We start from the raw sequence: 282957 nt of genomic DNA on the forward strand, positions 1-282957 counted from the left end.
TTCAGCTATATAAGTATATCATGGGATGAGAAAAACAAGAAAAAGTTATAGCAGGTATCCGTGATTTTTACTGAGTTCATGCCCTCAAAGCTCTTCAGCTATAGTTATATGTACATCAAATATACAAGCTTGTAGGCCATCTGAGCTTCAATTCAAACTATTGGACTCGAGATTAAATGAAAAACTGTCCTTTTCTTTATTACACTTCAGTCTATGCTTGATGCAACAGCTTACTTATATGTAAATGTGAAGTCAGTTCAAGCAGCGAAAGCCTCGCTTTTATGGTAATATCTTGGTTAAAAAAAACTTCTGTAGAAGAAATAGTGGAACAGAAGTTCAAATATCACATTTACTTTCGGAAAATGACCTCCAGTTCAATTTATCATTGCTCAATGAATCTTTCTGGTATAAAGAAGATTAAAGTATGCTTTCGGTCATTCCGAAGCGGCATAAAGCTTTCGGAAACCCCTATACGAAGAATGACTTAGTCAGACAAGTCACTGTTGCTACTTGAAGGTCGACAAATCATCACTGTAACGCTGTACTGGTTTGTTTTTGTTTAGCGCTCAGCCACTTTGGGTTACACTGCTGATAGCGCTGTTGTTTACTCAAGGTTAAGGTCAATTCTTATCAGTGTGCTTGCTTACACTAGAGGCATATGTATAAGGCATTTGAGAACAACAGAATATTGTAAACAATCAAATTTAAAGATTATTACAAATTACATAAAATTAAATTAAATAATTTACAATCAATATCGTCATTCATGCTATTACACCATGTGATCAAATTTGACCCGGACTGCCAAGCAATACTTCATTGCATTGTCTTTTCAAGCATTCTGTAAACATTGCAAAGCGCTCCCCGCCGTTGCGCCATTGTCTGTACACAACGCTATAACTGTATATTTAGGTACATGCCAATTTTTGGCAAATACTTTTATAATAAAAATAATGTAACAACAAACAATTTGAATTGAAATAATTGGCTCGTTGCAACTATGTGCGCCACAAGCCGAAATAAAACAATATTTAAGCGAAATCAATGAAAATGCCACAAAAACACAATTGCCGCAATTATGTAACGGCATGTTTGTATATGTACATATGTGTGTGTATGTTTGTATGAGTGTATGTGTTGGCTATTGCGCTTGGAGAATTTTCAAAATTGCCAATATGTGCGGAAAATATGTGTGTAAAATCAAATTGTGTAAACGCCGCTGTTGGTGATGCCAGACAAATTCATCAGTGTTAATTGACAATAGTAAACGCAACAAAAACAACAAATATTGTATGTATATACCATGATACAACTAATATATACTAATACTAAATATAACATGAGCGCTAATAATAGAATTGCTTGATTTATAATTTGCATTGTTGTTGTGGTTCGACGCTGTTAACGGTGCACGCAATTAGCCAATTTCGGCCAAAAATCAATAGTAAAATTATTGGTTGTAATTGTTGTACGCACGCGAACAACGAAAGGCAATTATTTATTGTTGTTGTTGGTGATTGCAGCAAACGTTGCTGGCTTTGCAATATATAACGCATAATGTTGGCATGTTAGGGTGGTTCTTCAATGTGGTAATACAAATTTTGCAATTTTAAAGCAAATATTTCAATGGCTCCATCGGTAGTTTTTTATACAAAATTGTTCTTCAAATTAAATTATGAGCAGTATATAAGGGTGGTCCAAACTTTAAATTTCTTTACCGCCTATTATCGAAACCAAAATGTCTGTGTTATATGCTTAACATTTTTCTAAGCGCTTCAGCAGGGGCGTCTGAAAAAACTAATACATTAAATTTTTTTAAGAGCCACCCTAATGTAAAAGCAAAATATCGCACGTTCAACTAAAAATATTATGACAAATGCATTAAATTTATAAATTTCATTGGTTAATTCTTATGTAAGACTGTAAAAGATATTGATATAATTTTTTGTAACACCCTAATGTAAACGCACCATTTGGTTAAAAAGATTAAATTGCAATAAATTTGAAAATTTCCGTTACTTAATTCTTATGGGCAATTGAAAAAATTATTGAATTGATTTTTAGTACCACCCTAATAAAAAAGTGATAATAAATATTTTTCTACTAGCTATATAGCGCTTTAAATTTATAATTCTCACTTATTAATTATTAACTAAGACTAAGCAGATATTAATTTAATTTGATCCCACCCTAAAGTACGAAAATTTGAGCATTCTACTAACAATATTATTACGACGCCTGCAGTTAAAACTTTCTGTTGCTTAATTATTATTGAAAATTTAAAAAAATATTTATAATTCTCAGTAATTAATTATTATCTAAGATAGATAACTGATTAATTTATTTTAATGTCACTCTAATGTTAATATAAAATTCGAGCATTTGACTGACAACATTATTAAAATAGTGACAATTTACAATTTGCATTAGCAAAATTTAATCGGGCACGGAAAAGAATATTGAATTTATTTTTTTAGTACCACCCTAATACAAAAGCGAAAATACATGTGTCGAATAAGATTAGAAAGCCTTGAATATATAATATCTTCTATTTTATTATTATTTGAGACTGAAGTTATATTAATTTAATTTAGTACCACCCTAATGTTTGGGTAAAATTCAAGGTTTTGACTAACATTAACATTGCAATGGTTGCAATTCACAATTTAACACAATTAAAAAAATTTTATCGGTAACTAAAAAATATTGAACTTATTTTTAGTACCAACCTAATGTAAAAGCGAAAATACATGTGTTTAATAAGATAAGAAAGCTTTACATTTATAATTCTTTTAATTTTATTTTTATTTGAGACTGAAGTTATATTAATTTAATTTAATACCACCCTAATGTTTATACAAAATACAAATGTTTGACTAATAGTATTCTTACAATGGTTGCAATTTACCATACCCATTAGTTAATTATTACCGGGGATTGAAAAAATATAAAAATAATTTAAGTACCACCCTAATGTAAAAGCAAAAATTCTTGCTACCGCCAATATTATTAAACCACTTTAAATGTATAATTTCCATTGTTTAATAATTATCTCAAGCTGAAGCCATATTAGTATGATTTTTTAAGTGCCACCCTAGTATTTATGCAAAATTGCATACAATTGGCTAATAAAATTATTACAACGCTTGCAATTTATAATTTCGATTGGTTAATTATTATCTCGTGGGGTATTTGGTAGCATATATTTTCTCACAAATAAGTTTAAACTTTTCTATAAGTATTGCTTACGTGGGTGTGTTATGTAGTTTGTATGACTTTTTCTATAAATAAAGTTTATGACTGAATAAATTATGCAATTTTACACATTTTAAAGTTTACAACTTCAACTTGAAAATAATTTGCGAAACGGTGTTGCCAGCTGTACATATATTCAAATACAATAATAGAATGTGAATTTAGGGTAATAGTGCCTGTTACAGATCACCCTAGACCTCGGATACTACTTCAAAGCCATAAATCATATCTCGATGGTGCTAACTCTGAGGACTCGACCTCCTTTATATGGTGATCGCTTAAAATCCTGTTACTTTGTGAGGTACCCAAGTATATTGCTTGTCTACATACAACAGCGCGTCTGCGTAAAAATATTATCTTATTTGTATGCCTAATTGGCTGTGTGTCCATTGCGTTTTAATTAGGCTCTCATTCGCCACGTGATTGCCACCACGTCTCACTCACCATGCGCGCTAAAATACACGCACATACACACATACACTCATGCCAAATTACGGTTTCCCGATGCATTTAAGCACTCATGCTGAGCTGATGAAATTATGGGTCCATACTATATATGCACATGTGTAGAATTAACACACACTCACACAAATAGTATATGTATATAATTACAACAACAATTTTGTATGCCTACAAATTTAAAATGCCAAAGGCCAAATTATGAAATTTTTCGCCAGAAATATGTACGTTTCATGGACGCAGGGATATTTATTGTTGTTGTAGGAAATTTAAACAAATTAATAGTGGAAGATAAACAACAACAACAATAGTGAGCTTTTTGAAATTTACAAGAAATATATTTTTTTATTTTAATATTTTTTTAATTTTTTTAAATTTTTTTTTTATTTATTTATTTTTCTTTTTCTAATATTTTCCATGTTTAACTTAATTTTGAATATTTTTTTAATATTTTTAATTTTTTTTTTTAGTAATTTTAAATTTTTAATTTTTTTTTAATTTCATATTGGATGTTTTTTAAACAAAAATTACAGCTTTTGGTGATCAAAAATTATTCACAATTCTTTTATTTTACTTTTATTATTTTTTCATATTTTTAAAAAATATATACATATGTATAAATGATTAGCGTCATGATCTGCGTCGATAAAGCCAGGTCCCTCTATCCGTGTGTATATAAGCGAACTAGTCCTTCAGTTTATGAGATCTCGATCTGAAATTATGCACACGTACTTTTCTCACCAAGAAGCTGCTCATTTGTCGGAACCGCCGATATCGGTGGACTATAACATATAGCTGCCATACAAACTGAATGATCGGTATAAAGTGCTTCCATGGAAATCTTTTTTATTTGAAGAGATATCTTCACGAATTTCGACAATACTTATTATCTAAGATAGGAATGTAATCTCCGAAGATATTGCTTAGATCCGACAACTATAGTATATAGCGCTACCATACAAACTGATCTGTTAAAAGAAAGTATTTATAGGTAAACTCTTTCATTTGACGAGATATCATCAAGAAAATTTGTACGGATTATTATTTCAGACATCATTATAATCTCTTAAGAAATTATTCCAAACAGCAGATTATACATATCAGATTAGATCATATATGTAGCTGTCATACAAACTGACAGTTCAAAATCAAGGTGTAGATCCTTTGTTCCTATTTTAGCTATCTAGAATGCATATGTGGTAATACAGCCTCGCTGCAGCTGAAGTTTCTTGTTTTTCAATTTTGTTTTTTTTTTCATCTTTTATTATTTTTTGTTTGTTTGTTGCTTTTACAATTTTTTCCCCTTTTTGTTGAAATTTTAATGCGATCACGTCTTTCATTTGCATTTGCCAACCACCTTTCATTTGCGTCTTCTAGTTTGGTATTCACTTTTTGAGCGCGTTCGTTTGCTTCCTCATTGTGGAATGTAAAAACAAGAACTAAAAAAAAAACTTTTGTAATTTCCTGCTTTGCATGAAAAACACAAACACAGCGGCTGTTAACTTGCACACATGCATAAATATCTACATACTCGTACTATGTACTCTCAAAGCTTCGTAGCAAGCGTTGTGGTACATGTGAGTCGTTGTTGTTGTTAAGCTCTCTTTGCTCAGGTGTATACATATGTGTGTATGTGTTTGCATTCAACAGAAATTTCGCTTGAATTTCCAATTTGTTTGCGTAGTTTAGTTTTCATTTTTTATTCTTCTTCTTCTTCTCGTTGCTAACGCCCCTGGCTTGGTTTGGCCTTTAACGCCCTTAGCCGGATGCACATCATAAACCATTTTGGTAATTTTCACACACACTTTTCTTGTACTCTTTGTACAAATAAACTCGTGTGCTTTAGTAACTGAACTTATGCACATAATTTCACACAACTTATCACACTGTGCAATCGGTTAGGTGTTCACCTTAATGAGCTTTTCGATTTGAAATGTGAAAATTTGAACAAATTAATACGGAGATATTATACAAATGTGTCAATTTCGCAGAGAATAAGGGTTCCAGAACTTAAAATTTACTCTAACCTCAACTTTCGCTGTCGAAAAAATGTTCAATTATGACTTTTCCTCGTCAGATGAGAGGCGCTCAAAGTTTTGTTTTCACAGTAGCAATTATAATAACTATTTGCAGAATATTTTAGGCTATTACAACAACAATGAATAACTACCTTTTCCGTAATTTTAGAAACTTTACGAACCGAAAATTAGTTGTAACTCTATCCTACAGTCGTCGTACCTTTATTATTACCAACAAAATCGAAGAAATGGAGCTATGTGTAGAAGATCATGCAAGTGATGAAAGTTCTCTGAGCAACATTCACTTAAGATTGGCCGGCAACGACTCTTTTACATATGACTCTCGACTTCCGATCTTAGACCAATTAACCTCTGGGTAGCCAAAACACATCCGTTTGAAGGCGAGCTAAAGTGAGAAGGCGAACCATTCATCCCCAGGGTTGTGCGCTGGGTTTCGGACCCGCCACGTAATAAACCCTACCAAAGAAAAGAAGAACACAGCCTCAGTTATGAGACCTTCCGTTTGATGATGTTAAGGAAAGTAAAGACTGACATCACCGCCGTCCAAGAAATGAGATGGACCGAACAAGGACTGAGACGAGTTGGTCCTTGTAGCATTTACTCCACAAGCCATATAAAGGAGCGCAAATTCGATGCGGGATTCGTGGAGGTCGCCGAGTACTGCGCTTGGAGCGCACCTATGTAAACTGCCCCCGCCCCGACACGATTTCAAAATCGTGCTTGGCGACTTTAACGCCAGGGTGAGCAAAGAAGTTATTTTTGGCACAACGGTCGGTAAATTCAGCATCCATGATGAATCATTCCCGAATGGGTTGAGGCTGATCGACTTCGCCGGAACCCAAAATATGGTTATCTGTTGTACTAGTTTCTAGCATAGAAAAACTAATTAAGCTACCTAGCTGTCTCCGGATCAAAAAGCCACCAACCAAATCGATCATGTTGTGATAGACAGAAGACACGTCTCCAGTGTTCTTCAGTGTAATTCCTGTTTGACTAGGCATCTATAATTGCTTATGCGCTTTGATATTTCTCTTATTATTGTCATACTCTCATCGCCTTTGATTCGTTAGCAGTACTCTCACGAGTTATTGTGCAATCCCAGTACTTTAGTGAGTAGGATTTCCCATATACCAAACCAAGCCTTTACCCAACCCTACAATATTATGCATTCGTTGAGAAATAATGAATAAATGAAAAGTAGAGAATGTGGTGCTTGCAAATCAAATCCGTTCAAATGGTTTCGGTGGATATTTTGGATACGAAATGCGTTATTGTTCGACTCGTTGCGATAAAACTGATTTTTTTCTAAAAGAGTACCGTTTGGACTCTTTGGACTCGATCGTGCGGATTCCGATCCCACATTCCTGCTAACAAGTCCACAATCATCAGAATGGAGAGAAAAAACGAGCCGAAACCAAGAAAGCCACGGCAAAGCGAGGTTATAATCATTGTTTTCTTTTTCGACATTCGTGGATTGGTGCATCTTTAATTTGTTCCGGATGGAGAATCGGTCAATAAAGAGTTCTATTTGACCGTATTGAGGGGTTTGCATGGGATCATCTGTCGCAAACGGTCGGATTTGTTGAAGAACAAATCATGAATTTTACAAGATGAAAATGCAACATCGCATCGACCTACGATTTTGAGCAAATTTAAAGCCAAAAACGCAGTGAATACTGTCGATCAACCACCGTATTCACCAGATTTGGTTCTGTCAGTGTGAGTTTTTCATGTTCCCTAAACTAAAATTACCGCTTCTTGGAAGCCGTTTTGAGTCCATCGAAGAGATAAAACAAAATTCCTTGAAGGAGCTGAAGGCCATCCCAAAAAGTGCTTATGAAAAGTGTTTCGAAGACTGGCATAAGTGTATTCTGGTGGGGATTAGATTCAAAATAGATTATAATAATTATATGTTTGCATTTTATTTACAATTTCCAGGTACTTTTTGTCATAATACTTATATATATGAAAACTATCTTTTTATTAAATTTAGAACCAAAACACTATCAGCTATTCAAAAAAAAATAAATAAATAAAAAAAGAAAATAAATAAAAATGGAAAATGTAAATAAACCAGTCCAGCTGACGAAAGCTGAAAAAATGCTAAAACAAAAACTATTTTATTGCACCCTTCATTGTCCCGACATAATCGCATATATTTATTTATGCCCGCTTTGTTGTAAATGGATATGACAAATGACAGAAATGTCAAAGCAACGGAGACATGATGAATAGGTGTGTAACAGATTGTGTCTGCATGCGCACAAGTGAATTGTATGTCGTGCTGGGTTGAACAAAAGTTCTTGAAAATAGAAAAGGGTATCGAAACCAAAAATATTAAGTAGAATAGAAAATCAACACTGCCACTTTGTCAGATTTCTTAGGTGCTTAGTTCTAGTTTTGAAGATAAGTTATCAAATAACCGCTTTTATTAAAAAAATTATTGCGGAACCATAAGAAAAAGTTTCGCTGCACACCCTGTATTTTTCACTAAGTCTTAACTCTCAACGGAGCGTAGAGCAAACATTTGTCTTTATTTGCATAAATTTCCGTAGTCGTCGATAGTTTTTTGATTTATAGCCTATGAATGAAAATAAATATAAGCATATGTATGTAAATCTATGTGTCAGTATGTTTACAAAAATTAAATAGTGAAAAAAATTTTGCGGACAATAAGTCAGCCGGCGAAGAGGCAAAGCGTGATGCACAAAGAGCAGATAAATTATTACAATTGACGAGCACGAATATAATTTGGAAGTCAATTTAATAGTTAAAAGAGTAATTACTCTAGTAATGATTACATTACCGCAACAACAGAACTGCTAACGATATACCAAACTGACAAGACGAAACAATTCTGCAACGAACTTATAGACCTGCACGTGTTGAAGATTACGCATACCGTATAAGATGAAGGAATCAACTATTGGCGAATCAAAATTCAACGCCTCTATATTAGAATACTACTAGAGTTCGTCTTCCGAATGAATGTAGATTTGCCACTTCAGGAAGTATTAAAATAGCACGGAAAGCTAATTTTTCTTGAATGGATTGGGTAAAATAAGACTTAGATTCACTTGATGTTATGAGGGGTACAAAGCTTCAAGCGCAGATGGCTAAGCAGTCCTACAGCCATATAAATAAGAAAAAATTGCACGTTTAACTTGAATTAAAGTACTAAGCTTATTGCCTTCTTACTTTTCAAATAGGCTCCTTTTGCGTCGATACAGCGGTGCCAGCGCGATTTCCAAGCAATGAAGGCGTCACGGAAGGACGTTTAGATGCCCTCTGTCGTCTCAAAAGCCTTGCCTTTTATCGGGATCATCAAAAAGATCCATGACTCGTCACCTGTGTTTACTTTATTCAAAGATTGGGGGTCACTTTCACACATATTCAAATTTTCTTGGCACACTTCCACTCGCCACAATTTCTAATCGTCAATGAGCATTTCTGGGACCATCTTCGCGCACACTTTGCGCATGTTGAAGTGCTCCGTCATGTCATGAACCACAGGCTTTGATTTAGTAGATGGTTCAAGCTCAAAACTTTGCGCATACGAGTCATATTGTCGAAGTCGCAGGTTTCGCAGCCCAGTTTTCATCAGCGACCTCTTCCCGGCCCTCCAAAAGGCCTGGTGCCACCGAAAAACATCACTTTTAGCTAAACAACATCTGGGTAAGCCTGCTTGATCAAATCAAACGTCTCTGTCTGCTGAGTTAAAAACAGCGCGTCAGTCTTTCTTCTTTTCGCTACGTGGCGCCAATTGGATATTCCAAGCGAAGCCAGGTCCTTCCAACGGAGTGGAGGTCTTCCTCTTCCTCTGATTCCCCCGACGGGTACTGCGTTGAATACTTTCAGAGCTGGAGTGTTTTCGTCCATCCGGACAACATGACCTGGCCAGCGTAGCCGTTGTCTTTTAATTCACTGAACTATATCAATGTCGTCGTATATCTCGCACAGCTCATCGTTTCATCGAAGGTTCTTTCGCAGAACCTTTCTCTCGAAAACTCGTAACGTCGACTCATCGGTTGCTGTCATCGTCCAAGCCTCTGCACCATATAGCAGGACGGGAATTATGAGCGACTTATAGAGTTTGGCTTTTGTTCGTCGAGAGAGGACTTTACTTTTCAATTGCCTACTCAGTCCGAAGTAGCACCTATTGGCAAGGGCAATCCTGCTTTGGCCTCGGATGAGAGATACCCCTTTTGATGACGACCCAGCTCGATGTTTAGGTGCCACAATTGGTAAACATAGAAACCTCATGGACAAATTTTTATGCGAATCTCAGCTGAATCGCAAAAAAATCTATCAATTTCTCAGGCGGCTGGTTAAGTTAGGTAAATAGGATGATGACTCGTGAGGTCACGAATAATTCCACTTGGACCGCTATGCATATTCCTTGGAGTTATTTTGGAAAAAATACAGAGGAAAGTGAAAGAGAAAGAAGGAGGAATGTAATAAAGAAGAAGGTAATAAAAGTGAGAATTCGAAAAGAGTTCAACTCTAAAGCAAATCAAGCCTCAATTACTAGCTCTACCTCCGTCAATATCCACTAAGGGAAAATGATCCACATTAAGCTCGCGGTAGTTTTGCTAAGTTTATTTCTTTTTCCCAAAAAAGTAATACGTGCACTTCTTATACCTTATATATATTTATATTTAACCTGAACCAAAATTATTTCGGCGATTTTCATAAAAATTTCGCAAACAATTGCGGCGTCTATTAAAAGCCAGCTCGGCTATTCTATATAAAAAGTAACTATAAATACTTTATATTATGCAATGAAATATTGCGGGAATTCATTTCGGGCCACTCAAAATTAAACATTTATGACACGCACACACACATACACACAGACAAAACATGTGAGAGACTAATGGACCAGCGGAAAAATGCATAACTTCCGAAGGGTAACAATGGATGAACGGCGGAATGAAGCCGTGAATGACGAATGAATGTGGGAGGTCAACAATCGAGTCAACACAATTGAGGGCAACAGCAACAACAAAGCATACAATATACACATTTAGCCCCAAAACTGTTTGAAAGAATGTAAGAAAGCAACAACAATAAAAACAATTAATACGCTTTGATTAATAAAAAATGGATATAACGGAAAAATTTAAACAAAAAGCAATATGAGCGTGTGTTTGTGGGTGGAGATAAGTATGGGTGCATGTGTGTAGGTGCAAATATTTATATGCACGCATGTATGTGTGTAAAATGTTGCACAAACACCACGACGCATTGCCTAGAGTATGTAAATGTTATTATGATTTTTTCATTGTGCCACATGCAACACACACATACGCACTCAGTGCCGCAAAATGTGTAACAATAAAAATCTACTCAAATAGAGCAGTAAATTGTTTTTGTTAAATGAAAATAAAACACACGCACACACACATACAAATACAAATATTTGTGGCCGCAGCGTCTATTGCATGAATAATATATGCATTTTTGGCGCACTGCAGCAGAGCAGCGTCGCCGCCGCGCAAAGCAATCACAACGAAACGTGTCGTAAATTGCACTGAAATATAATAAAATTGAAGGCAATCACTTACATACACACACACACTTACACAAGCACACAGTAGCGCGCATATAAATTCGTTGGCCACTTAAAATTGCTGCCGTTTGTGTGAAAAAGCCGCGCGTTGATGGCGTCCCAATGCGTTTTGTGGCGTTTTGTGTGCAACACCCACACATTACAGCAACGGCGATTTCAAAAAAAATGTAGAAAAATTAAATATTTCTGCATATTCATAGAGCGCATTTTAAAAAGCAATACATATTTTAAGCGCACAAATGAATTTGTGTGATTTTTTAGCGCGCTTAATTCTTAATGCAACAATAGTCCATTGCGGCAAACGTGTCAACCCATTTGGGTGCATACACATTCAGCTGTATTTTTAGCGGCTTTCACTGCATTGTGTTGTTTGCTTTATTTAAAGCGAAAAATAATTTAATTTGCACAGGAAATGGTGGAGCTAAGAGTTCTTTGTGATATTGAAGTGCATTTTGGCACTGCACTAGAAAGTTAAATTTTTTCAAATTTTAACATTTTTATTATTTTGCAAGAAGTTGTTTGTTTTCCATCTTTATCGACACAGACACGGACCATGCCTCTATATACTTGTATAGCAGAACGGTATGATAATGAACGTGTAGGGTTTGGTCTTTGTTTGGCGAGAGAGGACTTTACTTCTCAATTGCCTACTCAGCCGAACAACAAGTGATACTGTTGGCAAGAGTTAGGTAGGTAGGTAGAAGTGCAGACCTGTTGTCTATCGGGCTCAATTAGCACTTGATGTGCATTTTGATATACTATTCTTAGAACCTCCTGTAACTGCTATAACGTTTCATCTTCTCTATCAAACTATTTTGAGGTTTCGATGAAACTACTTATGTCTAATATGCTTTCAGTAGAAATCCATTCAAGGTTTGGTGCTTGATGGATTCCAAATGTTTTGTGTTGGATCTGTGCTAGAGCTGGGCATTCACAGAGAAAGTGGAAAATTGTTTCCTTGTTCCCTGCTACTCCGCAGCCTCGGCAGATGTCGTTGTAGGGCATACCCATTTTGGATGCATATTCCCCAAATGGCCAGTGCCCTGTTGTGGTAGCTGTTACTCTGTAGATACTTTTTCTTGACCTATTTAGTAGATCGTTGGTTCTTTTCCTGTCATATGTTGACCATAATTGTTTAGTTATGACGCATTTTGTAATGTTTTTCCACCTGTTATTTGCAACTTGTTGAATTGTCTATTGATCTCTCTTTTGATCGATCCTAGCGGGCTTGGTATTAGCTCCGCCTCGGATTCGTTGAGGAGAGCTCCTGTCTTTGTCAACTCGTCTGCTTTTTCGTTACCGAAAATGTTCCTGTGACCGGGAACCCGGTCTAGTCTAGTTGGAGCTTGTCTTTTATTGAGCTTAGTGCTTTCTTGCAGTTGTGAACTGTACTTGAATTTGTCTTGGATGAAGACAAGGCCAGGAGCGCCGCCTAGCTGTCCGTAAATATAGTTGCTTTATGTATATTCTCGTGGTTTTCTAATAGAACTTCGCAGACTTTTCCTATGCCCATTACTACTGCTTGGAAGATGCTGGCCGAGTTCGGTAAACGTATAGAGAGAGATATGCCTAGATCAGCGGAGAATACCCCGTGCCTACTCCGCAGTCCATTTTGGACTCGTCCGTATAAACTGAGATGGTATCTTCCTCTCCTATTGAACCTCTTTTCCAATCTCGTATAGATGGTATCCTCACCTGGAAGTGTCTATTGAAATCCAGCATTGGGAGAATGTAGTCAGATTTATTAATGGTAAACTTGTTTATGTCCGTAGTTCTGCTGATTCCAACCACCCAATTCTTTTATGCTTATCGCTGCAAGAGCTGCTGTTTTGTGAATAAAAATGTCCATGGGTAGTTGATGCAGGACCACATTGAGCGCATCAGTCGGACATGACTTGATTGCACCAGTAACACTCGCACATGCTGCTCTTTGCATTCCATTTAATTTTCTAATGTTGTGTTGTTTGTTTAGCGCTGGCCACCATACCAGAGCTCCATATGTAAGTATAGGTCTTATGACAGCCGTATACATCCACATGATTATACTAGGTTTGAGGCCACTATTCTTGCTGACGATTCTCTTGCAAGTATAGTAGGCCATGTATGCTTTATTTATTATTTTTTCTGTATTTATTTTCCAGGACAGTTTGGTGTCAATCTCCATCCAATCAATAATCTGCGTTGTATTTCAAGGCTGACATTGTTGTTGGTGTTAACGCTGTCAACAGTGATGTGGGTGCCTAGTCGGGAGTGAGACGACTGTTTGTTTGATGACAGTAAATATTCCGTCTTGATCTCTTTCACTACCAGACCCATTCACTTCGCTTCCTTATCCAGTCCGGAGAAAGCAGAACTAACGACGCAGATATTGAGGCCAATGACATCAAAACACTCTTATAGACCATAGTACCTTCCCTATATTCTCCAAAAGCGAATTGAAGAATTGGCATGATAGGGATGGCCTTGTCTGAAACCTCGAATGGCTCGGAGAGGTCCTTCCCTGCCTTGCTAAACCTCAGTTTCCACAGACATAGCCGCATAAAGGCAGCTCCTTTTCGTGCTGTCAGTAGCAGCCTAACAATCGACGAAGAGGTGTTGTGTGTCGATTCCCTTTTCACAGGTCTTCTGCTCAGTTGTTGACTTTTCACGTCTAAAGCCACTCTGGTACGGTCCAATCAGTTTATTGACGGTGGGCTTTAGTCTTTCACACAATACGCTCGATAGAACCTTGCATGCGGTGTTTACGAGACTTATCCTACGGTAGTTGGCGCAGATTGTAGTGTCTACCTTTTTATGGACTGGGCAGAGCACACCTAAATTCCAAATCTTTGTCGTCCGACCATATTTTACAAAGAAGCTGAAGCATGTTCCTTCTCAGTTCTTTGCCGCAATCCATCGGACCATACCGCTTTGTAGTACTCCAGACGGGTAATGGCTAATCGAACTTCTTCTTGGTCGGGCAGTGGAACGTCCGTTCCCACGCCATCGATTGGGGAAACGGTTTCACCATATACTGGTGTTATGCTTTCTGTCATACTGCCATTCAAGATGCTGGAGAAGTATTCCCTCCATATTTTTAGTATGCTCTGAACTTTAGTCACTAGATCACCTTTAGGAGCTCTACAAGAGTATGCTCCGGTCCTTAAACCTTCTGTTAGTCGCCGAAACTTTTCGTAGAATTTTTGAGTATAAACCTTGTCAAGCTCTTCTTACTCACGCATTTCAACCTCTCTCTTTTTTTGTCAACAAACGCGTCTCCCTTTCTTCTACAACTTTCGGCATCTATCCCATTCCAGCGTACTTTTCTTCCATCGAGGCAAGGGCGCAAATGAACAGTATGTTGAAGAGCTTTGCTTTGATGCGAATTGTGGCTAGACGTTCATCCATCGGAGCGAGCGCCAAAACTCGGCGACGGAATCTCTATCTCACGACGAATCCTACACCAAATTTGCGCTCCCTTATGTGGCCACTGTAGTAAATGCCAAAAGAACCTACTCCTCTTAGTCCTTGTCACGTCCATCGCACTTATTGGACGGCTGTAATGTCAGTCTTTACTCTTACGAGGACATCAACCAGCAGGGCATCAAAACCCTGCCAGTTCAGAAACCGGACATACCAGATGCATGCCCTTTCATCGTTATCCTTAATGCGTTGGCATTGGTCGTCATCAATAGGCGGTCTCTCATCTGAGGTTGTTGTTTTCCTTCCATTAGAGACGTTTCTTACGTGGCGGGTCCCAAACCCACACAACCCTGGGGAGGGATGGTTCGCCTTTCCACTTTAGTTCGCCTTCAAACGGATGTTCTTTTACTATCCAGGGGATACTTGGTCTAAAACCGGAAGTCGTAACATGCTGGAGCCATATGTAAAAGAATCGTTTCTAGGCACTCCCAAGTAAATGGCGCTAAGAAAACTTTCCTCACTTGCGTTAACTTGTACCATCCTCTAATTTAATATACTACATAAAATATTATAATTAATTAATATTTGTTTCTTTTAGTTGGAACCAAATATAGGAAAATACTATTTTTTATAAAAATTAAAAATACTTTTTTTATAACATAAATATTTTAAGTTATTGATTTTTGAGAGAGAAATTTTGTTATTTTTTTTTTGAAGGAAGTTCCGAATTTTTAAACTTTTTGGCTAATTTAATGCAAATTTAATACACCAAACCCAAAGTTTAGCAGCGAAAGCTCCACTTACACTTGCTTGCCCTTCAGCTGCATCGACCTTTGTAATTTCATAAAATTGTAAAGCAAACAAAATTTAAATTTCGCCAAATTTGCAGAAAGTGTAATACGATTCCTCGCACAAAATGGAATTCATTTGCTGACTTTGCGTCAATATTGCATTCGGTGGCTCGGGGAAATTCTACGAACTCGCACCCAAACACATATTTATACCGAATAAACATACATATATTCGATTCAGCATACATATATGTGTTCATATATTACATATTTACATATTTGAAACTGTGTGTGAAATAAAATTATGAATCGAGCTTGTAAAACGGAACGCACGGTTGCATGCAACAATGCCACACAATATACAGACAAGCACTACTACTACCCCCACACATATATACATATCTATGCATGTACATATGTAAATGTGTACTTTATATAAAATTGCGCCATTCATATTGACCTTCTCGCTTCGCAAACACACACCTACAGACACACACACACACACTGATATTCAGGTGCTCTCCCAGCGCTGGAACGAGCGCCAGTATGAAACCGGCATAAAAGAGGGCTAAGGTAAACGCTAAGCACTCAACGTTTCGTAAACATGTTTGAGGCGGCATTGTGGCGCTCGCGTTGCCAACTAGGCAGCAACTAGACTACAGTACGTGCATTAATAACCGCAACAGCAGCAAACACACACACACACACATGTAGTATACGTTGTTATAATAGAAATCCATAGTGTGCTGTAGGAAATGCTGCAACTACAACAACAACTAAAACAACAACAACTGTGACAAAGCCAAGCGCATTCACACGCTTCTTGTCTGCCTGCCGCTCTCACACGCTGCCCACACGCTGCCGCCGACTAAATGGACTTTTGCGCTTAAGTGCATATTATCATAGTCGGTTTTGTACATTTTCCCAGTTATTTGCATACTTTTTGGCGTTTTAGCTTTTCAGCCAGGCCACTGCCAAGCGGCGCAGCGCACAAGCTGCTTGCAACATACATAGCTAAATGAGAATAGCCACTGAGCGTGTGTATATGTTTGTAGTAATAACAACAACAAGCGCAACAACATTAACAGTTACTATAAAAGCATTGTATGCAGTATGTGTTGTTGTTGTATTTTGTAGCCGACGCATTTATGGCGCATTAGGCGAGCGCAACCACTACCTCGCTCTCTCTGCTCCCGGCCACTTTGCCACGCTTTGCTTATGATAATGGAATTTTATAAGTATAATAAATTTTGCGAAACAAAACTCGCAAATGCAGCAATCACACATACACACGCACAGCCAGTTATATTATTTCCCAGCATATTAATGCATGCGCAATGTACGCAGCCTGTTGGCCATTGTTGTTCTTGTAATATAATGTACATTGAAATTTTGTAGAGCGTAAAAGGGCACGAATTGTTCGCAAGTGCAAGCGGAAATTTATGAAATACTGCTCGTTAACACAACGCAAATGGCTGCCCGAAGCCATTTGTTGGCTAACTGAGTGAAATTAGAAAGCTTGATGGAATTCCAACTAATTTGCCTGACTGTTGGTTTTCTGTTTTTGCGCATAACTGCTTGTTTTTTTTTTCTATTATATTTTTTTTTTTTATTTGATATTATTATTATTATTTTCTTTTTGAAATCTCGTTAGTTTTAAATTTTGCTTCAATTTTTTGTTTTGAAATTTTCTTCTACTTTTCGTTTGAATTTCTCCTTTTCATACCCTGAACAGGGTTTATTAAGTTTGTCACGAAGTTTGTAACACCCAGAAGGAATCGTCGGAGACCCTATAAAGTATATAGTATATATAAATGATCAGTATGTCCAGCTGAGTCGATTTAGCCATGTCCGTCTGTCTGTCTGTCTGTCTGTATATATACGAACTAGTCCCTCAGTTTTTAAGATATCGTTTTGAAATTTTGCAAGCGTCATTTTCTCTTCAAGAAGCTGCTCATTTGTCGGAACGGCCGATATCGGACCACTATAACAGATAGCTGCCATACAAACTGAACGATCGGAATCAAGTTCTTGTATGGACAACTTTCACATTTGACAAGATATATTCACGAAATTTGGTATGTGTTTTTTTCTAAGGCAACAATGTAATCTCCGAAGAAATTGTTCAGATCGGTTAACTATAGCATATAGCTTCCATACAAACTGAACACAGAACACATAACAGAAATGCACCTGTGAAGGGTATTTAGCTTGGGTGCAACCGAAGTTAACGTTTTTTCTTGTTTTTATTTTTTTTAGTAGACCGGCAAGGTCATCATAAAACTCCAAACTTGCACTGTCTACAAATCAGAAACTGCCTTGACACCATTGTTTGCCAGAGAAATGAAAATTTTGCTGTTTCTTTAAGCGTGAATTTCATTTGCCAACAGTGGACAATATTTTAAAGTGCGCTTTGTTTATATAAAGACAAGCAAAAAAGTTAAATTCCGACACACCGAAGCAAAATTTTGTTCACAGCTCATTTTTTTATAGCATAAAACGATCTTCTTTTCTATTTTGATAGTTGTTCGAACTGAAATATTCTCTCGGAGATTGAACTGCTGCTTTGCGCATAAGTCCATACCAACTTTCGTGAAAATATCTTATCAAAAAAAATTAAAAGCAGTTTGTATGACAGCTAATGAGGGATACAAGTAGAGGAGGTACCTTTTTCAGTAGCCTCCTTTTGACAGATCACGTGTGAGTCGTGCTATTTTTGTTCAGTATTGGCATTTCATCATAGAAAGACTTAAACCTGAACAACGTTTACAAATCGTTCAGCTTTATAACGAAAATAGAGATTCTGTAGAAAATGTGTTTTAGGCGCTTTGCTCAACTATTAGTCAATATAATCGGCCTACTGAGCGTACTATCCACAACACCATTACCTATCTTGAAAACCAGCATTCATTACTGAATAATATTCATCAGAATAGATCACGTTCACCACGAAGTGAAGAAAATATGCCAGCCGTAGCTGAGAGTGTACACGAAGATTGTGGTGAGTCGATTCAGCGCCGTTCGCAGAACTCGGACTGACGTATGGAACGAATTGGCGCAATTTACGTCGAGATCTTAAATTGAAGGCGTACAAAATACAGCTTGTTCAAGAACTGAAGACGCTCAACCTTCCCAAGTGACATGGCATCGCTCTAAGGGCTTTTGCAAAGTTTCAAGAAGATCCGGCATTTTCTAGCCAAATTTTCATCAGCGCTGAGAGACATCATTTGGCTCAATGGGTATGTAAACAAGCGAATTGACGCATTTGGGACGAATAGCAACCTGAAAATTCACGAATTCATTCAGAAAAAAACAACGGTTTGGTGTGGTTTGGGGTTCAGTGGAATCATCGTTTCATATTTCTTCAAAAATGATGCCGCTGAGAACATAACCGTCACCGTCATTGGCGACCATTATCGCGCCATGATAAGCGACTAATTGATACCTGAAATTGAAGCTCGTAATCACGGCGATATTTGGTTTCAAGAAGATGGCACCACTACCCACACATCGCATCAGTCAATGGATTTATTGAGAAAACACTTCGATCACATTTTGAAATGGTCGATCCGCCACCAAGATCGTGTGATATCCACCGTTAGACTTTTTCCTGTAGGGATATGTAAACTCTAGAGGATATCGAGTCGTTCGCCAGTTACTGGTCGAAATGCTCGAACGAATTTGAAGTTTCGGAGTTTTTTCCTTCAAAACGTAATAAACCTTGAAATGGATCACCCTTTATAAACTTTAATGGTTCGATATAAATAATTTCGCCAGAGATTGTGCAGTGTCTTTGGCTAATAATTCGTGCCAAATTTTTTAAGGATATGTCAGCAAGTAAAAAAGCTTTCCATATCAGGACTTGATTTCGATCGTCCGGTTTGTATAACAGCCATATGCTATAGTGGTCCGATATCTGCCATTCCGACAAATTAACAGTTTCTTGGCCAAAAAGTACGTGTGTGTGCGAAATTTCAGATCGATATCTGAAAACGCCACTTCGACTTTGCAGCCATCCTTGTAGATCCCTCATTTTCAGACTTTTCTGTTTTGGGTGACAAAAATACATCTCCCAGGAATTGCTTTTTTGGAAAAAAAAAATTCCGTCAAATTCCCCCTCTTGCTCTAATGAAAATGACCGGTACAAAGATGCGCCTTGGGAGTATAGTTGTTTTAGGTAGTCTAAGTAGAAACTTAGTCTACTGGCATATCCAGAACGAAATTTAAAAATGTTTAGCGCTGCCGCTTCGAGTTGGTTGATTCCCACTTTTCAGACTTTTCTACTTTAGGTGATGAAAATTCATCACACATGCAATTTCAGTCCAATAATGACTACGCTATGTAGGAACCTAGTACTTTTTTGGAAAACAGATTCCAGACACTTAAAGAACTTGCATTAATGGAAATAGCCAATGCATGAATGAGCCTAGGAAGTATGATTGAAGTTATTTATATTACTATTTTATCCAAACTCTCAATTGCGATAGTGGATTTGCTCCGGTGGAGACGCTCTCAATCTCGATACATGTGATACTCAAGCATTCCAAAAGATTGAGAGAACCCATTAAAATCAATCAGCGTTTTCTTAAAAGGCTTAGAAAAACTACGAGCTGTTAGGTACTAAAATAATACGAGAGAGAGGCGCTGTGATATGAAGTTAGCAAAGACACCAACCTCTTTGTGAAATAGTAGCTTGGTTTTTTGCATTACGAATACAGTACATAATGTGAAGCGGTAAAAAAATCCTTATTTGCTAATGGTCTTATATGAAGCGGCTGGCCGTTTGGCAAAGCTTAAATAAGCAAGTATTTTCTATCATTTTTATACTCACGGTCAGCAGTTTGAACTCTAGAAGTAACCGATTTCTCATATTACTATATTTATAATAATATAAGCCCATTTCATGTTCACGCAATATAAAAAAAAATATTCTTTAATTTCCTAAATATTTAATAGACTGGAAAAAGTTATTATTGTCCGGATGGCTCTAACCATCACATCAATGTCAATTACTGCACCAATCACTCTCTTTTGCTTTGCAACTTCGCCCTTTCAAGGAGTACTCAGTTTGGTTTTGAAATTTTTGTTGGCTTTTCCTTTGTGCAATCACAATTTGGTAGCCAATTTTCACATAACCAAGCGTGAAATGGTTGGATATACTGGTAGCCTGGAGGCCTTTCATAACTTTTGCTATAACTTGTCGTCTGGAGTCTTAGCTCTACGCACTGTCAGTCACTTAACCGTATTTGTACTTACAGGAATTTTCTACTCTACTGTCAATCCCAATCCTTAAGCTTTTAAGCTGAAGTAACATACGCCCAACAAGCACTTGCTCCCACTCCGTCTGTTGACGCGTCCATTGACAGGATAACAGCAGGACTCCGAAGATGTACGCAATTGCTCGCCTCGGGCCAATTCAACTTACAGTTATTTCGAATTTTTAACTAAAATCAGTACTTACTAACTGTACTTACATATAGCGGGTATCAGCTGCGTCAGTGGGCACTTCGTGCTGCTTGCCGTTGTAGTCGTTGGGCTCCACTTCATAGTCTTGGCTTGGTCACAGCAGCGCAGCGTTGACAGCTGAGCAACTGCCTTGTAGTGATATTGAATAATTTATATATATGTATATATATATATATATCTATAAATAGCATATTGGCTGTAGATGCGCCGCGGTCATGTTAGAATGGCTCCATGCAGCGGGGGTAACCTTGTAGCTGGCGGCTGTTATGATGCTGTTGTGCAAATATTTGCTTTCCATGGTAGGGCGCGGCGCGGAGTGGCAAGCACGGTTTACTCGAGACACCGAAGACGGCTTATGAGTATTTGCAACGCCCACGCGCTGCCGATTGCCGATAAAAATCTGTTGCTGTTGCTGCTCAATTGAAGGCGAAATGAAAACTTCGCCATTTGCAACAGTGAAATCAAACAAACAACAACAACAAAGCAACGAATTGGTAATCTGAACATATACCACAAAGTCTCGCTGCCGCGCCGCAACCGCTGCTGCCCACTTCCGACCCTCGCTTCTTGTTGCTGCTGCTGTTGTTGTTATTTGCCAACTTTACACTCTGCATTGGTTGAAAAGTGTTTGTTTTTGTTGCTTTTGGGTTGTTGAAAATAGCCGCCGGGCATATTTGCTATGAATATTGAATTTTCGCTATATATTTCACTAATTTGGTGGCGCGTAACTAGCAGCGGCAGCTTTGCCGCCCCAAAATGCCACGCAGCGCCGCTTTGTTGTATGGGCGGCGGTATGGCGGGCGCGCGAGCGCATTGTATTTATTGACTAATTGTGAGAGGTAAGAAGTTTTTATAAACTCGTACAAACATTTAATGAAGCATGGAATTAGTGCTTGAGCGTCCCCCTCTTCATGGTGCTGGCTGGTTGACTGCCTGTGTTTCCTGGGGCTTTGCGGTCGAAATGATACATTGAAGCGTTGAAACTTTGCTGATTGAAGCAACGACTTTGAAATCTGTTTCACGGTTCATTTTGAAAGTTTTTTAATTTCTTGTGATTTGTTTGTTTGGAAATTAGAGTTTCACAGGTCACGCAGTGCGTTAGTAAATTAAAGAACGGAAAGAAATGGAAGGAGAAGGGAAGAAGAACAAAGTGTTAAACTTAAGCGTTGAATTTTTGAAATATTTTCATGGAATTATAGACAAATAAGGTTTAGTGAAAATAAAAGAATTGTTTTTGCATTAAATTGGGAAGAATCGTTTGCCAACCAAGCTCCTGCAGCTGCTGGCGAGACACTATCGATGTGTGTAGCATGTCGTTATTTTGAAGAGACACAATTCGTCACTTATGAGCCAAAGCTGGCCGTTTCTGCACATTTCTTAGACGAAATTATCTACACTTTCGTAGTTATGACTATCGACAGTGAAGTATGGCCAAGTCGTAAGTCCGACGACAGTTTGTTTCATGACAGAAGATATTTGTCTTGAACGCGTTCAGTACCACACCAATTTGCTTCGCTTCCTTATTTATTCTGAGGAAATCGTCGGCGTAGGTCAGCAGCATTACACTCTAATAGAAGATTGTAAATTCTCAATTCAGATCTGCAGCTCGAACTATTTTCACCAGGAGTAGATTGAAGGAGTCGCAAGATAGAGAGTCGCCTTGTCTGAAACCTCGTTTGGTATCGAACGGATCGGAGCTCCCGAGCCTGGCGGAGTTTTTGGTATTGCTCAGCGTCAGTTTACACCACCGCATTAGTTTTGTGGGTGGGTTTCCTTCCTTTGTAATATCCAGTAATTGAGTTTTGCTGTACAGGAGCAGCATGATTATCTGCCTTTGCCCATCAAACAGACTGGAAAATTTCCTGATCATAAATATTGACTCGGACACCATTTTCACGGCGACACAGCCGCTGTTTTAAAATCGTTATATAGACTCGAAGTAAGGTTACTTTGGGAAACCCTGCCTTAACTATATTTTGAAATTAGACTGATACTGGTGTCTCTAGTATCGGCGAAGACCAAGTTTGACGAATTTTGGCAAAAAAACAACTTCTCCGAAAATGTGGTAGACTTCGAGGTCTTCAAAAAATTAAAAATATATAAATACTGTGTCATAAAAAAGACATATACCAAATTATGTTGGAACTCCTACGTCTTCTGAACTGACTTCTTATATTCTAAGATTTACTTCAAATGAAAAATACTCATGTGGATCTTCTCTTTCTTTATCACTCCTACTCTCTCTCCTTATCTCTTGACCTCTGTATGCCTTTCCCTCTCTCACTTCATCTTGGTGCCTTTCCTTCTCTTCCAAGTCACGTGTAACACTTAACGGAGTATACTCTATTAAGTTTGCCACGATCTTTGTAACACCCAAACGGAAACGTCAAAGTCCCCGTAAAGGATATTTATAAATGATCAACGTGACGAGCTAAGTCGATTTAGTTATGTACATATATCCGTCTGTGTGTCTATCCGCCCTTCTGTCTATATATGTAGGAACTAGTCCTTCAGCTCTTTAAATGTCTATTTGAAATTTCGCACTCATTTTTCATCAAGAACACTTTTTTCATGAAGAAGGTGCTCATTTGTCGCAATAGCCGATATCGGACCACTACCTCCTATAGCTACCGTACTTACTGAACCAACTCCAGTCCTTATATGGAAAACTTTTTATTTTGAAGAGATATCTTCACACAATTTTGCGAAAACTATTTTCCAAGCCAGCGCTATAAGCTCCTACAAAATTGTTCAGATCGGATCACCATAGCATATAGCTGCCAAATAAATTGATGGATCGGAATCACGTGTTTGTATGGACAACTTTTTAATTCCAAAAGATACATTCATCAAATTAGGCATGGGTTAATAGCTAAGCCAGCTGTATAATATCCGAAGAAGCTGTACAGATCGGTCCACTATAGCATATAGCTGTCATACAAGCCGATATATGAAAGTTAAGTTCTTGTATGGAAAGCTTTTTAATTTGAGGGGATATCTTCACTATATTTGGCATGGATTATTTCCAAAGGCAGTAAAGCAATATCCGAAGAAAATATTCGCATCGGACCACTATAGCATATAGCTGCCATATAAATTGACCGTTCAAAGTTCTTGTAAGTTCTTGTAAGGAATCTTTTGTATTTTTGAATAGTATTCTAGCTTCAGTGCAATCGAAGTTAACTTTTTTGTTATTTTTTTATTTATTGGTTCGCTCCCGAACTCCTTTCTCTAACACTTCATCTCATTTTGTCATTATTACATTAAAGAAATGAGTCCAACAAAGCGACAAATAAATGGCACACCAACTAACATTGAGATGAACATATGCACATACTTACATATGTACATATATACATTTCTCAAGTGTAAATAACAAATGCCACTGTGCCACTGTTGCACTTTTACCAAAAATTATGGCATGCCATTTTTTATATGTTACATTTTCATAAGCAACAGCAGTGACTGCCAGCGCTACGACCGAGTATTGAGTCCATTGCGAAGCCGTTGTAGAGACCACGTGATGCTTTGGGTATAAGAAATGGTTGGCCATTTGTCATGCGCTCGCCGCAGAGATTTCAGCAGACAGGTTGGAAATGTAGACGAATGTCAGCGGGTAAGTGTGACATAATTGGAGCGTCATCGAAGATGGCGTCTGCTATTAAACCAAGTGTGCTTGTCAGGGAAGAGTGAGAGTGTGGAGGAATGGTGAATAGACAGACTACACACTACGGTTCATATTTTGCTGGTATATTGAAGACTATATTTGTATATAAATATGTATTTGTGTTTTTCTATGTATTAACGTTGAATTATTTTGCTACATCACTGAATTATTGCCATTAGATGGCCATCATTAGTAGCGGCCGAATCACGCCCAACGCCAGCACGCCCGCATTTACAGCCAATATACCGTTATATGCTGCTATTTATGTCGTGTCTTCCGTTGGCCACAGCAATTAGCCAAGAAGTGCTGCGGTTAATACGCGCCATTACCAACATTGCGACACTGAACTGGCGCTGGCTAAATGAGTCGCGCGAGTTTCATTTCAATATTGTGTAAATTTGCGTGTGTAGTTTCACGTGATATTAATTTCCAAGTAAATATTTAAAGAAAATGCGTCTATAATATTATTTTTTGTGCTATTAGCTGCATAGTGAGTGATAAAAAAAATTAAAAAATATAAAAAAATTCCTTAAAGTATTACAAGCTCATTGAAACTCACAAAAATGTTCACTACTCAAACTAAAGCGCTCTTATGCATTTAAAATGCAATGCAAACGACTCAATATCGCTTTCAACCAAATCCAAGCACATATATGGAATTGTGTGCGCAAAGCATTTTGATTTGTTTGTTTTGTAATTGTGCAACATTGTAGAAAACCACAAATTTTTTAATTAAATCTCGTTTATTGACGATTCATAGCTCACAGAATATTAGAAAATATGGCGCAATAATATTGAGAAACTCAAATTAAATATTAGTTATCTAAATATGTTGACATATGAAAGGTATTATACAAACATAAATATATATATATATTTGACAGATATAACGGTACTGCATATTACACACAACTACATGCTCATATTTACTAAACAAATTTATATACTCCAATATATGCACACATTTATTTATATCACTATCAGTTCCATTATTCCACTTACCCAAATATTACTCATACGCAATGTCATACATTGCTATCACTTGTGATTTCATTTATACACATTTAATCGCATATAACGCTGTGTATTGTATTTTTGTATGTATTTTTTTATTTTTGAACACTCACACATATTTTTTAGAAACACTTATGTATGTATCTTCAGCCTAGAAGCGCTTCAAGTGTCATCAAAGGCTGCTCGTTCCGCCACTGCATGTGTTTGCTAGGGTGACCGTCATTTACCAAAATGTTTTTTGTTCGCAAACGCTCACTAAAGTTTCAGACTTTGCCTTGAAAACAGCATCCGATGTAAGCAAGCTTATTATTTTCCCTTTAAACCGTGCCTAAGTCATATTTCTCCTTTTTATACACTTGCAATAAGTTGCTAAAGAGTATCTTTGTACCTAGAATGGATATAATTAGACGAAAACTTTACTTAGCACACATCCAAAATGCTTTTAAAATATATAAAAATTCAAAATTATACAACAAATTTACTGAGTATTCATACAAAGTTCTATGTACATTCGGAGTTGCTCATACGGCATGGTGTACTACATGAATACTGTTCATTTAAGGCATAAATTTAACTGCGTATAACGTTTAAAGGAATGTTTTTATGAAAAAATTTATTAAAGCCTTTTTTGTAAAGCAGAAATTTTAATATTCGAATAACAGTTCCTTAAACTTTTTTGTATTTGCTTTGTAGATAAAAAATTTACTGAAGAAACTTCAAAAAATCTTGTATAAAATGTATGGGAAAAGGAAAATAATAATTTTAGCAACGTTTAATAGAGTAAATAACAGACACCTTAATATTTGCAGCAAGCTTCTACTGCCACTTGAGCTTGTTTGCTATTTAACGGTGTGGAAAAATCAATTTAAATAAAATTTTCGACCACAAACACTCATATTTTCACCACAAAAATTCATTTTCAATATACGACAACATTTATTAAGATGCAACAGATGTATGTGAAGATGTCAAAATATGCCTGAGATTATTGATATTGATATAAAATATATTTAGAATCACTATTTGCTAGATAGAAATGAGAAAAATAGAGTGTCTTTATTTACAAGAAACTTTGCCTTGAAATTGTACTCATTCATATATATTTATTTAAAGTACATACATACATATATGTATGTATATTTTCAACTGTATAGAAAAAGCTTTTGAAGGTTCTCTCTTAACCAGTAATTTAATGAAAAGAAATGAAAATGAAAAATTTTAAAATAGTAGAAATTTTTTGAATATAGGATTCGAAATACAGAAAAATTTTTAAATATAATAGAAAAGGTAACTCTGCTACCCCATATTGTGCATAGCGCATTGGCTTCTGCGTCCGTATCGTTGCCGATTCTTTCAGGGGCATTCCGGCAAAGATGACCTAGCTTTTATGCAGGTTTATTTGAAGAAACTTCATTGTTCCCTTACCTCTATATTGAAGCTTCAGTGTGACATCCAGTATCTCTTCAAGATCCTTCTCCACCTCTCGCTCTTCTAGCGTGTTTTTATAATTATCGGTCGGGTGGCGCTTCTTGAGATGAAAGAGGGTTCCCTGCTTCCAACGACATCTTCCCGAACCTTTCATAAAATATATCCTCGGTCGACTTACTTATTTGAGGAATATATCAATCTTCCGTCGGCACATCAAAATTTTGTCTCTTGAGAAACCCCAGTCTATTATCTGATTTTACTGTGCGAGGCATGACAACCTTCGCCTTTGGAATGGACGGAGTGCAACTATGGTCCACTATTTTCAGAACAGCGACCTCCCAAAAGCCTCGAAACATCGCAACTACTTCCTTTATCCAAAGCAGTTATACGTCGGTCTTACATTTACGGATCTTGACCTGATGGCGCCATCGAACGTTGACTTAAGCGAGCTCGGGTCTCCATCCAATCGTTCGAAGAGCGCATCCAGTAGTTTCGGCTCTACCGCTTTCCATTTTTCTTACGTTATCTATCCAATGGAGTTGTCTTTGTCAATGAGAGCCGTCGATTAAATGCCTCTTCGCTATCTCACTGGCAGTAGCTGCCGCCCTGGACGTAGAGAATTTCTTCCGATCGAGCCTGACCGTTCCTTTTTGCCTGCAATTCCTTCCTGCATTAGGTTTGGAAATATCGGATCTTTCGTGTGAATATAATCGGCCTTTCTCTATTTTTGCCGTAGTCCAAGCCAATCTTTCCTGTTCCCTCTTCAAGTGGTTAAACTTGCAGTTAAACCCTTTGAGTACCTTCACCGCTACTTTATAGGTTGCTTTTGCTTTCAACCCCCTGCTTTCTCTTCGGTAATATTAACGCTTTCATCTCTTTCGAGGCCTTAGTCTTCATGGACCGTCGTTACGTTACAAGGCGTGTTTGGCAGTGGTACTAACAACCACTGTGATCCAAAAACTAAGCACTTTTTCGCTCATTACATATTCGTCTATAACTTGAAATGCACACTCCTAAACATACATTCTTCCCAACGAATATCCTGGTAAAACTATACCCACCTGTTTAACGCCACTTAAGCTCTCCCGCATACGCTCAGCCACTAACGCACTCTCAACAAAACTAGCCGAAAATCTGGTTGTGTGGAAATTGAAATCATTTGCCAAACGAATGAGAATGCGTATTGTTGACGATTTAATATGCGTGACACGCTTCAAGCAAGTTTTGCGTCTTTTATAGCAACTACTTAGGGTTGTTTAAGCACCCGCACGGGCGACACATTCATAATGCAGACGACAGATGGCAACCAAAAATACATATGCGTCTCGAGCATGTAGTATTATGAGATTAAATGACCTTAGCGGCGGAGTAGTTGGGGCATTTATGTATTCTTTATTGTTAGTTTGCTGGTATTTTCATGGTTTATGTCAAATTGTTGGCTTTTAATATGCGAAAAGTGATTTGGTTAATGCGTCAAAAGCGGAAAATGCGAGCAAAACTGTCGATAAATAATGGTATGTAGACTTCTGTATGCGAAATATGAGATTAATAACGGTTTAGTAATAAAGCGTTGATCGAATGTTATAAGGTGAAAAGCTTTTAAAAAGCTTTTGGTTGAGATTTTATAGCGCATTTGCTCAAATGCTTTTTATATGTATATGGATTATTTTATAAATGTAGTACACAACTTCAGAATATGTCTTTCGACATGACAGATTACAGCTCTAAGGGAGTTTAAGTTTTCTCACATGAACTTTTATCTTTAAAAAGCTCTTGATCTAGTGAGAACAGCTCTTAGAGAGACTAAATTGGCTCACATGAACTTTTTACTTTAAAAATATCTTGATGAAATGAGAACAACATTCAGGAATCCCTGACTGACTCCATCGCGGTTTCTACACGAAAATCGACTTTCCAAAAAAGTCATCTTAGCAAATCTCTTGCACCGTTTTTCGGTTAGCCATACCATAACAGATATCTATCGATACTGGCAAAGCTTGTTGATTCGTTGATAGAGCTTTGATTCTTTTTGGCTAGTCTTCAGCGCTTAAATGCATTTTTTCGTATATATTACGGTTCAAAGCTTAATTAATCCATTCATTGAGAATTTACGCAGACGGTATCGTAATTAATCTTCTAGCTTACAGCCACTGTATCGGTGCTGCGCTAGTTAGAATAATATGGTACTTTTAGGCTTACTAAAGACAAAGAAGTAATGACTAAAGACTAAAGACTGAAGACTTAAGACCAAAGACTAAAAACTAAAAATAAAAGACTAAAGACTTATGTAAGATTAAAGATTAAACACTAAAAACTAAAGACTAAATACTAAAGACTTATGTAAGACTAAAGATTAAAGACTAAAGACTAAAGACTAAATACTAAAGACTTATGTAAGACTAAAGATTAAAGACTAAAGACTAAAGATTAAAGACTAAAGACTAAAGACTAAAGACTAAAGACCAAAGACTAAAGACTAAAAACTAAAAACTAAAAACTAAAGACTAAAGGCTAAAGCCAAAGTCTAAATTTTAAAGTCCAAATACTAAAGGTTAAAGTTTTGCCTTGAATGCTTTCAATACGCTACTCATTATGTAACAGATGGTATTTAAAAGCTTCTATCTGCTGATTACCTTCTACATAAGACATCTCTACTATTTCATTCGAGTTGAAAGTCGATGAAATTTCCAAGCAAGCAAATACATATTCCTTTAATGATAGTAACATTCCAAAACCCCCCTTCAAAACATTTATCCTTTAACTTCACCGACAATTCTTTACTACAAAAACAAACACAAATGACAATATTTACGAAATATTTAATAAGTACCGTTTCTCATTATACTCGTACTTGTGACCAATACTTTATATGTATTAGTAAACCAATTATATGAAATTTTGAAAGTCACAATCTAATATTACTTTTATACCAGAGCACAAAGACGATAAAAGCATGACAGAAATCTTACGAAAATTTTGAAGAAATCGCGACAAATTATTACAGCGCCATCTAGCTATCTAAGAAGCTTTTCACTGAAGCATCATCTTCCATGCGAACCCAAGCCATGTTCAGTTTTTGAGATTTTTTGCACTTGACTATAACCATCTCGCCATAGAGCACATACAGTTCGTGGTTTCATCTTCTTCAAGCGTCATCGTTCACGCGAATGCCTCCAAAGATATCGCGAGAACAGTTTTCGCGAATGCTCCAAGCGCTTTCACATCTCGGGTCGCCATCATCCATGTTTCTGGGTCGTATATTAGGACGGATTCGTCGAGAGACAGAGAGATCTGCTTCTCAATTGCATAATGATCCCTAAGTGGCAGCTGTTGGCAAGCCAGCAATTCCGTGACTGATCTCCAGGCTTGTATTACTGATGAAATTTATGCTGATTCCGAAATATACAAAGTTCCTAACTTTTTTTCAAACTTATAGCTGCCAATGGTGATGTAGTTCCCAAAAGGCGAGGAATATTTGTATGTGACCACCAGATACTTTGTCACTCGTTCGCCACAAGACCAATATCTTTCGTTTCGTTGTTAAGACGTGGTTTTTTAGAGTAAATGGTGCCACTACGGTTCAGATTAGCGATACGTGTCACTTTTTCTAACATTATATTGGAAAAGATGAACGAAAGAGAACCACCCTGTCTTAAACCTCGTTTGGTATTGAACAGCTCGCAGAGGTCCTCAACAAATTTCTGCATAACCGTATGAGTCTCGCAGGAATCCTAAGTTTAGACATGGCGTCAAATAGGCAGATCATATCACTGCTGTCAAAAACGGATTTAAATGGGTCTTCTTCAAACTTGACATATTGTGAATTTCTCGTCTATGGTGAATTTACCAGGTCTAAGGTCTACACTGATAAGATCCAATCAATTGATTTACAATGAGCTTAAGTCTTTCACACAATACTGTCGAAAGAACCTTATGTACGATATTAAGATGGCTGATTCTACTTTTATTCGGTTGCATTCCAATGCAACTCCACCCTATTCTTCCTACTTCAATGATAACACTCAAATACTTAATTGCTTCCAATTCAACAATTTTACTGCCAATGGCGCCAAAAACGTTCATTTCGAGAATATTTTCATTTGGTAAGTTTCTATCAAACATTCTCAAATGAGAAAAGCTTTCGCTTACTCTTTTTCGATTTTTACTTTAAACCTTAGCAAGCCACTGGATATGTAAATGTGGTCAGTTTATTGACTTTTGCTTGTGAATTTTGACAAAAAAAACTATTTCAACTATAAATGTGTATGTGTGTGTCTGTGCATGTGTGTAATAAATAAACTTCTGCGCATAAATACACACATGCGGACAATTTGCACGAGTAGCGTCTTCCCAGCGGGGCGTTGGTGGTGGGGTAAAACTTTATCAAAGCTAGAAGAGCTAGAAAGATAAGCTAGCGTGGCTGCCGAAATCACTTTGCCCGAAATTATACAGAAAATTTTGCAAATTAAACTTTACTAAGGCAAACAAAAACCATAAATAAATTCGGAAGTGCATACGACTTAACGGCAGCAACACATGCAAAACAACAAGCAGCAGAACAAGAAGAAGAGTGTTGTAATAAATTTTGCATTTTGTCGGAACGCATTCGTTTCACTTTTGCATTAATTTACACACATTCGCTGGAAAGGTACAACTTTGACTTTAAATCACGTCGCTTGGCATGCGCACCACCCTAATGCATGCTTGGGTGGATGGTTGCGGCCAAAAAGTTGCAGTTGCATGCCACTCGTAACGCCACTTTGCACACTCATATGTATATGGCCCCCCCCTAGTAAGGGGAAGGTATTGCATTTCTTATGCGAAGTCTTTCAGGATTTTCAGCGCGTTGCATCACCTTCACTCGAAGTAATTTGTGCTTTTACGACATTTTAATCGATTGCATTTGGCGTAAAAGTTCTGTCAATTTAAGCTAGATGTGTGTTTTTGAAGTGCAAACGCAATTGCATGTGTGTGTGAAGTTGTGTTGCAAGCGAACACATTTCCACATTACGGTTGTTGCAAGCACGCAGGCACTTTCCACTATTAGTTTGTAAGCGTTGGCAGCGGATGCACACGTAGATAAATTAGGGTGGGTGGTGCTATAAGTTGGGCTGCAATGTAAGTAAGACATAACTGTACACGTACATATATGTATGTGCAAAAACTCTCATAAGTGCTGAAAATGGCAAGTGACCCTACAGGAAATTTTTGAGAATTTTGAAAAATTTGCGATAATATTTGGCAAATTTAAAAATTGCTTTAATATTGAAAATAATGGGTGATTTTGAAAATTTGTGAGTAATTTTTGGAAATATCGAAAAATTTTGGACATGTCATAATTTATGACGATTTTTGGTTAATTTGAAAATTTTTGGAAATTTAGAAAATTTTGAGATATTCGATTATTTTGAAAGCTAAAAGTGATCTAACGGAAATTTTTTGAGAATTTTGAAAAATTTGCGATAATTTTTGGCAATTTTTAAAATTTCCAATTATATTGAAAATTGTAATTAATTTTGAAAATTTGTGAGTAACTTTTGAAAATATCGAAAATTTTTGAATATTTGATAAATTCTGGTACTTTTGAAATTTTTGGTTAATATGCAATTTTTTGGAAATTTTGAAAATCGTTGCATATTTCAAAACTTTGGGATATTTGGTCATTTTGAAAGGCGAAAGCGACCCAAAAGGAAAATTTGGCGAACTTTGAAAACTTTAGGATAACTATTTGCAAATTTAAAGTTATGTTGGTAACTATTAAAATTTGAGTTTAATTTTTAAAAATATCTAAAAATTTTGGATATTTGATAATTTTCAGAAATTTTGAAATTTTTTGGTTATTTTGAAAAATTTTGAATATTTGGAAAATAGTTAAATATTTAATTTTTGGAATATTTGATAATTTTTGGTAATTTTGAAAGCTTTTTGGAGATTTTAAAAATTTTGAGATATTTGAACATCTTTAATTTTTTTGTAATTTTTAAATAATTGAACCTTTCTGAATATTTTGCAATTTTGCGATATTTGATGCTTTTTGACAATTCAGAAAGTTTTTAAAAATTTCAAAAATTTTCTGTTTTTAATCATATTTGGGTGTTTGAAAATTTTGTGGGAATTTTAAAATTCTTGAATATTTCATAATTTTGAGAAATTTGATAGTTTTTGACAATGTTGAACTATTTAAATTTTATAATTTTTTGAAAATTTTGAAAGTTGTTGAATACCGATAAATCCAAAAGATATGATATAAAAATCAATATATTAGAAAACCAAAGAATTAATAAATTGATTAAAGTCAATATATGCATATCCGTATTAAATTGATATATTAAAATATCGATAAATGTTGATATATCGATAAATATATAAAAATCGAGTTTTCAGTAAATCGATAAAAGTCGAAATGTTATTAAATTTGTAAAAGTTTGTATATCAAATAATCAATAAAAACCAATTTATCGATAAATCAAAAAAATAGTGTATTTATTGTACTGTAGTATAAGTGTAATATATTGTTATCGATATGTAAACATTTTTATCGACAAGTAAGCTGGAGATAAAAAAAACTCATTATGTTTTATTTTTTCCAACTGAGCCCAAGATTTCAAAAATTTTAAGTTAATATTGTTATCGATTCTTTTGTTGATACTTTTATGGAAATCGTTAGGAGAAGGTTTTTTTATTCACAATTTTAGTTCATTGTTTCGATAACTTTTTGTAAAAAAATATCGATTTTATCGATAAATTTATATTTTTATCGATAATTTTATGTAAAAATTTGTATTACTTTTTTCCATAAATTTTCAATATTTTCAAAGAGAAGAAATTATCTATACTTGAAAAGCAAAAATCACATTTCAAGGTATTTTCTGAGAAAAGAAGTCATCAATAGTGCAAAAATCGATTCACAGGTGTTTCAAAGTTTAAAGGAGTGACTGCTTCTTGTATAAAATTTAAACAAAAATATTTTAATCACTCCTTCTGCTTGAAAATACGTAACCATATTGTAGCTTTATTTTACATATTCGATAATTTATCGATATAATGTGATACTCGAAAATTATCGTTTGTGATTTCAAGTAACTGATGATACTGAATATCCCACTGCTGTATTTTTGAAGCTACAAGATCATAAACCAATATCACCCACACCGAGTGGAAGTTAGCAGACTAAATTTTTCTTACTGGGTAGCTTATTGGTTATAAACAAACATAGAGATGTGCACTATATCCACATAAATGATTAAGTAATTCTTTTTTTTTTTTTTGCTTGCGTATTTGTAAGCACATATCCTTCCTCAAAATCACACACACACACATTCATGCGCAGTTGCAACGTCGGCAACGTGCTTTCATAAATCATGCACTGTCACGCATCGAACGTACCCAACACGCTCGCCGACAGTGCAGTGTAGCAATGCGCGTTGCTTTTGGCCTGCAATGCAACATGATTGCGCTTGCAACGCCCATACACACACGCATGTGTGCATAAATGTCAGTAGGAATCCAGCAACATGGGTAAACACTCGTCGACTCACTTAGTTGCTCACTCATTCACTTAGCCATTTACTCATAGCGCATTTGTAGTATTTCCGTTTTAAAGTGGCAAATTCCCGCCAAAGCTGCCACATATCCGCGCGCGGCAGCAGCAGTGGCAAGTGCAGCGGCGATGGCCCAACTGTATCGTTATTGTAGCAGCAGTGGTTGTAGTACCCAGTTGTTGTTGTTGTTGCACTTGCTGCAAAATGACGTTAGCGCATCAAGCGCACACACCGATAGCAACGCCAACAGCCGCGCGCACTCACACACATACGTGCGCCTTTTTCATATCGCCTTGCACACGTGAGTGGCTCACTTCACTTTCACCGAAATTTCCGAAATTCTGAAGTTCTGAAATGCTACGAATGCGAATTTTCTCGCCCACCTGCCCGGCCTCGGCTGCCACCCAACCACTGGCGCCACTTTTAGACCCCTAATGTTAATCTTAACCACAAAATCCACAAGTACGCCGCACTCTCTGCCCTCGCGCTCTTTCCGCTAGCACTGCATTCCGTTACTTGCTGCAAATTTTCTGCTGAAATAACATTTTCACTGCGTTTTTTACTTTAGATAAATAAGATATTACACGACAAGTTCATTGCTAGCTGGTTTTAGCGGTGTTATGTTTGAAGACGCGCTGGCATTAGAAACTATTAGCGGCTACATTTGGTGAGGGTACGAATTGCTCGTTGTAAGCTGAAGTGTCGACAGATACACACACACGCACATACTTTCACTTACAAATTTCCTAAAGCGTAACACGATGATGACATTTAGAGCGGGAAACGAGCGTGGAGCGCTACCCTTTTCAGTGGGTGCTCGTAAAAGCCACACTTCAGGTGGTCTATAAAAATGTTAGCGTGTCTTTATTGGCAGTAGCTTTAAGTTTCGTGCTCACCAAGGCTTCAAGTATTAGTTTTGACAAGTATATTTTCGGTTTATAGTTATGTGAAGAAGAAGAAACTTGTATATACAAGGAGCTTTCCAAAGTAAACAAAACTTTTTGAATCTAGTGCCCCATGGTAGCGTCATCTATATGCCGTTACGTCTACGTTAGATCTGCCATCTTTATCGATTGTCCAGTGAGAATTTCATGACATTTCATTGATTGGAAGTGAATTTATCACGTTTTAGTGTCAGTATGTTTGTTTTATCGGTGCGAAAAGGAGCTTCGAACAAAGAGCCAACATTAAATTTTGTTTTAAAATTGGTAAAACTTTTACCGAAACGTTTCAATTAATGGAACAAGTTTGTGGCGTTGATTGCCTATGCCATGACAGAGTGCACAAGTGGTTTCAAAGTTTTCAAAGTGGTCGTGAGGACATAAATGACGATCAACATGTGGGCCAATCAAAATCCGTGATCGCCGGAAATTCCATCGAAACTGTGCGTGAATTCATCAAAAATCAGCCGAAATCATGATTCAAACTCATGGAAATGTAATCAAACAACTCCAGAACATCGATTTATCGCTTTTTGACCTAACATTTGGGCTTACGAAAGGTGTGTGCACGGTTTGTTCCGCACAAATTGACTGGTAACCAAAAATTGCTCAGAAACCAACATTCGAAGGACGATTCTTTAATCAAAAATCACATTTTAACCATTAACCACTCCTCGTATTCACCTGATATGGCAACGTGCGACTTCTTCCTTTTCGGTAAAATGCATTTGCCCATGAAAGGAAAGCGTTATGCAGACGTAGAGGTCATTCAAAAGGCTTGCACCGGCATACTGGCGGCCATACCGGCCAACGAGCTAAAACACTTGTTCGACATGCTTTTGGAACGTGCAAAAATCAATATTGAAGCAGAAGGAGACTGTTTTGAATGAAATAAATTTATTTTGGGGGAAAAAACATTTGTTCTGTTTTTTTTAAGTCCGGTTTACTGTGGAACGCACCTTATATACAGGGCATGTCATCTTCTAGAGCGGGAACAGCCTCAATTCAGAGCTAACTCACTCACACTCAACACCGAAACGATGCGCCGAAATAGTTACCTTTAGCATGCAGTTGAACAAGAAACAAAACGCTTGAACTGAACGAACTGGGTGAAGCAGAACTTGGTCTGCCTTTCGATACAAAATTTTACTGTTAATACAGATAATATTATAATATTTTTAAACCTTTTCTCAATTATTGCTTAAAACCATTTCAGTTCTTCACATTGTAGCACTTTCACACTTTCTAATATTTTGTCACAGCTGATAACTTCATTATTCATCACTTCAAAGGAACGCATCTGTTTGTTGGTGCACTTTTGTGTGCTCTATTAAATTTTCAATGCATATTTTTTGTCTGTGTAAATTGCACTTTGTCATTCATTGCATTCACGCTGCAATGATAAATGATCGTCAAACAATAAAGAAATGTTACATATCTACGCGCATTGTACGTATGTGTGTGTATATTGAGTAACGATGCTGCTGTGGCGCCTTCATTTCCCCCATTCATCAGATAACAATATAGTAGTATTAACCTGATTGTACTCGCCGCATTACAGTGGGTGCATTTAGAGAATTCTTACAAGGTATTCGACTGACAATTGTGTTCAAAAAATGTGTTACCGTAATCCAAAGCTGCTGGCGTACGCCGATGATGTTGATATCATTACCCTTGCCAACAGGTGCTCTTTCGAACTGAGAAGTCAATTGAGGAGTGATGTCCTGTCCCGACGAGCAAAGACCAAACTCTACAAGTCACTCATCATCCCCGTCTTGCTATAAAGTGAAGATGCCAATTCTTTGGCATTTATGTTTTGAAGATTATTTCTTTCAAATGTTGGCCGCGGCTACGTCTCAGATGGTCAATCTGTTGAGTCCAATTTTCGATAACTCGTTCGAGCATTTCGACCGGTAACTGCCGAATGACACGCGTGATGTTTTGGACACAGGCCTGAAACGATGCGGAATTGTCCGCATAGACTTCAGACTTTATATATCGCCACATGAAAAAATCTTAAGGTGTGACATCACACGATCTTGGTGGCCAATCAACCAGCCTAAAACGTGAAATTATATGCTCTTAGTTCTCTCAATAAATCCATCGTTTGATGCGTTGTGTGAGAAATAGCGACGTCTTGTTGAAACCAAATGTTGCCGAGCTCACGAGCTTCAATTTTAGTTATCCAATAGTCGGTTATCATAGCGCGGTAATGGTCGACAATGACAATCACGCTCTCACCGGCATTATTTTTGAAGAAATAAGCACCGATGATGCCACCGGCCCACAAACCACACCAAACCGTTGTTTTTTCTGAATGAAATGGCAGCTCTTTAATCTCTTCAGAATGCTCTTCGTTTTAAATGCGGAAAACTTACTTGTTTACACACCCATTGAGTCAGAAATAGGCCTCATTGCTGATCAAAATTTGGCTCAAAAACTTGGGTTCTGCTTGGAACTGTTCAAGAGCCCGTAGGTCAGAGTGCTGTTAGGAAGGTCGTGCGGCTTCAGTTCTGCACAAGCTGTAAATGTACGCTTTCAATTTAAAATCTCGCCAAATGATTCAAGTCGTTCCATACGTCAGTTCGAATTGTACGCTCTCAGCTACGGCTGCAATATTTTTTTCACTGCTGCAGGACGTAGTCTATTCGATCCAATATTACCTAATAATGAATGCGTTACAATCTGGGAACATATTCCTCAGATCCGACCACTATAGCATATAGCTGCCATACAAACTTACAGACGTGTGGGAAGTGGCGGCGTCTTGTCGCCGAGATCGTGAGCTCCAATTTCAGGCATCCAGTAGTCGATTATATATGGCCATTTTATTACTGTTTCTAAAGCATATTATAGCAACTGCGCAAGCAAAGTAAACGCTTTTACATATTTTTTTATTTCTTCGCTATTTTCATCAACAAAGCACCACTGTGCACCCGTATTGACAGCCCTTAGTAGGGTGATCAATCATGCGAATTGTAATTTAGAATTGCAACGACATTTCATTTTCACAATTTTTTCTCTCTACTTTTTTTTGGGTTAAATATAAAAATGCGCATCAGCAGCAACACACACGCACACAAACATAGAACGCTTACTGCGCTGTCGCGTTATATTGAATGCACGCTTAACAGGCGGCGCTGAGCGGGCAATGAATATAAAATAAATACGTAAATAAATGTTTAAAGCTTTGCAATGGAATGCGCATTTTATATTATAAATGATATACGCCATTCATTCACATATAAACAGTTATATGCCGCTAGTTAGTTTAGCATTGCATTTGCCGCTGTGCGTTGTTGCTGGTATTTATTTGTGATTCAACGGGGTTTCATTGCAATCACCGCTGATGAATGGCTAAAAAGTGATAAATATCGTCAACTAGTTTTAGCCGCAGGCCGACCAAAGTGTTTTGCAATCGCCATTAAAATTTCATTGAACACTTCGGCACATGAACGAAATCTGTTTGTGCCAGCTGCCAGTGTTGTCAATGTCATTTAAGTGTTTCTATGTATTTTTAAAATGCCGCTGCCGGGTTTTTAATGGTTCGTAATGGCACGTGAAGGCTAAAATGGATTTTCTACATGCGAAAAGGGATTTAATATTTTTCCCAATTTATTTTCGTTGGCGCAAACGAATGCATTTAATAGTTAGAAATTAATAGAAATAAACACAGAGTTGCATTTGTACTCATAGCAGAATGTATATATTATGACTAGTATTTGGCTAAGCCAACTAAATAGTTTCCATTTCCATTTTATGCAATTTAGTTTGATATTGATGAGTACTTTTTAACCCCACAACAATCATGCGGCTCATAGTGACCCGAATATCACACATCTTCAAATTTTGTACTAAAAGGAAGAAGTAAATTAAAATCGGGCTAACGAAAATATATTTACTCCCAAAAGAGCTTAGACATTTAAAATTAAAAAAAAATAGTAATCAAGGGTTAATTTGAAACTATTTGCCGAATTAGGCTCTTTTGCTGTCTTTCAAGAGTTGTAACACATCAGAAAGTTCAGAATAGTATAAATTTTGACAAAGAAAAACTAACCTTGGAGCAACCGCCGCACCAGCTCGCTTCGAATTGAGTCGGCTCTGTGAGTGCGTGACAACAAAGAAACCGGTTTTATACCTTTTCAGCAATTTTATACTCGATATTATCCCGCAAAAAGAGCGTATCTTATCCGAAGCTTTTTTCCTTTTCCTTGAAGGTGTTTTTTTACGTCGTGGATCCCGGATCCAGCGCACAACCGTGGTGAAGGATCTTTAGCCTTCTAACGGATGTTTTTTGGATACCCAGATGATACTTGGTCTAAGATCGGAAGCCCTGAGCGGCTTGAGCCATATGTAAAATCCACTCCCAAGTGAATAGCTCCCAAGAAGAACAAAGACCAAACTCTACAAGTCACTCATCATCTCCGCCCTGCTATATGGTAGAGGGGCATGGACGATGACAACATCTGATGTGTTAGCGCTACGGGTTTTCGAGAGAAAGATTTCGTGGAAGATTTATGGCCCTTTGCGCATTGGCCACGGCGAATACTGCAGTCCATGGAACGATGAGTTGTACGAGGTATACGACGACATTGGCATAATTCAGGGAATTAAGAGACAACGGTTACGAGGTTCAAAGCAGTACCCATGGCGGGAAGCAGGAGCTAGAGGAAGACCTCCACGCCGTTGAAAAAACCAGAAGAAGAAGAAGAAGTATACTTCGAAGCATTGAAAACATGTTGTAGGCTGTTCTAGGAATAAGAATATTTAAAGAGCTATGAATAAAGACCAATGGATCCTTAGACATTAGATAGTCACTGATTGTTTCTGTTAAAAATAGAATACTGCTTTACGCCTAGGTCAAATGAATTGCTGTGCAAGATATAAGTGCTCGAGTTGCCTTGGTGAAGTGATAAATTTGTTTTTGATCTTTTGACGACCATTTTCTTCAGTTAGATTTGGTTCGCCTTGGAATACTCAAACAATGGATTGTTTCATAGATTTCACAATGTGACCCTATTGGAAGATACGCTTTCACGAAGGTACTCTATTCAGTAACGTATTGAAATGTAATATTTTGTAGACAAAAATTTAGTTATAGCGTTTATAGTCTAAAACTTACCAATCTAAGGTTAAATCGATGAACAGTCGTTGGGCGAAAAAAATTCGGGTCATTTCCAGTAGCCGGTTGGAACTTTCCTTTCGATTTCATTTTTCGTTTTTCTTTCAGTTTACGTCGACCTAAGCCGGCGATATACCAGAGAGTTTAATTTCTTTTCTTTACTGGCGTCGACTTACGCGGTTACAGCTAAGTTAACAATAGCACGCCAGCCGTTTGTTCTTTTCGCTATTTGGCGGCAGTAAGAGATACCAGCCAGGTCCTTCTCCACCAGATCTCTCCAGCGGAGTGGAGGTCTTCCTCTTCTTCCAGCGACGGGTACTGAATTGGAAACCTTCTGGAGTGTTCGACTCAACAGGTAAAGTCATTATCAATGACTCCGCACAGCGCGGTTTTGAGGGCATCGCCGCCAGCTGTACACCCATTTTGAAGATTTTTTCTTCTCTAGGGACTCCCCTTGTCTGAAACTTGGTATCGTCGGCTCGGAGAAGACCTTCCCGATCCTGACGGAAATTTGGTGTTGCTCAACGTCAGCTTTCGCAGCCATATTAGCTTTGCGGGGATACGAAGTTCAGGCATAGTGGCACAGAGGCAGCTGCTTTTCGTGCTGTCGAAGACGTCTTTAAAATCGACAAAGAGGTAGTGTGTGTCGAAGATTTGGCGCATGGTGAAAATTTCAACTATGCTAGATTTTCCAGGTCAAAAGTAACAGTGATAAGGTCCAATCAGTTTATTAGCGGTGGGATTCTTTCTTATACCAAGCTCGTTTAAACCTTATATGCGATATTAAGTAGGCTTATCACTCCGTATTTGACGCAAATTGTTGGATCCCCCTTTACTGTTCGAACATCATGATAGTCGGGCAATAGAATTCCTCCGTCATCGATTCGGAAATCGGGTTCACAAACTCCAGATGTTACACTTTCACTGCCGTTCAGCAGGCGGGAAAAGTGTTCCCTTCATAACTTCAATATGCCTTGAATATTAGCCACTAGATCACCACTTTGGGTCGTACAGGAGTATATGTAATACGGTCTTGAAACCTTTGAGTAGTCCGAAAACTTGACTACAACTCGCAAAGGCATTAAGGGTAAAAATATAACTAAAGGCCATACAATAAGTGACATAGTGGAAAATATATATAAGTTTCCATTATTCGCTACCCAAGCTGAAGCTTTAAAGAAATTCGCATAATTCGGTCATTAAAATGTAGTTCGTTGCCACTCTCACGAACTTTATTGTACATAAATTAAGAGCATACGTAAAGCTTTACAAGTGCATGCATTTATAACGGTATACGCTTGTAACATACTGACCCACACTCGCACAAACTCGAAATCCACTATTTCGGATAATGTTTTCCTGTTGCATTCATTTCGCTATTAAGATTTTTTTCGCCGCCCCAAAATGTATTCTGGCGAAAAATGCATTTAATTGCTGACATAAATAATGTCATGCCATTTCAGCAAGTAATTTAACACCCAACCACGATTTATGTACAAGTCGAGAAGCGCTACAAGCCATGTATATATGTGTGTGTATGTATGGGTGTGTGTACTTCGTCCTTGGCTCATCGCTCACCCGACAGCCCAAGCGGAAAGGCAAAAGAATGCGTTTTAGCCAAGCGACAATACTTCCGACATTACAAATGCCATTATGTTGGCAACAATCTGCGGCTATGTCGTACAACCAAGATTGCAACAACAACTACTACAACAAAAAAGAAAAGAAAAAGAAATCGCTTGCGAGTGAGCGGAGAAAACAAGAAAAAATCGCGCCATAATTTAAAATGGCAATCAGAAAATTCTCACATTTAAGTCGGCTGCAGCTGCGTCGGCTTAGCACTCGTTGCTGTTGTTGCTGTTGGCATGCGAGTGCGTCAAATGAGCCAGTAGTGCTACTTGCACCTCGGTATAATGCAACAAGAAACATTTAAAGGCACTCTCTTCAGAGAAAGAATGAGAAATTTCTGCAAGGCAGCCGCCAAATTCCAAAACACGCAATTAATAACGTTTTCTTCGTGGTTTAATGCCGGAGAGGCTTTACAGCAGTAGAATTATAATTTTTCGCATTTTTGTTTTTTGAACTTTTTCGTTTTCAGTTTTAGTTTTTTTTTATTTTCCATCGCTTTGTTCAACTGTCTTTTCCGCCGCTTCGTTGGCACAGTCACTTCATTATGGCATCAGTGTAGAATTTTAATTTAATTGCTTCCGCTTGTTGAAGGTAATAAAGCTCAAAGCTTATAAAAAGCTCGCTATGTTCACGAGATTGCATAGTTTTAACACTTGTATTTCTAAAACAATAAAATTTGTCGTAGCAATGTGTGGTAGACAGACGTTTAGAAGTTTGTAGTCAAGCTATATCTACATATGAGTACATAGAACTTCGTCGGAGGTATAATTGCTACTGTGGGACACAATTCTTAAACACTTTTTGCTTATTTCAATCTACGTCCTCTGTATCGTGAGGTAAATAAGACACACTTCTCAGTAGTTTCGAGTTTCTTCCGAATATTGTTACGCAATACCACTTTACTAAAAATGGTTCTGAGACTTTTTGAATAACTCCCCCTTCGATCATTTCATTTTTTGAGATATAAAGATAGTACCATTTAAAGGAATGACTTAAAGGAAGGCATTGACGTTATGCTAACCTCTAGAGAAAATGCTCCCTTGATCTCGGCATTAAGAGTTTTAGACGACCATTCCTTCTCTGATGACAGATAAATTAGTTTAAGCTTTGACGTTTTGCGTCCGAAGTACGGGACTTACAGAAGGTTCAGAAATGCCAATTTGAACCTGTATTGCAGGAAGCTTCCAACTGCTCCCGACATGGACACGATCCTAACTGCGGGTGCGATTGATGAGCTCATCGTAGTTTTCAGCTCTGTGAGCAGGACTAATCTTGAAAGCTCTTGTGTTCTGAAAACTCATAAAGGTAAAAGGAAACGCCTTTTTTGAACATCAGAGCTAAAGTATAAGATCTTCGCGCAGAAGACTTTTCAATAAAGCCCGCAAAAGCTCATCTGATGAGAAATATATGGCTGGGAAAGTGTCGCTAGAGAAGAGGTGCAGTGAACTTTTTCACGCATGGATCGAAGATAGCAGTGAAGGTTGGAGGGGGGAGTTTTCTATAAGCAGCTCTTCGTCAAGCTTAACTTTAGACATCGGACACTGTAATGTTTCTCAGGCAGAAGTGAGTGATATCAAATTGACCGTAGACGTATGTACTGCTACGAAGTGCACACTCTTTCAGGGAGGTGAACATTCACTCCGGCAGCAGAGTGGCAATACCAAGGCGGAGCTCGCTAACTGCACGTTCAAAGCTAGTCAAGCAGTCTCTCTTCTCTAGAAAAAGAACAAAGCTACTTCATCAGCAAACTTGTTTTGGGTGCCTGGTCATAGCGGAATCGCTGGCAATTGCAAAGCCGATGTGCTAGAAATAGGGGGCAACCTTACCACGCTCAGCGCGAAATTGGACCGAGTTGTTTGTCCTTTAGCGTCTTGCGTTCAACCGATAGACCAATGGACCTCGCGAGCGCTTAGTAGATGCTGCCGTCTCTATAAATTTTTGATAAAGAAGTTTTTAAGTACCACAACAGACAGGCATTCTAAGCTCTCCAGATGAAATCCCTCTTAGGATGGACCTCTTATTATAATCTAACCTTGAAGCAGCTGTCCAAGTGAGATCCTCTTAGAATGGACCTCTTGACATAAACTAACGTAAAAGAACCTTCATTTTCTTCTTTTGTTCCTTAGGAACTGCATGCATTAACCAAGATATTGCTCTCAATTTAGGCGAAGGTTACTATCTTACTTTTGTACTTGATACAACTCTACCTAAAATGACTCCAAATCGCTATTATGGCAATAATTGCCTTCAAAAAATCCCAACAAATTTTAAAGGTTTTGTTTTTGGAGTGATAAAACCCGATTTTATTTTCCTAAGGCTTTACTAAGCAAAGAGTAACGGTAATTGGAGCCCATCAGTCTTCCCATATGTAGGAGAAATTCGGCAATATTTCAGTTCTCTGTCCGATAACCAAAGAAGTTAAAGAATTTGCCAGAAGAAAAGAAAAATAGAGGAATAAAAAGAAGGAAATAATAACTAGAATTAAATATAGATACGCGTATTTTGCCAATTCAACAAACAAAGTTAGAGACAGAACCCAAAAATCTGCGAAGACTACAGAAATGTCAGATGGTTCCAAGACCAGATATTTCTCTCAGCGCCATTCACATGGGAGTGGCCAGATACAAATCTCTCATATGGCTCAACCAGCTCACGACTTTTGGTCTTCGACAAAGTATCCTCAGGGTACTACCAAAGCACCAACAACAATATCAGCCTCAAAACCCAACGCAGGATAACTCTTACCAACAGGCGCTACTTCAGACTGAGTAGAAAATTGAGAAGTAAAGTCCTCTCTCGACCAGCAAGGACCAAACTTTAAAAAAACTCATTATTCCCGTCCTGCTATATGGTGCAGAGGAATGGACAAAGACGACATCTGATGAAACGACATTACGAGTTTTGGAGAGAATGATTTATGATCCTTTGCGCCTTGGCAACGGCGTATAGCGCATTCGATGGAACGATAAGCTGTACGAGTTTTATGACATAGTTCAGCGAATTGAGAGATCATGTCATCCGAATTTATGAAAACTTTCCAGCTCTGAAAGAATTCGACGCAATACCCCCCGGGTGAAGCAGAGGAAGAAGAAGACATCCACCCTATTGGTAAGACTAGTTGGAGAAGAACCTGGCTTCTTCTTCTTCTTAATTGGCGTAGAAACCGCTTAAGCGATTATAGCCGAGTTAACAACAGCGCGCCAGTCGTTTCTTCTTTTCGCTACGTGGCGCCAATTGGATATTCCAAGCGAAGCCAGGTCCTTCTCCACTTGGTCCTTCCAACGGAGTGGAGGTCTTCCTCTTCCTCTGCTTCCCCCGGCGGGTACTGCGTCGAATACTTTCAGAGCTGGAGTGTTTTCGTCCATCCGTACAACATGACCTAGCCAGCGTAGCCGCTGTCTTTTAATTCGCTGAACTATGTCGATGTCGTCGTATATCTCGTACAGCTCATCTTTCCATCGAATGCGGTATTCGCCGTGGCTAACGCGCAAAGGACCATAAATCTTTCGCAGAACTTTTCTCTCGAAAACTCGCAACGTCGACTCATCCGTTGTTGACATCGTCCAAGACTCTGCACCATACAGCAGGACGGGAATTATGAGTGACTTATAGAGTTTGGTTTTTGTTTGTCGAGAGAGGAAGAGGAAGAACCTGGCTTACCTTGGAATATTTAATTGGCGCCAAACAGCGAAAATTAAGAACTACTGGCACGCTGTTGTAAACTCCTACGCCAATAAACAAGAAGAAAATATTTCGAAGAAAAACTTTCTGACCTTGTTATGTGCTATTTTGCATACTGCGGAAAAATCAAAGCTTACACAACGAAGTACCACAAGCTCAATTTAAAAAAATCGGTTATAAGTCACTGGAAGCAAGTGTCAAAAAAATATATAACTACAAATAACTCTCGCAGACTTTTGACCTAACCAAAACTACACGCGCACGCTTCCTTTCTCAGTATATTTAGCAAAACGATCTGAGCCACCGCCAACAATTAAACCAAGTAAACTAAATAAAATGCACTCGGACACAGCGAAATATAGTATGTACTTCGTTTCTATGCACTCTGCAGACATATGTTCATGACTTAGTACCCGACCGGAGCCAGCTGTTGTGGTGCAACGTTCAACGTCGCCCTCCTACCCTGTTGTAATCCACGTAAGCTTATCAGTGCAAGCATTTAGTACAATTGCGACGACTCTACGAATGCATATGTGCATGTGTTGACTGTAGACTGATCACCTAAATACTGACCCACTCTATGTTATGTAACCTAGTACTGCTCTTTGCAGCGCACGCTCTCACACAAACACACACTCACACAATTTGCCGTTGCATCAATTAAAGAGCAAGTGCACGCTAATGAAATCCCATTAATTGCAATGTCCTGTTGCCTGCCACAGCCAGAGTCGGTGCTGTTTCGTTTGCTAAAACCTAAATGTCAGGCTATTTGATTTTTAACTTTGGTTTGAGCGCAGCAATTCATGCGTAGCACGAAGCGCATATGTGAGTATCACGAAATGTAGAACAATTTGTAGTTTCGCAAACGAGTGACTAGTTGCTTTTTATGCCGCTGTCCTTGGCATCTCAATTGCATTGAGTCAATTTTCATTCTTTTTTTTACCTTCTTCATCACTACTTTTTTTTTTTGGTCATGCCATTGCAATGCTCGGTTTTTGTCTGCCTGCGACGACTGCAACGAATGTCCTTCTGCCTTGTTGATGTCCATTTTTAAGCGGCAAATCGCACACGTCCATTTGTCTGGCATCGATTGCTGTGCCGACCAGGCTCCAGCGTCGAATTAAGATTAATGAGCATGGAACATGTCAGCCTAACATCACTCGTCGTCCTCCCACCAAACGCGCTGTGACCTCGAGTGTATGTAACTTAGTCGAAAGAGTACTTGAAAATGCAATAGTATTTGTGTGGATTTAGTGACTTTGATAATGAATGGTCGCTGAAGGATTTGGAATTTGTAATATTCAAGTTTAATGGGCAATTGGCTATTATGTTGTTATTTGTGTGCTCTCTCTTGTATAAATCACGTGGCGAAAGTTTAAGTTAGAATTTTTAAAATGAATCAGCAATGAATTGCGACCTTGATATGGAAACTTCAAGGATCTTTAATACCATACTTCTTAGATTCTATGAAAAAGTCAATGGCGCAGTTGTTCTCATTGGTCTTCACAGGACTGACGTCGAATTTGCCAGAAATCACTTAACGAAAATCACTTAAACAAAAGAGAGATACTTCTTCTTCTTCTATATTTACGTAGTTTACGCGGTAAAAGCCGAGTTTACAACAGCGCCCAGTCGTTCTTCCTTTTCGCTGTTTGGCGCCAATTGAAGATTCCATTTGTAGCCTTTTTCACCTGGTCTTTCTAATAGATTGGATATCTTCCTCTTCGTCTGCTTCCCCGGGCGAATACTGCGTTGAATACTCTCAAAGCTGGAGTGTCTTCATACATTCGGACGACTTGACCTAGCCAGCGTAACCGCTGTATTTTAATTCGCTGAACTCTTTCAATATCCTTGTATATCTCGTACAGCTCATGGTTCCATCGTCTACAGTATTCGCCGTTGCCAATGCGCAAAGGACTATTAATCTTCCGATGAACTTTACTACCGAAAACTCGTAGCGTCGACCCATCAGATGTTGTCATCATTTATGCCTCTACACCATATAGCAGGACGGGGATGATGAGGGACTTATAGAGTTTGGTCTTTGTTCGTCGAGAAAGGACTTTACTTCTCGCTTGCCTACTCAGTCCGAAGTTAGCAAGAGTAAGAGAAAACGTCGAAAGCCGGAGTGCGCAACTCTAATCCGCTAAGCGTAATCTACTCCCATCCCATAACTCTCCGCCGAGACCATTGGACCAGGTATTACCTCAAGGTTACCTATTGCAAGTCATTTTAAAAGAAATTTCATCAACATATCCTCCAAACAAACAGGTTAAAGTCAACTGAAGAGGAATTGATCAATAGCAAACCTTTTCCAAGTTTTTGTACTTTGATTTTACCTACTCCATATTTGATGTATGATATCGTGTCTAACGAGCTCTAAAGCCGGCCACTCACATAAAACTCGTTTTACTTCGACTACAACTAAAGATATTGTGTACCATGATTCCTACAGTACGTAAGCCTATTGGGGTGTGCTGTCTCACTGATCTCACTGGTTGAAACCAGATCTCGCTGACCCCGCTCAGATTTTTGCACTTGGCTCCGATAGCTCCAATACTTCAATTTGTTTTGGATACTTCAGTTTACGAGTAACTTAAGTTGAGGTTACCCTCGAATTTCTTTTGGCTAAATCCAACAAATCGACAAACTAAATCAGACATAATGAAAACTTATGGCGATTTCATTTCATAATAATGTTTACATAAAGTAGCCGCTGCCATAGCAACACACTTAAGGCTTCATGAGCATAAAACTGTGAAACTTCAGCCAAACAGACATTCCAAATACTCATATATTTACGTATATTACACTCACATGTACCGTGTACTGTTAATCTTTAAGACACAATTTCCTCAGCATATGCTCGGCCAACGGGAAACAACTAAAGGCAAATACATAAACTGCCCACGCACAAAAGTAGGCAATATGAAATTTATTCGATTTGACATAAATGAAATGGGGGAAAATTTATGAGCACTTCAGTGCTTTTTATTACATATTACATGTGTATGTTTTTTGGGAGCCTTTGCATAAACCCTTGACCTTTATGCATGGCAAATGAGGCGGAAAGGCTATGCTGTTGGCTGAATTGGTTCAAATAGCCGTAAAGTAAATATCCGATTACGTTTAGATATATCTAAATACACTCAAACATAAATACCCATGAAACAAATGTCGATGGCATCGTGGAAAAATGCTTGTATTTGGCATATGGCGCAGAAAATGGCATACATTCCGGACTTTTACCGTTAGTACCAAGCCGCGGACGCTTTCGAAAGGTAAAGGGCCCTTTGGACAAGAGAGCGTTTCCATAAAACTGATTTTTAAGATTCTCGAAGAACTGGTAAGGCTATGTAGTGGCGACTATTTATTGGATCCCGAACACAGAAGAGATTGTAGAGTTAAAGGAAGAAAGGTTAAGAGTTCTGATTCTGGCTTTTCCAATAAGCAACTTAAACTCCCAAGAATCAGTTTTAAAGGAATGTTTTCTTGTCAAATAAGCTATCGAAAACGTCCGCGGCTAGGTGCTAATGGAAAGAAATCCGGAATATATGGTATGCCTGTTTCTGTGAAGTAATGGATCGCTCCGGATTTTCAAAAGGTAGTTCCAATAATTATGGTTTAATGCGGAAAGTTACATCTGGGAATCGCCCAGAATGATAGCTTCCGGAAAGGAAGCCAAAATTAAGAGACTCTTCTACATTTCAATGCGGCAAACCTCTATGCAGCTCTTAACCTCATTAAGCTGTTGTTATTGTAGCCGTAGAAAAAAATCCCGAAGTATTTACGAAGCATCGTTCCGGGATGACAGTCCTTATCCGGAAAAAAATCCAGCTCCGTTCCAATTACTTAGACTCGACTGACGTGGGAACAAACCTTATTGAACTATTATACATATGTTGACTCGACATTGATAAGTGCTTAGTCTAAATGCCAGGCGAGAGTTTATAAACAAATTCGATCAAGTTAATATTGTGAATCGTAACACTTCGAAGCCTTTACGCTTATACTGAAAAAGCGTAGGCTCGAGTTTATTCAGAATCCGTGATACTATAGTAAACTCGTCGACAAAGCTAACAAACGGAACCAGATCAATCAAGTGTGGTAGTTAATTTGAAGGTCTCATGAAAAGACAAAGCTCGCCGGTTGGGTTAAGTTAGGTTAGGTTAAACTGTTAGGCAATAAGCCACACATGGACCAGTTTTAGTCCTTTGCGATATCAGACGGAGTTCAGTTCTTAGGTACAAGAGATGTAGTTAACCTTTAGGATGCCTGCGCTTGACACGAATTTTAACAGACTCTTACTATCGATACTTCCTCTAGTGTATCAAACCATGGGGACCCCAGATGCTTGCACAAGAGATGCTGCACTATTTCCGTGGTGCCCTGCTTTAAACATTTCCTGCAGCCCCATTCTCCGAGCGTATGCCGCCACCAGTTAGAGATTCTATAATTTTCCTACACCCTCTTCTAAAGAGCGCCAATAGGAATTTTGTGTAATTCCAATCTACCGTTTTGCACATTACTTTTGCAGTCTTGTACCCAAGTAGTTCCCTCCATTGTGTTTTGGTTTTCCTTACCATGTTTCTGTTGAGATCGTCGTATAGACAATGCATGGATTTCCCAATGTTTATCACGTTTTCGGATGTTAGCCGCACACCATTCTTGGCAATCTCGTTTACTACATATTTCGTTGCCCTCGACGCCTTTGTGACCTGGCACCCAATAAAGTGAAGTTGCTTACTTCTGGCAACACTTTCCACTGCTGCCCTGCTTTTCAAGACACTTCTGGCCGATATGTTGTTTGGCTGTCTACGAAGATGTTGACTCTGGAATTGTCTGCAGGTGTATTAGAAGCCAACTCCGCTGCTCCCGCAATAGCAAAGACCTCAGCTTGAAATATACTGCAGTGGTCTCACAACTTAAAAGCTTGCCTTAGGCCTAACTCTAGACAGTATATTCCCGCAACAACTCCATCCTCCATTTTCAAGTCTTCAGTATAGATGTTTAGAGTGTTACGCGTAGCAAGCATACCGGAAAGGCTCAATTATTAATAAGGGAGCCAAATATTCTCAAAGAACTGACTTTTCTGTCAAGAGAAGATGAATAATATCGAAATTAACTCGCTTTCTATGCATCTTTAGCTTCTTGGGTGCACTTTGAAGCCCTGAACCTTCGTCCACAGTTGCTAAATGTTGACAAAAATTATTGATAGCCATCAAGTTTGACTTCTTCGACCTCACAATATCGAACAATATCAAATCTAAGCTGCTGCATACGATTTGTGGCCCAAAAATTTTAGTTAGATAAATATTAGGTACTCAAATTTGTATATCATAAGCCGCATATTTTTTGTTTGCTGGGTTTTTTAGGCACTTAAAATTTATATTATGGTTGCTCTACAGTGCGTATGATTAATCGGCACTCAAATGGATTTACATTTGCTTTCTTGGATTTACATTTCTTTGTAATGCCCACTACTCTGCCCCTCTTCGTGTAGTAGTATTAAAATCAACTTCAACGGCGCAAAGCCAAAACAGCTGCGGAAAACTCCGCTGTAAGCCACAACATCGGCGGCCACAATTTGGTTATTTAAGCGCAAATTAGCTAAGCAACAACTTTGAAACTCACGCTGGTCTTGTTACCATGCATATTGCAAATTGAACATAATACCAGTGGCAGCATAACTTTGCGACCCTTCAGCTACTGCGATTTAGTAAACTTGTTTGAGAAACTATAGCACAACTAGCAACTACACATTATATGTAAAATAGCTGCCTAATACCACGGTAAGCTAATATACTTGAAACCGCGTTGAGACCCTGTAGGAAAAATATAGCGTTGAATAAAAACAGTTAATTTTTCAAGCAAATTTATCTATAAAATTAAGTTTTGAATGAATTTAATCTTCCTTTTTACGCTAAAGATCGCATTGTCGCACTAAATATCGAGGTTGTTGTTAGGCACGTACTATACAGAGTTATTCCGCTCATATTTTACTTCAAAGTTCTTAAGCAACTAACGAAAAATTAGCACAAAACAGCTTCATTTTCTACTTTAAGTTATAAATAGTTAATTTTCCTACAGGGCATCTATGACAAACGTGTATATGTTCACTCTCTTGTATGTGTTTCTCTCGGCCGAAGTGAGTGTACTGCAGCTTTATGGCTTCTTGGGTGTCTAACTTCAGTTTTCAGCTTTGTGTCACACGTTGCAACAAACTGACATCGAATCGCAAATTAATTGAGGCAAAAAGCAGTGCACTCTTGTTGCAGGTAATAGAGTCGCTGTGAAGTTGAAGTTCCAAGAATATTTAACACTTCACGGTTTAATGATTGAAGCCTCGATTGATATAAAAACAAAAAATTTGAGAATTTCAAAGAATGCTGCTTGGATTTGCACAAGTTAATTTTAAGTGAAGACAATCACTTGCAATACTAGGTTAGTTTGGGTTAAGTATGATGGCTGAGCCCTCAATTTTGCGGCGGGATCACACTTAAACTGTTATGTTCAGTTCTTTGTGATGCCAATCGAAAAACTGCTGTTGTTGGAAATCAGCTATCGGCAAAACAATCCACTTATCACCTGAATGTCCATGATGTATGAAATTCGAGGTGCTTTGCCTTCATCTGGCCAAGGAGGGGCACTCGTAGAGGAAATATTGAAATGCCTCTATCTTATCTTCTTCCAAACAGCTGGTAAGATATACAATCTTACTGCAATCTTACTTACTTCCGATCCAACTGTGGTCAACGTCTGTTGTGTTTAACGTGGGCACCTGCTGACGACAGCCTTGCCCCACGACGTTCAATAGCACAGCGGATCAAATCAATGAGTTTTTCAGCGCCCTGAAAATGCCAGGCATTTTCAATACCAATTGGCAGTGTGGAAAGGACACACTAACCATCTTGGTTGGGTTTGAGGCTCATCTAAAACTTCTGCCGTAATTTGGGTTCGGCACCCAGTTGCAATGCAATTCCAAACTCAACTGACAAAGTGTCCGTTTTTCCCGCATTCGGGTTTTAAACAGAACCACCACGATACACCTCAAGGGGCCAGTCCGTATGAGTTAGAGTTTCTACAACCACTGAAATGTGGATCTTGCTGAGAGCGTAGAATTCCCTATAACTCCCACTCCAACTGTGATCAGTCAGAACTCCTATAACCACTGAAAGGTGGACATTGCTGAAAGCGAAGAGTTCCCAAGACCTCTTACTTTATGCTTGGCCAGAAGTACTGAAACACATTAAGCCAAAGCAACTGCTACCCGTTCCCAAGACATCGTACTTTTTCCCTGGCCAGAAGTACTGAACCACATTAAGCCAAAGCAACTGCTACCCGTTCCCATTCCGTAGCTATTGAGACTGTCTTAGCAAGCTCATCAGCCGAGGGAATTGTTCCCTGCAATACCGCTATGGCCAGACACCCAAACCAATTTGATCATAAGATAACTCGATGCTAGAGATGTGAAGTCTAGACATTCTTTCACCAGAGTTGATCTAATACTACCTTTATGACAGCCATCTCCGCTTCGAAGATTCTGTGACCATTGCACTCCTTAAACTCGAACTGATGGAGAATTCCGGACAGTATACTCCGCCACTAAACCTTCACTTTGATCCGTTTGTAGAAAAGCTCACCGCCCTCTTCTCTAGCGAGTTCTTCCCACCATGTCTCCCTTGAAGGTACACGAGCACAGAAGAGACAGCCATAGCTCGGTAAGCCAATTATTTTGAAATGAAATCATAATTTGCGAAGATTCCAGAGCGCCCAGGCTCAGAGTCATCTACTTTTAGATATATAGATTCTATGAGTCTGAGGACAGATATCGCGGCTATGACGACTGATGTTATATGCAGCAAGCCATAAGCCATTCAGTGCCATAGTTGTTATAGTTCGTAATGCAACACAAAATATGATAGCCAGCGTCTTCTTCTTCTTTGTTGGCGTATCCAGCGAATCCAAACAGAACTTCCATAGAACATCATAGGTTTAACTATCGTTTCATAGAGCGAAAGTATTAGCTTTGGTGAGAGTCTCTACCTTTTGCACTTTCCATACTAATATCTGCGGAATGACAGCACTATAGCTGATAAGCAAGGCTAAAATTCTCAATCTGAAAACATGTTTCTTTGAAATACTGTTGTTGTAATGAGGTCATATCTGCTTATTAAATAATTTTCGTGGTTGGAATTTGAAGTCTTAAGCTTGGAAGATCCGTGCTTTCACTAATACGGCTGTGCACCTCACAGTAGACAGGCTAGAACCAATCTTTTGAACGTCAAGACCAACAATCGCACGATCAACTGTCTCGCTGCCATTTAGTCAACTCGGAGTTGAGATTTGTTGCCATTAGGCTGACTTTTTTTAAGGTTTCCCTGAAGAACCGATATTAAGAGATAATTATTTGAACCTTTTAACTAAATATAAGGAAATTTATTGACAGGAGGGTATTAAAAATCTTTACTGAGATTTTGTAAAACTAACGAGTGTTTCAATAAGAGCTACAAAAGTTTTTTTTTTTAAATATTCGGTAATCTTTGAGTGGTAGCGATTCCCATTCACAATATCGTGCTGGTCTTGAACATCACGGAAGAAGTACGACCCATAAACCGCACCAAACCCTAATTTTTCGGTATGCAATGGTAACTCATGGTGTACGTGTGGATTGATGCCTAATCAATAGTGCATATTTTGCTTATTGGCGAAGCCATTCAGCCTGAAATGAGCCTCATGACTGAAAATTTTTCGATAAAAACCCAGATCATTTTCAAGTTTCTTGCTCAGCCCATTCACGAGCGTAAGGCGATTGCTCAAGCGGCTTCAATTCTTGCGTCAATTTGATCTTGTAAGCATGTAGACCACGCTCTTTTTGCAAAATTATCCACAACGGCATCACAGAGATGCCCAATTGTTGATCTGACAGGACTTTTATGACGAATATCGGAAGTAAATTTTATATTTTATATCGTATATATTTGCATGATGAAATGGTAAAGCTTTGAGTCCATATACATATGTATATGCTTATGCTCACTTTCAGCAATAAGTCCTATAGGCAGCAGTTATTCTTCATTTGCTTTCCATTCTATAGCGACTAATGGATATAATGTATATGATTATGATATATGTAAATATGTCCACCTATAAAGAAAAATAACAATTACTTTTAATTTAAAATCAAAGCCGTCAATAATCTGCTTTGGGATTACATCCTCACAAAAAATAATTAATTATTCCTAAAACATATTTATAATCCGATTTATATTAACTCGAGCTAAGCTATAGCTCAATACTTGAAAATACACATATTTATTTTATATTTAATACCCATACCAATAATAGTTGGATGCCATCAACTTTACTTTAATGAATCATAATTTACAGATAAAGAGCTCCAAAGAATCGCCAACGCGTTAAATACTTTACTATTTTTAATTTTTGCACTAATAGTCACAACAACAATTACATACGAGCTCATAGTGAAAACGTTTTACCAATATGAAACGCTGTTTGAACGTTGAAAATATTTTTTGAATGCAAGCTAACCGAAAAGTTTGCTCAAAATTTGACACTTCTGGGTGTTAATGCTGGTTACGGTTGACTGCAGCAGCACTTATACAAACTAACATACACACATAATATTATACACATAAACACACATTCATATATTCACACATTCCCATATGACATCCCACTACTTCTTTTACACATATACAAGTACTGTGTTCGGTTATCCGATCTTCCTCCTAATCGGCTTATTTTAATTGATTTTTGCTGAAAGAATGCCGGTGAACTACACACACGGCGGATCTGTGAAATACGTAAATGAACTTAAAGTGAAGGCAACCAATCGGTAAATGACCGTTAGCAAACTTACAATTATGTCAACACACACATATTGATACAACCACATATCATAACATCATTGCATGGACGACACATGCGCCACCTGAGCGTATGAGTAACCGCAATTCCACTGACAGCAACCTTTTGCGCTCGACTGTCGTCAATAAATTTCGTTCAGTTTCAGTTTCTATACGAATATTTACCATATTTACTATGTCCCTTTAGCAACCCACTGTCTGCTGTTGTTGTTGTTGTTGTTTCATGTACTAACGCAACGTTTTTGGTGCTGAGTAAATTAAATTATACATTTGGGGCTAAGAGACATAATTTTGATGAAGCTGATATTTTACGGTTCTAATATCGACAAACTTTTTCGACATTACGGCACGCCCATTGGGAGTTGTATGTATTGTGTATATGTATTTTTAACTAAGCAAACACATACGTACACACTCGTTTGCTGCTCGGCATTAAAAAGGGAATATTAAGCCACAGCAATGGCACACCTTTGGGTATTAGTTGGTAATATAATGGCAAATTTAATGCCATGGAATGAGAGAGAAAGTGAATTTAAGATTTAGATAGATGAAAATTCATTGAAAATTGTGTGCTATTGACAGGATTTATGAAATTTTAGCAAGAACTTGAAAATTTTCTTAAAGCAAACAACCTTAAATTTACTAAAGTTCTTTTAGCTCAAAAGAAGGCTTGCATGGCCATATTTAATGGCTTGGAAATGTAGCTGTATTAATACAAGAACGAAAAATGTTCTAAGTTACTATTTTTTCTTCTTTATAAAAGAAAATCTATACACTCGCCAAGAGAACCCATTACTCTGAGATGCTAATTTCCGTTGTCAAGTCGAGAAAATAATATTGACAAACTAGTCAGTTTCGCAATTTTAGAAAACATGTTCTCTACCCGTCTTGAGTACTTCTGGTAATATATCTATTAAGACATATTATTTGATCAAATTTGACCCGGACTGACAAACAAAAATTTACATATTTTGTTATCGCCTTCAAAATAGGCTGCTAAGCATGCAATGATGCCAATGTACCAGTTTGCATCTATTCTCTGGAGCTTAAAGAGTAGAATAATTATTCACGCAGACCCGAGATTTCAATAAACCTGGGAATTGAAAATGTGGTCTTTCGTCCGGTTCAAATAGTCGAATAGGGATACTAGCCGACCTGAAAATCTACACATGAATATGAAGATTGTGGATGGAACTATCTGTGTATTTTCTGTAACTTACTTAAGCCATAAATACTCTATAGTGGCATTTCATTCAATACGAAGAATAGAAAATAATATTTAAAAGGAAACTAGAGACTTAAACAGATGAGGGTTTAGTTTAATTTGAGCGAACTTTAAGCGCGACTTTATAACTAATTTTATTACTTCATTTAGTCCTTTGAACTGCGAAGCTCCTTAATATTTAAGATATGTAAGTCTAGAAAAAGCTGAGCAGAAGCTTTGGTTCTTCAGTGTTTACTTCCCAGCACTTTCCGCATGTATTGTCGTTACTAATGCCCATCCAGGTAGCATGTGATGTCAGTAGGTTGGGACCTATCATTAAGCAACAAACGTCCTGCAATACTTTCCAGACCGTGTGTGTAGAAAGCTTGCATGTTTTGCTTGGAGGCTCTTGTAAATAATTTTAGATATCCTGTATGTCCTTAGGCATTCTCACCCTCAACCGTCTGCCAATCCTTTCGGAATTTTCATTGTGCTTCACGGGCCGCCTGAGATCCAGCTCCGTGCAGTAGATTCCGGCTCCCACTTCAATAGCCTTAAAGCTTAGTAATTAAAACCTTTCCTTCCATATAAAGCGGATTGATATATGGTCTCTTTTGCTCTCCGACATTCTGCTTATTGAGCTTTGCTAAAGGTTTTTGAGGAGCATCCACCTAACACCGCCAATCTTGCTGCTAATTTGCCGATTGATAGTAGGTTGAGTAATCTTGCAATTGCAACTGTTGGATTGGTTCTTAGTGCTACCGTTATATAGGGTACAGCGAGTTACTGTATCCGCTGCAACTTCTTAACGTCATTTACTTATAGATCGCTCTTCAGCTTATGACCCTTAGAGCGTTGTCCATCACATTACTAATTGTGTCCAGAATCTTTAGGGTCACAACAATGTTATAGCTTTGTCGTCTGCATAGGCTATCAGTTTGAATGAATTCCTACGGATGACCGTAAGAGTGGTTACAGTAAACTGAACAATCTGGCTTCATTCCACTAAGATGTGCTTTTATCTATCGGACGTTAGTTACTTCCTTTGTATTCCAACCCGTTTTTCTTCCTTATCAACGTCCATGCTTAGTTTTCTTTTTCAGAAACCTCCATGCCTAGCTGCCTGCTCGCACTATCAAGACCTGCTCTAGCAACCAGTCTAGATAATAAGTCATGGCAGTGTCAGCAGCTCCGTCCGTTGAGGATTTCTTCCGGTGCAAGATTATGCTGATAAAAATATTAAGATTTGTGCAAAACATCTTCCGAATCTCAAACTGAGAACAATTATTGGGCTACTAGCAATACTACTACTATTTCATCTACATTACAGGATAACAAGAGCAAATTGTTATAATTTCACACCTTATTAGCAACATTTTCAGTTTCAGTTCAGTTCACGTAAGGCTTTATGTCAGCTCAAATATTAAAACCCCCACACAAGTAGATATAGCGTTAGTGTATAGCAAGCTTCTTGTATTACAAGAGTGCTAGCACGAATTCCCCAACATGCGTTACCTAACTGGTATAGACTCGTACTAACATGAACGCCCACGTGTGCCTTTCCATAAATCATCCAAGACGCGTGAGTGGAATTTCACTTCTCTTAGCGCTGTATGTACATACATATGTACTGTATGTATTTACTACTTATAATAATATATTTGGCTGTAGTGTCATGTACTCCTAGTTGGTGCAACTGTATCAAGACTAAACATTTATGTTAGCTCCCCGAAGAAGTGGAACCTTTAAAAAAGAGGTAGAGGCTTTAGAATGCTACTACATGTTTTTTTTGAGATCTCTTGATCAAAGTTATTTTCACTTCTCACTTGGTAAGGAGTTTTATAAAGCACTAATGCCACATATATGACTCCACCATTATAGACAATTTCATTAAAAAATACTTCCAGGGGTTATTTTCCAAACGGGGTTAGATATTCGAAATAACAGATCTTGGCCGGATAAAATCCGCGTCAGCACCCGTAATGTAGTACCGGCTGTTGTGGGTTACCTGCTCTCTGTTTTCAGTGTTCAGGCCACAGGCATAAAATTCTCTTTCAAAATTTAGCACCGTCTCTTTCTTTAACTCAGGTAGATTGTTCGAGAAAGCTTTTATTAGTCAAGCGGCATATTAAGTGCCTTACTTAATATCTGTGTTTTTTTGAAGTAGTTATTTCGAAAAAACCGTCTCCACAACTAAAGCTTAAAAGCTTTTTAGTTTTTAGGTCAGCCTAAATATTTCTGCTATCTCGAAAGTTTAGGAAAATCACTGAGATTAAAAAAATAGTAAGTACAGAAAAATATTACTGAAATAATATTTTACTTATCAGAAAGCTGCATAAAAGCTCGCTTCGAAAGCTTTTTCAAACTTCTTAAAAATTAACTTTTTAGAACTTTTTAAAATGCTAATACAAATACTATCTGTAACTCTGAAGATAAACGAATTTTGGACTGTTTTTGATAAACCGTTATAACAAGAAAAATGTTGTTTAGCCAGAATACGTAAAGTTGTTAATTTATGTCTTAATCCGCATAATACTACTGTGGCCGAACTAAAGTATATGATTTTACAGCCATAGAAAAATATTCTTCTAATGACATTTTTTTAAAAAGCTCTCTGATCTTCAAAACACCTAGAATAATTTTTTTTGAGACTAAAAGATTTTACAGGGTTTTAAACAATAGAAAAATATTATTCTAATGATACCTTTTTAAAGCTCACTGGCCTTTAAAACACCTAGAATGGTTTTTTCAAACTTAAGTTGATGATTGTCATATAGCTTGAGAGAGTTGTTTCTTTTTACAGCAATAAAAAAATATTCTTCTCATGAAATTTGTTTAAAAAGCTCTTAAAAGCTCACTGATCTTTGAAACACCTAGAATGATTTTTTCGAACTAAAAGGTTTTACAAGGCTGTAAGCAAAAGAAAAATATTTTTCTAATGATACCTTTTTAAAAAGCTCACAAAAGCTCACTGGTCTTTAAAACACCTAGAATGATTTTTTTCGAACTTAAGTAGATGATTTTCATTGCTTCCTTTTACAGCAATAAAAAGATATTCTTCTCATGAAATTTTTTTAAAAAGCTCTTAAAAGCTCACTGATCTTTGAAACACCTAGAATGATTTTTTCGTACTAAAAGGTTTTACAAGGCTGTAATCAATAGAAAAATATTCTTCTAACTTTTTTATAAGCTCTCAAAAGCTCACTGACCTTTAAAGCACCTAGACTGGTTTTTTTCGAACTAAAGTAGATGTTTTATAGTAATAGTAAAATATTCTTCTAATTTTTTTAAAAAGCTCTCAAAAGCTCACTGATCTCTAAAATACCTAGAATGATTTTTTTGAACCAAAAAGTTTTACAGGGCCTTAAGCAATAGAAAAATATTCTTCTAATGACACTTTTTTAAAAAGCTTTCAAAAGCTCAATGTTATTTGTTCACAAAAAAGCTTAAAAGTTCAGTACAGATATGATGGTTTTCGTGATTTGAGTGTGCTAGATTGATACAGGCCGTTAGTACTTCTTAATAGAAAGGTTTGAGAGCTTGAAGTTCAATACTGACATGAAAAAGTTTTTCAACAATTTTTTCCGTTACCGAGATACCATTTCAGGCAGCCTTATTTAACAATTTTGCGACTGTAGGCGCAACTTTTTTCCGTCTATTTTGAAGAGAGTCGCATCTACCAATTGATGCTTTCTGATAGTTGAATTATTTTCTTTGCGGCAAAGCACATTGCCACCTAACTTTGAAATCTTATTCTAAAACCAACAAAGAAAGAACACTTGTATGGTACATAGTGGATTTTCAATTGCAGCCACATACATTTCGCTGTGCTTTTCTCATTGTTGTGTTTACAATAGTACTACAACAAAAACACCCAAAGAGCATTACTCGGCGAGCCAAGTGAATATTATTGTGTTATCTACGCTTATAGAAATGGTGTGAATTGAATTGCAAGTGGTCAGTGGTGCAAGCCAGTCGATCGTCCAATATGAAGACTGGCAAATGGCAAACAACAACAATGCGCACTAACAACTCAATTATAAATTGTATGAATGTGAGCTTAGAACTCTGAAGAAGTCTGAAGGGGCAACCATAGCCACCAACTACAAGTATGCACCAAAAATATATATTTTAAGGAATTCTTCCTGCTTCGAGCGGCGTTGAAGGAAGTTTGGAGCTGAACACACGCACATAAGAGTATATATAATATACACATGTATGTTCTTTTCACACTTATGAGTGGCCCGAGCTTGCGGACAACGTTGTGTGGAAATTGTGCGGCTGCTGCAAAGCTTTAAATTGCATTTTGGTGTTGTCGGCGTGGTTATGAAGGTGCATATAAATGCAGTTACAAGTGCGTACATACAGACATACAATAACATTGTGTGCGGTGCCCATATGTCTATTGAATTCTTTTGTAATTTGGGACTTCACAAGGAATGAAAAGTGATTCGATTATGCGGCAATCGAAAATGTATATGGAATGGTGCATGGCAATCAGGCAATAATAAGTGCGAGCGTATTCTTCAAATTCTACACATATATACATATGTGCATATGTATATGTTATTAATTTTTCTTACACACTTTTTCATAATCCTCCATCATTGAAAAAAGTGTGACAGTTTATATTTTCTATTGTCCCGATTGTTATGGATATATGTAGATATAGGAACAGAAACTAAGTAAGTATAGTAAAAGATGTAAGAAATTAAATTTAATTGGGAATTTAATTAACTTAAGGTTTTCTTATTAGTCTTAAATATATGAATGTAGGTAATAAGCGAGTGGGACAAAGCCTTCAAAGACGGCCGAGAGTTCGTTGAAGATATGCTTCGTTCTGGACAACCTTCGACCTCTTCGACTGATGAAAATATTAAAAAAGTGAAGGATATGGTGTTGGACAGCTCTGGCGAGTCTGTTCGAATGACGTTCGACCCGTCTCAATGAAGCTGATTTTTTTCAAAAAGAGTTCTGTAAATAGGTCTCTTTGGACATGCTTAATGAGAGGTGGTGTGTGTCGATCCTCTTTTCACGAGCCAAATCTTGGGCGCATGGTGAATATCTAGAACTTTATGTTGATGCGATGTTGAGGAGACTAATTCCACTGTATTTTGTGGTTTGGGCAAAGCGCAGTTAAATTCCTATCATTGGGCATGCTTTCATCCAACCATATTCTACAAGGAAGCTGATGCATGCTCCTTATCAGTTTTTCGCCACCTTATTGTAATAGCTCGGCCGGCAGTCCATCTGCCTCGCCGCCTCGGGTTCGCCTTCTTCTGGTGTTATTCTTTCACTGCCATTTTGCAGGCTGGAGAAGTGTCCCTTCCATAATTTTAGTATGCTCTGCGCATCAGTCACTAGATCACTTCTAGGGATTCTACAAGAGTATGCTCGTCTTGAAACCTTCTGTCAATCGCCGCATCGATATGTTGAAGAACTTCGCTTTGATGCGGATTGTGGCTAAACCTTCATCCACCAGGGTGAATGCAAGGAGTCGGCGACGGAGACACTCTCACACCACGAATCCCACACCGAATTTACGCTCCTTTTTAAGGCCACTGTAGTAAATGCCACAAAGGTCTACTCGTCTTAGTCCTTCTCCCGTTCATCGCACTTGTTGGACGGCGGTTATGTCAAACTTTATGTTTACGACGACATCAAAGCTGGGCAGCGGCACCTTCCCAATTAAGGACATTTCAGGAGCATGCCTTTAAATCGTATATAATCATTATTGCGTTTGCTGTGGTCGTCATCAAAGGGGAGTCACAATCCGAGACTGTTGTTTCATCTTCAGAGAAGGTTGGGTCCCAAACCCAGCGCACAACACTCTAGCTCGCCTTCAAACGGCTGTTCTTTGGCTACCCAGAAGTTACTTGGTCTAAAACCGGAAGTCGTAAGCTGCTTGAGCCGAATGTAAAAGAAGCGTTTCCAGCCACTTATATACCTGTATGTACATATACATATATACCTTGGTTGTAGCAATTAAAAAGGAAAACTTTTTGAACAGTATTTATTTCAAAAGCTACTCACTTAAGAAACTATGCTTTTTGTATTCTCAATAATTTAAACAAACTTGTCTTCGATTTGACTTCCACAATAATTTATTTTTTTCAACTAAGAGCTTCTATGCCTAACTATTGATATTGAAGGCGCCAAAATTCATAAATATTCTTCAAAAAATAATTTGCAAGACTACAACAACAGCAACAAATAATAAAAGTGCTATAAAAATAATGCTGCAAATAAGTTAAATCCTTCAACTTGCAACTTTTCACTGGTGCGGTTGATGTTGCACAAAAAAAAGTAGAAGCAATATGGTTGAAAAACGCTGCTGGTTGCCACAAAAATGTACGCCATGCAGCTTTTTATGCTGTTTTCGCTCATATACGTATTATGCCAGATATACGCATGCAAGTGTATGGTGCGCTAACGATTCTGCCTGGCGATAACGGTTGTACGACTACAACTACATACACACACACATGCAGGGTGAAAGGAAAGGGGGCGTTTGCGCGCGTGGCAGCGGCAATGCGCAACACTTTACGTGCTATTATGGCGTATTGGAGCGCAATTCCGCTCTAACCGGAACTGTGAATGCGCAACAGAAACCCACAACAACGGCAACAACAAACACCAACAAACAAAAACAACAAACAAAAACAACAACAAAAACGCCAACAGACGCTGTATACACTAAGGACAGCGGTATGCTGCTGCTGAAAATGGCGGAAAAAATCGTACGTGCATACAAAGGATAACGGTGCAATGCAGCTGCTTGGCCGCAAACTTCTTGGTAAATCGTTTCGCTCACCTCAATTTAAATGCTGTAAAAAATATTGCCAAATATATGTATATGTAGGTATAACAAAATACCGTTACTACATATACATATTCGTAGATATAGTGTATGCGCTGCATAAAAGCCGCATAAAAATGTAACAACAACAACTCGACCGCAGCATAAATGATTGCAATGGCAAAACGCAGTGGTGAAACACAAAAGTTTTCGCCTCGTAAACTTTAAATTGCACAAAAAAACGAAATATTTGTAATAATAATACAGGAGCGCAAGCGTTTAATACTCTTTCATCACTATTATTCCATTACAAGTGTTTCTTATTGCCCTTTGTGTTTTGCTTAATTCCATGTAAGCTTAAATTGGGAATTTATTTTACCATAAAGGCATTGGCGACATTAATATGGCGCGACTTCACTCTAACACATACGTATTTTTGCCAAATTTAAATAGTAACCGAAAAGCTGCTATAAGAAAGATAACTGAAAGCATTAAAAACTTGTTTATACCCCAAACAGGGTTTATTAAGTTTGTGAATAAGTGTTTTACTCCCAAAAAGTGGCGTCGAAGACCCCACAAGGTATAGGTATAGCTATATTTTAAACCCGGAAATTGTTAATTTATATTTATTTGGTCATCAATATTTTTCTTTTCACCCTCAAAGTAGTCCCCACCTGATGTAATACACTTATGCCAACCAAAATCATTTGAACAAACTCGCGAGAGATGTTGAACTCTCTTATCATCTCTCTAATACTTGCCGGACGATTTTCAGGCACCACATCCTTCACTTTTCTAATATTTACGTTAATTGAAGATGTCGAAGGTGGTCCAGAACGCGAGATGTTTTCAACTATCTCATGGCCGTCTGTGAAGGCTTGTACCATTCATGGGCTTGTGTGTTTGATAAAACTGAATCGCCGTTGGATAAACAAAATTTTAGACAAATTCTTTGTTAGATATTTTTATCCATTGTAAATATCGCATCGCACTACTGAGGTGTACAGACTTAAGCAGCTGCTGTAAACAAAATGGTTGACAGATCGCGCTCATATTTGGCATACTAATTGAGGACAGGCCTACCAACTTAGCGAAATACCTAATAATTTATATTACCATTTCGGGGCACTTTTTTGTCACAATGTATATATATATTTGATCAGCGTGACGACCTGAGCCATCTCCGTTCGGCAACCATTCCCTCAGAAGACATCGGTTGCCTTATATTATTTTATAGGATCTATAGTGAAAAGGTGGGGACCCTCACCAAACATATTTGGCCAATAATGTTTTTTGTTGTATTCATCTAGTAGAGGGCACTCAAAAAGGCTACACTTACTAAACAATTTGAACGGCTCATCGGCTTCTCAGTGGTTCTACGGACTACAGAAATGACTACTAGCACTTAGTGCCATTTTAAACACAGCACCCGTGGTAATTACCGGCAAGTGTATTGCTGTGAAATGCGATCTAAGGATAGCCGGGTATACCATATGAAGAGGTTCGAACAAGAGCACGACGAAATTCGCTCGGTAATTGTAAGCTTAAAATCAAAGAATGTACATATGTCCTCAGAGAAATAACATCAAGCTACTTCAGACTCGTTTGGGTGCCTGGTCATAGCGAAAACGCTGGCAACTGCAAAGCCGATGAGCTAGCATCAAGGTTGGACACTCTTGCCCCGTTCACATCTCAATGAGACTGATTATCCCAATTGGCTCTTTTGTCCAAAGGTGATCGCAGATGAAAAGCTTGCTGCAATAGTAGGGGTTCTTACTGGACATTATACAACAGACATCCATGAGGTAAGACTAAAAATCTTGACGGACGCAAGTTGTGAAAGTTGTATGAAGAGGGTAAGTTGGAAATATCCAGGTCTTGTCCATTATTCAGCATTTACGAGGCTGGAGTCTCTCGGTAGTCTTACATTCGACATCCCAGGAGACATAGCTAAAACTACCATTAGCAGTCTCAACAAATTTGTGATAGACACTAAGCGCTTTGTCAATTTGCGACAGTTGTATGACCTATTATATAGGAGGTTCGTTTTTTTGGAGAGCGAACAATATTGTGGTGACACGCCGGACTTCCGATAAGATCGCGAAGGTGATAGCAATCGTCTAGCTGCTAATGGATCTAAAATGGCATATGGATATTTAGCTTCAGGGTGAAGAGACGAGTTGAAATCCGGTTGCCTGTCTGAGCATGCGTCCGTCACTCTTCATATAACGGTTCAAAATAGCCGCTGTCACAATTTGATGATGGGCGATACAAAAATTCAAGTCGATACTACCCCAACTCCCATATTTACGTTCCCAGACAAGCTCTCCCAGCAGTGTAGGTGTAGCGTTGTCCTGATGGAAGACGAAGCCCTTTCTGCTGATCACTTTGCTGGGCGTTTTTTTTCCGATGGCTTGCTTCAATCTCATCAGTTGTTGACAGAACAACTCATAGTGGATGATAACCTTTCGAGGCATCAATTCTGGTTTTGACACCATTTGTTGAGCTTCACCACGCTTGAACCATGATCTTTTTCGACCATTATTGTCGTATTTGATCCACTTTTTGTCCTCTGTTACCATTCGCTTCAGAAATGGTTCGATTTCATTTCGTTTTAGCACACAATTCATGCGGTATCCAAACGCCGAACTTCTTTTTGTAGCCAGCCTTTTTTAAATGTTTCAAAACCGTTAGATGATGAATGTTAAGTTCCTTAGCGATGTTATGGCTGCTTTTGTGACGGTTTTGGTCAATCTTTTCCATAATTTCATCGACTTTTTCAACGATAGGTCGATCAGAGCGAGGTGCATCTTTCAAATCGAAATTTCCGGAACGGAAGCGAGCGAACCATTGTTGTCCTACTAAAACTGATACAGCATCTCTCCGTAAACTTCACAAATTTCATTGGTAGCTTGCGTGGCATTCTTCCCTTTTTAATACGCTTTTATTAGCTCCTCTTGTATGTATGTTTGTTATACAAAAATTTCAAAATATAGCGAATTTCTTCATTATTTTCACTCAGTTTCGAACAACTGTAACTTTTTTTCGTCTTTCCCGAATTTTACTTTTTTTGATTAAACGAAGCTTAAAATACGAAAAGACTTTTTCGACTACTCAATATGTGAAATTACTTGGATTCCGATCCTTTGTTTGATGTTTTACACCTTAAAGTAATTCTCTCTCTCTAATTTGTGCAAGTTGCAAGAGTATAAAATGTTTGGTTGCGCCCAAACTTAGCTCTTTCTTACTTATTTTCAAGTTATAGTAGTAATTGTATTTCACTTAATTAATTAATTTGATGTGCTTTAAGAGCGCGCTTTTCAGTTTTTTATATATTTTGATATGTTTATTAATTTCACACTGAGTGCGCCTCTTATAAAATAGTTGATAAGAAAGACCTACTCATTGCAAACACATATCACTTGAAGCTGCCAAGTACAAAAAATAATTAAGTACTGCTGATTAAATAACGTGATTGCCACTTGTAAGTAGTTAAATATTTACTCGAATATGTAAGCTAGAGAGGGTCCATACAAGGAGCTAAAAAAACGAAAAAAACGAGGTTTAAAAAATCGGAATAAGCGATTGTATGAGAGGTATGTGATATAGTTGTCCGATCTGACCGATTCCGAGAAATGATCAATAGGATAACTGAATAATTACGGAGGTGCATTTCGAATAAATTTCAGACGGATATCTCCAAATTATACACTTTTTTTAATCCAAAAAAATTTGCCTCAAAAATCGTTGACTCGAAACCGACTTTAGACCAATAGTCCTTAGATAAAGTTGTATGGAATGAACCGTAAAACATTTCCCTCATACGCGATTTTATAGAAAAAAAATCGAACTGCTTGAATATAATTATCGCTGGAGGTGCTTATCGCTACTCTATAATTCCTCACACAAATAATTTCGCACAAATATTTGGAAGCTTTTAAGCATATTATTGAGCGCACAAACACTTGATTGCGGTGCAACAAACATTTATTGGCAAGCCAAACATATTACAAATATATACTACATATGCACATTGCAGCTAAGGGGATTGGTACACGAAAATCACAAAAGCAAATTACTAAGGCATTTAACTACGTAGAACTCAAGTGAAACATAGTATGTACAAGCGAACTAAAGAAAACTCGAGCTTAGTAGTGCTGATATTGCTCCTCCTCGCCATGGTATTGGCCATCATCCTGTGGATTGTTCAAGCGCTGCGCCTCGAGTTCGGCGCGCATGCGCGCATGTTCCGCAGCAATGCGCTCAAATTCACTCAGATGCTTGTGTGTGGCATAGGCGACAGCCTCGGTGTTGCGCGGCCCAGCGGCATAGGCAGCCTAATTTGCATTCAAAATGCAAAATAAATAACATTTTTTGAATAAATTTTGAATAATGAAAAATAAAATTTAATTAGGCAGCTAGTCGTGCACGCTATTGACATTGCCGTCATAAGAAAACAACGCTGCAACTGCACAACTAGGCACGACTTGCAGCACATCGCCAATAATAGGCGTGCCAAACTTACATTCGGTGCGCCGTTCACCCCCTCGGCGGCATGTTCTTGCGCAATGCGATTGTAGAGCGCAAAATGCTTGCGCTTCGCCTGTTTCACCGCCTCGGTGTCCTCCTGTTCGTGACTCAATTGCGGATGGAAACCATGCTCATCGGCCACATATTGCACGGTGCGCAATTGATTCTTCGGATCCACATAGGAGAAGGCGCCACGTACCACACCCGTGCCGTCGGAGACCTCGGTATGTTGGCGATCCACATGACCTGGCGCACGGCCAGCCTGATAGCTGAAGACATACGGATTGGGTGGCCCTGGCTGTGGTGTTGTTGTGGTGTAGCCGCCCTGGTGTAGAATGTGCGAGACATCGGCGCGTGCGCAAGCGAGCACGACAGCAACGACGACCTTTTTTCGTTGTTATTTTTCGTGCGAAATGGAAAATATTAAAACAAAAATATGAAAATGCAAATTAGTTTACTTGCGCATGCGTGGAATTGCAGTTATTTATGTATATTTGTTTGCTTTATGAGGAAATTTTAAGTTATTACGGCGCAAGAGTCTCACCAGCTTAATAAACAATTTCATTATGGCGCACAGTAAATTGATTTTTCTGCTACACAAAAGTTAAAGTTCGCGAAGTTTGTAAGATTTTCGTTATTTCTTTATGCAATCGGCGATAATTTCTACTTTGACAACGCGTAAGCTTGCTGACAAGTTGTGTACGTCTGCAAATGTTGTACGCTACTAAAAACTCGCCTTAATAAACACTCGCTTAAGCTTAATAACAGCGACGAAATCACACTAGCAAAACAAGAAAATGAAATACGAAATTTTGCTTATTTTTTTGAAGTTCGGAAAACCGGTATTTTGTAGCTTTGTAACGGATTTGTACAACAGATTCACTACTTCTGCATGTTTTACTCATATACATATATTTGTATCTCCGTACATATGTCCAACAAAGAAACGTCACCAGCTCAGTAAAGCACCTTTGCTTTGAAGCTTCGAAGCTGTAGTTAGACTCATATTAACATTGATTGATTGAAGCTTTTGCCAAGCACGATGAGCCGTTTAAGTAGTATTATAGCAGCACATGAGTTTTCAGGTTCGCCTCAACGCTCTGTGACTTAGCGTCTAAGTCAATGCGAAGATGCTGCGAAACTTGTTTTGTTCATTCAAAATTTTAATTTCACACTTTACAGATTACGTTTTAAAAAATGCGATAATAAATGTCGAATGTTATGTTTCGTTCTTTCGGTATATTTATGCCTCGTAATCATTTAATAAATTTTTCAGTTTATTGTTTATTTTATTTATGACAATATACATATAATTAACTTAGTATGAATGAGTCATTCCGGTGAGTGTTCGAGAATAAACAATTTTGTAACAAAAACAATAAAAATGTTAGAATGTTTCTTTATAGGTTCTTCTACAAAGTTGAGAAAATTAGTTTATGACGCTGTTTAACCCTTGTTTTTTGATTTACTTCATCAAACCGGAAGACACTTGAACAACTCAGCTCTATAGTACTAAAATAAAGACACTCAGCAAATTAGGTCTATAGTACTAAAGCTCGACAAGCACTAAAACTCGTAAAGAACTCAAACTACTCAAGCACAAGAACTCCTAAGACGCAAGAACGTATAAAGCACAACAACGCCTAAAGCATTAAAACTCCTAAAATAACAATAACTTCTAAAACACTAAAACTCCTAAAGCACAAGAACACCTAAAGCACTAATACTCCTAAATCACATGATTTCTTAAACTACTAAAGCTTTAAAGCTGTTAAAGTTTTTAAGCACCGAAAGTTTTACTGCTTTTCCTAAATCACTGAAACTCCTAAAGCCCATGACTTGCTGTAGTACTAAAGCTTTTAGGGCTTAAAGCTCCTAATTTTTAAAGCTGTGCAGGTTTTACTGCGCAAAATCTTGTAAAGTAATAAAACAACTAAAGCTTTAAATATCATACAATATCAAAACTTAATAAGTACGAAAGCTTTTCGTACATTAAAGCTTCGAAGACAGTAAAATTAGTAAATTACTAAATAGCTGAAAGTACAAAATTACTCAATACAGCATCTTTTAAGCTTTGAAACTTCTAAAATAATAAAACAGCTTTCAATTTAACTATTTGATGTAACAAAGCTTATTAAGCACGAAAACTCTTCCTACATGAAAGCTCCGAAGAAAGCAAATTTTATAAATTACTGAAGCACTGAGAGCACAAATTCATTTTAAGACTTATTAAAGACGAAAGCTATTCAAACATTAAAGCTCCGAGGGCAGCAAGAGCTATGGTTTTTTGTTAATTAAAAAGGTAGTCGGATAGGTGCCGCACCCCAGGCTGCCGCACTTAGGTCAAATTAAGCCCATTAAGCCTTATCCAGCAACTCTGTAGATTCGTTAAAAGTCCTGATTCTTTTCCAACCTAAGCCTTATCCAGCAACTTCATAGATTTGGTAAAGGACCCGATTCTTTTCCACCCCAGTTACCTAACGTCTTTTAAATTAGAATATGAGAAGCGGTAGAATATATCACTTCTCATCCAGCTGAGTGCGGGGCAATTGCATAGATAATGTTCCACCGTTTCATCATTCTTCATGCATGCCCTGCAATCCCCCGGATACATTATTCCCATTTTCGCAAAAGTTATAAATTAGGAAAGCACTGAATGCGCAACAGCTCTTAAAGCAGCATTAAGTCGCTAAAAACTTTAAAGCTCTTAAGACACTAAAGCTCTCAAAACACTAAGTATCCGAAGTCACAAAAGCTCTTACGCATTAAGACGCCCAAGAAAGCTCTAAAGGCCCCCATAAAGCTCTTTAGACTGAATTATTGATATACGGGTTTTAAGTTTTACAGCAAAAAGTTCAGTTAAATTGTTTTAAAATTTTTAATTCAATGTTAAAAATACTTGGTATCGGTTCTTTAGATTACGTAAATGGTCAAATGAGCTAAGAAATAGAATACTTTGTAGATATGGCCAGTTTCGAAAACTCTTAGATGAATTTCTTAACTGATTTTACTAATTTATCCTACAAATGTGTTACCAGAGATAAATAGCATCCCTGCATTTGCTCTAACCTAAACTAGCATTCTCTCAAATACCACTTGGTCCATTCTTTCAGTTTCAAGTACTCAAAAAGTTTATAGAGAAAAGCTTTTAGATCATCCAGCGCAATTTGGGCATGATCACATGAAATAAATGCAAAAGTAAATCCGTTATGTCAGCTGAATATTATGAAAAACTAACCCTCTTTCAATTAAGTTCTCTTCTTAAACTCACTTCTTACAAATTACATTCGTTCATCGGCTTGGTCTCGCGCGAATGCACATAAGAATGGAAATGGAAATTGTATCGCTGCGATCACTTTCAGTGACACCAAAGTAAATTGGTATATTTGTAGAGTATTTGTAATTCTTCTGCAATTACTAAGAATTTTGTATTCTTTAAGAAACAAGAAATTCTTGTATGTAATTTTATCTCTCGTTTTAGCATCAAAAATTTTGTAACACTTGTAATATTAGTGAACATTTTAAAGAAGCCATAATATTTAGACAAGTGTAATTCAATACTGAGGTCAGGGTAATGCAAAGTAATCTTAAATACCCACGTGCTGTTTAGGCTTAGCGTCAGCAGGTTGTTCACCTTTCACACATAAGACGATCAATGCGCTGAATTTAACGCTTAATATCACACACACGTTAAAATTGTCGTTAATATTTGTATTTTATCGGCTTAAAGTTGTTACAACAACAAAGAAATAATTATTTAATTATATCTGAGATGATCTTATCTTTCGTGACATTCAATTAATTGAAGAAAAATCTTTGAGCTCAGTCAACAGATCTAAAGAGAAATGCTTAGTTTTTCGTGTTTGGCTCCTCGAAGCGCCTACAGCGAACCAGTTCTTTGCTTCCAAATATTTCGTTGCTTGCGAAAGAAACATCCAACCACCAACTTCTAACGCATTCATTACATTCTGAATTCCAGAGTCTAGCTTAAAGGGTATGGCACTAGCTTCTACGATAAGTAATGTTATTAATAGATAAAAGTCCAGGCCTATAGTGAAATATTTCTCCCAAACTTCCAAAGCTTCGCATTCTCGTCGTTAGCTCTCCGACATATATAGAACGAAGTCACTTCAGTTTTTGAAATTCTCTATCCAATTTACAAAAAAAGTCTTAGCAGCCAGGTATCTTCGCAAGTACCGAGAAATCACTTGTTCATGAGTAAACCAAATATGCTCAGACGATCCCAAAATGTCCCTATGTTGAGTAGTACCACTCCCAGAACAGAGTTCCATAAAGAAAGTATCGAAAAGCATAATAAAAGGAAGCTGTGGTTTCTGAAGACAACTCACTAATGGATTGGGTATGAAACCAAAATTATGGAGTCTGAACTTACGGTTCGGAGTAGAACTTGACTCTGAGGTCTACTTGTATCAAAGTCTCCACTCGAAATGCTTAACTTTTAACTGTTATTTTCAGAGATAAATTACTCAAAAGGCCAGATCTGCTATGTTTCATAAATAACTCAATAACTTTGTATAGTCCGATTTATAGTATATATATGTATATTTAAATTAATGACCACTACCCTATTTAATCGTTAAATATATAGGAAGATTTATATTATCAACATTTCTAATTAATTAATTTTTTTTTTATTTTTGCTAAGCGGTTAAAGGTTATCAATTTCGGCATAGAGAGAGAGATGCTTTTCTGTTTTGTCCAATTATACATATAAATCTACACATTAGGGTGGGTGGGTAGATAAAACAAATCGTCTATAGTTTCATACTTAACAATTTAAACGATTTATATACAGAGTCTTAAATAATAATATAAGTTGAGATCTAGACTGAAGATGTCTTGTAGTAAATATTTATTTAACCCTTTTGAGACTCAAAAATTAAATTTTTATACCCTGAATAAAGTATTTTTGATTGTACATACCTCTTTCCCCCAAGAAGCTGCTTAGTTTTCGTAGCCGCCAATATCAGTCCAATATAAGATATAGCTGTCATACGAACTGTTCGGTCAAAATAGAGATATCTTCAAGAAATTCGGCATGGATTATTGCCTAAGACTTAAACTTGTGATGGTGCAATCTCTGAAGAAAGTTTTCAGATCGGATGACTATAGCACATAACCATACAAACTGACTGATCAAAATCAAGTTCATTCATTATTGGATAATATACGGCCGAATAGACCACGTTCGCAGCAGCTCGGACTGACGTATGGAACGACTTGGCGCATTATACGTCAAGATCTTAAATTCAAAGCATACAAAATACTGCTTACTATATGCTAGAACTGAAGCCACTCGACCAACTCAAGCGGCATCGCTTCGCTCTATGGGCTCTTGAAGAGTGCCAAGAATACCCCATGTTCTCGAGCCAAATATCGTTCAGCGATGAGGCCCATTTCTGGCCCAATGGATAATTAAACAAGCAAAATTACCGCATTTGTGACGAAAAGCAAACTGAAGAGATTGAAGACCTGCCATTTCATGTAGAAATTCAACCAACGTTTCTCACCCATCGCATTAATCAATGGTTTTATTGAGAGAACTCTTCGCTAAGCGCGTTCACCAAGATCGTGTAATATCACACCGTTATACCTTTTTCCTGTGGGTATATGTAAGGTCTAAAGTCTATGCGGACAATTTCGCTTCAATTCAGGACTTGGAGCAAAACATCACTCGTGTCATTCGCCGGTTACCAGTCGAAATGTTCGAACGAGTTATCGAAAATTGAACTCAATGGATGGACTAACGAGACGTAGCCGCGGTCAACATTTGAAAGAGATAATCTTGAAAAAATATATACCAAAGAATATTTTTTCGAATAATAGTAAACATTCCCCATCAAATTTGAAGTTTCTGTGTGAGTAGGGAACCAAAAGTTTACGTTTTGACTTGTTTTTTGTTCCTAATGCCCAAAATAGACAAATCATGTAAGTTTAGTTAATTAATTAGAAGGGTTAAAATATTAAATTTGCATTTCTATATGTAAGGACCACCCTATTCATTTCATTATTATTATAAAAATAAAAGATTTTAAAAAATTTAAAACCGTATACTTAAGAACTGCCCTAATCTAAGTACATCAGAGATTTTTATGCAAACAATTGCTTGCAAAATAGATGTTTATTCATGGACACAAGTACCACCTTAATGTATATACCTACATATGTGAAGATATATCACAAAGAAGCTTCTTTAAGCGCACATAAGTCATGTAAGAATGCTCATAATTAGCGAATATTCCCCGAAGTGATGGGGTTTTTCCTGAATCTATTCAATAAGCAAAACAAGATCGCTCATTGCGGATGAGCAATGTTTAGGTAAAGCTCTATGTTAATTGAAAGTGTTCAGTTGTGCAAAGCCGTTTAGGGTACTTGCAAGCAATCTAAATATTTAATTCAAGTTAAAGTGGCGTGTGTTCCGAGCTGAGCGTTACGTGTGTCTATAGTCTGAAGATAAAACAAAATGCCGTTACTACGAGTGTGTTTTTTTGTGCTTTCGCTATATTTACTGCTGATAAGTGTGAATGGTGAGCAAAAATATCAAATAAAAATAATTAAAAGTATAAATTAGTAAACTATTATATAAGTGTACAGATATAATTACTCACTGCGCTTTCTTTATAATATTGACTTATCATTTTTCTATTATAAATATTTATACAACAACTTAATATACCCCACCAGCCAATTGTGATGTGTTTGGCACGATACTGAAAAAGGGTGAAACTAAGGCGGTAGCTGGTAAATGCAGCCAAATCGTCTGTAAAGGCGCCAGCTATGACGATTTCGAAGTTAAAGCGTAAGCGATTTTAAAAAGTATGATTTTTATATACTGAACTATATCTGGTTATTCAATATATTTTAGCTGCCCCAACGCTTATGCGCCCAAAAATTGTAATTTCGTACCGGCGGATCTGAGTAAACCCTATCCACAGTGCTGCCCACATTGGAAATGCTAGAGGAATTGTATACAAACTAATTAAAAATTAAACAAAATCTATAAGAAAAAGTATCATATATACATATATAAAACATTATTTATATACTCAACATGAATATTAATTTATAACGGATGGTTTTTTGGTGTTTTGAATTGTACTAGAGGCAAAGCTGTCAAATTAGCTGTCAACGAAAATTAAAGCTTTTGACATGTCAGTACAGTATACTTTGATTATGTGAAGACTTATACTGAAACAACGCGTGAAAGTCGCATAAACTTTATACCACCGCCCGTGCTCTATGGCGAAAACTTGTAACTATATTTTTACCATCAAACCATTTTTAGCGATGAGGCAGTTTTCAGGCTTGGCGGGATTTTTCGTTACTGGCGTAGGCACCGCCCGCGTGGTTATGGCCGTGTTAACAGCAATTCTCTCCAAAGAATCAAAAATCTTCCGCAAAAACTTTCCCTCGAAATCTCCTAATGCCGGCTCATCAAATGTTAGCATTGGTCATGGCTCCGTACTTCATAACAGCAAAGTAATGAATCTTCTTCTGCTTGGTTGGCGTAGACACCGCTTACAGCGCGCCAGTCGTGCTTCCTCTTCAATATTTAGTGCCAATTGACAATTCCAAGCGCAGCCAGGTCTTCTCCACCTGGTCTTTCCAACAGAATGGAGGTCTTCCTCTGCTTCCCCCGGCGAGTACTGCGTTGAACACTCTCAAAGGCGGAGTGTTTTCATCCATTCATACGACATGGCCTAGCCAGCGTATGTCAATGAAGTCCTATATCGGTCCATCGAATGCGGTATTCGCCGTGGCCAGAACCTTTCTTTCGAAAACTCGTTACGTGAACTAATCAGATGTTGTCAGCATACATGCCTCTGCACCATTTAGCGGGACGGGAATAATGAGTGACTTATAGAGTTTGATTTCTATTCGTCGAGAGAGGACTTTACTTCCCAATTGCCTGCTCAGTTCGAAGTAGCAACTGTTGCCAAGAGTTATGCTGCGCTGGATTTCGAGGCTGACATTGTTGTTGCTGTTAATACTGGTTCCAAGATATACGAAATTTTGTACAACTTCTAAGTTATGACTGTCAACAGTGTCGCTCATGCGGACTGGTCCCTCGGGAAGTATCGTGGTAGTTGTGGTTAAACCCCAAAGGCGGCAAGAATTGACAGTTTGTCTGTGGAGTCTGACTGTGGAGTTGTATTGCAACTGGGTGCCGGACCCAAAGTACGGCAGAGGTTTTAGGTGGTTCTCGAACCCTATCAAGGTGGTTAAGTTAACCATGGTTCTAATAGTCACCCTATAAATGTTTTCATTAAAAATCTCAACACAAATCTACATATCTCAAACTTATTGAGAATAACTTTTGGGTAAACAAACTATTACATGTACAAATGGCACCTTTAATAATTGCTACACTGGGCGTCATATAAATGTTAACGTTACAAATATAAATTTCGGAAATTCGGAAGACGTCTCAGTCAACATAAATGAACTTATGATCTTTGGTATTAAACATACTTTTGAATTTCAAAAAAAAATCGGGCCTTCTCAGATGAGGCCCGATTTCGGCTTAATGACTTCGTAAAAAAAGACATTGACGCTATTATCGGCCTTATTTCCTTCGAAATGTGGCAGGAAATGGCGTTTTCATCAATAACGAGTCTTGTAACAGGATGTCGGCCGACTTTTTTCCAGAATTTGATGAAATCGGGAGAACGATCTCTACTTCCACCAAGACGGTGCGCCGTCTCATAATTCACGTCATAACATGGACACATTGTTTGCAAAGTTTGGCGACTCGTTAACTTCGAGAAATGCCCCAGTCGAATGACTGCCAAGATCATGTAATTTAACGCCTCTACATTATTTTCTCTGATGGTATATTAAATCAAAGGTTTACGCCAAGTTCCAAGAAGATCCGTTATTTTCGAACCAAATTTTGTTCAGCTTCTATCTCGATTAGTTATATTTGATACATATAGTACAACCGTTAGGTGAACAAAACTATTATACTCTGCAACAACATGTTGCAAGAGAATACAAACTGTACACTTTCTTGTGATCACCAGTGTATACCCCCTTACCCATTAAGAATTATAAAAAAAGCTTATATACTCATTCACACAGTACACAGTTGGCATCTCGCTCTCTCGATTCGTTAGCGCTAACAACTCATAGGTATGCTAGAGCAAAAATACCTTCGAGCAATTCAATTATAATGGAGCGTTGGTCGAAACGTGTTGCTGTGGTCACCGGGGCCAGCTCCGGCATTGGCGCCGTTATTGCAAAATATCTCGCTAATAACGGTATGGTGACTGTGGGCTTGGCGCCACGCATAGAACGTATCGAATCACTGCGCGATGAAGTGGAAGACGAAGCAAAGGAACGCATACATGCACTTAAATGTGATGTCACCGATGAACAGCAAGTTGTGCGAGCCTTTGCAGAGATTGAGAGCTCATATGGCCCCATTGCTGTTTTGGTCAACAATGCGGGTGTTGCACACACCAGCACGACACTGCTGCAGCCTAAAAATCTACAAGATATACGTGATGTTATCGAAACCAATATTCTTGGCGTGATCATATGCACTCGTGAGGCATTCCGTTCGATGAAGACGCAGGGCGATGACGGACATGTCTTTTTGATTAATAGTGTCTGTGGTCACAAGGTGCCGATGTTTCCGAATACCACAGTTAATGTTTATCCGCCTTCAAAATTCGCAATCACCGCCTTAACTGAGGTCTATCGACAGGAATTCCTGGATCAGCAAACAAAAGTGAAAATAACGGTGAGTTGAGTACGCGCTGATTGCGTTCCGTACTTTGTGTGTACATATATCAAATACGAGTATTTACATATATGCATATGTATTTTAGAGTATCAGCCCTGGCTTGGTGAAAACGGAGATTCACGTTGATGAAACTCGTGAGGCGCTAGCGAGTATGCCCTATCTCAAATCGGAGGATATTGCTGATGCCTTGATCTATTGTCTACAGACTCCACCAAATGTGCAAGTCCATGAGCTGACCATTAAACCAATTGGCGAAACAATTTGAACTATAATTTCATTGAAAGAATAAAAGTTAACTGAACACTATAAGGCGTTCAACCGAAAATCGACAGAAAATCCAATGATTCGACTATGTAAGTCTGGAGTTCATACCTAAATGAATGGGTGCCGCTACGTAGTTTATGGGAAGTAGTTACACTTCAGGATGCGAGCGCTTGACGTGAGTTTCAATAGGTTCTGCGGCCTCACTATCGATACCACTTTCAGTGTCTCATATTCTGGGACCCTCCCATTGTTTTAAGCATTGCTTTTCTAGTGCGTGACAATTGAACAAGAAAGGCTCCATTTTTTCCCCTGATGCCTTGCTGTGTTCAGTGAGTATTCCAATCATGTTCCTTCATCATGTATACTAAGAGTGAAGAGTGTATTTTTGATCCCGATAGGATCGTTCCATAGATTGTTAACCTTCCTTACCATGCTCTTGTCCAGATCGTCGATAAGATAATTATTGAATGACAGCAATTGATCACTCTTGGCAATCGCGTCCACTATCTCATTGCCATCGATGCCTTTGTTACCTGACATCCAGCTGAAGTAAAGTCGCTTGTTCCTGACGTCCCTTTCAAAACACTTCTAGCCAACATGCGAGCCGAGGTTACTGCGTCGATTGACTGTCAATGCAGATATTAAGTGTTGTCTGCTGATGCATTATAGGCTAGCTCCATTGTATATTTTAACTTACTACCATAACTTCGAGTAGAATTAGAAGCTTTATCAAAAAAAATACATAAGATGAAGCTAGTTAACGACTTAACGACTCAACAAGTTCAACCCCGGAGGGTTCGGAAGCTAATAGTTTCTTCTCACCATTACCATTTGATTTTAGTTTCGGCATAACGGTGACATTGTTTCCAACATTTCAGCATAGAACTTTTGAGAGGTTTGTTTAACCAGAAACGCAAATTTAAACATTTGGACCCCAAACCGGTACCCGGCGGTACTGACAATAGGGTTCATTCAAAGTTATCGAGGGCTCCAGTTGTTGTTTATACCGACGTTTCAGCAAAATACATGAAGGTTGTACCTAAAACATACTAGACGGTTTCTAAAACAAGAAAATGGTTTTTGGCGACATAACCTCACTTCCTTTTTAGTTCTGTATTTATTAGGTATTCGGTTATTGTCCTCACTAATACTGTCCTACTAATACTTCGTAGGCTAGTTCTTCTCATCAAAGGTAATACTCACAGAATCTAAATTTAGAAGCTAATCAGAACTATAAGATCCTATTTTTGATTCGAATCAAGACTATAAGAACATATAATATAACTTAAGCTTTCTTACAAAAATCCATTTCTTATACTTAATTGTTTTGAATTTTAACCGCTCTTAAAGAACTACCAATTTAAATCTGATTCGCCGCCAACTCGATCCAGTCCTTGTACTCTGCCACACGTGTATAAATACCGGGGATACCCGGTCTTCCACAACCGATGCCGAACGACACTACACCCACCAAAACATATCGCCCACGTGAATAGCCCACCAAAGGTCCACCGGAATCTCCCTTACAGCTATCACGTCCACCACCCAGCGCACCGGCACACAACATTCCCTCGGTTACACGCACGGTGTTACTGTAAGCGGCCTGGCAAGAGCGCTGCTCAAATTGCTGTACAGTCACGAAGCGTAAACGTGGCGATCTCAAGCGCGAATCCTCTGTAACGGTACCCCAACCGCTTGCAAAGAATACAGTATGGTATGCAACTGCCATATCTGCGTTTGAGGCCAACGCTATCGGCTGAATATTTGCGCTAAACGGTAGTGAATATGTCAACGCCAACACTGCAATGTCATCGTTAATAGCGTTAGCTGGCTGAAATTGCGGATGTATGAAAATGCGTCGTACCGGCAAATATACACCACCGCGCTCGTGCTCCGACGAACCGGCGCGCACGGCAAACAACTCCGGCATATCCCATAACTCGAAGCAGTGTGCAGCGCTCACTATAATCGTTGGGCTATAAATGGCGCCACCGCAGCGGTGGACACCTTCCTGCTGGATGGACACTTGATAGGGAAACTGTGATATTTGCGCCTCGTAGCCGCCCACAATACGTCCAACGGAAGTCTCTAACTGCCCTGGAGTCTGCTTCGTTGTTGCTGCTATGTTGTTTTCAGCTGCGGAGAGCGTTGCAATGCCCAGCAGCAGCAAGATTGTTGACTTGTATGCGTGGTCGTTCATTTTAAATGCTTCTTAAGATTCAAACGCGGGCTAATTGTGGTGTCTCTTATATATACGCTGGTTCTAACCAAAAACAACTGTGTACATAGTTTATAGCTGTGAGGAGGCCAAGATGTTTAGGCTTATCTATACGAGCTAATACATCCGGCCTCCGCATTACAAATCTAGTACAATGAACTTGCTTAGTTTACATGATATTGACCTCCAAGCAGCTGCTACTACATATCTTTACAACATAGAATTATGTAGGTGTACTTCGGCAAACATAATCTAAGATACGAGTTAGGTACGTTACAGTCGTGAAGTTTTAAATTTTTCAGTTTTTTTAAGCTATATTTGCTGGAACCTTACCATCGGCGAACCAAGAGACATAGCCGAAACTGATATTAGTCGTCTCAACAAATTTGTAACAGGCTCAAAGTGCTTTGTCGAGCTGTAAGGATCTTATAATTCAGTATATAAGACTAAGAAAGATTCTTCGTATGGACGACCTTTTAACCTAACTTAACCTATAGTTATATATTTGAGTTAAATAGTAAAAAAATTAAAGCAGTTACGGTTTTATCTCGTCGACTTAGTTAAGGAAACTCTGGATGCTCCTGGGAGGCGATTCCGCTTCAAGCAAGTTACTACAGGGATGGTTTCACAAGCCTCACTGTGTAGATGTTCGATAGGAGACATCAAAAGGCATCCCAATATAGATCAGAGGGCAGTGTTCTGCCATGTCTGAAGCTTCCCCGTGCATTTCACTGCATCCAGGCGACCATATTGGTGCGGCGTTGTTAAGAACCGTCCGGCCGATTGCTTTGTATGCTCCCAACAACGTTTCTTTACCTTTTCCTCTGAGGATTTCGTTGTGGTTCTATACTTTGGAAATAATCGCAGTCGAAATTTTAACGCCATCGACTGCAATAATATGGTCAAGTCTGTACTCCTTCGTCCAGTTTGTGAATAGGGTCGCTGTGGATTTAGTGGGAGAGTGCGTTAGATTCCGTAGCGAACCTTAGAGGGGAAGCGAAAAAGCTCGAAGAGATAGCTGTTTACTTTTGGACGCATTCCATCGATTCCATTGCCCGATGTTATTATTATGAAATCATCAGCGTACAAAGTGTTAGAAATTACCCCTGGTGGTTGAGAAAGTTTCGAGATGTAGAAGTTAAGCAGCAACGGAGAGGGAGTGTGGAATCGCCTGCTAATTCTTCTCAATTTAGAGTTTTTACTTCGATACAGTACGAATGATGGTCGACCGCTCAGGTATTTCATAGTCCACCTCTTTAACCCTGGAGGGAACGTAGATTTTTCCATGCTCTCAAGTAGCGTTGTGTGGTTGACTGTATAAATGACTTTTAACAAGCCCAACGCTACGAGGATGGCCTCTCGCAGGGTGATTTTTGATTGAGGCCATGAACTATCTGGGGGCTTATGACGCTAAGAGCTGTGGTGGTGCTGTGCACTTTTCGGAAGCCATGATGGTGGTTTGCTAAACTAAGATGGTGAGTGAAAGTCAGGAATTGCCAGGTCTGAAGTGTATTCACTACTGAGAAGAGGAGAGTTATCGGACAATAGGACTCCCCTTTGTTGGCGCGTTTCCCAGGTTTCAGTAGTGGAACCATTCTTCCGATTTTCCACAAATGATTTATTTCAACTTTTCATGATCGATTTCGATGGATTCTTCATTATTTGCTTTTTAAAATAATAAAATAGTCATAATTAAAACTTTATTCTTCTACCTTCGCACCTTGGGTTCTTATCAGGCAGTCATCTGTGGCGTAAATACATTACACCTGATTAGCTAGCTAAGTTTGTAAACAAACACTGTTGAAATACTGATGTGATTTCCAGCACATATATGTAATGTAAGTATACTTACATACATATGTAGATATATGTACATACAATACATATATAAGCATATGTTTAAAAAGAGATAGAAAAGACAAGATTATTTTTTTTCAGTTAGTGTTATCAATGAATTTATTAAAAATATTTCATATATATTTATAGTAAGTGAATAAAGCAGTGTCTTTTTTATATAATGCATAACAGAATTGCTAATTATAATAAATTATAAGCATACTATAAACATACATAAGTATATTAAATTTCAATTTTGCATTTCTTATCATTTGTGTACATAAAATTAATTACTTATTCAAAATTATTATATATGAAAGACTTAACACTAAACTCAATACACTATACATATATTTTAATTTTAGCTCAACACACTGACCTAAATTCTCATCATCTTAGCATTTCATCACAAACATATAATTTTTATTCTGCTGAAATAAGCCCCTACACTGCTTTAATAATTTTTTTTATGCGCGAACCGTTATTTTTTCTCTCTATTCCAATATTTTAAAATCTTTTTAATTCAGTTAACATACACAGGCGACCAAAAAACCACTTTTCAACAATTAAATCATACTATTCGAAGTTAGATTCAAATAAATCAATATATTTATGTAAACTAACTTATATGGAAATTGGCGTAGAAAGCTTCACGAACACATGTTTAATTTCTACAGCCACTCTCTTCTAATCATCTCTCCATTGCCGTCACTTGATCCTTCAGATAATCCATATGATTTACACTGTCAAGCATGATTTCATGTTGATAATCAACATGTTGTAATATCAATTGCATTTTATGCAAATTCTGACTGCTATAATCGGATACAATGTCCACTTGTGTGAAGTTTTTTATGCTCTGGCCCAAAATCTGAAAAATAAATTTAAAATGCATTTTCATGCTAAATAAACAAATACAATATATTTTCCATGCTTACCTCATTTGACTTGGAGCCACGAACTATCTGCCGCGCTACGGATCCCAAATTGTTTACATTAACGCCAACGCGATCACAAAGTCGTTTTTTGCTATCGCTGAAGAGGTGACGTGCTGAACTGCTCGATGCTGACGCCATCTTTAGGTGAGAATTTAATTATTTTATTAAATAACATTAGCCTAAATAAGGAAAATATACTGCCCAATGGTATTCTGCCTTTACAGGTATGTAATTGGAAAACTCTTTTATATTAATAACAGCAGATTGGAAGGCCTAACCATTGGTTGCCGCATTAAAGCCATCATAATATGTTTAACAATTCTGGAAATCTGACAAAATGCCTAATTCTTTCCGACTTTAACTGCCCGATATCTTTTAAGAAGTGGATTGCTAGTTTCAGAAAGTAGGTGGAAATTTGACGTGCAAGATATCCTGTCTCAATTGTCTGATGGCTAGGTAAACAGAGAGGTGATGTTCCAGCAACTCAACATTCTTTTTGCATGCTCTGCATTTTGCCTATTCAATTTCAACAAGAAACCCTATGATAACCCCTACATTGTGGCCTAGATCCATCTTATCTAAAAGAAACAAGTTTTAGTCTTTCTCGACGAAACCCTTGAAGAAACTAAATGCTTTATTTTGATATTTATGTATGTATGCTAATAGCCCCACCAATATTTTTATGTCACAAGTGAAACAGATTTTTGATAAAAACGTAAACTACCGCACATTTATTTGTAAATATTTAATATTATAAGCTTACCTTGTACCAATCTAATTTTTCACAAAATTCACAATACTTTGTTTATTTCGTAAACAAAATTTTTTCTTCCTCAAAATGTCAAACTATCAGCTGTTTTCTTGTCACTGTGTAGAGCGCCATCTCTTGGTCATTTTTTGACATAGCCTGCCAGAAGAGAGCCAATTCTGACAGATTTTTCTATGGCTCATACAATTGCTCGATAAATTATATGTCAAATGCTATTGGCGTGACAGTCGTCGGACTCCTCGGCCGGATTAAAGTCTTATTCATCCTCATTTCCTTATTATTTATTTGAAAAAAGATCGATGATTCTCAAGGGCTTAAACGAGATTTAATCTCTGTAATTATAATGTTTATCTGAGCTACTAAGAAATTGGCGAGAGTTCCAATAAAAAACCAGAGATATACATATTTTAAAACGAAAATAAATACATATACACATCAGACACCGTTCACACGTCAGACGGGTCTATGTAAACACAACGGAACCGGCTTTTTATTCGTCCAAGGACTATAAAATCGTCAGCATCCCTCCAAATTACTTCAAGAATATCTTAAGCCGCTACTACAACATCAACATAAATACAACACATTGATGATACCTGGGCAGGTGTTGACCTCCATCTGCTAAACAAACTGTGAAATACCTGTAATGTTACGAGAGCTTTTAGGTAACGAGTTCAGAAATAATTGTCTCCGGAAGTTCGAAGTGAATCAAAACCGTATTTTCCGTGGTAAAGGGGTTACTAAAGGTCACTATTATATTAAGATCGAGTTAATATGGATTATATGTCAGGCCGTTCCTACGATTGAAAAGCCTACGTAACCAAAACGGACCGGATTTTTACCGTTTCCATGATAGTCGGGTCTACGTAAACGAAATGGACCGGCATTTTTAGCTGGCCATGAACTGCCAACTCGACAGCATTCCTCTAAATTATTCCGGGGATGTTTACTGTCACTACAACAACTACAGTAATCATAACCGAACAAATTCCACTCATGTCCATCAATACTAGAGGATTATTATTATATATTATTGTTCCTTAGTCTAATGTCTGAGATAATATTAGCATTTGATAAAATGAAAGCTTTAAAGTTCATCTTATATTTATTCACTTTTCTTTCATTACAACATGAAACAACATTAAATTGAAACATTCACAATCGCGTACAACTTCATTTCAAGTACGGTCCACTATGCACAAAACAATGCTTCACACTCGGCTTATAGCCTTGACAGCGATTATTCCATGCGACCCAAGCGCTGAAGCCCTGTATGCGTCGTATATACTTTGCACAGGCGACCGAAAACCGTATATCGTCGCTCAGTAGTAGACGACAAGGCATGCGACACGAATCGGTGGATGGACGTCCATCGGCCGGCTTGCACCAGTAGCGATCGTTGATTTGAAACAGACCCCAATCGACGGAGCCATCCACATTCGATGGATTTATGGCTTTCGTATTGAAGGAGCTCTCTCCCTCGATCAAACACATCCAATCGTCCAGCTCATGAAAAGGCATACCCATGCGATAGAGACGTCGTGCCAACGCACATTTATTGTAAATGCGTGCTTGTACTTGTATAACGGTACTTAGAGAACTGAGCATAAAAATTGAAGCGATTAATGCGGGAAATGCTTTGTTTTGTAACTTCATTATTATAAAATAACTTTTATACAATCTGCACTTGCTCAAAAATTTAATTTAACTGAATTTTGAATATTTCAAACATTTACTTTTATATACTGGTAATGTGTCCAAGTCATCAGATTTTAAATTGTAAAAAAAAACGTTATATAAATTTAATGTCTTCGGCGTCCACGCGGCATCTTCAACATATTTAAATTTTTAAAGTCGCCCTGTAGGAATTTTTTTAATTTCTGCTATTGCAAGAACTTTTGTTTCTAACGGTAAAGCTTTTTATAACGAAAATATAAATATTTTAAGTTAAAAACCAGTATTTTTGGAACATAAGAAGGTTAGTTTCCACCAAATTTCATGAATAAAAAATCCAAAAACTTGTTTATTTGAATTTTTCACATAAATTTTGAGGTTCTGTGAGAAAAGTCTTAAGGCAATAGTTATAGACCTTTTTATTAGCTACAACATTCCCATATAACTTTGTTCTAATGGATTAACAGTTTTGCCGGAAATCGGGATAAACCATTCATAACCCTTAAAATATTCTCTCTTCTCTCTCTTTCTTTTCCCGTTATCAGATCGCCCGTAAATTATTTTTCCCTTGTTGTTTGCTATTTTATCTATCGTTTCTGATGGGTTTCAACCTACTATGGTTTTTTTGTTTGAAAAATGTTCTACCATTCTTCAAAAATTCTTACAAATACATACACTCCTATCTCCGAAAATATTTGTCGGTTTAACTTCAAATTTTCGAAAAATATTTCAAAATATATGGAAAAATTCGATTTTTTAAATCCCCTAGTGGTTAAAACCCCTTGACTTGACTAACTTAACTGTAAAATACAAAACCTCTGAACTTTTCAATAGGCTTCCTATAAGCTCACCGGTTGAACATATTTCCTCTGTGTATTAATATATGTAGAACTATGCACTGATATTTTTCCTGCAGGGCACGCACAAAAATCATCCAAAATAAAGAACCAATTAACAAAATTAATTGATACTTGTATAAATCGTGGTGAATTCAATTGGAAATCTACTTCTAGTACATTGGTAAACTGAAGTTGGCGCTCAGCACCTGCACACTTTCAATTTCCACTAATATGCGATGCTTCAGCGCCGAACGGTCATTGTACTGGACAGCCGTTCGACACAATCTTATCGCTTAACGATTTTTCAAGAGCTTTGAAGCGTTCAAGTGTCAGTTTTTATCAAAAATGAATTGCTTAATTTACATAACATTTGCCAAATGGAAGTAGAACACGCGACGCCGCAAAATTACAAAGCTTTCAACACTGCGGCACGTGGGCGAAATGTTACGCTTCAGAATGTAGGTTCGAGCGCGCAGGCGGCAGTTAGCTAGCGAGTGTCTACTAATCTAAGATGTTATTTGTGGAACTTAATTAAAAAACAAAATTTCTTTCATCATCTGTTAAAGATTTGTATATTTTTAAATATTAAGGAAGGATCATTCCGTATTTTTTGAGAAAAATTTTCAAAGATGAAATTCCTTTAAAAGAGTATACCTCTCGATCGATTTCTAGTTGACGTGCCCGAAGTTCATTCAGTTTTTTATACATCCAATTAATGTCAACTCGTTGGGATTCTCCATATTAATTGGTATAAAAGATCATATTTCAACTATGTAGACCGAGGACCTGCCAAGCCTGGGTAATCAACGTCGTTCGGTCCTACATACCCGAAGTACAACCAGTTTTTATCCCATTCAATGGTTGTCAACGCGTTGGCATTCTCCATATTAACTGCTATACAAGATATGATGTCACCAATATGGACCGAGAGCCTGACGAACTTGACTAATCAACGACATTCGGTTCCAGGTACCCGAAGTTCATGTCAACTCATTAGCATTCTTCATATCATTTGGTGTACAAGGTAAACTGTAAACTATGCGGACCGAGCGCATACCTAACCTACATTCTAATCTACGTTCCCGAAATACATCCAAGACTGACAAAGTCATAACATTCTCCACATCAACTTATATACAAGGTAAAAGGTCAACAAGGTGGACCGAGAGCCTACCGAACCTGACAAACCAACGACGTTGGGTACTACGTACCCTAAGTACAACCAGTTTTTATACATCCAATGGCTATCAACTCGTTGCCATTCTCCATATTAACTGGTATAGAAGGTAAAATGTCTGGACCAGGATTCTACGTTCCCGAATTAAAAAATTAAAACCAGTTGTTGCCAATTTTAAGAAACTCAACATTTATTTTTTCTCAAATTGATTTTAAATTGATTTCAAATTTACAATATTCTCTCGATAAACCCAAATACATCAAATTTCCACAATTACAAACAATCATTTATATTCGGTAAGGCCCGACCGCCCTGACACTGTCCATTCCACACAGTCCAAGCGCCAAAACCTTGTGCACCCTGTATTTGGCGCGCACAACGCAGCGATGTACTAATATCATCGGTAGTCAACGAACGACATGGTGTACCACAAATATTCGACGTGCGACGTCCATCTTGAGGATCACACCAAAAACGATCGTTGATTTGAAAGAGACCCCAATCACGCGAACCATCCGAGTTCGGTGGACCAATGGCCGCCGTATTGAACGTACTCTCATACTGCGCAATACACACCCAAGCGGGTATATCGCCACGCGGCGCACCCAGACGCGACAGCTCACGAGCCAAAGAGCAGCGATCGAATATCCTGGCAACGATACCGGAGAAAGTGCAGAACAAAATAAAGCAAGAAAGTTGAAACTTCATGGTTTGCGTGGTGTTAAATAAGTAACTTGTGTTAAAAATAGAATTCGTTGGCATATGTATTTATAGAGAATTTTAAAGAGGTTAAGGAAAATATGAAATTTTTTTTTGGATTGTAATAAGAATAATACAAATAGCACTTCGGTGGAAGGTATTCACATTTTTCGGAGATATTCAATGACAAAATTTTTTAACAAAGAAACACTTTAGTGATATTTATTATATTTCAGTATTTTTTCGAAAAGAATCTAAAGTGATTGTTTCATAACTTTTATTATTTAACAATGCATTGAAAAAGCTGTATAAAAATAGGCGTCGCCTGGAACGAAATGTAGGTCATACTCAAAACGAAGGGAGTAGTGTCTTTAAGCTTAAACCACATAACTCAAAATTAGTAAAAATCTGTTTTTTAGTAAAAAAACATTGAAATTATTTTAAAAATGTTTTTATAACATACATAATATTCATATTAGCTACCACCCAAAACAAAATATACAAAAACATTTTATCAAACATGCAAATTTATCCACTTCAAACTCATTATTCTCATCTTTTAACAACTCGACGTAAGCCTTTTTATTTCACAAGCGCATATCCTTAAAATAAATATAAATATCGTCTACCCAACTCTCTACAAATCATTTTCACACCAAAAACCGGCCTTTCACCATGAAAACTCTGCTCGTCTCACTTTTGCTAACGATCGCGCTCGGCAGCGTAGAGCCACGCATACTCGATAAATGCTCGCTGACACGCGAACTGGCCGGGTTGGGTATACCACGTGCCAATATACCCAATTGGGTGTGCATCGCACAATACGAAAGTAATTACAACACCGCCGAATTGGGACCACCAAATCCGGATGGTTCGCGCGATTGGGGCATATTCCATATAAACGATCGTTATTGGTGTGATCCTGGTGATGGGCGACCCAGTGCAAATACTTGTCAAGTATCTTGTCAATCGCTCAATACGGACGATATAGCGGCAGCTGTGACGTGTGCACGACAAATTATACGTACGCAGGGTTTCGCAGCTTGGAATACGTGGAATAATAATTGTGGCGGAGGGGCGAATGTACCGAGCATCGATGATTGTTCTTGAAGTGATCTGAATGGTTTGTGTTGAAAATAAATTCATGATTAAAGATTTTATGAAATTTTTGTTTTACTTTTTATAAACATATAAAATGGGTTAAAAGTGTCTTATTGTTCAAAACAAGACGATCAGACACCGCTGTATTAGGTATACGTGATATTCTTCTACTTTACTGGCGTAGACACCGCTTACGCGGTTATAGCCGAGTTAACAACAGCTCCTTTTCACTATTTGGCACCATTTAGAGAATCCGAGTGTTGCCATGTCTTACTCTCTCCACCCGGTCTTTCCAACGCAATGGAGGTCGTCCTCTTCCACTGCTTCCCCCAGCGAATACTGCATCGAATACTTTCAAAGCTGAAGCGTTTTCATCTATTCGGACGACATGACTTGGCCAGGCGTAGCCGCTGTCTCTTAATTCGAGCCATAACTTTTCCGCAGAACCTTTTTCGCGAAAACTTATAACGTCGACTCATCAGATGTTGTCATCGTCCATATCTCTATACTAGATCAACTCTGGGGGTTCTACAATAGTATGCTCCGGTATTGAAACCTTCAGTTGTCGCCGCATCTTTTTGTAGAATTTTCGAGCATTACCCCTGTCGGCCAGCTTGTCAAGCTCTTCGTACTCAAACATCTCTTTTTTTTTGTCTGCATATGCATCTCGATTTCTTCTTCAACTTTCGGTCTCTATCTCATCCCGCACGTGTTGTGGTCATGTTCGATCTGGTTGGTGGCTTTTCGATCCGGAGACAGCCAGACAGCCAAATCAGCGATATATTGAAAAACTTCGCTTTGATGCGGATTGTGGCTAGACGTTCATCCACCGGCGTGAATGCCAGAACCCGGCGGCGAAGTCTCTCTCCCAGCACAAATCCCACACCGAATTTGCGCTCCTTTATATGACCTCTGCAGTAATTGCCACAAGGAAATACTCATCTCAGTCCTTGTCACGTCTATCGCACTTCTTCGATGGCGGTGATGTCAAATTTATTTTTATGAAGACATCAATCAGCAGGAGCAGCGGCACCTTCCCAATTAAGTAAGCGGACATTTCAGGTGCATGCCCTTAAATCGTTATCTTTAATGATCGTCATCAAAAGAGGGTTTCTCTTCATATGCTGTTCCTTCGTTTTCATTGGGGGGTATTTTTTACGTAGCGGATCTCAAACCCAGCGCGCAACCCTGGATTGGGAGGGTTCGCCTTCTCTCTTTAGCTCCCCTTCAAACAGATGTTATTTGGCTACCGAAAGGATCCTTGATCTAAGACCGAAAGTCGTGAGTTGCTTGAGCCATATGTAAGAGAATGGTTTTTGGCCACACCCAAGTGAATGGCAATCAGAGAACTTTCCTCACTTGCGTGAACTTCTACACATGACTCAATCCTCCAATAAAATTTGACCCAGACTGACGAAAAAAGCCACATTTCCTCATATTTTAATACAAAGCTTTATCATAACCTTGAAAATAGGCTCCATTTGTTAAAAGACCTCAGTTGGGAAGGATTTTTATCGATTCCGTTTGCGTACGCAGTTGAAATGGACCAGTCGCTACAAATTTGATCTAATAGTAATATGATAATGTGCGGTTCTTTCCAAGAAATCTGTTTAAAAATCTTTTGTGAAATAACCTAACCTCAATCAAAGTTTAGCAAATATTAAAAAAGAGTCCAGTTTCGGTTATAAAAATATTTCTTTAATAAAATCGACATTTACGAAATCCTCTAGATATAATCTTACATATTTAAGTATGTATTTATGTATGTATAAATGTACAAATAAAAAACTTTATTTTATTACTAGTATGTACGTCTGTACCTAAAAATGTAATAATAATACAAGTATTTATAAACTAAATGTTCAAACGTCACAAATAACAAATCTAATGTAATGTATTTCCACAGTCTTATGCTTGATCACGCCTTAAGTTGGCCCTCTGCAGCCAAAGTACCGAGTGTCACCTGCTCGTTGGGCACCTGATAGCCACTCTTTGGCAGATATTGACGCTTACGTGAACGCGGCCGCACCAACATGTGGAGCACACATGCCGTAAATGCAAATATAGCGAAGTAGAAGAAGCTACGACGACCACCGATGTGTTTGAAGATCAGACCGCCAACCAGCGAGCCAACGGAGAAACCCAAACCGTCATCCATGCCAGCCATTAGACCCTGTACGGTGGCGGAAGTGCCCGGTGGCGCTACAGCTGACGCGTAGGCAACAATACACGTGTAGCACAAGGCATATGTGCTGCCTTGAAAGAACAACTCCACACCAACTAAGTACCAAGGGTTTGGTATCCAAGCGATTAGCGCGAGACGCATGGCGTAGAAGAAGAAGCACATGGTCATACAATGTACGTAGCCGAGTTTTTTGATAATTTTGCCGCTGTAGAAAAAGAATGGCACTTCGCCAGCAAGGCACTCGGCGGCAACAACACAGCCTTCAATTAACTTAATTTGCGACATAAAGCCCGTTTCGGCAGCCACCTCTTCAAGATGCCAGAACATGAAATAAATGATGAATGAATCGATTATGCCAGCAATTGTAGCGAATACTAGAAATACAGCAATAGCCGGATGGCTAACCAATTTCCAGACATCCTTGAATATGGACTCCGACGACGAGAGTTTCGGTAGTTTCAACTTTGAAACGCTTAGCAAATCGAAACCGCTGAAGATCATCATCACAATCAGTGCAGGTGTGAAACTTTTTAGCGCATCTGCGGTCCAAAGATTCACCGCAATACCGGCCAACAGCGCAGTAGCACCAAAACCGATTGTGCCCCAAACACGTTGTGCGCCATATTTACCCTCCTCCGATTCGCCAAGCATATCGAAGCAGATCGCATCCGAGATCGAGTTGACAACATTGAAACCAATGGTGCCCAGGCACATGAAGACCACAAACAGCCAAAAGGTGGGATTTCCGTATATGCAATCCGTTTGCAATTCGGACGCGAATTGACACGTGATGTTGGCGGTGTTCGGAAAATCTATAGTATCATTGGAATCAGCTGGAGTAACGCACATATAAGCCTCAGTTGGTGCCCACACGTTGCTCGTTAAGTTGAGCTGCTGTGCTGTCGTTGTTGCGGTAGCCGTAAAGTATGCAACGAAATCGGTGCTATTAGCGGTGCTGAAGCTACAGCGCGCCGGACGCGTTGTGGAGCAAAGTGCCGTAGGTGTTAATATCTAGGGCAATAAAAAATATGGAAATATTTACAATAACAATAACAGCTGTAAATATAAATAAATGAACACTAATTAGCAGCTTGAGCTTAAGACTGGCTTTTAACTTAAAGATGCCGGTTGGTTTTTAAATTCGGCTCCTACAGATGTTCGAGCGTTCTATCTATCATTATCGCATTAATCTCGGTCTGAGCTAATCAGAAATGGAATCGACTATATTAAGATTCGGTTCGGTTCGGTAGTTACTCCAGTTTGATTGCCATAAAACGCACGGCCACTTTTTATTAAATCTACTGATTTTCGTCTAGCGAGCCACAAAAGTCTCCTTAAATGAATAAATAAATCTCTCATCCGAGGCTGTTTTGGCCTTTTCATTGGCGAGCCCCAAACCCAGCGCACAATCTTGGAAAGGAATGTTTCGTCTTCGCACTTTTGCTCGTCTTCAAAGGAATGTTTTTCGGATACTCAGAGGATACTTCGTCTAAGACCGCAAACAGTCACTCCAAAGTGAATGGCACTCGGAGAACTTTCGTCATTTGCTTGAACTTCTACTCATGGCTCCATCATGCTACTTCGAACTGAGTAGGCAATTGGGAAGTAAAGTCCTTTCCTGACGAACAAAGACCAAATTCTACAAGTCACACAAAATTCCCCGTCCTGCTATATGGTGCAGAGTCATGGACGATGACAACGTCTCATGAGTCGACGTTACGAGTGTTCAAGAGAAAGTTAAAGGAAGAGGAAATCTTCCACTCTGTTGGAAAGACCAGGTGGAGAAAGACCTGGATACACTTGGAATCTCCAATTGGCAGTAAACAGCGAGTTGGAAGAACGACTGGCGCGCCGTTGTAATCTCGGTCATAACAGACTAAGCGGTGTTTACGCCAATAAAGAAAGAAGAAGGCATAGTAACTGTCTGGACTTAGAGTCAGTTGAAAGATAACCCAAATTTTAGCTGCCACATCTCGACTTCTTTTGGGCTTCTTTTATTTGATCTAATCAAAGAACCGTATGATTTGAGCCTAATATTTCAGCCTTATCGAAATTGATCTAAGGTAAAATGCTGATTTCTTATTAAAAAAAAAGAAAGTTGACTATAATATTGACCGGACTTTCGGTAGTTAGAGAGAGAATCCAACTTTTTTGGAATTTTAATGCGTAGAACCCTCTAGTAATGGTATGAAATCAAAACGGGAACCATAAACAGAACCTAAACGGGTATAAAACCTAGGAAGAAACTCAAACCTCCACAACCATACTACAACAACTTATATTACCACGATTTGTTCCAAAAAATATCAACACACTTACCTCCGAAGAACAATTCGCTAGATCGGCCGCCACAAAACTAACATTCCAAACATCCGTTACATCCAAATTGATGGCATGCGGTGCGGCAGGCGGCACAAAGTAGAAAGCAGCATAAGAGAGCGTCATCAGTAAAATGAGTAAGGAGAAAATAAATTTACGAAAATGCTAAAAATAATAACAGTAAATTAAACAATAAACGATTGTAATTTATTTGAAAAAAAAAAAATTACCGAAAAATAATCGGCAATATAGCCCACAATAGGCTTCGCTATCACATACATAATCGGCAGCACCGATGTTATATAGCCCATCACATCTGGCGAAACGCCCAACTGCTTGCCATACACCGACAGCTGCGGCAGTATGGGACCCATTGCTGCACATAATATACAAAAAATATATAAACAATGAGCTTAGCGATAATTTCAAAGCGAAATTAATTTTTCTTTAATTACCGGCCATGAAGAAAAAGTAATGCGCCTTTATGGGCAAAAGATGTCGATTCACTTTCACCATTTTGTAAACACTTCTTTCACTTTGCAAACACGATCTACTAAAACATATGATATCAATACATTGCCGTTATAATTTCACAGTTTGACGCTCGTAACTCCATGCATTCGCTTAGGGACGCGAAAGCTATCTGCATATCCAGTCGTCAGCGTCGCTAATTAGAACCTGTGGCTCCGATTCTTAAATCAATTTTTATCTGCTCCAACACAATGTCGCATGCACTCGTCTCGAAAGAGCACCGAAAAAATTGGCAAAATTTCCGTAATCTCATTAATTGAAGTGTTTTACTGATAACTCTTTAAACGCTGCCTCGTCGCCTTGTCGTCGTCTGCTCACTCAGGCACCGAACAGTAATCATAAACGTAAAATCAAAACGCTGAGACCGTCGCGCTCTTGTTCACTATTATTATTTATCTTCGGCATGGAATCGTGTACAATGTCGCAGGCGTGTTATTGCCCTCTGATAGTTGTTTGCTTAGAACCTAGAATAGAAAAAAGCCGTATATAAACAAATAAAAGTGTTAGATTTTATTCAGCCTAATTAGTTGCTAAGTTATGCATATGTGTTTCATATACCGTTATAGTTTCTGCGTTATCAGCACTTTATAATGTTTTATTATCCTATAGAATACCAGTCATAATAAATTCACATCTAATCAGATCACATCGTTTATGAGTGATAAACTTCTATTGTTATGACTCGAAAAACTTGAAAAATACGCAAAGTTAGGTAAACAAGTTTTAGGTTAAAACAACAACACTTCTCATATCGTATAAGAAGATTTATGTACAAGATCTTCATTTTGATCGGTCAGTTTGTATGACAGCTATATATATGTTATAGAGCTACGATCTGAACAATTTGTTCTATGAGTATACTGTTACCTTCCACACTAATGTGGGCGAAATTTCATGCAGATATCTTGTCAAATAAAAAAGTTTCCCATATTGATTAATTACATAATAAATGGTGATCCATTTCGAGGTTCCCTACTCTTTTAAAGAAAAAACACAGAAACTTCAGATTTAATGGGGAATGTTTATTATTATTCGATAGAACATTTTTTGGCATTAATATTTTTAAGATTATCTCTTCCAAATGTTGTCCGCGGCTACGTCACAGATCGCCCGAGTCCAATTCATTATGACTCGCTCGAGCATTTCGAATGGTAACTGGCGAAGGACACGCCGTGATGTTTTACTCTAAGGCCTAAATCGTTGTGATTGCCTGCATAGACTTTAGACTTTACATTTACCCACAGGAAATATACTAACGGTGAGATATCACACGATCTTGGTAGCCAATCGACCGGCCCAAAACGTGACATTATCTGCTCACCGAAGTGTTCTCTCAATAAATCCATTGGTTGATGCGATGTGTGGGAATTGTCGCCGTCTTGTTGAAACCAAATGTCGCCGAGATCAGGAGCTTCAATTTCAGGCATCAAATAGACGGTTATCATGGCGCGATAACGGTTGTCGTTGACGGTTACTTTCTCACCGACATCATTTTTGAAGAAATATGAACCGATGATTTCAAAGGGCAGCTCTTGAATCTCAATCAGGTTGCTCTTCGTCCCAAATGCGGCAATTTTGCTTGTTAACATACACATTGAGCCAGAATTGGCGCCCATCTATAAACAAAGTTTGATTCGAAAATATCGGATAATCTTGGAACGTTTCAAGAGCCCATAAAGCGTAATGATGTCGCTAGGGAAGGTCGAGCGGCTTCAGTTCTTGCACAAGCTGTATTTTGTACGCTTTCAATCGACTTTCCACGGTCTTCGTGTACACTCTCAGCTACGGCTGCTATATTTACTTCACTACGTGCTGGAGGTGGCCATTATGTCCAATATTATGCAATAATGAATACTGGGTCTCAAGATGGGTAATGATGTTGCGAATAGTACCCTCAGTAGGCCGATCCTAACTAAGTACTATCAACCTCGCCGTCTCCCTTAATATTATTTAGACAATACTGTTGCAGTTTATTTAGTGCTTGAAAAGAGTGTGGTCTTTAGAAAGCACTTTCAGTTAAACCCACTCAAGATAAAGATATCATCATACTCAAAGTAAACCCGTAAGGCTGCAGTGTTTCTACTAAACAACTAGGTGCGAAACGAGGGTTGGTTTTTGGCCCTGCGCTCTCTATAAGTCTATTAGGTAATCAATGCTTTAGGAATGTGAAATTTTAAGAGGCAATTAAGCTACATTACAGAAAATTCCAGTGAAGTACATACATATATTGCGATAGTATAGATTTTGCTATGAAACATGAAATGTTTTAGAAACAACCAAGCATTCTGTTAGTAATTTTGACCCAAATCCGCTTAAAGCGTCGCAAATCTGTATTGATTTTGTCCTCTTTGCGTTTTTTAGTAATATTGACCTCTTACATGCATTCGTATCGATGATCCATATTTGGCTGTTCAGATTTTAAAGATCCTAATCGACTTTCTTTTTATACTCTCGCAACAATGTTGCTAACGAGAGTATTATAGTTTTGTTCACATAACGGTTGTTTGTAAGTCCTAAAACTAAAAGAGTCAGATATAGGGTTATATATACCAAAGTGATCAGGGTGACGAGTAGAGTCGAAATCCGGATGTCTGTCTGTCCGTCCGTCCGTCTGTCCGTCCGTACAAGCCGTAACTTGAGTAAGAATTGAGATATCATGATGAAACTTGGTAAACGTATTTCTTGGCCCCATAAGAAGGTTAAGTTCGAAGATGGGCAAACTCGGCTCACTGCCACGCACACAAAATGGCGAAAACCGAAAACTTACAAAGTGTCATAACTAAGCCATAAATAAAGATATTAAAGTGAAATTTGGCACAAAGGATCGCATTAGGGACGGGCATATTTGGAAGTAATTTTTTTGGAAAAGTGGGCGTGGCCCCGCCCCCTACTAAGTTTTTTGTACATATCTCGGAAACTATTATAGCTATGTCAACCAAACTCTGCAGAGTCGTTTTCTTCAGGTATTTCCATATACAGTTCAAAAATGGAAGAAATCGGATAATAACCACGCCCACCTCCCATACAAAGGTTATGTTCAAAATCACTAAAAGTGCGTTAACCGACTAACAAAAAACGTCAGAAACACTAAATTTTACGGAAGAAATGGCAGAAGGAAGCTGCACCCAGGTTTTTTTTTAAATTGAAAATGGGCGTGACCTCGCCCACTTATGGACCAAAAACCATATCTCGGGAACTACTAGACCGATTTCAATGAAATTCGGTATATAATGTTTTCTTAACACCCTGATAACATGTACAAAATATGGGTGAAATCGGTTAAGAATCACGCCTTCTTCCAATATAACGCTATTTTGAATTCCATCTGTTGCCTTCTCTGTATAATATATAGTACATTAGGAACCAATGATGATAGCGGAATAAAACTTTACACAAATACGGTATTTGAAAAATATGTAAATGACGTATTATGAAATCTCGATTATCACTTTATCGTGCGAGAGTATAAAATGTTCGGTGACACCCGAACTTAGCCCTTCCTTACTTGTTTATTTTTCTTTGAAGCTGAAAGAAACATTATAGAACAGTAAAATGATAAAGCCTACTAATATAACCTTAAAGATGCTTTGAAGAATTCGAAATTTATCTAATATGAAGCTGAAACAAAATTCGATATATTCTAGCAGCGGAGGAGCTAGTGTCCTTAGCTCTGCTCTACGTAAACCATTGGAAACAGGCGCAGGAGCAGAAATTTGAAACAAACACCTGCAGAAGGAAAAGTTGTACTAATGCCTTTTCTAACGAGTGTCCTAGGTTAGATTAGGTTAGATGTAGTCAAAAAAGAAGTGGTGAGTTGTTTTCATCTCATCTTCTTCCATACAACTTCTGCAAATTGCATTCGGTAGGATTCCCAACCTTACAGCATGGACGCCACAACTAGGGAGAAACTAGCCTTACTGGAGGCAAAGATAACACAAGGTCACCTGCGATCGATTTTGGGCCAAAAGGCTTTTGCGACAGCGCATGTACCGATGGTGGCCCATGGCTGGCCAGGCTTCCGCGAAGCCCAGCTATTTAGTAGTAGAACACGAGATGATACGTGAGCACTGACTCGCTCCCATTCTACCCATAGCGATTCTAGGGTGCCTTTCCTTGCTAGCTCAACAGCTTTGCAATTCCCTGCGATTCCGTTAGGGCCCGGCACCCGTACCAATCTTATCACAAGGACACTCGATGCTATTGATAGCGAGGTTAGGCACTCCCCGAACAACCCTGAACGCACTATAAATGAGTTCAAGCCTAATAGAGGCGATCTAATGCTATCTGAATGAATGGTCACTTCTTTGAGATAAACGGCAGGATTTGTGACCGATAATCTAACTCCAAGACTAACTGTGACTAAGACACTTTAGCTTTGAGAGCTTTCAATGTGACAGTAATATGTGAAACCAAGAGAAAGTAGAATACCTTCAGCTGCCATAATTCGGATATCAGTGTGACCAATTAAAAAGTGAGATACTAAGGAATAATAAAGTTAAAAAAATCACCTTGACTGTGAAATCTAATGTAGTTAAACACGCGTTCAACCGAATTAGAATAACATTGGTTTTTCTATTCCAAATATCTACACCGATATTCTATTTTTATAAAGTGATTCATCGAAAATTGAAATTCTACAAACTGTCGAAATTCCCCAACAACTATTTTTTCAATCAATTACGACTGCAACTACTCGGAACTGCAATTAACACTTCGCTTCGCATGCTGATGAGAAAACGCTGAACCAGCTCTACTTGGATATATGTAGCTACATGCATACACACATATTTCGATATAAAATAGTATCGTACAGTTTGTATAGTATGTCAAATTGGTTTGGTGCGTAGCTGCGATCGCGGCTTGTGACGTCACTGCAACTCAGGTAGCCAATGCTAAAAAGCCAGTGAGCAAAGCGAATGGCAGTTCAACTTGTTTACGTGGGGTTACCCCCTGCCGCCAGGGAACTCCCCAGAAGATATAATCGAAATTTGACAAAAATAGTATGAAATTACGTACACATGTACCTATAATGCAGTTATGCTTTAAATGGCCATAAAAATCGTGCTTGCGAAATATTTGATGCCGAGCGTTAAAAGTATTCCGCGAAAATCGGTAAAAAATTATTTATTAACGAGACTTTTTAAAAATATTTGTGTAATCCATCAATAAAATTCAGTAACAAGTTTGCTTTTGGCAAATAAAATTAGAAGGGTGTTATTTAAGAGAAAGAAATTCTGCTTTGCTTTCCACCCACACCCAGCTTAACTCGCCGAGAACGTTAGTTTTGAACTGATCAGACTACAAGGGAGCCTAAAAGCCTATAATATACTTTGGCAGATATTACTGTAAGAAATACTATCGCTCCTAAAGCAACACTCTGAACATACTATAATGAGTCAGAAGTGAGATTTTCCTTTTCGGAAACTCGAAGACTGGCGAATAGAAAAAAAATTGATCAATTGTGTTAAAGAATATAAAAACCGAAACTGCGTCATACGTCATGTTTATTTGGTTCCAATTGGTCGCGTGGAAGGGACACCTTTTCCTCTTTGGTCGAGTTCGAGGCCGATCTGTGCTGTGGTTCCGGCATCTGGCCGCAGTGCGACTCCACACCGAACTGAATTTTCAATTTTACTTGCTTACAGGCTTAAACCACCACAAATCTCCCTAAAGGGTCAAATCCAATGAGCAGATTGGAGCGAACTCCAAGGGCTCACTGTTCCCCGTGGCACCAGATTTAAGTCAGTCTCCGGTCAGACCTGGTAGCTTTTGCTACTACCAGTTGAGCACCCATCAAACTCAATGACTCGTGATATTTGTCGCTTTAACTTCAAATGTCTTTTCGTTAGAAGGAATCTCATTCAAAGTTTATAATATCAGTTCAAACTGGGTATTACAGCACTATTTCTGACAAGACTAAGCTGATATTTCGAGGCAAGCCAAATAACAGTCAAGTCGACGTTACGAGTTTTCGAGAGAAAAAATCTGCGGAAGATTTATGGTCCTTTGCGCGTTGGTCACTGGGAATATCGCATTCGATGGAACGATGAGCTGTACGAGATATACCACGACATTGATATAGTTCAGTGAATTAAGAGACAACGGCTACTTTGGCTAGGTCATGTCGTCCGAATTGACGAAAACACTCCAGCTCTGAAAGTATTCGACGCAGTACCCGCCGGGCGAAGCAGAAGAAGAGGAAGACCTCCACTTCGTAGGAAAGACCAGGTGGAGAAGGACTTGGCTTCGTTTGGATTTTGCAATTGACGTCACATTGCAAAAAGAAAAAAAGCCTGAGGCGCTATTGTTAACTCGGCTATAACCGCATAAGCGGTGTCTACGCCAGTGTTGATGAAATAACAATCATAGTGCGTTTTGGATTTTAATCGCCTCTTACGACAGACATATCCTACCGCTACACCCTGACCGCTGGGAGGAAAACGAAACAGTGTCGAATATGAGTCCTCGAGAAAGTACTCGTAGTTGTAAAAACATACTTGATTGGTCATTTTTTAAAAAATATTGCGTTCGATAAAAACAACAATGTTAGCCACTTGAATTCAATGCCCGATATTATGTGGATATCTCATAAACCGTTTTGCTATGCACTCTCTATTTACGATTTATTTAGTTTATACCAATTGTTTGTTCGATTCACCACTCTACAGTTTGTATGTTTAATTTATAGCATTTGCTTGATCGATTCGCAACACTCCAAGCTTCAGCGAATCGAACTAGCCAAGTCGAATACTCATACAGAACTCAATTATTTCTAATTCTTGAATATAGTTAGCACACGCTCCCATTGAAATTTGTTGTAAATTACGTTGCTGGTAGACTATGCTCTAGGCATAAACTCAAACTTGATTTCCACACTTTTAGAAAAGCAACAATTTCTATTTGTTCTCAGCTTCCAGAGTTCATTCGTCAAATTTATGGTCCTATGTACAAACTTAAAGCCACCTCTCAACTTTGAAATTTATAACTAGCTTCTTTTGATATCAAAATTACTCTCTCAGCTTAGTACCTTGCCTGGCAAAAGTTGAGAACTGTTAAGCATGAAAATTCTATGGTTTTGAGTTCAAGTTTTGAATTAGGGTTTGAGTATTTTTGAACCCTAATTCTCACCTCACTATACGCAAAGGTATACTAAAGAATAAATTATAATAATTATTTATATATTTCGAGTAATCATAATAACCACCAATGCAATGATTTGTCCTTAAGGCACCCTTACAACTGGCAGTAGGCCTTTTAGTCACTCGTTGCGTTATTACACATGCAAAATCACAATCGTCTCGTACTTGTTGCTTCACTAGTGCATGACTACTTGCCGCGTTAATTCCCATAACAATTACAATTATTAATTATAATTAATTTCTCACAACGAAATTAAATTTTGTTAACAATATTTTTATAGCTTTCACATTATTGTTGTGCTTATTTATTATTTCAATATTCGTATTTATCTTGAAATCTATACACATATTCTCCACACATTTCCCTTAGCTGTCAATCATTACGAGTGTTTGCTCTGTAGTAAATTACTCGCCAGCAAGTAAACTCACCCGCGCAATTGTTGCTCGTGGCACTAAAGACAAACGAATGCAATTTTATTTCGAATAATATTGAAGTTAAAAGGCCTTTATCGCTTCTTACGGTTTACAGTTCGAATATAACCTCACTTCAATAAGTAAACAAAAAGCGAAAAAAACAAATTAAATAAATAAAAAGTTATGACAACATTTAAAGAGCAGACACTTTGTAAATAAGATGCAATAATATTGTACAGTATATAACTATATATTATACTATACGAATATTATCTATAAATAAATATACACAAAGAAAAGTTAAATGAGTTTACCCTAATCGCAATTTCGAAGACTTATAGGCAGACGTGCATATGCCTACTTCTACATACTTATGTATGTATATATGAATGTGTGTATGTACATAAAAACAATAAGATTTCGCATTTATATGGTATTAACTTTATGTATACATAATAAAATATTGATAAAGCTTATCAATATTGAAAGGAGAGTAAAAGTATGGAGAAGCCCTGAGCGTTTGAAGTGCTTAACCACACACTATTCATATGTATAATTACACTGTAAAAAAGAATTATTATCTGGCACTTTTATGTGGAAGATTTACCACAATAACTTACTGATTACCCAAAAAGATATTTCATTAATATTTTGAGTGGAAAGTAAATTTTTAATTTGAACCTTTTAAAATAAAAAAATAGACATCCACCTTAAAAAAAACTTTTATTTTATTCATATACAAATAAACAAAAATAAAAAAGATCATCAGACATATGGGTACACTGTAAAAAAATTGACTATTTGCTCTTTTTCGAAGCAAGTTTCACAAATTATGTACTTATTTATTATTATGTTTTATATGGGAAGTAGGTTCGTTTAAAGCTCTCTCATACTATCGCAGGCGTAAAATTTAATGTTTCTGGTGTATTGAAATACAAGGTGCGTTCCAAAGTAAACGGGACTTTTTGAATCTAGCGCCCCCTGGTTGCGCCATCTATATGTCGACTGATGCGTTAAAATCTGCTGCCTTTATCGATTGTTCAGTGCGAATTTCATGACAATTCATTGATTGGAAGTGAAGGTATTGCGTTTTAAGTGTCAGTATGTTTGTGTTATCGTTGCGAAAATAAGCTTCGAACAAAGAGCCAACATTAAATTTTGTTTTAAAATTGGTAAAAATTTTACCGAAACGTTTCAATTCGATCAACATGTGGGCCAATCAAAATCCGTGATCATCGAAAATTCCATCAAACCTGTGCGTGAATTTATCAAAAATCAGCCGAAATCATCATTGAAATTCATGTTCCGCACAAGTTGACTGATAACCAAAAATTGCTCGAAGGATTCGAAGGACGATTATTTAATCAAAAATCACATTTTAACCATTAACCACTCCTCGTATTCACCTGATATGGCAACGTGCGGCTTCTTCCTTTTCGGTAAAATGCATTTGCCCATGAAAGGAAAGCGTTTTGCAGACGTAGAGGCCATTCAAAAGGCTTGCACCGGCATACTGGCGACCATACCGGCCAACGAGCTAAAACACTCGTTCGATATGTTTTTGGACACTGTAAAATGCTGTATTGAAGCAGAAGGAGACTATTTTGAATAAAATAAATTGATTTTGCCGAAAAAAATATTTGTTCTGTTTTTTTCAAAGTCCTGTTTACTTTGGAACGCATCTGTATTTATTTATAGCGCTTTAAGTAGTTTTTAACAGTACCGTTATAGGGGGAGTGGGTAATAGTTCTTATAAAAATTGTCTTTAGCGAGTTTGGATATTATAGGTGTGGTAGTCTAGGAGATTTGTACATTAAACATATTAGAGAGCTGAGCCACGCCCACTTTTTCAAAAAATTTCGGCCCTTTCTACTGCAATCTCCTGTACCAAGTTACAGTTTCATTTCGTCAAACCGAACTCTGGCGGCTTCTTCTCTGCCATTATACCAATAAGGGAGCTTCTTTATGAATGGGTCAAAGCTTGGTGGAGGGGTTTACTGCCGGGAGCTCTCTATCAACTCCAGTTTCATACTTCCTGACTATTGTAGTGTCCCTCAAGTCAAGGTTGCAGCCATTAAGGTAGCAGTAGATCTGCTGCTCCGGAGTGCAGCCTCGTTTAAAGAAATTACCACTCACACAAATAGCAGAGCGGCGATACTAGCCTTGAACTCATTTACAGTGCGTTCAGGGTTGGTCGAGGGGTGCCTAAACTATCAAGCGCATCGAGTGTCTTTGTGATAAGACTGGTATGGGTGCCGGGCCAAAGCGAAATCGCAGATCAAGCTGATGGGTTAACAAGGAAAAGCACCCTAGAACCGTTATCGGTAGAATCGGAGAGAATCGGTGCTCCCATATGCTCTTATTTCAGCTTGGGCAGCGCTGGGCCACCATCGGTACTTTTGCCTTTGGCAAAACCCTTTTAGCCCAAGATTAATCGCAGGAGATCTAGTGATCCCTTAGTAAGACTAGCCTTAGTAAGACTAGCCTCTCCCTAGTTGTGTGGCTTTTAACAGACTATTATACATTGGTTGGGAATCTTACCAGACGCCGTTTGCAGAAGATTTTTGGAAGACTTAAACACCTAAGAGCGCATACCTTCAGACATCCCACTGAACTAGCAGAAGTTGAAATTAAGCGCCTTTGCAAATTTGTATAGGCTACTAAGCGTTTTTCCAATCTGTAAGTCCGAATACAGGAGTTCTTATGTTCTATGGCTTCAGAACATATTACATATACCAGTTCACGTGCGATCATCGATCAGCCATCTAACCGAAGCTAATATGTGTACCAAGCACGGACGGACACATCTATCTCGCTTGGTTTTAGGTGATACGTACAAACCTTAGGTGTATAAAACTATTGTATACTGTAGCAAAATTTTTGGGTCGAAGCGCAACCTAAAAAGATTCAAGAGCTGTTATTTCATCCAGAAAAACCACGGTTCGGTGTGGTTTGTGGGCCGTTTGTATCCTCAGACTTTTGCCTGTGGAGATATGTAAAGTCTAATGTCTATGAGAACAATCCGGCTTCGATTCAGGAATTGAAGCAACACATTACGTGTGTCATTCGCCAGATACCAGTCGAAATGATCGAAAGAGTACTCGATAATTGGACTCAACGGATGGACCATCTGAGACGTAACCGCGACCAATATTTGAAAGAGGTAATCTTCAAAAAAAAAAGAATGCCAAAGAATGTTCTTTCGAATGATAATAAACATTCCACATTCAATTTGAAGTTTCTTTGTTTTTTCCTTAAAACTGAGGGAACCTCGAAATGGATCACCTATTATATATGTATGTATTTCAAAGCTAAAATATTTGGGAAATATTTTACATGATTTTGTTGGTTGATAGGCGTTTCTCAACCCAACAAAATGTTCTTAAGAAAGAAAACAAGGTTGCATTTCGGAACATATGTACTTACGAGTTAAAAAAAACCGTTATGTTTGAGTATATTTTTATGTCATTTTCCAAGGTGAGTAAACAAAAATATACAATCGAAAATATTTCATTACCCATGCTTGTATTCGAAACATTATTTAAAGCAAGCTACCGTTAAGTGGCGAAATTTGAATTTTAAATTAAAGATTCAAGTAATTCATATAAAAGAACTTAAGCCATAAATAATTCTTTACTTTTTTCTATACTTATGTAGCTCATAGTTATCAAGCGGCGCTCTGCGTGCTCTTTCGAAATTACACGTTTGAATTTTATTTTTCGAAAATCATAAAATGATGATATGCATTGACGGAAACCTGATCAGTCATGTGGAGCGACTCGCATATTCGTTTTTTTTTCAGTTTAACAATTGCATTTTTTCTCATTGTCAACATCACTTTTCATTACAAGCAGAACCACAAGTTGCTGATGCCAAACCAAACTGCATTGAACTTGTCACTCAAACAGTGGCGGCGCAAAAAATCACCAACATCACCGCCAACAACAACAGCCCAGAAATTATACAGCTCCACTGATCTGCACTTAAGCAAATCTCAGCTTCAGATCATTTTCGCTTGGAGCGCCAAGCTGAGATGCGAGAGAGCGTAAACCGGTTTTTCCAAGCGCGATTCAAAGTGCGCTTTTACGGCAATGATTTCAAAATTTCAAATGTAAACAAACATTTTCGAAAATCAGCGCTCAGTTGTTGTGCGGCGATCGCTGCGTGTAGTTTGTTGGACGCGAAAGCTCAGCGTATAAGCCGGGGTTTGGAAAAATAGCAAAAGTGGCTGCTTGAAACAGCAAAAGTAAATTGATAATAAATAAATAAAATAAAAAAAAAAAATCGTGCGACTTATCAGCCGTTACAGTTACAAAGTGGGCGTTTTTCAAGTGATAACAGTTGCATTTCTATTTTTTTTTACACGAAACCACCCACAAAATAAGCTTCCCAGCGGATTTCGAAAAGTGCAAAGCCATTAAGGCCACATTCGATAAATCAAGTGCAAAATTGTGCAATTTAAGGGCTTTCCGTGCAATTTTAAAAACACACACACATACGACTGGATACCGAGTTATATTACAACTATAGCAGTGATTAAAATAATTTCTGGAAATAAATCATATTATTAACTAGTACGTGTGTGTTTAATAGTCAATTTTGTGGTGATGATGTTCGCAAACGAGGGGCGTTCATTTGTTTTGCTGCTGGCAATCTTATCAGTATTTAATGTCGAAACAAGCGCCGAAGTGTTTGATGATGGAAAGTGTAAGTCGGTTGTAAATAAGAAAAATTACATTACAGTTATTTATGATTACAATATTAGCATGTAATTAAATGTTATAAAATAAGCTCTGCTGTAAGTACAAATGATGTTGGTTTAAACGCTGTCGGTACAGTGGAACCTCACTCGGTTGGGCAGTAAGCAAACCAAAAAACAAAGTAAAAAAACGAAAAAGCATTGAACAATATATTCATAGATTTTACCGTTACTTTATGCAATAAATCATGGCAAATTTCGTGAGGAAAACTTGTCAAAGAAAAAGTTTTCAAGCAAAGAATTTCTTTTCGCTCGATCAGTTTGTATGACAGCTATATGCTATAGTGGTCCAATCTGAACAATTTGTTCGGAAATTATTAAGTTGCTTTGGACAATAATCTAGGCCAAATTTTGAGAAGTTAACTTGACAAATAAAGAAGCTTTTTTATAGAAGGATTTGATATCGATTGATCACTTTGTATGACAGCTATATACTGTAGAGGTCCGATCGGAACAATTTATTCGCAGATTATAGGGTTACTTTGAACAATAATAGATGCCGAATTTCTTGAAGATTTCTGGTCAAATAAAAAAGTTTTTTATACAAAAATTTGATTTCGATCGGTCAGTTTGTATGACAGCTATATGTTATAGTCGTCCGATCTAAACAATTTATTGGCAGATTGTAGTGTTGCCTTGAATAATAATAGATGCCGAATTTCGTCAAGATATCGCGTCAAATGAAAAAGATGTTCATACAAGGATTTGATTTCGACCGATCAGTTTGTATGCCAGCTATATGTTAGAGTCGTCCGATCTGAACGATTCATTGGCAGATTGTAGTGTTGCCTTGAATAATAATAGATGCCGAATTTCGTTAAGATATCTCGTCAAATGAAAAAGATGTTCATACAAGGATTTGATTTCGACCGATCAGTTTGTAGGACAGCTATATGCTATAGTGGTCCGTTCTAAGCAATATGTTTGGAGATTGTAGTCGTGTATTGGAGAGTAACTTATGCCGAATTTCTTGTAGATATCTTGTCAAATAAAAAAAATTTCCGTACAAGAACTCAGAAACTTCTTGTGGAGAACTTTGTTACAAACTTCGTGGAAATCTTAGTATACCCTGTTCAGGGTATTAACAACAGAATTGTAATACAATTTTTCTTTAGTTAAAGTATTTTTGCAAAAATTATGTTATCTTTAAAACTCTAGTTGAATTAATAATCAATTAATTTAATTTAATTTCCGTTCAATTAACCTAATTGACATACAATTATGTAGATAGCTGTCAATTTATAGTATTTAATTAAAATCCAGTCAATTGCGATATCGATTTAATTAAATTATTTTAATAAAAACTCATGGCAACCCTGTGTCGTAAAATATTTTTGAATGATCAAAAATTCCTAGCGATCTTTAAATCTTTAAAGTCGACATTCATAATACGGCAAGAGAGCAAATGTCTCGCGAGTCCGTTCGAAGGATTTTCATGGATATTTTGGGTATGAAACGCGTTCTTGCTCAACTCAGCCCGATAAAACTTATTTTTTTCCAAAAAGAGTACCGTGAACAGGCCTCTTTGGACTTACTTGATCGTGCGAATTCCGATCCCACAGCTGATGAGACATGAGTTTGTGATTCTGATATGCCAACAAGTTAACAATCATCAGAATGGCAGAGAAAAAAACGAGCCGAAACTGAAAAAACATGCCAAAGCCGTTCAAAAATCAAGGCGGAGCTCATTGTTTTTTCGATACGTGTAGTTTAGTTAATCAAGAATTTGTTCCGAAGGTATAGATGGTCAATAAGTGTTTTGAGAACTGAAAAATTGGTTGGCTTAAGTATATTATATCTGGTGGAGATTACTTTCAAGGCGACAAAATAAAAATTGATGAATTATTAAATATTTTTCGTTATATTTACAATTTTCGGGACCTCTTTTGTCACAATGTATTCCATTTAATTATCCGATAGAAAATTATTATTCAACAGAACTACATATAAGTTTTTCGCCAAAAATAGCTGCCTTATATCCCTTCTTTTAACTGTTCAAAACCGTTCGATTCGCCACTTCTATGCTTGCTAGTTCAAAGCTCTGCTCATTTGTAAAAAAAATATAAATTTGAAGACAACAACAACGTTGTCCAGCTTAATTCAATATTAGAGAGCGCATCTATATAACTTATTAAATCATTAACTATTTTCTATTCAATCGCTTTTTGGTTATACAAATTTATGTGATTTATACCAGTTGTTTGTTCGATTCGTCAGACTCTTCTAATTTCCTTTACTCATTAAATCACCGAAAATTTAACTAAAAGCAACATAACAACACTAGTTTCGTACGCTATTTTTAACTTAAAGACATACTTTGATAAATTTCTCAAAATATTGGCTTAAAAAATCGAATCTTCAAAAAAAAAATACCGCCGCTAAATTTAAAACAAAGAAAGCCAAAATCTATCATAACTGCCTCTTCACCAAGCATTCTCAATTATTTTTTGTTAACTAAACCAGCTTTTATTCTACCTGATTTTGCGCTGCAAATATTTTAAAATTTTTTTGCAAAAACAAACAAACAAAAAACACTAGAAAAAATATTGTTTCATAAATTTTAGCGCTTGCTAATTTGAAGCAATAAAACTTGTTTGGGAAATAAACATATAAAAAATAACCCAATGACAAAACTGGAAATTAGTCAGGTTACTTAACTGATTGAAGTAACTAAAAAACTGTTTAAATTCAGTTAGATTTTATGCAGATTATATGGAAATATGACGTATTAGCTTTCCATTAATTGTAGCATATTGTTAAATTGTTATTGGTTATGAATTTGATATACACATGTAGATACATATTCATACCGTGAACAAGGTATATTAAGTTTGATACGATCTTTGTAACACCAAAAAGAGACGTCGCGCGAAATCCCATTCGTCGAAATATTTTTTTCTAGGTTCGTATGCTTGTCTTTCTGAAGAACATAAAGTGCATTCGGCGATTTTTACAATGAGGTTAAGGTACTCAATAAGGAAGTTCCATTAAAATTTCTATGCGGAATAAAATTTCTGGTACCGAAATGTTCAGATTGTTGAAAAAGGCCTTCGGTGATAATTTTTTGTCACGACCAAGTGGTTTTGATTGGTAAAAATTGTTCAAAGAGTGTCGACACGCATTGACGACGAACCACGTCTAGGACGGCCATGAAAATCAACTGATGATCGACACGTCAATAAAATAAAGAAATTGGTGCTTGAGAATCGACGATTAACAGTCAGAGATCTTACTGGCATCGTTGGAATATCGGAAGTATTAGTGAGAAGCATTTTGATAGATTATTTCGACCTCAGAAAAGTAAAACGATTGATTCCAAAATCACTAAATTTTTTCGTAAAAACATCGTACTATTAACATCTGTGAAACAATGCTTTTCGACTACCAGGATGCCATGAAACGTATAATTACTGGAGATGAGCCTTGGATCTGTGCTTAGGACCTGGAAACAGACGATCATTTGGCCGTATATCGTGGTAAAGGTGAACCGAAACCGAAAAAACACATCAAAGCAAGTCAAAAATCAAGGTTATGTTGAAAGTTTCACCGATTATCATGATGTGGTGGACTCCGATACTTTCTGACCGGCCAAACTGTCAACAAGAAATACTATTTGAGTGTTATGCTTCGTTTGCGCGAAGCTATTTATAAGGTTCGGAGGTCGGAATTATGTTGGACAACTCTTGGTTTTTACGCCACCATAATGCCCAGTCGTATACAGCATTTATTCTTCGTGAGTTTTTTGCAAACTTTTCAATGAATATCGTGCCGCAACCACCGTATTCGCCGGATTTAGCTTCCTGTGACTTCTTGCTATTCAGCGAACTCGAAAGACCGTTCCAAGGAAACCGGTTTGAGTCAATTGAAGCCATTAAACGTGATTCGCTACGGATATTGAAGGCAATTCCGGATATTTACTTTAACAACTGTTTCAAGGATTGAAAAAAAACGTTGGCACAAGCGATTAGTTTAAAGAGGATGACATAGATTTTGAAAAATAAGTTATGAATTTTAAAATTATGAGCAAAGTCTTACTATTCTTTGCTCATAGTAGTATATATACATGATCAACATAGCGAAATGAGTCACTTTAGCCATGTCCAGCATATGTCTGTTTGTCCGTTCCTCTGTAATTTCACACACGTCCTTTTCTCCCCTGCCGCTTTTTCATCTGATTGAGTTGACTTTAAATTCATATTTGCCTACAGGTGGCAACCTTCTAACATCGATTTTCGTTTTAAACTAGCCGAATATCACACCAAACAATTAAAACGCTTTTCAAATTTGCAAACAAAAAAGAAAAACTGTTATGTTTCGTAATTTTTTAATGTTAATGTTGAAAGGTGGTGTTTTAGCCTTGCAAAATTCGAAAGCTACGAAATTGCAAAAAACACATAATACATACACACATCCAAATAAGATAATTACAGAGTCTAAATGTTCATTATGTGTTTAAAATATTTGCAATCTATTTTTTAGGACTTTTACTTCACGTAATTAATTACTAATGACAATATAAATCTACACCGGTTTTAATTTAAATACTTTTTTCATAATTTGCAATTTCGTTGTTTAAAACTTGTCTAAAAATTAAGTCAAATTAATGAAGGAGCTGTCTTACTAGCTACCCCTTAAAAAATTGTATATTATTTAAAATATATACGGATCTATTGAAAAAGGTAGAAGAAATGTAGAAAGAAATGCAATAACCTTAAGCGTTGATTTCCAGTTTTTTTTTGTTTTTTTTTTTTTCCACTAATTGGCAACAACTTTACACAGAGAGCTAAGACAACTTGTCACTATGATAGTAAATAATCAATCAAGCTATTTTAAGATTCAAGACTCACTAAAATCTGATTTTGCAAAGAAATTTTTAAATTTCCATTCTTTGGAAGTCTGAGGCTGGAACATCTCGGTAGTCGTACCAGCGGTGAATCAGAAGACATAGCCGAAAATGATATTAGCTGTCTCAAAAAATTTGTATCAGGCTTTGTCGATGTGTAAGGGTCCTATGTTCTCGTATATAGAAGTTTATAGGTATCACAATAGACCGGCCTGCTAAGACCAATCTTAGAATCGACCTTTTAACCTAACCTAACCTAGTCTTTATTTACAGACTTGCGGTTTTAATATTCAAAACTCTCTTAACATTATGACATCAAACGTTAACATTACATTTTAACATTATCAACTTAAAAATGAGCTTTTTAGTCAATAACAGCAACGATTGATACCACTTTTCACATATTTGTTCAAATTCTCAGCCATCATAGCACCCAACTTCTTCACTGTATTTCTTTCAACCTCGGGAAACCGAATTTGTCAAAAAATATGGTTGAGCGCAGCGTTTTGCTAAAACTCTTTGTGTAAAATTTCGGAGAAAATTTCTCAAGTCGACTCATAAGAGTTGGTGAGAAGCAGAAGAAGCCTTGCTATATCACTAAAGCTAGGTTAAGTTAGGTTAGATGGCTGATCTAGAGAGATCGCACGTGGATTGCTACATGTAGTACTTTGTGAAGCCATAGAAAAGAAGAACTCCTGTGCTCGAACTAATAAATTAGCAAAACGCTTAGAAGCCAACAAAATTTTCATTCCCGCCAGTTTGGTGGGATGTCTGAAGGTATGTACTCCCAAGTGTTTAAGTCCTGACCTCCGAAATGCGGGACAGTCAAGAAGGAAGTGAAGACTGGTTCCAGCTCGTCTTTATCCATACAGCTTCTGCAGATGGCATCAGGTAAGACTACCAGCCTTACAGCATCGACGCCAATAGAGCAACGGTCTGTTAAAAGCCCCACAACTAGAGAGAGACTAGTCGTACTGAAGGCAAAGTGATCACTCTTCCGATCGAACTTGGGCCAAAAGGACATTGCGACAGCTCATGTAGCGATGGTGGCTCAGTGCTGGCCAAGCTCCTGTGAAGCCCAGCTATCTAGTAGTACAACACAAGAGCATATGGAAGCATCGAAACGCTCCCATTCTACTGATAGCGGTTCTAGGATGCCTTTCCTTGCTAGCTCATCAGCGTTACAATTTCCTGCGATTCTACTGTAGCCTGGCACCCATCTCTAAGGCTAACATGGTATACTTTTTTTATATTTCAGTTCTTCCTCAAGGTCGTTGCATCCATCATGTGGTTATAGATCACATAACCTCAAAAGCGCCAAGCAAGTTCTTGAAACACATTAAAGTGTATTCTATTCCATTCAGTTCTCCGATCTTGCGATCTTTGCGAAAGTGGTCTAAAGGGCTCCTTGCGCTCAGTAAGGTTAGTTTGTCTCTAGTTGATGGAGTTCCTATCGGTGTTCAGCAGCAAAAGTTGAGTATCTTACCGGATGCCCGTGGTAACTGTTTGGAAGAAGACGAGGTAGAAACATTACACACAGCATTCTTGCTTGTTCCGCCTTTACGAGAACAAGTTAAACACCTGTGAGCACCCACTTTCAGACAACTCGATGAGCTGGTGGAAATAGAAATAAAATTTTTAAGCACTTTGTCGACTTATAAGATCTATAGTAAGTATAGCAATTCTATTTTATGGCTTTAAAGGACGGTTTATAGTAATTCAAGTGCGATTCACAGCGATCATGAGAATCAGTTATCAAGCTGAAGCTGTATATAACTGGCTTTTTGCTAAATCTTTTGTCGACCTTCTTTTCGATTTGTCCTAAATGGCTAAAGCAATTTATGAGGGGTATTTTCATGTCAACTCTGATGTTGTCTGGCAACTTTTTCAAAAGAAATTCTCAAATAGCAGAATAATTTGCTTATTCATCAAAGTCATCGAAACTCATAAATAAAATTCCCGATTTTTGTTTAACATCATAAATTAAGAATGCTTGTATTAAATCAGCAAAAGAAGGTAAACAAAGAAAGCGTAAGATAAATATCAATTAATTATGCAACGTTGTTTACATATACATATGTATGATATGTACATATATGTTTTCATATGTAAAAACAAAAATTAAAAAAAAACTTTCAACAGAGACACACTCAAAAAAATTAAGAAAAATTAACTTCATAAATAGCTAGTGAATCCCCTGACAGAGACTAAATTACACAGCTATCGATTACAAATACGCACAGAACCGGTTACAGATGCGTAAATTTCTGGAAATGATATACATAGTGTAAATGCATGTTCATCTGTATGGGAAATTACAAAACTGCTTGAATTTGTCGCACGCATCCAGCGGCGGCGAGCAACGTCAGTGAAGGCTACATCATCCACTTGTTTTATAGACCACATGGATACACTTACACTTGCATAAGTACATATATGTGTATATCATACATAATATAGTACTATAGTTGCTTGATAATTATAGACTAGACAACAAATTAATAGCGGCAATGAGCTAACGAGCGGATGGCTGAATGTTGGAAGCGCGCACAAACAGTCAAATTTTGACGTGGAGCAATGCATATTTCTATATATAATACTTGGGGACTCCAGCGAAACATTGAAATGTCTCTAAAGTAGCATGACTCAAACTGTGTCAGGTTTACTAATCAAGCACTTCGCATGGCAACTCGTTTAATGACCGTTAATATTAACGCGTCTTTCTTCTCCGCATATTCAAGGTCAATTTGTGTACCTATATTTCGTTGAAATATCACGCTGTTCTTCAATTGAAACGCGCTCCAATGAATTTGCATATAAAAAACCAAAGTTTATTACATATGCACGTAAATGAAAGATAACAGTTTATTAAAAAGCTTTTTAAAATAGCCGAAAATCAGTGCTTAAGACACAGTTGTCTTTGAATTGTTGGTGCTGATCTTGTTGATCTGTTATGATGCCCTTCGCAAGCTTTTGTGATACAAATTTTTTAATACATTTATTTCTAAGTATACAAAGGGTTAATGAGTTTAAGCTTTTTGGTGCACATCTCTCATAAAAATGAACCGTCGCAGAATTACTGACAATAAAAAATGCAGGCAATGAAAGAAACAGCCTTTTTGTAGTTATGTTAATTCGTCTTTTTTATTATTGGTACAATAACTGCTTTAGCAATTTTGGGCTTAATTTTGTTCATCCATTTGATGTATAGGGTCTCAAGCAAGCCAGGCTTTTCATTCAATCTCAAATCACTAAATAGAAAAGTTCATGCACGTAAGGATTACAGTTATTCTCTTTATGCAGGGTTTGTCCAGAAAGTAATAGGACTGAGTCAATTTAAAAATTTATTGAACCAATCGTTACAATTCTTTAAAAACTTTCAAAATAGGCTCCTTCTGCGTCGATGCAGCGCTGCCAGCGCGATTTCCAAGCAATGAAGGCGTCACGGAAGGCATTCTCTAGAATAGCCTTGAGAGCCGATGTGCATACTGCTTGGATCCCCTATGTCGTTTCAAAATGCTTGCCTTTCATCGGCCTTTTCAGGCAAGGAAACAAATAAATAGTGCGGGGGGCCACATCTGGGCAGTAGGGCGGCTGCGAAAACGTTGGGATACCGGTCTTGGTTAGGTATATGTTCACAAGAAAAGCGGTGTGCGCCGGGACGTTGTCGTAGTGCAACTTCCTATCGGTTGCAATGTCTTGTCGGACCCGATTGACCCTTCGTTCGAATCTCTTGAGGATTTCCAAGCAAAACTTGGCTTTGACGGTTTGTCTAGGAGGACAAAATTCATGGCGGACGATGCCTTTGATGTCAAAAAAGACAATGAGCATCGTTTTCACTTTGGATTTGCTCATTCATCAGCGACCTCTTCCCGGCCCTCCAAAAGCGCCTAGTGCCAACGAAACACACCACTTCTTGCTAAAGCAACATCTGGGTAAGCCTGCTTGATCATATCAAACGTCTCTATCGCAGATTTACCGAATTTCACACCGAATTTGAAAGAGTACCTTTTCTCTAACGAACGCTGCATTTTCGGCTTGCACCACTCACAGAAACAGGTTGCTCGAAAATGTTTGTCCTGACTCTCAAGGTGCTCAGAGACAACTGACCAGCCGCTCGTTCGTTAGCTAGGAACGCTCTCTACCGAATAGGTAGTCGCGGCGGAAGAAAATCAGTCCTACTACTTTCCGGACAAACCCTATATGTATCGTTCGAAGTCTCCAATGAAAAACATGTTCGCTTCGGCAAGCAATGGCAAACCTGTGAATTTATTATAACCAAACAGAGATCTCTGATAGACTTCGGAGGCGGCTTGCAACTAATATATGTAATTCTCAGTTATTCACAAAAAAATGTTATTATTTATTGAAGATCCCTGAAAAAATACAGTTGTAACAGTGAGAAAGGACACCGATAATGGAACCCTTCGAGGCACGACAATATTAGTTTTGAATCCACTGTTGAATTACAATGTCTGTATAAGTCTACTACCCTGTAAGGAAACTCAGTCTTTGGGGACTAAACTGATAAGCTAGGTGTCGTAGACCTCAGGTCGACAAGAGGCTCCTTGAATTTGTAAGGCCAAACAGCAGCTTTCAAGACTAATGACGGCAATTACGGATCACTGTGCAATCTTCGCATAAATATAACTCCACTTGCGCCAGATATTTGGAAAACAGTTACTAACTTTCTGTCCGAAAACTTATAGTATATACAAGTAAATGAAATGGAATAAAAGAACTGGAAAAATACATGATAGAGAAGGTAAACCAGTCGACTGAATTTGAAGGTTAAGATTAAAATTTTTTTGTGCACAGTATCAAAGCTATTTTCCAAACCCAACATCATTAAACCCTGTCTGCAGAGCTTATTTGACACTTTAAAGAATACATATAATAGAAAATAAAACTTTTATTCCACAGTGCGCGTCTGCATTGTCGAGTCTCGTGGCACGTACCGTAAAACGCCGAAATTTTGTCCGCTCCTCGAAGCCACCAGTAATATTGAGTGTGTGATTGGCGTAGATCGACTGGATTGTGTACGACGCATACATAAAGGTACCGCGCATTTCGGCGTGCTCTCCGCCGAGGAGCTAATAGCAGCGCGTTGGGCTAGCGTGGAGATTTTAGTTACGAGTGAGATGCGCTCACATGAAACCAATTTCGAATATGAAGTAGTCGCGGTGGTGGACAATGAGGCCAACATACATACGGTGCATGATTTGCGCGGTGCGAAACTTTGTCATCCCGGTTATGGTTTGGGCAATCATTGGACGGAGGTTTTAGCTAATGTATGTACATATGTATATATGATTTGAAAACCTAGAATTTAATTTTGCTTTTCAAAAGTAACAATAACAATGAATGTTTTAAATTACAGTACTTCGAATCGACATTGATTTCGAAATCATGCAATCCGGAAATCTCACTAACGGAAGATCGCATTAGCGCCTCGGCTAAATATTTTGGTCCCAGCTGCAAAGCTGGACCATGGGTGCCGGATCCTAAACAGGATCGCATACTCAAAGATCGCTATCCGTCGTTATGTCAGCTCTGCTACGATTCATACCGCTGCGATATCGGCGACAAACATTGGGGACGGCGCGGCGCCTTGTATTGCCTCACAAATGGTGTCGGCAATGTTGCTTGGGCGCGATTGGATGATGTGCGCAGTCATTTTGGCGTAAGTCTTCAACTTGTTTACTCGCACGAGTTTTAGTTACTATTATTTATATCATAATTTCAGTTAACTGGACTGCCTGCACAGGCGAATCCATCTGAGTACAGCTACTTATGCGCCGATGGACATCTACAGCCTATCACAACTGAACGTCCGTGTGTTTGGGTGGCCAAACCCTGGCCAGTTATAGCGGCGCGCCGCAGTCACGCTGCACAAATACAAAATCTAGTCGCTGGCTTGAACCACAACGAGCCGAATAGCTGGCAGAATGCCTTGCTAAGCCTCAGAGAATTATCATATAGAAATCGTTACATTGGATAACGTCATACCCATCGATGATTATCTCGATCAGGCAACGGCTTTCCAGAGCGCTTATAGCTTTCCCGAATGTAATCCACCGCGTTCAATAGTTTACTGTACTACCTCCATAATACAGCATGTTAAATGCTCGTGGCTACAAGAAGCCTCGCAAGTGTATGGCGTCGAACCGAATATTCAGTGTATACGCTCTGAAAGCTTGGATTCGTGCATGGATGACATCAAATACAAGGCAGCCGATGTCGTGTTGGTCGATCACGAGAATCGTATTAAAGCACAACGTGACTACAATCTCGTGCCGATACTTTACGAATTCTCACAGGATATGCATGAACGTTATGCCGTCATAGCTGTGGTGCATAAAGATTCAAGCTTCAAATCTTTTGCCGATCTGGAAAACGCAAAAGCCTGTCTACCCTCATACGAAGGACCCACACATCTATCGGTACAGGAGACTATTGTAAATGTAACACAACGCATGACCGCACTACAGTCGTATTTCCATCGTGACTCGTGCACTTGGCATCCGAATGCGCATCGCACCTGTCCGGACACTTATCATGGCGATGAGGGCGCTTTACGTTGCTTAGCCGAAGGTGGCGATGTGGCTTTTCTCAGCTCGGCTATATATAAAAACTATACGGTGGGCAATATAACAGCGAAATGGGTGCGTGACACCGGACACAAGTCCTTCCGCGTTTTATGTCCCTACGGCGCGAATGAGCGTCACTCAAAGTTCGAGTATTGCTATATGCATTGGACCACACGCGGCCATTTAATGACGCATAACGATTCGTTGACGCGCCGTAATGAAATCTACAATTCGTTGCGTGACATCGATCAGCTCTTCGGCAAAAGCTATCGGCCCGAAACGCGCCCATTCACCATGTATGGCATTTTCGATAAGCGTAATAATGTTATGTTCCGCGATAAGACGGACGGACTGAGAGGTTTAGTCGATTTGAGAGCGGATAACTCGAAGCGCATTATGGAGGATATTTTCGAGAATTATGTGAAAAACGTTTATGTAGATCCGAATTCGAGTCAGTCGTTGCAGTGTTCGTTAACGCTGCTAGTCATAACGACACTTTTAGTTGTAAGAAGAATATGGATCTGAAGCTGGTTCGCAGCAATGTATAAGCCATTATCTAGATTTAAACATTTCATTCACGGTTAGTCATTAATTTAATTTTCTATCGATATTTGTGAGACGAGTTTTAAGTATATGGTACTATTTAAAATGTATGCAATTTTGTGATATTATTTTATACTCTACGTTTGTATTTTTTATAAACCAAAAGCCATCTAAGTATGTTTAACCGTTTGCAGGTGTCTGTTTATGCCAATAAATTGTCTTAAAAAATCGTTCGATTTTATGTTCTTCTGAAATATAAACATGTGTATGTACAGGGTTTGTCATGTAAATAATAGGACTGATTTTCTTCCGCCGCGACTGTACTTCGGAGCGTTCGCGCAACGACTGGATTCGGTAGAGGTCGTTCCTAGCTAATGAACTGGCTAGTCAGTTGTCTCCGAGCACCTGTAGAATCAGGACAAACATTTTCGCGCGACATTTTTCTGTGAGTGGTGCAAGCCGAAAATGCAGACTTCTTTAGAGCAGAGGTATGCGCCTAAATTCTGAGTGAAACTCAGTAAATCTGCGAAAGAGACGTTAGATATGATAAAGCAGGCTTACCCAGATGTTTGATTTAGCAAGAAAAAGTGTGTTTCGGTGGCACCAGGCGTTTTTGGAGGGCCGGGTCGAGGTCGCTGAAGAAGACCGTGCTGGGAAACCTGCGACTCGACTGAGTATTATTCGTTTAATTGCCCAGATGTTAAATTTGTCAAAAAGGGTCAATCGGGTCCTTAAAGACATCGCAGCCGATTGGAAATTGCACCACGATAACGCCCCAGCTCACACCGCATTTCTTGTGAACATCTACCTAACCAAGGCCGGCATCCCAACGTTTCCGCAGCCACCCTACAGCACAGATGTGACTTTTTTTGTTTCCTTGCCTAAAAAGGCCGATGAAAGGCAAGCATTTTGAGACGACAGAGGGGGTCCAAGTAGCACCTCGGCTTTCAAGCCTATTCAGAAGAATGCCTTCCGTGACGCCTTCTATGCTTGCACGCAGAAGGAACCTATTTTGAGGATCTCATTTGGGCAGCTTAAAACTTAGAACTCCTATATAAATTTCATAAGAGTCTTTGAAATCGGCATAGCGCTTGAGCCTATACAAATTTGCTGAGATTTGGCTTTGCCGCCCGGTTCACCGTAACTATAACTGCCGAGATGTTTCAACCCCAGTTCTGGAAAACCACACCACATCACCCTCCTCAAACAACTTTAACAACCTACGTCCGACAAGATTTTTAGTTTTACCGCAACACTTAACTGAACAGTGTTCTGTAATAAAGCGTACAATTGCAGCAGGACAAACTTTGCTAAGAGCAAGTAATTCAGTAAATCGTCTACGTTCTACTCTAGGCATCTAGCAGTCGGCTACATATCGTAGCAGTACATCTACCACCATCTTAATATCAGCCACTTCTACCTGAAAACACTACAGTGGTTCGGTAGCCTAAAGCTAAAATGGACGCAGGCTCCTTACAGAAAACTCCCCTTCCAGCCCTCCCGCCTCTTCCCCAGCGACTCCGCCCCGTTCACATATCATTTGTGACCAGAGAAAATGACGACCCGATTGGCCACTGCGACGCAGCTATTCAAGTTTTCTGGAATGTGGTTAAAAGAGAGAATGTCGGCGTGTCCGCGTTCGAATCTCCACTGAGCCTTGGAGAGCACTTCGCAGCAATACAAATACCGGCAATATCCACGGGTGTTGTGTGTAAAATAACATTAAGTTAGTATTTGTGTAGTTCGCAGTGCACCGGAGATTCATATGAAGGCCGCTTTTTGGACACGTTCAAGCTTCTTATCAAGTGTATCCTTTTCGAGTGCCCTCCACCCGAATCATGGAGCATTGATTTGATTTTGCATTCGTAGAGCAAAATACCATGTTTTGTGATAGTCACCACCTTTTCCCTATAGATCCTCTTATTGCTACCTCCTTCTCCCCAAATCAATCCATACGACTTTCGAAAATAACCGTTTCTTTAATTCAATAACACAACAGCGCCATCTATTGCTCGACTTTTATAAACGCACAATCTATTACTTACAACAGTTTATTTTTTCCTTTTTGTTGACATTCCAGCAATCAGCTGTTTCACGCTTGTCACTGATATCTAGCTATTTTTTTTTTTGTTTTTTCTTATGCTTGTTGCTATTTAATTAATGTATTTCTTTACCACCTATACACTGCACCTGCCCCTGATCCAAAAAGTTCACCGCAACGGTTGTTAAGCAGCCATAGAAATTGCCATAACAAAAGCGTTTGTAAATTCAATCGCAATGACGACGACAGCTACGCAACCAAATGATGAGAGGACACATTTTCTCAACAAATTCATTGATTAAACACTAATAAAAACGGCGAACTAAATTATTGTATATAGCACAACAGTTTGAAATTAATTAAACAAATTGCCATTATTCAAGTGATAAGAGAGAGAGCGCCAAAAATCAAATGTCGAAACCACAAGCGAAAGCGACACAGCTAAGAAACGTGAGCGTGTATAAAAATTAATTTTGCGACATTTTGTAGCCGTACGATAAGAAAACCAGTTTGTGTATTATTTTGGCACCACGGCATTGATTTTGTTTATAAACTTATGCCTTTACCTGATTTCTTAAAAAAAGTAAATTTCACTTGCACAGCACCGTTTTTTCTACCATTTCATTTGCGATATTCAGTTCACAAAGTTATGTATGCATATCAACTGCGTTACAATTACACACATACATATGTACATATTCACATAAGTATGTATATGAATTTCGATGAACAATACCATACACCAACACTTTATTGACACTCTAATTGTTAAGCTTTTAATTAAAACAATGAAAATCGCAAATTTGCACAGAAACTTATCTAGTACTGTGCACATCTGTTTCACTTTCAATATTTATATACATATGTATGTATGTGTGTGCGCATATTTTCTTTATTCACCTACCTTGCTGGTTTGTTTTGAATTTTGACACTGCGATTTTAGGTCAATGGCTTCCGTAAACTGTGTTCTTTGTTTTCTTATACGTGTGTGTAATGTAAATATTCATACATTCACAATATTATCAATTCCCAATTCGCAATCCAACATGCAGACGCCGACAACTGAACAACTGTATCCATCAGATACGCACTTATATCTGAGCAATGCAGACGTTTGCTTCATTTTCTCTTTTCTCGATCATAAAATGGATCTCTCCAACAGCTGCGCTCTCTTTTGATAAGATACGCTACGGTGAAATGGTGCGATCTTGTTTGTTAAGCACATTGTACAAGAACTGACAATTGCATGTGTGTAGATCCGTCCGAGTATTTCATTCAGTAAATATTTTCTAGGTATACTTATATGTACATATGCATGTACATTTAATTTTTTAAATATAAATACAAAGGATAGCTATTGTACATTTGTAAATTATACGAGTATAGGGTAATTTATACAGTTTTTTAATCTGTTTCTTCAATCAAATGGCATTTTGACAATGACAGCTGATTTTCACTTATGTCTTGCTAACACGTTACCACCTTAACACCACGGAACGTAGCGTATAGCTTAACACTTAACTCAAAATTATTGAAAATTATTTTAAATTTGCTATTAAGATCTCAGAAAATAATAATTTTATGCGGATTTCGGACTGAGCAACTTTTCTTTGAAAATATTGCTGTATCGGTGAATGGTGAACACAAAACTAGGGGTTTTTTGAGCAAATTTTAAAAAGTTGAACTGAGAAAATTTCGTTTCAGCCTTGACAAAACGCTCATTGCTCAACATTTGCCTGGAAGTCGAATTATTAGCCATCTTGAATCCATCGAAACTATGATTCATCAGTTTTAATAAACTTTTATATGAAAACCTCTGGAAGGACAACACATTGAGATCAAAGAGTATAAGATTGGCATCGTCTTCCAAATAACCCTATCGTGTTGCTAAATAGCAATGGAATTCGCTGTCAAGGATGTTCCGACGACATTGTTATCATAGCCAGAGGAAAATTTGAGGACACTCTCTGCGATATCGTACAAAGGGGGCTATGCCTGGCCAAGGTCTCTGCCTGGCCTCAAGAACCTAACACTCGGGGGCAGAGAGATAGAGAGAACTAATACAGTCAAATACCTTGGTCTCATACTTGATTCCTCGTTGCAGTGGAAGCAGCATGTTGACCTGGCTCAAAGCCACGAAGGCAGTGAGCGACCAATTATCACTTATGGAACGGTGGCTTGGGCTCCGAAAGCATCGCAGACGTCGGTAGAACTTCAACTATCAAAGCTGCAAGGACTCGCCTGCGTCTGCATGTCGGGTGCCATGCGCAAATGTCCGACGGCGGCACTTGAAGTCTTGCTGGAACTCACCCCGCTACACCTAGTAATCGGTAAAGTCGCCAAACACACTCTGCTCCAAATGACAGCAGAAGGGTTTGGCAAAGATAAGGTAATCTGTTCCCAACGTATGAAAGCGTTAAGTGACGTCATACCATTGGCTCTTCTCCCTATGGATAGCATTACCAAAAAGGTGAACTTCGCTAGAAAGTTAAAGATTATCCTCAACAGTAAGGCCGAATGGAGCGACTCCGCTCTCGAGTTACTGCTGAGGGACAGTACAATCGTACCACTTGCTCGAAAACCGACGACTCGAAAACTTTAGAGGGAATTGGCGCAGGGGTCGCAGGACCACGCACTAGCTTCTTCTGCCAATTGGCGGTTCTACGACTTAGAGTCTGAAACACCAGAACACCTGCTAATGGACTGCAGCACAGATTAAGGTCCTTAGATCCAGGTTTCCAAATAGGGATCACATCGCCTCAAAATCACCTAGCAGTATATTGGAACTTATCAATTTGCTGGGGCTAGTTGAGACGTTGTGAGTTAAGAGAGGGCGCAATAAACCCTAGGTCGCGGTGCAATCCTCACTTACTTGCCTAATCTATCTAAACCTATCGAAAAATTTACGAATTTCGGAAACTGCTTAAAATTCATTATCTTGTTATTTGCTTAACACCAACATTTATACCTAAGTGCATTCCTTAAAAATCAGATATACATACTGCCCCGAAGCTACTGTATTTAACCATTTTTTTTTTTTTGATAATTCGCACCTCTTAATTCACTTCTCCTTTAATTTTTTTAGAGAAAAAATAGTACATTTTAAGTGCTTTTCTGTTATAATTTGTAGGGTGCTAAGTCGACGACAAGCACGACAGCAAGAGCAAAACCGACCACAAGTAATCCCGCAAAAACCGTAAGTGGAGTTGCGAAAGTAAACACGCAACTTAAAAAGACAACGAGCTCTACAACAACTGCCATTAAGCGTGCAGACGAGGAAAAGCTGAAACTTAAAAGCACCACACAAACCCGGCGAACAGAGCCTACTACTCTCAGTTACAACCGAACACCGCGCGACATTGTGAAACCAACACAAAACTCCGTTATAAAGAAAACCACACCCACCAACCGTGTAGCCAGTACACCCAAAGCACCGAATCAAAATATAAAACCCACGGTGCAGAGAAATGTAGCAGCAACAATAAGGAAGGCTGGCGTTAGTGAACTGCCTATGCGCGCTAAACAAAATCGCGATATCGCAGATGCCGTTAAGAAGAAACCTTCAACCGCAATCAAGCCAAATGCCGTTCTAGATACGTATCACAGCGTCACAGTTGCCTCCCCGCCGCCCCGACGTAGAGAAATTACAACAGAACGCAGCGACGATAACATTATACCCACCAGAGCTATTAAAGACAAAGTTGTGGAACCGGCTGATCTAGACACGGCCGCGATCAAGGTGGATGCTGATGAACCACCAAAGCGTGTGCGCACACATTCCTTGAAAGAGGAAGATATCATTGTATTACGTAGCGAATCGGCGAAACGCAGAAGTGAACAACAGATACTAGCAGATGTGACAACAGCCAGCCAACATGAAACGGACTACTTAAAATTGGAGACAGATGAAGTGTTCGACCATAAGCTGGTTGTCAAAGAACCTGTAGCATTTGAAGTGGCCTTCGATGAACCATTAAGCAGTAAAGCCAAATCTAAATCTCGAGAACCATCAGTAACGCGAAACAAAGCAGAACACCCACATAAAGCAAAACCCAGTGATTCTAAAGTGGAGCCGGAAACGGATAATTACTCCGACGACTTTGAAACGTATGAATCGGACTTTGAGACTGGCTCGTCGACGCAAAATGGTTCGTCGGGGGAAACTGAAAGCGATTCATCACCACACAGCGTTTGCAGTGAAGATGAAGATAATAGCAAAAGCAGCGTTTCTTCAACTACGCAAGAGGAAACAAGTAAAAACAGTGATGAAGTGCCGGTTAATGATACCGATTGCGAGGAAGAAACTGAATTAACACAATATCCGATAACAGTGATTCAACGCGATAAGGAACTTGAACGAAAACTCGACTCTGGAAATTATGAAATGAATTCGCGAAGGTATCCAAAGCTTTCTGAGCTAGCGACACAAATTAATGAGAGGCATTTCGACAGCATGGACACCACCTACAGTGTCGCTTCAACGGATCAGCTTGATTCGGGCATCAGCAGTTACGCCAACACGAATAACACACAAGCTGAGGTTGACAAATTCGGCGGAATTGTATGCACCTACGGCGGTTATGCCGATTTTAACACGCGTCCCATACTACGCAAGCGCGGCATGGAGCTAATGAACAAAATTCAATTTGACACTTTAACATTTTCGCTGTTCGAACTCAAGCCCATCAGCTATGAGGTTTACATGCAAACTTATGGTACGCTAAATACTACACAGTGCTCGACACAGACCAACGAGAACCGCATGTCGAGCGAGAGCCAAACAGACAGCTATGACGTGCGTACAATGTGGACACAGCATCCACCACAATATGATCTGCAGACGGTGCAGAAATTCGCCACCGGTATGCATGGCCTGATGGCAATACAAAACTGTTGCGGGGAATCGCCGTTGGACGAAGCATACACGTTACATAGCTCAAGCGCTGACGAATACGACGTTAGTTTACAAAAGTTAGCGGTATTGCGACAAAATAACCATAAGGATGTGGTTAGCGCACAACTAAGCAGTCTGCATAAACCGTTAGATTTTGAAAAATTAAACGCGTTTCTGCTACGCTCATCATTACTCATCTCAAAGGTGCTGTGCGCAACGCACGACAACACAACGGAGGATCGTCTAAAGAAAGTCGCGCCGAACCATAAGAGTTTTCAAGAAATTAGCGCGGGTTATGTGCAACTCGAAACGAATTTTTTGAATGCTTTACGCGTAGTACATGTATTTGCAAGTGCCCGGCATGATCTCATCATAACGGTGCATGCGAGTCCGCCCGATGCCGATGTCTATCGCTGTGATTTTTCGCAACTGCTAATGGTCTGGTCCACCAGCGATTGCACAAATCCGTTTCGCTTGCTCTCCACATGGAGTGAGGTTTGTCGCGTCGAGATCTGTTACGATAACACGGATATTGTAGTGTGTGGCCTGCATGATGGCAGCATTGCTATGTGGGATCTGCGTGAAACATACTCCTTCTGCTCGAAATTAGATGGATATCTCACACACTTTGCCGCAACACAATCGGTAGTACCCAATTGGACAGCGAGTACGGAACAGTCTCATAGACTCGCCGATCTTGGCGCTGTTGTGGATGTGCGTAGTTTTCGAACGCCACAGCGAGTAATGGCGCTGGGCAGTTACAGATCAATACAGGTAAGCAAAGCATACATGAAACGCCTATATATTTCTTATTGTTCCGTTAATTTCTTTTAAGTTCGCGGCACTGAATGACACCGGCCTCTTATCGGTTTGGACGCTGGTGGAAACGAGTGTCAAGCATTACGACTTTTCCACGTCGAAAGCAGCCGATACATACCGTAGTCGTAAGCGAGGCTCAGCAGCCTTGTTAAACTCCCGTTATGAGTATAGTTCACCGTGGGCTCGTGTGAAATTAATGCAGAATGCAATTTGCGATTTGCGAGACTACCTAGAACGTGGTCTACACCGCACCCAAACACAGTTCGAAATGACCAAGCAACTGTTCCAAAAGGAAATATACAGCGACGAGATCTTGCGCGAGCTGCACGGCACAAAATCAGCACAGCAACAGCGGCAACAACTGCAGGGTTTGCGCTTCACCAGCATCGACACCGGCTGTGAGCGCATCTACGTTTGTACAAATCGCAATTTCGTGCTGAGCTGTTCAAAGAGTCTAAAGTCGGAACGTTTCCGTAAAATAAACATAAGCGAAAGCGGACTGCTCTTCGCAACCGCTTTACAAGTGTTGACAAACGAAAACTTTCTGGCCGTTGGTCTCTCAAATGGTTCAGTGATGATTGTCAATTGCCATCAGCAGAAACTGACAACGCAACGCGATAGTGAGACGAAACGTTTAAATACTGCGAGTTCATATGCCGATAATCGTCTAAAAGATGTCTGCACACCTCAAATGCCTGATATCGATCCGATCACTGGTAAATCATGCGCCATACAAAATATAATACTCAATGAAAGACGTCTGCTGGGTAAGGCTGATAGCGCATACGAAACGACATACGAAACGCGTCCATCTACAGCCGCCTACATAGCGTTAATAAGCAATCAGAAACGTCCGTTTGAGCTGCGTGTCTACGATCAGCAAATAATATTGAGCGGTTCGGCGCTGCGTAAGGATTTGGTGCAGTCGCTGCAATTGTCCAGCGATGGCTGGCGACTTTTTGCGCTGACAAATGGTCATGTGCGTACATATGACTTTTACTTGGATCGCGAGTTGGGAGCTCTAACACTGGATGGAAGCGATTCCGAACAACGTGTTATGGAAATAGCGGTGGCCAAAAGTTCACAAAATGCAAATAATCTGATTGTGTTGGATGAAGAGAATTACGTAGAAGTGCACTTATTAAAGCATTAGGCAATAAATAGTACATGTAAATGAATCAAACAAGTTTTAGAAAGTCGTTAAAAGCTTTAGTTTTTCTGTTTATATGCTTATAGGAGGTTTTGTAGCAATAAATTTGTAGAACAATGAAGATTTTTTGCAAACCCGAACCGATTTAATAGCGTCAGTTTGCAAATGCGGCAGTACCGAATGCAGAGAGGCTGATTTAACTTGTCTTACAGTTAGTTTAAGAAGTCATACCCATAGTGAATGCCCCGGTCCTCCAACAGTCGGGTATACATAAACGGAATACAAAGACGTGATTATTGTCGTGTGAGGACTCATTGCATTCGGAACATAAGTTGGGTATGTCAGGATCTATTCTCAATAAGATAGAATTTAATCTGCTACAATAAGCAGAACGAAGATACTCAAGGGTCACTCTTGTTTCATGCGGCAACTCGTGCTCTCGCAGCACAGATTGATGTTTTTTGGACTCCAAGTACGCCGTTCACTAGAAGGAAGTCAATGAAGTCACAGCCTCACAGTGAATTACTTGCCAGTCGTGTCCAAAAATTGGTCGGAATATTGTCTGTATGTCGTCGACGTGTTGGAGGAATGTTGTTCTGATGTTCCTAGGAAGCTGTTCCTCTTCATGCAAGCGACGGTGTCTGCAAAAATATCCAAGCAGGAATTTCTTTGAGAGGAGTTCAATGTGAGACAAGGTTTGTATCTTTTTCATCTTCTCCAGGGGCGATGTAATTGATAACCGGCCTCTCTCCGGTCTCTTTGTCTTTACCCTGACTGCTACCGGCTAGCGAATTGATGTTCTTATTGGGGGTCTGTACTTTTGTGACAATTCAGGTTATGTTAGACCCTACGAGCTTTCGAGAGAAAGATTCTGCGGAAGATGTATGGTCCTTTTCGCATCGGTAACGACGCATACCGCAGTCGATGGAACGATGAGCGGTACGAGATATACGACGACATTGACACAGTTCAGCGCATTAAGAGACAGCGACTACGCTGGCTAGGTCATGTCCTCCGAACAAATGAAAACTCTCCAGCTCTGAGAGTATTCGACGCAGTACCCACCAGGGGAAGACCTCCACTCCGTTGGAGAGATCTGGTGAAAAAGGACCAGGCTACACTTTGAATCTCGTATTGGCGCCAAACACTGTAAAGGAAGAATGACTGACGAGCTGTTGTAAACTCGGCTATTACTCCGTAGACTGTGTCTGCCAATAAAGATGAAAAATAAGGAGTACAGACTGTCGAACGTAACCCCTTAAATTTTAGGGTGATTTACCGTCGGAATTCTGGCTCCATTGACGTAAATTTTGAGATCCAGTCTGTAGTATTTCGCCTAGTTTGTGAATAAGGTGGTCGGCGTGAGTTTTAGGTTCCTAACAGTAAAAAAGCGAGAAAGTTCTCAGAGTTAGGCGTTCAGTTGTGGGCTAGTGACTAAGGTAATGGTGTAATCTCCTAATAAATTGTGCAAATCGGACTACTATCGGGCTGCCATATAAACTGATCAAACCAAATCAAATTCTTAAAGGAATCTTTTGTATCGTGGACTCGAAATCTGTTATTTTTTAGTGACAAATACCAAGTCTCACATAATATTTGTGACTCTTATATAAGAAATTAGTTAGTTCAGTTGTCTTGCCTTTGTAATCAGCTCTTTTTAAAATACCTTTAAATATCTTGAACCAAAGTTTAGTTTTCAGTGAAAATTTCGAAATCTAATAATCTCATATAATTTAGAACCACCTTAATGCACGCAAATTTGTTTTGAAATTCATCATCGCAATTGAATAAAAGCATAAAAAACTTTTCCAAATACTTGTTGAAGTTCTCCAACAACAAATTATTTTACTGATTACAGAGCAAACCCTCTTCTGAAGATGCTAACTCATTTAAAAAGTGCTAGAGAAGCGAGTTTGAAGATAACGAATAAATGAAAAAATAATAATCAAAAGTTGCCAGCAACGATTAGTAGGTAGGCGGGTTCCTTCATAGACCTTTAAGTGAGACTAGCGATTCTACTGCATCTTAAATTTCTGCATTAATTTGTGCTACTCAAGTTAACCTCACTTTGAACCCACTCCTCATTAAATTGCAAGCATATCTCATTAATATTTTAATCTTTAAATTTTTTTATATAAACCAAGTCAGAATGTTTTCGCACCGATTTTCTTGCATCATACCTTCGACGCGATTAATGAAAAAAATGTATGATAAGACATTGATAATGGACAGGCAAGGTGAAATTTGCGACTACGATCAGCCTCGAGCTCAAATCGCGTTGCCGCGTTGCCGCGTTTGCGTAATTGTGGTTGTTAATTTCATTCATAAATAAAAATTTCGCTTTTTGGCGATTGCGTGTAGATGTCTAATAAAGTTATAGTACTCATATATTATATTGATGGCGACTTTTATGAAAATTGCTCAAAATTATTATAAAAGTAATTTGGAGAACGCGTAATTCATGACTTAGCAACTTGTGTAGACATTTAGGAATCGACAGAGCATATTCTCATGTATGTATATTTTCATGTGTTAGGGTGATCCCAAAGCATTTTTCAAACCGAAATTTGTTCGTAAAGGTATGCCAACTTGTCCTGGAGAAAAAATATCCCACCAAAGTTTTTTGAAGAGGTACCTTTTTCGAACGGAGTGGAGCAATGAAGCTAATTTCTATTTGAAAATTCCAGAAAAAGCACTTTTTGGGATGGTCTTCAGCTCCTTCAGCGAATTTTGTTTTATCTCCTCGATCGACTGAAAACGGGTTTCACGGAGCGGTAATTTCAGTTTGGGGAACAAAAAAATTCGGTCACGATCATGACTCGATGTGAAAAAAAATTAGCTTTATCGGGACGAGTTGAGCAAGGACGCGTTTCATTCCCAAAATCATTCGATCGCACTCGCGTGAGATGTCGGGCTCTCTTGCCATCTTTCCAGTACTTGCCTGACGATTTTCAAGTACTGTGTCCTTTACTCTTTTAAAATTTTCATCACTTGAAGCGGTTGAAGGTCGCCATCACGAGGCATGTCTTCAACAATCTCTCGACCACCTTTGAAGGCTTTGTACCACTCGTAGGTCAGTGTTTTTGATTAAATCGAATTAATTTCCGGGTGCCTTTTTGTCACATAGTATATCCACCAATCCATGACACTAGAACTTAAAACACATAAAATTATTTCCATAGACATATTATAGACAACCCTAATATTTTTCATATATAGCCATATTTCAGACACTCGTCCGTCTATGTGGGTACGCTAATATGCCTTGGTGCTAATAGATTATTCTGCAGTGATTACAAAAGCAATAAATTACACCTGGGAAAAATCTCATGCGTGTTGTTGTGGCTGCAAACTCAAAACATCTATATACTCTTCCCCCGTCGATCCGTCGATCCATCGCGCATATCCACCCACTACATATGGTAGTTAAGCAAGCAACTCAACTTGTCACCGACATTTACTATTCTGCGGTGGCAAAGGTGTTATACAGGGTGAAATTGTGTCTATTAACACGCCCATCAGCCAAACAGGACCGAAACGGCATGTGTAAAATGCAGTATAAAAGGGGTTGCATGTTGACAATTAAGTCGTGTAACCTCGCTTGGCATACATAAAAACAGGTAATATACCATAATATGAGTAATAAATTATAGGTTCTGCGGCATAGGGTGAACGTTTAAATGATGCGGCAGAACGATGGAACGAGTATACATATGAGCATATGAAACAGGTGACATGGCAGGCGAACTTTGCATTTTTTGTTTAAGTTTTGGAATCTAGAAGGTGACCAGTGCAATTATTGTGCGACTACCGAGCAATTGAACTCTTGAACTCGTGTGGTCGCATGGTCGGTGGGGAGAACAAGTTTGAGAGAGTGAGATTATAGAAACGTACTTCAGGCTTGATTTCCAAACAGAACTCTACAAAATCAAAAGGTCCTTTTTAATTAAATTCGTCATTGCATTTCCACTGTAAAGGTTATCTTCGAACCGGATTTTGTATACATATGTATTTACGGAAGATATATGCACAAGCTTTTGCAATGGCTCAAGGTGCTGAAGTGCATGAAATAATGATGCGTAAGGTTATCATTTCGATTGATAGCGTTGATGTCGCCATATTTTGATAATTAAATATTTTATTCAGTATTACATTGAAGTTGCAATAAGATCCCGCTTAAATGAAGTGATTATAAATTTTCACATTTTTTTACATTAGCAGTTCGGCACGTAAAACTGTAGACGTTATGAAGTAATATAAAATTCGGTATAATAATAGTTATTTTTTCTCAACGTTAGGTGGCGCTGTAGTCAAGTTGAAATATTTTGAAGCTGAGCTTCTTCCTAAAAATTATACTGAATGATTTTACAAAGACAACTTTAATATTTTTGACAACAAAATTATCAATTTCGTAATTTCTAGGAACGATTTTTAGTTTACAGATCAGTTTTCATGCGCATTTAGAATTAGAAAACCTTTATACTTATTGAGGAGTTTTGTAAAATTCGATGAAGTTGCAGAAATAAATCAAGAAAATTAATTACCGATTTCTCCGATTCAAATTATGAATTTTTAACATGTACCCTTATGTATTATATACGCTATAGAGGTACAAACTGAGCAGTATAACTAGATACTTGGCAGCTGCCAGTCTCGCGACTCGATACGATGTTAGTCACAAGGTGACATCACTGTAAGCCGGCTGCCTGCTGGCTCTATAAAAGAAAGGCAGGCACTGTGCCTGGCCAGTGCTTAGGTGACACTCGCGCTGCGATGTGTCGTGATGTGAAAGTCGCAAGGTAACATCACTGTAAGCTGGATGTAAGCCCGCCGCCTGCTGGCTCTATAAAAGAAAGGCGGGCACCGTGCCTGGCCAGTGTTTAGGTGACACTCGCGCTGCGATGTGTCGTGATGCGAAAGTCGCAAGGTGACATCACTGTAAGCTGGTTGCCTGCTGGCTCTATAAAAGAAGGCGGGCACCGTGCCTGGCCAGTGCTTAGATGACATTCGCGCCGGGATGTGGAGTGATGTGAAAGTAGCACCAAGTTTATAAGCTTCGATCTCAGAATGATTTTTTTTTTTTGCATCGATGATGGCTTTCCAAGGGATTTTTTATGAAATTTTAAGTTTTCATACACGCATAAGCCCTTAAACCTATTCAGCGGCTTTAAGCGTTTAAGGACATTAATGCATAATATATGTATATATAAGTATGAGTACAAAAAGATAATTGCTGAGAAACAGCTCACCTGTCGATTTAGCTGCTATTTACATGAATGCATAGTAATTACCCAAAAATAATTATTTGTATCGTTAACAGGGTTAAGTGTCAAAAGGATGGGCCAAAAACGACACTGGCCAGCTATTAAATATACTTACCAGTGCAATTGTTGTAATAAATCGTCAACCAGCAAATATTGTCAAATGTTAGCTTTCCAAATGTAAGTCAGCCATTGACAATGATGCGAGCCATAGATAATGGGTTTCGGAGTGTCGCCTCAAGTACAAACCCCTTACATTAGACTGCAGACAAAAACAGCGTCACATGTCCACCCACAACTACATATAGACAGACATATAAACAAATATACACATGGATATTACGGAACACCTTAGAAGGGTATCATCACCGTTATACAAACATATACATATATGTATGCATAGCTGAAATACGCACATTAAGAAATCTGAAAGGGTCGGAACGGTGCATAAAGCCAAAAGCAAACAATTTAAGTAACGATGAAAGCAATTATTTGTTATTGCATTAGCGACAATTACCGAATGTTATTAGTTCACAAAAAGAAACCCTCTATTAAATATTTGAGTGCGGTGCAGATATCGGTGAATATATGGTGAGACATATGTATGCATTACCTTCAATAACTGGTTATACTGCTAAATAAAGAACATAAGAAGTAGCTGTCATCCTCCTTTCTTCTAGTTGCTTAGAGCCTTAATTTACTCAACGTCTTCGGTTAGACCCATTATAGCTCTATGCAGTAGACTCCGAAGCGCTATTGCCTTTTCTGAAAGAGTATTGAAGAATGCTGATATACACAGAAGAGTTCGTTCCAATTTCGTAAAGCCGTAGGACACAGCCTCGCCCACAAAACGGAAACCTATAATTTTCATAAAAGTAAACGCATTAAGTTAACATGATCAGCTTGAACGAACGCTATATACTAAAATAACCCGATAACATAAAATGTGAACAAGTATCATTGACGCTAAATGTAAACAGAAGTTGTGGACTTGGCTAAATGTAAACAAAGGTTGTTGTCTTGGCTAAATGTAAACAAAAAGGTCAATGATCTCAACAAAATGTAAAGAATAGAGTTATGCTACACTTGAAAGTATTTCCTTTGCTTTTATCCTTTCAAGTTACAATGATATAAAATGTGCGGGTTTTCACGAACTTAGCCCTTCCTTAGTTGTTTAATTTGTTTATTAAAAATCCAAAACTTAATGAATTCGGTCACAATAGAAGCTTCTAAATATAATCTGGGAAAACCCATGCCAGCAGATACTTGTAGCCAATGCTGATTGCTAGTGATAATAGAAGTATGTGCAACTACTTAAGCCATCTCTAAGCAGTCCACCTAGCGAGCCCCTGTTTCCGGCTATCCTGGTACACCTGGTGACCCTAAGCAAGTGAATAAGTTGAGTCTAAAATGCGTCTTTTATTCTTATAAATATTTTTTATTTCCAGATAACCGACTTTTTTTTATAGTAGGGGAAGCACAGAGAGCTGGAGTGCGGAACTTTAGTCCGCTAAACCTAACCTACTCCCAACTCAAGACTTATGGGTACTCGTAAGTTAGCTGTTGTCAAGAAGGCTAGAGGTCTAACCAATTATCTTTAATCTTTAACCATAAATTATGTCATTCTGAAGTTCACACATTAAAGTTAAAACAAAATATCTATACATATTGTTAGGAAACCTTTGGTTTTTATTTATTTATTGCAAAATTATTATTTAATGCAAAATTTTATGATTTTCTTTCTAAAGTGGTACTCTCTTAAACACACACTCTCCCTCACTCTCTCTCTCTCTTTCTTTCGTATTATATTTATCTAAATCTTTTACATTGTAGACGGAATGCGTGAGCTACACGATGAACTCAAGCTCGTGGTGCTGATTTTCTGCAACTCACAAAGCCGATCCCATGCGATATTGAACTGCCGTGGTGTACGCGCCAGTGCCAGACGTGCAAATGGTCCCAATGTTCTATATCCATTGTTTATGCAACGTACGAATCCGCTGGAGGAAAGCTCTTTTAGCGCCATTTTCACTTGTGCCTCGACATCACCACAAGCATAACCCCTGAAGGCAATAAAATCATGGGTTATTTGAACTATAGCTAATTTTTTTCGAGGCTTATGATAGTAGGAACTTACTCCTTCTTAAGCATGTCAATAATGTGATACTCGTTTAGGCCGCGCAGAAATTTCGGATGATCCTGAAATAGTCGTATAGTGTCGATGACGAACAGCGGCACGTGCAGATGATAAATATTACGACGCAGACATGATGTTGTTGGTTCACAATCGCGAATGTTGCCACGCATTTTCGTACTCTATTTGAATTGCACACTTTTTCGCAAAATATAATGGTAAATTTGGAAAAAATATATATGTTTGTGTATGTATAATTATATTAATTGCTATAGGTTTAAAAAATATATTGTAATTATGTGTAATTATTGCTGTTCGAGCTAATAAATTTTAGTGTTTTGTATGACAAATTTGAACAAAAAATGTATTCAAAAATTGAAAACTAAAGCATTGAATTTTATGGAGAATACCCAAACGAGTACTTTAGAAGTTTTTAACTATTATTTTTGTACTCTCATAGTATATTGCCCAGAGATTTATATAAGTTAATAGCTACAATAACATGAAAATGAACGAGATAGATATAGTGTTCTAAAGGGCTTTTTATTAAGAAATACTTTATTCCTGTGAAAGTACATTCGATACCATTATGTATGGAACTTGATTTCTTTTGCATGGCTACCACAGGCGCGTTTGCAGAAGTACCGACGCTGAACCCAATTTTCGAAGGTTTTGAAGCACAAATCGGCCGGTACTGCTGAAATTTCACCGTCGATATTCGTACGAAGTTCATCAATCGTCGCTGATTTGTTGGCATAGACCATAGACTGGACGTAGCCCCACAGGAAATAGACTAACGGCGTCAAATCGCACGACCGAGGCGGCCAATTGACTTGGCCATTTTGTGAGAAAACACGGTCACCAAACTTGGTTTTCAATAAACGTTTGTAACATTCGCTGTGTGGCTTGCGGCGCCATCCTGTTGGAAACACATATTTTCCAAGTTCATATCATCGAAATCGGGCCAAAAATATTCGGTTAGCAATGAGCGGTAGCAATTCCCAGTCACAGTAACGTGGCGTTCTTGATCATCATTGAAGAAGTACGGCGTATTGACGGGGTCGGCTCATAAACCGCACCAAACAATAATTTTTTCGGGATGCAATGGTGACTCATGGAGTACGTGTGGATTACCACCTGACCAATAACGCATATTTTGATTATTGACGAATTCATTCAGCCAGAAATGAGGCTCATCGCTGAAGATGATTTTTCGATGAAAATCCGGATCATTTTCAAGTTGTTGCTCAGCCCAGTTTACGAACATACGATGATTCTGTTGGTCAAGCGGCTTCAGTCCTTGCATCAATTTGTTCTTATAAGGATGAAGGCCGAAATTTTTTCGCAGAATTCGCCACAACAACGTCACATAGATGTCCAATGCTTGAGTGTGACGTGTGAGAGACTGATTTGGGTTCTCCTCAATTAAAGGGCGCTTCTTTGTCTCACTGGCAGAGGAACATTTTGTGCTATGTATGCCTGTGGATTTAAATTTTTCCACTAGATGCTAAATTGTTTTTTCTGACAGGACAATTATGACGATCATAAATTGGACGCAGCGCTCTTAAAGTTAAGGCAACTAACTCCGAATTTCGGTAGTAAATTATAAAAATTTCGACTCGATGTTGGATCGTATATCTTTCCATGATGAAATGGCAACCCTTGCTAAAGAGAAATGTCAAAAGAGCGATTTACTTTTGTAGCTCCCTATTGAAAATATAAGGTCTAAAAAAAATCCATAATTTGCATTACATTGAAAGTTTTATTTAGCATAGTTAGATAGATCCAATTTAGTTCTAATATCGTTAGATTATTGTTGCCATTTTGAAGATAACTTCATACTGCCGCGCTTAAAGAAACTCTCGCCCTTATTGGCAAAAAAGTGGGACAGTCGATTTTCACAAACATCTGTTGAGGAAAACTCATCATAGAGATGGTAAACACTTTGTGTCATGTCCGGACTATAAGATACCTATAAGATCATCCCAAACAAGGTTGTTATTGGATATGGAATTCTTCAAACCTTCCGCCCTTGGATTCGGTACTAAAATTTTCGTAAATTGGTACTAAAATTTTCGTATCTCGATTTTTATGCACATTACAGGAATCTAATCCATTCGGCTGCACGCGAAATTATCTCTTCTTACTTCGGTTTTATTTTCTTGGTCTTGTACAGCCAATTTTACTCCTAATTACTTATGGAAAAATACGCGTTTTAGCAAACATCGGCCCCTTACCGATTTCCGAAAGCACATGTTACCAATTTATTTACGCGCTAATGTCATCTAATTAGAGGTGTCATTAACAACCTGCCAGCAAATTAACCCCGACAAGCCAATATCACATTACTCCACATTTTTTATGTTTACTTATACATATTTACGTATCCATAACATATTGGTTCACTTGTTTTACATTCAATAACAATTACATTCATTGGATTTATTACCTTCACATTTGTAATTGTTGGTTTGCTTTATTTCGGTATATCATATAATTGTCCTTATTCTTTGTTATTTGAAGGTACGGCCCATCACATTATCGTCTACTGTATTTTTTTCATATACTAATTATTATTTTGAAGCCAAAATAAAAATAATAAGGCTGACATACAAATGTAATTGTATAATGTGGTCTTATAGGTACTAGAGAATTCACTAAAGAAATAAAATTATCAAAATACAAACTCTACATATATGGACCACCGTGAATACTTTTCATACCATGAACATGGTCATAAGAGGACGCATGCTAACTTTTTTTTGGAACAAGTAGTAAGTAATAACATATTTTGAAATCACCGAAGGAAGGGGTTCTCAGAGAGTTCGTAAGCTCTAATCCTATAATATTATAATTTCAAATGCTTCGATTGTAATTTACAATATCTTACGGCATGGATAGAAACTACTTAAATCGCCATGAAAACCTCCTAATGCTTTCAATTGTCTCTAAAAGTCACTAGCGCAGCTGTATGGATTACTATGATAGCGGGAGATAACGGAATTTGTAGAAACACAATTTTCGAACAACAATTTGTGAAAAGCCTTATTTTCAAATTCGTTTCGCCCTAAAAAGCTAATCACAAAAATCTAAAAGCAACTTGGAACCAACAACAAAATAGTCGAAGCTACCTTTATATGAAAACAATCTGGGGGAATTTCGAGTTCACGACCCTGACAAAGTACATAAATAGCTATGAATAGTACATGTAGGTAGGCTTAATAGCTGAAAGTGTTTAAATATACAATTCTACATGGTTCTACGTCAAATTTTTTGATGTATAATCAAAGGGTCCTAACTTGTTGTCGGCATATATCAGGTATTTGTGAAAATCCCACGAGCTGGAATAACCAAAAGATTAAAGAAGCAAGTTTTTTAATCTAACACACACTCATGCAGAAAAAATAATTTTCTAAAAATGCAGTTTTCAATGTAATTTTTACACGTATTTGCGGTTACATCAAACTTCACATTCTTATCACTACTGAAAATAAATCTCGTGACCCTATAAGCACAACTTTCGCATTAAGGCATTTCGTAGAGTGATTTTCCGATAGACATATTTTTAAACAAGCTACGTAAATACACGTATTAACGCTGACGAAAAGGCGCGGATCATTTTAAATATATACATACGTATTTATATAAGAATGTGTCAAATCCTTCATGATCCATTAAAAAAAATTGTTTGTGAGTACATATTCATATTTAATGAAGAAAATGGTGATTTTTTCATTTTCGAAAGAATATATTGATGCCTTGTGTTTTTATAGTACTTTTTATATATTTATTGTTTATGTTTTGATAATCTTAGTTTAGAGCAATTGAAAATGGCAATTGGAATTTAAAAAAAAGAAAAAACAACCTTATTGAAAATAAGCAAAAAAATTAGCTTTGGCTGCACTGAAACTATAATACCCTATAGAGTGGTTCAGATGTATTTTATAATAAATATTAACATAAGATTATTATGCTGAAAATGTTCTACGGATCATTCTGAACAACTTCGCCTGGGTTCCTAAAAGAACAGGTGACTGAACACTCCGAAATCCTCACACGCTTTGACTTCATATCAGTTGGATTCGCCAAGCCGAACTCTGGTGGCTCCTTCTCTGCCCATATACCGGCGAGGGACACACAGATTGGGGGGAGGGGTCTAATATCAGAAGGTCTCTATCAACTCTAGCTTTAGACTTTCTGACTATTGCAGTATTTTCCAAGCCGACGTTGCAGCTATTAAGGTAGCAGTAAATTGACTGCTACGGAGCTCAGATGGCAGAGCGGCGATACTAGCCTTGAACTCATTTATAGTGTGTTCATGGTTGGCCGAGGAGTGTCTAACCACGCTATCAAGAGCATCGAGTGTCTTGGTGATAAGACTGGTATGGAAATTACACAGCTGATGAGCTAGCAAGAAAATACACCCTAGAACCGCTCTCGGTAGAATGGGAGCGGGTCGGCGCTCTCGTATTCCATTGTGTTCTACTACTATATAGCTGGGCTTCGTGGAAGATTGGCCAGCGCTGGGATACAAGCGCTGTCGTAAAAGCCGTTTGACCCAAGATCGATCGAGGAGATCTAGTGATTTCTTTGTCCTCAGCAAAGCTAGTCTCTCCCTAGTTGTGAGGCTTTTAACAGGCCGTTGTCCTATTGGGAATCCTACCAGGCGCCATCTGCAGATGCTGTATGAAGAAAATGAGGTGGAAACAACTCAACACTTCGTTTTTGACTATCCCGTGTTTGGAAGGCCAAGACTTAAAGCGCATTTGTTTACTATTTTCTCAAATCGTTTTATTTCAATATTATGTTTATAACAAATTTATTGATTAACTAATAATTTTAATATTTTTCGCAAATAAATAATTTTAATTCGTGCAATATACATATTTTATCATAAAAAGTATAACTCAATATTGCTCGGAATCATAATTTTTATTTCATAATTTAATTTTGCTTTTAAACATTACAATGATTAAAAATTAACATTTTATATTTTAATACATATTAATCTATTGTATTATAATCATCGTCATACATATACCAATCCACAATGGGTGTTTCAGTTTCCTCACTACTCTTCGATTCGTTCGATTCCGTTACAAAATTTACTCTTTCTTCACTACTCTTTGATTCGTTCGATACACCTATGGGTGTTTCAGTTTCCTCACTACTCTTCGATTCGTTCGATTCCGTTACAAAATTTCCTGTTTCTTCACTACTCTTTGATTCGTTCGATACACCTATGGGTGTTTCAGTTTCCTCACTACTCTTAGATTCATTCGAATCATTTAGTGGGGTTTCAGTTTCCTCACTGCTCTTCGATTCATTCGCATCAGTTGCATCACCAATTACTATAAACTTTTGATGTTCTGTACTACATTTATCAAGATTCTCTCTGAGAAGATCTAAATCATTACTGCTAGACTGAAAAGCCATCATAACACATAGAGTTTTTTGTTGCGTTTTCATTTGTTCATCAGTTGCCGTTGCATAGTTATATGTGTCGCCATTTTCCAATTGTTCAACTATTTCGCTTGATTCTAGAGAATTCATTGTTGTTGGCACAAATACAGCATCGTAATTATTATTGTCGGCCTCTTCACTGCTCTCTGTAGTTTCTTCGCTTACAGTATTTTCTTCGGAAGATTTTATTATATCGTCCAACTCATTATCAGAATATATATCTATGTATCGATTATTATTCTCTTCACTTCCTTTTTGAACATGCTCCTGACTTCCTTGAGAATTATATGTCTGTTCATCCAAACTACTGTAATCCGTTGGTGCTTCAGTTGTATGTAGTCTCCGATAATTAGCATTGAACCATGATTCAAAACTTTCTTCCGGTTTCTCTGTTTCGTTTTCCTGTTCGCTATTATCTGTATCTTCGTCGTATGTCGGCGTCTTTACAATCGGTCCGAAATGTAGACGCAGCCAACTATTAATATCTTCAATTTCCTCTGTGGCATCTCGTTCGGTCGAAAGTTCTGCACTGTCAACTTGTGCTTCGGTTACTTGCTCCTCCGAACTCATATTTTCGTTTGTATATGCTGTTGAGAAAAAGCTGGCATAATCATCCGAGCTCTCATCACTGCTACCTTGTATGCGCGCAGTTGAGGTTGACTCTTCATTGCCTTCGCTAATCACTTCGTTTTTGAATAGTGCCATGAAGTCTCTTAATAATGCTTCGAAGGCAGGATCCAGCTTCAAATTTATATTAACATTCATATCCTTTTGCTGATTCGCGTTTTGCATTAGCAAAGTGTCGAGTATATTCTTAATATTAGTGTTAACTTTATTCACCGAACTCTTTATCTCACTTGTATCTTCGGTAATTGAACGCAGCTTCTCTTGCAGCAAGCGCTCTGCTTCCATTAGATCACGTGAGTTCGTAGGGTTATTTCTGGCTGCTCCATAAGTAGCAGGCGCTACTGCTAAACTTTTGATAAGTGTTGAAAGTAGCTCCTCGCTTTCGTTGTTCGTTTGCTGTGGAGCCAATGGCCAGCGCGCGTACGATGGCCTAGGTGACCTTAGAAGACCACGATTGCGCCAAAAGCCGTTGTTGCCATATGAATTAGTGGCGTAGTTGTCCCGTGCTGTAAAAGGAGTAAAGTGTAAAATTAGTGAGAAACATATTTTAATGTGTTTGTGTGCATTAAGGGTTAGAGCAGTCTAGGTTTCTCAAAAGGATGATTTTTTAAAGCTTAACGTACACTTTATGACCCTAAAAATATTATTCATTTGTTAGAATATTGAAAAAATTAACTATGCCCAAACCGGTATAGTGTCCAATCTTCGGGTCAGTCACGAAAAACATTAAACGCTTTTAACTCGAAACTGCATTTTTTAGAACTTGGAGACTATTGCACGTATCCACTTGAAATTTTAACTGTGGTTTTACAATACTATTACCTAGGCGTCTTTTGCGTTATAATTTAATATTTTATATAACTGAATAGGGACATCATGATGACCTGAGTCGATATAGCCGTGTCCATTTGTATATGCGCGAAGTAGTTCTTCAGTTTTTGAGATATCGCTCAGGACTTTGCACATCATACCATTCTTCCCAAGAAGCTGCTCCTTTGTCGAATCCGTCGATATTGGATCAGTATAGACTATAGCAGCTTTGTGTGCAAAGTAAACGTTCAAAATTCGATTCACTTTTGCTTATTTTATTATCAAAGTGAGACCTTTTTGAGCTCTCTAAACTGATCTAACCCTTTAGCGCAAACGTACACCTACCTTTCTGCTCAATTTCCATTATCTTTTGAAAATCCAAATAGCTTGGCGGCGCCGCATAATCCTGCACACCACAGATACGTACCGTACGTATTGGCGTCACAGGATCGCCAGTCATTACGTTGTGATCTCTACATTTGAATCCTTCCAGACTCAGCGCACTACTTGTGGCCACACTTAATAATGCAATTAAGGCTATCTTCAATCCCATTGCGTCTTATTGCTTAGTGCGTCAATTAGCACAGTAATTTATTTATAAAATGTGTGTATTAATACGCGTCGTAGGCAAACAAAATTGATATTTGAGAACAAAAATTGCAACAATTTTAAGTTAGATACTTTCACGAGCAGTGATCGCAAGAGACTGTGTGCCAAGTAACTACGTCTGCCGGTTTCCTTAAGTCGAGCTCAAGTGATATGCGCCACTGATTCCAAGTTCAATCGTTGATAACACGCACATATACAAGCGCAGATTTGCATACTTACAGTAGTACACACAAACATACAAGCTTAAATTAAAAATTGTTTTATTTATTAAATTATTTGTTAATTTTTTCAACGAAAATAAATGAGATTTTGCTTGTGTTCACATTTGTGTGGCTGTGTATGTGCCGCCAAAGCCAAACAGCTGAACTCGTATTTAAGCAGTTCCGATTTAGGCATTTTTTGCCGACTTCAAAATCATTTTTTTTACTTCGACTGCACGAAATTTATAAACTCGTAGGAAAAAGACGAAAATTCATGCCCAAAAGCATCTAAGCCGCAAATCTAAAAGGTATATAACCCAACGCTTTTCTTTACCAAATCAATTTCAGCATTTACAGCTTTTAATATACATACATATATAATTATATTTATATACCTTTATGTATGTTTTTATGATCTTATCAGTAGTCTTATATTATACATATATTCATTTATAAATGTGAAATAAACAATTCGTTGGAAATTGGCATTAATCAAAATTTGGGGAATTTCGTTTTTATCAGCATAAACAGTTATTTGCAAAATGTCCGCAAGTCCCTTTGAGCTTTATAAAAAGATTTGTGGTTAATTTATTGCGACCGGCAAGTAATCGCATTTTTCATATGAATATGTAGGTAAGAAGTATGGCTGATGCAAAACCGTTGACCAGGAATCTTGTGCTCGAGTTTTTATACTCGAGTTTTTTATAGTCTTGTTCACAGTGGTATGTATCATCTAAAAGTATAGTATATACATACATATATATAAATGATCAGAATGACGAGAAAAGTCGAAATCCATTAGCCGGAAACCTAAAAAGTGCCATCACTAAGCACTTAGTTAAGATATAGAGCTGTATTTGAAACAGGTGTTTGCAGTAGAAAGTGGCACCTGATGGTGTGGCAGGGCTTTAATGAAGCCAGTGTCAAAATTAGACGATGGGCCTCGATGGATCTCGAGATTCGCCTAACCGATTTCAACCACATTCGGTGCATGCAGCTAGGGTCAAAATTAGACGATGGGCCTTGATGGATCTCGAGATTTGCCCAACCGATTTCAACCACATTCGGTATATGACATTCTGCTGACATTCCTATGTAACAGTGTGAATATGAATGAAATCGAACTACAAACATGGTGACTTTATTCCACATATATCCGCCAATATGTAAGTTATATCAATAAAATAGAGAGAGCGTATTTTTAACGGTACATTTTCGTACTCAGAATGAATAAAGTCGGGTGAAACTCGCCTTAGACCCTTCCTGACTTGTTTTCTATAATTTATATATATATATAAATATTTTTTTTTTTGCTAAGAAGTCATCTAAAGAAGAAAAGGTTTATATGTTCGCATACTTATATGGTGGTATATTCATATTTTCACGAGAAAATTATAAATCCTAAAAATATGTTTTCATATAATATGTCTACACCGATAAACTTTACATTGCAACGCTAGTGGCAACACCAAAAGTTTATATTTACTGAACAAATTTAGAAAATATAAGGTCTAGTAAACGGAGGATCCATTATTTTTTCATTGATTTAAGAGAAGTGAGCCTTTTTAGGTCAAATATTAGTTATTTGTTCGTTAACTTGTTGATATTTTGAAAGCAGTTTCATAATGTCACCCTCATAGTAACCCTCATCCCTGTTGGCAAAAAACTCGGGCGTTTGATATTCACAAGCTTTATTTGAAGTGATTTTTTCAACAGCAAAAACTTTTGCCATAGACAAGAACAGGAACAAATACCTGGCAATTACGGAGTATAAGGTGGATGCATAAGAATCTCCCAATCAAAGCTCACGGAGCTTCTTGCGAGTCACTATCGATGTCCTCTGCTTCCTTCAAACGACCCAGTTGTTGGCAGTAAGAATATAATGTGGTTTTACGTGGGTATCTGCCTTAGGAAGCTCAAATCCACGGTACTTTCTATTGCTAGAAGCACATAGATCAAAACAATGCGTTGATCAGCGCCCCAAAGCGTAAGTGTGTGCACCCACACTACACTCTGGAAGAACCAAGGCATGAGTGTCGCCACACACACATACACTTTGGTTCCAATTGGTAGGGTGAAAACCAAAAGAAACACCCTAGCCACCTTGGTCGGGTACGAGGCCTATCTAAAACCTCTGCCGACTCCACATCGGACAAAGGCCCTTCCTGCATTTAGGTTTAAACCATAGCCACCACGAATCTCCACAAAGGGCCCAATTAAAACCCAATGCGCAGATTGGAGCGAACTCCAAGGGCAAACTGCTCCCCGTGGTACCAAGTTTTAGTCTTTGGTGTGACCTGTAGCCCAAGCTTTCGCTTAAACTACTGCCAGTCGAGCCCCTAGGAATTCCTTAGAATTCCCAAGAACCCGGCTGTATGACTGACATGTGTCTCGTAAAACCCTCCGTAAACGAAATCGTAAACGAAAACACGGTCAAATACCAGGAATAAAACATACAGTGTATAATAACCATTTTTTACGATGAATACTATAGCACTATATCTGACATGGACTATGCTGACATTTCGAGGCAAGCCCAGAATGACAGACACAGTGCATGCGGGATTTTAATCGCATTTTACGACAGGCATGCCTTACCACGGGTATATTCGAATCCCCCCCTACCCAAGGGTGTCTCCCCTACCCGCAGAGGGATTGTTGGCAGTAAGGTCCGAATTAAGAGTTTGGCCGTAGGAAAGCAGCTCATAGTAGATGATGTCCTGCCAATCTCACCAAACACATAACAAAAACCTGCTGAGGACCAAACTTAGCTTGGCCATCGTTTGCGGCGTCTCTCCGCGATTCGAGCACGACCGTTTTTCTTGACCTTATCGTAACTGATCCACAGATGCTAAAAGTGACCATTTGCCTCAAAAATTGATCGATTTTGTTGTGATTCAGCAGTAATTCGCTGATGGAAATTCGGTCCATGAGGTGTTTTTACCGTTAACTCATGTGGCATCCAAACATCGTTCCAGTTTATAGTGCAACATTTAGTTCTTAAGAAACCGAAAAATTGCTGATAGACGTTCAGACTCAACGATTTCCATTACTTTATCGATGTTTTCAACAATTGGGCTTCCAGAGCTTTAACATTAAAACTACCGTTACGGAAACGACGAGGCCGAAATTGCGCTTGATCGACTGCTACATTACTTCAGGCAATTGTCGTAAACTCCATTTCAACCATTCCTTCAATTCAAAAAACTTCAAAGAGTCACGGAAAGAATGAATAGCATTTTGAAATGTATATTGAAATGTATGTACATATGTATTTCTAGAAAATTCCTCAACAATAATTTTTAAATATGCTAGTTACATATATTATATAACATTTTGTTTTCTATTACTAAATGAAAATATTTTTGTATCCTTACGTAGCATTAGATTATATTGTGATAAATTTTTGAGCCTCGTGTGAAACTTAATTTTATGCTTTGGATGGCGCTTTCGCGAGAGGAACTTATGCATTTTTCGGATGTTTTATTTTTTTAGGTTATACATATCTAAGTTATAATATATGTACTTAAGTTTAATTTGTTTGTGCAAATGTCAATTTTCTTTAATATCACAGTTGAAATAAATTTCAGCTTAACTGCTGTGCAATTAATGAGTGCTCTTCCGAACTTTCATCACCTGTTGAGTAAAAGCTCTCGTCAGAATAATCTTCGGTAGCTTCCTCAAGCGTCGTTGGCGTCGTTGGCGTTGTAACTGGTCCGAAATGCAAACGAATCCAACTATTGTAATCCTCCGTAGTCTCCTCAGTATTTTCATGCTCTTCGCTATCATTTTCATCGGAATTACTTTCATTAGAAACTGATATGGGTTTGGGTGTTTGAACATCAACAGGTTTTTCTGTAGTCATATCTACTGTAACTACTTGAAGCAACCTTTTTAACAAAGCTTCAAAGGAGGGTTCAAAATGCACGTTGACATCAATGTCTCTCTGCGCTTTCGTATTCATCAAAGCATCAAATATATTCTTCACAGACGCGGCGGCTTCCTCGTACGAGCGCTTCGTCTGTGAAGCGTCCTCAGCAATTGAACTTAATTTTTGTTCGACGACTTGATACTTTTCTTTTAAATCACTTGAGTTGAGATCTATGTCGCCGCTTGAAGGATGTTTTGGTGCTTCATAAAATCGCGTTAATATTGGCACCGCTTGGAAAATCACTGCAGACAGTTGCTGCAGTTCGTTCGAGGTTAACTGAGGTGGAACAGAAGCTGAAGACAACGATGGGTTGGCCGAATTTATACTATTGAAAAAACCGTCTAGGGTCATCAAAGGATACGCTAGAAATAAAAATTCGCAGTATTAAATATAATTTTTGAAAAAAAAATCAAAGAATTCTTACCTGTTTTCTCAGTTCCTGTTGAAGTTTGATAGCTAAGATAGCTTGGCGGCGCCGCATAGTCCGGCACACCACAGATACGTACCGTACGTATTGGCGTCATAAGATCGCCAGTCAATATAACGTTGTCGCTACATTTGTAACCCTCAAGACTCAGCGCACTAATTGTTGCTGCACTTAATAATGCAATTAAGAAGATTTCAGTTTGCATTGTGGCGACTCGACAGTAAAGTGAAGATATTACAGAAATTTAAAAATTATTTTTATGTTAATAAATTTCTAACTATTTCAGGTTTATATGTATACTTTTACTTTACAGTTGCCGCAACAGACTGTATTTAAAGCAAGCCCGGCAGCTAGTTTTTCTTAGCTGGAGCTCGAGGAACATGTGTTTCTTATTCCAGGTAAAGCCAATGATAATAAACATTTCCCTAAAATTTTCTTCTTTCCAGGTATCTACTATATACTTATGTGTTTATATAGGGTAATCCAAAAAACCATATCAAAATCATAATATACATATGTTTTCCTATAATGACACTTATGTTCAGTACAGTTTGGAAAATAACCCAGCCGAGTTTACAACAGTCAGTCGCTCTTCCTTTTCGCTGTTTGGCGCCAATTGGAGATTCTAACCTGGCCTTTCCGACGGAGTGGAGGTCTCCCTCTTCCTCCGCTTCCACCGACGGGTACTGCGTCGCATGTAGAGTCGTGAAGAGACTCTCTAGACTTTATTGCTGTCTGGTACGGTTTTCATAAACCAGCCACGACTTCCAAAAGGCATACTAAATCAGATGAATAATCCTTTATAAGACGGTATCGTAATGGTCATCTCTTGAAAACCCTTTTACTCGTATAACTCTTTCTCACCTAGCACCAAAATCAATAAAACTAACTTTTCTCTTTTAATGAACTTATTAAAAACAGAGGTTGCTCGTTGATAGCACCCTTTATAACATATTATTAAATCATAACGCTTTCGTAGTATAAAAAATTAGTTGTAATATGCACATTCAGTATAAATATTATGCTATTATGAGTATTATGTAAATATTTCAAGATCTTATCAATCGATTTTCTAAGATTTTCAGTTAAATATTAACCCTCTCATTGGCAGTAGTGCGCATTTCAGTAAATGATCTATTCGAAGAATTTCGTAAGCATACTTGAAGAACAACATATTCTTCTTCCTAACAGGCCAGTCCTTCAAAGCTGGAGTGTTCTCTTCCATCCGGGCAACATGACCCAGCCAGCGCAGCCGCTGTGGCTTGATTAGCTGAACTTTGTCAATGTCGCCGTATATCGGCTGCGGTATTCACCGTTGTTAATAAACAAAGGACCATAAATCTTCCGCAGAACCGCGTACAATCCTAAGTACGACTCATCACAGATGACGTTGTCCATGCCTACACACCGTATCTGCTATATGGGGAATAATGAGTGACTTTGGTTTGATCTTTGTACGTCGAGAGACTACTTTAGTTCTCAATTGCCTACTCAGTCCAAAGTAGCACCTGTGGCAAGAGTGATTCTGCGTTGGATTTCGAGGCTAACGTTGTTCGTATTAATGCTGGTTCCAAGATAGACGAAATTATCTACGACTTCGAAGTTATGATTTTCAACAGTGACGTGGGAGCCAAGTCGCGAATGCAATGACTTTGTGTTTGATGGAAAACAAAAACAAAGTACTCCAATGTGTAGGTAAACTGCAGAACGTAGAGACTTATAAAGTTCATACATAACTCCAGGAGCCATGATAGTTCATGTGAAATTTTTCATAAATTTAGTTATTGTTATGTATATAGTAAGAAAGTTGAACGAAAACCTAACTAAAACTCGATAATATAATCACTGGTCTTTAAGAACATAAACCTGAGATTGCAACGGCATCCATAGAAACGAAGCTTTGGAAAAATTTACAACGATTGGAGTATCGCACTCAGACAGACCCTTGGCCCTACATAGAGTATGAATTTCTTACAAAAAGAAATTTCTATATTATAGTTGAATGATTATTATTAGAAGTCAGAAATACTTGGAACTTTCATCACTTTTGATATACAAACCACAAATAGTTTTGATTGGCGTCAGAAGACTCCTGAAAAGTAATGACTGAATTGTATTATGAAAGTCATAAACAATCGCTTAGAGGATGCAAAACTGCAGTACAGAAATCATAACCTCGATGTAAAAAATTTCGCAATTCGTAGCAATCAAAGATTGTTTTGAAATCAAATTATTTAATCTGTTTATTGCATTTATTTTAGTGCGTCTAATAATTCAATCTAAGCAATATGTTTACTCGCTTGCATTTGCACATAAATTTCTACATACTCATATACCGGCATATATAGTATAGGGTCTGGTTTTACGGATAAAGGGCATGTTTTTAATGAAACACAGTCGTCTACAGAGACTACGTCTCATAAATATCTACTTGTTAGTAGTATACCATCAGTCATGGTTAAGTGACCTATCGGTTTGAAGTTAAGATATGGTCTTCAAAACTACAAAAAACACAGCACTTCATGTTCCATTCAATAAACTATGAACCAACAGAGCTTTCGAGTTGCCTGGCACACCAGGCAATATCCTTTTCTGGAAACAAAGGTACCGAAAAAAAACATTTGCAGCCGGAATGTAGAAGCGCTGCTCATTTATATTGCCGCTGCTTCCGAAAATAAATGCCGGACCTATACCTCATCTCTTGAAATAGTTGGTGGCAAAAATCTACGATAAATTTCGGTTTGTGGCATAAAATTTTATTTTTGAAATACTTGTACATAAATTTCCACGATATATAAACAGTATACGATGTAATTGTTTGAATGGCATCACTAAATACGAGCATAAATGTCAAGCAAATGTGTTTATTATGGCAGTTAGTTTGACAGCTATCGCTTTAGTCAAATCTACAACTCTTAAAAAGAACCCTATACATATATATTGTTTATAGCTAATTTATTAGAATCCCCTTGAATATTTGTTTGTGAATTTTAGGGTCAAACTATTTCATAGATAATTCCATTAAACGTTCAAATAATCACGTTGCACGCAACTAAGTACCAAGTATATATGTACATGTGTATGTATATATAAAATTTTCAAATGACTAATAAAAGGGTTAAAAGCAAAACTTTTGTGACAACTAATAAATTTACTTATAGTATTATTTAATATTGCGTTGTAAATGGATTGAATCGAACAGCAAGCTCACAGGACGATTCGTGCAACATGTCAGTCTAGAGTTGCCGATTCACCATGAGTTGTCACTTGAGCTACACTTGCCGATCCATGATAGCAATGGCACTGTTACAGGTGACAAATTCTCAGCAAGAGTATAGTAAAAAATACATGTTCATTTGTATATAATTGCTTAAGTAATATGTTAATTTTTATAAAGGTTTCTTCAGGTGTCATTTATGTTCCTTAGAAACGTTTCGAATTGACTAGGCGGTCTTAACAGCGAGTTAATATATACCTAGAATAGTATTGTAATAGGTACTGATGTTTCAATTATTAGCTATAATAAAGAAATTCATATATTTGTACACCATATGCCACTCGGTTCCCGTCGTTGTAGGAACTGGAACCAATCCCCCAAAAAATCAGAGTCCGCTTACATAGACTCGACAGTCGGAGGGAATTAAATGCCGCTGTGTATTTAGAGATTCTTCCTGTAAAGGTACATAAAAAATGAAAACCCAGTACGACCAGTACCTCGCTTAGTCATATACTCTTTTCCAAGTAGAGGCAAATAGCCTTTTTTTTGGCAGATCATGCGTGAATCGCGTCAAGCTGTTGTGTTATTTTTATGCAGTTTTGTTTGGCATTTCATCACTGAAAGACTTACGCCTGAGCAACGTTTACAAATCGTTCAACTTTATTACGAAATTTCACGATCTGTAAAGAACATGTTTCGCGCGCTTCGCTCAACTTATGGTTAACATAATCGGCCTACTGAGCGTACTATTGGCATCACCATCACCCATCTTGCAGCACACCATACATTATCGGTTAATATTCGACCGAATAGACCACGTCCAGCGCGCAGTAAAGAAAATATAGCAGCCGTAGCTGAGAGTGTACACGAAGAACGTGGAGAATCGATTCGGCGCCGTTCGCAGCAACTCGGACTGACATATGGAAGGACTTGGCGCCTTATACGTCGAGATCTTAAATTTAACGCGTACAAAATAGTTTGTGCAAGAGCTGAAGCCACTTGACCTTCCCAACCGACATTGCTTCGCTTTATGGGCTCTTGAAAAGAAGATCCGACGTTTTCCAGCCAAATTTTGTTTAACGATGAGGCTTATTTCTGGCTCAATGGCTATGTTAACAAGCAAAATTGCCGCATTTGGGACGAAAAGCAACATAAAAAGAGTCAAGAGCTGTCATTTGATCTAGTAAAAACAACGGTTTGGTGTTGTTTGTGGACTGGTGGAATCATCGGTCCATATTTCTTCGAAAATGATGACGGTGAGAACGTAACCGTCAATGGCAACCGTTATCGCGCCATGATAACCAACTATTTGATGCCTGAAGTGAAAGCTCATGATCTCGGCGACATTTGGTTTCAACAAGACGGTGCCTCTTCCTGCACGTCGCATCATTTAATGAATTTGTTGACAGAACAATGCGGTGACCAGATAATTTCACGTTTTGTTCTGGTCGATTGCCGACCAAAATCGTGTGATATCACACCGGTAGACTTTTTCGTGTGGGGATATTTAAAGTCGATTTGGCCTTGGACCGAAAGATCATGAGTGTCGTTCGCCAGTTACCAGTCAGAATTCTCGAACGAGTCATCGAAAATTGAACTCAACGGATGGACCACCTGAGACGTGGCCGCGGCCAACATTTGAAAGAGATAATCATCATCTCCTTCTCCCAAAGTATATATGTATATTCTTTCGACTGAAAATAAACATTCCTCATCAAACTTGAAGTATCCGGGTTTTTTTAAGTACCACCCTTTGACAGTTTCTTTGTTGAAATTTTATCTGGTAATTGAAGAAAATTTTAGAAAAAAAAAGTACTGTGGTTGAGTTCAGTAACCCATTTTTATACCCCGAACAGGGTATATTAAGTTTGCCACGATGTTTGCACCATCCAGAACGAAGCATCGGAAACCCTACAAAAAATATGCATAAGCAAAAGCCTTTTCAGGTATACTGTGACTGACCTATGCACCAAATCACAGTCACAAAATGTCATCGATTCGCCGTTACCTACGCTGATGGCTATCTCTGGATGTCATTCTCCAAACCACGGTAACATGTTTATAGTTCTTGCAGTATACATAGGTATTCTCGTACATAAAACACCAAACTTCGTTTTGATTGGCCAAATCGGTAGAGATTTATATAAGTTTACGCTTATGTATGTAAACCTCCCTCTGAATTCTTAATAGCATGTTATAACATTAATTTAATGTGTATGAGTGCGCAAGCCAGTTGGAAAACTTTGCTGCATTTGTGCATTTCTAACGAGATTAGTCATTTAACTTGCTGAACCAAGATGGCAGTAGGCAATTTTAAACAACCCCCTGGATATGGGTGGACAACACAAATCCGCTTCAAAATTACCTAATATACTATAAGGAAGATATAGTGTGTAACAGAAAAGTCAAAACAGTCAGTTTCGACATTCTATTCTATTGCAAAGCCATATATGCCGCGTTAATTTTGTAGGCATTCCTTCGCATTAGAGACGCGTATGGTAACTAACATGGGCGTACGACGGTGCTGGAGGGGTACAAGAGAGTTACGGTTGTTTACAATTTAATTCTTCATAGTTTATTTCCAGACGAGGGAGGGATAACTCATTCGATTGGAATGTTTTTACGATAGATTTCTGTAAGAAGCTGAAACACCATAATTTTTCATCTTCGCAACTCCTCGTCCTATTTTGCTAACAATGGATATTTTCACGAGTATCTCTTGAAGGAATTTTTCACCTACAAAATCACTCGCCACAGTCAGTAACAGGTAGTAATCAGCCGGTGACAGGTCGTACCATGAGGTGGATGCATGATAACCTCCCAATCAAGTTCACGAAGCTTCTGGCGATTTACTAACGATGTATGTGTACTAGCGTTGCCTTGTTGGTACTCATTTCGACTCTAATTGACCAAAGCTGGCCGATTCAGAACGATTTCTCGCTTCAGACGCTGCAATTTTTTGACAAGACAGATCCGAATCAAGAGTTTGGTCATCATTGTAGATAACACCATGCAAAATCCACCAAACATATAGCAAAACTTACCTGATCATCCATTCCAGCTTGACTACCATTTTTACCGGCGTACCGTGATTCCACCATAAACGTATTCGCTTGAAGTTGTCGTTTCATATATTGAGCTCTTTTTGTTCAGACTTGTTTAAAGGATGGACGATGTAGTAGGTGCGGGAATGTACTGTCCAGAGTTAGGCATAAGGCAACCGTTTAAGTTGCCGGACCACTGCAGTATATTTCTAAGCTGAGGTCTTTGCGTTTGCGAAAGCCGCGGAGCTGTCTTCTAATGCACTTGCAGACAATTCCAGAGTCAACATCTACGTAGATTGCCAAGCAGTATCATATTGGCCAGACGTGTCAGCCAACATTCGGAAACCCATGCATATGCGACGATCTCGACAAAAGCATGGTAAAGAAAATCAAAATCCTACTAGCACTCAATAGAAAATACTGTAGGAACATGATTGAAATACTAACTGGTAACTGTCTGGTGGCGACACACGCCCGCAGGATGTGATTCACAGATCGAGAAGACTGCAGAAAATGTATAGAGCAGGGCACCAGAGGAACAATGGAGCATATATGGGCTGCCAAAGGTATGATACACGATCGAGGTATCGATAGTGAGACCTCAGAGTCTGTTATAATTCGCTTCAAACGGATGACTACTTCTCTTGGAGCTAGCCATCTGGTATCGCAAAGGACCAAAATTAGTCTACGTGACTTATTGGCCTATCAGATTAACATAAGCTATTTAAATGATTACAAACAGTTTCGCGTGCAAAACATTTAGCTCCTGGGGCATCGTAACACTGTTTACATGATTTGAGTTATTTTACCGTTATTTTCGAATACTGGCCTTCCAGAGCGCAGTACATCTTTGTAGACATTAAAATGACCGTAACCGAATCAAGAAACAAACCCCCATTAAGAAATTTTCGTACATGTCCCTGTCTAATGTTTTAAACCAATGTGTCGTTGAAACGAACGAAGTTTCGTGGGTGTATAAACGGACGTATAACCAGTTATATATAAAGTCCTTATAACCGTGCAACCAAATAAGTGTTATTCAGCATGAAAAGTGTCATGCATTTCGACGAGTAATTACCGTCAACATTGCGTGATTGGTTGAATCAGAACTCTGAAAGCCAAGCAACATTGACACAAACCAGTATAAATACATAGAAATGTATGTATGTAAGCATAACGCCATCAAGGAGAATAAATACATACCATATGTACGTGTGAATGTGAAGCAAAATTTTAGCTGAGCACCACCCCCTCAGTGAGAGCGATTTATAGCTAGCTCATTCAAATAAATCCACATTTGTATATAATATAGGTTAAAATCGCTTCACAGGACACTTTGTTTGTTCGTATGTATGTATGTACTGCTGGTGAGCTAGCAATAGAATGCTAGTAAAAATATCGCTGCTCCTTGTGATAATTATTCAGTCGTCGCTGGGTTGGTAAATATTGCAAGTTAATTGCAACTAACGGTTTTTGTTTAGTAGCAAAACTTCAACAGGACGAGCAGGACTCGGAAACGAAAGAAAACTGCAAGTAGTGACTGAAAAAATTTATAAATAAAAGTTACAAGCTGATCGTTGAGCATGTGCAACACTTCGCTGCAACATAACGGCTTCAATAATACGGTTGATCCTTTATCGTTTTCAACGCTTCATCTTCTACGCACGTGTAATCGGTTAATGCTACCAAATACAGGTGAAAATTCGGAAAAATATTTGAATTTGATGTTTTTGTGTTAATTTTCGAAGAAGAATAAGTGACAGTCGAAGAAGAATATGTGAAAGTCCAAGAGTTGTTTCGAAATTTAACCAGAACCCACGACGCATTTTGAGATCCAATAATCGATTTTTTTTCAATGAAACTTTAATAAAACTCAACCGATGATCGATTTTATAAAAAACTAACTGCTAAACATTCAAATGCACCTTTGGATCCAACCTTGGGTACAGTGCATGTTTTAAAAATATTACGGAAAAGCGTCGTAGTATTATTTGTAATAAATTCCCGTGGTTTCTGCGATATTATCTTCTCTTAAAATCAGACCAGTGCTTATTGGAAAATCGGTTGATAATAGTTTCGAATATGAAATCCATTTACCGAACTGCGCTTATTTGCAACGAATTGGGGTTCCGAACGCTTTTTGAACTACTCAAAAACCAACGGAGTGGAGGTCTTCCGCTTCCTCTGCTTCTCTCGACGGATACTGCGTCGAATACTTTCAGAGCTAGAGTGCTGTCTCTTAATTCGTTGAACTATGTCAAGGTCTTCGTAAATCTCGTACAGCTTATCGTTCCATCGAATGCGATATTCCCCGTGGCCAATAAATGGGGACTTTACTTTTAAAATTTCTACTCAGTCCGAAGTAAAACCTGTTGGTAAGAGTTATTCTGCATTGGATTTCGAGCCTGACATTGTTGTTGGTGTTAACACTGGTCCCAAGATAGATGAAATTATCTTTGACTTCGAAGTTATGACTGTCAACAGTGTCGTAGGAGCCAAGTCGCAAGTGCGACGAGATAAAAGATGTGCTTAACCAGAAATTAAGCCGACATCGCCGTAAAAAAGCTGTTTTTTTATGGAAGTGTGTCCATCCAATTGTCCGCGAAAAAGTAATCAATAAAATTCATGTACCTGTCGTTACTCCAGATTCAACATTAACTTTACCATAGGAGAAAGAGAAATCTGTCAAATTTGTATATCTTAGCCCACTGACGCTCCCTACAATTATAGTATAAATGAACGCGAAAATCAATTTAAAAATTGTTTTGTATCTGACACTACATAGTTAGTATATTGATGACTGTCTCGTAAACCAATAAGTGTACTGTTGTCGAAATATTTGTATGAAATTCACAATTTGAAGCTTTTCCATGGTCTCTGAATTCCTTCAAGTGATTTATTTGAATGAAATCCGTTATCAGAACCACCTTGAATTTGTATGAAGAGATTGGGTTATCATAACGTAAAAACATACTTAGCGACAGTCAAACAGGTGTGCCTACGAGGTCAAATCGCTACTGGTGCAGGAGGGTAAAGAGCGGCTGAACAGTCTATCGGAACGTAACAAAGTGCACCTTATCTGAGTGCCCGGTCACAAAGATATAGCCGGGAATGAACTGGCTGATGAGTTAGCCTGCTTCATCGCGTTGGGTCCTCTTACCATGAAGGAGCTGTTCCGCAAGGAAGAAGGAGTAGACAGGGAATGATATTGGCAACAACTTCAAGGCATGCGTCATTTTACGTGGCGGGTCCCAAACCCAGCGCACAACCCAATGTAGGGGATGTTTCGCCTTCTCACTTTAGCTCGCCTTCGAACGGATGTTCTTAGGCTACCCAGAGGATACTTGGTCAAAGACCGGAAGTTGTGAGCTGCTTGAGCCATATCTCCTGTCTTCAAACAAACAGTCGTCGCACTCGCGACTTGGCTCTCACGTCATTGTTAACAGTCATAACTTTGACACGTTGACAGCTACCGATGAGTCGACGTTACGAGTTTTCGAGAGATAAATTCTGCGAAAGATTTATGGTCCCTTGCGCATTGGCCACGGCGAATATCGCATTCGATGGAACGATGAGCTGTATGAGATATACGCTGGCTAGGTCATGTTGTCCGCATGGACGAAAGCACTCCAGCTCTGAAAGTATTCGACGCAATACCCGCCAGGGGAAGCAGAGGAAGAGGAAGACCTCCACTCCGTTGGAAGGACCAAGTGGAGAAGGATCTGTCTTTGCTTGAAATATCCAATTGGCGCCACGTAGCGAAAAGAAGAAACGACTGGCGCGTTGTTGTTAACTCGGCTATAATCGCGTAAGCGGTGTCTACGCCAATTAAGAAGAAGCAGAAGTATCTTGAAGTCAAATAAAGGATCTATTATGAATACTGACACTTTTAACTTATTCTATAAAAAAAAATTTCGAGTAAATTTACATTTTTCATTTAATAGATGCGCAAAGTTACTACAACATGACGAAGAATATTGGCGATGTCAACGTAGACGAAGCTATTTCTTCCTCCATACCACCCAAGTCACCGTTATTGGATATTATTGAACCGTTATCGATGGCAGACTCTACAGACTCTCTTGATGTTGAGACCCACATAGATAGCCGAAAATACGACGACAACGTACAAAGGGGAAAAATGCAGGGTTCTTCTTTAACAGCCACAATCGGCCATGAAATATCTACTATACCTACAACAACAACACAAACACTCTGCAGCAACCCCAGCTTGCCGTTACCATTGCCAACGATTGGTCTCTTACCAATTGCCGGCGGAGCCTTGACAGCTAATAAACCAACTTTACCCGCCTTCGAATATATTTCTCCCACAAATCATACGCTCAGCATCGCCGACTTTCCCTTGATGGAGCTGAATAGAGTCGGTGTATTTCCTGCGTTCCTGCATCGACGTTCACGCGGCGAAAAGCGCCCCATACCGGACGAGCAAAAAGATGAGAAATACTATGAACGACGTAAACGAAACAATGAAGCAGCAAAAAAATCACGTGATGCCCGAAAAATACGCGAAGATCGCATTGCATTCAGAGCCGCCATACTCGAGCAAGAGAACTCGATTTTGCGTGCGCAGGTTATGGCCCTACGCGATGAATTGCAAACTATGCGACGGCTCGTTGGTTCGAGTTCAACGTCTGCAACAGCCGCTGTTTTAGGCGCTGGCGGCAGGGGTCTAATAGCGTTGTAAACGTTTAAAGAAGACATCGTCCTCTGCAATGTAAATACATTATTGTAAAATAAAACTAAAATGTTATTGTTAAAAGAAAAAGTTTTTTTTTTAATTTGAATAGGTTTTACAAAGGCGTATGGAGGTTTTAAAATTAGAAGAGGAAAATCACTTGTCATCGATGTTTCTCGACTAGACTGGTTAAGTGGGAGTTTTGACTGTTAGCTCTTTGTTCTTTTTACTATAAGTAACACTATGGCTTCAAGAACGTCACTCACAGCTAATACCTCCACCAGGAATGGCGTGCAGGGGTGCATGCTGCTTGGATCCCCTCTTTCGTCTCACAATGCTTGCCTTTTATCGGGCTTTTCAGGCAAGAAAACAAAAAAAGTGCGGGAGCCACATCTGGGCTGTAGGACGGCTGCAGAAGTGTTGGGATACCAGCCTTGGTTTTTAGCTGTTCACAAGAAAGTGAGGACCATCTTCGCGCACACCTTGCGCAGGTTCAAGTGCGCTGTCACAATGTCATGAACCAAAGATTTTGATAAATTTAACATCTTTGCAATTAAACGAATACTTAGTCGGCGGTCTAAGTTCAAAACTTTGAACTTTGTCGGTGTTTGTCGGAGTCGCAGGTTTCCCAGCATGGTCTTCATCAGCCATCTCTTCCCGACCCTACAAAAAGGCCTCGTGCCACCGAAACACATCACTTCTTGCTAAAGCAACATCTGGGTAAGCCTATTTGATCATATCAAACGTCTCTGTCGCAGATTTTCCGAGTTTCGCTCACCTCTGCTCTAACGAACGCTGCATTTTCGGGTTGCAACGCTCGCAGAAACACATGCGCGAAAGTGTTTGTCCTGACCCTCCAGGTGCTCGGGGAAAACTGACCAGCAGCGCGTTCGTTAGCTAGGAACACGCTCCGAAGGCCTGTCGCGGTGGAAGAAAATCAGTCCAATTACTTTCCCATTGTACATTGCTGAGGTCCTGATTACATACATATAAGTTCTTCTGAAGACATTATAAGGCATTCTGCAATTATCCTGAAAGCGGTAAGGCTGTGACCTTCTAGACCCAGCGATTAAATTGTGGGCAACGTAGTTTAACAGTCGGTATGGTAGTTTTCTTAGTGCAAAATGGACCGATCGGTCTTCAGAAAAGAAGTCGATGTGGACCTATGCAAACTGATAAAGTTAAATTCTTAGACATTTTCCCAAAAAATATACAAAGTAATACAAAAACACATATTTTACTATTATAAATTTAATTTTATGATAATTTTCATTAATCAATGATAACTTAACTCTTAAGCGATTATATACATACATATGATTATGTGTTGTATTGTCATCACTAGCAAATCTTAGAAAAATATTTTTGAAAAGGTGGCAACGAAACCTAAACAAACGTGCAATTTGCTATTGTTTACAAAAATTGTGTTTGGCTTTATTAACACGGGGGGTTAAATTTGACGAGGCAATAATAAAATGCTGAAGGATTTACAACAATTGTACGAAATGCACGCGGAAGAGCTTGAGCATGTGAAGAAGAGTATTACGATATATCTGCTGAAAATAGATGCAGTGTATGATAAATTTACAAAAAACAAAGAAGCGCTTGAACAACGGAATGCAATCGCTATGATGGCCTATGACAAATACTTCACAATACTTTCGAACATGCTAGAAGTCGCTCGTAAATTTAATTTTCATTTATTTGTAAATGATTTGGATAAAAAGTCAACGCGTACCTTGTTTGAGGCATTGGAATCATGTGAGCGGGAAGCACATATTAAATCTAAAATGTGCATGGAAGAGGAGCAACTTAGCTACGACTATAAAAATTTATCCATTCTACCTGCTGAAGAAAATGAGGATATAGACAAAGAGCCGTGCGCTGTAGAGTATTTCAAAAAGGACATTTCAATATATAAAGTAGGAGGTTTAATAAAAGCCTCAGTTACCTATATTCTTGACTTGGATGCGCTGTATTTTTATATATGTGATGCGGAATCTAAAGACTTTCAACAAATCGCAAATTTGAAGAGTATGATCCATCTTAAGCAGCATACTGGAATTCCAGCGGAAGATGAAGTTTTTGGTCTTGTACTGGATAATACAATTCTCCGTGCTATACGCATAAAATCAAACGAAAATAAAACACAAGTATTACTATTAGACTTTGGTGAAACAGCCACAATAACAGAAGCAGACGTGACCTACCGTTTACCAACAGAAATGCAACGTATACCTGCCCAAGCAATGTTATGCAAATTGACGGGAATCAATGGTCAAAAGAATATACCGCATAAGGAGTTGCAAATATGTTTACAAGAATTGGAATATGAGAGCACAACATTCATCTTAAAATCTAAAATAGACAGAGAGGGTACATTGGTTTTGAAAGTCTATGAAGAAACATCCATGATAACACCATTGACACCCTCTCCGGCATCAATAGAAACTTCAAACAACAGCGAAGAAAATGTGGATAAAACAAACAACACAAATCCATTTAAAACGACTATGGAATTCACCATTGATGACAGTGATGAAGCTATACCTCTGTCTGCATTACCCAATAATCCAATATTTACCGAGAGGAAGGGTCTTCCCAATGGTTTGACCGCAGAGGAGATGGATATTTTGGCTGAAGAACCACTCAATACATCCAACGCAATGAAAGCGGTTCTAGGTTACAACCCAAAAGACGAAAAACGTCTTTGCCGTTTTTATGATCCGAAAACTGGTGCTTGTTTCAAGGGCGCCAATTGTCGGCTAGAGCATAGTCCATCACAACCAGAGGGATGGACTAAAGACAATATACCTACAAGAACTATAATTGATGATTATTCGCCAGTGACACGTTATTCAGCCGGTCATATGATAAATATTACTGTTACACATGTGGGGCATATTGAGTATTTTCACGCGCAAATAAATGATCCAGAAAATATTATGGAACCGCTTATATGGAATGATGATGATATACCGCAAAGTATGCATTTGACTAAGCCACCACTGTTGTACGATCTGGTTCGGGCCCAATATGAAGATGGACTATGGTATCGCGCTAAAATAATGGATTTTGATGAATCTGCTAAAGTCTTCAAAGTATTTTATGTCGATTATGGCAATTATCAAAATGTCATGCTGAAGCAATTAGCGTATTGTGAACGGTCAACGGAGCATTTTCCATTTCAAGCAGTACTATGTAGACTAGCAGATATTATGCACAATCCAGAGGCCTCTGTTGATTTGCATGAAAATGGTATTCGTACTTTAAATGCCCTAATTCTCAATCATTCATTCGATGTCAAGGTTGTAAGTCATGATGATGATTTAATAGTTCGATTCATGGGAGCGCCATACTCTTCATTTCCAAAGAGACTTATTTCAATGGGTTGCGCTAAGCAATTTCATTCAAATGTATCTAATGATACAAAAATTACTTCAGTCATCAAATTGAATTCATCCATTTAGTTATAAATGTAAATGCAATACACCTAATTAAAATATTAGAGTACGATATTTAGAGAAATCAAAAGATGTAATAAACATATTGGCTTAATTCCTTTATAAAAAACTATAAAAAACCGTTTTTTAATTAATTTAGTTAATCATATACATTAATTATTGGTAATTCAAAATTTGTGTACTGTAATTAACTGTGTTAGCTTAGTCAGATTAAAGAAAAATGTGTTCAAGAAAATGTTATATGGATTTGGTATTTTCTACTTATTTAAAAAAAATAAAAAAGTAACTCTTTCCTAATACTACTAATAACAGTAGTTATAATATAATTTCTACTTGAAAAAATTTAAACAAATACAAAGCTTATATTCATTTATTTGAGTTAATTTGAAGTGTTCACATATTATATATAATATGGCAACCCTTTTGTACCTCAATTGTCAAAAGTACTAGCGCCAAATGTGTCTACATTTGTCCGGCATCAAGAAAAATAAGGAAATAAACAATAATCTTGAATAATGCAGGAAGATCAGCCAGCCATATTTGTAAGCATTTTCATACATTAATATAATAATATTACCAATTTAATAATTCCGCTTGTGTTGCGATTAGGCTGTAGTTGACCCATTGTGCAGTCGGTATGCCAACACGCTCACGGGTCAATTTGTTTCTGGTAGCAAAATTGCTTTATCTGCCTTTCGACCAATTACCAGTAATACGAGAGATGCTCCAACTGAATCTGCCGGCAAAGATGACGTATTGATACATATGTTACAACCAGAGTTTGTCTTTGATGATCCCATCCTACGTAGTCTTGTGGCCGAAGCGAATTCCACATTTGTAGCACTACAAGAGCTTAAAAAACGCGGCTCGAAAGCAGAATACATAAAAATTTCGCGTACTTATCGCAGTATTATACGAGCATGTCTTGAAAAATTGCAAGATGCTATGGCAAGCGCAGAAGAAGCTGAAGATGCTTACGCACAAGCTAAAAATCAACAATACATTTCAATATTTTATTCCATTGAATGTGTGTGGCATTTAAGTGAAATATTATTTCTGGATCCAACACCATCCAATGCGGTAGTCCCCCAACTTCTCGATTGGATACGTTTTCATTTTCCTGCTTCGGAACGTATGGCCACTGATCTTCTTTTATTAGGTCGAGAAGCAAGTGATAACGATGATTATTGGCCAGCGCTCAAAGGCCTAATAATGCAGGGGCAAGTAGATGTGGCACGTGCTTTGCTACATCTACACCCACAAGCTGAAACGCCTCACTTCAAACTAACAGATCAAATATTGAAAACCATGCCCACTTATAGTGTAAGTAGCATTTCGGAAATATTTTCATATGATTATAATAGCTATTTATTATTTTTTTTAGATGCATGGTGCTACTTCAATACAAAAATTTCGTTCGCAGTGGCAGTATTGGCTCACTGATACCGAACGAAAAATTTCTGCAAATATTCTCGCCATTGAACCAAACCTAGAAGAACTAATTCAGGTGCGTAAAATCAATAAATATACGAATAAAAAAATAAAAATTTGTTTACAGTTAGTAACAGGTGATACACAAATGTGGAATACACAAATACAAGAGACCGAATATTGGTATGAATTCTTTCCCGGTTATCTGTTCTACACAAATAATGCATGCAAGCATTTCGAATTGGGCAATGCAGCCAACACATGGCTATCGCGTTGGGCGCGCCTCAAAGGACACAACAGTAATGAGTTGCAAATGAAACAGTTAGATCGTGTTATACTTAGTCTCATGGAAAACGATATGCATCAAGTTATTCATGCAATACAGCTGATGGCAGATAATCAGTGGTTCGTCACACATCTCACGGACTTGCTCTACAATGCTGGACAGTTGCAAGTAGTGGGCGAGAATCAAGTCAAGTAAGCATTACATGGAAAATAAAATTATGAAACGAAATATTATCCAAATAATTATTAATATACTTAATATTTAGTGAATGCATAAAATTGCGTGACTCTTTGCTTTATGATTTTGGAAGCTCATTAATGACACGCAACTCTTTGTGGCAATTAGGCATGGACTATCTGGACCACTGTGGCCAAGAGGGTAAGTTGCACAGCGTATTTATACAATTGCATTTTATTTTTATTTTTCTCGTTTGAAGGTCAAGCCGCATTAGCGTTACTGCTCACGAAAATACCCTTCCGCACGGAGAAACAGGCATTGAAAATTATCGGCATCGCACAAAAGGAAGGATTTTTCGAAGCTGGTAAAAAGCCATATACTTATGTATATTTTATCTTGTATAAATTTGTTATTGTTTTTCTAGAGCAAGACATTTGTAAAATACAGTCAAAGAAATCACTCGATGAACAGCGTTATGGAAACGCTTTAGAGTGGGCTATACGCTCGAAAGACACGCTCTATGTCACAACGATAGCGGATTTTCTATTAAACGTATGTGTTTTTCTTTTCATTTATTAGAAGATTGTGTATTGTAAAATTATTATTTTTTACAGCACTATTCCAAAACCGGTGATATGCTCTGCCCAGATGTAATTGCAAATATTGGTGCAAAAATGTTCATATCGCCACGTTTAGTATTTCTAGTGAAATATTTTGATTTCTATCAATTTTATCGCAAGCGAGATTTTTTGCCTGCTGCCGAATTGCTGGTCAATCTCTTAGAGTCGAAGATTACACCGGAATAGTAAGGAAAATTAGCTATTAGCTTGTTAGATTTATTAACATATTACGCTTTGCATTATTTTCAGTTTTTGGCCTTCACTACTCATTGATTCCATACCACTGCTCGAATCGAAGGATCCAAAAATACTCTCCAAAGAAACTTGCGCCATACTACAGCACTTGGAAACCGAACTGGTGCCCTTGATAGATAAGAAGAAAAAGCGTCTGGAAAAGTATCCGGATGTATGTTGTTTACATTTCAAGATTATGGACTTTATATTTAAGTTTTTTTGTTATTTTTTTAATTAATTTTTTTTTTCTTAATATTAGATTTTTATAATTATTTGTTTTTTCTAATTATATTATTTTTAATTATTTATTTTTATTTTCTAATTATTTGTTAATTTTTATTTTTTCTTATTATTATTATTTGTTTTTATTTTTTTTTATAATCATTTTTTTAATTATATATTTTTTTATTATTTTTTATTATTTTTTTTTATAATAATTATTTTTTTATAATTATTTTTTTATAATATTTTTTTTTTATATTATAATTTTTTATAACTATAATTTTTTTATAATTATTATTATTCGATCTTCTTTATAATTAATTTATTTTATAATATTTTTTTCTTTATAGGAACCAATCAACATTCTAAAAGACTATCGCATCGAAAATATTGAGGAAATCATCAATTTACTACGTTTGGCCTGCGCACGCAATTTATCACGCGCTATTATAATTGAAAACACTGTTATGGGTTGAATACTATTTATCATTCATATTTATTGTTTAAAATTTAAACCTTAAATACAAATTGTTTACACGCCGCTTTTAGACATAAAAAATAATAAGTTGTTTCTGATTGTGGTTCCTTAGTCGGCTTCTACATTGGCTCTGTCGTCGTTACTATTAGTATTGTTTACAGTAAATATCTCTTAATAATTATAAATACATAAAAAATGTAGGTAGGATAAATTCAAGTGGTTCAATATTACGATCCTATTGAATCATGTGTGTCAAAATAGGCTGACAATTCGTTGGAAACTTTCCAAACGTTTATTTCGTAATTACTTAATACAGAACTAAATATACAACGGGCGAGTATACTACCATTAAACAAATAAACTTAAAGTAAAGGAGTAGAACTACTTATCATTTAAAAATCATACCACATAACTTTCTTTCTTTTTTGTATATTCAAACTATAAGAAATTACAACAAAAGGGCATATAACGTTCCACCTATTAAGCTTAACATATATTTAAATTTTCACACAATAGATGCGGTGTGTGTAATACACAATACCGTAATTCATTTTTGTTGGTTTGAGTAACCATATAATCCTTAGTTGCTTTGTAATTACGTGTATGAACGTGTGTAATACTTTAGCGCATTGATGCATTGCCTCATTAACAATTTTTTTTGCTGCCTTTTATTTCGTTTTTCACTCGCCCCGTAGAGCGTTTACTACTTTCAGTTAAGTTTTCGTTTTTAATTGTTTTCTCTTTCGAAATTAATATTTATATGTATGTTTATATATAATACTAGAATTTTGCAGTTTTTAACGCATATATATTTTAGCGGTTATTAATTATACAACTATGTATATATGGCCATGATTACGTTTCGATTTTCTTTTGTTAGAGTATAATAGTGACTACAGGGTAGATATTTGTTTGTTTTGTTAAATGTAAATATTTTATATAAAAGCAAGATCGTAGGTATAAAAAATACAAAACTTTTGAAAAAAATATATCGAAAATTACTTGTTAATAAGAGTTTTCTAATATTTGAGTCAAATAAATTTAACAAAAAAAAATTCCCGGAGCTTAGTCAACACGCCAGCTAGGAACACTACTGTTGCTTGCACGAGTTTCACAATATTTGGTGAGGCACACTACTGTCCGATCAGTAATAGAAAACAAATGCAAAACCAGCTTTATATGTTACGATTACCCGTCTTGTATAAGAAACTTAAAATAAAATATGTATAATATTACATGAATTTCACAAGCTGCGGAGTAAGCAGCTAAGCTTGCATAATAGTAAAATTGAGAACATTTATACCAACAATATGGTAATGCGTACTGGTTATGCTCTTATAAGAACCGAGGTAAATGTGAATTATTTATTATTAATTTTTTAGTCTAATTTTCAACGAACCGAGAAAGTGAATATTTATGTCAACTTACGCATATATGCACATGCATAATTGTTGTATTTGTGTTTTGTGTAACTGAATATCGATTTTATATGTGAATCTTAGATTTTTCACGTTCCTATTAAGTTGCTTATTTGGAAACAGTATACTCGTACAGTGTTGGCGGTTATAGCGTATTTAATTTAATTTTGCATTGGATGTAGCGTTTGAAATGCCAACCGAATTAGCTGAATTTACGCCAACCGTGCCGGAGACAGCACTAGCCACAGCAATTGAACTTAAACGCGACAACGATGGTTCACGCTTTGGCGGTACAATGGGTTTATTGGGGGGTATAGGTGGTGGTGCACCACGTGCGCCAGCTGGTGGTACTGTAACGGGTGGTACAGCAATTGGCACTGGATGTGGCGCCGTCGCCGTCTGATCCAGCGAGTGCGATGCGGCAGCAGCTGCAGCCAAAGCTGCATATTTACCGCCGGGTGCACGCTGTATAGTTGCTGTCGGCTGCATTTTCACAGGCGATGGTGATGGTGGTGCACCCGCTACAATCGAACCAACAGCACCAACGACACTACCGGTTGTTAAATTATTTGCTGTTGAGGTAATTGCTGCTGATATTGCAGCAGCTACAGTTGTTGTGCTATCACCGATTATATTGCCTGCATTGGTTAATGCAACTGTTTGTAGCGGTATGGCAGTTGCAACTGATTGTGCTACTGCTATAGCGGGCAGTGCGTTGCCTACGCCGCTGCGCAATGTCTGACCGGGCGCACGTGCAATGCCGGTTGTTGGACCAGAAACGGGTACACTCGTTACAGTCGCTGTTGGTTGCACGATTTTCGCAATATTTACCATTGGTGTGGCACATGCATCATCTGTAAAATAGAAATTTTTTAGTTTTCTTACACAAATTTATAAATTAATTTATTACGTATGTAAAAGGAAAAGTAGCATAAAAACGATGCAAATGAAAAATGCCGCTAATAAAGCATGTGACACAAAATTTACTGACATTTAATAAACAATCAACATTATAAGGTATATGTAGTTTAAGTAAGACGATATAGTGAACATAAAAGTTGTAAGTCAGAGATTACCTTATACATTGTTAATGAAAATAATGCCGCGATTTTTTTAAGTGATAAAATGCTAATAAATAAAGTCACCTTTATAAATTGGGTTAGAAGAGGGTAACTTGGTTTGACTTTAATAAATAATGTTAGAAGAGTTTAGCAAAATTTTTCCGCTTGAAATAAAAATAATTCTTCAATTAAAATTTATGTAAATATGCTATAATATGTATGCTTATGTTGCACGCTCACCACTAAGAGTTCTAGCTTTGGCACCGCCAACAAGTGTTCCGCTCACACCAGCCGCCACACTTTGTTGCAATATCTGCTGCTGTTTCTTTAAAGCTTCATTCTCAGCACGCAGCAACGCTACCTCTTGTTCGAGCTCTTTAACTCTGCAAATGCAAAGAATTATTATACAATTTGAATTAACTTGACCAAAATAAGTACCGTGTCTCTTCCTTGGCAGCGGTCATTTTGAATGTTTTGCGTTCATTTTCGAACGCAGCAGATTGCTTCTCAATTTCCTCTTCCATACGTAATGACTTTTTACTCTCTTCTTCGAGACCTTCCGCAATAGTATCGGAACGTTGCTTCTCCTCTGCTAGTATTTGCGCCAAGTCCTCTGATCGTTTACCTAAGATGTTAAAGTATATAAAATAATATTTAAATAAGGCGGCTTTAGCCTAAAAATTGGTAACCAAACAACTACTAACCCTCTTCAATGTACTTCATAAGAATCTTTTTACGTTCAGCTATAAGCAAGAGAACTATTTGCTTTTGACGATTACGTTCGTAATCCAAAGTTTCTTGCAGCTTTTTCATCTCTTTTTCCATTTTTTTCAATTGCGCTCGTTCCTCTTCCAACTCTTGTCGTAACTTAGTTCTCTCTAGTTCTAAGCCATAGGTAATGTCATCACCCTGAGCAGTGTCATGTTCATGCTTTCGCTTTTCTTCCTCTAATTCCTGCAACATGCGCTGATTGTTTTCCAAAGACTCCGTAAGTATGTTTACCATACGCAAATGCGTGGCACGTTGTTTACTAACCATTTGATATTGTTGCTCCATTTGTTGTTCAATTATTTGTCGCACTTCCATTTCTGCTTGAGCCGCTTGTGTGGATGATTCTCGCGATATCATATTGCCGGCTAGTGCTATTTTATCACGGAAAATTGCCGCATATGGATCATTTGGTTGCACACGTTTTGAACGCAGTTGCGTTATATATTGTTTGACTCGTTCATTTCTTAATGCAGCAATTACAACGTCGCGAGCTTGAAGTTCACCCTCCAAAAAATATAGCATCTTTACAAGTTCACTATGCGGTATTTCGGTTCTTCCTAAAGTTTGGCCAGGCTTTTGACCCAATCCCGGTTTCATAGTTTGAAATTCATGCGTGGCGTTTATAGTTGCACTATTACTGCTGCACGCACCACCGCTACCCGCTAAACCATTATCAACTAACTTATCCACAAAGCGGGCAGTTCCGCTGTTTTCTGAGGCAAATGGATCCACAGAATTTTGTTCCATTTCGTCGCGTTATGACTTCACATAAAAGTACAAGTTTTATTAGTAATTCGATTATGTACTAAACAAGCTAATCAACTAGAACAGATTTTTACATACTTTTTTCAGTATTTAAGATAGCCTCTCGAAAAGAAACTAATGTTCCATAATAAACTAACACAGTTCAATTTAATTATGCACTATTAGTTAAAAACACTTCGAATCTTTAAATTTCTCTTAAAATTTTCCAATTCTTCCAATTTTCTTTGTTGTCATTTTTATCTCCTTATGTACCCAATGAAGTTTTAAAATGTCAAATCTGTTGCTGAAGCAAAAAAGAAAACCAGGGTTGCAAATACGTTTTTTAATATTCTTAAAAAGTATAAATACACTCTTCCCATTTTTTTCAGATTTAAAGAAAAAATTATATAAGTAGAAACACAGTTAAATAATAGTTTCTATTTAGATAAATTATATTATTACAATGTATTTGAAAAATCAATTTAATTTTTTTCATTTATTCTAAATAAAAAATTCGCCTTTATGTATGTAAGAATTTATAATATCTAACTTCTTGGCTCCCCAGAGGCATTTATTCATTTTTAAGTCTCTTTAACCGGAACGTTCCCGGATATGCTGTTTCAACGTAGTCGGACCATATGTAGATTGGGGTCACATGTGTAGGATTAGCTGGGCATACAAAGAGATGGTTAGAGTCATGCGGGGACTCGTTGCATGCTGGTCATATATTTGGTATATCGGCTCGATTCTGGATAAGTAGGAGTTTAATCTGCTACAGTATTCCGAACGAACCTCTGCGAATGGCAGGCACTTTATCGTGGTGCAGGGACAGTTGCGGCTTAACCGTAAGACATAAGGCAACCAAGAGCTGCCACCTCCAAATCCAGGGTGTTCTGCGACGCCCATGCACATTGGAAGATTTGCGTCCAGAAGGTAAATTCGGCTGTATTCTAATGAGCTTTCCCATCACCGTGCCGCATTGGGACGTTACGGTCGCCTTACTGCGTCATGGGGCTCTGGCGTGGCGGACCTCCCCTCTACCAGCATAGACTCGACAGAGCACTGCGTTGAGCCAACTCACTCCGAGGTAGCGAAAAGGCAACGCCTTCGACCATTCAAGCCGAAAAACGGAAAAGCGGGCAACAGGAGCCTCCTAGCTCTAATAGTCTGCGGAGCAACCAGGCACAGGTGGTCGGAAACCAACTCAACTCACCAAGGGAGAGGAGTTCAATATGCTCCATAACCGAAAGCATATGGACCTCACTGTCCGATTTGAGACATCAAGAGGCACCCCTTATAATCCGTAGTGTAGTGTTCTGGCATGTCAGAAGCTTCCTCGTCTGCGTTGCACTGCATCAAGGTGTCCATATTGATGCGGCGTAGTTAAGAACCTGCCGTCCGCTTGCCTTGTATGTTGCCAACAACGTTTTTTTTTTGTCTGCCAGCTAGCGACGTTAGGATTTTGTTCCGACTCTATACTTTGGCAGTGACCGGTTTGGTTTTTTTAAGAAATTATTATAATCAAAGAGAAGTAAATATTTGTTTTTAAAAATATTAATTTATTTTTTAAAAGTAAATGGCTTTCCTAAATTGTATGCTAAAGAGTTTCGTATACGCTTCCCCACCAAGCGTTCAGCGTATGGTACCAATGGTGGGGAACGTACAAAAATTCCACGCCCATGTGGCGTCCATGCTTTGAATGTGCAATCACTGGCATAAGGGACTCTCAGTCCCACCCAACCAGCTGACGATAAAACTATTTCAGAGCTGATTGCGTCCTCATACTTGCCCACAAGTTGGATAACTTCGTTAGAACTTTTTAATCCTGGCCAACGAGCTAGACGTGCCTCATCACCGTTTGGTAGGCCGAGTACTTCCGTGCCAAGGTATTCTTTGTACATTTTTTCAGCGTTCTCCGTGTGAGCAATAATCAAAGGTAGGCGTAAAGAACTGAATACAAATACTTTTACCCAGTCAATGTCAACGTATTTACATTCTACGAAATCCAAACGAGCTAAACCTGCCAGGAAGAGACTCATACCCGGTTTGAGGCGTATAGCTCTGGGTAAAATCATATTAGGAGATGTCAGTTGCTGCAATTCTTGTGTTGTAAGCAATTCTGTGAATTGCTCTGGGTGCATTACTCCTGGTGTGTCGTAACACCACTTAGCTTCACGATATCGTGGATCTCTTTCATTCAACGTAACTATTGGCTGTGTTCCGGTAGAGACAGCGAATGCATCAACAGTTTCTTCATTCTTAACAAAAGTCCTACCAATTTTACCAACAAGGCGAGCTGCGTTAATATCGCCAGTCTTCTGGGCTTTCTGTCGGCGATTTGCGTTCTCAGCGTACTTCTGTGAACGTTCGGAAGTTAGCCGTTGAAAACGTTGATATATTCGTATATCTGAAGGTCTGTGTATAGGAAACTTCAGCATTTGAAGAGTTGTACCTGGCCAAGGGCAGGTCGTCGCTTTGCGAACCAAATCCGTAGCCTCTGGACGGCAGTAATCAGAATTTAAAAGAATATTGAAGAGGGTACTTTTTCCAACATTCGTACAACCAACTAAATATACGTTTCCTTTGTATGCCCATATTTTGTGAAGTTGAGTTATAAGTTCTTCTATTCCGTAGCCTGTTTTAGCAGAAATTAAGCTAATATGTTTAATATTGAGCGAGTCGAACCCACACTGTAGCATTTGATCTTTTAAACAGCTTCTAACATGAGCCAAGTAATTGTTATGATCTCGCGGTAGTAAATCTACTTTATTACCAACTACAAACACTGGACGCTTATGGCCAAGAACGTCACCTATACTTGGCCATATAGAGCATGGGAAATCTAATAGATCTACAATTACTATTGCTAATGCATATTCATCTTTTATGCGAGATATGGTTTCGACATATGACTCGGGGCTTATTTCAATATCTAAGGCAATATCATAATTTTTTAGAAAATGACAGCGCTGACATGTTATGGTTTGAAGTTCTTTATTTGTGCGACCTTTGAATATCTCTGAAGGAATGTATCCTAGATAAAGTACATGATTTTTGTTACATAACATTCATATAGTTAAAAATTCAGCAACTTAATTGAACTAACCTGGCAAATTAGTCCGAGTACAGTGCAAATGCGCTCCACAACCACTGCAAGCCACGGATGACGGACTTATACTATTATCGGCTGTACCGTATGGGGGATGTTTCCCGTCATCGTTGCCCTCATAGAATTCATAATCTTCCATCCAATTGTTTGGAAAATGTTTATCTTTATTATCGTCCACATTAACACTGCGCTGTGGCTCTGCTATAAGTGGTTGTTTTTGTAGTTGTCGTAATGTACGCTTTTCCTTCAGAATCTCTTTATGTTTATACGCTCGTAGTTGTTGAGGGCTCATAAATTCTACTTGCTCTTCTAATTTGTTACTATATAAAATTAGAGGATGCTCGGCATACCTACGTTGTGCAAGATTCCATTCAGCTTGGCGTAAGGATAACTTATGGTCATTTTCGGTTTCATTGCCAATCTGTTGAAACAAAGTGCTGCTACAAAAGCGTAAATTGTACTTAATATAACTTTGTATAGTATATTTAATTGATCTTCGTAACGAAAGCATTTTAAAATACAGTTTTAATTAACATAATGCGGTTAATATCTAATTTTAAACAAAAACAAAACTATGAATTCACGTGCAAATAAGAAAATTGGAATAGTAAATTCATAACACAAAACAGCTGATAAGTGTTTGTTCTTGCTATAAGGAACAAATAAGATATGGGAACAGTTACTGACTGATGGGGCTTGTTTGTTTTATTTTATTGTGCAGTGTAACCAATACGAAATTTTCGAAACTTAGATTAAATTCTCATCAAAATAAAAATACAATATCGAAGCATTAGTTAATATTTGAAATTTACAGACCTATGTTCTGATATTTATCAGTCACATTCAACATTCATTTCATTTTTATGTATAGCAACCACATCAATATATCAAATATTTAATAATATTATAGCAACATAGTTTTTTTTTAAACAATACATTTTTAATGACGTATTAGGTTTGGTAATTGTATTTTAAATAATTATTTACTTAATACGTTAATATACAGAGACATTATTGCGCTAGTAAGCAAAATTTTACAATAAACCGATTAGCAACTCTGTCGTACTGTTCTCAATGTAAACTCGCTATAAAGTAAATAATCGAAAGGAAAGAAGAACGACTTTCATTTTGTTTTTCTCGCTGAAACTGAAAGGCGGTGACTGAGTAGAGTATTGTTTTCCATCGGTGGCATCGAATAGTGCAAAACAAGCGCAATCTTTCCAATTACCATTGCGTGCTCACTGTGGAATATCGAACGTGTAAAATATAAATTAATAAAAAGTAGTAAATTGGAAATTAGAAGATTAATTTTCTTTTAAAAAGGAAGCGAAAAAGTAGAAGTGGAAAGTGAAAGAGGAAAAGAAAGAAATAGATAGCCGAAGCGAAATCTTGGAGAAAAGTAACGGAAGAAGAAGAAATTGTGCGGTGTGCATTTCTGTGTTGAATGCCGTGAAAGACGAAAGAAAAAGCAAGCCAGCTAGTACTAGAGAAAGGAGCAGACCAGCGTGTGCTTAGTAAAAAAAAGTATTGAAAAAGAGGTAAGCTTAGGAAACAGCGGTGCGGTGAAAGCAAGATTGAATGACGAAATGACCATGTATGCATACATGAAATTTAGTGAGCAACAAAGGAAAGCAAAATATTGTGAATAGATCCTGTGTGCTTTGTAAAGTTAAAATTATTCGTAAGATAAAGCGTTAATAGAATACAGAGATAATTCATATGCTAGATGTATATGTATGTAGTGCATCAAAAACTAGTGGGTGATAGCAATGTGCACACTGTTGAAATATAAGGAAATTGCGAAAGAAGTTTTTTGTAAGCAAGAAAATGAAACAGTGCACGCGTTAATATATGTGAATATGTTTGTGTGTTTTTGACTTGAATGCGTGTACTTGTGTAAATGGAGTAAAGTCGTCGTTGATCGACAGTGGATTTGTTGAAGTAAAAGCAAAGAGCCAAGAAATTGAGAGAGAAAGAGTAGCCAGACAATTGCGAAGAAGCAATAAGCAAAGAAGTGAAGTGAGCGTGGCGTAGTTGAAAAAAACGAAAAATGAGTCCAAGGCGACCTAAAAAACAATTTCTATGAAAAAGTGGTTTTTCTAGAAATGTAAGTTGGGCTTTTATTGTTCAGTTGTTGCTACTAAACTACCGTGCTGCCGTGACTATTTATCGTTGTATGTACTCTTGTTCGTATTGCTAGCCGCCGTCTGATGACCATGTTGAAGCCGTTGTTTGGTTGGTAAATTTGATGGCTGGTATTGGTTGTGCAAGTGCAATAGTAAACTCAAGAGGCAATGGTATGCTTGTAAAGATGTCAGCAAGCAAGAAGTGCATTTATTACACAATATTTTTTTTCATTTTTGCTTTGTATTGCTACTTCGTATTTACTTTATCAACGGAGAAAATTATAAGAGGAAATTCGGTTTTTAATCGTTAAGAGTAGAATTTGTCATCTTCATAACAAGTTTTTTTTTCTATCTTTTTTACCAGCTTTAAAAGTAAGGATTTGTACATATTTAACAGATGTGTATGCAAGACCATAATTTGTTTTTATTTATTGTGTCTAATAGTGATAACCCTTCCTTGCCGAGAAGAAAACTTTTATAATTTCAACTAAGCAACAACTGCTATTTTGGCAAAACGACCACAATGTGAAAAATATCTGATCGTTTGCGGTTTAATCTATCTTTCGCGCCAACTGCCAGACCTTGCCAAAACGAAACTACTACACAATAATGATCAGCAAAAACAGCTAGTATGAGGTAGATTTATTTTTATATACATATTATTTAAAAGTAGATGCCAGCTTACATACATATGTAGCTGAAGGAATTTAAAAAAATCGAGGAAATTCGTTGGAAGCTGCTACTCCTTGGCTTCCATAAAACTTTTTGTAATAACCAAATAACATACACACATGTATGTATGTTGGTGGTCGTTATTGTTATTGTATAGCCTAGGCTTGGATTCTTCGCTTTTAGTTGCTTAGTTAAATGTCGCAACTTTTTACCAGCAACAACAAAGTTAAGTGTTGGCAGTAAAACACATTAGTGTGGTGTTGTTGTCAAAGTTGCGAAAGAACTGTGGCTGACGAAAAACTACTCTCGAATCAAGTAACTACCGGTGAATACATTACTAACATAACGCTGCCTATTCACGTAGCGACGAAAGTAGTTCTCAATAGTTGCGAGTTTGCATGAGTTTTCTGTGTTGGGAGCAAAATATGTAGAATAGGAAGAGAAATAACGATGTTATTAACTACTCTATAAAAGTCTCTCATTTATAACCTGTAGCCACAGTGGTTTAAATGACTAAGCAGACAGTCTGTGATATTTGATTTTCTACATTTACATTTTTCTATTTATAAAATATCTACGCCTGTTACCTCAGTTATAAAACGAATATTTGCTAATTTTTTTCTCTTCCTTCTCGTGGTACTATATACTTAGAGAATATTAAGTTTGCCATAACTTTTGTAACACCTAAAAAGAATAATTGGAGACCTTTACTTTTCAATACAACCTCCGAAGAAATAGTTTAGATCGATCATCGCAATAAATTTAAATACTTAAAGCAGTTGTAACATATACTATACATAATATTTTATTCATATTTTCGATTTTATGAAATTATAGCATGAAAAAAGTCACAAAGCTAATTTTTGTCTCAGACATACTATTTACTGCACACCAACTCATTATTTATGCTGGCTTAGCGCTTTTACACAACTCATTGGACGATTTTCTACTGAGCAGACAGACAACACAAGCGATAATGGAAGAAAAAAAAACAACTGCTATGGTTGCACAATGAAATGTGAAATAAATCGCTCAGGGAAAAGTATGACAAAGCTAAACTTAGCCCGTTTTTTATCATTTACACTCTCTTTCTCTTAGTTTATTTTCCAATGCCACACATTCGCACATTACATATGTATGTATGCTTTTTAAGCTGAAACTCTGCGCAGGCGTAGTGACAGAGATCAGAGCAACTGATAGAGTAAAAAAAAAAAATATCAAGTTGGGAGGGTGTTAAGTGAGATAATGCTTTGTATGCTGGATTTTTATGGCAAACCCTTATGTTACAACCATATGGTAAAATGTACTATAAGAGTCTTTTCACTAAGTGCTGCTTCTACATACATAAGTCTAAATTAATGGGTTCGTAAACGGCTTCAGACTGGGGAAATATTTCAAATTAATAAATTGTAAATAACCCAAAGCATATTAAACATATAAATGAAAACAAAACTTCAGAGTTTTGTAATACGCAGCTTTTATTCAGTACTCAATTGGGCTAGTAGTAAAATAATATGGTATTTGCTAAATTTACTGTCGGGTATAGCATATGTGTAAATGAAAACCTACATTGTAGCTATGTATGCATGGAGTTTATGGTATGAGGCAATGTTTTGGTCGCTACCAACGCTGAATCACCAGTTATGTGTCGGTTGACTCTCTGTACGTAGATGATGCAGTGCAGCGTTGTGCAGTGGGACAGCTAGCTAGCAAGCTAACAGCGCAGAAATTGCCTTGAAAAGTGAAAGGTATTTTTTTCGCTTGGATTGGTAACGTTGTACGCTTGCTCTCCACACTGCCTATTGCACACGGTTGGCTCATTTTACTTAGCTATTTTTCTCCTTTTACTTTTAATGCTTTCATACCTGCATATACTCGTATGTATGTATGTATATTGTATAAATATGTATGTATGCATGTGCATATGTCATACATATGAATGTATTTAAAGAGCGCCGTCAAAAATACATACATACATATGCACGTGTGCTTGGCTTAAAGTTTTGTGGGAGCTTCCAGTCGAGCAATTGTGGTATGAAGCAACATTTTACATTATTTGGCTTTGTATGCATGATGTTAGCGCAATTGCATTTTCAATAACTTCATAAACATACATACATATGTGTACTATGTCAGCGTTTATTGTGGTCGTTTGACATTTTTCGTTAAAAAAAAGAAAAGTAATGAATTTTGCATAATTTTTATTTTTTCAAATATATTACTGTATAATACGGAAAAAATATATATTTTTTCTTAATATTAACAATTTAATAATTAACATTACATATGTAATAGCGAATTTGATTAAATTTTTAAAAATTTAACTTTTAGAAATTTATAGTAAAATATATAATTTACAGCTTTTGTTGAACAACTTTTTCTATTTAAATGCTTAAATACTTTCGAGATCCTTATGAATTTAAAATACCGATGAAAATATAATTTGAAAGTAAACATATTTTTTCAGACATCAGAAAACTGCATTTCTGAGTTGCAACTAGTCTAATCAAGCAAGATCGCGAAAATTATTAAACCGAACATTTACATAGTATACAACATGCTGATTACCCTATGATGTTTTCAATTTCTTAAAGCATCTAATTGATTGGCGACCTATTTAATTGTTGTTCTCCGCTTGCAGTATGTGTTTTTATTTATTATTTTTTTATACATATTTACTATTGCACAAAAGATTTTGTGTCCAAAGAGAATACTCATACAAACAGAAATTTTTTAACTACAAACGAGTACTTTGAGTGCTGTGCGGAATGCAGCTTTTTCCTGAACTAAAAGTAGATTTCCTTGAGCGAAAAATGTTTGCATTTTACTGATTTTCGTATGTGGGTATTGTTTTGACATTTTATTCTTGATGTCAGTTAGCGACTTTTGGAGAATTTTCTGTAAGCATTTTATACACAAATTAAATTTTTAGTTTTTGTAATTTGTACATACGACAATTTCATTTTTTAAATTTTCTAGTGGTATATCCATTTTATATTTACATCAACAATTTTACAACACGCTCTCTCCAATTAATTAACCCTTGTTTAATTAGATTTCATTTAGCAAGGGAAATTTACTTACTTATCATACTTACATATACATATGTACAATGTGTAAATATATGTATTTACATTTTTTATTATTTACAGAAATTCCCAACCTATCCAAATCCAGCAACAATAATAAAATAGAAGTAGCGGAAACGCTCTCGTGAGTTGAATTACTGATCGCGCAATACACGGCATGCAGATCTGATCGCAACTGTGCCTTGAACGCAGTAAATGCAATAGCCCAGAGGAAAAGCCAACAACGTGAGAGCGATTTGTTGTCGTATTTTATTATTATTTTGTATTTGCTGTGACTATTGCGAATTCTCTTTGTGCGCTCAAAAGTGAAAGACAAATAAGAAGAAAATAATATTTTTGCTAAACGCTGAAAAGATCAACAGCACTATTTGCCGTACAGCGCTATAGTGATCCACAAACAACAACAACTACATACGTGTAACGCGAATTAAATTGAAAACGTTGGAGCAGCAGCAGCAGCATCAGCGACAGTAACAGCAAGAGACTAGCAACAGCAATACTAACAAAACTTCCGATACAGTATAATTGCATAGGTTTTGTGGAGCGCCCAAGAGTGTGTGAAGTTGTTTGTATTGGAGTAAAAAGCACTGTGTGATTTGGAATATTTCTTGCTGTCGTCTCTTGACCCATATTGGACTATATTTCGCAAAGCGGTTGCAGCTTTGGCAATAAAACAATAAGAATTTCAATAAATAGAAAAACGCTTTTCATACACACTTTTTTGAAAGTTCATCAATTTAAATTTACATATTATAACGGCTTAGTCCAACGTCAAAGGGCGCTGCGCTGTACTAAATAATTATTTTCAATTTCCTGACTGCGTTCGTAAATAAAAAAAGCCGCTTTAATGATGTCGTCTGATCAACAGTTTTTCCTAAAATGGAACGATTTCCAGACGAATATGGTGACCTCGTTCCGGCACCTGAGGGACGAGAAGAGTTTTACAGACGTAAGTATTTTACATTTTATTTTAATAAAAATTTTCAAATTGAAAAAAGTTAGATATTGTTGTGTGTGCTTTTGATAACGGTAATCTAAATATTTAAAAATTTCTTTAAAAAATGTTATATAATAGGGAAATAATGTATTTACTAATTCTTTTAAGCACTTCTTTAAATTTTATAAAATTAATAGAAAACTGATTTTAAATGAATACTCCATAATTATATTATTATTATAATACTTTATTTATTTTTCGAAAACGTTTGTGCTAAATTTGTAATTTTGAAACAAATAATTGTAGCAACCAAACATTAAATGATAAACAAATTTGTTTTGCGACTTTTAAACCTGAAAAAAAGTGAGGTTAGTTTATTTTGGGTTCGATTTTTGTTTTGAAGAGTGGTTATAATCATGTATTTTAGTATGCAATCCAACAACAATTTTTTTAAACTAGTTCGAAATTTATGCTTTTATGATATTTCGATGCTTTATGACACGTTGTGAGTACCCCAATGGTGTTCGATATAGATATAAATTAAATTTGAACCGGACTGTTAAAAAACATATTTTCACATAATTTTATGCTAATCTCTTCTTCAAAATAGGCTACTTTTGAGCTAACGCAGACATGCCAACGCTTAATCCTATTTTCCATACACTTGGTATAAGCTTTGGATGGGATGGCCTTCAGTGCCACTTGCAATTTTTGGTTTTTTCGGTTTCAGCTCACTTTTGGAGCGTCATTCATTAGAACAGTTTCGACGTCAAGTTCCTAAACCCATGTCACATGTAGTGATGCGTTTGATGAATGTATTATTGTTTTTGTAGTGGCAAAAAACATTTCTGAAATATGTTCTAGGATTAGTACCTAGTTGACAGTACTTGATCGGATAAAAATCCTGGTCCGTTCCGGTTAGTTAGTTCCGACTTTTATTGAAACGATTTGAATATTTTGTCTTCAGCTACGTTTTAAAGCATCTCCTTTGCGACTTTTACTCGACGTCAATTTTGCAAAAGATTCAGGCTTTTGGTCTAGACTCGTACCAATTTTATTAAAAAGTGGTATAAAATTGGCCCTACTACTGATGTAGATATGATAAAAAATGATATTATAAAAAAGTCATAATTTGAATAACGTAGATCGAAAACAACAACAAATTTAAGTTGAACCCGATCAGGATTAGGGTATTAGGCATAAATTGAAGTGAGGAAACCGCCGCTCTTCTAAAATAGCTGGGATCGTTCATCTCAGTAAATTAAAATAAAAATATTTTCCTTTGGTTCTTAATTAAATGGTCATGTATTTAAGCCCTCTTCGTTCATTATATTGAAGCAATATTCGAGGACGTTTTGAAACTAAATTTAAATTATTATATTTATATATAATACAACTAATCTGCTATTAACTTCGCTTTCATATGTTTCAGTGTTATTTTCTTTCAAAATTTATTAGTATGATTTCGGCAAAATAAATACAAAATATTAAATTGCAAGAATCTTACCTTGGTTGTAGTTTGTTTTTTTGATTTAACGAAACATCTTTTGCTATTTTGTTGTGTCATTGAGCCATGAGTTTCTCTTTTCGTTTCTTTATTATCCATTGCTTTCTTGGAAGTTTCGCCACCAGCGTTTATTGCTGCTTGTTGTTAGGTTGCATTTAGTATTTAATGAGTTATGGGTATATTTGTTGTTGTTTTAAAGGTTTTCAAAACTAGAAGACTGCTTTGTTGAAATATAAGTAAATAGGTGTAAATTAACGTCTGCAGTTACACACATACACACCATTGATACACCAATGGTTACTTTGGGTGCATAAAAATGTAATATAGACAACGAAATATTTTTATGATGTGCACACATTTAGCAACCAGTGTATTTCTGTAGTGCATAAGTATGTTTTAGAGTTTTTTCTTTTAACGGTTTTTCATATTTTCAAATGGCAATGACTTTTTCTTACTACAAGTTACGAATATCATTTTAGGTAACACTTGCCTGCGAAGGACAAACTTGCAAAGCGCACAAAATGGTTCTATCTGCATGCAGCCCGTATTTCAAAGCACTTTTGGAGGTAAAATATAGCAATTTATATAATGAAATTAAAAAATATTTTTAATACTTCTAACAACTTTTTACATGACAGGAAAATCCTTCAAAGCACCCCATCATTATTTTAAAAGATGTCTCGTATATACATCTGCAAGCTATATTAGAGTTTATGTACGCCGGCGAAGTAAATGTCTCGCAAGAACAATTGCCGGCCTTCTTGAAAACTGCTGATCGCCTCAAAGTGAAAGGTCTGGCAGAAACTCCCAGTTCCATAAAACGGGAAGGTTGATGGTGGTAAATAAATAAAAATTAAAAAAAAAACAGACGACTATATATAATAATACAACAAACATATAAAAACAAAATACGCCTACAACTAAAAATAAGGAATGATTATAATTTTAAATGGACCTAAATAAAAGCAGTTTAAATTTTATTTTAAATGCGTAAAATTACTTGTAATTAATTGATAAATTTAGTAAAGTACTAAAAAATGCAAAAATAACCCCTACCGCAACATGCTAAATAGTTGAACAAATTATTTAATTGAAACGACAAATACGCACGTGAGTGCTGTAACCAAACGTTTACTTGTGTATGCTCTTTGACGCGTTTATCATGCAGTTTATATTTTAAACTTGGCTCTACAAAAATTCCGCATAATTGTATAACGTTGCCTAATAAAAAATTTATTTCTTTTGCAATAATTATTGCGTAATTGTTTTGCTTTTTGCTATACATTTAAATATATGTATATTTTACTCAACTCAATACTGTCTCACCTAATGCTGGCTTATTTATATAACTTAACAATTATTTTTATTTTCTCACACATTAAAGAAAAATAAAAAACAAATAAGAAAAAAAAATAAAAAAATAAAAAAAAACACTTAAATGCCACAAGTTGGCGAGTATAAAGAATTTTGTAGTGTATAAAATAATTAATGCTAAAACAAAAAAAAAATAAAATAAAAATAAAAACTATAAACGATACTGTAGAATGCTAAATAAATTGGATAATTTGTAAAAAGGCGAATGTAAGGGTTGAAAACACTAAGAATGGGATTGTACCTCCTGTTTAGCACTAAGATATACTAAGCTAATCCATTTAGAGTTGCAATTATTCGTACATTTATACTACATATATATATATATATATATACATACAGACATAAAGCGAGTGCTACAGCGTTCATGGCAGCAAATTATAAAGTACACGGTTTTTAATTATTTTTTTTTTTTGTTTTTTGGCAATTTCATACCTTTTCTTTAATGAAATAATCAACAAAGTAGCGAAAATTATTTATATGTATGTAGATTTTCAATATGTCAGCATAAAATTCTCTCAGTTTTGTTGAAAGATTTTTTCTATAACGCGACTAGCTTAGCCTGTAACACTTTCGATAAGCCAATATGATTAATAATTGTTAAATTAAAACAACAAATGCTATTTTACGTATTAACAATCTTTTTGTTGTAAAATATGTTTAATAATCTTTTCTTTTTTTAAATATCTCTAAAAAAGCCACTGGAAATTAATTAAAAAATTATTTGCTTTCATCTATTTACAATTTCAAATTCACCACCTTATTGAAAGTGCTGTAAGGCTCGCTATACAACATGAATTGCTTCCAAAATAATTTATTCTCAGACAACATTAAACGAAACACACACAATATAAGTAAATGGCCCCAAAGCTTTTGTAACATAATAGCTCATTTAATTTAAATATTAATTGATAATTTTTGTGTTCAGCGATTTATGTTTGCATTTAATCTGGTTTCTGCCTAAGACACATTTTCTTCTTTTTCAAAAGACACATTGCAGTTATCATTATAACCTAAAAATTCAGACTTTCAGTCACAGTTTTCTAAACACAGATACAAGTACATACTCACGTATTGAACATGCTAATTATGATGAATATAACGAACTTATTACCGCTTTATACAATTTATTACTGTTAATGAAACACAGATGCAAATCGCAAACATAATAAACGCTATTAACTTTTAGTTTATAATAAAAATAAATATATATATACATAAAAGTAAACAACCGACACGCGATAGAAAAACAAAATTTTAAATTTAAATAATACTTGAATATAATTATAATAGTATGAAAGTATATACATACATACATGTGAAATATAGTTTTTAAATGACACAAATAAATTAAAATGCCAGAGATGTCTTGTATTTTTATTTAAGTATGTGCCGTTATCATGTTTTTAATGGAAATTATTGTCATAATTTTGGACAATGCTGCCGAGTTGACATTTCTGGGCCGGTTAAAAATTCAAAAATATGCGGATCCGTTCCATTTATATAGACCAGACGCATGGGAACGTGCAACTAAACGCATTTACGTTGTAAAAATTTCACGTATTTGAGTTGTGAACGATTTTGCAAAGTTATGTATTATACTTACGCTTATAACGAAAGCTAATGAAATACACATAAAATTTTAATTCGAAAATAACTTTTTAATGAATACCAGTAAATAAGTATTCACATTAATAATTCGTTTTAATAAGGATTATACAGTGTGATTTTCGTATAAAGACGTTTCTCTCATATTCGCAGTCTGAGGAATACATTTAACTGTTCCACCTGTTCAGGTAGACACAAACTGACGAATTATATTCACTTAAAAATTTCTGTGCAAATTGGAACAAAAATATAATGTTCTTTAACTCATCGAATAGTCTATACATATACAAGACGATTCTATTTTATTGCCATATAGCATATTGTATTCGAAGCTTCCTATAGTGTTTTCTTTAGTCTAGTCGAGCTTTTTTGAGGCATTTACTTCTGTTAATTGCAAGTATTTCTATGTGTTTATTGTTTTTGATATCAGTTTGTACCCACTTTTTTGCGCTCTACTAAAATTTTGATTTGATTGCTGCGTCGGTATACCTAAAGTAATTACTCCCAGCTCATACATACATTCGACTTTATTTTGATTCTTATGTTCTTCCTAATTTGATTAGTGAAATTCAGCGTACCGCTTACTCTACTGCTACGTGCTTAAATTTAGATGGCACTTCTTAATATTTATGTATACACAAATTAACCCTACGTCGAATCGAGAACGGCTTTGGTTTTAATATTTATCATTATTTTCATTTTCTATCTTTCGAATAGTTTTATTTTAAAAAAGTATCAATGTATTTAAATTTTTTATACGTTAATTCAAACTTAGATATAATAACATAAACTTATTTTAGTTTCTTTACATGAAATATGCAAGCGTTATCGATTCGACGAAGAAGTACCATCCCTTTCTAAATATAATTATATATCTCTAAATTATTGTATATTTAATATTATTAGCATTATGACATTTGTGGACGACAAAGTGGACATAGTATTCAAAAATAGGGACAAATTTATTGCATAGCTGCCGATTTAAATATAGAAAAATATATATGTATATAATATAAAATAAACTCAACATGGCAAAAAAAAAAAAACAAACAGCGCAATTTAAAGCTTTATAATTATTAAAATAGGTTTAAACAACAAGAAAAGTGAGTGCAGAAATTTTTTCTAACATTCTTCTTTAATGCAGATACTTCTAAATTGTCGCCCACAAAACAAAACCTAGTCCGCATCTACCGCTAACAGTTTTAGTCATTCTTTTTTCAGATTATTTCCTAAATTTATTTTGTTTTAGCTGTTAGATAGACAATTTAGTTGAGCTGTCTCATTAAAATTAGCAAGCACTATATGTTTATCATAATTATCACTCATTATCCATTAAGGCAGAAAGCATTCATGCCTGAGTTCATATTAAACGGATCCATTTTCATCTTTTGCTGGTTATCCTCCACTGTCTTGTCGACATATTCAACCAAATTCGGTCTTTCATCAGCAGACGGTGCTATTGGTGACCATATTTTTATGTCGTGATCAATGCCGCTCGTCGCTAGCAAACAAATTTCCGGATGCGGTTGCACACAATTGACAATCGAAACGTCTGCCTTGTAGATTGCACGTATTTTGCCTGTGTTGCGCTCCCAAATGAAGAAACTCTCATTATCCGAACCAGCAACAATAAAATCACCATCGCTGCCGAAATAATTGGCTTCTTTGATGTCGGTTGTTGTATTGCAATGACCCACATAACGTTTACTGTAGTCTTTAGCTTTGCTGCGCCATTGATATTCAGCATCGGATAGTTCTAAACCGTTATAGGGTTGTTGTTCACTGCCATGCTGCTGCTGTTGTTGTTGTTGTTGCTGCTGTTGTTGTGATTGCGACATTTGGCGATTTTCTTTGATGTCCTTACGTAGCATCATGATACCATGATTATTCGCATAGCTGGGAAAGCGAGCGATTAGCTCTTTAAGGCACTCGTCTGCCTCCTGCGGTCTGCCCAGCACGAGCAGCGCGCGTGCTAAACGAAAGTGTGCCTTAATGTAGGCAGGATCAAGTCGCAATGCCTGATGGCAATCTCGCAATGCTGCATATACATCACCGAACCAAAGTCGTCGCATATAAGCAGTGGCTCGATTCAGATATAACACAGGGCAGTTGGGAGCCATTTCAATGGCTTCCGAGTATTTTTCAACTGCTCGTAAGTATTTTTCGTTTTCAAGAAAATCGTTTCCCATTTTCTTATAGCGTTCAATGTATTCGGGCAATTTTCGTCGATTACTCGTTTGTGGAGCATCGATGGGATTAATTGCACTTTGTGTTAAAACGTTATTTTCATCAATAGCTTGATTTCCGGCAACACTTCCATTAGGAGAAGAGGAATTATAACTTGCTTGCATAACTGCCATTTCTATGTCGGATTCTGAAGTTCTTGGTGGCGGTTTGTACTCCGGTAAGTTTAAAAACACTGGTTGTTCGGCATTTATTAAGTCGTATAGATATATATGCTCACCACCCATATTTACCAGCAACTCTGTGCCGGTCGCATTGAAAGTAAGGTACGTGATAGCACGAGAGTCGTGCTCGATAAGTTTAGAATTATCTTTACTTATATGTCCAGGACAATAATATGTGACACAATCTTTTGGTATTATGCCATTGTCGTCATCTAACAGAGAATATTTTTATATTATAAATTTGGTATTATTAAAAAATATTTAGAGCCTCACCTGCACCGTTTAAAAGTAGACCACTGCCTCCACTAACCAGTGAAGAAACTAGATGCAGCATGCGCCTATCATATAAGCGTGCATATGGATCATTCGTACCGACTGCTAAAAGTTCTGTACGTCGCGGATTAATTGCCAGACATTTTGCCTCAGCATGTGTGTTTACATGTGTATCAAGATTTACCAAACGCACACGATTTCCTTCAGTGTTGCAACGATGTTGTTCCCGCGTGTCGAGTTGCAAAATTGAACCCTCCTCACCTGCTGACCAAAATACAAAAGGCGAATCTGGTGCTGTGGCTAACCGTTTGACACGCCCCACATGACAAGTACAGCTAAGGATAGCATCATTTGGACGATTCACATCGAACACGTAAATTGATCTATCCGCCGCTGCAGTGGCAATAAGTGCATCATTATGTCGTGGTAAAAACTTTACAGAGAATATGTTGCCGGAATGTTTGGTGTTTATACTACGTAGGCAACGCTTTCGAAATGGATCCCAAAGCATGACGCAAAAATCATCAGAACCAGAGGCTAATATGCGTCCATTACTACTCCATTCAAGACAATTTACACAACCTTGATGACCACGTAATATGGTCTCCTGTTCGAGTCGATCAATGTAAGCGGATGATACTTGCAACCGCCGCTGCACATATCTATCCATATCTCCATATTGACGTTCCAGAATTAAAGCTGTGGCATTAGTGCGTCGCAAATCGTCCACATCGTACTGGTAACGTGACCAGCGCGAACCAAACATTATTTGAAAATCTCACTTGTTTTGCGCCGCTTTGTGCTATGTTATTCAGTTCGAAGTGCCCACCAGCTGTTCCCTTGTTTTCAGTGTTGTTGTTTAATAAATATGTTTACTTACTATTAATCAAGTAGAAATATTAAATAATTTTAAAATCATACTGTTATCGCCAACAGTTGGTTATCACTTTTAAGTTTCATTTACCTTATTGTTGTTGTAGCATTCGTATTCTTTGACTTTTTGTCGCAAAACACAAATTACAAGTTGCTCCGTTGTTCGACCTTTTAAAAACTCGATAGACTTATTCACAAATTGCTTTCTCTTCATTCAAATTGTTTAAGATAGACATCAATAGAAATGCTTTGGTCTTTTCCAACTGTTGTATAAATCATTTTTTTTCTATATTTTGATATACAACGCGAAAAGTTGTAATTAAATTTACCTTTACTCAAAATAAATCTTCTGTACGACGTTCTTTTTGTTTTATTTTGGTTTTTATTGCTGTAGTTGCCAGCTAGACATATAAACGACAAATGTGGTATTGTATAAATTTGAAAACACTAAATATGTGCTTGAATATGTGTGTACGCATTTTATTCTCGAAAAAAGTGATATTTTTTGTTTTTAAAAATGTTCTATTGTAATAAACGCATAGAACGATTTTATGATTTAAAAAAGAAATGTATGAAATTAGTGACACCTTGTGTTTAATCTTATTTGACATTTCGTTACAGTCGCTACAAAAATACGTATTATCCGCTGTGTGATTTTGACTGGGTTATCGAATTTTGTTTCTTTTAGGGTGTTTTATAAATTATATTGTATAAAAAAGTTGTTATGAGAAAGATTAGGATATAGGGAGCCAGCTTTATATATATAGCTGTTGTTTTGAATAAGAAGGGTACGTGGGTGATGGAATTGGACGAAAATGACATCCTATACGAGACGCTTTTAAATCATTTGCCGTTAAGGGCAGCTGGGCCTAAAGTCTTATACAAATGAAATATTGTAAGGATGGTGTAATTGGAAGGTTTCCGTGGTTATATATGTTAAATAAGCCCCAGTTGTTGCGTTAAAGTTGGGAAAAGTAGTGCCTGCCCAATTGTGTTGGTTACCGGTATTTTTAACCGGATACACGAAAGGGATGACACTGCTGTTGTATTCAGATCTCCTGCTTGATCAATCAAGCCTTTTCGTAACCCTTTTACAAACCTCTATGCCCAGAAATACAACTAAATTACATTTAAAACAGAATTTTTTTTATTAGAAATATATGTTTGTATGTTTATTAAGATTTAGATTACTTAAAATTGGTATACATTTTTTAGACAATAATTTCTATATTACTATATTTCTTAAACATACATATAACGACTATTGTTACGAGAAATCTATAAAGTTTCTTAGTAAAAACAGCACATCAAAGCTTGTAGAAAAAGATTGTTGAGGACATTCTAATATTTTAATTACTATGAATTGACATACATATTTACAAAGATACATCTAATTAATTAGAAAGAAAATTAGGCCTATCCTTCACTATAACCTCTAAAGCTCTATATGTACAATAAAAATATATGTACAAAAATTTGTTCGACTTGTAGTACTATTATCTGTTGTAGCAAGTCCACACTGTGGGCACAAAGTAGTCCGTCCAACTTTCATAAGTTCTTGGACAATTTTGGCGCGCGTAATATTCTATACTATATAAGGAAAATAGTAAGCCATTGCCAAAGATCAGTGTAAACCATACCACGAAATTACCAACTCTCTTGGAGGCGTTTCTGAAGAGAAATAACAGACCCACAGAAAATCCGCCAAAGAAACAAAACATCACTGGGAAGAATAGTTTCAATGCAAATCCGATTATGTGTTCGTGCACCAACGCCGACGTATAGAATACCATTAACATTGCTGGTAACTTTGCGCCCTTAAACAAGTGATTATAAGAATCCTTATAGATATACTCGTAGAGCCAATCATGCACCACAACATTCCAATTACGGAAATATTCATCATACGTTGACGAAGTCCACCAATCCTTATAGAACATGCGATCGCCGAAGCGTAACAATTCCGAGGTGAAATTCAACCAAGAATGTAGAATGAGGTAGAAACCGCATAAAAAGATGATATTGTTGGGCATAACCATGCTGTGTAACTTAATGACCAAAGTGCGCAGACTCAATTCCTCATTTCCAATATTTTCGAACTGTACCCTAATGTGACGTTCAAATATATAACTGTAAAAGAATGCAACTCCAACCACTTCCATGAAACGCGCCAAGGCGAATTTCCAACGAATATGCGTTGTGCGCGGATAGCTATCGCGATAGATGAGTGTCGGTGCGAAGAGAAAGTATAAGTAGGAACTGAAGCTTGGCAGGTGTATGGCTTGTGCTGACTGCTGTACATCATATATGTCGTCAACATCACCTGATAACGCATCTGTTTTCAGTTTGCCGGCGAGCACACGTCCGGCATTTGTGCGCACAAAGGAATGCATTTTCATCAGCAGTCTAGTGGACTCGAGCAGCAAAATGGAGGCGGTTATAAAAGTTAGATCCAGCTTAAGGCAAAGTGCCGATGCTACATAACCGAACAATAATTGTGAGCTAATGTATGTTATTAGGCAGGAATGCGACCAGAAACTTTGGAGCGCCGCTGAAAAGTACAAAAGAAGTTCTTATTAATTTTTATGTAGGAAAGAAATGGGTTTCTGTTGGGGAATACTATCCTAATTACTATCTTGGCATTGGCTTATAGTTATAGAAAAAAATGTAGGTATTCAGAGAGACTTCTATATAAACCGATGCTAATTTCTTAAACTCACAAATTTTTGTCAGACCTAACTTTCTTCACGTTCAATTATCGTTTCAATAATGGGAGCTTGTTTTTTCAATATTTGTAAGTGGAGGGGAGGTGAGGAGGGAAAAAACAAAACTATAAGCCACTCATTATTCCCGTGTTGCTATATGGTTGATGACAACGTCTAATGAGTCGGCGTTACGAGTTTTCGAGAAAAAAGTTCTGCGAAAGATTTATGGTCCTTTGCGCGTTGGCCACGACGAATATCGCATTCGATGGAACGATGGGCTGTATGAGATATACGACGACATTGACATAGTTCAGCGAATTAAAAGACAGCGGCTACACTGGCTAGATCATGTCGTCCGAATGGACGGAAGGTATTCGACGCAGTACCCCCCGGTGGAAGCAAAGAAAGACGAAGACCTCCACTCCGTTGGAAAGACCAGGAGAAGGACCTGGCTTTGCTTGGAGTCTCCAATTGACGCCACCTTGCGAAAAGAAGAAACTTGGCTATAATCGCGTAAGCGTTTTTTACGTCAGTAAAGAATAGGAAGAGGAGCCCACATGCTAAGGTATAAGAGAAAACCCTTAGAGATTGAGGCCTGGTCACTGATCTATTTATAAGATTTATTCGGCAAAGAGATGAGGTCAATTGTTAAAGCTCACTAGACCTTCCTTGTAAGGTTCCCTGATGTCCTAGGCTTGTGGCAATAAGTTAAAAACGGCCGAAATTTTACCACACAAAATCGTTCAGTAACGGATTAATGCCGCAGAATGACTGCAAATTGTATCATTTGGATCCGCGATTAAACCAACGCTCGTTGAGTCCGTGTGGAAGAGAATTGGGTGTATGAACTAACCGAGACCGTTCGAGTAATGAATTTCGATACATTTTCATACGGTTTTTTTTTCTAATTTTAAGAGTGACTTTAATACAAAACTCTGTAAGAAAGCCAGGAACACTAGTAAAACCTATAACGGTAAAAGACTGTCAGTTGAAGGTTTGAGAAATCAGCAGTGGCTTCCAATCATTCTAGTCATACTCTGCTATAAAAAGTATCTATCGCTACTGTACTCACGTTGCCTAGCCAATTTGACCCGCACGTTAGTCCACATTTTGAAGGCGTAATAAAGCAGAAATACGACGGCATGTTCCAATAACCAAATGCCAAAAACGTATTCAATTTTCTCCAAAGACGATTTAAATGTGCCCAAACCGAAGTACACTCTGCAAGTAAGCAAATAAAATTCAATTTTTTTTTATTTTAAAATAATCGCAAAATTACTGACCTTCCCTCGGCCAAATAATCATACGAAATGCTTTGTATGAGTAGCATCAGCAATATTGCGACGAATATGTGATAAATGGTGCGCATGTGGTCGACCTCCAGTAACGCCGTGAGATACGATTCGCGTATTTTGAACACTTTGTCGGGCAGCGGTCGGGGCTGTTTTTTGTGTTTTCCTGCCAATTTGTTATCCTTACTTTCGGCATTGATTTCTTTGGATTTTTCAGTAGGTACATTGCCATTGGCCGTTTGGGCGTCTTCCGTTACTGCAATGCGATTGCTCCAGGTGCTCGTGTGTTGTGATTTAGCAAAGCCTCGGAATTCATTTAGTTGGAGTTCGTGTTGACGCAACTCCTGCACAACATTTTCGATTTCTTCGTTCATGCACTTTTTGAAATCTTTAAGTAGACTATCTTGCAAGTGCTGTAAACGTTCCCGGAGGTAGTCGAGCTCCAAAACGCTGTTAGTATTTTGCGTCGGAACTGTAAAAGAGTTTAAGAGTTAAAGTTGACTACTTTTAGTATAGAATTTTTGCATTCTAGGATAATCGCTTATGGTATACATATATCCAAATACTAAGAGTAAAGTTCAGGGTTCAAAATTCAAGCCTGAAAGAGGGTGTTCTAAAAAGCATTCAAAAAACTTAAATTGAATTAGCCTAAGGTACAACAGCGTATATTAAGTTTGCTACGAAGTTTGTAGCATCCAGAAGGAAGCGTTGGAGAGCCATGATAAGCTGAGTCATATCCATCTGTCTGTATTTACGCGAACTAGTCGCTCAGATCGTATCACTATACCATACATATAGCTGCCATACAAACCGAATAATCGAAATCAAGTACAGGGTTTTTCCGAAAAGTAATAGGACTGATTTTCTTCCCGCCGCGATTGTATTTCGGTGCGTGTGAGCACCGACTGGATTCGGTAGAGAGCGTTCCTAGCTAAGGAACGAGCGGCTGGTCAAGTCCAAGTTTTGCGTGGAAGTCCTCAAAAGACTCAAACGAAGCAAGCCCGGCATCGCAGCGCTTCTGCAGCCGCCCTACAGCCCAGATGTTGCCCCCCGACTGTTTTTGTTTCCTTGCCTGAAAAGGCCGATGAAAGGCAAGCATTTTGAGACGACAAAGGAGATCCAAGCAGCATGCCTTCAATGCTTGGGAATCGCGTTGCCATTGCTGTATCGACGCAGAAGGAGCCTATTTTGAAAGTTTTTAAAGAATTGTAACGATTGGTTCAATAATTTTTTTTTAAATCGACTCAGTCCTATTACTTCCGGACAATCCCCGTACTTGCATGAAAAACTTTCTCATTTGACGAGATTTCTTCACGAAATTTGGCATGACTTATTGTCTAAGGAAATAATGCAAACTTCGCGAGAGCCATTTAAGCACTGGCTAGGCACGGTGTCTGATTTACTTATATAGAGCCAGCTGCCCCTGAAGTCACCTTCTGCTTTCGAAATCTCATCACATCGATGTGCGAGAGTCACCCAATCATTGACCAGCCAAGGTGACTAGAGTAAATAGGGCCAGTTGGCAGGCAGTTTCCCGAGAAAATTACATCACATCGCGTCGTGAGAGTCACCTAAGCACTAACCTGGCGCGGTGCCTGCTTCCCCTTCACTCATCTTTGACTTGACTTTGAAGTGACTTTTAAATCACATCACTTCGATGGGCGAGAGCCGCCTAAGCACAGACCAGGCACGGTGCCTGCTTTACTTAAGTAAAGCCAGCTGGCAGCCAGCTTCCACTGAAGTGAACTTGTGACTTCCAAATCACATCACATCGCGACGCGTGCGTCACATAAGCACTGGTCAGGTCCGTTGCTTGCTTTTCTTATATAGGTCAACTGCCATCCAGCCTATTGTTTAGTTCGGGGATCACTTTAAAGTATGGCCGCCATACAATTCGACCGATCCAACTCAAGTTCGTTTAAGTTTTTTTTGTGATTTTCGCTTTTCGCCAGTTTATTTTGGATGTCACTACACTCTTAGGAGGTCGCCCATTGTCGCATATAAATTTATGCACATCTCATTTGATTGAACATATGTACATATGTATGTATATAGTCGTTTTTCTGTATTTCCGCACTTATTCACACGCAAACATGAGCGCTTACTCTTACTTATTTGTTGTATTATTATGAAATGTCGTTGTAAGCAGTCGAGCATTACTTTTTTAAGGTCGTAAAGATTATCCACATACTTTAGGGCTTAGTTTTTATGAACCAATATTGTCAATAACGGCAATAAAACTTAATTATTTTGAGTACATTTCACTTAGATAATGCGCACTACATCGCTTGTATGTTTGTAAGTTTGTTTGTATGTATGTACATATATGTATATGTATGTTCTGATAGGTTTTCGGGTACAACGCGATCTTCTTATGTTCACAGTTTGTTTGTGTTTTTACTATTATTGGCTACTTTTTGATTGTTATTCGCAGTTGCTATTTGAATATTGCATTATTTTATTCAAATGCTGTTGCGTCTTCTTACCTTTTTGCATTTTACCGGCATTTTCGTGTGCGCCAATTTGATTTCGGCTTTGGTTTTGCTGCTTTTGTGCACTTTCCACTTTTTGTGCCGACATTTTAATCCCTAATCACACTTCTTTTTCAATAAAAAATTTTGCGATCCCTAATCGTACACACACAAACGCGCGCGCATCCGCGGAGAAGACCCACCAACACTCTGGTTGAGGTACAATAAAAAGCTGTTGGCGTCGGCGGCTTTTGCTGCCGTTAACAATTGAAATCGAATCGGTTTGTGAGTCGGGAGCTAGCACTGGCTTCCTTGCTTAAGTCGCGTTGATCGATAGTCTGCGCGTATTGATGTGCCAGCAGAGAGACGTTTCGGTTTTATACTCCACCAATGACTGGCGATAGCGATCAATGATTATTTGCGACATTGTTATGTACATACATACAGATTATTGTAATCGCTGTTTAATACATTCACTTATCGGCTTGTTGTTGGTGTTCATTTGTACTCAGTTTTCCTGCTTCTGGATTGTGTGCCCGCTCTCTTCAAGTACACGCGTGTATGTTGCTGGCTTGCGGTTACAGTTCTTTTGGAGATACGGCGGCTAAGCGATTAGCCAACTGTCAGTACAATAATAATAGTAACAATACGAGGGTGCACCAACATATGAAGGAGGTCGGCAATAAAAATTTAAAACTATTTTAATTAAAAACAAGAAAAATATTCTACAAACGAGTAAATAAAAATAATAGTTTTCCATAAAAGAACTTTTTTTTGATCCGTCAGTTTGTATGGCTACCATATGCTTTAGTGGTCCGATCTGAACAATATATTCGGAGACTGCAGCGTTGCTTTGGCGAATAGTTCCTGCAAAATTTCGTGATATGGTGCCAGCTAAAACGTTTTGCACCCAAGGGCGTGAAAACTTTCAATCCAGACTTCTTATAAGAGCTTCTCTAGTTCTACTAACTCAAAATTTTGTCGAAAAAGTTTTGTTTTTCAATTTCCACACATTTAGCGCGCCAACCTCGTATGACTCCGCTTAGCTAGAGTGCAAAGTAATCAAAAGATTAGCATTAGCACATGCTCGGGCGGGAATATGAGCGCGCAAATTGACGGAGGAAAACATGTCGATATGGTTCTAAGCACATACATACAAACCACCTTCTTACACATATGTTTTCAGCGACAGATTGTGCTCTTATCGCAGATGTCCACTCAACGTATTAAAGAGGAATAATTAAAAACTTCAAAACTATAAATGACTGGACATTGAAACCGCATTAAAAGCAGTTGAGTTCACAGTTGTACTTACATACATATGAATCTGTACATATGTATGTATGTGTATTTAGGTACAAGTTTAAAAAAAAAAAATATATTTAAACAAAATTAAGCTCGAATTATATGATATAAGATTTGAGTTTTCGTTTCTTCAATATTTTTTTTTTAATTTAAATTTAACGGGCTTTCAAAAATTTTGTAACTTCTAAAGGATACTTATCATGCGTCTGCAATATTGATAAGCCTCGACTACGTATATACACCAACTAGAACTTAGTGGAGACTTTAAGTTTGATTTTTCCGATTTTTTGTTTTTTGACCTTTCCGGTTTTGGTGTTGATTCTGTTTGACACAAAATAGTACTTTAACTGGTAATACGGAAAATAATCGCAATATATTAAAAAATATATATAATATGCTGTTCGGAGGATAATTAAGCATTCTTACATTTTTTGAAAATTGAAAAAAAAAAAATCAAAAACTTTTCTAAAATCAAATTTTTTTGAAAATCAAAAATTTTTAGAGAACCGATTTTGATTCAGTACTTGTTTTTAAAAGTGAATTTAAATCCTATGTTTTAATGAAAATATTTTTTGAAAATCAAAAACAAATTTTTCGAAAATAAAAATTTTTAAAATCAAATGCTATTAAATAACGAATTTTTGATTTAGTTTTTTTTTTGAAAATGAAAAACTATTGAGTAAGAGATTTTGATTTAGTACTCGTTTTTGAAACTCAATTTAGATAATTGTTTTTAATTAAAACATTTTAGGAAATTCAAAAAATATTAAATAATCTTTTTGATTTAGTATTCGTTTCTGAAAGTGAATTTAAATAATTTTTTTTTAAGAAAACATTTTTTAAAATCAAAAACAAATTTTTCGAAAATCAAAAATTATTAAATAAAGGAGATGAAGAATAAGAAAATCAAAAATTATTAAATAAAGAATTTTTGATTTAGTACTCGTTTTTGAAAGTCTGCTTAAATAATATTTTTTATTGCAAATATTTTTTGAAAATAAAAAAATAAATTTTGGAAACTAAAAATTATTGAGTAACAAATTTTTGATTTAGTTCTCGTTTTTTTGAAAATCAAAAATTATTAAATAAAATTGAAAGTCAATTTAAATAATTTTTTCAATAAATCATTTTTTGAAAATCAAAAAATACTCTATAACCGATTTTGAATTTGTTTTGGAATAATTTAAATAATTTTTTTTTAATGAAAACAGTTTTTAAAAAAAATTTTAAAGTCATAAAAAAATTTGAAAATCAAAAAAAAATTTGAAAATCAAAAATTATTAGATAACAAAAATTATGAAATAAAGAATTTTAGATTTAGTACTCGTTTTTGAACATCACTTAAGAAACTTTATCTTATGAAAAAGTTTAAGATTTTAGCCAGATTTCAATATTACTCGTTTTTGAAAGTCAATTTTGATAGAACAATTTTTTTATTAAAAATTTTAAATAATTCGAATATTTAATCGCTTCTTTGCAATAAAGAGAAGATGAATTGGAAAAAACAGAAAATAATTTATAAGTATGCACATACATACATACATATGTATATGTACATATAAGGTTAAGTAAGCATTATTAAAATTCTTTGAAAATCAAAAAATATAAAAAAACACGTTTTTGACTTCGTACTAGTTTTAAAAGTAAATTTAAATAATTTTTTTATTAAAACATTTTTTCAAGATCAAAAAATTTTTTAAATGTAATAAATAAAAAAAATTGAAAATCAAAACTTAATAAATAATGAATTATTGATTTAGTACACGTTTTTGAAAGTCAATTTTAAAGATTTTTTTTTAAGAAAAATTTTATATTTTTTAATGAAAAATTTTATAATTTTTGCAAAATTTCAATATGGATTCGGTTCTTTGCAATAAATAGAAGCTGAAGTGGAAAGCAGAAAATAATTAAAAACTTGTTTTCGTGGGTTAATTAAAAGTTTTTAAAATTTTCGAAATCAAAAAATATTAAAAAAAATTATTTTTGATTTAGTAGAAAATCAATAAAAACTATTTTTTACAAAAAATTCTACAATTTTATGCATAAATCCAAAAAAATAAACATTACGCTAACCCTAACAAGTTCCTTCGCTATACATGTGAAACACACACTAAATTTTGATTGTTCGAACAATGCTAAACAAAAAATAAATTTTCAATTTTGCTTTATTTTATTTTTTTAATTTCGATAACTGTAATCCACTCATACAGGTAATATGTAGATATATGAAAGTGGGTAAAAACACTTTCACTATACTCAATATTTAATGAGTAATCCATACATTGTTGACTAATCTATTAATATTTAATAAAGCGCCTTGATATTTTGTCACAGTGTGTAGTATATATAATTTCACACGTTCCTATTAGTAAATAAGTATGTATGTTGCTTCCAAGTACAACCTTTTAAGTACACATGCACTTGAATCACCGATAATAAATAAATGTTATTTTTTTGTTGAATGAGTGCTTACATAGAAATGTACTTGCGAGTTGGAAAACTTACAAACAGAGGCGTAGTGGCTGTAGCGATAAAACACGTACGTTTGTATAGACACACTAATATAAAAAATGAATGAGTACATAAATATGTATGAATATACATACATATGTATGTATTTGTGTATATTCATATAAAATATTTACAGATAATTCGTTATATAATGTATGTGTAGCAACGGAGGGGTTAGCCCTGTTTGTGACGTAACCGGTGGCCGATGGTTTCGCTAAAATTACGGCTGAACTTGGAAACAAGGCAAGCTTCCGTTACTTTATTTAAAATATAGTTTAAAATACATATATACACATATTTTTTAACGGCTTAAATATTTATGTACATATATGTATATATTTATATTATACTTGTATATACATTTTTAGGAATGACGAATTTATAAAAAAAAATTTGTTCTTGAAAAAAAAACTATAAAAAAGTATAATCAAAAATATTTTTCTTAGAAATCAATTTCGAATGATTTTCGAACTTTCAAATTTTTAGCAAATTTTAAATAAAATAGCCATGAAATTCGAAACCTTTTCACATTTAAATATGCAATTAAATACAAAAATTCAAATAAAACTCAAATCTCCGAAACCACAATTATAACGAAAAAATAATATATTTCCTACAGGGTGTGTAGGCGTGAATAATTGTATGCCTGCGAAATGGAATGTCATTGTGCTAGACACAAAAATAATGAAATTATTTATATTGCGCCTATAAGTATGCTTGGAAATTTCGTGATATGCATAAGTGTGCTGAACTAGAGAACATGTTCTCTGGCTGAACATTATCTTTCACAAATTTATTTCGCGTAAAAGTGTTAGTGAAATTGATTGAAACAATGAAAAAGAGAAAGTTAATGTATTGTATTTGTTTCGCTAATTAGCAGCTGGACTTCGGAGTTTTACGGCTAGCACGCCAGCTTAATAGGTTTAATGACGTCAAATAAGATAGGGTCTGTAGTATGACGTAAAAATTGTATTTATTTTTTAGCGAGATAACTGGCTATCTTTGGTTATGAATTAGGGCAAAACGTGATGCCAAAAGGACGTTACTTTAATGGAATCTCACAAGTTTGCCGATAAACAATCTGCTACTAACGATTGTTACTATAATTGTCTCTAATAAATTTTTCGGCGATTGGTAAACTTAAATTTTATGAAAAAAAAACTTTTGCTAGGCTTTTTTCTTGCAATATGTTGCTACAGAGTATTATTGTTTTGTTCACCTAACGGTTGTTTGTATCACCTAAAACTAATCGAGATAGAAATACTTGGTTGGTTTATTTATATATCTATAAATGATCAGGATGAAAAGCCGATTTTAAATCCGGATGCGTGTCTGACTGTCCGTCCATCCGTCTGTCTGTGTAACTTGGGTCTTAGAATATCGTCATTAAACTTGATACACATTTTTCTCCTCTATAGACGGACTGACTCCTATTCTGCTGTAATAGTCTTAATTTAGTAATGATAGAAGTTTCAGCTTCGCGAACAGCTTTCCACTTATAAGAGGACTGACACATAAGTCCAGTAAAATTTTAGACCGTTAAACTACCACCTAGTGCAGTTTCTAACTTTAACTTTCTGTTTAGAAACGAAGACAATCGAAAAACACGTGTTCGCAGTCTTCTATGGACTCCGTGCACATCGAACAATATAGACTGACGTCATTTTGAAATTTGTATAAATAGTCTCTGAAGCACCCATGCCCGCTTAATATTTGAGACAGGTGGAAATCCAGATTCCCATGTTGTCTAGTTGTCCACATATGGATGTCAGGTATATGTCTGTGGGTCCACCGTCCTTTGATTGAAGGTTTGCCACCATTGCTGCCATGTAATTAAGCTATTCTTTCACTTCTTTCTTTTTTGATTTCTATAATTGGCGCTAATAACTCATGTAATCTCGTGAATTCGTCACCCTGGATGTATATGGGCGGCATGCTAGCTAGTACTTCAACTGCATCGCTAGATATAGTTCGGTAAGCACTAGTTACTCTTATTGTTGTGAGTCTATGCATCGCATTTATTGATCTGGCTTTTATGTTTAGTGCCTGTATTCATACTGGAGCAACACATAGTATTACTGAGCATACTTGTATATCGGGCAATATGTGAGTTCTGCTAATAAACTAGATAGAGCGTGTTGTTTTTTCTTTTCTTTTGCAGTATAAATGTTTATTGCTTTTGAAACCTAAATTTAACGTGCGTGCCATCCATGCAACCCATAATGTCAGGGATATTAAATTTTTGGTAAAACTTATTTCCTGTATCTCTTCTTTAGTATGCCATGTTATCCACTGATTGCAGAGACTTGACTCGTATACGTCCACTACTGCAGCAAGGTTTTCACTGAAGCCGGATTGTGATAAACCAACAGCCATTTGCCTGCTCACACCTTACTAAAACGCTCCTTCTCCAAAAAATCGCAAACAAGCTGATAGTTTTACATTTGGATCTATTGCAAAACCTTTTCGCGCCATTGGCAAGCCATTTTGTAATACTTCCAATAAGTATTGCAACGTAGGCTTGTTAATTCTATATAATTTTTAACTTTTTTGAGAAATATTTATTATTTCTTAAATAAATTAAATAATAAATAAACTTACATTGTGTTGGGTAATTAAGACTTAAATTACGTCGGTAAATCCTTTCAGCCAACTGCTGACGGGAATTGTTTTCCTCCTCCAAAATACGTTGTCGCAAATATACACTGTTCATTTTTATATACGCTATTAAGTTTTATTAACAAAGTTGAAAGTTAACAATTTAAATTTTTAAATTTTAGTTGCCACAATATCAAAACAGAAACATGTGTAACAGATTGCCGAAGTTCACAATAGTTTAATCGCAATTCGAACGCAAGTCTTCGTTCACGCGAAATTCGTGATACTATACGAACAATGTTCGCGATATGGCTAAATATATTTAAGTATTAATGTATGGTGATCAAGCTTATGCAATTTTACATTTCGAAATATACAAGGCACAGTTAGATCCTCTAGGCGCAACAGAGCGACTTCGCTGGCTCAAAATTTGTGTCAAATGGTCACACGTCAATTTAATTCTGTAATAAGTGTACTAACAAATGTACTACTAAATAAAGTGCCAATTTAAATAATAATTGCTGACAATTTGGCTATTTGCAAACGCATTGTTTTACAGTTACAAAAATACATACCTACTGATGTACTGGCACAAGATACACTTCCAAATGATTAATCATTTTATAACTAATAAATTGTTTGTCCACCAATCATTTGAGCCGATTGAACAATGTGTAGACACCATGCATTAGTCCGTTCGCATGATAACTTATCTATGAATATGAAAGTGCTGATTAAATGGAAAAATATTCGCATATTAACCACATGGTGGCAGCAAAAATAATTCAGTCGGTACAATCGTTTGATAGGATTTAGACGTGGCCTTTGCAAACATCAAACAAAAACTCTATTAACGACGAACGATCAATAACGTCTGCGCATTATGTCGTCAGCTAACGGTATAAGCAAGGACGAAAAGTCCTATTACAAAAGCAATATCATAATTGGAGACTCCTTAGCGGAAAATGGAAAGGATACAAAAGCTAAACTGTAAGTCTAAACCAGTGGAAGTTCAGTAGCGAATTCGTGTGTGTGTGGCGCAAACAATTCGTAAATATTCGCCACTGTCAGGCGTTAGTGTTTTTGAGTGTGTTGATTAGTAGTGTATACAACTGTGAACGAACAAGTATGAGTCAAGCAAATCAGCCGTTACTTGCATGCATAAACATGTACATATGTATGTAGTTGCAGACGTATAGATATGAATCGATAAAATTTTTTTGTATTTTGCAAATCATCGTTACCTTGCGAAATAAGTTTGCGTTTGTAGCATTTAACGCAAGCGCGTGCATATGGACGGAGGCATTAAATGAATTGTAAATAAATAAACAAATAAATAAATTTGTACAAGTTGTTAAAAAGAAAAGTTAAACGATAATAATATTATGAAAAAATAGAAATAATTATTAAAAATTTCGTTAAATTAAACAAATGTGTCGCTAAATAATTTATTGTCTTCTAATTTTTGCATGCTTCTTTATTTTGTGTGCGGAAATAATTAAGTGAATTTATATTTTTTTTATTTCACAGTTTGGAAATGGATATACATATGTATGTATGTAGGTGTACAATTTTAAATTAATTTTTAATTTAATAAAAGAAATAAAAAACAAAAAAATTCTACTTAAAAAATATTAAATTTTGTTCAAATAGTTTTTAATTATGCGTGAAGCATTTTTTATTAATTAAATTAATTTTTATTACTGCGTAAAATTTTTTAATACACTTTTTTATTAAAATTGTAAAATTTATAAAAAAAAATTTGAATTTAAAAATTTATAAAAATTTTAATAAATTATTATATAATGCTCAATTCTCGCGAAATGCAAATATTTTAACACATATTAACAAAATTTTACGCTAAAAAAGTTTTTAAGTTTTAACAATTTGAAAGTTTTCCTAAAATAAATTTAATAGATTCTTGGCAAAGTTTCTTCTACAAAAACTCAAAAATATATGTATGTATATTGAAAAAAAAGTGTATATTAATATCGATCTCAGAAACCTCTTTCGAATGATTTTCGAACATCCAACATATTGAAAAAAATGCATTGATTAACACATGTTATAAAATTTTTATACGAAAAAAAGGTTTAACTGTTAACAATTTTGAAAGTTTTTCTAAAATAAATTTTATAGATTCTTGGCAAAGTTTTTTCAACAAAAACTCAAAAATATATGGAGAAAAAAAATGTATATATTGATATGGATCTTAGAAACCATTTTTAAATTATATTCAAACTTTCAATATATTGAAAAAAATTTACATGGATATGGGTCTCAGAACCTACTTTCGTACGATTTTCGAACTTCCTATATAATGAAAAAAATAATTATATATTGATATTAATTTCAGAATGATTTTTCAAATTAAATTTTTTTAAAATCCTTTAATGAAATAGCTATGAAATATTAAACCTTTTTATATTTGAAAATTTAATTAAATATTTCAAAAAGTTTGAATAATACCAAAAATTGAAAAATTAATATTTTTTCTACTGGGAGCGTAGGCGTGAATAATTTAATTTTTGAATTCTTTTAATACGAAAAATAGTTTAAATATTAAAAAAGTTTAACACTTTTCTAAAAATATACACATTTATTATTTAATATAATTAAAATGTGAATTTTTGCAAAATATGAATACTTTTATAAAAATATTAATGTGAAAACAATTTTAACTGTTAAAGAATCAAAAAAAAAATTTTAAATTAATTTTTAAATTTTATAAATAATTTAAAAACAAAATTAATTAAATTAAAAAAATAAATTCTATAAATTTTTTGTTTATAAAACTATTTTTATGAGAAAAACTATATAACTGTTAAAAATTCTGAAAAAATATCTAAATTAAATTTGTAAAATTCGTGGCATTTTTTTATACAAAATTTGGATATTATACATATGTATATGGGTAGAATTATTTAAAAATATGATACCAAAATTTTCGAAATTTTGCATAAATATGCGTATTATTAAAAGATTAAACAAATAAATTGAAATAATTAAAAAATATTTATAATAAAATATTTAAAATGTAAATTTCGATTTCTACGAATGTCTTCAACTATCGAGCTTCCTTTTTTTAATTCAGTGTGCGAAAAGACCTGTGGGGCCACTTAGCTTCCTGATAATTAATTTTTTATGAAAGACATATGTATGTAAATGCACTCAAGTGCATGCCAATTGAAAGCAATTGAAACGCTGACACGATTTAATTGCATTGCATATGAATTGCGGAATTATTAGGAAGGCAAAGTTTACAAATATTTGTTTTTAATAAAAAAATCGAAGTGAATTTCATCTGTTTACCAATTGCATGAACAAATATAATAACATAGCATATTAGAAATTAAATTCAACAAAATAACAAGTGGGTAGCGTTGAGGGCCACTATCATTTTATCGGCATTAAATAAATTATATAAGATTATGAAATGAAAACGTTTGAAATACACGTTGTAAACAAAGAAAAGATAAAAAAATATTTCAATTATTTATTTAGCCGATGGTTGCTAAGGCGTAGCAACACTCAGTGTTCATTTGAATAATTTCGTATAAAAACAATAATTTAAAAATAAAATAAAAATAGATTTTATAAAAAAATAATATAAAAGAATTAAACTTCAAATAAATTAAAAAAAAGTCAAATTTTATTTTCATACTTTGAAATACGAAATTTATTTATAAATAATAGTAATATTAGTCAGCTACATTCGGTTTATGCAGTGTAAGCTTGTTGTAGGTACACCATAGCGTATGAAGCATTTATTCGACTTTGCTCTTACTATACAAGAAGAGCTCACATATTTGAGATTTTGTGCGATTTTTCGCCGTAGCACAACTGAGTTGTGTCGTTGTTGTGGTTAAAAAATAATACGATATAAGAAGTGAAATAACGGTACATTCTTATCTCGACTGTTTATATTTCCAGGCATCAGAATGCAATTTTTACACAATATAGACATATAGACGCTTATTTCTGCATACTCAACTGAAAAATGGTGTTTTTTGAGTTATGACACTATTCATGCAAGGCAGCAAAATATGGGTGTAGTTAACTTTTTTTGTTTTGTAATTATATTCAAACAAAATTTTCTATCTAAAATTCTAATAAGTGATAATGAATTTATAAGTATGCATATGAGTATATGGGAGTGTGATAAAAGAATGGGCGTTTACAGTAACTTTAAATTAAATTGAAAATCATGTGTTGCACTAATAATATATTCTAGGAAATATGCTTATTTTTTATAGCAAAAAGTATTGAAAAAAATGTTATATAAATTAATATGTGCTAAAGAATTTCCAACAAAAAATAAAAATAAAAAAAAAATACTTACACATTTTAAAATACTAACTTATGATCAAAAATGTCTAGATCATGCTGAGTGTAAATAAAAAGTCACCCTATATTTATTACTAATTCATGGATATCATAATTCTTTTCTCTTTTCTGTTTCACCAATAAAAAAGCGTCGTTTTTCGTGATAAGCTGATGAATTTTAAAATTTTGTGATTAATTTTCTGTTTATTATAGCGCCATTAGTCGGCTAAAACTGTGCATATTGGTTTGATAAAATATAAGCACGAGCGGAGCAAGTTGATAGTTTAATGAGTACTAGAAAATATGTATGTACGTATGTATGCATAATAAACATGTGTATTATGTTCAAATTTAAGTACCGGCTATTGGTGATTAATTCATTGGCAAATAAAATTCCTCACGTGTCAATGCTGCCATAATTATGCACTCAATTTATTGTTATCAAAACATTTTACGCACAAGTGTATGATATGTGTGTATATTAACATGTGTATGCATACATATGCGTGTATAGGTGTATACAGAGATAATTTTTTTTGGAGTGTAATTATGTTTATTAATTGATTGACAGTAATTTATATTTCCAGATATTTGTATGATGAAATATTGGGTAGTCGAAAAAGTCTTTTCGTATTTCTAATCAAACTTCAACTTATTTTTTCTTATATTTATAATGAACTTTAATATGTACCATTTTGGTCGACCACTTTCTCGGCGAAAAACTGCGACAATTAATTTTCAGAAGCTCTTGAAGCTTCACTCCATTAAGGGAGTTCTGCATTGACCGAAAAAAATAATAATCCGATGGTGCAAGATCAGGGCTATATGGTGGATGCATCAAAACTGCCAAGCTCATCCAGTTTTTGCCGAGTCATCAAAGATGTGGGTGGTCTAGCGTTGTACTGATGGAAGACGAAGCCCTTTCTGTTGATCAGTTTTGGCGAGTGCTTGCTGCAATCTCATCAGTTTTTGACAGTAAAATGTAGAATAAATCGTTCGATCAGACTGGAGCAGCTCATAGTGGATGATTCCGTTTCAATCCCACCAAAAACCAAAGCATAACCTTTCGAGGCGTCAATCCTGGCTTTGCGGTCATTTGTTGAGCTTCACCACGCTTGGACCATGATCTTTTTAGCACAATATTTCGCTTCAGAAATGGTTCGATTTCATTTCAGTTCAGCAAAGAATCACAGATGTTAATTCGGTCCATTAAATTTTTCATAGATAATTCATGTGGTACCCAAACATCGTGTTTCTTTTTGTAACCAGCCTTTTTTAAATGGTTCAAAATCATTTGGTGATGAATGTTAAGTTCCTTAGCGATGTAATGGCTGCTTTTGTGACGGTTCTGGTATATATTTTTCATAATTTCATCATTTTCATTCAACGATAGGTCGACCAGGTGCATCCTTCACATCGAAATTTCCAGAACGGAAGCGAGCGAACCTGCTTAAAAAAACTAATATAATTAAATGCAAATAGGAAATGTTTCACACACGCACATAATGTACTATGTATGCTATTAAAACACAAACATATAATTTCATATATCTTATTACTACTTCAAGGCAAATCACCAATGGCACGTCGCAAGAAGATTCAAAGAAAAAGAAGAAATCCAAAAAAGGCGATGATGATAAGGACGATCAGAAAAAGGATGATGTGGAACCAGTTGGATTTTTCAAAATGTTTCGCTATGCCACAACCAAGGATAAGTTACTGTATGCCTTGGGACTGCTCTGTGCCGTAGCAACTGGTTTGACAACGCCTGCCAACAGCTTGATTTTTGGTAATTTATCAAATGTAAGTATTTAATACTTTGTTTATTGCATGGCTACCAAACGCGACTAACGTACTGTAGTTGTGAAAGCGTGTTTATAAAAGAATTGTGGCATGCATAGAACTTATATTTTTTTTGTTTTCAGGCTATGATCTCTTATGGCGGCTCTGGAAATTATACGCGCAGCGCAGCTGACGACGATCTTTTAGATGCTGTGCAAACATTTGCTCTTCAAAACAGCATAATCGGCATAATTATGCTTGTTTGCAGCTACATATCCGTTACATCATTTAATTATGCCGCTAATGGACAAATATTACGGATACGCGGTAAATTCCTTAGGTCCGTATTGCATCAGGACATGGCGTGGTATGACTTCAATCAGAGTGGTGAAGTCGCCAGCAGAATGAATGAGTAAGCATAGAAAAGTATAGAATAAGCTATCAATATTTACGATTCTATACCATTACGCTTTGGGCGCGAAAAACTTTGGTGTCTTCTATAAATTAGTCTATCACATCCGCATATACATATATTACAAGTATAATAGCAGCTCTAAGTATTGCGATATATTATTTTTGGTTGAGATAAGATAATAGTCGTCGATTTATTAGCCGATCGCAAAAAATAAAAAGAAAATAAAATAGGCATTACTATAGGGAATTCTACTTTTGACGCACGCCTGACTAGGTATGATATTTTAACCATCTTTATACCTTTTACAGAGCTTCCCTTGTCCATAAACTTTTATTTACCGATAATGTTTATTAGGCATTATCAATAAATTTTGCGCATTTATGCAATGTCATTGAGACTTTTGTCTGGGCGCCGTCATTCATGACCCGTAGTAAAACCAGCTAGTTATAAAATATCTTAGAACTGGTATAAATTGCAATCTTAACAGAACCAGTTCGCTGATTATACTTTTATTTTAACATGCTGATATCATAACATGCTGAGCACATAAAAATTGACAGATTTACGTTCGGAAATATGCCAGATTCATACTAATTTAGAGCTGATACAAATACCTAGTTCAAACTATATTCTCAGCAATAATTTAGCGCAGGATTTTATTATAATTTTTAGTGAAAAAAGTGCCTATAAATAAATTTTCACAAAAAAAGGTTGTAAGTGTGTTGGTTTTCTTATAAATTCGTTTAGTCAGCAAATGTCAGTAAAAACAAGAAAAAAACGTTAACTTCGGATGCACCGAACAGGTGCATTTCTGTTAGTAATTATGTGTTCAGTTTATATGGCAGCTATCTGCTAAAGTAATCCGATCTGAACAATTTCTTCGGAGATTACATTGTTGCCTTAGAAAATAATCTATACCAAATTTTGTGAATATATCTTGTCAAATGCAAAAGTTTTCCATACAAGAAGTTGATTCCGATCGTTCAGTTTGTATGGCAGCTATATGTTGATATCGGCATATCCGACAATTGAGCAGCTTTTTGAAGAGAAAATGGCGCTGGCAAAATTTCTAAACGATATCTTAAAAACTGAGGAGCTAGTGCGTATATAAACAGACAGACGGACATGGCTAAATCGACTCAGCTCAACATACTGATCATTTATATATATACTCTATAGGGTCTCCGGCGCTTCTTTCTGGGTGTTACAAACTTCGTGACAAACTTAATATACTCTGTTCAGGGTATAAAAACTGTTGTTTTTATTATTGATTAGTTTGATTTCACTGCCGGGTAATTACAAACATACATTTGTATAGACTTATATGTCTATCTATATATCTATATCTAATGTCTGCTAAAAGCCTTGCAAAACAAGTAAAGCAGGGCAAAGTTTGGGTGGAACAAAAAATTTTATATTCACGCAACCTTCAGGTATTGGCAAACTTGAAATTGAACTTAAAAATAGCGTCGTGATTTCATCCATGCCTTATGAATTTAATATACACTATAGATTTCTTGTATATTGACCGATAGTTGTGGTTAAAGTTAACCAGAAGTGCGAAAACATTTATGTTATATATAGAGTTTTTCAATAGGGCACTAGAAAAGTAGACCAACAAGGACAGCAAACGACGCCATATATTTACTATTTTGACATTTCTCTTCAGTAAGGCTTGCCATTTCAACATAGAAAGATATATGATTCAAGAACGAGTCGAAATTATTAAAATTTACTACCAAAGTTCGGAATCAGTTGCCTTTAAGAGCGGATTTTCAATAAGAGCGCTACAAACGTTTTTTTTAAATAAAAGAAAAACGGTTTGGGATATCGATAAAATTCTTTATTCCTGTGAAAGTACATTCGTACGTACTCCATGAGTCATCATTGCATTCCGAAAACATTACGGTTTGGTGCGGTTTATAGGCCGGTAGCGTAAATGGGCCGTACTACTTCCATGATGATCAAGACCGGCACGTTAAAGTGTTTGGGAATCGCTACCGCTCAATGGTAACCGAATATTTTTGGCCCGAATTGGATGATATGAATTTGGGCAATATGTGGTTCGAACTGGACGGCGCCACAAGCCACGCAGCGAATGTCACAATCGATTGATCGATGATCTCACGAAATGGCCCAGTCAATTGGCTGCCTTGGTCGTGCACTATTTCCTGGGGAGCTATGTCTAGTCTATGGTCTATGCCAACAAGCCAGCGACGATTGATGAACTTCGTACGAATATTGAATGTGAAATTGCAGCAGTATCGGCCGATTTATCCCTGAAGGCCGTCGAAAATTGGGTTCAGCGTCTGCACTTCTGCCAGCATGCCCGTGGCATTGGTCCAATTAAACCCATCTATGAACTCGTTTCATAACGGGGTCTCAAATGTTACTTAAGTAACAGCTTGCAAATAAAGATAGACGGACGGACGGACAGACACCACTGGATTTTAACTCATTTCGTCATCCTGATCATTTATATATACATACATATACATAAGTCTTTATCTATCTCGAATAGTTTTAGGTGATGCAAACAACCGTTAGGTTGTTTTATACTTTTTCTTTCATTTGGTATGCCAAAATTTTTGATTTTGCTGTGTCATTGAGAGCCGTCAATTTTTGCGTGTGATACTTATGTACAGTGTCGTAGCTAGGGGGGGGAGGGGGGCGAAGGGGGCCGTCGCCCCGGCCGCAATGTCTTGGGGGCGGAAAAACGATCTTCGCTGTTTTTTAAAACTCCAATTCGGGCAAAAACTCCTGAAAATTGTGTCAAAAGTGTACAAGATATAGGGCGAAAATGGGTTTTTTCTATGGCTTTTTATAAGATGTCTTGTAAATTTACTATAAATTTCCCCAAAACCGTATTGTGAGAATTTTGGAACTTCAGAATTTGCGTGGCTTCTAGTTTCTGAATTTTATATACTTAATATCGAAGATATTTAGGTAGGTAGATAAAGTTGTAGCTACGCCACTGCTTATGCACTGTCATTGACTGACAACCGAACTCCATATGGTATCGCAAAGGACTAAACTGGTCTATACGCAGCTTACTGGATAAACCTAAGGGAGGATCTCGCAAATACGTATCGGCAATTAGGCGACAGAAGGCTCCCTACATTTATGGCATAACATCCCGTTTGTTTAGTTAACGCGCTTATTTAGAAACTTTATTTTAGAAGCTGGGATGCTCCACCGCTTCGTCTACTCTAACCATGCCCAATATTATCTGATTAACATACTAAATTCTTGAAGTAAGATTCTGTCCAATGATTACAATCGAGTTCTCTTAGCTCTCAAATCATATTTTTTTGGTCAGCCCTCCAACCATAGTATTCCGCAACAATATGGGCTAAGGTTTCCTTTTAGCATTCATTACATTAAAAGCAGTTTGTTGAAGAAGCCGAACGGTATTGGACAGTTTAAAGGCGTCGAGATGGTATTCCGTATATACATATATTCATTTATCTTTCGAAATTTCACAATCAGCTAATTTCAATCATTCTAAACTTGTTTGCATATCGTATTACCAACTAATCGGCATCACTCTACGCTACATACTAACTACTTTCTATACAAATCTAAAACTTTTTCCACAGGGATTTGTCCAAAATGGAGGATGGTATCGCTGAGAAAGACGTGATGTTTGTGCATTTTATTGTGGCTTTTATTGGTTCGCTGGTTTTAGCCTTTATTAAGGGTTGGGAATTGGCTTTAGTCTGTCTTAGCAGTCTGCCGGTTACATTCATAGCGATAGGCATAGTTGGTGTGGTAAGAATATACATGTCTTAAAACAAATTGAAGTTTGTTGCCAATTAATATGACCATTTCTTAACGCAGGCTACTTCAAAATTGTCGAAACAAGAATTGAATGTTTATGCATCGGCTGGTAATATTGCGGAGGAAGCATTGAGCGGCGTTCGTACGGTCAAAACTTTCGAGGGAGAATATAAGGAGGTGCATGCTTATAAATCACAAATTGTGGATGCGCGGAAAATCAATATCAAGCGTAATCTCTTTTCCGGCATGGGTTTCGGTTTACTCTGGTTTTTCATTTATGCCTCATATGCATTGGCTTTCTGGTATGGTGTCGGGTTGGTTTTGAAGAATTACGAGGGCCTTCCTGGTTATGATAATTATGATCCTGGTAATATGATAACGGTATGTTGATGTTTTGAATAATATTAATAATATCACAAAAATACTTATAATTTTTATTATTTATTTTTATTTTCTAGGTATTTTTCTCTGTCATGATGGGTTCCATGAATATTGGCATGGCCTCGCCATATATCGAAGCATTCGGCGTTGCCAAAGGCGCATGCGCTAAAGTATTTAAACTAATCGAACAAATACCGACAATAAATCCGATCGAACCGAAGGGTAAAAATTTAAATAAACCTTTGGTACATATCGAGCTCCGCGACGTTAGCTTTAAATATCCAACACGCGAGGAAGTGCAAATTTTACATAAATTTAATTTGACAATCAAACGTGGTCAAACGATAGCCTTAGTCGGCTCATCAGGTTGTGGCAAATCAACGATTATACAGCTGGTGCAACGTTTCTACGATCCGCAAGAGGGTTCTGTCTATTTCAATGATGTCGATTTGAAAGACATCAATATTACTTGGCTACGCGAACGCATAGGCGTTGTAGGGCAGGAGCCTATACTATTTGGCACAACTATCTATGAGAATATACGCTATGGCCGTGAAGATGCTACAAAAGAGATGATCATTGCAGCTGCCACAGCGGCGAATGCGCATATTTTTATAAATAAATTGCCAAAAGTAAGTTTTGAACGCAAATTTCCAATCATGATATTACTACAAAGAAAGCATTTTCTTTTATACAGGGACTTGATACGCTTGTTGGTGAACGCGGCGCTCAGTTGTCGGGTGGACAAAAACAGAGAATCGCCATTGCACGTGCTCTGGTGAGAAATCCAGAAATCTTGCTACTGGACGAAGCAACCTCTGCATTGGATACCGCCAGCGAAGCCAAAGTACAAGCTGCACTTGAAAAGGTAAAGAGAGTTTAAATTTGACTTTGATAGAACAATCGCGTTCGTTGCATAGCATTTTTTTGATGTGTCGCTAGTACGACTTCGGGTGTGGACTTTCGACTTTCTCACTTATACGTATACAATTTGATTTAAGGTTATTTATTTTACTATATTCCTTACAACTTAGATGCTTTATTTGGCATGGTATTGAGTAGTCGGAAAAGTCTTTTCGTATTTCTAATCAAACTTCAACTTATTTTTTTTATATGAGTATTTATAATGAACTTTAATGAATCAAATATGCACCATTTCGCTCCATCTTTTTTCAGCTAGAGACATTATTTCATCAGTGTAAAACTTTTCTGGTTTCTCGACAAGCAATTTTCACAGGCTTCTCTTGAAGCCAACTTCTGCATTGACCAAAACAAATAGTAGTCCGATGATGTAAGGTCAGGGCTATATGGTGGATGGATCAAAACTTCCCAGCCAAGCTCTCCCAGTTTTTGCCGAGTCATCAAAGATGTGTGTGGTCTAACGTTGTTCTGATGGAAGACGAAGACCTTTCTGTTGATCAGTTTTGGCGGTTTTTTCTTTCGATTGCTTGCTGCAATCTCATCAGTTGTTGACAGTAAAATGTAGAATCAATCGTTCGACCATTGTGGAGCAGCTCATAATACATGATTCCTTTCCAATCCCACCAAACACTCAGCATAACCTTTCGAGGCGTCAGTCCTGGCTTTGCGACCATTTGTTGAGCTTCACCACGCTTGGACCATGATCTTTTTCGCACATTATTGTCGTATTTGATCCACTTTTCGTCTCTTGTTACCATTCGCTTCAGAAATGGTTCGATTTCATTTCGGTTCAGCAAAGAATCGGAGATGTTAATTCGGTTCATTATATTTTTCACAGACAATTCATGTGGTACCCAAACATCGAGCTCCTTTTTGTAGCCAGACTTTTTTAAATGGTTCAAAACCGTTTGATGATGTATGTTAAGTTCCTTAGCGTTGTCATGGCTGCTTTTGTGATGGTCCTGGTCAATCTTTTCCATAATTTCATCGACTTTTTCAACTATAGATCGACCAGAGCGAGGTACATCTTTCACAGCGAAATTTCCAGAACGGAAGCGAGCGAACAAAATATACCAAATTTCCTCATTATTTTCACTCATTTTTGAACAGCTGTAACTTTTTTTCCACTTCCCTGAATTTAATTTTTTTTTTGGTAAAATGAAGCTCACCTCTCCCATATAGCTCCTATATGGTATGACACAATGTGATTGTGGATACGAAAAAACTTTTTCGACTACCCAATATTTGCAGCTGTGTTCTTCTTCCTTTTTCAATTTGCTAATTTCCCTTTGTTTGCTATTTTCAGGCAAGCAAAGGACGTACCACAATCATTGTGGCCCATCGTCTGTCGACAATACGACGTGCTGATCGCATTATAGTAATTGATAAAGGTGTAGTCGTCGAAAGCGGTACTCATGCCGAATTAATGGATCTCAAGTCACACTATTATAATTTGGTCACAACACAATTGGGTGATGAACCCTTTACGGCCGGCGTTGAAAATAGTGGTAAAGACAATAAATTCTTCGATACAAAAGATGAGGATGAAGAAATGGTTGAATATAAAATTGAAGAGGCAGCTTTAATTGAAGAAAATCTGGACGACTCGGCACTTTGGCCGATATTGAAGATGAATACACCCGAATGGCCGCAACTATTGGGCGGTATGGTGTCCTCGGTTATAATGGGCTGTGCTATGCCCATTTTCGCTTTACTCTTTGGTGAAATTCTACAAATATTGGCCGTTAGGGATAACCCTGAATATGTGCGGGATAACACGAATGTATACAGTTTATATTTTCTGATAACTGGCATTGTTGTAGGCCTCGCAACATTTTTACAGGTAAGTGTAATCACATGCGGCGTTTTATTTGCACATTTTCTTACGAAACTCAATAATTTATATGTGTATGTGTGTTTTCTTAGATTTATCTATTCGGTATTGCTGGCGAGAGATTAACCGAACGTCTTAGGGGTATGATGTTTGGCACAATGCTAAAGCAAGAAGTTGCTTGGTTCGATGACAAAGCCAATAGTACGGGTAGTCTTTGCTCGCGACTTTCTGGCGACGCCTCCGCCGTACAAGGCGTAAGTACATACTCGTATATATTGGATAAATAATCTATGTCAAAAATCTCTAAATCTATTTTATAGGCAACTGGACAACGTATCGGCACCATTATCCAATCAGTGGCCACTATCGTCTTAGGTGTCGGCTTATCGATGTACTATGAATGGAGCTTGGGCTTGTTGGCGCTGGCATTTGCGCCATTTATTTTGGTTGCGGCGGTTATGCAACGCAAGGTCATGGCTCAGGAAAATATGGGCACCGGCAAAGCAATGGAGAATTGTACAAAGGTATGGACGCAGTTATATTGTGGTTACAAAAAATAAAGTCAAGAGAGTTTTATAATATGACATTTTTTTGTAGCTTGCCGTTGAGGTCGTTTCGAACATACGTACTGTTGCATCCTTGGGCCGTGAAGAGATGTTTTACCAACAATATATGGATTTGCTACATCCCGCAATGGCTGTAAGTTTCTACTGAATTTCGTAATGTCTTAAGTTCAATGCTAAATAAAAACTCATTACAGAAAGCTAAGAAGAATACGCATTTCCGTGGCCTTGTATACGGTTTGGCCAGATCACTAATGTTCTTTGCGTTTGCCGCGTGCATGTGGTATGGCGGTTGGTGTGTCGTAAATAAGGGCATGGAATTCGGCAATGTTTTCAAGTAAGTATCTAAGTAATGTGCTTTTTATATATATGTACATATATTTAGTTTTATAACTTTGACTTTGTACATTCTAGGGTCTCACAAGCTTTGATTATGGGCACTGCATCAATCGCTAATGCGCTGGCTTTTGCACCCAATTTGCAGAAAGGTGTAACAGCAGCAAAGAAAATATATTTACTATTTAATCGTGTGCCACAAATCCAAGATAAACCGGGCATATCGCTTGCGCCATGGACGGCGGAAGGCGATGTGGACTTTAAGGAGGTTAAATTTAGTTATCCAACACGTGCCGAAATACCCGTACTTAGAGGTATAATCATGAATATGAAGAAGGGACAAAAAGTCGCATTGGTCGGCTCGTCTGGCTGTGGCAAGTCTACATGTATACAACTATTACAACGCTTCTACGATGTGGACGCCGGTTCGGTAACCATCGATAGTCTTGACTTGCGCAATCTTTCACTCTCGAATTTGCGCCATCAATTGGGTATCGTCTCACAAGAACCGATATTGTTCGACAGATCCATTAGGGAGAATATTGCCTATGGTGATAATACACGCGAAGTTACCGAACAGGAAATTATTGCGGCAGCCAAGAAAGCGAATATACACAATTTCATCTCAGCATTGCCATTGGTAGGTATTGAAGCAGGTCCAGCATAAGTATAAGTATGACAGAGATAACTTTGTAGGATGTCATAAACTAAACATACTAACAAACTTGCATAGCGTTCGGGAACCTTTTCCGTCCTTTCGTTAATGATGTCACGCAACAATTTGCTGTTCAGTCAAATGCACTCCGAAAAAAGTAGCGGAAAAACTTGTCGCAATAACTAGTTCTAACATGCTGAACCGAAAAGTTTCGGCCTTAGTTCAGCACAACATTTGAGCTTACGAAATTATGGCTCGAATGGCATTCATATTTATACTTTATGTATGTATATATATTAGTAATAATGTAAGTTCTTTTTTCAAATTACAGGGCTATGAGACCCGTATGGGTGAGAAAGGCACACAATTGTCGGGTGGACAGAAACAACGTATCGCCATTGCTCGTGCTATGGTCAGAAATCCGAAGATATTGCTACTAGACGAAGCCACGTCGGCGCTTGATGCTGAGAGTGAAAAGGTAATAGGCATTGCAAAAAGGACGAAGAGAATAATTAATAATAATAATCATATATATGCATAGATTGTTCAAGAGGCGCTGGATGCGGTCAGTGAGGGTCGTACAACCATTAGTATAGCTCATAGATTATCGACCATTATTGATTCGGATGTGATATATGTACTCGACAACGGCCAAGTTGCGGAGTGCGGTACACACAAGGAGCTCCTGAAATTGCATGGCATTTATCACACGTTGTGGCGACTGCAAACGGGTGGTTAGGGCTGACGAAGAGACTGCAATATATATGTATATATATACATAAGTAAAGTTTAAATCTGTGGCTGTATACATACATACATATAGTTTACATGGTTATGGGCTAATAGTCGTATTAGCATTTGCGAGGTTGGAATATTTTATATATTGTAAGTTATTTATAAACCTTAAACTAAGTAGATCAAATTTTGTATTCCTTGTATGTATGTATGTGTGTAAATATTAAAAAAAAAGTAGCTAATAAAACCAAAGTACCATATTTATTTAAAAAACAAGTGCAAATTTTAACTTTGGCTGAACCGAATATTGACAAATTATTCAGAAACTGATTTCATCCTTGACTTTACGCTAGCTTCTAGAGAAATTGATCCCTCGGTATCACAATGTAGAGTTCCAGACGACCACCCCTTTTCTGATCACAGATGCATTCGTTTAAGCTTGGACGCTTCACGTCCGGAGTGCAGAGTGCAGAATTCGTATAAACTACAGAAATCGCATTTGTGATCTTTGTTGTAAGAAACTTCGATCAGCTCTGTCAACCGCGCTCGATATTATCTGCGACTGCGATTGATGAGCTCATCAGGGTTTTCTATGTGTTAGACTACTCTTGAAAGCTTCTGTCCTCTGAAAACCAAAAAAAGATAAAGGAAAACGCCTTTGGTGGACATCGGAGCTAATTGATAGCAGGTCTTCGAGCAGAAAACTTTTCATCAAAGTCTATAGAAGTGGCTCCAGTGACGATTGGATGCTTTATAAGTCAAGACTGGTTACGTATAAGTCGAAGTTAAAGAAAACTAAGATAGCCTCGTGGAGAGCACTCTGGGCATATGTAGAGAGCTGTCATGAGTCCTCAAGGTTTAGACGCATTCTAGCGAAAAATCCTGGTGCAACTGAGAAATGCTAATCGTAGTGAGTTTGCGAGCAGCCAAGTGTCGTTGTAACTACTCCTGGACGCTCACTTTCCGATAAACCATTTCGTTTAAGAAGTGCCACCGGGAGAAGTTCGAAAGGGCTCTACAACCTTCTTGGATATTTTGAATGAATGTTTCCATGTCTGGGGATTTAATCTTTCAAACCTTTTAATTCCCTAGGCCATCTTAGCCAGTCTCCAGGCCTTCGGAACCTGGCCTAATCTCACACAGTTCACGTGCAGTTAGCTGTATGACATCATGAGCGCCCGTTCAGAAAGAGCCCTCACGGTGACAAGAATTTCGGGCCCATTAATCTATCCTCGTTTCCATTGAAGACGTTAAATAGACTCATGAACATCAGACGACCGAAGGGAAAATCCAGCATGCTTACATAAAAGTCAGGTCGGTCTGTTTTGCAGGATGCAATGTCACGGCTAGAGGGAGTCCTTACGCACAAGGAATTAGCTGCTAGAAATGTGCGACCTTAATCATTGGAAGTGATTAAAGGCCTCGAAAACTTTGAGTTGTAATCGAACCTCAAGCAGTCTTCTCTACGACGGAACGGTCGTAGAAGGATGGGAAAGTGTAAAGACATCTGAAAAGTTAAGCGTTCTCAATTTAAAATGGTCAAATTTGCGCTGTCTTTTACCAGATATCGAATATGAGGATCTCGTGGTTTGTGTCAGACTTTTTGTCGAAAATGATATAACAAGAAACTGATATTACTTACGTCGTCTATTTTTATTTTCGACAAAACGTCTGCCACAGATAACGAAATAATTCCCCTAGTTCTCAATACTAATTTTTGATATTTTGGTCGACTGTATACTACATATGTATCGGTGGTATACAGATAAGATATATCAACAGTATAAGTATACCTATTATTTTGTATATGTAATTTACTACCGAAAGTTGATGAAATATGTCGAAAAATTCTCCAAACCGATCCTTCTAACTTTGCTAAAGCATATAATATTCCGTTGCATCCGAACTAAGGCCTTTCTTACTAGGTTTGTTACCATTTTGTTATAAATTAGTATTATTACTTTGCTCGAGAGTGCAACAAATTTTAATAACTTTAATTCGGTGATATTTTTGAGCACTTAGCTTGCATTAATTAGTATATAGTATGTATGTATGTATGTATGTATTAGATTATAGCAAGTTTTTTGACCTTAAATTGCGTTGTGGTCACTTAATAGAATCAGCGCTGTTGGAATTTGCATTTAACTTTGTTTACAACTGCTAATTATTATGGCTTTTAAGACTTTTAGAACCAGCACATTATATTATACATACATAGAATATATACAGAAAACCGCTTAAGTTGAGTGCATGTGCACTTGAATATATAATTTTTTGTTTTTTATGCTTTAGAAGTTACTATTTTATAGGGGTCATATGCTATAACTGTGTATAGAGTGCTTTATAAAAAATGCTACAAAGTACTGTAAGCAAGCGAGCTGAGAACGAAAGATATGAAGAGAGTGTGAGATAATCATAACTGGTTCGTTTGTGGAATTTGGAGTTGTATAGAGATCTACAAGTTGTTTGTTATTGTTTTATTTTGGTTTTTTGACGGCAAACACATTCACCAGATATTTTGAGAGAATGCTGACCAGTTGATAGTCCTTGATCTGAAAAAATTTGGTTCCATTCCGGCTAAGTAAAACCAAATGTCTAAGTCGCTATACTTATCCTCAATGATTTGAAAGATTTGCTGATTATAACGGATGATCGAAGTAGAGGTACATTTTCAATAACCTTTTTTAACAGATCACGCGTGAGTCGTGTCAGGTGTCATGTTATTTTTGTTCAGTATTGTTTGACATTTCATCTTGCAAAGAGTTAGGCCTGAACAACTTTTACAAATCGTTCAACTTTATTATGAAAATTCACGAACTGTAAAGAATATGTTTCGCGCGCTTTGCTTAACTTATGGTCAACATAATCGTCGGCCTGCTGAACGTAGTATTCGCAACAGCATCAACTATCTTGAGACTCAGTATTCTTTATTGGATAATATTCGACGTAATAAACCACGTCCAGAATGCAGTGAGCTGAGAGTGCACACGAATACTGTGGAGAGTCGATTCGGCACCGTTCGCAGCAACTCGCTCGACCATACCAAGCAACATCGCTTCGCTCTATGGGCTCTTGAAAAGTTCCAAGAAGATCTGACGCTTTCGAGCCAAGTTTTGTTCAGTGATGAAGCACGCTTCTGGCACAATGGGTATGTAAACAAGCGAAATTACCGCATGTGGGACGAAGAACAACCTAAAGAGATATATCTGCCATTGCATCCAGAGAAAACAACGGTTTGGTATGATTTGTGAGCCGATGGAATCATCGATCCTTATTTTTTAAAATGATGCCGCTGAGAACGTAACCATCAATGGAAATTGAAGCTCGTGATCTCGGCGTCACTTCCCACACATAAACTTATATTTATCTCGATTAGTTTTAGGTGATGCGCACAATCGTTAGATGAACCAAACCATCATACTCTGTAGAAACTTAAGTATAAAAATATTAACTTAATAAATTTTTTAAATAAATATATTTATTTATTTTATACAAAATTTAAATATTAATCCTAGCTGTGCTATTTACCATATCTAAATTTTGGTGATTTTGTATACAAGTCCATATGTAAGGCGCCAGTTTGTCCACGAAACTCTCGTTGAACCTTTTTGAACAGTTCATTTTGGCGAATGCTTCCATGCTGTAAAGAGACAACTGCAACGCCATGCCGAATAGGATAAATAACCATACAATCACATTTCCAAACCGACCACTTAACGGCAGATGCATTATTATATAACTGAGAATACCGAAGCATATGTAATTTACGGGCAAGAACAACTGCAAGGCCAAACCGATTATTAGCTCATGCACGAGGGCAGAGATTGTCACAACCGCGAAGGAGCAGACATAGCGATTAGAGCACACATAGCTGTAGCAATCCTTATAGATGTACTCATACAACCAATCCTGTACCAAACTATTCCACCTGATAAAATAATCGCGATAATTTGTAACACACCACCAATTTGTAAAGAATCTACGATCACCGAAGTGTAACAGCTCAGCAAAAAGATTTTGTACCGAATACAACAACATATAAATAAACAAGAGTAGGCATAGTGTTGAAGGCATTAACATGCCATAGAAACACTCAATAACAGTCGACCAATGTGGTGCCGTAACGCCGAATTCACGGTAGTAGGGTCTCATGAAATGCTCGTAAAAGAAGGTGAGGTAATAGATGGCAAGGAGAATTTCCATTATACGCGCCCAAACAAAGGTCCAACGTATCGGTGCGTTAGTACGCGGATATGAGGTGCGATAGATCAGCACCGGCGCAAATAGAAAGTAAATATAGTGGTCTAGACCCGGCAGTTGGATCGTGCTGTTAGTTGTGGACGCTGTATCGGCGCTTTGGCCAATTGTTGAACGTACAAAGGCGTGCATTTTCATTACGAGCCGCGTGCTCTCCATTAAGATAAAGAGCGCTGAGCCCAAACGTAAGTCGTAGTGTAGACAGCATAGCGCGCACAAGCAAAAGCTCGCGCAGATCGTTGTGATGTAGCATGCTAGGAACACCGTATTTATGAATGACTTGTAGATAGCTGCGAAGAGAGGTTTAAAAGTTAGTTTATTTGTCTTATTATGAAGTTGAATGGCTATGTTACCGTGCTTGCTTAAAGCGTGTATTTTTAGCCATAAGGAGACACCAAAGTAGACTAGAAACGCGCTGATATGCATAATAAACCAACAGCCAATAGCATAGGGAAGTCCTTTGAAACCAGGTTCCATAGTAAGCCAGCCAAGGTAAATTCTTTTATAAAATATTTAACCACGGAATAAATAAGCAGTTGTTAATATTTGGCTACAAAATAATGGTTAGGACTAAATTTTTTTCAATAGTAAGTAAAAAAAAGTTTGTTAAGGGGTTACACGGATTTTCTCTGCTAAAAAACAGCCTATTTTCAAAATTTTTTTCTCATATAAAAGATGAAATATTTTATTAGAATTTTTTATTGTTACAAACATACACTATAAACAAAGAAATACTGAAATTTTTGAAAAAAATATTTTAAACTCGGCCAGTGCGACGTCATTTCCGGTGACCCCACGGAAAAAGTTGCGACCGCGTTGGCAGCATAACTCCTTACAGGATCAGCTGAAGTGAAAAAATTAAGTGCTTTAAGCTAAAAACTTAACTTAAAACTTTGACGAAGGAAAAATAAAAACTGAAAATCGGATTTTTGGCAGACTTTTTTACAAAAAAAAAAAATGAAAATTCGCGACATTTTTTTCATACATATATGTAGTTGTAATCGAAAAAACATCCTTCGTCCAAGTCTTTAAGAATTGTATTTCAAAGACTTGTGCAAAATATCATGTAGATGAGTTTGAGTAGTTCTCTAGAAATCTTGCCAACCGACTTCAAAAACACAGTTTCGAGAAAAACGCGTTTAAAGGCGGCGCACTTAGCCGCACAAGTTTTCAATTCTGTATCTCCGAAACTATTACTCGGATCAACTTGACAATATTTTCGACGGGTTGTAGAATTTAATAAGACGATAAAAAATTTCGATTTTTTGAAACCCGTAAACCCATGTAACTCCTTAAATCAGTGAGAATGTATGAGTTTTGTTTTTGTAGCGGCAGCAAGCAATACAACAAGTTTTTTTGTGGCATGCGGCCGACTTCACAGTCCTTGCTTAGATAAAACTCCGGGTCTGAACCGTTTACTTAGACCCGTTGGTCGTGGGAACAAGCTAATACGTCTAAGTCATAATGGCTGATAATCTCTGTAAATTTTAATTATTTACAGCTAAAACTTGCTAGCATTTTGTATGTAGTCGTATGTGACATTCACCGGTCGTGTGTTTGCCGCAAACGAAGTCGGTCATGGAAAGCAAGAGTTTGCGCGGTTGCTAAGAAAGCTTCGACTGCTCAGTTATTATATGTGCATAGATAATAGCATAATATAATATATTTAAATTAATTTATTTTTATATTTAAAAAAGTTTATTTTATATAAAAAAAAAACATTCAAAAATAATAAAATAATATTTAGAAATTTTGTAAATAAAGCAACACTTGTTTTGTTTTAAAAAAATGTCTTTATAATATTTAAATAAATTAACAAAATGAAAGAAATCAGTATTTAAAAAATTATAATATAAAATTTAAAAGTTTTTTTTTCACAAAAAATAACATATTAGTAATATTGAATTAAAAAAAAATAATAGTCAGGAATTTAATCTTTTTATTTTTAAATGATGGGAAATATCAAAAAAAAATTATAACAATATTTCCAATTTTTAATATTTATTAATTGTATTATTTACCTTAATATGATGGAAAATTAAAAAAAAATAATAATAATAATATTGACAAAGAACAAAAAAGTTAAAGAAAAAAAGTATTAAAAAAACATAAAATAATTGTTAGAAATTTAATTTTTTTGCATTAAAATAATAGAGAGTTACAAAAAAAAAAAGAATTACAAAAATTTAAAATAATATTTATAACTTACATATGTATTTATTAAATAACAAATTAATATTTATAAATTTTTTCACGTTTTTAAAATATTTTCTTTATAATTTTTAAATCAAATAATAAAATGAAAGAAAATAATATTTAAAAAATTATAATATAATATTAGTAAATTGTATTTTTTTACCGCAATTTGACAGATAATTAATTTAATAAATATTAACATATTAATAATATTTAAGTAAAGGAATGAAAACAAGAACATACTTAAAAAACAATAAAATATTAGTTGAAAATTAATTTTTTTATTTTAAATTGATAGAAAACTAAAAAAAAATATTTAAAACATTGTAAAAGAATATTAATAAAGTCGCTTATTATTTTTAAAACAGCTTCCTTATAATTTTTAAATAAAAAAATAAAAAAATTATAAAATAATAATATAATATATTTATTTTAACAATAAAAAACCTCCAACTATTATTTTATTATTCTCTAAATAATATTTTTATTTTTTATTTTATGTAAAAATTATAAAAAAAAAAATATTTTAAAAAGAAGAACAGATCTATACAAAATGAAAAAAAAATATTATTTTTATTTTGCTTTGCTACGACTAGTCATCACTTTATAAAATTTTGTCTTTTAGAAAAATGTCAAAACCATCTCCTGTTTAGCGATAGTGCCACATTTTTCATATACTAAAATACATTATTTCAAATTATTAGCGACTCACCTGCCATAGGTGAAATAATCGTGACAAATTGTATATGTTATTAGATAAAACATCGCCACTAAGAATATATTATATATGGTTTGTATGTGCTCATCTTTTAAAATTTCCGTCATATACGATTCGGAGTGTTTGAATACTTTTTCATGTAACGGTTTTGGTTTTGATACCTTAGAAAGCGTTACTTTCTTATTTTCGTCTATTGAGCTGGAGTTTTTTATGGCTATCGTCGTGTCCGCATTACTTTGATTCGCTGCAAGAACCATGTTTTTAATTTTGACTGTGATTTGAAATGTCTACTGCGACAGGCTTTTGCTGGCGTATGTAATAATAAACAACTAAAGTAGCCGCTTTTGTTACTAAACCGCTCTAATTAACTGTATTCAACTAACTAAATTGTGTATTAAGCGGGAGATTAAGAGAGTGTAACGTAAGAAGTTTTTTATATTTCAAAATATACAGAGTGATCGAAAAATAATGTGAATTTTTATTGTGATGGTTGTATTGATATGGAAATAACGGTTTTATTTAAAGGTAGTTACTAATATAACTATTATTTGAATATTAAATATTTAAATATTTTTTATAATAAAAAGTCTCTAAAACGATTATTTTATTCATTTCATTTGATTCCTTTCTTAGATTAATAGATTTATTTTTCATATAAATATAAGCTAAGGACGTTAGAACGCCTTTGTGGATATTCTAATTATTATCTATCTTATTATCTATTTTTCAACTACAGTTATGTAATATAATAATTAATTCTCGTACACAATTTTGTTATGCTGATGCCTTGATACAAATAATTTTATCATGTAATCTAATTAGATATTAAACAACAACACGTCGCGTTGCCAACTTTAAGCAAATTGGCAGACAACAAATTCTTGCAGTTTTTTATATCAAGCAATTATTAATTTTAAAATGGAACATATCATTAACATCAAATATCTTTAAGCGTTTTCTAATTCTAAATATATTTATATATTTAAACTTTAAGCAAAACCCTTCAAAGCATTAAAAAATGTCTGCAACAATTGCTAATAATGCGTGTGGTGAGCTGACAACCCTACACACAAGGGTAATACTAATTGGCAACGCTGCGAAAATTCTACTGTCAAACCGTTTAGTGACGTGTATTGTGAGTTTGGAAAAATTTTATAGAACTGTGAAATTCTAAATTGAATTTCACGTCAATGGCTTTTTAAAGCCAATGATAAAATCAATTCATATTAACGCTTGTTGAATGTAATAATTGTTTGATTAATTAAACTTTTACAACATAATTCCTTTTACATATTGTGTTGGCTGAAACACGAGTTGGGGGAAAAAGAATTACAGGCGAACGTCACTTAATCAAAAAAAGCGAACAAGAACTTAAAAGCATAGGGTGCAAGGAGGTTCACGGGTTGCGCTCCGTTTGCAGTGGTGGTTGTGCGGCAGTATAAGAAAAGTGTCAGGCGAGACTAAGGAAAATGAGGAAATAGAAACGTGAGCATAAATTACAGATCGAAGGGCCGAAGGGGTTAAATTTTTGTGAATACGCGTTGTTTAAGTGCAAACGCGACGACTGGCCGACGTTGGATATCTGGTGCACTTTTACTTGAATTTTTGGTTTATCTTTATATTTTAGTTTATCTACGCATATTTTCAAAAAAAAGTTATAGTGTCTGGCACAAAGAAGTTGGCTTAATCAAGTGACGGCAATAAACGAAATACAATTATAAACAACACCTGTGCCAGTTACTGGTAGCAGACGTTAAAAAAACTACAGCAATGATGGATGAGGACACAAGTACTTCGTCTGGAGGCGGTGTGAAGCTATTCTTCGTACGCCTATCACAAGTGAGTTTCAAATAAAAAGTTGTTGAATACTTTTTAATAATAAATTCTTGTATAGATGTACCAATCGACGCTGGATCGCTGGACACCACATACTAGAATGCGATGGGCGGGTGCAATTGTGATTTTATTGCTCTTCCTGCTACGTATTTTCATCTACCAAGGCTGGTATATAGTGTGCTATGCGCTGGGAATATATCATTTAAATTTGTTTATTGCATTTCTAACACCAAAAATCGACCCGGAATTCGATCCGTACGAAAATGATGGTAAGAGCAATTGTTAATTAATAAAAATGATTTAAAACAATTTTTGCAAAAATATACGACGTACTACAATAACTGTAATATTGTAATAGTGCTTGCGGTCGTTTGACAGTATTGCAACGTTAGTTGTTCTTTAAAAGAATGCAATAAGTTAATAAGGGGGATGGTAATTTTCGAAGAACTTTTTTCATAAGTTGACAGTTTATTGATTTTTTTTGTTGCTTCGTCGTGCTTTGGCATGCATTACTAAGTCATATGTTAGTCGTAAAATATTTTTATTTTTTTGAAGGTATATTTCAATAATATTAAAATTAATACATCAGGTTGCAAAGAGAAAAAATTAAAAGTATAAATATTTTGAAAGCCGTAAAACAATAAGATTTCTTATAAAATAAATCTGTCTTAAGTAAAATGCTCTATTTTTTTGTGTGTGTTTTGCGTTTTTTTCAGAAGATGGTCCCAATTTGCCAACACGTAGTAACGAAGAGTTCCGGCCGTTCATACGACGTCTACCGGAATTCAAATTTTGGCTGTCGATCACGAAAAGTACAATCATCGGTCTGATATGTACATTCTTTGACTTCTTCAATGTGCCTGTTTTCTGGCCTATACTCGTCATGTACTTCATTACACTCTTCTGCATAACAATGAAGCGGCAAATTAAGGTAGGCTTAAACTAATCATTTACATGCATATACATATTCATATTGTTATTGTTTTTGTTTTATCTTTTTGCATTGTGCAGCATATGATTAAGTACAAGTATCTGCCATTTACACGGAACAAGCCGCGCTATCAACGTGTTGGTGAGTCACAGGCAACGACAAAGTGACAATTAGCCGCACAGACACTGCAAAAAACAAACGACAACCAATCGACAACGGGTATTACGTCGATACACGAGCAAAGAACAACAACAACAACTACAGCAACAGTAGCAGCAGCAACAGCAGCAAATACAACGATTGCCACCACGGCAACAACAGCAACATCGTTACCAGCTGCACCATTGGCAGCTGCGACTACGTTAGCAACAACAAACATAGCAAAACCACCGCAAATTATAACTATTGAGTAAATTCAACTAAAGTACACAATAACATAAACTACAACTATAAACATGAACACTAACAAAAACAAACTATCAACAAAACAAAAGGAAAACTAAACATTTACAGAAACATTTCAAAAATCATGCAAAGTCAGCTAGCAGCTATCAGTATTTTATTTAATTTCAACACTTGAAAATACAATTTTCGCCGCCGCCATAATTCTACACACACACACACACACACACAGTTTTAATATGAACTGGAATTTTGCAATTTCTTCAAATTCTTACTAATTTGCGCGTGCCAAGTGCATTATCTAACATTTCATTTGCTTGACATTTTGTTGTTAGCGTTTGCTTAAGTTTATAAAAAAAATACTTGTTGTTCTTAGCGGCATAAACGTTGTAAAATCCAACTAATTTCTCTAACCGGCTATGATTTCACGCCTATTCAGTTAGTTGGCTGGGTTCTACAACGTTAATGCTTATTGTCGTGCAGTGTCCTGTGCAAAAAAAAAAATATAACTTTTAGTGGCATTTGTCCATCTTTGTCTTATAACTAAGATTATCTTTGCTTCAATATTTAAAACTTAAAAAACTTTTTATTTGTATGCAATGTTAATAATTATTATTACTATTATTATTATTTTTTTTAGTTTAATTTGAGCGTGTCAGTGGCCGTGTCACATAAATCAATCATACAAAGCACATTGTATCTGTAACGTTTGTATGTAAATAGCGTGCAATAAAGCATACAAAAAATTGTCAAACGGCGTGACGTTGTAGTGGCAACAGCCATCATTTCATACCCACATATGTATGTATATGATACCGAGGTGCACTATAAAACTACTTTGGCTTAAAGCGCTTGAATTGAATTTTGGTTTAAAGTAATATATATTTATATATTAATCATTATTATTAATTATGCTTAGTAATTTTATGTGTACACCTGTATTGAACTTGTTCCGAACCTAAATATACACATTCTAACGAAGTGTGCAACACCTTCTAGACAATTAAGTACATTAATGGATGCTATTAATTTAGTTTACCCACAAATGCTGTTTCCTAATGGTAGCAGCTAATTAGAAAATCAACAAAATTTTAAATAATTTTCAAAACTCGCATTTGCACGTTAATTTTGTCCTTCAGTTTTGTAGACAAAAAAAGCTTTTCTCAACTTCAATTTGTAGTAATGTTGTAATTGCGTAAAATATAATTTGTTTGTTAACAATACAACACTAATTAGCAGTTATATGCGTTAGATAACATTTGTATATAGCGCCTTTTCCACACAGCAAATCTTCATTTCCATTTTGAAATATTTTTGAAAAGTTCACAAATATGTAGGTTATGCGTCAATGTTGACGAATTGCTGATTGTAAAACACATAAGGAATGAAATACATACCTACATACATCTATACTAAGCGCATGTGTGAGTTGCCAAGTTGAAACTGGGTACAGTGTACGATTGTAATAAATAACAATACCAAATCATTTGAATAAAATACAAATACAAATAAAATAACTTAAGTCGAAAAAGCTGTTCTTTTATATTTTTGTTTTGCAAATATTTCGTGAAAGTGAAAAGAAACAAGTATTATTAGTCATATGTGGTCTAGGTAATGTTTTCGCCTAAGATTATCTATTTTAGACACAAAGATACACTGTTATGAGTAAAACACGCTCTTTTATTTTCATTGAGATAACTTACATGTTGGCCGATATATGCGGTATAAAGTCAACCGGAAGTTCGGAAATCCTTTTTAAGGTATATGGGGAGTATTAAGCGGATTCAAGCCATTTTTGACACACACTATTATAAAGAAAAGATTATCTCTGAATTTCAAGCAGATATTTCGCAAATACAGGTCTAGAATCCCAACTCTTGCCAACACATAGGGGCTTCAACAGTTTTGGTTCGATTTGGACAATTTTCGGTTCCAATGCCGCTTCAAAGGACACTATTCGTGTCAATAAGTCACACCAATTTTTCTAAATTTTTAGCCCACAGGTGGCGCTTGGTAATGCGACCCCGAATACGAGCATCTACGAACTCGTCCTCTCTTTTTTAGAGTTTGCACAGACAGATAGACGGACAGACAGACCGTTATACACATATATGTACATCACCTTTTTTATATAACTCGATTAGTTTAAGGTGATACAAACAACAGTGTTTATAATACTAAAGTCTTCAAATATAGATCGCACAGTTTAGGTCTCTGCAAGTGTTTGATATTGAGTTTCTTTTGCACAGTCTTGTTCCTAACAGCACCGCTTCTGAGGGACCTAAAGAGTCATGTAGCATGTTCATACGCAGTTGTTGTCGTCGAGTGTCTGAAACATCTCGGTAGTCTTACCTTCGGCAAACCAGAAACATAGTTGGAACTGACATTGCCGTCCCGTCCCAAAAAATTGGTGATAAGCTCAAAGCGCGTCGAATGCTTTCAGAGCTTGTCAAGCTCTTTGTACTCACGAATTTTGGTTGCTCTCTTTTTTGTCTGTAAATGCGACTTGCTTCCTTCTCCTGCTCTCGGTATCTATCCATCCCGCATGTGTTGTGGTCGATTATAAGGTTGCGAGGTAGGCAGTCTGCCTTCTCTCCGCTGCGACACTGCACTCATAATCGTACAAGCTATTCTTTCGCCTTTTCCGTTTGCAGCTGTTCGTAAGGAGCTTGAAATTGCGTTCCACAGTTCCCTTATACCGAAGTTCTTAGAGAGCAGGAGTGCAAGTCGAGTAGAAAATCGTTCTGCTGTCTGTTGTGTTGATTGTGATTGCAGCTTCTCGACGTCGAGCGTTCTTGTGTTTGTTGGCGTGCGTTTTTTGCTGCACAGAGGCGGGTGCGAATCTTGGCTGCAACAAGGTAGCGGTCCGAATCAATGTTAGGACCTCGGAGCGTACATACGTCTAAAACACTGGAGACGTATCTTCCATCTTACTTAACATGATAGATCCGGAGAGAGGTGGCTTAATAAATTTTTCTATGCTGGAATCTAGTACTACAGATAACCATACTTCGAGCCTCGGCGAAGTCGATCGGCCTCAACCCATCCGAATTTGCGCTCCTTTATATGGCCACTGTAGTAAACACCACAAGGACCTCCTCGCCTCAGTCCTTGTCCTCTTCTTCTTCTTAATTGGCGTAGACACCGCTTACGCGATTATAGCCGAGTTAACAACGGTGCGCCAGTCGTTTCTTCTTTTCGCTACGGGGCGCCAATTGGATATTCCAAGCGTAGCCGGTCCCTCTCCACCTGGTCCTTCCAACGGAGTGGAGGTCTTCCTCTACCTCTGCTTCCCCCGGCGGTTACTGCGTCGAATACTTTCAGAGCTGGAGTGTTTTCATTCATTCGGACAACATGACCTAGCCAGCGTAGCCGCTGTCTTTTAATTCGCTGAACTATGTCAATGTCGTCATATATCTCGTACAGCTCATCGTTCCATCGAATGCGATATTCACCGTGGCCAACGCGCAAAGAACCATAAATCTTTCGCAGAACTTTTCTCTCGAAAACTCGCATCGTCGACTTCCAGTCCATCACATTTCTTGGACAGCGGTGATGTCTGCCTTTACTCTAACGAAGACATCAACCAGCTGGGCAGCGGAACCTTCTCAATTAAAGGACCGAACTTTCCAGGTGCATACCCTTAAATCGTCTCTCATCCGAGGCTGTTTTCTTCTTCTCATTGGTAGTGTTTTTTACGTGACGGGTCCCAAACACAACATATAATCCTGGAGAGGAATCTATCACCTTCTCACTTTAGCTCGCCTTCAAACGATGTTTTTTGGCTATCCAGAAGATACTTGGTCTAAGACCGGAAGTCGTGAGCTGCTTGAGCCATACATATGTGAAAGAATGGCGCTCAGAGAGCTTTCCTCACTTTCGTGAACTTCTACACAAGGCTCCATCATCCTTTTCTCGAATAGTCACTATAAAAATTTGTGTAAAGTACATATATTCTAAAGGTCTAAACTAGTATTCCAAAGTTGCAAAGCCCGTGAATTGCCAACTGGAGCTTTATTGAGTGCTTTAGAGTGCTCAATAGGACCACTAGCTCAAATGTGACCACTTTTATACCGGTCAACCAACCAACTAATCAATAAGCCATCTTGGGTATTATCAAAATTGTTTATTTATTTTTATTTTTAGCTTAAATTCTATTGATTGATGCCTTAAATTACTGTTATTATATTACATGCATGGTTGCCACTGAATTTTTAATACTAATTCTTTGGATTGAGATTTCTAGTGCTAATTATTTCAGTGTTTTTATAAAATTATATAATTTGTGACTTTTATTAAACTATGAGTAGGACTTATATGTAATGTTTTAAGTAATGCAGTTATAACGTATGACTATTTCTCTGCTTTAAGTACTAAGTTTGTTTACTTAGAAAATATGACTACTTGTTACTAGTTGAGTTGTATGTATAATGATTTTGTTTAAATTAAATATAATAGAGAAAATATTTTTTTTTTAAGTTTTAGTTAAATATAAGACATTAACTACTACTTTTTTTTATTTTCATTCTTTTTTTATAGCGAAGTATAAAATATTAAATTAAAATAAATAAATAAATAAAATATGTTGTGAGGCTTCGATATACTAAATAATACTACTGTGTAATATATCTGCATATATATTTAATATATAAAATTATCATGAACTAGCATAAATAGCAGTTAAGCAGCATGAGGACCACGGTCGAGAGCGTTATGGTTGCGGTTTGCAACGCTATCGCTGTACCCTTGTTGAGTGGTGCGCTGTCCATTAGCATTTGGAATGGACAAATGCTGGGTTCCTTCACGTACGTTGTAAAGTTGGGATAGCGTATAATCTCCGACGGCTGTGTAAGAAATTAAGGTAGTGTAATTGTAATTAATTTCTATGAAATTATAAGAAATTTGGTTTTATAAGAAAATGAAAGATATTGGTTTTAGATGAAAGATATTGGTTTCAGTCTTGTGGTATATTTTGTAGGCGAAAAGTTGGCTTTAAAGCGTCGTAATGTTTACGAATTTTCATTAAAAAAACTCTGTTTATTAGCCTTAGGCCGCCACGCTAAGCTGTCCAAGTGAGATCCCTCTTAGAATCGATCTCCTAACCTAATCTTAGGCCGAAAAGAAACAAGTATTTGCTTTGATTCAGGCTTGCTTTGATTTTAATTTTTATAGCTCTGAATTCTGGGGTTTTTAAATAAAAGCCCACAGCCTTTTGCCCAGCAACGGCACTTTTTTTTTGGAAAATTGAAGGCCGTAAATTAAGTATACACTAACGGTTTCAAAGTTACCCACTTCTTTAGGATAATATATTATATTACTTTGGAAAATTGCGCTCTGGATTTGATAACTGTTTTCAAAACTTAAAAAAATTATTGTTTTCTTTTTTATAGAATAAAATGTAATAATTTTTTCGGATAACTGTTCAGTCACACATTTTCTCCGATGGTAATGATCTCTTAACTAATAGACAGCCACAGGAAAGCTGTGGCATGCCTAAAGAACAAGACCATTCTTTATTGTCTAGGAACTCATATACCATACATTGGTGGCCCAGTCTTTTGGACTGAAAATGTCGCAATCATTTCTAAATCGCTGACAGAAAAGCTATATTGATTGTGAACTTAGTTCATTTTCCTCGAGGCCAATGATTTATAAGATAGAGAGATAGAAAATAATTGAGGTTTCACACTACAACCTATGGTCTATTGTGCCCTCTCCTATATCACGTATGGTCACAAAGGTCCAGCACTCTGTTCCATGTCGGAAAACCGTCAGTTTGCGCAAGAGACTATGACCATGCTGGACAAGTGCTTACTGAGCCTGCAGTGTGGGGCCTCACAGCATGGTATGGTTATGGCTCCATCATACTGAAATCTGAGCTAGACGGCTAGTTTTCGGGCAGTTGACTTGAGGCTCTTAGCCTTGATAAGGAAAATAGACAGCAGTTCGGTACTTCAGATTTAACAACTCATTAGTTTAACCATTAACTAATAGTATATATATTAGGTCGCTCAAAATCTTTTAATAATTATGATAAATATTTGCTTGTAAAATTGCTTTAAAATATTACAGTTACTTACTATTGACAGCGACTCATTGGACACCCTACAGAACGTCATATGCTTGCCAGTAATCATGGTTTGCTCGACGCGCTTCGTAAAAAGCGGCTCAGACCAAGGCAACTGCTTCAAATGCGATAAAAATGTGCGGTCATGGAACTCGACGGGATCGGAAATGATCAGCTTGTCTGTAAAAACAGTAAAGTTAAATAATTTTTTGGTTATGATAGAAAAAAAAAAACAATTAAAAAAATGAAGATAAAAGTTTTATTTACTGAAAATCAATCAAAATCAATAGTTTCTTGTGCTTATCTGGGAATACAGGGTTTATTCGGAAAGTAATAGGACTGATTTTCTTCCGCCGCGACGGTACTTCGTAGCGTGCGCGCACCGACTAGATTCGGTAGAGGACGTTCTTAGCTAACGAACTGCTGGTCAGTTGTTTCCGAGCACCTGGAGAGTCAGGACAAACATTTTGCGCGACGTATTTCTGTGAGTGGTGCAAGCTGAAAATGCCGCGTTCGTTAAAGCAGAGGTATCCGACTAAATTCTGTGTGAAACTCGGCAAATCTGCGACAGAGACGTTTGATATGTTCAAACAGTTCATGGATCTTTGAGACAAAGAGGCAATCCTCCGAGTGGCACACACCGGCGTCTCATCGCCCAAAAAAGGGAAGAATGAGCAAATCCAAAGTGAAAACGATGTCAAAATTTTTTTTCATCAAAGGCATCGTCCACCATAAATTTGTTCCTCCTGGACGAACAGACAACACCAAGTTTTACGTGGAAATTCTCAATAGACTCAAACGAAAGGTCAATCGGATCCGGCAAGATATCACAATCGTTTAGAAGTTGCACCACGACAACGCCCCGTCTCACATTGCCTTTCTTTTGAACAGCTACCTAACCAAAGCCGGCATCTCAACACTTCCGCAGCCGCCCTATAGCCTAGATGTGGCTCCCGGACTTTTTTGTTTCCTTGCCAGAAAAGGCCGATGAAAGGGGATCCAAGCAGCATGCACCTCACCTCTCAAGGCTATTCTGGAGAATGCCTTCAATGCTTGGAAATCGTGCTGGCAGCGCTGCATCGACGCAGAAGGTGCCTATTTTGAAAGTTTTTAAAGAATTGTAACGATTGGTTCAACAAGTTTTTTTAAATCGACTCAGGCCTATTACTTTACGGACAACCCTGCATATCCTGTTTGCCGAAAATTTTTAGGGATCATAAAAATTTGTTCGTCATGTATTGACATGTCCGAGTGAAATTTACTACTCATTTGCTGGAATCGACCAGATCGGACAATGATATCACATATCTCTCATACAATCGATTATTCAGGTTTTTTAAACTTCGCCTTAAAAGTCGCTGCTTCAAAACTGGTTTTAAACCCATAGTCCCTCATGCAAAGTAGTTCAGAATGATCTGTAGTAAACGTCTCGCATACGCGATTTTATAGAAAAAAATCGACCCGCACTAATGTGCATATCCTAATGCTTGTGTTTCGATTTTTTAAACAGTAATTTTAATAATAATTCTATAACTTTTGGTACAACATAATATTTGTGCTTCCTTAAACTCACTTAGCAATGATTCTTCATACAGTCGCTCTTCATCCGTCATATTTACGCGATTCTTTTTCGTTTTGGCATAAATCGTGTTCGGTATATAGTCCAGGACATTGCTGCAATAAGTATAAAAAAAAATAAACCACAATATTAAATAAGCATGGCAGAAATGTATGCTTTAACAGTTATGCGCTGTGCTAGCACCCACCCGTTGTAGAGGAATAAATTCTCCACATCTGTCATGTTGAGCGAGTAAAATTGATAAACGCCAAATGTTTCGAAAAACTCACGCACCGGCGTCATGCTGTAGCAGCCAGCCAACTCAATGCGTGGATAGTAGGTGATAAAGGACAGACACATCTCCTGTTTGGTTGAGTAACCACCGAAGGTCGGATGTTTGCGATTCAATGTCTGTGTTGGTGGTGAAATGCGAGTAAATCGTTAATAAATTATGCAATTTGTCTGCCTGTCGTCCAGTGTAGTCGGCACACTTTGCTGAGGCACGTGGCAATGCCGCTACTTACCTCATAAGCGCAATCGGTAATAATGTAATCGCCCGGTAATACGACGACTTCTTGTTCCAGCTGACGCACCTGCTGGAAGTTGTAATCATAGTTGTCATCCTCGATAATGCGCTCCAGCTCCTTGCCGTCGCGCACGTGACGCAGCGTCATTTTGCGGCCAGCATGATGTGAATGCAATGTGCCGGAGATGATTTTAATGCCGTCAGCGGGAAACATCTGCGCGCGCACAGTTAAGACAGAGACATATTGTATATAATAAATTGATAAGCAATAATTTGCGGTTTCAATGAAGACAATTATGGTTTTGCTTGTTGTGGTTTTGGTGGTAGCCAAAATATGTCTGTACTCACCACATTTGAGCAGGATGGCCCACAGATGCCAATGTTGCGGTATAGCTTCTGGCCGGGTGGTATGAGCTGTGTGTCCGAAACTGACACGCCGGAAATCATAATGCCTGCGTCGTTGGGCCGCAAACGACTCGTGTAATGTATGCGAAAGCCCGAGTGATCGACGACTGTAAAGGCGGACGGTGAAGTGTGCAATTAAACGCCTTCATTAAAATACCAAATTAACTTACTTTGCTGTGCGTGTGGATTGTCATAGTGTATCTCGAGCATATAATACTTAGCGCCTTGCTTGCCGCCCACCGGTATGCCGACATGCTGTGGCAGAAATTGTCCTGTATACATGGGTGTGTGTAAAAAATGGCGTACAAAATGTAAATATTTTTTTAAAGCCAACATATAATTTACAGCGTGGCATATAAATTTAAAAAATTCGCAACATTGGCATGTAAATTAATTTGCATGAATGTGGCGGGTTATATACACTTGCTGGTATAGCTTTATGCTTATAAACATATGTAGATATGTACATACCTGTCGAGCCAATAGACCACACCGCCACTGGTGTTATGCATGAGTCCCAATCGTGTGGCGTCAATAAATTACTGTTGCATACCGCGCCGCTGCTCTTCACCCACACCTCCCACGAGTGTGGATCCGAGCCGGGATATGACTTGGTTGTGCATTCAAAGAGTGTCATATGGTGTACAAGCGGTTGGTTGGTGTTGCTGTAATTGTAATTTAAATGAATGCAAATACAATAAGAAAATGAAGAGTGAAGAGTAGATAACAAAAAAAAAAAAAACCATAAATAACATACTTCTAGGCGTTTAAGCAATTTCAAATTCTGGAATTTCATAAATGATCTAAATTTTTGTATCGGGTGCTTTCATATTGTTCAAATAACAGCTGATTTTATAATAATTAGTATCTTTTATTACACTGCGGCTGAGTTATGTCGTCATTGTTAAATAATACAAGGCTAACAACAGGACATATGCCTTATGTATACTGGTTGGGACTAATTTTAAACAGAAGCTTTCATGGCATCTAAACTTAGACGCTGAGGTAAAGCAAGCAGCTACCGGATTGAACATAAATTCCGCCCACGATATTGCCTTCACTTCCAGGAAAGAGTAGGTTGACAGGGGCGCAAAAAAGTAATAAGGATGGATCCAAACTGGATACTTGAAAGGTTGTGAGTTTCAGCAAAATTAAATACCAAAATCGCTTTCAATTCTTTTCCAGCAGTGTTCACAGCAATTACAGAAAGTTCTGACGCAGACTTTGCTAACAACAAGGAATATATTTATATATACAGACAGCCAAGCGGCTTTGAAATTACTAAAATATCACTTGGTTTCGTCAAAGGTAGTAAAATAATGTCTTGATCTCAGGACAGGGTTCCCAAACTGGATACTTGAATGGTTCATGGTGCCTTTACAGCACTACTGCAGTGCCTTCCCAGCTGAGTTCCGAGCAATTAAAGAAAGTCTTCTTGTTCTGACGCAGACTTTGCTAACAACAAGGAATATATTGATATATACAAACAGCCAAGCGGCTTTGAAATTACTAAAGTCTCACTTGGTTTCGTCAAAGATAATGAAAGTATGACTTGATCTCTTATAGCATCTAACACACTATTTTATGACAAACCTGTAATGGGTTCCAGGGCATAGTAATATCCTTGACAACTGTGTGGCTGATGAACTAGCCAGTGCCTTGCGATTAGACTAGGGAAAAGAGCGAATTTATATGCCTCTGGCTAATTGACAAATATGTTATATTTATAGTGATTTAGCTGAAGCTCGGGGAAGTCTAGCCCTGGCTCAACAAGCAGGTATACGTGGTACGAATAGAATATGAACCGCAAATCTCGACTATTAAACTCAAAAAGAACTAAAGAACTCTAGTAGGAGTACTAACAGAACACTGTCTATTAAGCAGACTGGAAACGTCATATAATGACTAGTGTAGAATCTGACAGCAGGTAGAAAAATTCTTTATTGCGAATGCAAGGCTTTGTATAGAAGAAAAAATCGTAACTATCGATCTTGATCTTGGCTTCTAGACGACATTTCGGAGTTTGTACAGATAAAAATTTGTATACAAATTAACTTCTTCAGAAGCAGAGGGTGGTTCAGAGAGGAGATAATAGAGTGAGAAACTGTTAGTCTCAGGGGTTTCAGAGTTTTAGAGATATCGATCGGGAATTTTTCCCAAAAAAAATCTCATTTGTCGAAACCGCGGTTATCCAACTACTATATAGATAAATTACCCTCAAGATCCACGCCGTTAGTTCTGCTTTCTCCAGACTGGATAAGGAAGCGAAGCAAATGGGTCCAGCAGTGAACGAGGGCAAGATGAAATATCTCTTGTCATCAAACAAATAGTCGTCACACACGCGACTTGGCTCCCACATCACTGTTGACAGTCATAACATCGTAGTCGTAGATAATTTCGTTCATCTTGGAACAAGTATTAATATCAAAAACAATGTCAGCCTCGAAATCCAATGCAGAATAACTCTTGCCAACAGATAATAGATACTACTTCGGACTAGGTAGGCAATTGAGAAGTAACGTACTCTCTCGACCAACAAAGACCAAACTCTATAAGTAATTTCTTATTCCCGTTCTGCTATATCGCCCATATGCGGCGTGGGCGATAACAACATCTGATGAGTCGACGTTACGAGTTTTCGAGAGAAAGTTTCTGCGGAAGATGTATGTGCCTTTGCGCATTGGCCACGGCGAATATCACAATCGATGGAACGATGTGCTGTGTGAGATATATAACGACATTGACATAGTTCAGCGAATTAAGAGGCAGCGGCTACGATGGCTAGATCATGTCGTCTGAATGGGCGAAAACACTTCAGTTCTGAAAATATTCGGCGCTGTACTCGTCGGGGGAAGCTGAGGAAGAGGAAGACTTCCACACCGTTAGAGAGATCAGGCGGAGAAGTACTCGGTTCCACCTGGTATCTCGATTTGGCGCCAAACAGCGAAAAGGGAGAATGCGTACCGGAAGTCTTTGTTTTATTTGAGATCATAAATTCATATTTAGAAACATATTTATGTCCTTACTGAGATTATGCAGCCACTGTATAAATAACTTATGGTTCCATAATTATTATACCAATTATGCCGTTATAAGTTATTATGTAAACGCGTGCCTTACTTTAGCCACTTCATCATCGAAACCATTTCAAACTCACTTTGACATTTCCAGTCCCAGTCTGTGGTTGTCACTTGACAAAGAGGTTGAGTGACTGGCTGTGGTAATGCGAGCTACAAGTATATTAATATAAATTCTTAAGAATTTGCCACTTTTACCTGGTAGTAAGCTTTAAAGTACCACAATTGGAAGGGGCTTTAGGAACTTAGATATTTTTTTTTTGAAAAGTGTCTAATATTTTTACGGAGTTTCATTACAGATATGTCAAAATATTAACAATTAAATGCTCCAAATATATTTCTTTGATTTATTTTAAAGTGTTTACACCACAAAGCCTATCTACCTAGGCACCAGTACTGCAACTAGTTGGCCATAAACCAGACTTTCATATGCACAGCAGTCGTGGCAGACGCTAGCAGTGTTGGTTCAATTCAAGGAGGCATGTGCATATACATATGTACATATATTTTACTCATAGATTGCTTAGCAAATATGTACTTAAGTAGTCACTGGTTTGTGTAATAAAATTTCCTGCTGTGCGATTACAAGCTGTGTGCTCAGTACATTCTGATGTAACCAGTCAATTTTGGTTTGCAATTGATTGACATTTATGCATGTACTTATTTGTATGTAAATATGTATGTACATATATGATATACATACATATAAAAGTGATGTGTCTGTATAAAATGAATTTATACGATAAAATTGGTTGCCTTATATGTATGTAATTAAAATGATAAAGTTTCGAAAAATTGATATTTCGAAAAAATATTTTTTTTTTGCCTATTTCGATTGTCTACAGCTTTAAACCTTAAATAAAATAGTAATAAGCTGTCAAAATGTTTGAAGTGGAAAAAATATGATTTAAAGCTCCAAAATTATATAGTAAGCGCTTAGAAACTGCTCAAAATCGAGTTAAGCCCTTATTTATTTCTACAATTGATCGCTTTTGCTTATTTTTACTACAATCTAAATATTGTTATTGTTTTTGTAGTTATGTATGTCTGTCAAACATATGTTATTATCTACATATTTGTTTATCTAACTGTATATTTTTTTGGTAAACAATGTCTGAACTCACCTCTCACGTGATAATAATGCTTCATAACCTATTATGTGATGTTTCTCGCTTAGCGTGGGCGCACGTATTATCTTACACCAGTATAGTGTGTCCATGCTGGGCTCAATTGTGACCTAAGCAAAAATATATATGTATATTTATAAATAAAAGATTAATTTGAGCTTTCAGTACCAATAGCTTGAGTATTCATAGCGTATAAGAATGTTACCAAAAATTTTATATAATTTTTTTGCTTTATAAAATATAATAAAATAAATATATATTTAATATTTTTATGTAATAATATGTATAATGTAATACTAAATTTAAAATTTTTTTTTATTAAATTTAAAAACATTTTTATGAAAAATTTTTTTTTTAATATTTTTATTTAATCATTAAAGCGTCAATTTTAGTTTGAGCAATTTCGTTTACTTACATTCTGCACTGTAACATCCCATTTGTGTGTGTCAGTGTTGACTTCCTTACGGAACATTGGACCGAGCAAGTTGAGCGATTTGTAACCGCGATTCTTGCCATGTCCCTTTAAGTCGCCATAAATAGGATCGGTTTCGCCGAATGTCCATAGCACTTTGACGGTGTCGACCTTTTTGAAAGTAAGAATATGTATGTTTAAACTAAATAAAATGGTTGAAAGTGCTATTGAGAGGTAAGCTATTAATTAATACAATTTTGCTGCTTTGAAAAATTATTTGTGAAAACCGGTAATATAACCGGTAATATAACATTTGTTACAATGTTTAGGTCACTAAAATCTTATGGAAGCAATTTTCTTACATTTCAAAATTAAAAAAATAAAGAAAAATAGAAATAAAAGCTATGGAAAATTGCTTAATCAGTATTAATAAAAAAATTATTTGTGAAAACCGGTAATATAACCGGTATGTAATTTAAAGGAAACCGTTTTCTAGCACTTAAGAGTTTTCAAAAAAAAAATATATTGAAATAAAAGTCTTGGAAAATTTCTTAATTTATATTAATCAAGAGTTTTCAATAACTCGTTAATTTATTTAAATTTTGAATTTGCATTTTTTTGAATTTTATAAAACTGTTTTTTCAGCCGCTTGTCCACAAAGAAAGTTGACTGTCTAACTTTTCATTCTTACTACATTTTTTTTTCAATACTCTCGGCGCCTAATAGTAAACTCATGTCTTATGAAATGTTCCCTCAAAATACAAGAAATAAGACATATCTACCACGATCAGTCTTTCCAGCTGGTTTTGTCAATATTATACATTTATACCATATAGTCTAATTTCATACAAAAAATAATAGCTTACTAAAAATTTCCAAATTTTTTTGACGACCTTAATGTGCAAAGGATTAAACATTTTTTACTAGAACTGCAATTGCAACCCTGAACTAACGGCTATAAAATATTAACAATTGAAACGGTATTCAGTGCATGTTTAGTTCAGTGCTTGATTTATATGGTTATATGGTTTAAAAATGAGTTGTTAGTACATTAATTAAATATCCCTACATTTTTAGCTATTAATTTAATTTTTCTCGCAGTTTTGAAGTCCGTTGAAGATAGCAGCACAACCGTTTTGCGTGCCTTATTGGCTCAGTACAAAAGTAATCCACAGCAATATGACCTGGAGGAGACCGATATCTATGGCAATACGCCACTACTGAAGGCCTGCTATTTGGGCCGACGTGATCATGTGGAATTGCTGCTAAAACGCGGTGCGAACTTGAAAGCAATGAACTATTTGGGTGTGTACTTGAGCTATAAAATTATCTAGTAAAACATTAATGCTGCTCTTTGACAGGTCAAAATGCGCTAACGCTGGCCACTTATTGCGGCAGTTTGGATGTGGTGCGTTTGCTCTTGCGCTTTCGCTCCTATACGGATTTCAATAAATCCTCCATAGTACCGGCCTTATGTGTGGCCTGTCTGCGTCGTAATCACACGCTTATCAACTACTTTAGACGTTTTCCAAGCTCAGAGGAGGAACTGACGACCGCGCATGGTATTTGAGAAAATATATGTATGCATGTATTGATCTACTCATATATTGCACTTATCGTTGTTTGCTTATAGGCATGACTCCAGCACAGATTAGCGAATGCGTGGAGGTCTGTGATAAAGTATACGGTAAGCAAAGCAGTCAAGGCGCATCTGGCAGTAGCGCAGCTTATAGGATGCGTTAAATTTGTGTTGTTTAAAAAGCCTCGATATAATATTTTAATTTAATAGTAATTTAATTAAACAATATACAGTAAATCCCTTTTATATTGTTCTCTAAATATTAAGATTTTAAAATTTTGTGTTTAATGTGTCTTTAAAAATCGTAGATTTGCGCTATTTTATTTTGTTTTTAATTATTTATTTTTATTTAATTTTGTCTTAAGTTAATTTGTAATTTCAGCAGAATTTGTATCGCAATTTTTACTGGTGCTTTCAATGATTTTAATGGCAAAAAATGCATGTTTAAGGCAATATAGTTACTACTTAATTTATTTTAAGCTTTTTTTGTGTTAACTCAAATTTATCAAAATTAAAAAAAGTGTTTTTGTGCATAACTGAGTCAATAACTAATAAATAAGATTTTATTTTAATTTTAAATATTGTTAAAATCAATTATTTATTTTTTTGGAATTATCAAGTAAATTGTGCATTGTAAAATTAAATAAAATTTATGTCTCACTTTATTTCTTCTACATGGTTCATTGGTTTAACATGTTTAAAACTAGCATTTTATTTACTTTTTCACGATTATTGCGGTTATTTACTCGAGCATATGTTTTTTTTTATAATTTTGTAATTTGTTTTTTTGGTTTTGATAATGTTTTCTACTGTCTACTTACCCCCAATGGCAAATCGTAGGGATCGCAAGTCTCCAATTTACGTGAGAACTCCACCCATGTGTGTGTACCATTTTGCCCACCATCAATCACATTGTAGTTTTGCGTATCGTCTTGTATCGGGGCTGCATTGGGATGCTTTGCAGAGCCATGACAGTCCTAAATAAAAGAAGAAAAATAAATGAAAATTAATAAAACGTAAAGCAAAATCAATAAAAAATTAACTATGATTAAAATGGAGTAAACTGAAATAAAAAAAGGAAGGAAGAGCTAAGTTCGGGTGCAAGCGAACATTTTATACTCTTGCAACTTTCAAGAAGCAAAGCCAGGGGATATATCATAAGGTGTAAAACGTCAACCAGAAGATCGGAACCAAGAACCGACGTATTCGGCATACGGTTTGTTAGAAAAACGAAAATCATTATAATATACGTACATATAAAGTACATACATACATATATGGGAGTTGGGGTAGTATCGACCCGATTTTATCTATTAACTACTAACATGCCATATGCTCAAAAATGTTCCCTGGGTTTCATTCAGGTACCTCACATGCAATCAGCAATCATATGAAGTAAAGTCGGACAGATGTTCGAAAAATTCGAATTTCAAAAATTCTGAATTTCGAAAATTTCGAATTTTGAAAATTTTGAATTTCGAATTTTGAATTTCGAAAATTCTGAATTTCGAAAATTCCAAAATTTTGATATTAGTTAGTTTGACGCGAGCTCAAGTTTCCGCCCAATTTTATCTATTTTAGGCATAAAAATACACTGTTATGAGTAAAACACGTACACTCATTTTCATCGAGATAACTCTCATATATCATATGCGGTATAAAGCCTGGAAGTTCAAAAATCATTATATTATACATACATGGGGGCTCAGGGAAGTATTGACCCCACTCAACCCATTTTTAATACACTGAGATACTAGTTATTATCAATAGAGGATTTTCTTGTATATCCCATACACTCACCGATATTTTCGGTTAAAAGTCAACTATAAATACTGAAGTTCACATATCCGGTATTTAGGGTTGGGTTAACAACTTTTTGTTCTAAGGTGTAGAGTATGGCATTAAATGTGCAAAGTTTTATTCCGTTATATCAATTTCTTCTTGACCTTTGTACTGATAAATGAAAGAATTAAGAATTTAAAAATGTGCTATATGAAAAGTTGACGGAGTTGTAATCCGATTTCGCTCCTTTTCGCTCTGTGATATAAAAAGTAAAAAGAATGTCACGCACCACATTTAGTCTAAATTAATGGAATTTTGTAGGCCGATTACGCCCATCTACGAACTCGAAATTTTTTATGTACTAAGGAACCCACATACCAAATTTCATCAAGATATCTCAATTTTTACTTAAGTTACAGCTTGCACGGACAGACAGACAGTCAACCAGTCAACCGGATTTCAAATTTTCTCATCATCGCTTAGGTTTAGGTGAAACATTGAACTGCTTGGTAAATACTGTAGCAACATGTTGCATGAGTATAAAAATGTTGCTGGTTTAAAATTTGTGTTGTCTCCATAAAATCGAAAAAATTACTTCCTTCGTTTAAAAATACAGTGATAACTTACCAGCATTGTAAGTTGTAGTGTTAGTTTAGACGGCAAATATCAGCTTAAAAAGCTAGAGATGGTATAAGCATTGTGTTAGATAATTTTTTCCACATATACTATTTGCACTTCCTAGTGCCCACCTTAAAGGTCAACAGCTTTAAAGCATTAATCATTTAAATGAAATTTAAATGTAAGAGAAATTAATTGTTGTGCCATTAAACCCGTCAGTAATAATGGTTTTTACGTTCAAATATTTCTCATGTATTTGCTGCTAACAACTAAGCAAATACAATAATTTTAAATAATAGCTACAATGTCAGAAGTAGCAACCCCTTTACAAGCCCGCATCCAGGTGTGATGCTCGCGCCACTTTATTTAATGGTAAACATTGTGTCTGTGTTAAAATATTGCTACCTACCCACCTACATACACACATACATATGTAGTTATATACTTGCTGTGTATTTGTGTGTGCAACGGCTCCTGAGTGAACTAAATAAGGTGTCTGTGGTAATAAATTCTGACTGCAGGCGTGTTGCGTAGGAAAATTTTAATACTTGCATAAAGTGTAGCGATTTGCCAAGGACTAAAACACACTGACGACGGAGCGTTTAGTTGGCACGAAGCAGAGTGTTTCGTTTTTGTTTTCTTGTTTCTTTTTTTGTTTTAAAGAAGCATTTAACGTTGGCTATAAAACAAACTAAGCCATAAATGTGTACTTTGTCAAATTTTAAGGAGAATCGCTTAAAGGATATGGGTTGGGGAAAGTGTGTTGGCAACATTTTGTTATGGCATTAGAAAAATCACTGAAATAATCTTTAGTAATAGTTCGCTAATCGAAACTTCGGTCGTTATTATGCTGTGATTGGATCTGAGGTGAAGCAAATGTTTATGTTGTTGTGTTTGGTGTAGGCATTGAAAGAGTTGGTTAGTGACATGAGTCATTAAGAGGTTGTATCCACATGCAAGTCAGAAAAACCGAGTTGTTTAGTGATTTTTTCGACGAAACATTTGGGTTCCCTAGATCCCGTAGGCGACCACCATGAGGATCTCCGAAACCGATCCCACGACAGTCGGATCTACGTAACCGGAACGGACCCGGATTTTTCTCTGACCAAGGCAACTCGGCATAATTCTGAAGCTACAACATCAACAACAGGATCTCCAAAAAAGAATATCTGGAAAATTTTTCTGCTTAAAATTACCTCAGATCCAAAAACTAAAATAATATTATTGCTATAGATGAATACACAAGCCAAAATTTTAACCTCTGACAAAAAAGTCATGTTTTTTGAAAAAATGTACAATTCGAAGTGGCAGCAAAAGTCGAAATTATTTCAAAATCTTATTCTTACCATCGTTTCTTAACAAATATATCCAAGAATGTTGTCTGAAAATTTCAAGTCGATCGGTCCAGCCGTTTTGGAAAATTTTTTTCTCTTCGACTCTAAAAAAAACGTTTTGAGAAAAACAAGTTAAACATTTTAGGAGTCGATTCGAACACTCGAAGAAATCCTTATAAATAAACTCATACATCCTAATATTTCAAAATGTAGTACAGGGTTTGTCGCGACTGTCCTTCAGAGTACTGGATTCGGTAGAAGGAGTACCTAGCTAACGAAAGAGCGGCTGGTCAGTCGTCTCCGAGCACCTGGAGAGTTAGGACAAACATTTTGGTGCGACGGGATTCTGTGAGTGGTACAAGCCGAAAATTCAGCGTTCGTTAGACCAGAGGTGTGCGATTAAATTCTGTGTAAAACTCGATAAATTTGTATAAATAACGTAATCACAGGTAACGAGTCATGGATGTTTGAGCATGATCTTGACACAAAGAGGCAATCTTTCGAGTGGCACACGCCGGCGTCTCCTCGCCCAAAAAAGGGAAGAATGAGCAAATCCAAAGTGAAAACGATGCTCATTGTCTTTTTTGACATCAAAGACATCGTCCAACATGAATGTGTTCCTCCTGGACAAACCTTCAATGCCAAGTTTTACGTGGAAGTCCTCAGGAGACTCAAACGAAGGGTTAATCGGGTCCTACAAGACATCGCAGCCGATTGGAAGTAGCACCACGACAACGCCCCGGCTCACATCGCCTTTCTTGTGAACAGCTATCTAAACAAGGCTGGCATCTCAACTCTTCCGTAGCCGCACTACAGTCCAGATGTGGCCGCCCGGACTTTTTTTGGTTCCTTGCCTGAAAAGACCGTTAAAAGGGGATCCAAGCAGTCTGCACCTTGGCTCTCAAGCCTATTTCGGGGAATGACTTCCGTGACGCCTTCAATGCTTGGAAATCGCGCTGGCAGCGCTGCATCGACGCAGAAGGAGTATATTTTGAAAGTTTTTAAAGAATTGTAAAGATTGGTTAAATAATTTTTTTTAAATCGACTAAGTCCTATTACTTTCCGGACACACCCTGCACATTCGATCTTTTCCTAAAAGAATTTTTCATAAGGATTTATCTAGAAAAATTTACTCATTACTCAATTTAAATATTCAATATTTCAACAACTTGAGACAACTCTCAAAGAGCGTGAGTCCAATAACTAACGAGCTGTACATACTATTTAACTATATCCACAAAATTTCCAGAACAAATATGTTTGAAATCCTCAACTTTCTGTATTTTTGTTTGTTTGTGGCTTCTCAGGTGATTTCTGGTGTGCCTATGACATTCAGCTGCTGCCTCTTGCAAATCACACGTGTGCGCTGAGCATGATTAAAAGTATGGCGCCGCGTTGCTTTAGCGGCAAAATAAATGTCATTCCAGCTGGCAGACGACAGGCATTTAGTGAACAATGAGAAACAAGACCAAAAACAAATCAATTCAATGTCTCAGCGTTTCGTTGCAACCGATCACATTATGAGAAACTACTCATACTCCAGTATAGATGTGATTGCTTATGTGCTCACTCGCATGTATTATTTGTACACTCTCATTATACGAGTATACGTCTGGTCGGTTCGATGTGCGCCAGCTGTGGTGACTGGTAAGTCGTTGACATATGAGGCGACAACTTGAATTATGCTTTTATTGTGCGCCTTTGAATTGTGATTCTACTGGTATCAATGTCCGCAAAAACTTATTTCTGTATATGTTTGGATGTGTCTACATCTGTAAGTACGTGTCCTAATGGCGCTTTGCACTGGAATTATAAATTAGGTGAAATATTTTGCTGCCTACATATATTGCCTATATACATTTATATTTTACAATGGGTTGCTGATGAAAAGGTGTGCGTTCTTCAAATCCTTTACGATGAAAAGACTCTCTTCTTTCGGTATTTACTAATTGAAATTTCGGGATTTTTTTACAATTCCTATAATATGGAAAAGAAATATTTTCTACATAATATAATAATAGTACAAAACGATCCTGGGATCTTATTCAACCTGGAAGTCATCGCTTTAATAAAGGGTTGGTAAAATTGCCTTGAATGCTTTGTATTCGACTTCGATTTACTCCTCAAAAAAAAAAAATATTAATTTTTTCCTGAAGGAACTGCTCATCCAACTCACAGCCACCAGAAGGCTGCGGCTTTGAACCACCCAAATATGAATAGAAACTGGATTTAGTTTATAGCTTCCATTGGGTGCTCTTTCTTGGTGCCCTAAATATGTATATGGAAATAATGAGCTTAACTAAATGATCTCAAGTGAACCTCGTAAGTCTATACTTCCAATAGATCGGTTTTGGAATTTAAGTCTATATGTTTACTAGAACACCAGAGATCTCAGGAACTTTTGACGGTAAATGTCATGAATAACTGATAACTGAAGTTATTGATTTGAAGTGGTCTATGAAAGTATATACTGCAAATTGATCGATTTTGAAATTTTCGTGCAGTTTTTTCCATTGATTAGTTAGCAGCCATCTGCCAGTTAAGTTCTGGTTAAAATATATTATTTACCAAAAGAAGGAGTCTTGATTAAGTTAACCAGCACTTAACTGTCAGTTGACTGCTAATCAGACACTGAGAAAACAGCGCTAAGTCTATATATTTACTAGAACACTTGAGATCGCAGGAATTTTTGACGAGTAAAGTCATCAAAGACTCGCTGATTCAATCATTATGAAGCTCTTCTTTATTTCAAATTATTATTTATAAGAATATTTGTAGATCGAAGTTGGTCGTGAACAAAACATAGCTTCTTCTGCTAGTAACAGTACCTCAAGTATTCAAGAACTTTATTAGTACGTTTGAAAACTTGTATTGTAAATGAAGATCATTTACATTTAGGGGTGTTCTTTTGATGTCGGATATTACTCAAATATATAGCGATATTCTCTCTCTTCTCTGAAATAATATTTCTGCGCATTCCGATGTCTCGATATTGTCATCCTAACCACGTTTGTTTGTGAAGTCATTTACTTTGTTCAAAAATTTGGAATTTTTGTAATTTAGTGTCTGTTGTCATCAAATGTACATACTTATGTATTTGAGTGTTTATTGTTTATGCCTACAAGCTGTAAAGCACTATTAATTTATTTCATTGCAAATGATATGTGTTCTTTTATGTAGATATATGTACATACATATATCGTTTACATATGTGGTGCTTTATTTTGCGCAGACGAGACAAATTAGTATTCTGTAAAGGAGCGTAAATTTTATTTTCGGTGAAATATGTAAATACACATTCATGCTTACCTAGGATTATTTGAAAGAAAAGAAGAAAAAGTTTTAATTTCGGCGCTACCATAGCTGTAATACCCTTCACAGAGGCATTTCGTATACCATAAAAGGGAGTAAAAAGATTTGTATCTTGATTTTGAGCGGTCAGTTTGTATGGCAGCTATATGCTACAGCGATCTGATCTGGACACCTTCTTTAGATCAAATGAAACAAATCAAAAGTATGGATTACGAATGCATAAACTTTCTCTGTGAACCGAAAATTGTTGTGCTTGTCATATAAATTTCCAAGGATATCCTAATAATAGATAAAAAGCTGAAGTGAGATTTCATTGCATTGCCTGTAGTCTCGAGGCAAAACCAATTCAATTCCATAAAATGTTCAAGTTCTCATATGAAACCCCTCAAAAATCTAAACGGCATCAAATTGCGGTACTCATCAGCTGTTTAAAGCAATGAAAAGACTTTAAATTTGAGAAAAGCAATGATTTTATATTAGTACCTCAGGAGTTGTGCAAATAGATGCAATAATGAACGAAGCATTGTAAACATTCAATTACGTGTCTTTTTGCCAGCGCAGAAAAATGTAAACAAAATAGAAATGTCGAAAGATTTAATAAGAATATAATAAGAAGAAAAGAGCGTGGAAGGGATATTTGCATAAATAGGCACAACAAAGGATGTGCTTTGTAGGCGTGTATGTGGGAAAAGTATTCGAGTGGCTTGGCATACTTATGACTTAAAAAATGCAAATTGGGTGAAATGTTGTCATAAAAGGCAACCACGATGATTTTTAAACTTTTCCGGGCAGGTAATGATGTATATATGCTTGTATACTTGAAGTGTACAAATCGCAACTTAGTAAGAAAAATATTTAAGTTTAATAGGTAAGTTATACATATTTGAGGGACACACTTAGTGTCACAGCCTAAGAAAATGCGATTTTTGTGAATTTAGGGATATACCACCTCGCTCTGGTCGCCTTTTCGTTGAAAAAGTCGATGAAATTGTGAAAAAGATTGATCAAGGCCGTCACATAAGCAGCCATGACATCGCTAAGAAACTTAACATTCATCATCAAACGGTTTTGAACCATTTAAAAATGGCTGACTACAAAAAGAAGCTCAATGTTTGGGTACCACATGAATTGTCTGTGAAAATTTTAATGGACTGAATTAACAACTGCGATTCTTTGCAGAAACGAAATGAAATCGAACCATTTCTGAAGCGAATGGTAACAGGAGACGAAAAGTGGATCAAATACGACAATAATGGGCGAAAAAAATCATGGTCCAAACGTGGTGAAGCTCAACAAATGGTCGCAAAGCCAGAATTGACGCCTCGAAAGGTTATGAAGGCTATGCTGAGTGGTTGGTTGAATTGGAAAGGAATCATCCACTATGAGCTGCTCCAGTCTGATCAAACCATTGATTCTACATTTTACTGTCAACAACTGATGAGATTGAAGCGAGCAACTGGCAAAAAAACGGCCAGAACTGACCAACAGAAAGTGCTTCGTCTTCCATCAGGACAACGCTAGTTCACACACATCTTTGATGACTCGGCATAAACTGGAAGAGCTTGGCTGGGAAGTTTTGATGCTTCCACCATATAGCCCTAACTTTGCACCATCGAACCACTATTTTTTTCGGTTAATGCAGAGCTCCCTTAATGGAGTAAAGTGGGCTTCAAGAAAAGCCTGTGAAAATTACTTGTCACAGTTTTTCGCCGAGAAACCAGTAAAGTTTTACACTGATGGAATAATGTCTCTTGCGGAAAAAAGGCAAAAAGTGGTCGACCAAAATGGTACATATTTGGTTCGTTAAAGTTCATTATAAATAAAAAAAAAGTTGAACTTTGATTAGAAATACGAAAATACTTTTTCCACTACCCAATATGTTATATATTGAAAAATATAATACATTAGGATGCGCTTTTTACCCAATCAAAAAAACCAAATGTTTTTTTTTTTCGATTCGCACTCTGAAAGATTGGTTTATAGACACCTCACAGAAAGGTTCTTCAAGTATGAGCTCTTAATTGTAAAGGGTAACGATTTTTTATTTATTGCTTCTCAAACCGAAAAATTCAAATCTCGCTTCCAACTGCTTGAAAAAAATATTTGGTTTTGTGGATTTTGGGGCCAATTGAATGCTCTATAAAATTATTATTATTCGTAAGCCTAAACGTTTAAAAGTTTGTAATGGCTGAAGTTTGACTATTTGAAGGCAAATCAATGACAAAACATCATTTTAAAATGTAGAGCTCATAGTTTTATAGCAAATTTACTGCTCTACAAAAATCTATCACTCAATAAATTTTTCAGAGTACGAAGCGAAAAAAATAAATTTCGATTCTTTTTTTGACCCACCCTAATATATGTATAATGAATTTGCCCATTCAACTTTCATTGACCATTGACCTAAAGGTATTTATGATAACAATCGATCATTTTGCGTGCGACTGTCACAAAAAGGTTATATCTTGAGCCCTTCTCCTTCGTCCTTTAGGATCTAAATGCAAATGAAAAGTTTTGAAAACTTAAAGTATCAAAAGACCGCATGAATACCATAAGTCAAGCGGAAGAAAAAGAAACTTTATGAAAAACTTTTGAACAAACTTATTGAATAAAGTCCTGTGCTTTCAACTTAACTGGTATTTAATAAGTCAAGTGTGAAGTATAAGTAAGCGGAGTCCTTTTTTGATAAATGGGGCAACTGCTTCAATTTGCTGTTGAAAAGTTTTATTTACAGTTTTTGTTTCAAAGGAGTGAGAAGTTGAATAACCAAGAAATGCGAAATTCGCGACGTGCTGATTTAGACTTAAGGAAATGAGTTGCTTTATTATTATTTTTTACTTTTATTTTTATTTTTTAATGTGCTGCATTTGTGGATTGCATTTATTTCGAAAAGGCGCATACTTTTTTTTGAGTATTAATTGAAATTTTACGCTATTTTAAATTCGTTTTCTAAAGAAATTAATGAATTAAAAAAAAACTGCTGAATATTTTCTTAAATAATTTGCCTTAAAATTAATTACGCGTTCGAAGCAAAATTGCGACAATTTAGTTGTTAAATTAACACAATTTATTTAATGACAGACTTGTGTTAACGGTTGGTTTCCAGCAAATTTCCTCTACATTTACTATAAACGCCATAAATGTTTTCATATAAAAAGTGGCTGGTGAGAACTAGTCATTAGTCTTGTCGCCTTTTTCAACGCGTCCTAATTTTTCACTTTTATGTAAGCATAAATGTTTAACTACAACTTTTTGCGGTCCTTAAAATTTATTTTACTTTTAAACGTCTCACTGAGCGCAAGATGTCACTTAAGCGTTACATTGACTTGGTCATTTTGGGTCGCCGCAAAAACTCGCAAAATTTGCAGAAGTATGTAGTTGGTCATTTTGTAGCCCGAGACACATTTTAACAAACAAACATAATATATACTTACATTCTTATATACATAATGTAGTAAAAGCCACGAATTTGCTGAGAGTGTTAATTGAGCATATAAAAAAATGAAGTAGAGCATAAGGAGAACCCGACTAAATGTCTTTGCATTTCGTTTTGTTTTCAGCATTTTCACTTTCTTTCTACCTTTTATACCCTGAACACAGGAAAAAAAAGCAAGAGACCCTTTAAAAGTTGCACTCATATATATTAAAGATCAGCTGAGTCGATTTAGTCATGCCCGTAAGTCTGACAGCTTTCATTTCATATGGTTCGCCTTCTCACTTTGGCTCCCCTTCAAACGGATGTTCTTTGGCTACTCAGAGGATACTTGATCAAAGACCGGAAGTCGTGAGCTGCTTGAACCATATGTAAGAGAATCGTTTCTGACCACTCTCAAGTGAATGGCGATCAGTGAACTTACCTCACTTGCGTGTACTTCTACATATGACTTCATACGCAAACTAGTCCATTAATTTCTGAGATATTGTTCTAAAATTTTAGGCAAGTGTCTTTCATTCCAAGAAGCTACTCAGTTGTCGGAATTTTGGATATCGGTTCACTATGGCATATAGCTGCTATACAAACAGATCGACCAAAATCAAATCATTGTATGAAAACCTCTTTTATATGACGAGATATCTTCACAAAATTCGGCATAAATTATTATTTGGGGCAACGATACAATTTCCAATCCAATCGGATCACTATAGTAAATATTGGTCATACAAACAAATCGACCAAAATACAGACCTTGTATGAAAAACTTTTTATTTGACGAGATATTTTCACGAAATTTGGAATACATTATTGTCCAAAACAACGGTACAATTTCTGAACAAATTATTCAGAACGCACCACTATATCATACAGCTGCCATACAAACAGATCGACCAAAATCAAGTTCTTCACTTTTTTATTTGTGAATGGTATTATAGCTTTGGTGCAACGATGTTAACGGTTTTCCTTTTATGCTTGCTTTTGTTGTCTTAATTTTACAAGCTTATAGGATTGATGTGATTTTGTACGGTCGCAATTAAAAGTTTTTCTCGCCGTCTAATTGCTATCCTAATTTTTAGAAAATATCTCTCTCATTTCAGAACTTCTTGGACTCATTTAGCACTTTCGTATCTTGGCTGCTGCAGCTGAGTTTGTTAAATATGTGGTAAGTTAGGGCTTGTAAGTGAGTCTAGTTATAATATTTCCGTTGGGCTTAGCCTAATTTCAACTTAAGCTAAATAACAGTGTGAGTAAGGAATTTTGGTTATGATTCAAGAAGAAATAACTCAAATAAGTTCTGTCATTTCGAAAATAACATTTCTATGTAATCTTTTATTTTTCTTGGAGTTTCAAGGTTTAATATTGGGTAGTCGAAAAAGTCCTTTCGTATTTTGTCAAAAGAAGTCTTTGCCATCGTATATCTCCATATTATTCATAATCTATATAGTAACCTATATATGGTACATAGCGCTTATTTTGACTTATGCTGGTTTCTAAACAAGTCAAATACCTTGACTAACCAATATTCACAGTAAACTGTTAGAGAAGTGAGAGAAGTGAGCGTCATACATCATACATGAACTGTTAGAGAAGTGAGTGTCATACATACACATCGTGAAGCGTACAATGATTACTCTCAGAGTGCGTTCAAGTGCTTTTTCATTACATAGAAGAACTTAAACTGTAAACTCAATTTCCATACCGTAAAACTTTGTACGAAAGTGCCATTTTAGAAAAAAAAAAAAATATTTTCAATAACTTTTAGCTTAATACACCCACAAAAATATAAAGGAAATCTTGTCTTCCATTATTTGTATGTATGTATGGGTATTTGTATCCGAATAACCGTAGGAAGGCATGAAAATCGTGAAGTATGTTTCCCAAAAACGTCACGTGGGTTTTGTGTATTTATGATAATTTCTTCCTTACGTTTTACAACACATTCTCTTTAAATTTGCTTTTAGCTATTCTTTCGTGCCTTTTTGGTGCGCTCTATTTTGCCATGTTTGCTAATACTTTTTTGCTTGTATATTTTACACTTCGTACTTTGCCAAAGCAACAACCTCTGGCCTTAACGGTGTTTGTGTTTAGTAAAGTATGTTTTTGGGGTCAAAACAATTGGGTTTGGCATTTGTGGTTCGCTGCTTGCTTCCGATCAGCGTCAATTTATTCAATGATGGCTTGAAATTGTAGTCAATTTGTCACATTCCAATTTCCATGCGTCTGACACATGTTTCACATCAACGAAAGCACTAAATATGTGGGTGTGTGAGTGTGTGTCATTGCGCACGTGTGTTTGTATTTTTCATTGGTTAATAAAATAGTTCATAATGTGTATAAAAGAAGCGTGTATTCTTAGGTTAGGTTTATAAATGACGTTTCTTTTTCGAGTGGCTTTGAATATAAAGGATTTTTAATCGTTATTGAAGACAGTGTTGTAAGTTTGGATTTAATATACTCTCATATGTATTTTCGTGAAATTTTTTTTAATTAAAATAAATGTAGAAGAAGCAACTAGTTATGTGTAGTTGGTATAAGTTAAACGCTGCTGAGATCGTTGAACTAGGTCAACAACCGATGCATATAGTCCGCCTTTATAGTAATCCTCTTCCAACGTATATTCCCCAAACACTGAAAAAATATGATTTAATAATTTTATATTATTTCAGAAAAGTGCTTAAGAAACCAGATGTAGAAATTAAAACTTTTGGGTCACCTGAAATAGATAATATCCAGGGGAATAATATTTGAAGCAGATAATATGCTGCTGGGAGTATATCTCTTGTTTATGATTATGAAGATCATATGATTCTTTCAGCTGATAGTTAATTTATGTTTAGTACTGTTTTCCACCAACAAGAACCTATATTTTGCAAGAAAATAATGTAAATTCTCTCGATGAATTGAAAACTAAAGTGAAAAGCTAGGTGGCCATATTATCAGTTTTCTTCACCATTTTCTAACCAAAAAATCTCACAAATCCGCAATGATGCTCACTTTACTTAAAAAAAAAACACAAACAATATTAAAATTAATTCAATAATGTCTATTTTATTTTCTGCGTAGGCTTCTTCTCCTTTTGTAAGCGTGCGAAATTCTGCTTTTTGTTGTTGGTGCGTGAATATGCAAATTGCTTTGTGAAGCTTGGTTGGGCAAGCAATTTTATACATATATTCCACACATTATTAAATTCCCCCTTACAAAAAATACTTTGTAGGTGTAATGCATGATTCGTAAGACGACAGCTTGAAAAATTTGTGATTTTTATGCGTTATCGAAGTTTTTTATTTAAAGAATTTTTTTGCTTAACAAAAATTTGTAACGTAAAGCTTTAAGAATACTATGTTGAAATTCTAGACTAAATTTTTGTAGTTAAAATATGGTTTGAATAATAAAAATGGTTCTACTATGAGATATCAATTCAAATATTAAAAAAAAAATTTGATGAAATTCGATTATAAACTTTTGTTGTAAATTTATTGTGAAATGCTGTTTCATCGAGGTAAGTCAGACAACTTTCTGCACCTCTTCTCCAAAGAAATAGGTTTTGGTTTAATGATTTGCTGTATAAGTCGATTGTAAGTTGATGATTGTTTTGGTAAATCGCTTCTCAAAAGTTCGACGTTTTACTGATGGAAAGTTTAGAAAATATTAATTAAAACAAAAAAAGTTTAAATAAATATTTTCGATTTTTTAAGTTTTTTTTTAAACAATTTTTTATTTTTTTTGTTTCAAATAAATTTTAATTTCAGTAGTTTAGAGTAAATTAAAAAAAAAATTAAATAAATATTTTTGAACTTGGTTGCAAATAAACTAGAATTTCAGTAGCAGCTTAGAGTAAATTTTTTTTCGAAAAAAATTAAAAAAAAAAATTATTTTTATTTTTTTTTAATTTTTTTTTTAAATGGATTTATTTATTTTTATTTTTTTTTTTTTTTTTTTAATTTTCAAATTTATTTTTTTTTCAAATAAATTTGAATTTCAGTAGTTTAGAGAAAAGTAAAAAAAAACTTGTTTTTGAATAAATATTTTTGAACTTTGTTGCAAATAAACTTGAATTTCAGCTTAGAGTGAATTAAAAAAAAATTTTTTTTTTTGAAAAGAAAAATAAATTTTTTAGATTTTATTTTGTTGCAAATAAACTTGCTTTATATTGGTCCACGCTGCTTTTATGAAGTTTTCTCAATGAACGACACCCCATAGGTACTCATACCTAACCTTTTAATATTTAAACCCTGAACAGGATGCATTGAGTTTTCCACGAAGTTTGTAACACCCAGAAGAAAACGTTGGATACCCTATAAAATATACATATATACCTATAAATGACCTGCATGACCTGCGTGTCTTTTTGTTCGAGTTTCTGTACCTGCATACTTGAACTAGTCCCTGAATATTTGAGATATCGATTTGAATTTTTTTACACGTCTTTTTCTCGTCAAGAAGCTGCTTATTTGTTGGTATCGCTGATATCGGGCCACTATAACACGTAGCTGCCATACAAGCTGATCATTCCAACTCAAGTCCTTGCATAGAAAACTTTTTTATTTGACAAATTAATTTCACAAAATTTAGTCTTGACTAATATTTAAGGCTGCGCCACAAGCTCCAAACAATTTGTTTAGATCGGACAACTATTGCATATAGTAGCTGTCATACAAACGGAACGATCAAAATCAAAATAAAAATTTTTTTCTTTAACTTTTTCGCTTTAAGAAATGCACTCGTGAAGGGTATTATAGCTCTTTTTGTTTTAATACATTTTGTATAGAAACCTCAGTTAATTTGCATGTCTAGCACAGCCATGACACAGCCTGAGACACTCCCTTATTGCGTTTAACCAGAAGTATACAAAGAATAAGTAATACGCTATTCATTAACAAAATAAAGCAACACTCATATGATATATCTCGAACATATTGAAATGAATTGATTGAATGCTAAAATAGAACTGGGAAAAGAGTTAAAAGAAAGCGAAATCAGTAAGCAAAACAGATGTCGCAAAAGAAACGAGTTAGCAGTCGTAAGTGGCGAAGATGTTGGCCTGCAAAAGGCACATGGTTACAACTTCATATACATATAAACACATGATAATACCCATTTCACTATCCACATAAATCAGTATAAACATGTTAATTTTCCACACAGATATGGATGCCCACACATGCACACAATCCAACTGTAGTAAGGCTTCCGTAATTGCTTTTGTCCAATGCTTAAAACAAACCACGCTGCGCACTTAAACAGTAGCGTACAGTGATTTGACAGAAAACGCCTCCCGGCCTGATCAGAAAATTGCCGCCACTTCAATTAAAGTCACACAAAAATAACAAAAAAAAAAAATAAAAACAAAAGTATAAAAATCGCTGGGCAGCAGCGCTTAACTTGCGATTGCTTCGACTTTATTTGGGTTGTGGAGTGAAGGAAGGACTTTTGTGTTTTGTGCCCGTGTTTTAAATTGCCTTCTTCCTTTTAACCCACCTTTCTTTGCTTTTTTATAGTTGTGCTTTTCTTACCAAATATTCTGGCAACGCTTAATTTAAAAAATTGCCCGTACACGCCCACTCGTCATACTTCTGGTCTGCAGTTGTGGTCATAATGTGAGAGGGAAACATTTTTCAACTCAAACTGTAGCGAACAAAGTGGGCTTTATGGTAGTGTGTTTGTTGGTGCTTAGCAAAAAAACAAAGTTGGCGAAAAAGTTATTGTTTGCCGTTGATGTTCAAGACGAAACTGAGAGTGCAATCAAAATTGTGGTGGAATGCTGCAAACTAACAACAAAAATGTTTGCATGTGTATACTATATACATATATAAAAGTGTAAGTATGTATGTATGTATGTATATGTATTCATTGTTAAAATTTAGGTCCTTACGTTTAAAGCTTAGGAAGCCGATTGCAATAAGTAAAATGTTTTACAAATAAGATTAAATCTCTGAAAATATTTGCCGGATCAACTTCAAAATTTCAGAGAATATTTTCAAATATATAAACACTTAATACATATATTGGGTAGTCGAAAAAGTATTTTCGTATTTTGTCAATAGATGTCGTTGAAGTCGTATATCTCCAGATATCTCCAGTGCTAACATTCACATTGTGTCGTGCCATATAGTGTTGGAAAGGTGAGATTTTAAGCTTCATTTAAACATTTAAAAAAATTGTATTCGGGAAAGTTGAAAAAAAGTTACAGCTATTCTGAAATGAGTGAAAATATGAAGAAATTCGCTATATTTTGAAATTTTTGTACAAAAAAGGGAAGAATGTCACGCAAGCCACCAATAAAATTTGAGGAGTTTACGGAGACGATGCTGTATCAGTTCGTGTAGCACAACAATGGTTCGCTCGCTTGCGTTCTGGAAATTTCGATGTGAAAGAGGTGCATCTGTGCTCTACCTATCGTTGAAAAAGTCGATGAATCGTTAAGGAATTTAACAACAAGCTCAACAAATGGTAGCAAAGCCAAGATTGACGCCTCGAAAGGTTATGAAGGTTATGCTGAGTGTTTGGTGGGATTGGAAAGGAATCATCCCCTATGAGCTGCTCCCATATGGCCAGACGTTTAAATCTACCATCTACTGCGATCAACTGGACCGCTTGAAGCAGGCGATTGACCAGAAGCGTCCAGAATTGGCCAAGAGGAGAGGTGTAGTGTTCCACCAGGACAACGCCAGACCACACACTTCGTTGATGACTCGTCAGAAGCTACAGGAGCTCGAATGGGAGGTTTTATCGCATCCGCCTTATAGCCCGGACATAGCGCCAAGTGATTACCACCTGTTTCTGTGCATGGCGAACGCCCTTGTTGATGTAAAGTTGAACTCAAAAGAGGCTTGTGAAAAGTAGCTGTCTGAGTTCTTCGTAAATAAGGAGGACGGCATCTACGAGGGGGGTATTATGAAGTTGCCGTCTAGTTGGAAACAGATCGAAGGGAACGGCGCATATTTGAACTAAATCCGATCACTGTAACACTTTTTATAAAGCATTGAATAAAGAGCAAAAAAAAAAACGGAAGGGAAATATTTGACAACCTTATATTTGGGGGCGATTAGAGGAGGCAAAGTCCGAAATAACTTCATCGGAAAACGACTAAATTATAATAAATAGCGTTCACTCACTAGTGATTGAATGGGATTTATAAACATGAGCCCCTTTAATGATAAAATATTACCTTGAAGAGTAGTTTACATTTCCCTATAGAACATAATCGGTCAACGTAAATTTTGGAGGAGTAAATTTCTTCTGAGTAATGAGAAAATCATTCGTATATAATAAGTTCAATTATTACCGAACAAGACGGTGATATAATATTTTCCTGATTTTTCCAAAAATGCAAAATTCTAAAATCTATCATTATTTAAGAATGAGATGGCAATATTAAATAAGAAAATGTGCACAAGTTCTGATACAACAACAACTAATCGCATTATTATTTCTGTGATTGTGCAATGACCATCGTCACTGGTTCAATGTCACTGTCAAAGTTCAAGGCGATTGTGCAAAAGACAACACAACAACAACACTCAGTTAACAGCGCTAATTACACTCTCCCGCCTTCTACAGAGTGCAAGCAGTTTGATGAACCTACTGCTTGGCATTGCGCACTGCCGCAATCGGCTGCATTCTGTTGAAAAAGTTAAACTGTTTATTTAGAGTAAAGTTTTTTCATTAAAGTAGATCCGAAAGTAATTGTTGCACAAACTTGAACGGATTGAATGAGTTGAACGCAATGCAAGATTGTGCTAATTGCGATTTTATACAATTCACTGTTAATTAATAAAGTGGTTGAATAGGGCAAAGCTCGAGGGGAACTTCGGTTTTACTTAGCTAATTGAGTTGGGTTATTTAATACTCGCATAACCGCATTTACTAGACAATTTTCGCAATGAAAAAATGTGATTAATTAATTACTTGTAGGGGGATTTTTTTTAAGCTGTGCTTTTGTTGTTCGCTGTGTGTTTGCGATGTGAATGTTTTATATCTAAAATCGAACTCCCAACTTTTAAATTTAAAATTTTTCAATATTGGGTTCAGCTGTTTCTGATTATTGCGACACAATTATCTCTCGGACACATGACCACGCATGTGCCAAAATGACGGTAAAATAAATCCTAACATTTATTTCTCTCTTAAAAAATATGCTATAATTGTGTATCTAATACTGCTCACTTTTTTCTAATTTTGTTTGCTGTCAAATAAAGTAGACGTTCCGGATAAAGATCCGCGCGAGTCCGCTGAATGATTTTGGTGAATGTTTTGGGTATGAAACGGAACTATTTTGGAATCCGTTTTCAAATGTTCAAAATTTTTTAATTTCGCTTTTTCAATATCTAAGATCCATGATGGTAACGATATATGATCTTTTCATTATATGTGACCTGGTCTACGGAAAGGGGGCTTAGGTGTCAATAAAAAGGAGAACAGTTAATGAGATAACGAGAAACTGACGATTATTTTTAATAGCTTTTCCCAGAAAACTAGTTTTCACACCTTAGCTCCCTTTTCGTAGACCAGGTCACATATAACTATTTACTATAACCTGTCGTGAATCCCGAAGGAAACAGCGGAGACCCAATTAAATATATATATACTTGTAGTATAAATGATCAGCATAATGACCTGTTTCGATTTAGACATATTCACCTGTCTGTCTGCTTGTATATACGCGAACTAATCCCTCAGTTTTTGAGATATCGATATGAAATTTTGCAAACTTCCTTTTCATCTTAAGAAGCTGCTTATTTGTAGGAACCGCCGATATCGGATGACTATGATATATAGCTGCCATGCAAAGTGAACTATCAAATACAGACCCTTGTATGGAAAACTTTTTTATTTGACGAACTATCAACATGAAATTTAGTATTAATTATTATCCAATACAGCGCTACAATCTCCAAAGAACTTGCTCAGAACGGAATACTATAGCATATAGCTGTCATTCAAACGGATCGATCTAAAACCATTTCTTGTATGAAAAGGTGTTTTGTATAACGAGATATCTTCATGAAATTTTGAATGGAGTGTTTTTCAAGGCAACGGTACAATCTGCGAAGAAATTTTTCAGATGATAATACTATAAGCTATAAGATCTTTCTATATCCTTTCTGTACGGTGCAGCCGAAGTCAACTTTTTTATTGTTTTTTTGGTAAATTTTAGTCATAAAATCGTTAAGAAGGCGTCATAAAGGCTTTCTATGCGCCTGTGAGAGTGAAAATGACCACAAAAAAATTTTTAATGAAAAGGCAAAAACGTATTTCCAAAAAAAAAAAAATAATAATTGCAGCTATGTTAGTCAGAGTATAAATAAATTCTTTTTTGAAAATTTAAGCAAATTAACTAATATCCATGCATTAATATTACCGTTGCATGCATATTTATACATCACATGACACTTACTACTCAACCAACCAATACTTTTCCTCTACTAGCCTCTCGTCTACCTGCTAAATTTGGCAAAATTAATTACTGTGCTGTCTGTCTTCCGCTTGTATACTGCGCATGTAGTACATAAGTTTTGTCACAATTCATCTTTGGACATTACTGCGAAATGGTCAAACGTTTGCTCATATTATCCTGCCGGGGGTAAGATAATAACGAAAGGACACGGCTAATTAAGACAAAGTTGAGTCATTGTACGTGTGTGACGGCGGCATTATGAGCATCAGCAAAGCAGGCAGGTAAAATACAAGCAGTTACAAGTGCTGACCGGCTAAGATAAGCACACACACATGCATATATGCCTGTGTATATAAAAGTATATATATGTAGGTACAGATTATTTCTCTAACAAATGGCTGGCTTTTCTATCCACCTTTCTATCTCAACAAAAGCTCATGAACGACAAAATTTCACTCTTTTGTGGAATTATGTGTTGCTTTGATATGTTATGCGAATACTCGTATACGAATATATAGTAGTTTTTGCTTGCCTATTTATAAAGCATATTAATCTAGATATATGTACGTACGTACATCTACAAAAGTTCTTATAGGACACACACATATTTATGAAAGTAGGCTTGTATTCACAAACTCATAAATCTTGCGTAACATATGTTTATGTGTATATTTGTAGCACGTAAGCATTGTTAAATAATACTCATATTCCTGTGCTCATATCCGCACACATTTCCATATCCTCTGCGCATACAAATGCTGTAATTAAAAGTGTGCTGCTTATCTGGCAGACCTTTGCCACACACACACACACATATCCATATGAAAATAATATTAACACAATATTAATACCTAAAAGAGGCTTATTCATAGAAGCTCCTGTTGCACTAGTGTCACGAACTTATTCACCTGAGCGCTTGCGTACATTGACATGCACACATACTTACAAACATACATACAGTGTAATTGCAAGTGTGTAAAGCGAGCTCTCGTGTGAAGTATTAAGAACTGCTGCCACTTGTAGTAATCTTCAAACTTATTGGATTATTTATTGCGCAACGTGTGTTTACAATAATAAATTCGTTGATAATTCGTTTTGCATTTGACCCACTTGAGTAAAAAATGATAGTCTGTGGAGTCGAATAGATTTATAAAAGAAACAAAACTTGGTCTAGATGGCGAATTCTTGTAGACGATTGACTTACAAAATCATAACTTAAAACAGATTTCTATTGTGGTTGCTATGGTGAACGAATTATTTATTCTTTAAAGATCTTCAAGTGAGATCCACTAACTTAATGTAACATAACATAAGCCTACAAATACATATCTCTACGATTCCTCGTTTATAAAAATCACTAATGGAGTCTTAAACAAAATCACCACCTATCTGAGGTTTAAATTATGAGAATGATGTAGGAAGAAGAATGGTTTATTAGCATTTAGAAGTGCATTTGAACACTACTAACCGGACCTGATGTATGGAACTAGATCATAAGCATATTCGAACTGGAGTCGAATAAAATCTAAACTCGAGAATATTTCTGCCACGAAAAAATTTACTCTTAAGATGTCTTAGCCATTAAGAGATGCCTGTAAATTTGTAAGAACTTTAATTTGGTTGAGCGAAGCAAATAACTAAATATTTAGCAATTCCCAGAACTTTCATAGAAATTATTCCTACAGTCACCTGCTTGAGGCGAAAGTGCCTCCTAAGAGCATCAAAAAATCTATGTTGACGACATTGAACAAGAGAGCGACAAGACTTCGGACGCAACAAACTTTAGACATGCACTGACCGCCATTCACAGTGGAGCTATTATCACCGACTCCCTCTCAGTGAATGGCGTACTTGGAGTCCAACCATCACCAATTGAAGTCGTTAAGCTCGAGTTGCCGCCAGTAACTAGAGTGACCCTTTTCGCAGTTTTATTCTGGATACTGTAGCAGGTTAAACTCCTACTTATCCAGAAGACAAGTAGACCCTGACATATCAAACATACTTCCAGCGTGCAATGAGTCTTTGATACTAGTAACCTCTTTGCATGCCCTGCTAACCCTACATATCTGACACCCTTCTCCCTTTTGTCCGATCCCGCACGTTTCCTGCGCCTGCCATTGGATGACATCGATGACAACTTATCTACTCCTTACTATCCAAAATATCTCATTGTAACTGACTTTTGTTCAAACACAAAACGATAGTCATTGCTTAGCCACGAAATTTGTCCTATTTGGCTCACTGTGACTATTTTTTTGGCGAAAGTGCAAAGTCCGCCGTTTATATGGACCTGTCCGGGCCAACTGGAATACAGAAGAAACCAAATAACCGTGCAATCTTTGGACTTATTTCTTATAATTTAAACTTAAACTTCTTATAACTTAAAAATAGAACATATTTCAGCTCTTCAGCGGCCCGAAGCTCGGTGCTGTTCGGCGCAAAATCGGTCAACTTTGTGTCAGATCCTAGATATATAACTAAGAAGTAATCTTTTAGCAATACATATAGCTTGGTATTTGATTTTGAGCTCTGCGGTCGTGACTAAAAATTTGTATTTACGGCTATCGAGAAGCCGTAATATTCGCAAAAAATATCGAGTCTCTACGTACAAAGAACCAAACACACAAAGGGTGTGATTAAAATGTAAGAAACTTGGTAGAAAACAATTTTTTTTTGGAACAAGTCACTTATGCAACTCCGAGGGTTAAGAAGCCATATAAGAACCAGTCATTTTTAGTGGAAATTGAGGGTATTCTACCAAGTATCTTTAAGAATATTTCCCACAGTGTTTCTTTACATATTCATATAATTTCTTTACTCTTTACCCGATGTTTATTTCTGTTATTTCCACAAAAATTCGCTTAAATTTTGGCACAGTTTCAGTACATTTTCGCTAGACAGATCAAATAAAGGCACACATACTTACGTAAAAATAATCCAGGGAAGCCAACATAAAATTGACGTCGAAATGCAAAAGGAGTATAAAACCTTCGCCTTACAGATTTTGTCAAAACTTCAACAGACATACATACATAAGCAGTGTTTGGCTGCAGGACTTTTTATGACTCGTTATTTCGGAGCGATTTGATATCGAATAACGGCGTAAAATGAGTGTGCAATAAAAAGGCAGGAGAGTAAAATATAAAACATTGTTTGCACAACAACAATAAACCACTGCATTAACAGCGCAGCGGATGGAAGCCCTTAAAAATTAAACAAAATTTGCAAATCAGCGTCTATTAGGGTCCGCAAACGATAAGCGGGGAGAAGTTAGGGAGATGTTGGAAATAACTGAAGCGTAATAGGAGTAGCTGGTAACAAGAGTAACTGATTTGACAAAACAAATAAAAAACACATAGTGAGTGTGAACAACTCGTTTTTTTTGTTGTGTGAGGAGACAAAAGGAGTGCCTAAAAGTGTTGTATATCTAGGTACAAGTATGCGTGTGTGTGTGTATTTGCATACGAACTTCTGAAGTGCTTTTTATTAGTACAGGAATTTGAAGTAGCTGCAAGGGTGTGTGAAAAAATTTTAATGGAGTTTTTGTAAAAAGGAGCCTAAAATATATGTATGTAGCTTACGTGTGAAAATTTCAATGGAGTCATTAAAAAGAATGAAATGTTCAAGAAAACTTCCTTAATTCAATTGAATTTGCATTAATGTGTAAGTAGATATTTAATTTTAATCATTGATTTTGCCCACATTTGCTTTGCAAGTTTGCTCGATGCAACCCTGTTCAAATAAATTAAGAATTTAATTGACTGTGGGAGTAATCCTATTTTTATCAAAAACACAAATTTACGAGTGGTACAAAGCCTTCAAAGTCAGTCAAGAGGTCGTTGAAGACATGCCTAGTTCCGGACGACCTTCGACTTCATCAACTGATGCGAATATTTAAAAAGTCAAGGATTTAGTGCTTTAAAATCAACAGGCAAGTGTTAGAGAAATGGCAAGAGAGCTCGACATCTCTTGCGAGTCCGTTCGAATGGTTTTGGTGGATAATTTTTGTATGAAACGCATTCTTGGTCGACTCGTTCCGATAAAGCTGAATTTTTTTCCAAAATGAATACCGTCTACGGGTCTGTTTAGACATGCTTGATCGTGCGAATTTCAATCCCATATTCATGGAAAGCATTAAAACTGTCGATGAGGCGAGGGTTTTTGGGTTTGACATGCAAACAAGTCAACAATCAGCGGAATAGAGGGGAAAAAACAAACCGAAACCAAAATCCCACGCAAAGCCGCTCAATTCTTTCGATATTCGTAGTTTGGTTAATCATGAATTTGTTACGAAGGAACATACGGTCAATAAGGAGTTCTATTTAGCTGTATGGAGGTATTTGTATGGGATAATCCGTCGAAAACGGACGGACTCATGGAAGAACAGTGCATGCATTTACACGATCAGTGGCGTAGCTAGGGGGGGTGGGCGAAGGGGGCAGTCGCCTCGGGCGCAACGTCTTGGGGGCGGCAAAACGATCTTCGCTGTTTTTTAATATTCAGAAATATACGTCAACAAATTTTTTACAAAATTTATTATAAATTAACGTGTCACTCTCACAGTTACCCTTTGCTTTGAATGTAACAAATACTTTTATTTCTCCAAATTTTTAAAAATGGTATTTAAAAACTCCAATTCGGGCGAAAATTCCTGCAAATTGTGTCAAAAGTGTACAAGATATAGAGCGAAAATGGGTTTTTTCTATGGCTTTTAATAAGATGTCTTGTAATTTTAATATCAATTTCCTCAAAAACCGTATTGTGAGAATTTTGGAACTTCAGAATTTGCGTGGGTTCTAGTTCCTAAATTTCATATACTTAATATCGAATGTATTTTGTAAAAATTCACTTTTGTTCGAACCATCTTATGAAACTTGTAGGTAGGTAGATAAAGGGGGGCGGCAGAACATCCTTGGCCCCGGGCGCCCGAAGTTGTAGCTACGCCACTGTACACGATGATAATGCACCATCGCATCGAGTCACGATTGTGACCGAATTTAAGGCCGAAAACACAATAAATACCACCGTAAAACTATTTTCAGTCAATCGAACAGATAAAGCAAAATTCGTTGAAGGAAAGTGTTTCGAGGCCAGCAAAAATCGTTGTAATGACAGCATCATCGGCCCTTATTTCTTTCGAAATTGGATAAGAAATGCCGTTACCATCAATAGGGAGAGTTACATATAACATCAAGTTTTTTCTTGCGGACTTTGATAAAATCGAAGCGGACGACCTCTATTTCCACCAAGATGGTAGGCCGCCCCGTGCAAACTTTGGCGTTTTGTTAATTCCGAGAAATAGCCGCCAAGATCATGCGACTTAACGCCGTGAGACTATGTTCTCTGAGCGTGTTAAATCAAAGGTTTACGTCAATTACTTAATCAGCAACGCTCGAGGAGTTTGAAGACAACACCAGATCAACGAAAAGAGCCGTAGACGGATGAGGATATACAAAAACGAAGATGTCAGCGGGACATTTTATAACCAAATTACCAGACAAGAAGTCAGAAAATCTCAGAACTACCGCACCGGATGAACTTTGAGCATATTTTTACAGCTCAACTGAGGTGAGTACTTTTGGCAACATTGTTTAACATTCCCCCAAAAATATGGATTTATATGTATGAAATTTTGAAATCTTCTGTTCATAGTAATATATACTTATAAATAATTTTATCCAATCGGCGAAATTATGCTCGTATGTACATTAGTATAATATAATTACACATAAGTATTTATAACTCACCAGCGCATTGGCTTTGCCGGTGCGATCGTCGACCCACAGCAACACCAAATCAGCATTGGCCATGCGGGGATTCTTCCGCGCAAAACCGAGTCCAATGAAACCGCGTGTATTGACAGTGGCACGAAAGTGTATCTCCTTCGTGGTGGTGCCTTTCAGCCACCACTCCAGCCAGTACAGGCCATTGGCATCCATCATTTCGATGCGACGCCAATTGGTGTGATGCATGCCCAACGACGACACATTGGTGGCAGCGGTATCGGTGGTGATGCTGCTGCTGCTGCTCGTGCTGCTGCCCGCGGCTGTGGAATTTGTGGCGACATTGCCATGCTGCTGATGACGGCGATGCCGCTGATGCCAGTGTGTATACTCTGGCAATGCGGTGGCCACTTGCAGTGCTGCTAGATACATTATCAATGTGCTGATAATTATGTAAAGGCTGCAGTTCATGCCGACAACGAAGGCAGTTGGCTTGCGCAACTGTTGTCCTTGTAGACTGTGGGCCATTTGGGACTTTTGTTGCGAAAAAAATGTAATGGAGTAAAGTGTTGTTGTTTGTTGGAATGTTAGGAATTCTTTTTTATTTATAACGGTATCTTTGCACTCAATTTCACTTTTGTAGTGATTTTGGTTATACTTTTAGTGAACTTTAGGGTAGTTGCTGCTGTTTTTGAGAATATTTTTGACACTAGGGGGGGGTTTAGACATTTATATGTATATTTGAGGAATAATATATATACTTATGCGCTTTTTAAAGGCATCTATTACATCACATGCACTTCTATGCACCAATTTAAACAATTTTTTTTCACAGAATTTCACCAGTGCACCGCAATTTGATATACAAAAAGCGGCTTTCAATTTATTATGAGCAAAATTTGAAATAAATAAACGCTTCTATTTTCTCACTACACATATTATTTTTATTTTCATCGGCTTCAAATAGCCAAGATCGTATTCCTGTTATAGCGTAGGTTATTTTTAGCAGCAAATCCAATTTCATTTCAAGCAGCTGCCGTGCCAACACATGTATGTACAGACGTAAGCATGTAAATATTTTCGTTGATATGCACTTTTGCACACATACACATATATGAAATAAAATTTTTTTGAAGTAACCGAAAAAATAGCAGCTGCCGCTATTATCACTACTCCCCTCCAGCAGGAAAGAGCCCCCTAATTTTCTTATTGCAATACCTTTACTTGCGTTTGTATTGTTGAGCTATATACATATGTATATATATATGTAAAAATATGTATTTGTATGTATTTGAGTATATTTTTTTTTGTTGGAAGGTAGTTTAGTTGCTCGTTGGGTTTGCACTCGCGCATGCGCTATACACTCACTTGCGTGCGCGATTGCCTTAACACGACGCGGTTAATACACAGCTAAACATACATATGTATGTGTGACCTTTTAAAGCGAATTTAACAGCTGCGGCGAAGGGCTAAATGAGCGCACGAGTTCACTATGCTTATTTGTTGTTGTTGTTGCACTAACTGCTACACACGTTTGTCGCTTCAATTAAGGATGTGGCGGAAGGTACACCAATTTTGCTTATATGTGTGTGTAAAATATATTTTTTTGCACTGCTTACAATAATACTAGTTGCTAAATTATTCAATTATTATTTTTGCATATTTTTTACATTCTTTAACGCATTTCTAATAGCGCACTCGCTATCACTCATTACTCTCTATAACACAGCAATCAATAAATTCATTTAGCACTTCAAACACAAAATTGCTCTCCTTCTCCTTCTGATTATGTATATATTTAGCTACGTTAAATTGCATTCATCCGTGCCACATTACGCGTAGTACTTTACGGCGCGCGTATCCCTTTAGAACTGCGGCTGCGCGCCTTTGCCAGAACGTGTTCAACTTGTGCGCGCCAGCTAAGCCAGCCATGCATAGCAAATGCTTGTGGCTTCCTTCGTTCCCTTCGGCCTATAGCACCGGCGAATACAGGCGCACAGCCGGCAGCAATAATAACTACAGGCTGGTGTATATACATATATACATACATGAGCATCTGCTTGGCAGCAAGCCAGTCTAAGCACTCAGCACCATGCGACGTATGAGCCGTTGAGTGAGTTAGTGAGTCAGCGCGCCGTTTAGTCATTCATGCAGGCAATTCACGCTCAGCATAAGCCATCGATACATGGCAGTTGTGTTAAAAGTATTGCTTTGTTTTGTTTTTGTTGCCTTTGTTTTTATATTTATGTCGTAGCCTAGTTGGCTTATTGAGCAATGTTTGAAGAAATAATTGCAATTAATTACTATTTGCTTGAGAAACATTTGTTGTGCGAGAAAATCAAGAATTATTGTTGGAAATTTGGAAAAAAACTTATATTATTAAAAAAAATTTAAAAAAAAATTTAAATAAAAATATTTTTTTTTATCAGGAAATCGATCAACTTCAATAATGTCTATTTTATTCATTCATATATGTAGAATATGAGAGAATCACAGAAGCCAGCTTCATCTATGATATTTTCACCACCGTACAATTTTTATTTTATGGCAACACTTTGAAGACAAAAAATGCAATTTTTTGCAAAAAAGTATTCAAAACCCCAATTCCACCCCTTAAAATATTGAATTCCAGATTCACGACTTGGTTCAAAGAAGATATATTTGCGTATAGAAGTGGGTTCCTTAGTTTCTTTCGCAAAAATTCGCATTTTCTCCTTCAAAGTATTCCCAAAAAGTGCACCAAATTTAATTACGAAAAACCCTTCAGGGCGACCTAGGCAAAGCGAGTATCTAGCAATATATTTACGATTTTTTTGAATTCGGAAACCGAGTTAAAAAGCACCGCAATCAATTTTTTTCCAAGACACTCTAGAATTGCCGTATTTTTTATATTTTCCAATGAAAACTAAGCAGATTTTTTCTCAAATGTCATATAGTAATCAACCGTTGGTTTTTAAAAATAGGTTTTAACTGTTTAATCGCAAAAAAAAAAACAATAAAGGGGTATTGTTTGACACGAATTAACCCTAATCCACCTTAATACAATCTGAAATTGTGAATTATACAAAAAGCTAGAAGAAAGGTTTCTTCTTTATCAGACACAGAGATTCTCTGAGTACCTTTACAGGCTTATTTATTTTCAGAGCACTCTCTTATCTCGCCCTCTCTTTCTCTTTCTCTTTCTCTTTCCTTTACTCTCTTTCGCTCGATATACAGAAAAGACCTCAAAAATCTATAGTATATAGTATCCACGCGACATCACTTCGTTCCATGGGCTCTTGAAAAGTTCCAAAAAGAAGCGATGTTTTCGAGTCACATTTTGTTCAGCGTTTGACGAAGAGCAACCTGAAGAGATTCAAGAGCTGCCATTTTATCCAGAAAAATTAACGGTTTTGTGTTGTTTTTCGGCCGGTGGAATCATCGGAGAGATATAGTCTTCAAAAAATAAATACCGAAGAACGTTCTTTTCCAATGATAAGAAGCACTCCCCATCAAATAGAAAGACCATTCCTAGCTTTTTCTTTAAAAAAGTAGGGAAGCTCGAAATGGATCACCCTTTTTTTACTATATTACTATATGGTACCGTAATTTTGCCTTCTAGTAGTACTTCTATTGCTGATATTCAGCTTTAAAATCATATTATGGTAGTTAAAGCTGTATTCGATTCGCCATTTTTCTCTGCGCGTTCTCTTTGTGTGCTGCACTCTTGTCAAAAAATTACATGTTAATGTAAGTTGTCGAGTTAAAATAGTATATGAGAGTATATGGATACCTCATGAAAGGGCTACCAATTTTTTTTCATATTTTAAGCCAGCCTTATGACAAAGTCATTACTGAAATTGATAAATTATTCTCAAAAAGCAAGAGAAAAATGATTTATTTCTTCGATTTTGAAAAACTTAAACTTGAAATCCATTAAACTATTTATAAAAAACAAATATACAGGATTTTTAGCAGATTTTCTCTACCAAAGAAGACATATTAGTGCAAGGTGCTGTCTATTGTTTCGTTTCATGCAAAATGTTAACTGGGTTTAAGGCCATAACATTGAAATTACTCGCACTCATTCGTTTGTGAGTTAGCTGCATGATGAGCGAATATCCAAGTGATTGAGTGAGTGAGGGAGCAAGTGAGTGTGACGCCGATTGTACAGGTATGCAGTGCAAATTTACATATTTGCAAATGTATGTGAGGGCCCTGTCCCTCTCTATTTGCTTACCTCAACGCAAACACACAAAGTTACACATACATACACATATACAATTATATTTGTGTGTAATTTGGCGGTGCCTGGTGCCTGAGCTGCATTTATTTATTTCTTTTTGAAATTCATTGCATGTTCGCATTACATTTTGCCTATACCACGAGTTTTGAATGTGTTGTTGTTGGCAAAATTTTTTTGCTGCTTCTTTATTGTTCTTATGCTGTTGTTGTTGTTTAGATTGCTGGTGCGCCTGCGCTTAGCGCATACAAAACGCGTTCTGCGAGATATTTTCACGTGTGCTAACGCCGCGGCGCGCTGTGTTGCTCAGTGAGCGGCACGTCAGCGCTGTTGTTGTTGCATTACTGTGTTTTGTGACTCTGGCTTAATTTAAGTAGCGAAATTGTTGATGTTGTTGTTGCCGTTGCGTATTTCGTGCAACGAATATGTATTTAGTGTGTGGCTCGATTTATATTAACTTCTTCTACCTAAAGATCGCACGAAGGTACATTGTGTGTTGTTGTTTTGTACTGCATTTTCCCCTTGGTCTCTACAATTTTGTAGTTTTGCTGAAGAGGTTCCGAGTTTTTTTGTATATTTTCTTTTTCCCTTTTCTTGTTTAGTACCCGCTGTTGTTTTATGCATCTGCCTTTGTTGTTTGTGCTCAGCTCATTGTGGCTCACAATGATCCTGTTATACGGTGTACTTCGTTTTATGCTCTTTATATCCTTTTCTGTCGTTTTGTCGTGTTGTTTTGCTTGTAGTTTTGCAGTTTTAGGAGCAGAGTATTCACAAGTGCTACAAAGGATTCTCCGTCATTCTTATTGGTGTACATTCCATTTCTACATACTCGTATGTACATACATACATATATATTATTTGTGTATGTATTCAAATACATCGTCCTACCGTCATATCCTTGTATTGTGTCAGTTTCCGAATTGAATGTAGAAATTTCGGCTTGAAACATTTCATAACAGTTGTACACTTAGCAATTGGCAAAACCTCTGTGATGGGAGACTATCAATTGTCTTCGATTCGCCACTTTTCTGCTCACTATATTTAAGATATGTTTGAGTTTCACTCAATTGCCAAAACGGAATTTGTATGTCAGGTAAGATGGGTTGAAAATGAAGTATAAGGTAATGCTAAGCGGATCTTGTGGTCAATAAAGTTTGCTCAGGCGGTCAATTTCTATTCCCACCAAAGGAAATCTGAATATGTGAGCTCCCAAGTGATTAAGCCTTGATCTCGCGAACGCGGGACAAACAGCACCTGGTGTTTGGTAAGTTTCTCGACCTTAAAGCAAGGGCGCCGATATAGCAATGGGCTATTAGAACCCCCATAACTAAGTAGAGGCTAACCTTACTGAGGGAAAAAACACATTAACGATCGATCTTGGGCCAAAAGGATCTTGCATCAGCGCATGAACCGATGGTAGCCTAGTGTAAACCAAGTTACCGCGAAGCCCAGCTATACAATAATAGAACAGACGAAAAGATAAGAACACTGACCTGTTCCAATTTCCATTGAAAGCGGAGCTAGAGTATTCTTGCCAGTTCAACAGCTTTACAGTTGCCTGCGATTCAGCTGTGTGCGGGCACCCTTACTAGTCATATCCCAAAGTGACTCGCTGTCATTTAAAGTGTGGTTAGGCATTCGTTAACCAGCCTTGAATGCACGGTTAGTGGGCTCAAGATTAGTATCGCTGACCTAATATCAGAGTGGATAGTCACTTCTCTGAGGGAAGCCTTCAACAACATCGGCTTGAAAAACTCTGTAATAATCAGATAGTTAGAAATTAAAGTTGATAGAGAGTTTACAACATAATATCCACCAAGCCTTGGCCAATCCGTAAAAAAGCTCACTGGTCCTCTCCTCCAACGGCTTCCACCCATCTCCCCATCTCCCTCGGAGGTATGTAACCAGAAACAGAAGCCGTCAGAGTTTATTTTGGCTACTCCATGGTTCAAAAGATTCGATGGAGCGTGAGAGAGTTTCCGAATGTTCCGGTATTTATGTGTTCATTTAGAAATATAGATTCTCTGAGTCTGATAGCAATTTATGCGGTCATACATACGCGGGCATTAAGTGCCATGGTTGGTGTGGACCTTAGTGCACCAGATATGCTGATGAGTGCAGTTTGTTGGACGAGCTTTCGAGCTTTCTTGTAAGTGTGGTCCTTTCTAGGGACCTAGACTCCACTACAAAAAGTCTCCATAGAACATAATAGGTTTGGCTACAGTGTCTTAGGGCTAGAAGACTACTTTCGGTGAGAGACCCCACCTTTTGACAATAGCTCCACCCCAGCATTACAAGAGAATCAATGCCTTTTGCGCTCTCTTCGATATTAGGCTTCCTTGAAAGCTTAATATCTAGAATGAGCACTATGTTAACTTTTCAGAAAAGCTTAAGCTTTGATGCGCGACACTCTTGACTAAATAGTTAGTTTTGTTATGTCTTGTTAATAACTTTCTCAAAACCACTATAGATGCCTCAACCTCAAACAAGTCTGTATGTTTGTATATACATATGTACGCCTACTTGCCCACGCTTACATAATCTGAGTGATTTATTCGGAATATATGCACCGAAAGCGCCAATGCATATTAAGTGCAAGCACAAACTCACTTCAAAGCAACATTGATGCACACATACATTGGTTTTATATATGTATATATATAACAGGACAGTGCTCTCTGTAGCCTACTAACTAAGAGAAAATCTATGACACACTTGATGGATTAGACAGTTGCCCGTAAATAAGATAATACCACATAAGCTACATAACGTTCATTTACACATACTTACATACAAATGTCTATACAGAGCTGGCAGTCACTCCAAACTAGCTGCAGCAACACTGCAATGTGCACACGAACTAAACTGCTCTTACGTATGTGCGCACGCAACAGCTGCAGCCAGGCTTATGCGCTTAGCTATCATAAATACTTGACTGCGCGCTTCAAAAGGGTCACCAGTCGCCAACGCATCCCCTACCAAGCCCTTGTGTTTACTCTCTGCTCGTTGCTTATTTACAAGTATGTATTTGCGATCGATTCAATCGATTCCCCTCTCGCGCTTAAACGTTTTCCTGCGCTGTGCTGCTGATTGGCGTGCCCAACAGGCAACATCTGCTCCACAGCCGTTGGGTTTCACGTGCGCCAAGCCGAAGTCATCACACACCGCACTGACCCAGCTGCCTGCTATTTGTAGTGTCATATATATGATGCACATTATTGTTGCTGTTGTTGCAATTAAGCCTGGCTCACGAGCATGCATGCAACGTCCGTTGTTGGATAGGCGTGTGTCGATAGAACAGCCATCGCCATAAATCGTTTTAACTTCGTAGTTTCAAAGTGAGCTGCGTGTGATCCAAGTGCGCCGTAAGAGGCTGTAGCAGCAGCAGTGGCCTGGAAATTATTGCTCCGAAAATAAACTGTTTTGCCAAGGCATTCTTCCAATCGACGACAAAAACTACTTACTCGACTTGTTGCAACGCTCGTGCATCAGTCGCTGCCATCCAGTTTAGTATCCACAACGGCTTGTCGTCTACTCGAGTTGGTTATCCTTTGTCAGGGCTTCTTTTATGCGCTTTCTAAGTGCTGTCTGCATTCCTGCATTGACCTTACAATCATTCCAATTGTTCGATGCTGGCTCAGCATCTTTTTGTTGTTGTTTCTGCTTCTAAACATCAATGACGGCATATGCCGCTAAGTGTATATAGCAACAAATATGTATCGAATGTGTGTGCGACTGATTACTCAGGTAGATATATTTTATCCCAACTTGTTTTGTTTCGCCGCATTGTTGTTGCAAGTTTGCTTCCATTTAATTTTGCGCGATAACAATTCTGTTGCAATTTTATGTTCCCATTGCATGTTCCTTCATTTCACTTTTCTCGTTGTTACAGTATTTAGCGGCGTGCAGCATGTGTTGCCGTCGCCTTCCGTTTGTACCTTGCGTTTTAGCACTTTGCCTTGCATACTGCTCATCGAATATAACCGCAAATAATTGACAATGAATAAGGAAAAAATTAAAGATTGGCATACGGTTTATATGTTTTTGTTGTTTTTGATTGTTGACCCTGTCGGAAATTTTATACCCTGAACAGTAGGAAAGTAGAAAAACTCAAAGACCTTATAACGTAAATATATTGGGTAGTCGAAAAAGTTTTTTCGTATACCATATATTGTTGAAAAGGTGAGATTTTAAGCTTCATTTAACCCCAAAACTTAAAAATTTTTTTTTTTAATTTTTGTATAAAAAAGGGAAGAATGCCATGCCAGCCAACAATGAGATTTGTGGAGTTTTCGAAGACGATGCTGTATGAGTTCGTGTAGAACAACAATGGTTCGCTCGCTTGCGTTCTGGAAATTTCGATGTGGAAAATGCATCTCGCTCTGGCCGAACTATCGTTGAAAAAGTCGATGAAATTATGGAAAAGATTGACCAGGACCCTCACATAAGCAGCCAAGACATAGCTAAGGAACTCAACATTCATCATCAAACAGTTATGAGCCATTTAAAAAAGGCTGGCTACAAAAGAAACTCGATGTTTGGATCCCTCATGAATTGTCTGTAAGCTGAATTATCAGCTGCGATTCTTTGCTGAAACGATATGAAATCGAACCATATCTGAAGCGAATGGTAACAGAAGACGAAAAGTTGTTAAAATAAAAATGATGAAGCTCAACAAATGGTCGCATGGCCGGGGTTGACGTCTCGAAAGGTTATGCTGAGTGTTTGGTGAGATTAGAAAGGAATCATCCACTATGAGCTGCTCCAGCCTGGTCGAACGATTGATTCTACATTTTAGTGTCAACATCTGATGAGATTGAAGCAAGCAGTCGAAAGAAAAAACGGCCAAAACTGATCAACAGAAAGGCCTTCGTCTTCCAACAGGACAATGCTAGACCACATACATCTTTGATGACTCGGCATAAACTGGGAAAGCTTGGCTGGAAAGTTTTGATGCAAGCACAATATAGCCCTGACCTTACATCATAGGACTATCATTTGTTTCGGTCAATGCAGAACTCCATTAATGGAGTAAAGTTGGCTTTAAGGGAACCTTGGAAAATTATTTGTCGCAGTTTTTTGCCAAGAAACCAGAAAAGTTTTTCACTGATGGAATAATGTCTCTCTAGCAAAATGGCAAAAAGTGGTCGACCAAAATGGTACATTATAAATATGTATAGAACAAAATAACTTGAAGTTTGATTAGAAATACGAAAATAGCCAAAAGCTAAAAATCCATGACGAAAACAATCGTTTTGCCGTTATTTGCTGAGCTAATTGGCTTTCAAAGGGGGGAATTAGAAGTCACTTTATAAAATCTTCAGCAGATTAGTGCTTATATAATATTGTATTAGATGAATCATTGAACTCGTTAACGAGCCGAATTTCCAAGGCTATGACAAATATTTACAATTATATATGATATTCTAGTATTCCAGATACTTTTAGATATTAAGAATAGAAGAGAAATTTATAAAAATGAACATTTGGTATTTCTATATGTTCCAGACGATTTCTACGAATTGCAAATAATCACTTTGATAGTAAAAGAACCTCAAACCTGGACTTCTATTTTTGGAATGTATCGAAAACCTTCATTTTGTACAGAACATACGCAAGAGGATTTCTCATGAAAAGTAAGAAAATACGTTTATGGATGAAACTACAAAAAATTTCTTACAAGAACTTGATTTTTGAAAGCTCAGTTTGTATGACAGCCCTGTATATGCTATAGTGATTTGATCTGAACCATATTTTCCATGATTACAGCATTGTCTTAGAGAATAACCCATACCAAATTTCGTCCAAAAAAGCTTTCTGATTCTGATAGATCTGAACAATATCTTCGGATGACGAATTTCCAGAAGTTATCTCGTCAAATAAAAAGCATACTAGCATTTCATTACGTTTCTATGACAGCTATATGCTATAGCGATCTGATATCGCCAGTTCCAACAAATGAGCAACTTTCTAGGGACAAAAGGACATGTACGAAATTTCAGAGTTATCTTTCCAAAACCAAGGGAGTAACTCGCATATATGTATATGAGTACAGTCAAACATGACTAAAACGACTCAGCTCACCATGCACAAACAAAGATTTTTATTGTTATTTCCAACAAATTTATATTTCGGCGACATTGTTGTACGCTAAACAAATCTCATTTTGCAAGTATGTACATAAAAGCTCATCATTGTGGCGCCAAAATGTATGCTATTAATTACACATACGCTTGACAATATAAGCGAAAATGTAGCTGCATGTGTACATGTGAGCACATAGACATACGCGTGTGTTTATTTATAAGAAAATTAGTCCGCTGGCAGCAGCCGCATTATTACACTCATTATTTTGCTGGCTACAATTAGATAAGAACTTCTGTTGAATTACCACTAATTAATTGGCGGGAAACTCGAGCAATTGCACACGAGCATGGCATGAAGCCAGACAAAATATGCGCGCAGTGCAGTGTGTCACATGTCAACGCCACGAAAGATGTATTTTGATTGGAATAGCTGCATCCATGTAAGGGTTTCACGGACAGAAGTTGAGTCAAAAGAGTTGGAATAAATGTCCGCATTTTATGGAGAATTTTAAGATGTAATGTATGTAATATATTGTATTTCAATATTTGTGTCTTCAAGGGACTGGAACTTTGCGGAGAATCCTTTTTCAATACCTTAATATAAAGAAACACTCAGACAGGAAGCCATCGGATTTTGTTGGAAGTTTATGGAGGTTGAAGAACGGCCCAACAAATTTGAAGATGAGAAACTGGAAACATTACTTCATGAAATTTATTACCCCAAGCAGCGATTTCGGATTGTTTAAAAGCACGCGGATACATTTAAAAGCAAGAAATTGAAAGCAAGAGACGTCGAAAAACTATTTTACATGCCATAAAATATTGCTTGAACGCTTCAAAAATAAGTTGCTTTTGCATCGAATTGTAACTGGTGATGGAAAATGGATCCATTACATCCGCACTAAACGCAAATTCATATTTATCTGAAACCTCGCTATCCAGACAAATCAATAGCAAAACGCCAATCGATGACCATGGACCAGACGTTCCATTGTCCGACAATCAAGAATTTCGAATAATAATTACCAGCCCGAAGAACAATAGAGCGGCGGGGGCCGATGGATTGCCGGCCGAGCTATTCAAACACGGCGGTTAAGAACTGATAAGGCGCATGCAGCAATGGTCGGACGAAAGGATGCCTGACGATTGAAATTTAAGTATGCCCTGCCCAATCCACAAAAACAGAGACTCCACAATCTGCGGCATCTACCGTGGGATAAGTCCCTTAAACATTGCATAGAATGTCGTATCTCATATAAAGTCGTATCGAGCGTATTGTGTTAAAGATTAAAGCCCACCGTCAACAAACTGATTGGACCTTATCAGTGTGGCTTTAGGTCTGGAAAATCAGCAACCGACCAGGTATTCACCATACGCCAAATCTTGGAAAAGACCCGTGAAATGAGAATCGACAGTCACCACCACTTCGTCGATTTCAAAGCTGTTTTTGACAGCGCGAAAAGGAACTGCCTCTATGCCACGATGTCTGAATTTGGTATCCCCACAAAACTAATACGGCTGTGTAAGCTGACGTTAAGCAATACCAAAAGCTTTCTCAGGATCGGGAAGGACCTCTCCGAGCTGTTCAATACCTATCGTGCGACTTCTTTAATCTGCTGCGGGAGAAAATAACTCGAGCTGCACCGAGGGCAAGACGAAGAGTCTCCTGTCATCAAACAAACAGTCTCCCATGTCACTGTTGAAAGTCATAACTTCGAAATCGTAGATAATTTCGTCTATCTTGGAATCAAGATTAACAGCATTAACGAGCCTCCAGCTCTGAAAGTATTTGACCCTCTTCCTCCGCCAGGGGAGGCAGTGGAAGAGGAAGATCTCCATGTTGGAAATACTAGGTGGAGAAGGACTTGGCATCGTTTGTAAACTCTAATTGGCCCTACGTTGCGAACAGAGGAAACGACTGGGGCGCTGTTGTTAACTCGGCTATAATTGCGTAAGCGGTGTCTACGTCAGTAAAGACGAAGATACAACTTGTGCGCTGTATAGAGAGCGGAGCTCGTGATTAGCTTAATACTACTAAATACAACCTAGGATATGCCTGTCGACTATTTTAACATCGTCTAGAGCGAACTTGACCCACTAGTATCATTAGTTACCACCAAAATAGTGCAAATAATGCTCATCTCACTGAGAACAAAATATCTCCCAGCAAAGTATAATTTACGCTTTTAATCTTTTACTCACTACATTTTCTTTTTAATCTAATCACATTCTCAAATTGCCAGTTAATGCTTTTTTTCCCACCAAAATCTGTGCTAAGGCACCAATCTCAAAAACAACTATCATTTGCGCTTCCAACTTAAATTTATTTTTATTTTATTTTTTTCTTGTAGGCAGAAAAGCTAAGTCGAATCATGTTCCAAATACTTATATACATATGTATGCAATAACAGAGTAGGAAGAAATCCCACACCAAAGGACAAAAAATGTTTACAATGAAGCTCACCGCGTATCGAGTTACCGGAAAAATGTCCAATAAAAACCTGCCACCTTTTCAGCCAGCCAGCATTAGCGTGAACGGCAATCAGCGGTAAATATTCGTCGGCAATTCAGTTGAAAACCGTAAAATTCACAGTTTTATAAACACATTCCACGCCCAACACGTTTCAATGACGGGGATCAAAAGCCGCCTAAAAGTCAACAGTGAAGAAGCGAAGCGCAAGCGTTGCGCTGTTGGCCTTTATAGCTGTTGAACAAATGTCAGATGGCATAAAAATGTCAACAAAGCATAGGATTTGCGCCATCCCATTTTATTGTCGTGACTATTCGTAGTTTGTAGTTGGCAGTTTGTTAGCTGTAAGCAAAATAGTATACAGAAGACGAAAGCTGAACACATGTACTTATGTAGATACAGATGTATCGATTACAATTTTACTTTAAAACCCATTTCAGCGCTAAAGCGCCTAAAAGCATGCAAGGCGCTAGTGTTCTTGTGCTGTTGCTGGCTTTCAATTTGTTGTTGTAGACTTGTTTTCTTTTCTTTTTTTTTGGCGAATCAGTTTAATTCCTTCAAGCACGAAATATTTGCTTTTTATTGTGATTGCAGAGTTGTCATTTAGTGTTAAATTTTGACATTTTACCGTAATTTCCAATTTAAATGTTAATTGAAAAGTGGATTTAATGTTATTGGAGGATTAATTGTATAGTTAAAGCCGTTAAATGTATGAAAAAAAATTTTAAATTTATGAAAAAAATTTTTAAATTTATGAAAAAAAAAATTTATGAAAAAATTGTTTAAATTTATGAAAAAAAAATTTAAATTTATGAAAAAAAATTCCGAGAATAAGTTTGTAATGGAATATTTGACGTTGCCTACTTTTAGGCATTCGAGGATTACAAAAGTAGAAAAAAACTGTAAATTATATACTTACGTTATAATAACCTTCACAGCTACATTTTTTTACTATATAAAAAGATATAATAACATCTTTATTTTAATTTTAATCGATCAGTTTATACGGCAGCTATATGCTGGAGTGGTCCGATCTGAGCAATATTTTCGGATATTGCGGTCTTCTTTTAGATAATAATCTCTGCTAAATTTCGAGAAAATATCTGGTCGAATAAAATAGTTTTTCTTCCAAGAACTGTGTTTCGATTGGCCAGTTTTGTTTGGCAGCTATCTGTTATAGTGGTCAGATATCGGTGTTTCCGATAAATGAGGAACTTATTATGATTTCAGATCGATATTTCAAAAACTGAGGGTCTACTTCGCGTATGTATGGACGGAGATGACTAAATTGTCTCAGCATTTATATATTCTTTATGGGGTCTTCGACGTTTCCTTCTGGGTATTACAAACGTCATGACAAACCTAATATAGCCTTTTAGGTTATAAGAGTGCATATTTATAGGGAATCTAACATATATGTACATTAGGGTGGATCACAAAAAATTTTTTTTTTTTCGTTTGGTACTCTGAAAAATAGGTTCCTAGACACCTCTAAGAAAGCCTCTCCAAAAATCTATTCATAATAATTTTTTTTCATTGAGTTATAAAATTCATAAGAAATAAAAAGTTTTTCCAAAAAGAGTCAAATTTCAACCGTTAATATCTTTTAAACGGTTGGGTTTACGAAAAAATCATAAGAGACCATATTTTAGAGCATTCAATTTCCTACAAAACCTAATTAACAAGATATTTTTTCAAGTAGTTGGAAGCGAGATATAAATTTTTCTATCTGATAATAAGAAAAAATAGAAAACCGTTAGGCGGAGGACCTTCCCGTTACAATTAAAAACTCATATTTGGAGAGGCTTTCTTAGAGGTGTCTAGGAACCTATTTTTGCGAGTACCAATTTGAAAAAAAAATTTTTTTTTGAATCACCCAAATGTACATGCTATAAATAAGTAGCTCTTGATTTTTTAATAGAATGAAAGAGTTTTAATAATACCGGCTATAGATCCTAGAAAATGTCCTGCTTCATTATAATATTGTGATTTTTTTATCTTTCTGGTATCAGTATCTTATCATATAAAATGATTATCAAATAATATTGCCTACATTTAGGATGATAAAGAATTAAGTATATAAATGATTCAATAAATTTTTGTAAGGTTATATAGAAATATTTTTGTTTTCATGACGAGCAATTATTAGTATAAGATCGTAAAATACTTGCTGATATGCAAAATAACCTTTTATTTAGAAATTTATTTAATCTTAAACAAAATTTACTAGTTTTTTGTTTCTTTTATTTTTATAAAAAATTAAAATCATTTTTTTTATTAAAATGAAAATTTGTTTGTTATAAAAATATTATAAAAAGTGTTTGTGCGCAAATAAATATTTTCATGAAGAATGAAGACTATTATATTAAAGATACTAAGCTATATACAGTTTAATATCATGGTGGAAAAATGTGTTCCAAGTTTTGAGAATCCCTCGACAACTTCTTCTGCAGTGACCGATCAATCTATCGTGAAGCATGTTCGTCCTCAGCAACGTTTTTACGCGGCGAAGTGCCGAAAATAAGCGTTCAGAGCTCGCATTCGTCGCAGGAAGTGTGCAGAATATGCGAAGTAAACTATGAATTATGGGGTATATGTCCACATCGCAGTTCTTCAATGCTTCGAATGCAGTAGTCGGTAACTTGTTGTCTTTTGACTTTTGCCTTTGCCCCCATTGGCACTGCCAGTGATCAAGTTCACATATGAGCTTCAATCGTCACATGATGTTGTCATTATTCAAAAGGCCTTTGGATCGATCTATCAAGTAGTCAATGTAGTTTTCCATTTATTTGATTTTCAAAGCAGATACACTTTCTGGAAGCAGCAAACTCAGTTGAAATCCATCCATTAATTCTCTATAAAAGCGCGTCTTCAAATATTTGCCGTTTGTATCCAACAGAGGAATGTACACTGTCGCAAGTTCTCATGCAAAAATTTTCGCGTTTTGTTTGTCGGCCGCAGATCCTTGGTTTTTCTTCGTTAACTTTCAGTTTAGTTCAGTTCAGAAATTTCCCCCATTACCCCTTTCTGAATCTGCTACTGTATATGCATATATATTCAGAATCATATTCGTTATGGGGAATAAGCACATATCAAGGCTCCAATTTTAAATACATAGTCCATATGAATCCATAAATGTTATTCATCAAGAATTCTTTTGTCAAATTAAAAGTAAAAAAGTGGATTTTTCTAACTGAAGAGGTTCCAACCCTCTTGTTTCCATTCATCAGCTGCGCCATTGTGGCTCAAGTAATTTTGAGTTTATCTAGACTAATATATAATACCATAAAAAAGCAATTCTAAAGCGAATATTTTGCTAATTTACATATCTTAAAATGCATGCGAAGAGGAGTTCTCTGTACGACTGCCTCGTAAAAACTTATATTGCCTCAAATCTACATATTTTAGTTTAGATTTACGTTGATGAATAACTTAATTTTGGCTAAGCTTAAATTGCTTGAAAAAGGAAATAAAATGCTAGACAAAAAACGATTTTGTTAGTTATATATATATTATATAATATATTTTTTTTTTAACTAAAACACTAACTGAATGTGAAGAAATTATTTCAAATAAAACTAGATTCTAATGGTGAAAAATATCATATAAAATTTATTATGTAAATATTTTTCAAATA

General features: G+C 36.8%; 26 protein-coding genes across 37 annotated transcripts; 11 read left to right on the forward strand and 15 right to left on the reverse strand.

Moving 5' to 3' along the window:
- Positions 1–67826: 67826 nt before the first annotated feature.
- LOC120772695 (cuticle protein 16.8) lies at positions 67827–69538 on the reverse strand. Its single transcript, XM_040101435.1, has 3 exons — positions 68975–69538; positions 68426–68815; positions 67827–68237 (listed from the first exon to the last, which is right to left on the reverse strand). Exons 1-3 carry the CDS (start codon positions 68993–68995, stop codon positions 68049–68051), a joined length of 600 nt encoding a protein of 199 aa, XP_039957369.1. The 5' UTR covers positions 68996–69538; the 3' UTR covers positions 67827–68048.
- An 8070-nt stretch (positions 69539–77608) lies between these two features.
- Positions 77609–78540, forward strand: LOC120771150 (farnesol dehydrogenase-like). The gene is made up of 2 exons (XM_040099020.1): positions 77609–78196; positions 78285–78540. The coding sequence occupies exons 1-2, from the start codon at positions 77624–77626 to the stop codon at positions 78462–78464; spliced, it is 753 nt and encodes a 250-aa protein (XP_039954954.1). The 5' UTR covers positions 77609–77623; the 3' UTR covers positions 78465–78540.
- Positions 78541–79767: 1227 nt separating this feature from the next.
- Positions 79768–80663, reverse strand: LOC120771932 (trypsin 3A1). The gene has a single exon (XM_040100229.1). The coding sequence runs from the start codon at positions 80661–80663 to the stop codon at positions 79824–79826; it is 840 nt and encodes a 279-aa protein (XP_039956163.1). The 3' UTR covers positions 79768–79823.
- A 2119-nt stretch (positions 80664–82782) lies between these two features.
- LOC120771365 (BLOC-1-related complex subunit 7) lies at positions 82783–84319 on the reverse strand. Its single transcript, XM_040099324.1, has 3 exons — positions 84219–84319; positions 83456–83593; positions 82783–83388 (listed from the first exon to the last, which is right to left on the reverse strand). Exons 2-3 carry the CDS (start codon positions 83591–83593, stop codon positions 83209–83211), a joined length of 318 nt encoding a protein of 105 aa, XP_039955258.1. The 5' UTR covers positions 84219–84319; the 3' UTR covers positions 82783–83208.
- Positions 84320–85397: 1078 nt separating this feature from the next.
- On the reverse strand, positions 85398–85880 carry LOC120770783 (lysozyme P-like). The gene has a single exon (XM_040098362.1). It carries the CDS (start codon positions 85878–85880, stop codon positions 85398–85400), a length of 483 nt encoding a protein of 160 aa, XP_039954296.1.
- A 2307-nt stretch (positions 85881–88187) lies between these two features.
- On the reverse strand, positions 88188–88622 carry LOC120772427 (lysozyme P-like). The gene has a single exon (XM_040101039.1). It carries the CDS (start codon positions 88620–88622, stop codon positions 88188–88190), a length of 435 nt encoding a protein of 144 aa, XP_039956973.1.
- A 666-nt stretch (positions 88623–89288) lies between these two features.
- LOC120770784 (lysozyme P-like) lies at positions 89289–89723 on the forward strand. The gene has a single exon (XM_040098363.1). It carries the CDS (start codon positions 89289–89291, stop codon positions 89721–89723), a length of 435 nt encoding a protein of 144 aa, XP_039954297.1.
- A 1680-nt stretch (positions 89724–91403) lies between these two features.
- LOC120770186 (major facilitator superfamily domain-containing protein 6) lies at positions 91404–122175 on the reverse strand. 5 transcript variants are annotated; one of them, XM_040097412.1, is made up of 5 exons: positions 121983–122175; positions 94674–95213; positions 94449–94594; positions 94219–94383; positions 91404–92910 (listed from the first exon to the last, which is right to left on the reverse strand). In XM_040097412.1, the coding sequence occupies exons 2-5, from the start codon at positions 94732–94734 to the stop codon at positions 91633–91635; spliced, it is 1650 nt and encodes a 549-aa protein (XP_039953346.1). In that variant the 5' UTR covers positions 94735–95213; positions 121983–122175; the 3' UTR covers positions 91404–91632. The 5 variants fall into 5 exon arrangements, with proteins under 5 accessions (XP_039953346.1, XP_039953349.1, XP_039953350.1 ...); XM_040097415.1 differs by lacking the exon at positions 121983–122175 and adding an exon at positions 121212–121279; XM_040097416.1 differs by lacking the exon at positions 121983–122175 and adding an exon at positions 121083–121100.
- LOC120770185 (transferrin) lies at positions 106426–119270 on the forward strand. Its single transcript, XM_040097410.1, is given in 5 exon segments — positions 106426–107009; positions 116828–117195; positions 117285–117587; positions 117651–117868; positions 117870–119270. Coding segments are annotated over 5 exon segments (2139 nt in total). The 5' UTR covers positions 106426–106909; the 3' UTR covers positions 119020–119270.
- On the forward strand, positions 121313–128062 carry LOC120770184. Its single transcript, XM_040097409.1, has 3 exons — positions 121313–121528; positions 124209–126746; positions 126808–128062. The coding sequence occupies exons 1-3, from the start codon at positions 121490–121492 to the stop codon at positions 127942–127944; spliced, it is 3714 nt and encodes a 1237-aa protein (XP_039953343.1). The 5' UTR covers positions 121313–121489; the 3' UTR covers positions 127945–128062.
- A 6884-nt stretch (positions 128063–134946) lies between these two features.
- On the reverse strand, positions 134947–135671 carry LOC120772941. Its single transcript, XM_040101843.1, has 2 exons — positions 135340–135671; positions 134947–135265 (listed from the first exon to the last, which is right to left on the reverse strand). The coding sequence occupies exons 1-2, from the start codon at positions 135507–135509 to the stop codon at positions 135025–135027; spliced, it is 411 nt and encodes a 136-aa protein (XP_039957777.1). The 5' UTR covers positions 135510–135671; the 3' UTR covers positions 134947–135024.
- Positions 135672–140223: 4552 nt separating this feature from the next.
- Positions 140224–142952, reverse strand: LOC120771439 (nestin-like). The gene is made up of 2 exons (XM_040099443.1): positions 142582–142952; positions 140224–141932 (listed from the first exon to the last, which is right to left on the reverse strand). Exons 1-2 carry the CDS (start codon positions 142787–142789, stop codon positions 140341–140343), a joined length of 1800 nt encoding a protein of 599 aa, XP_039955377.1. The 5' UTR covers positions 142790–142952; the 3' UTR covers positions 140224–140340.
- Positions 142953–146389: 3437 nt separating this feature from the next.
- Positions 146390–147658, reverse strand: LOC120771958. Its single transcript, XM_040100271.1, has 2 exons — positions 147401–147658; positions 146390–147338 (listed from the first exon to the last, which is right to left on the reverse strand). Exons 1-2 carry the CDS (start codon positions 147606–147608, stop codon positions 146632–146634), a joined length of 915 nt encoding a protein of 304 aa, XP_039956205.1. The 5' UTR covers positions 147609–147658; the 3' UTR covers positions 146390–146631.
- A 7496-nt stretch (positions 147659–155154) lies between these two features.
- On the forward strand, positions 155155–158560 carry LOC120771721 (hepatic leukemia factor). The gene is made up of 3 exons (XM_040099876.1): positions 155155–155359; positions 157609–158399; positions 158473–158560. Exons 1-2 carry the CDS (start codon positions 155248–155250, stop codon positions 158367–158369), a joined length of 873 nt encoding a protein of 290 aa, XP_039955810.1. The 5' UTR covers positions 155155–155247; the 3' UTR covers positions 158370–158399; positions 158473–158560.
- Positions 158561–159772: 1212 nt separating this feature from the next.
- On the forward strand, positions 159773–161909 carry LOC120772372. The gene has a single exon (XM_040100958.1). The coding sequence runs from the start codon at positions 159836–159838 to the stop codon at positions 161828–161830; it is 1995 nt and encodes a 664-aa protein (XP_039956892.1). The 5' UTR covers positions 159773–159835; the 3' UTR covers positions 161831–161909.
- A 430-nt stretch (positions 161910–162339) lies between these two features.
- On the forward strand, positions 162340–165356 carry LOC120770511 (nuclear pore complex protein Nup75). Its single transcript, XM_040098046.1, has 10 exons — positions 162340–162366; positions 162434–163147; positions 163209–163331; positions 163383–163732; positions 163807–163919; positions 163978–164082; positions 164143–164270; positions 164333–164523; positions 164588–164744; positions 165145–165356. Exons 1-10 carry the CDS (start codon positions 162340–162342, stop codon positions 165268–165270), a joined length of 2034 nt encoding a protein of 677 aa, XP_039953980.1. The 3' UTR covers positions 165271–165356.
- A 900-nt stretch (positions 165357–166256) lies between these two features.
- LOC120770512 (CTTNBP2 N-terminal-like protein) lies at positions 166257–169527 on the reverse strand. Of its 2 annotated transcripts, XM_040098047.1 has the most exons (5): positions 169366–169527; positions 168456–169284; positions 168190–168376; positions 167992–168134; positions 166847–167544 (listed from the first exon to the last, which is right to left on the reverse strand). In XM_040098047.1, exons 2-5 carry the CDS (start codon positions 169267–169269, stop codon positions 166847–166849), a joined length of 1842 nt encoding a protein of 613 aa, XP_039953981.1. In that variant the 5' UTR covers positions 169270–169284; positions 169366–169527. The 2 variants fall into 2 exon arrangements, with proteins under 2 accessions (XP_039953982.1, XP_039953981.1); XM_040098048.1 differs by lacking the exon at positions 169366–169527 and having other exon boundaries at positions 166257–167544; positions 168456–169269.
- A 1277-nt stretch (positions 169528–170804) lies between these two features.
- LOC120772220 (nitric oxide-associated protein 1) lies at positions 170805–173015 on the reverse strand. The gene is made up of 2 exons (XM_040100700.1): positions 172373–173015; positions 170805–172300 (listed from the first exon to the last, which is right to left on the reverse strand). Exons 1-2 carry the CDS (start codon positions 172884–172886, stop codon positions 170826–170828), a joined length of 1989 nt encoding a protein of 662 aa, XP_039956634.1. The 5' UTR covers positions 172887–173015; the 3' UTR covers positions 170805–170825.
- A 497-nt stretch (positions 173016–173512) lies between these two features.
- LOC120770531 (longitudinals lacking protein-like) lies at positions 173513–182222 on the forward strand. Of its 2 annotated transcripts, XM_040098082.1 has the most exons (5): positions 173513–173634; positions 173699–173913; positions 178326–179211; positions 181186–181272; positions 181345–182222. In XM_040098082.1, exons 3-5 carry the CDS (start codon positions 179110–179112, stop codon positions 181537–181539), a joined length of 384 nt encoding a protein of 127 aa, XP_039954016.1. In that variant the 5' UTR covers positions 173513–173634; positions 173699–173913; positions 178326–179109; the 3' UTR covers positions 181540–182222. The 2 variants fall into 2 exon arrangements, with proteins under 2 accessions (XP_039954016.1, XP_039954017.1); XM_040098083.1 differs by lacking the exons at positions 173513–173634; positions 173699–173913 and adding an exon at positions 174250–174482.
- Positions 182223–183717: 1495 nt separating this feature from the next.
- Positions 183718–187614, reverse strand: LOC120771305 (WD and tetratricopeptide repeats protein 1). Its single transcript, XM_040099239.1, has 3 exons — positions 187331–187614; positions 186367–187245; positions 183718–186305 (listed from the first exon to the last, which is right to left on the reverse strand). Exons 2-3 carry the CDS (start codon positions 187130–187132, stop codon positions 185011–185013), a joined length of 2061 nt encoding a protein of 686 aa, XP_039955173.1. The 5' UTR covers positions 187133–187245; positions 187331–187614; the 3' UTR covers positions 183718–185010.
- An 878-nt stretch (positions 187615–188492) lies between these two features.
- On the reverse strand, positions 188493–194098 carry LOC120772562 (sterol O-acyltransferase 1). The gene is made up of 4 exons (XM_040101249.1): positions 193723–194098; positions 191228–191708; positions 191017–191165; positions 188493–189790 (listed from the first exon to the last, which is right to left on the reverse strand). The coding sequence occupies exons 1-4, from the start codon at positions 193814–193816 to the stop codon at positions 188736–188738; spliced, it is 1779 nt and encodes a 592-aa protein (XP_039957183.1). The 5' UTR covers positions 193817–194098; the 3' UTR covers positions 188493–188735.
- A 6442-nt stretch (positions 194099–200540) lies between these two features.
- LOC120771204 (ATP-dependent translocase ABCB1) lies at positions 200541–216101 on the forward strand. Its single transcript, XM_040099106.1, has 15 exons — positions 200541–201111; positions 206016–206250; positions 206373–206641; positions 210244–210415; positions 210485–210805; positions 210883–211437; positions 211503–211673; positions 213033–213569; positions 213653–213814; positions 213881–214084; positions 214158–214259; positions 214321–214460; positions 214538–215099; positions 215446–215592; positions 215656–216101. The coding sequence occupies exons 1-15, from the start codon at positions 201005–201007 to the stop codon at positions 215851–215853; spliced, it is 3882 nt and encodes a 1293-aa protein (XP_039955040.1). The 5' UTR covers positions 200541–201004; the 3' UTR covers positions 215854–216101.
- A 3246-nt stretch (positions 216102–219347) lies between these two features.
- LOC120770785 (sterol O-acyltransferase 1-like) lies at positions 219348–223373 on the reverse strand. The gene is made up of 3 exons (XM_040098364.1): positions 223015–223373; positions 220460–220605; positions 219348–220396 (listed from the first exon to the last, which is right to left on the reverse strand). Exons 1-3 carry the CDS (start codon positions 223275–223277, stop codon positions 219348–219350), a joined length of 1458 nt encoding a protein of 485 aa, XP_039954298.1. The 5' UTR covers positions 223278–223373.
- Positions 223374–224141: 768 nt separating this feature from the next.
- On the forward strand, positions 224142–227711 carry LOC120771218 (protein RER1). Of its 5 annotated transcripts, none has more exons than XM_040099125.1 (5): positions 224142–224859; positions 224915–225125; positions 225573–225787; positions 225868–225928; positions 226830–227711. In XM_040099125.1, exons 1-5 carry the CDS (start codon positions 224791–224793, stop codon positions 226832–226834), a joined length of 561 nt encoding a protein of 186 aa, XP_039955059.1. In that variant the 5' UTR covers positions 224142–224790; the 3' UTR covers positions 226835–227711. The 5 variants fall into 5 exon arrangements, with proteins under 5 accessions (XP_039955059.1, XP_039955058.1, XP_039955055.1 ...); XM_040099121.1 differs by having other exon boundaries at positions 224143–224505; positions 224648–224859; positions 225868–227711; XM_040099123.1 differs by having other exon boundaries at positions 224143–224262; positions 224648–224859; positions 225868–227711.
- Positions 227712–230790: 3079 nt separating this feature from the next.
- Positions 230791–267070, reverse strand: LOC120772820 (MOXD1 homolog 1). Its single transcript, XM_040101616.1, has 12 exons — positions 266567–267070; positions 241762–241917; positions 239365–239532; positions 238947–239059; positions 235217–235410; positions 234916–235017; positions 234689–234852; positions 234339–234554; positions 234023–234225; positions 233830–233930; positions 232270–232436; positions 230791–231033 (listed from the first exon to the last, which is right to left on the reverse strand). Exons 1-12 carry the CDS (start codon positions 267068–267070, stop codon positions 230854–230856), a joined length of 2268 nt encoding a protein of 755 aa, XP_039957550.1. The 3' UTR covers positions 230791–230853.
- LOC120772821 (DNA replication inhibitor plutonium) lies at positions 240327–241232 on the forward strand. 2 transcript variants are annotated; one of them, XM_040101618.1, is made up of 4 exons: positions 240327–240403; positions 240463–240666; positions 240723–240941; positions 240995–241074. In XM_040101618.1, exons 1-3 carry the CDS (start codon positions 240397–240399, stop codon positions 240929–240931), a joined length of 420 nt encoding a protein of 139 aa, XP_039957552.1. In that variant the 5' UTR covers positions 240327–240396; the 3' UTR covers positions 240932–240941; positions 240995–241074. The 2 variants fall into 2 exon arrangements, with proteins under 2 accessions (XP_039957552.1, XP_039957551.1); XM_040101617.1 differs by having other exon boundaries at positions 240328–240403; positions 240723–240923; positions 240995–241232.
- Positions 267071–282957: the final 15887 nt, after the last annotated feature.

The sequence above is a fragment of the Bactrocera tryoni genome, chromosome 3 (genome assembly GCF_016617805.1).
Source record: "Bactrocera tryoni isolate S06 chromosome 3, CSIRO_BtryS06_freeze2, whole genome shotgun sequence".
NCBI classification, from domain to species: Eukaryota; Metazoa; Arthropoda; class Insecta; order Diptera; family Tephritidae; genus Bactrocera; species Bactrocera tryoni.

What these genes read in the sequence shown, in the direction of transcription:
- LOC120772695 (XM_040101435.1), bottom strand. Translation starts at nt 68,995, where the DNA reads ATGAAATTGTTTATTAAGCTG. An exon ending in TGAAATTGTTTATTAAGCTG is followed by an intron (nt 68,816 to 68,974) that starts GTGAGACTCTTG and finishes CAACGAAAAAAG; the next exon opens with GTCGTCGTTGCTGTCGTGCT. An exon ending in GGGTGAACGGCGCACCGAAT is followed by an intron (nt 68,238 to 68,425) that starts GTAAGTTTGGCA and finishes AATGCAAATTAG; the next exon opens with GCTGCCTATGCCGCTGGGCC.
- LOC120771150 (XM_040099020.1), top strand. Translation starts at nt 77,624, where the DNA reads ATGGAGCGTTGGTCGAAACGTGTTGCTGTGGTCACCGGGGCCAGCTCC. An exon ending in AAACAAAAGTGAAAATAACG is followed by an intron (nt 78,197 to 78,284) that starts GTGAGTTGAGTA and finishes TATGTATTTTAG; the next exon opens with AGTATCAGCCCTGGCTTGGT.
- LOC120771932 (XM_040100229.1), bottom strand. Translation starts at nt 80,663, where the DNA reads ATGAACGACCACGCATACAAGTCAACAATCTTGCTGCTGCTGGGCATT.
- LOC120771365 (XM_040099324.1), bottom strand. Translation starts at nt 83,593, where the DNA reads ATGGCGTCAGCATCGAGCAGTTCAGCACGTCACCTCTTCAGCGATAGC. An exon ending in GTGGCTCCAAGTCAAATGAG is followed by an intron (nt 83,389 to 83,455) that starts GTAAGCATGGAA and finishes TTTATTTTTCAG; the next exon opens with ATTTTGGGCCAGAGCATAAA.
- LOC120770783 (XM_040098362.1), bottom strand. Translation starts at nt 85,880, where the DNA reads ATGAAGTTACAAAACAAAGCATTTCCCGCATTAATCGCTTCAATTTTT.
- LOC120772427 (XM_040101039.1), bottom strand. Translation starts at nt 88,622, where the DNA reads ATGAAGTTTCAACTTTCTTGCTTTATTTTGTTCTGCACTTTCTCCGGT.
- LOC120770784 (XM_040098363.1), top strand. Translation starts at nt 89,289, where the DNA reads ATGAAAACTCTGCTCGTCTCACTTTTGCTAACGATCGCGCTCGGCAGC.
- LOC120770186 (XM_040097412.1), bottom strand. Translation starts at nt 94,734, where the DNA reads ATGGTGAAAGTGAATCGACATCTTTTGCCCATAAAGGCGCATTACTTT. An exon ending in ATATTGCCGATTATTTTTCG is followed by an intron (nt 94,384 to 94,448) that starts GTAATTTTTTTT and finishes TATTATTTTTAG; the next exon opens with CATTTTCGTAAATTTATTTT. An exon ending in TAGCGAATTGTTCTTCGGAG is followed by an intron (nt 92,911 to 94,218) that starts GTAAGTGTGTTG and finishes TTATTGCCCTAG; the next exon opens with ATATTAACACCTACGGCACT.
- LOC120770184 (XM_040097409.1), top strand. Translation starts at nt 121,490, where the DNA reads ATGTCGAAACCACAAGCGAAAGCGACACAGCTAAGAAAC. An exon ending in AAGCGACACAGCTAAGAAAC is followed by an intron (nt 121,529 to 124,208) that starts GTGAGCGTGTAT and finishes TATAATTTGTAG; the next exon opens with GGTGCTAAGTCGACGACAAG. An exon ending in GCAGTTACAGATCAATACAG is followed by an intron (nt 126,747 to 126,807) that starts GTAAGCAAAGCA and finishes ATTTCTTTTAAG; the next exon opens with TTCGCGGCACTGAATGACAC.
- LOC120772941 (XM_040101843.1), bottom strand. Translation starts at nt 135,509, where the DNA reads ATGCGTGGCAACATTCGCGATTGTGAACCAACAACATCATGTCTGCGT. An exon ending in ATTGACATGCTTAAGAAGGA is followed by an intron (nt 135,266 to 135,339) that starts GTAAGTTCCTAC and finishes TATTGCCTTCAG; the next exon opens with GGGTTATGCTTGTGGTGATG.
- LOC120771439 (XM_040099443.1), bottom strand. Translation starts at nt 142,789, where the DNA reads ATGGGATTGAAGATAGCCTTAATTGCATTATTAAGTGTGGCCACAAGT. An exon ending in AATGGAAATTGAGCAGAAAG is followed by an intron (nt 141,933 to 142,581) that starts GTAGGTGTACGT and finishes CTCCTTTTACAG; the next exon opens with CACGGGACAACTACGCCACT.
- LOC120771958 (XM_040100271.1), bottom strand. Translation starts at nt 147,608, where the DNA reads ATGCAAACTGAAATCTTCTTAATTGCATTATTAAGTGCAGCAACAATT. An exon ending in AACAGGAACTGAGAAAACAG is followed by an intron (nt 147,339 to 147,400) that starts GTAAGAATTCTT and finishes TTTTATTTCTAG; the next exon opens with CGTATCCTTTGATGACCCTA.
- LOC120771721 (XM_040099876.1), top strand. Translation starts at nt 155,248, where the DNA reads ATGTGCAACACTTCGCTGCAACATAACGGCTTCAATAATACGGTTGAT. An exon ending in GTTAATGCTACCAAATACAG is followed by an intron (nt 155,360 to 157,608) that starts GTGAAAATTCGG and finishes TTCATTTAATAG; the next exon opens with ATGCGCAAAGTTACTACAAC.
- LOC120772372 (XM_040100958.1), top strand. Translation starts at nt 159,836, where the DNA reads ATGCTGAAGGATTTACAACAATTGTACGAAATGCACGCGGAAGAGCTT.
- LOC120770511 (XM_040098046.1), top strand. Translation starts at nt 162,340, where the DNA reads ATGCAGGAAGATCAGCCAGCCATATTT. An exon ending in AAACCATGCCCACTTATAGT is followed by an intron (nt 163,148 to 163,208) that starts GTAAGTAGCATT and finishes TATTTTTTTTAG; the next exon opens with ATGCATGGTGCTACTTCAAT. An exon ending in TCGAAGATTACACCGGAATA is followed by an intron (nt 164,524 to 164,587) that starts GTAAGGAAAATT and finishes CATTATTTTCAG; the next exon opens with TTTTTGGCCTTCACTACTCA.
- LOC120770512 (XM_040098048.1), bottom strand. Translation starts at nt 169,269, where the DNA reads ATGGAACAAAATTCTGTGGATCCATTTGCCTCAGAAAACAGCGGAACT. An exon ending in GCTGCCAAGGAAGAGACACG is followed by an intron (nt 168,135 to 168,189) that starts GTACTTATTTTG and finishes TTGCATTTGCAG; the next exon opens with AGTTAAAGAGCTCGAACAAG. An exon ending in CAAAGCTAGAACTCTTAGTG is followed by an intron (nt 167,545 to 167,991) that starts GTGAGCGTGCAA and finishes TCTATTTTACAG; the next exon opens with ATGATGCATGTGCCACACCA.
- LOC120772220 (XM_040100700.1), bottom strand. Translation starts at nt 172,886, where the DNA reads ATGCTTTCGTTACGAAGATCAATTAAATATACTATACAAAGTTATATT. An exon ending in TACTCGGACTAATTTGCCAG is followed by an intron (nt 172,301 to 172,372) that starts GTTAGTTCAATT and finishes TACTTTATCTAG; the next exon opens with GATACATTCCTTCAGAGATA.
- LOC120770531 (XM_040098082.1), top strand. Translation starts at nt 179,110, where the DNA reads ATGATGTCGTCTGATCAACAGTTTTTCCTAAAATGGAACGATTTCCAG. An exon ending in ACGAGAAGAGTTTTACAGAC is followed by an intron (nt 179,212 to 181,185) that starts GTAAGTATTTTA and finishes ATATCATTTTAG; the next exon opens with GTAACACTTGCCTGCGAAGG. An exon ending in ATTTCAAAGCACTTTTGGAG is followed by an intron (nt 181,273 to 181,344) that starts GTAAAATATAGC and finishes TTTACATGACAG; the next exon opens with GAAAATCCTTCAAAGCACCC.
- LOC120771305 (XM_040099239.1), bottom strand. Translation starts at nt 187,132, where the DNA reads ATGTTTGGTTCGCGCTGGTCACGTTACCAGTACGATGTGGACGATTTG. An exon ending in TCTACTTTTAAACGGTGCAG is followed by an intron (nt 186,306 to 186,366) that starts GTGAGGCTCTAA and finishes ATTCTCTGTTAG; the next exon opens with ATGACGACAATGGCATAATA.
- LOC120772562 (XM_040101249.1), bottom strand. Translation starts at nt 193,816, where the DNA reads ATGTCGGCACAAAAAGTGGAAAGTGCACAAAAGCAGCAAAACCAAAGC. An exon ending in TGCCGGTAAAATGCAAAAAG is followed by an intron (nt 191,709 to 193,722) that starts GTAAGAAGACGC and finishes ACTCTTTTACAG; the next exon opens with TTCCGACGCAAAATACTAAC. An exon ending in GGTCAAATTGGCTAGGCAAC is followed by an intron (nt 189,791 to 191,016) that starts GTGAGTACAGTA and finishes TGTACTTTTCAG; the next exon opens with CGGCGCTCCAAAGTTTCTGG.
- LOC120771204 (XM_040099106.1), top strand. Translation starts at nt 201,005, where the DNA reads ATGTCGTCAGCTAACGGTATAAGCAAGGACGAAAAGTCCTATTACAAA. An exon ending in GTCGCCAGCAGAATGAATGA is followed by an intron (nt 206,642 to 210,243) that starts GTAAGCATAGAA and finishes CTTTTTCCACAG; the next exon opens with GGATTTGTCCAAAATGGAGG. An exon ending in TTGATGCTGAGAGTGAAAAG is followed by an intron (nt 215,593 to 215,655) that starts GTAATAGGCATT and finishes ATATATGCATAG; the next exon opens with ATTGTTCAAGAGGCGCTGGA.
- LOC120770785 (XM_040098364.1), bottom strand. Translation starts at nt 223,277, where the DNA reads ATGGTTCTTGCAGCGAATCAAAGTAATGCGGACACGACGATAGCCATA. An exon ending in GATTATTTCACCTATGGCAG is followed by an intron (nt 220,606 to 223,014) that starts GTGAGTCGCTAA and finishes ATTTTATAAAAG; the next exon opens with AATTTACCTTGGCTGGCTTA. An exon ending in ACACGCTTTAAGCAAGCACG is followed by an intron (nt 220,397 to 220,459) that starts GTAACATAGCCA and finishes CTCTCTTCGCAG; the next exon opens with CTATCTACAAGTCATTCATA.
- LOC120771218 (XM_040099120.1), top strand. Translation starts at nt 224,791, where the DNA reads ATGATGGATGAGGACACAAGTACTTCGTCTGGAGGCGGTGTGAAGCTA. An exon ending in TCTTCGTACGCCTATCACAA is followed by an intron (nt 224,860 to 224,914) that starts GTGAGTTTCAAA and finishes ATTCTTGTATAG; the next exon opens with ATGTACCAATCGACGCTGGA. An exon ending in CAATGAAGCGGCAAATTAAG is followed by an intron (nt 225,788 to 225,867) that starts GTAGGCTTAAAC and finishes TGCATTGTGCAG; the next exon opens with CATATGATTAAGTACAAGTA.
- LOC120772821 (XM_040101617.1), top strand. An exon ending in GAAAGCAATGAACTATTTGG is followed by an intron (nt 240,667 to 240,722) that starts GTGTGTACTTGA and finishes GCTCTTTGACAG; the next exon opens with GTCAAAATGCGCTAACGCTG. An exon ending in GGAACTGACGACCGCGCATG is followed by an intron (nt 240,924 to 240,994) that starts GTATTTGAGAAA and finishes GTTTGCTTATAG; the next exon opens with GCATGACTCCAGCACAGATT.
- LOC120772820 (XM_040101616.1), bottom strand. Translation starts at nt 267,070, where the DNA reads ATGGCCCACAGTCTACAAGGACAACAGTTGCGCAAGCCAACTGCCTTC. An exon ending in CCGGCAAAGCCAATGCGCTG is followed by an intron (nt 241,918 to 266,566) that starts GTGAGTTATAAA and finishes TCTTTTATTTAG; the next exon opens with GACTGTCATGGCTCTGCAAA. An exon ending in CCTACGATTTGCCATTGGGG is followed by an intron (nt 239,533 to 241,761) that starts GTAAGTAGACAG and finishes ACTTTCAAAAAG; the next exon opens with GTCGACACCGTCAAAGTGCT.